Genomic DNA, 269,473 nt, shown 5'->3' with positions numbered 1-269,473 from the left:
GCCTCCTCCGATGTGCAGTCTGTCCCCCCTTCTCCTGGGTACCAGTATGGAACATCCACCCGTCTGCTGTCTGTGCCCTCTTCCTCTGTTTAACCGTGTTCGGGGCCAGTGTTTTTCCCCGTGTTGCAGCTGCGGAGTGGCCCTCCTCCGCCTCCATTCAGTGTTTCCACGAGAGTTCGGCGGCTGTTCAGCTGTGGATGCGCTGACTTTGTGCCCTCCATCCTGCCCTCCCAGGAGCACCGGTAGTGTCGGAGTTTGGGACCTGTATAATAAAGGAGACGTCAGGCAGCAGGTTTGGTGCGGTTATTTTTTATGCATTCATAAGAATACACTGACAATAGTGCCTCCTCAGCACACAAGGTAGCGACGTTTCGACTCTAGAAATGAGTCTTTGTCAAGCTAGACAAAGACTAGCTTGACAAAGACTCATTTCTAGAGTCGAAACGTCGCTACCTTGTGTGCTGAGGAGGCACTATTGTCAGTGTATTCTTAGGAATGCATAAAAAATAACCGCACCAAACCTGCTGCCTGACGTCTCCTTTATTATACATATGCTCTTTGGAATTTGGACTCGTTCCCGGTTTGGGCGTGCAGACAAGGCTGAAGGATACAGTCTAAGATTTTCTTTTCCCCCCTGGACTGGTAGTGGTGAGTGCTGCTGTTTCCCTTTTATCTATTTGGAGTTTGGGACCTGACCGTCGGCCGCCACCGCAGGGAACTTGGGGATGAGAGCCGACACATCGTTCTGTCAGGCAGGAGGTCAGGCAGCGGGGGGTTGCAGAGCAGCATTCTCTTCTAGTGCTCCGTGGCTGCCACCGGAGCTCTGTGGACACGGCGTGCGGCGGGTACACTCATATCAGCTGCAGCCTGTGCAATGATAGTAGGCTCTACTGGAGCGTTAGTGGTGGTTTATGCTGCTACGCGTACATTATTACCTCTACATGCTGCCATGTTACAGGTGTAACAGGGAAGCATGTAGACCTCATAATGTAAGTCTACCAGAAACAACCACCACTAACCCTCCAGCAGAAGCTACAATCACTGCAGACGCTGCTACGACCTTCAAGGGGTTGATAACTCACCCGCAGCAGAGAAGAAGACTGCTGGAGGGGTGAGTCCAGCCATTCAGCCCTGGAGTGCTGAGTGTAGCCAATCAGATAGTGGGGGCGTGACCTGGCTGTCAAGATGCCCCACGCTTGGCTACACCCACCAGTTCTGGTGGCGTCAAGGTAAAAGAATACCCTTCAGCTCCTGGTGTGTGGCTCTCCAGCCTTCTATTCTTTTTTCGTCCAGCGTAATACAGCGCAAGCTGTGCGATTATACAATAGATATTGTGCACAGTAAAAGCAAGGGTCCTACACCAACATTCTCCATGCTAAATAGTTTCTTTGCTTCCAGTGACTCCTCCCTACCACCATTTCCGATTTTTAAACCCCTTAGTGAAGGCCCCATTGCCTTTTTACGTTCTAGTTTGCTTGACTTTAATCCTCAGGGCCATAAAAACATGCTTGTTCTGAGGATTAAAGCCTTGTAGGCTGTGGATGTAACAGATCCATGCTGTCATGGGGGGCCGCGGGAAGCTTCCCACCTTCCCCTTCGGTCACGCGATCGCCGGTATCTACCGGATAACGGCAATTGCATTAAACGTGTTAAAAAGGTTAAAGTGGTTGTCCCGCGCCGAAACTGCTTTTTTTTTCCTTTTTTTTCAATAGGCCCCCCGTTCGGCCCGAGACAAACACAAGGGATGGGTTAAAAAAAAACCCGTTTAGTACTTACCCGAATCCCCGCTCTGCGGTGACTTCTTACTTACCTTACCAAGATGGCCGCCGGGATCTTCACCCACGATGCACCGCAGGTCTTCTCCCATGGTGCACCGTGGGCTCTGTGCGGTCCATTGCCGATTCCAGCCTCCTGATTGCCTGGAATCGGCACACGTGATGGGGCGGAGCCACGCGATGACGCGTAGAAGGGGGCGGAGCCAGAACGCCGCTTGTGCCGAGACCCAAGAGAAGGGAGAAGACCCTTCTGCGCAAGCGCGTCTAATCGGGAGATTAGACGCTGAAATTAGACGGCACCATGGCGACGGGGACGCCAGCAACGGAGCAGGTAAGTGAATAACTTCTGTATGGCTCATATTTAATGCACGATGTATATTACAAAGTGCATTAATATGGCCATACAGAAGTGCTTACCCCCACTTGCTTTCTCGGGACAACCCCTTTAAATAAAGTTAGAGACAGCTCCCCTTATGAGTCCGATCCATGAAGGGAGCTGCTGTATGTGGTTCAATGGATAACAGTGATCATTTAAGTTAAAAAAAAAAAAAAGTTTTAAAAAAGAGTGAAAAAGTTTGTTTCATCTCCCCTCATGGATCATATCCGTGAGGGGAGATGAAATTACATGCCTTAGCCCGGCTTCCGCGAACGCGCCCATTGCCAAAATGGCGGACAAATGTGCAAAAGCCGCAGATTGCCAGTGTAATTTAAACTGTCCCTGCTCCTGGCTACCAAACGTAGCCGAGAGCCTGGAGATTTCATGGGGGACCGCGGGTCCCTAGTCACGTGATCGCCATTATCCAATTGATAACGGCGATCACGTAAAAGTACAAAAGTTAAAGTTTAATGCTCCTTTCGGTTTGTGCCCTGATGTGCATATGGACATAAAGTTAGGGCCACAATGGGTATGTTTCTGAATACTGGACAAATGGGAGTATCAATTTTAGGGTGAAAGTCTTCATTTATATGTGTGCTGTACAAAAAAAATGTTTTTAAAATGACACCATTACCAAAAAAATGAAAATTGTAATTTTTTCCTTCTACTTTGCTTAGATTCATTCAAAACTGTGGGGTCAAAAACCGCAGTACACCCCTAGATTGGTTCGCCTTTTCAAAATGGCGTCATTTGTGGGGATTCTCTGACGTTTTGGTAGCTTAAGGGCTCTACATGTGGGCAAGAAACTGTGGGATGAAAAGATGAAAATACTCAGTAAATATATTGAGGGGTGTTTTTTTTTTAAAGCGGGCTTATTTGTAAGGGTATCATTCTGGCAACTATGAGCCTTTGCAATCTTGGCTTGGTGAAGAAAACAAAATTTTCTTCAAAATATTAATCAGTTTTAACAATTTAGGAGCCGCACAAATTTAACAAAGAACTATAGTTTTTCAAATATGTGTCCAGAATAAAGTAAACAGATAGAAATATATATCTTATCAAAAATGTATACAGTATGTTTGCGCATATTTGAGATATTACAATTAAAAATGTGAAAAAAATGACTTTTTTCCCCCAATTTTAGCACTTTTAATAAGTATACACAAATTATATCGGTCTATTTGTACCACCTAAATAAAGTACAATATGTGGAGAAAAAAACAATTTTAGAATCACTTGCATATGCAAATTTTTTATGGAGTTATTCTATGTTAAAGGGGTTGTCCCGCGGCGAAATCCAAATTTTTTTTTTTAACTTACCCCCGCATTCTGCCCCGTTAAAATCAATTCTGTTAGTTGTTTAAAAAAAAAAAATCACTTACCTGCATCCCCGTTCGCGCAGCATCTTCTTTTCTTCTTTTAAAGATGGCCGCCGGTCCTTTCCCATGGTGCACCGCGGTTTTCTCCCATGGTGCACCGCAGGTCTTCTCCCACGGTGCACCATGGATTGTCTTCTCCTTCCTTGCGTTCCACTGCCGATTACAGCCACCTAATTGGCTGATCGGCACCACATGACAGGGCGGAGCTACGATGACGACGCGCAGACCAGCTCTCCGGCGCGAGCACACAGCAGAAGACCAGACTGCGCAAGCGCATCTAAAGAAGCAAGAAGACACTGAAATTAGACGGCTCCATGGATACGGGGACGCCAGCAACGGAGTGGGTAAGTGAATAACTTCTGTATGGCTCATATTTAATGCACGATGTATATTACAAAGTGCATTAATATGGCCATACAAAAGTGTATAACCCCACTTGCTGCCGCGGGACAACCCCTTTAAATTGACATGTCAGATTTCCAAAATTTGGCTCCATCACTAAGGCGCAAAGAGGCTTTGTCACTAAGGGGTTAAACCGCATAAAACTGCTGCCTGCTATTAATTAACTATATGATCCAATTTTTTGGAAGTAGAAGCTCAGCTGAAGGGAATTGCCTTTAGCAACTGATCAATTTTCATCTTTCATTTTCCCAGTACACGTTAAAAAAACTGGATTCCTATGTGCAATTTTTGCACTATTTTCTTTACTGGTCTTCATAAACAAAGCTGTGATTGGCAATATTACAGAATTACTGTTGCACTGTAGTACAGTTCGATGGGCATAGTAATGCAAGCACTATGTACAGTTTGGAAAATCCACCTACTTTTCAAAAATTGTCAAATATTCCGAAGAGGTGGAAGAGGTTTCACTGTAAGTAAATATGTCTAAAATACTATACTATGTGTTTAAATATCAAAAATAATGATTTAACATTTTCAATTTGATTGTGTGATGATCAGCCAGTGGGAGGGACTGATGCCAGTGACATTGGAGGAAAGGGAGGAGCTGCAGATGAATTATGTGGCAAAGTTAAAGGGGGTATTTATGGGTTATCTGTCGCCAATATTTAAAGTAATTTCACAAATATTTAACCATACATATGCGTAAAAAAAACACAATTTATTACTTAAGCTCTTTTTATTTCTCTTTTTATTATTCGGGTGGTATAAATAGTCTGCAAGATAGCATCACATGGTATATATTAAAAAAGTGGTGACAGAGGGGAGGCCTACAGCAGTCCTATGGCTGGAATAAAGGGTAACAGAGTTCACCCAAAGAAATATGTGACATAATAATGTGGAAGTTACGAGGGGGTATTGATAAGTCTTTGGCTTTACCCAGAAAGAAACGAGATAGGAAGATGAAAGTTTACATTTATTCCACATACTCTCCACTGATGTCAACACTAGAGATGAGCAAGCACCCAAATGCTTGGGTCCTCGTTATTCGAGTCGAGCTTTTCGTAAAATTCGAGAGCTCTACTCGAGTAACGAACCCCATTGACTACAATGGCAGACTCGAGCATTTTTGTATGTGGGGCGCCGGGTCCCGAGCTTTTTTTTAAATTGGTATCTCTCTCCCAAGGGGGCCAAAACAGACACATCACAGCGGGGTGGAGCCAAAAACTGGGGCGAGGTCGAACACGCCGTGATGGTCGTTCGAGTAACGAGCACCATCAAGTATCCTAATACTCGAACAAGCATCAAGCTTGGCAGAGTACGTTCGCTCAAATCTAGTCAACACACTTCTTACATTGGTATTCCAAGTTCTCTAAGCCTTGCAAAAAGAAGGATTTCGGTTGTGCCTCAAACCAGTCATCAGTAGCAGCCATGGCATCTGAAATGGTGTGAAATTTGGTACCCTTGAGGTGTTTCTTCAGGTTTGGAAACAGATGATAGTCGGAGGGAGCTAGATCTGGTGAATAAGGTGGGCGGTCAACCAGCTGGAAGTCTAGCTTCACCAGTTTTGCCATGGTTGCTTGTGCAGTGTGAGCAGAGGAGTTGTCTTGCAGGAACAAGATTCCTTTGCACAGCTTGTCGTGCCTTTTGGCCTTCAGAGCTGCCTTCAATTGGACCAAAAGTTCAATGTAATACCTTGCATTGATGGTGGAACCATTTTGGAGGTAGTCCACTAGCAACACACCCTCCTTATCCCAAAACACAGACGCATCACCTTAGTGGCTGATTTTTGCACCCGGAACAACTTTGTGCGAGGAGAACCACTGTGCCTTCACTCTTTTGACTGCTACTAGGTTTCAGGGTCATACAAATAAATCCAGGTCTCATCCATAGTGACCAGTCGATTCAGGAAGTTCTTATTAGTCTGGAAACGCTGACAAATGGACCGGGAGGTTTTCACTTGCATGCTTTTCTGATCTGTTGTAAAACATTTGGGGACCCACTTTGCAGATCGCTTCTCCATGTTCAAATGTTCATGGATAATGACACAAACACGTTCACGAGAAATCCCCATGATGTCTGCTATTCCTTTAGCTGAAATTTGCTGATTCTCCAGTATGAGGTTGTGCACAGCATCGACGATCTCCGGAACAACCACCTCTCTTGGTCGTCCGTTTTAAATTTGGCAAACCCAGTTCTTAACTGTAGAGAATGAAGGGCATGGATCCCCCAATGACTGCGACATATCACGATGAATATCTTTTGTGGACTTTCCCTGCAGAAACAAGAATTTTATCACTCCTCTGCTCTCATTTGCTGTGAATATCGCCTTAGACTCCGCCATTTTGTTTTACTGCTAGCCTAGATCACTGTTGCCATAAGCTACAAACACAAAATTTTGAAAACATATATTAGACACATAAGGCTTTCATGTGATGTAACATTCGTTACCATAGAAACAAAAAAAGAACACAAAGCCAAAGACTTATCAACACCCCCTCGTATAGCCTAGATTTTCTATAAATATTTACTAGGTTATGTTTTGTTTTATAAACTGTTTTATTTTGAGATCCCCCTGCGTGGGGTAAATTTCTAGCTAATATACTTCTATATTTTGAAAAATTTAATAAAATCATTTGAAACTAAAAAAGTGGTGACCGATAACCCACAAGTACTAAAGGGACTATATCACAAAACTTTTTTGTTATAAATAAAAACCTAATATAGAAGCATTTTTTTAATCTGTTTTTATTTTCTGATTGTACGTTTTCTTATCCTGCTGTCTATACATGACTATGGGGGCGGCCATCTTGCCCGAGCTACACTTAAAAGCCTTAAGAGCATTTAGAGATACTATTTACAGCAGTCTCGTGGGCCATTCACACAATGGACAGAAGTTGACACATTAAATTGTATGGGAGACTGTTCTAGGCATATCCTGTGACTTGTGCAGGGGTCATTTTGCAGGGGTGGGGGTGGGGGGAGGGGTAATTATTCACAGCTAATCACCTATTGTGAATAGTGAATTCTGTGTTATCTATATGTAGGTGTTTACCTTTCATTTTAATTCTGCCTGTGATGTTAATGAGATGACTGCTTCAAAGCTGTTTCTACAGATAAGAAAGTATCAGCCTATTTGACTCCATGGTCAATGTGAAAAATGTAGGATTTTAGGATTAAAAGAAAACGAAAACAAATTGCGACCATTTTTTGTAAAATTCTTAAATAAGTTTAACACAAAAATGTTATTCATATAATAAGTCATTTTCTGATTACATATTCACTTTAGTAATAAATTGGAGCCTATACAAACATCTGCCTCCAATTACTAATGCAAAGTGCCAATCAGAGCCAACACTCAATGAATAGCTGTGATTGGTTCATCGAGCGCTGGCTCTGATTGCCTAAGCATCACAAAACTCAGCCAATCAGAGACATTGTTTCCCAGAGGCCAGGATTTTTCAATCCCCGTCCAGAAGAGACCCGGGAAGAAGATGCCACGGAGCTGACAGCGCTTCTCAGGTGATGTATTCTTTTTTTTCCCCTGCAGTTAGGGCTTATTTTGGGGGTAGGGCTTATAGTTCGTAGTTTTAAAGTGGTCAAATATCATTTTTTGTAGGAGTTTCCATTAGTTTAATTACTACCGATGTCAAATTACCTGGCCTGTAGTTCCCGACTTCTTCTTTACTTCCTTTTTTATGGATGGGTACAACATTAACCAGATCCTTCTAACAAGTGATGTTCCTGATAACAGGAGAATGGCCAAACAAATGGAAGGTGCAGCAATCAAAGATTGGAGTTTTTTCAGAGCTCTGAAGTGGTTGTTATCTGGACCAATTGCCTTATTAAACTTTAAACGTGCAAATTCAGCTAGAACATCAGACTCCAAAAACACTAGATCAGAGTCCTTACACACTAAACAATTCTAAACATATTGCTTGAAATCTGGGATGCATTCTAAGCCCCCCACGCAGTGTGTTCCATTAACCACACAGGTCCAATTTCTGGAATCATGGTTTGGGGGGGGATGGGGGTTGGACAATAATAATTTATAATATCCTAGATTGGTAGAGTTGGAAGGAGACCTCCAGGGTCATCTGGCCCAACCCCCTGCACAGTGCAGGATTCACTAAATCATCCCAAACAGATATTTGTCCAGCCTTTGTTTGAACACTTCCATTGAAGGAGAACTCACCACTTCCCATGGTAACCTGTTCCACTCATTGATCACCCTCACTGTCAGAAAGTTTTTTCTAATATCTGATTTGTCTACTTCATTTCAGTTTCATCACATTGCTTCTAGTCTTTCCTTATGCAAATGAGAATAGGGCTGATCCCTCTGCACTGTGACAACCCTTCAGATATTTGAAGACAGCTAATAAGTCTCCTCTTAGCCTTCTTTTTGCAAGCTTAACATTCCCAGATCCTTTAACCATTCCTCATAGGACATAATTTGCAGACCGCTCACCATCTTGGTAACTCTTCTCTGGACTAGCTCCAGTTTGTCTATGTCTTTTTTAAAGTGGGGTGCCCAGAACTGGGCACAGTATTCCAGATGATGCCTGCTCTGTATAAGTGCCTGAATGGGCATTTTTTAGTGATCACGGCCAGCGTTTTCTCTTCCATTTACACGACTATGAGCGTAGTTTTTAGCGAAAAAATACGCCACATCCCGGAAAACCATCGCTCTGCCAAAATTCTCAGGATGCCTTCCAGTGCCAATATAGACACCTGTAAGCTTTTTGCAGCATTGGACACTGCAAAAATGCCTCCCCCTCCCTTCTCTTTCCCTGCTTCCATTGTAGTCTATGGGACACTCCGGCGTATATTGGCCAAAACCTAGTTCCAGAACTTGGTTTTGGCTGAGCGTATATGCTCCAGCTGCGTATATGTTCTATTTTTCACGCTGCCGGCGTATTTACGCACCGTATATTCTCCCTTGTGAACGGCTGTATTGGAACCAATGCTTCACATGGGTACCGTATATGCGCCCGGGCGTGAAAACGCGGCGTATATGCACTTGTGGGAATAAAGCCTAAGGAAGAGTAGAGGGGAATAATTGCCTCACACGATCTAGACTTTATGCTTCTCTTAATACATCGCAGAATTGTGTTTGCCTTTTTGGCTGCTGCATCAAATTGTTGACTCATGTTCAGTCTATGATCTATTAGTATACCCAAGTCTTTTTCATATGTGCTGCTTAGCCCAATTCCTCTCATTCTGTATGTGTTTTTTAATTTTCCTTGCCCAGATGTAGGACTTTGCATTTCTCCTTGTTAAATACCATTCTGTTAGGCACCGCCCACTGTTCAAGCTTTTTTAGATCTTTTTAAATACTCTCTCTTACCTAGTGTTAACTATCCTTCCTAGCTTTGTGTCATCTGCAAATTTGATCGGTTTCCCATCAATTCCCTCCTTCAGATCATTTATAAAAATGATGAACAACACTGGGCATAGGACAGAGCCTTGCGGTATTTCACTGCATACATTCTTCCACTTGGATGTGAAGCCATTTATGACCACTCTTTGAGTACAATCACTCAGCCAGTTGTGAATCCACCTAACAGTTGCCTTGCCATTTCCATATTTGGTCATTTTTTCAATAAGTATGGTATGAGATACTTTGTCAAATGCTTTACTAAAGTCAAGATATACTATATCCACCTCGTTCCCTGGTCAACCCAGTCAGATTTGTCTGGCATAACTTGTTTGTTACAAACCCATGCTGGCTCTGGTCAATTACTCCATTTCTATCCAAGTACTTGCATACATCCTGTTTAACAATTTGTTCAAAGATCTTTTCCGATATAGAAGTCAGGCTCACAGGCCTCTGTAGTTTTCTGGATCCACCTTCTTCCCTTTTTTTTGAAAATAGGGACATTTTCCCTTTTCCAATCTTCTGGGACTTCTACTGTTCTCCAGGAATTTTTAAAGATTACCTCCGCTGCTACCTTTAGTAACCTAGAATGTAATTCATCTGGACCTTGAGACTTGAATTAATTTTCAGTTAGCTAAGTATTTCCCCACCATCTCTCTGCTTATAGATAGCCTGCATTCTTTTACTCCGCCAATAGCACAGGGAAGATCAGTTGATGTTACATCTACTTTCTGAGAGAAAACAGATACAAAATAGGAATTTAAAAGTTCGACCTTCTCAACATCATTCTTAACCAATTCACCATTTTTATCTTGTAAGCATCCAACAGTATCTTTGACTTTTCTTTTGCTTTTGACATACCCCCAAAATGCATTTTTATTGCTTTCGGCCTCTGTTGCAATCCTTAATTTATTATCAGCTTTAGCTTTTCTGACACTTGCCCTACAGTTTCTGTAGACTGTTTTATATTCTTCTTTAGATATTCCCCCCTCCTATTTTATAAACATAATTTTCTTCATTTTTAACATATGTGCAAGTTCTGTGTTCATCCATCCTGGTCTCTTTAAATGTTTCCCATTCTTCCTTCTTTTAGGGATTGCTAATGGTTGTGCTTTAAAAATGTCATTTCGCAATATTTCCCAACCTTCTTGCACATTTCTGTCCTTAAGAACATCCAGCCATTGGATTCTTCCTACCCTCTTTCTGAGTTCAATAAAATCTGCCTTTCTGAAATCCAACCTTGAGGTCTGAGTTTTCTCAGATCTTCCTCCCCTTTTTATCCAAAATTCACGGATAGCATGATCACTGCCTCTTTAGCTCCCAGCCACCCTTACTTCCTCAACGATTTTCTTCCTGTTGTTAAGAATTCGGTCCAAGATAGCAGATGCCCTTGTTTTCTCTTCTACATTTTGAAAGATAAAGTTGTCAGCTAGAGTGGATAAGAATTTGTTGGATCCATTACTTTTACCTGAGAGAGATTCCCAACAAACACCTGGATAGTTAAAATCTCCCATAATCACTGTCATGCTTCTTTGAGAGCTTGGCCATCTGATCTAGAAAGAGTTCAGCCATATCTTCTGCTTGTCCAGGTGGCCTATAGTAAATACCTACAATAGTGTCCTTTCTGTTTTTCTCCCCTTGTATTCTTACCCAAACAGTTTCTACAGAACTATCATACTCTGGAGCTTGAATCTCAGTGGAGATGAAGGTTTTCCTAACATACAACACAATACCTCCTCCCCTATTTTTAGATCTGTTTCTTATAAATAAGTTGCAACCTTCAAGCCTTGTATTCCAGTCATGTGAATCATTCCACCAAGTTTCCATGATGCCTAGGATGTCATATTTCTCTTCCTGTGTTAGGAGCTCCGATTCTCCTTGTTTGTTTCCCATGCTCTGTGCATTTGTGTAAAAACATTTTAGTTTGCACCCTTCTTGATGACTTCTGTGCCTTCATTGTGGGTATAGATCAAGTGCTTGATGACCCCAACTGCTGTGCAATCGCCAGAAGAAGATTGCATAATCTCTGACAGGGTCGATGGTTGGTTGTTGAGTATACAGCAGAATTTAGTTATTGGGCCAATGACACCCGTAAAACTCCGGCGCACAGCTGGGTCAATTCCGAAGAGGACTTTTGGAAGAAGTTAAAGATAAGCTTGGCAGAATGGAGACTGTGGATGATTGGGAAGACTTCATCCAACTAAGTATCCGCATAGATCAGAGGCTTATGGAATGGCGGAAAGAGAAGTTACTTTTTTGGGGGGGAAATAATCCATCCTATTCATTCAGTCCATCTACCCTGAACACCCAACCAAGGGCAGACTCTTCACCTAAAACTAATGCAGATCGACACCATCAGTAAACCTCTCTACATGGCAGAAAAAGAAAGGCGTTGCTCTGAGAATTTATGCATGTACTGCGGTGGGTATGTTCGGTATGCTATTAAAGGGGTTGTCCCGCGCCGAAACGTTTGTTTTTTTTTCAATAGCCCCCCCGTTCGGCGCGAGACAAATCTGATGCAGGGGTTTAAAAAAAAAAACAGATAGTACCCCGCGCTCCGGTGACTTCTTACTTACCTTGCGAAGATGGCCGCCGGGATCTTCACCCACGGTGGACTGCAGGTCTTCTCCCATGGTGCACCGTGGGCTCTGTGCATTCCATTGCCGATTCCAGCCTCCTGATTGGCTGGAATCGGCACACGTGACGGGGCGGAGCTACGAGGAGCAGCTCTCCAGCACGAGCGGCCCCATTCAGAAGGGAGAAGACCGGACTGCACAAGCGCGTCTAATCGGGAGATTAGACACTGAAATTAGACGGCACCATGGCAACGGGGACGCTAGCAACAGAGCAGGTAAGTGAATAACTTCTGTATGGCTCATAATTAATGCACGATGTATATTACAAAGTGCATTAATATGGCCATACAGAAGTGTATACCCCCACTTGCTTTCGCGGGACAACCCCTTTAACTGTTTTAATAAGTCCCAGAGGACCATTGCCCTCACACATGATAAGACCATAATTAACTCTGCCATCCCGAAAGAGCCGGATACTACTCTGCCAGCCATTTCATCCATCTTCCAAGAAGATTTTGTTATCATTATCATGATAATTATAGGGAACTACAAAGTCTTAGGCGCAGCTATGTTAGATTCAGGAGCAGGAGGGACCTTCATGGACTGCCAATATGCTCTTGATAACCACATTGCAACCAGAGCTAAAATCAAATCTGTTGACATGGAAACTGCGGATGGACCCCTCTGGTTTCTGGGCTTGTCACTCAGGAAACCAGAGAACTGGAAATTTACATTTGAGTTGGATCATCATGAGACTATCAGTTTTCATCTCATCTGATCATCGAAATTTCCAGTCATTCTAGCAATCCTTTGGTTCTCGACTCACAACCTGGCCATTAAGAACTATCACCTTCCCCTCAGAGTATTGTAAGGTGAATTGCCAATCTAAACTGCCCACGTCCAGTCTGGGGCAAGACCCTAAGAGTACTCCCCTATAAAACAAGAAGTTGCCATCACAATACCAGACTCCACCAATCACAGACATGTAACCGCCCCCAAGCTAATAGTATAAAATGTACTACACCTAGAACATACTTAACAGAGAAAACAACTGTGTTCCACTGCTGATTAGTTACCTCCATGCCAAAATGATCCCAAACAGCATCTCATGTGACACATCACATGCAGCAGTCACATGATCCAAGTTGTAAGTACGGAGGGCTAAAGGATCCAAAAAGGGGCCAACTGCACATGCATAGGCGCGGCTGTCAAAAAGGCACATAGAATATAGTGCTCCTGTCATAAGCACATCGCCAACCAAAGCATGGCGCCGGCCAACCCACACTGTGCTCAGACAGTGGAGCTGCGCCAACCAATAGATGGCATTGGCCAACCACTCCGTACATGTGTACTATGAAAATTCTTTATTGGTCAAATACTCTCAAATATCATAGAAAATACATGTCATACATCTATAAAGTATATAAGCAAAACTTCAACCACAAAAAAGGAAAAAAAGAAGGGGGGAGTGGGGTAAAGGAAAAAAAAAAATCACCATACCAATCATGTATAAAGAGCAGGACATAATTAATTCCAATAGTATTCAGAGATCATTCTGGCAGTAGGGTTCAAGTGGCATGGAGGCTCAAACCAGAGCAGGAACAAAACCTACAATAAAACCAAACAAGACAACAATTAGTTAAAAACAAAAGTGACAAAAATTTACTACAGAGGAAGCAAAGAGAATCAAATATATGGCATAAAGTTATATTCCATGTTTAAACCATATGGATGCATAGTGTTCAGAGTATGAATCCAGCGGAGTTCTTTCTTTTTAAGGAGAGACTCCCTATCTCCTCCCCTATCTAGTGGAGGCACTCCATCAGTGATGCGAAACCTAAACTGGCTAATATTGTGTTTGTGATCGTGAAAATGTCTGGGTATGGGTAAATCCAAGCACTTAGTGCGGATGGTACTTTTCTGTTTAGTGATGCGGGATCTGGCTTCCATGGTCGTCTCTCTACCTAGCCTAAACCACACGGGCAGGTCACGTAGTAGACGACAAAGGAGGAAGTACAAGTATAACGTTTATGAATTTTAAACTTCTTTCCTGTGAAGGGGTGGTGAAAAAAATCACCTTTAACCAGATATCTGCAGCACGTGCAATTAAGGCAAGGAAAATTCCCATGCTTTAATGAAGCTAACAACCGCTGTGTTTGTCTCTCAGCAGGCATGGATGTCTTAACAAGCTTATCTCGTAAATTGGGGGGCCTCCTGTAGGCCATCATAGGTCTTGTAGCAAATTCTGGTACAGTGTTTAGGCCCCTGGACAGTAAAGGCCAATATTTGTTAATAATAGCCGATATTCTACCACTATGCTGATTAAAGGTAGAAATAAAGGGTATTCTTTTAGTTACCGTCATCTTCACTTTAGGGGTCAACAATGTTCTACGATCCAGGGTACGTATCCCCTCAACCGCTTTCTTCACAAGGGACACCGGATAACCTCTATGTATGAATCTTCCGGCCATTTGTTCCAATCTTTTATCAATAAAAGGATCTTGAGCAACTCTCCTTATTTTCTCCAACACAAGGAAGAACATTGTAACCATGTCTGGTTGGTTTTAGAGCGACTCTGGAAGAACAACCTCTATATCAAACTAAAGAAATGTGAATTTGAACAGAGCCAAATGCAGTTTCTGGGGTATATCTCTCTCCAAACAGTCTGAGTGGAGACTTGAACAAGATTAAGGCTGTTGTGGATTGTCCTATTCCCAAGAACATAATAGAAATTCAATTCTTTGTCAGGTTTGCAAATTTTTACAGGAAATTTATGAAGAACTTTTCAAAAAAACATCCTGCCTATCACTGCTCTTGAAGAAAATGCAAGTGTTTACAAGGTCCCCAGCGCCAGTGGTGCAGGATATCTTAGAAAGATTAAAGACCACCTTTACGTCAGCACCGGTACTGGTCCACCCAAATACAGAATTGCCTTTTGCCATCAAAGTTGACGCCTCCAAATCAGCAGTGGGTACAATCCCATCTCAATTAGTTGGAGATAAAATGCAGATGCATCCATGTGCATTTTTATCATACATCTTATAGCCTGCAGAAAGAAACTGACATTGGGAATAAGGAACCTTTAGCCATTGATCTGGTTTTCTCTGAATGGAGACACCTTCTGGAGGGAGCTCATCAACCAGTAACTGTTCTTACAGACCATAGAAATCTAGAATTTCTCCTAACTGCTAAAAGACTATCAGACCCCCAGTATACGGATCTGTGCTGGAGATGCCTTAGAGAGAGGGGGACTTTAGTACACTTGTGGTGGTCCTGTGCGCTAATTCAGCCACTCTGGCAGGAGGTAGGAGCGCTGTACACAGCGGTCTGCAAACAGGTAATCAACCTTACCCCTGAAATCGCCTTGTTATCTATGATCCCAGGCTCGATGTCCCACATAAAAGGCTCCTTGTTGCGCTTTTTCTTGCTAGCCATGAGACAAATCATTTCTAGCAAATGGAAGTCCACAACTCCCCCCACGAGATTGATGTGGTTAGAGTCTCTAGACAATCTAAAATACATGGAGGAGCTGTGTGCCAAGGTCGAGATGCGTTTCACCAAATTCTACTCAGTATGGGCGGTGTGGCTTCAGTTCCGCTCCTCCCCAGAACTGAACACCTGGTTGGATAATGGTGCCCTTATTCCCTGATTGTCTTGAGATACCCCTTGCCAAATGTACTAGACATTGATAGGACTGAGAGTACAAGCTGGAACCATGGTCAATGTGGACAGAATATCCCTATCCCCTTCCCTTACCCCACCCTATATTTTCGCCTTCCTTCTTTTTCTTTTCTGTCTCTGTCTATTGTTTCTGTCGTTTTTCCTTTGCTCTTTACTTTCCCTGAGCGGTTGGTTCTTTTGGAGGAAGTTGTACTGGGGAACTATATTATAACTGCTGCCTAAAATGTGGGGTAGCTGAATAGCAAAACAGAATGGGTATTGTATTGCTACTTCTTTATTGTAATCGTATTTTCATTATGTATGCTTCGATATTAATGTGGCAGTGAATAAAATATTTTTTGAACCATAAAAGACTATCAGTGAGACAAGTACAATGGGCCTTATTCTTCTCAAGATTCAACTTTCTGACCAGGCAATTGGGGGGAATTTTTAACCCTAAGGAATTGCTAACAAGGGTGAAAGAAGGGTATGAAAGCGACCTTTTCCTCAAGCAACCTTCCAAAGAAATACAGCTTTCATACAAAAAAGGGTTCTGGATGTACATCTAAGGATCTGTACATTCCAGAAGTAGGTTGACTTGAGGTCCTAAATTAGATCCATGACTCCAAACTTGCTGACAATCCCAGGATCACGAAGACCCTGGAGCTCCTGCCTTGATTTTTCTAGTTGCCAAATTGCAGGGAAGATGTGAAGGAATATGTCAACTCCTGTGATATGTGTGCATGGAACAAGATACCTCAAGCTTGTCCTTTTGGTATTCTACAGCCACTTCCGGTTTCTTCTAGATTTTGTGGATTCATATTTATGGACTTTATTGTAGATCTCCGTCCATTAAAAGAGATGACCATCATTTGAGTGGTGGTTGACCAGCTTACTAAGATGGCCCATTTCATCCCCACCAAAGGGATCCCAAAGCAGAGTATACAGCAGAACTGGTGATCAGAGACATTCCAGACTGCATGGAATACCAGATGACGTAGTTTCCGATACAGCTCACATAAAATTTTTGGAAGAACCTTTGCGCGGCCCTGGATATCACCGTAAACCTATCTTCAGTCCAATGGTCAGACCGAAAGGACAAACCAAACTCTGGAACAGTATCTCTGATTCTTCATCTCCAGGACGCATGGGTGGACTGCCTACCAACGGCGGAGTTCGCTTATAATAAAGCCAGACATTACTACCTTGCAGAGTCCATATTTTGCAAACTATGGACTACATCCTGTGTTCATTTCGGGCCTCCTGTCCCCACGGCCAACCAGAGACTATTAACCTTACAGGAAACTCCAGAAAATAAAAGAAAATACTGCAGGAGGTTCAGACGAACTACAAACGAGCTGCAGATCGCCATTGTAGGGCCTCTCCTGCCTTTCAGGTAGGGGACAAGGTGTGGCTGTCTATCCAGAATATGAAGAGCCATGTCCCTTATTCCAAGCTCAGACCAAAATATATGGGGCCATTTCTAATCAAGGCAAAGGTAGGCCAAGTAGCGTTCCGTCTGGGCCGTCATCCCATGTACCAGACCCCAGCTGCCTCTTTGACCACGTTTCCCACCAGCAGCAGCTACAGCAAGTGACTCCAGTCCTGCACTAGATTATGACCCCCCCCCTCTATGACATTCCAAAGGGAGGTGAAGATGCCTCATTCTTCTGGCAACAAGAACACACAAGGACCTATAACAGCATCAAGCAAGCTCTCCTAAAGGAACCCGCACTGGGTTTACGTAATCTGGGGAAACTATTCTCTATGTCCATGAGAAAAATGGACGAACGATCGGTGGTCTCACCCAGATGATTGGATCATTGCATCAGCCTGTTGCCTATCTCTCTAAACAACTTGACAATGTGCCCATGAGATGGCCTCCCTGCCTGAGAGTACTGGCAGCAACGGTGGCCTTGGTCACAGAAGCTGACAAGCTTACCCTGGGCCAAGAACTCACAGCACGGATGCCTCATTTGGTCCTAACATTGATGGATGCTAAAAAAGTTCTCCACTGGCTGACCAATGCCCACTTGACCAAGTACAAGGCCTCCTTTTGTGAAAACCCAAGACTGAAGTTGGAAGTGTGCACTACTTTAAATCCTGTGTCCCTGCTGCCCAACAGAATTGGAACCCTTGCTACAATCAAGTTGAACAGAAATTGCTGAAAACAGCAGCTGGAGAATACACACCTCAAGGCCGGTACACCTTCCCTGATGAAAGAATTGTAGTCCTGACAGCACTAGCAACGAAAATTGTTAAGAAAATGCATGAGGACACACACTATGAATCCACCACCATGGAAAATCTAATCCAAGATGTGCTGTAAATTTGTAAAAACATGGATTTTGCCACAGATTTGCAGCAAAGAAAATACAAAAGAAGATTTCCACAGCAGAAAATACATCCTATGTCGATGTATTTAAAATCTGGTGATGTTCTGAAAGAACCGCAAGATTTCACTGTTCTGGGAAGTACCAATTGTTGGGAACAGTGAACCAGTTCAATAGTATGCCGATGCCAAAAGTGAGCCTAGTGTTCAAATCTGGCCAGGAAGTTGATGGGGCAGTGGAGGTGTTTGACATTGCCAAATTTCATCTAATCTTTTTTAATACACAAGCAAAATTTCACCCATTATCCTCAGATTGCCTCGGTGAATTTTGAATACAGTTTCTGACTATGAAAGAAGATTCAGATGTAACCACAGAAATTAGCGCTGCAGGAGGAGTTCACCAGTTGTCTGTATAATATGGTGTTCTTACCATATTAACTATTGAGCACTGGCAGCGACAATTTCTGTGGTTACAGTTTCTGAGTTTGCTAGCAGCAATCTGTTTTTAAATAGTCCAGAAGATGTAAACTATGAATGTCATATACTTTAATAAAACTGCAATACTGGAATGCATGTTAAAGGGGTATTCTGGGATTGTATTTTCTCTCTTAATGACCGACCGGTCATTTGATCAGTGGTGATCTAAGCGGTGGGTTCCTGCCAATCAGCCAATTCCTGGTCATAGTCACCATGGTCAGCGCAGGAAGCAGAGAGTGCTGACCACGGTGCAGTAGACCAGGCTGGAATTGCAAACGCAGCTCATATTTAACTCAAAAGGAAGCAGCGCCTACAATACTGACCCGGACCGCTGCACTATGGTCAGCACGTCCTGGGCTGACCACAGTGACAGCAGCCACAGAAATCGACTGACTATCAGGGACCTGCTGCTCGGATCCCTGCCAATTTATTGATGACCAACAAAATAAAAGGATATTCTAGGACTTAAGTGTGCAAGTTTTCTTTAAAGGGGTCGTCCAGCTAATAGCCAGGTCTTTAAGTTCAAAATGGCATAAAAAAAGTTAATTACTCTCCTTACCAATCCCAATCATAAAGCAATCACTTGCCTGAGCCCACTGAGAGGGACCATGATGTAGAACATGGGAAACACCAGAATGGGAGCAGCAGGACATTAATAAAGGTAAGTGACTTTATTACCTTCCTTTTAATCAACCAGAAATTCATTTTAAAGTGTGCCGTTGCTAGCAGTTTTGACTGAAAAGAAAATGTCCCGCTAGAATGTCTTGTGCAGCATAGTCAGTGAAATCCTCCAATCTACTATACCTTTCATGGGTCTCAACTTTAACTGGAGAAACCTGGTTGCTTTTGTTGCCAATACCTGGCTGGCCGTTGGTGTTGGCTCCCCAGGAGTAGAGATAGCCTTGGTCAGTCAGTCCCATAGTATGGCTGTAGCCACATACAATCTGTAAGGAATTACAGAAGATGAAACTGCCCTCGTAGATCTACGAGCACGAGATCAGCTATACACAGATAATCTACTCCAATAGAAGTGGCCCAGTGTTTATCACTTATGGTTGCACCATTAGGCCGCTTTAAGACCTGCTTTATTCACTAGCTTCGTATTCCAGTCTGCAAAACAGATCAAATACAACCTATTCACACGGCCATATATTCATGGTCTTTTAATGCAGCATGATCCTATTTTTTTCCTGCGTTTGCCTAATAAAATGTGTAGGAATATTGAACTAGTAGTGCTAAAATACTGATGACATACGGTTGTAATGTCATCTGTAAAACTACCGACACCCCTCAGTGAATACACTACGGGGTGTAGTTCCTAAAATGGGGTCATTTGTGGGGTTATCTATAATTCTGACACCTATGAGCCTTTGCAATCTTGGCTTGGTGCCGGAAAATAGTGTTCCTCAAAATGTTGATAATTAATGTTAAATTTGTACGTCTCGTGATGAAAGTTAAACGATGTCTGTACCCAACTTGCAGTATGTTGAGTTAAACAAGAACGCGAACAACAATGGTTGTACAGAATCTCTTAATATTAAGTAAGTTAGTTGATTGCAAGACTATATTAGGGATGTCCAGACAGTTACTGTTCCAGCCAGAAATACATCCTCAGAGAATGCAACTACGCAACCTGTCTTGCCTTAGTAGTTAAGTCAGTTAAGTTAATATTGTCTTTTTCTTTACTGTCTATATATATATGCAATATTTCAAATGTATGTAATTAATTATAAAATCTAATAAAAATTGATTTAAAAAAAAATAAAAATTTGTACGTCTCCTAAATGGTTAAAAAAAACAAAAGTTTTTCAAACGTACATTGTTGGAATTAGCCCTTAAGGATATTGGACCACTACAAGAGTATCTCTCACCTGAACTATACACACTTGATTAACAAACACCACTTTGCAGGGAATTAGTTGGTTTCCAGTTCCTCCAACTCCAAGCTGACCAGTGCCATTATATCCCCAGCCGTAGACCTAGACCAAATGCAACAGATTTATAGCGGTTCATCAAATATCACATTTCTTTGGTCATGCCAAGTGCATTGACAGGTTTTTCATGGTTATCCATTATGATTTTCTTTAGCTATCTCTGAAATTAAATGTAAAGAATTGGCCCCAGGACGGTCTCACTACAGCTCCTGTACACAGACATAAAATTTTGTACAAATCTCCCCATAAAGTTGCACGGGCCCTCTACTGGATCTTAGTTTGCCTCCGGTTTCATATTTTGGTTTTCCATACATACAAAATATAAAGTCTGATGGAGGATACCACAATGTAGTACCCCAGCTACTTCTAGGGAAATACACCAAATGACAGTGCCCGTTTGGGGATGTACAGAGGTGGTATAACTTCATATTAAAGGTGCCATATTGACTAGTAATGACAGGGCAGCTCCAGCAGTACCCAGCCCATGCACGAAGCGAAGCATACTAGTTTATGACAGCATATGATGCTTTCTTGCGACATATTCCAGCCTGTAAAGCATCAAGCCCGGACTGTGCGACTCCCCACAAGGATGGGACTACCCATATAAATTTGAGCAATTTTCACAGCATGCGCTGGATTGTAAGTTTTTATCCAAAATCCTGGAGTGGACACTCAGCAGGGCCGTGTTTAGGAAGCCATTTCTCAGCTGTATGGTGGTTTAGCTGATGAAACCTAGTGACAAGTTCCGTTTAAATGGTAGATCTATACAGCTCTATAGGCATAGAGATGCAACTGTCCGGGGGATACGTCTGATGCCACAGCTCAAGACTGCTCTGAGCAACGAGCCAAATGTGAGGAACAGATCCTATGGTTGCAATGGTCTATGAGATCAATATCAGACTGAAAATGTACATTAAATTTTCAATAAATTTGATATTTATTATATTAAAGGGGTTGTACAGTTACTGGACAACATCCCTTTAATACCGCTGTTTGTTATCTTACCCCTGGTAGGATACAGCACTGTACTCTCGGCATTTATTGTGTTAGCAGCGGTCACTGGAAGTCAGGCGACCGCTGCAGGATCACGGCTTGTTCTCCTGGCATCTGTGCTCACATCCTGAGCGGCATCATACGAAAAACAACACATGTTTTTGTTAGAGATCTAACACTTCGAAAGATAGTTCAAGACCTATCTTCACACACCGTATAAAATGACAGTTTAAATGACACTTTTGAGCGATAATCTTTGCATAGTCTATAGTAGCTAAGTAGCTACTAAAGTGCTATGCAGGCGGAGCGGGACACTGCCGCTATCTTTAAGCTAACAATACAGCTGTTCTGCTTAAGTAAACAGCTGTATTGTTCTCTGCGATTACAGGCGGCGTCCTGCTGTGAACTACCAGCGGGACACGGGCTGTAAGAATCTTATCAGTGCTGCCAACTCTGATAATAGCCTGCACCACTGATAAGAGTTCATCGCTCAGTTCAAGAAAACTAGAATTGAACGATGAACGAGTAGTGCACGAAAATTGCATGATGTCCGTGCATTTAGACCAAACGATTCTCGCTCAAAAGTGGCTTCGAGCAATTTTTGAGCGAGAATCGTTGGGTCTAAATGGGCCTTTACCTGTGTTATCCATTTGTGATCTTAAAGGGATTTTCCAGGGAGAATACTATTGATGACCTACCCTCAGCTGAGCAGGTGCATGCTGCCAGCGCCGCAAATACACAGAGGTCAGAGTGGAAGTCTCCGAACCGACCTCTGTGTAGTGGCCGATGCCTTTAACTGCAGGCTGGGGTCTCATTGACATCACCACGAGCTGTGCCTTTAGTTACAAGCGCTGACCACTACACAGAGTTCGGTGCAGAGAATTCTGCTGCTTCCGTTCTGACCTCTGTGTATTTGTGGTGCTGACAGCATCCGCTCGCTCAGCTGATCAGTCTGGGTCCCGAGCGATGGATCCCAGCTGATCAACTATTGATGACCTATCCTAGGAATAAGTCAGCAGTAGTATTCTCCCTGGAAAACCCCCTTTAACCCCTTAGTGACGAAGCCTGTTTGCGCCTTAGTGACGGAGCCAAATTTTGGAAATCTGACATGCGTCGTTCAACATAGCATAACTCCGTAAAGGCTTTACATATTCAAGTAATTCTGACATTGTTTTTTCGCCACATGTTGTACTTCATTTTGGTTGTAAAAAGAAACCGATATAATTTTTGTATATTTATTAAAAGCGCCAAAATTGGGAAAATTTTGAAAAAATTGTCATTTTTTTCACATTTTCAACTGCAATATCTCAAATATGTCCAAACATACTGTACAAATTTTTGATAAGATATATATTTCCATCTGATTACTTTATTCTGAATACATGTTTGAAAAACTTTTTGTTTTTTTTAACCATTTAGATGACGTATAGAGATGAGCGACACCAAAATGCTCGGGTGCTCGTTACTCGGGACGAAATTATCGCGATGCTCGAGGGTTTGTTTCGAGTAACGAACCCCATTGAAGTCAATGGGCGACCCGAGCATTTTTGTATTTCGCCGATGCTCGCTAAGGTTTTCATGTGTGAAAATCTGGGCAATTCAAGAAAGTGATGGGAACGACACAGCAACGGATAGGGCAGGCGAGGGGCTACATGTTGGGCTGCATCTCAAGTTCACAGGTCCCACTATTAAGCCACAATACCGGCAAGAGTGGGCCCCCCCCCTCCCAACAACTTTTACTTCTGAAAAGCCCTCATTAGCAATGCATACCTTAGCTAAGCACCACACTACCTCCAACAAAGCACAATCACTGCCTGCATGACACTCCGCTGCCACTTCTCCTGGGTTACATGCTGCCCAACCCCCCCCCCCCGCACGACGCAGTGTCCACAGCGCACACCAAAGTGTCCCTGCGCAGCCTTCAGCTGCACTCATGCCACACCACCCTCATGTCTATTTATAAGTGCGTCTGCCATGACGAGGAACCGCAGGCACACACTGCAGAAGGTTGGCACGGCTAGGCAGCGACCCTCTTTAAAAGGGGCGGGGCGATAGCCCACAATGCTGTACAGAAGCAATGAGAAATATAATCCTGTGCCACCGCCATCAGGAGCTGCACACGTGGGCATAGCAATGGGGAACCTATGTGCTACACACTATTCATTCTGTCAAGGTGTCTGCATGCCCCAGTCAGACCTGGCTTTTTAATTCATAGACACAGGCAGGTACAACTCCCTATTGTGAAGTCCCTGTGGACCCACAGCATGGGTGGGTGCCAGGAAGCCACCGGCGGTACATAAAAATATCCCATTGCATTGCCCAACACAGCTGAGGTAGTAATGTCGTGCTTAATGCAGGTGGGCTTCGGCCCACACTGCATGCCCCAGTCAGACTGGGGTTCTTTAGAAGTGGAAACAGATGCATTTATAATTCCCTGTGGACCCACAGCATGGGTGGCTCCCTGGAACCCACCGGCGGTACCTAAAAATATCCCATTGCATTGCCCAAAACAGCTGAGGTAGTAATGTCGTGCTTAATGCAGGTGGGCTTCGGCCCACACTGCATGCCCCAGTCTGACTGGGGTTCTTTAGAAGTGGAAACAGATGCATTTATAATTCCCTGTGGACCCACAGCATGGGTGGCTCCCTGGAACCCACCGGCGGTACCTAAAAATATCCCATTGCATTGCCCAACACAGCTGAGGTAGTAATGTCGTGCTTAATGCAGGTGGGCTTCGGCCCACACTGCATGCCCCAGTCTGACTGGGGTTCTTTAGAAGTGGAAACAGATGCATTTATAATTCCCTGTGGACCCACAGCATGGGTGGCTCCCTGGAACCCACCGGCGGTACCTAAAAATATCCCATTGCATTGCCCAACACAGCTGAGGTAGTAATGTCGTGCTTAATGCAGGTGGGCTTCGGCCCACACTGCATGCCCCAGTCAGACTGGTAATATGTACCTTAACAGTAACCGCGTTGGTGGTAATGTGGTGGTGACTGCGGACCTAGTAGCGCGGTTTTATTTTGTTGGTTTTCGGAATGTGGCCAGGATTAAGTGGGCTGTGGCGGGGGATGTTTTTGAGGCACTACGTGTCCTCTCCACGTGTCCGTAACAGCGTTGGTGGGAAATGGCCTCGCCGCCATCATGTCTTTGGGAAGCCTCTGTTTCCACACCCCAGAGACATACCATTAGCAGCGGTATAGGCAGAGCCCATAATTAGTAACATTTCAGCCGTAGCATTAGGACAGGCCCCACTAACATATCACTAGCAGCATTATAGGGGGAGCACAGTATTCGTTCCATTTCAGTAATAGTAGCACTCAAGACAGGCCCCAGTAACAATTCCGAAGCAGCAGTATAGTGGGAGCGCAGTCTTCGTTCCATTTCAGTAGCTGCAGTATAGACAAGGCACAAGTTACATTTATGTAGCTAAAGTGTAGGCCAACCCCACACACCTTTCTGTACCATGAGTGCAGGCGAAGAACATAGAAATTGCTATGATTACACTGTAGGCGAGGGCCCACAAAAATTGCTGTATCAACAGTACTAATGTACATCCAAAAAATTGGCCATGGCCAACCAAGAGGGCAGGTGAAACCCATTAATCGCTTTGGTTAATGTGGCTTAAGTGGTAACTAGGCCTGGAGGCAGCCCAGTTGAACGAAAAATTGGTTCAAGTTAAAGTTTCAACGCTTTTAAGAGCATTGAAACGTATAAAAATTGTTTAGAAAAATTATATGACTGAGCCTTGTGGCCCTAAGAAAAATTGCCCGTTCAGCGTGATTACGTGAGGTTTCAGGAGGAGGAGCAGGAGGAGGAGGAGGAATATTATACACAGATTGATGAAGCAGAAATGTCCCCGTTTTGGATGGTGATAGAGAACGATGCTTCCATCCGCGGGTGCAGCCTACGTATTGCTTCGGTATCGCTGCTGTCCGCTGGTGGAGAAGAGAAGTCTGGGGAAATCCAGGCTTTGTTCATCTTGATGAGTGTAAGCCTGTCGGCACTGTCGGTTGACAGGCGGGTACGCTTATCTGTGATGATTCCCCCAGCCGCACTAAACACCCTCTCTGACAAGACGCTAGCCGCAGGACAAGCAAGCACCTCCAGGGCATACAGCGCGAGTTCAGGCCACGTGTCCAGCTTCGACACCCAGTAGTTGTAGGTGGCAGAGGCGTCACGGAGGACGGTTGTGCGATCGGCTACGTACTCCCTCACCATCCTTTTACAGTGCTCCCGCCGACTCAGCCTTGACTGGGGAGCGGTGACACAGTCTTGCTGGGGAGCCATAAAGCTGGCAAAGGCCTTGGAGATTGTTCCCCTGCCTGCGCTGTACATGCTGCCTGATCTCTGCGGCTCCCCTGCTACCTGGCCCTCAGAACTGCGCCTTCTGCCACTAGCGCTGTCGGATGGGAAGTTTACCATCAGTTTGTCCACCAGCGCCCTGTGGTATAGCATCATTCTCGAACCCCTTTCCTCTTCGGGAATGAGAGTGCAAAGGCTCTCCTTATACCGTGGGTCGAGCAGTGTGTACACCCAGTAATCCGTAGTGGCCAGAATGCGTGTAACGCGAGGGTCATGAGAAAGGCATCCTAACATGAAGTCAGCCATGTGTGCCAGGGTACCTGTACGCAACACATGGCTGTCTTCACTAGGAAGATCACTTTCAGGATCCTCCTCCTCCTCCTCCTCTTCCTCCTCCTCAGGCCATACACGCTGAAAGGATGACAGGCAAGCAGCATGGGTACCGTCAGCAGTGGGCCAAGCTGTCTCTTCCCCCTCCTCCTCATGCTCCTCCTCCTCCTGAACGCGCTGAGATATAGACAGGAGGGTGCTCTGACTATCCAGCTACATACTGTCTTCCCACGGCTCTGTTTCCGAGCGCAAAGCGTCTGCCTTTATGCTTTGCAGGGAACTTCTCAAGATGCATAGCAGAGGAATGGTGACGCTAATGATTGCAGCATCGCCGCACACCACCTGGGTAGACTCCTCAAATTTTCCAAGGACCTGGCAGATGGCTGCCAACCAGGGCCACTCTTCTGTAAATAATTGAGGAGGCTGACTCCCACTGCGCCGCGCAAGTTGGAGTTGGTATTCCACTATAGCTCTACGCTTCTCATAGAGTCTGGCCAACATGTGGAGCATAGAGTTCCACTGTGTGGGCACGTCGCACAGCAGTCGGTGCACTGGCAGATTAAACCGATGTTGCAGGGTGCGCAGGGTGGCAGCGTGCATGTGTGATTTGTGGAAATGTGCGCAGATCCGGCGCACCTTTCCGAGCAGGTATGACAAGTGGGGGTAGCTTTTCAGAAAGCGCTGAACCACCAAATTAAAGACATGGGCCAGGCATGGCACGTGCGTGAGGCTGCCGAGCTGCAGAGCCGCCACCAGCTTACGGCCGTTGTAACACACGACCATGCCCGGTTGGAGGCTCAGCGGCGCAAGCCAGCGGTCGGTCTGCTCTGTCAGACCCTGCAGCAGTTCGTGGGCCGTGTGCCTCTTCTCTCCTAAGCTGAGTAGTTTCAGCACGGCCTGCTGACGCTTGCCCACCGCTGTGCTGCCACGCCGCGTGACACCGACTGCTGGCGACGTGCTGCTGCTGCTGACACATCTTGATTGCGAGACAGAGGTTGCGTTGGAGGAGGAGGAGGAGGAAGGTGCTTTAGTGGAGGAAGCATACACCGCCGCAGATACCACCACCGAGCTGTGGCCCGCAATTCTGGGGGTGGGTAGGACATGAGCGGCCCCAGGCTCTGACTCTGTCCCAGCCTCCACTAAATTCACCCAATGTGCCGTCAGGGAGATATAGTGGCCCTGCCCGCCTGTGCTTGTCCACGTGTCCAATGTTAAGTGGACCTTGGCAGTAACCGCGTTGGTGAGGGCGCGTACAATGTTGCGGGAGACGTGGTCGTGCAGGACTGGGACGGCACATCGGGAAAAGTAGTGGCGACTGGGAACCGAGTAGCGCGGGGCAGCCGCCGCCATCATGCTTTTGAAAGCCTCCGTTTCCACAAGCCTATACGGCAGCATCTCTATGCTGATCAATTTTGCAATGTGCACGTTTAACGCTTGAGCGTGCGGGTGCGTGGCGTCGTACTTGCGCTTGCGCTCAAACTGTGGCGCTAGCGACGTCTGGACGCTATGCTGAGAGACATTGGTGGATGGGGCCGAGGACAGCGGAGGTGAGGGTGTGGGTGCAGGCCAGGAGACGGTAGTGCCTGTGTCCTCAGAGGGGGGTTGGATCTCAGTGGCAGGTTGGGGCACAGAGGGAGAGGCAGTGGTGCAAACCGGAGGCGGTGAACGGGCATCGTCCCACCTTGTGGGGTGCTTGGCCATCATATGCCTGCGCATGCTGTTGGTGGTGCCTCCCCAGCTGATCTTGGCGCGACAAAGGTTGCACACCACTGTTCGTCGGTCGTCAGGCTTCTCTGTAAAAAAACTGCCACACCGTAGAGCACCTTGACCTGTGCAGGGTGGCATGGCGCGAGGGGGCGCTTTGGGAAACAGTTGGTGGATTATTCGGTCTGGCCCTGCCTCTACCCCTGGCCACCGCACTGGCTCGGCCTGTGCCCACACCCTGACTTGGGCCTCCGCGTCCTCGCCCGCGTCCACGTCCTATAGGCCTACCCCTACCCCTCAGCATCGTGTATTACCAGTGATTTGATTTCCCAGGCAGGAAAGAAAGTGGCGCAAGCCTGCTGTAAAACGTAGCTGGTTGCGTCTGATTTTTTAACGTTCTCCACGCAGCACACACGTACCCAGAGCCCCGAGGACTGTCAGAGGCAGGCCAAATATACTTTTTTCCCTTTTTGTAAAAGGAAAGGCCCACTGCGTCTATTCACTGAATAATAAGTTTAATAACTGTGTTGTGCCCCTGCAAATGTGTCACAGAACTTTAGTGTTGCAGAGTTATTAACTACAGCTGAGCAAGGAATTTCCCAGGCAGGAAAGAAAGTGGCGCAAGCCTGCTGTAAAACGTAGCTGGCTGCGTATGAATTTTTTACTATCTCCACCCACCACACACGTACACAGAACGCTGAGGACTGACAGAGGCAGGGCATATAGAATTTTTCCCTTTTTTTAAAAAGAAAAGGCCCACTGGCTATATTCAATCAGATAAGAAATCAGTTCCACAGAAATGCAGTTATATGAAGTGCAGCAGGGCGGTGATTTTTCCCAGGAAGGCAGGAAATAAATTGGCGCAAGCCTGCTGTTAAACGTAGCTGGCTGCTGATGATTTGTTTACTATCTACACCCACCACACACGTACACAGAACGCTGAGGACTGACAGAGGCAGGGCACATAGAATTTTTCCCTTTTTTTAAAAAGAAAAGGCCCACTGACTATATTCAATCAATAATATATATCTTCTGGCCCTGCCTACACAATTCTCTCCCTGTAGTATTACTGCCGTCGCAATGCTCTGCACAGCCGACTTAAAAAAAAAAAAAATGCAACACTGCTAACAGCAGCCTGCACAGTACTGCACACGGTTAAATGTGGCCCTAAGAAGGACCGTTGGGGTTCTTGAAGCCTACACTCACTCCTAACACTCTCCCTGCCTAACCACCACTTCTGTCCCTGGACTATTAATGCGGGGCGCAATGCTCTGCAGACAGACGATTTTGAAAAAAAAAATAATTGTGCCCTGCCTACACAATTCTCTCCCTGTAGTATTACTGCCGTCGCAATGCTCTGCACAGCCGACTTAAAAAAAAAAAATGCAACACTGCTAACAGCACCCTCCACAGTACTGCACACGGATAGATGTGGCCCTGAGAAGGACCATTGGGGTTCTTGAAGCCTACACTCACTACTAACACTCTCCCTACAGCAGCTCCGGCACCAGCACTTTCCCTCAGCTAACTGAGTCACAAGGCATCTGAGGCGAGCCGCGGGAGGGGCCGACTTTTATACTCGGGTGACATCTGATCGCCCCAGCCACTCACAGCAGGGGGGTGGTATAGGGCTTGAACATCACAGGGGGAAGTTGTAATGCCTTTCCTGTCTTTCAATTGGCCAGAAAAGCACGCTAACGTCTCAGAGAGGAAACTGAAAGTAACCGGAACATCGCGTGGTACTCGTTACGAGTAACGAGCATCCCGAACACGCTAATATTCGCCCGAGCATCAAGCTCGGACGAGTACGTTCGCTCATCTCTAATGACGTACAAATTTAACATTACTTTTCAGCATTTTGAGGAACACTTTGTTTTCCTGCACCAAGCCAAGTTTGCAAAGGCTCATTAGTGTCAGAATAATAGATACCCCCCCAAATGACCCCATTTTTAAAACTACACCCCTTAATGTATCCACTGAGGGGTGTCATGAGTATTTTGACCCCACCGTTTTTTTTTTCAGGAATTAATTAAATTTAGAGGAGAAAAAATAAAATTTCATATTTTTGCAAATATGTCATTTTAAAGACATATTTTTTTCCTATAGTGCCCATGAAAATGAGGATTTACACCCCAAAATGCATACCCCTGTTTCTCCCATGTTCAGAAACATACCCATTGTGGCCCTAATCTTATGTCTGGATGCACAACGGGGCCCAAAACGAAAGGAGTAGTCGGTGCCTTTCATAACATAAATTTAGCTTGAAGGCGTTTTAGGCACCATAGCACTTTTGTAGAGCTCTTGAGCAGCCAAAACAATAGAGAACCCCCACAAGTGACCCCATTTTGAAAACTAGACCCCTTAACGAATTTATCTAGGGGTGTACTGACCATTTTGACCCCACAGTTTTTGAATGAATTCAAGCCAAGCAAAAGGAAAAAAATGTGATTTTCATTTTTTTGTCAATTCTGTCATTTTAAAAACAGCTTTTTTGTACAGCACACACACGAATGAAGCCTTGCACCCCAAAATGGATACCCCTGTTTGTCCCGTGTTCAGAGACATACCCATTGTGGCCCTAATCTTATGTCTGGATGCACAACGGGGCCCAAAACGAAAGGAGTAGTCGGTGTCTTTCAGAACATAAATTTTTATTGAAGGCGTTTTAGGCCCCATAGCACTTTTGTAGACCTCTTGAGCAGCCAAAACAATAGAGAACCCCCACAAGTGACCCCATTTTGAAAACTAGACCCCTTAACGAATTTATCTAGGGGTGTACTGACCATTTTGACCCCACAGTTTTTGAATGAATTCAAGCCAAGCAAAAGGAAAAAAATTAGATTTTTGTTTTTTTGGCAATTCTGTCATTTTAATAACTGCTTTTTTTGTACAGCACACACATGAATGAAGACTTGCATCCCAAAATAGATACCCCTGTTTGTCCGGTGTTCAGAGACATACCCATTGTGGCCCTAATCTTTTGTCTGGATGCACAACGGGGCCCAAAATGAAAGGAGTAGTCGGTGGCTTTCAGAACAGAAATTTAGCATGAAGGTGATTTAGGCCCCATTGCCCACTTGTAGAGCCCTTGAGTGGCCAAAACGACAGGAAACCCCCACAAATGACCCCATTTTGAAAACTAGACCCCTAAACGAATTTATCTAGGAGTGTACTGTGTATGTTTACACTACAATTTTTGAATAAATCTAAGCAAAGCAGTAGGAAAAAAATTACAATTTTCATTTTTTTGGCAGTTGTAGCAATTTAAAAACTGTTTTTTTTGTATAGCACACATAGGAATGAAGACTTTCACCCCAAAATGGATACCCGTTTGTCCCGTGTTCAGAACCATACCCCTTGTGGCCCTAATCTACTTAAAGGACACATGGCTAGTGTCAGGACAGTGTCCGGGATATGGGGGTCCCTGAGATATCCCGCAACCCCTGTCCCTGCCTACTTGCCCCCCTGGGCTAACCCCCAGGGCGACAACTGGGCGACGGTCCCTACCCTCACTAGGGAAGCGGGACACGGGAGACAAACCGACACTGAGACAAACAACGGTAGAATGGTCAGACAATCCGGGTAGGCAACAAGAGGGTACGCAGTACGGAGGGGTCAGGCAAAAACGTAGTCAAGTCCAAAAGCAGGTGTCAGAAAAGCCGAGGTCACAAGAGCAGTCAGGATAAACGCGGGTGCAGCTGGAGAACCAAACTAACACTGGCAACGCCTGACAGGAAAACACACATATTTAAATGCTGTCAGTGCTCCCGCCCCAGAAGCTGATTGGGGCGGGGAGCCTGACAGCAGCAGGGCTAAATCAGGGAGGTGCTGGGGGCACGCCCCCAGTCTTGCAGCACAGACCGTTACTAGGGAAGCCAGCCTGGTAGTCAAGTGACTAGAAGCACCAGCTGCCTCCCTAGCAACCCGGCGGCGACCAGTCTTACAGCGGCCCGGGGAGATCACCAGAACCGGAGCTCCCCTACGCCGCACTCCTGTAGCCCGGGTGGCAGGACCGGTGGTGCGGGCACGGCGGCCCCGAGAGTTGCAGGTTCTGACAGTACCCCCCCTTCTACGGGGGGACACCGGACCCCCATGGCCCGGTGCGGGCTTAAGCGGGAAAGCCCTGTGGAATGACTGGACTAGGCGTGGCGCATGAACGTCCCTGGCAGGGACCCACGTCCTATCCTCAGGGCCAAATCCTCTCCAGTGGACCAGGTACTGCAGCCCACCTCTAACCCGTCGGGCATCCACAAGCCTTTCTACTTCATACTCCAGTTCCCCCTGTACCAGAGAGGGAGGAGGCGGGTTCTGGGTGGGGAGAACTGGAGTCACATACTTCTTAAGCAAGTTCTTGTGAAAAACCTTGTGGACCTTCCAGGGGTCAGGAAGTGCCAACTTATATGACACCGGGTTGATAACCTGAGAAACCGTAAATGGGCCAATGAACCGAGGAGCAAGTTTCAGGGAGGGAACCTTAAGTCTCAGATTCTTGGATGATAATAAAACCTGCTCCCCGACCACAAAAGGTGCAGAGATAGTACGTCTCTTATTTGCGTATTTACGCAGTTTCTCTTGGGAACCCTGAAGGTTCTTACGAACCTGGGCCCAAACTGTGCACAGTTCTTCAGCGGATATGTCAGCGGCCGGATTGTTCGAGACAAAAGGAGTAGAAAGCGAGAACCGGGGATGGAACCCATAGTTACAAAAAAAAGGTGACAGTTGGGTCGACGAGTTACCATGGTTGTTAATAGCAAATTCGGCGAGAGGTAAGTAGTTGGCCCACTGATACTGGTTATCAGAGACAAACAGTCGCAGATACTGGATAAGTTCTTGGTTCATCCGTTCCGTTTGTCCGTTACTCTCGGGATGGAAAGCGGATGAAAAGGACAAATTAACGTTTAGATTTTTACAGAAGGCTCGCCAGAAGCGAGCGACGAACTGAACCCCTCTATCAGACACAATATCCTCGGGGATCCCATGTAATCGAACAATCTCCTTGATGAACATCTCAGACAAAAGTTTGGCGTTAGGCAACTTGCCAAGTGGAACAAAATGAGACATTTTGGAGAAACGGTCAACTATTACCCAAATGACCGTATTCCCCAGCGAGGATGGCAGATCAGTAATAAAATCCATGGACAAATGGGACCATGGCCTGGACGGAATGGGCAAGGGCAGAAGAGGCCCCTCAGGACGTCTCCTGAGGTTCTTCCCCCTTGCGCAAACCGGGCACGCGGACACAAATACCCGTACATCCTTGGCCATGTGCGGCCACCAATAGAGTCTGGCCGCTAACTCCAGAGTACCCCTGATGCCGGGGTGTCCAGCTAGGACTGAAGCATGTGTCTCCTCTAACACTTTCAATCTCAGTGACAACGGGACAAATAATTTGCCTTCCGGAAGGGCTTCAGGAGCAGATTGTTGAGCGGCGTGAATGAGAGGTGAAAGGTCGGAGGAGACAGCAGCGAGGACCACCCCAGGGGAGAGAATGCTCTCAGGCTCCGGCTCGGAAGGTTCCGGAGAACCAAAACTCCTAGACAGGGCATCAGCCTTGACATTCTTAGAACCGGGTCTATAGGTAACAACAAAATTGAACCGAGAGAAAAACAAGGCCCAGCGGGCTTGCCGAGCATTTAACCTCTTAGCGGAATCTAGATAGGTGAGGTTTTTATGGTCTGTGAGTACTGTGATCTGGTGATGGGCTCCTTCCAAAAAATGCCTCCACTCTTCGAAAGCCCACTTAATCGCCAGCAATTCCCGGTTGCCTATATCATAGTTCCGTTCGGTGGAAGAAAACTTCCTAGAAAAATAGGCACACGGTCTAAGGTTGGTGAGAGTGGAGGGACCTTGGGACAGTACCGCTCCCACACCAAACTCAGAGGCATCTACCTCCACCACAAAAGGGCTGGACAGATCCGGTTGTACTAGGACAGGTGCCGAAGAGAACGCCGCCTTTAGGGTATTGAAGGCCCTCAGAGCCTCAGAAGACCAGGTCCTCACATCTGCCCCCTTTCTGGTGAGGTCCGTTAGAGGTTTAGCCACCACGGAGAAGTCTTTAATGAATTTGCGATAGTAGTTGGCGAAGCCGAGGAAGCGTTGAAGGGCTTTCAACGACCCTGGCTGGGCCCACTCCGTGATGGCCTTCACCTTTTCAGGATCCATCTGGAAGTCGCATGGCGTGATGATATACCCCAAAAATGATATCTTTTGTACCCCGAAAACACATTTCTCGAGTTTAGCAAACAGCTTGTTATGTCTGAGTCGAGCTAGCACAGTCTGAACGTGAGTATGGTGACTCGGCAAGTCGGAGGAAAAAATCAAAATGTCGTCTAGATATACAACCACGAACACCCCCATGATATCCTGAAACACTGAGTTCATGTACCCCTGAAAAATGGCGGGGGCGTTACACAATCCAAAAGGCATGACTAGGTATTCAAAATGCCCGAGGGGCGTATTGAAGGCGGTTTTCCACTCATCCCCCTCCCGAATGCGGATGAGGTTGTATGCTCCCCTGAGATCAAGTTTAGAAAACCATCGGGCACCAGCGACCTGGTTGAGGAGGTCAGGAATGAGTGGAAGAGCATACTGGTTTCGGACTGTGATTTTATTTAGCTCTCTATAGTCAATACAGGGCCGGAGACCCCCATCCTTCTTCTCAACGAAGAAAAACCCGGCACCCACCGGGGATTCTGAGGGCCGGATGTGCCCCTTGGCCAGGCTGTCCTGGATGTAGTCCCTCATGGATTCTCTCTCTGGAACCGTAACGTTATAAATGCGGCCCTTAGGAAGTTTGGCCCCAGGAATCAAGTCTATTTTACAGTCCCATTCCCTATGAGGGGGCAGAGCTTCAGATAATTGTTTGGAGAACACGTCAGAAAACTCGGAGAGGTATTCTGGTAGGGGGCTCCCCTCGCAGGTGGAGATTCCCACCTTCACCGCACAAAGGTGGTTGGCACAGCGGGGACCCCACTTTACCAGTTCCAACGTGTCCCAATTTACTACCGGGTTGTGCTCCCGGAGCCAGGGGAGGCCTAGGACGACGTCCACAGACAAATCTCTCATCACTAGAAAGGTGCAGGTTTCCACGTGTAAGGCTCCTATAGTAAACCTTACTTCAGGGGTAACCAGATTAACCACCCCTGCTTGCAATGGAGTGGAGTCCACTCCTGAAACCAGAATCGGAGTCTCTAAACGTAACAAAACCCCGGACAGTTGAGCAACGAAATTAAAGTTAACGAAATTAGCCGCAGCCCCAGAATCAACAAAGGCTTGCCCAGTACGGTGGAAAGCATGAAATTCTAGGGTGCAAGGCACTAACATTTTGGACAACACAGGGAGTACCTTGGCTCCTAGACAGTCCCCCCGACAACTGCCTAGGAGCGGGAGTTCTTCCTGCCGTGGCTTCTTAGCGCAGGTAGCAATGCGGTGACCCGGCTCCCCACAGTAGAAGCAGAGGTTCTTCTTCAGGCGGTGTTCCCGTCGTTGCTTGGGGTTCACGGCTCCCAGCTCCATGGCCTCGGTGGTGGGAGGATAAAAGGTCGGGTCAGTCGAAGAAGTAGACGTGGGGAGTGGGGTGGTCCGAGCGGCGTGTCTGGCCCTCAAACGTCGGTCGGCTCGAATAGCCAGCGACATGGCTTGCTCCAGGGTTCTAGGCTCTGGGTGGGCCACAAGTAGGTCCTTGAGACCCTCAGACAGACCGGTCAAAAATAAGTCTTTTAGGGCGGCATCGTTCCACCGGGATTCCGTACAATGTTGACGGAATTGGGAACAGTAGTCCTCCGCCATCTTACAACCCTGGCGCAGGGCCAGAAGTTTGGAGACTGCGTAGCCCGCCCGGTCGGGTTCGTCATAAATTTGACCCAGGGCGGAAAAAAAAACGTCAAGGGATAGTCGGGCTGGAGAGCCAGCTGGTAGCGAGAAAGCCCAATTTTGGGGCTCTCCCCTCAGGCGGGTAATTACGATTCCCACTTTCTGGTATTCAGTACCAGAGGAGTGGGGGCGGAGATCAAAGTAGAGTTTGCAGCTCTCTCTAAATGCAAAGAACTGGTCTCTCTCTCCGGAGAAGCAATCCGGAAGCGTGGCTCGAGGTTCTGACATTGTTCCTGGAGCGGACGAGGGCTGCATGGGACCTGCAGCTGCCACTTGTTCCCGTGGCTGCAAGCGGGCTGTTAGGTCCTGGGCAAGGGTCGTAAGGACCTGGACCTGGTTTGCTACAGCCGCCACGGCCTCCATCGAGGGGCTCAAAGTTGCCGGGCGGATGCAAGGGTCTGACCTTCGTTCGGCCAGTGTTACTGTCAGGACAGTGTCCGGGATATGGGGGTCCCTGAGATATCCCGCAACCCCTGTCCCTGCCTACTTGCCCCCCTGGGCTAACCCCCAGGGCGACAACTGGGCGACGGTCCCTACCCTCACTAGGGAAGCGGGACACGGGAGACAAACCGACACTGAGACAAACAACGGTAGAATGGTCAGACAATCCGGGTAGGCAACAAGAGGGTACGCAGTACGGAGGGGTCAGGCAAAAACGTAGTCAAGTCCAAAAGCAGGTGTCAGAAAAGCCGAGGTCACAAGAGCAGTCAGGATAAACGCGGGTGCAGCTGGAGAACCAAACTAACACTGGCAACGCCTGACAGGAAAACACACATATTTAAATGCTGTCAGTGCTCCCGCCCCAGAAGCTGATTGGGGCGGGGAGCCTGACAGCAGCAGGGCTAATCAGGGAGGTGCTGGGGGCACGCCCCCAGTCTTGCAGCACAGACCGTTACTAGGGAAGCCAGCCTGGTAGTCAAGTGACTAGAAGCACCAGCTGCCTCCCTAGCAACCCGGCGGCGACCAGTCTTACAGCGGCCCGGGGAGATCACCAGAACCGGAGCTCCCCTACGCCGCACTCCTGTAGCCCGGGTGGCAGGACCGGTGGTGCGGGCACGGCGGCCCCGAGAGTTGCAGGTTCTGACAGCTAGGCCTATAATAGAAGGAGCACCTGTTGGATTTCAGGGTACAACGGAATAAATTCCAGGCCACATTGCCCACTTATAGAGCCATTGAGCATCCAAAACGATAAAGAACCCCCACAAATGACCCCATTTTAAAAACTAGACCCCTTAACGAATTCATCTAGGGGTGTACTGCGTATTTTGACCCCACAGTATTTGAATAAATCTAAGTAAAGCAGAAGGAAAAAATTACGATTTTAATTTTTTGGGCAATTTCGTCAATTTAAAAACTGTTTTTTTTGTACAGTGTACATAGGAATGAAGACGTTCACCCCAAAATGGATACCCCCGTTTGTCCCGTGTTCAAAAACATACCCATTGTGGCCCTAATCTACTTACAGGAAACATGGCAAGGCCTATAATGGAGGAAACACCCGTTGGATTGCAGGGCACAACTGAATAATTTCCAGGCCCCATTGCCCACTTGTACGGAATAAAAATTGACACCTTAAAAAAATCCCCCCCCCCCCCCCACACCCCTAGCCCTCCACGCCCTTTTCGGCGTTCCCCAAATCTTAGATAAAAGTAATAATGTGAACTGTGTAGTATTTCTGAAGACAGGGGTAATTACGGAGGCTGGTTGGGATGGGCACATGGGGCAATAAAACTGGGCATCCCCCCTCCTCTCATGCTTTTTGGGGGGTATTTTGTGACCTCAGTAGTGGGTATGGGGTGTAAAAAGTGGCGCTCTGTGAGTCTCCGTAAGCTTGTGGAGGTGCGGCGGTCTCACACAGAAGACGCTCAAGAAGCTGCTCCTGGAACTGCAGGAAGGCGAACATTCCTGGGGCGCCTTGTAAATTGCGTATTACAGGTAGCGGTCTGAATAACGCCGGGCTCACGCAGACTTAGGTGGAATCCGCTTGAGGAGGCCCGCAGTGGATCTCATGTGTGAGCCCGGCTGTGACCCTGCATACGGCTGCGTAATGTACTGCGCATAACTGCCTACTTACATGGGCAGTCATGTGCAGTACTTTTTTTGTTGTTTGTATTTCCCGCACCGTCGCTTAGCGATGACACAGATACCCGCAGCCCGTATACAACGTAGTTGCGTATGGGCAGCGGGTATATCCGCGACCATGGAGCACAATGGGCTCTATGTTGCGGATATTCGCGGTAAAATAGAACCTGCTGCGTTCTCTTTTCTGCGAGTGGATTACACAATTCCGACCCGCTAATGTGAGCGGAATTGTGTAATCCAATGCGATTGATTTGCGTATTACCGCGGATCAGATGCATGCGGAATCCGTAATTCCTATCCAGTCATGTAAGACCGACCTATGATAGATCGCTACCTTTTTATTACGTGACCGGCGACCGCTCAACGAGGCCACCCGTCACTGCTCCAGGCTTAAATTTCCTGGCCTCCCCATCTCCTGCGCATGTGTCTGGTGTTTTGCCGGCGGTCGCATGTGCAGAATCCGGGAAAGTTCACGGAGGAGGAACGCGTCGGGGTGCAAATACTAAGGCCTCTGGTAAAAAGTTTCATCTCCTCTCACTGATCGCATCGTTGAGGGGAGATGAACCTTCACCTTTTTTTTACTTTTACGTGATCGCCATTATCCATTGGATAACGGCGAACACGGGATCAGGAACCACTCACCGCGGCCGCCCGTGAAATCTCCAGGCTCTCGGCTAAGTTTTGTAGCCAGAAGCAGGGAGATTTTAAATTACCACAGCTTTTGCACATGCGTCCGCCATTTTGGCGACAGGCGCGTGCGCAGAAGCTGGGGTAAGTTCCGCGGATATGATCTGTGGGGGGAGATGAAACGCAAGCTTTTTTAACTTTTTTAAACTTTTTTTTTTTTTTTTACTTATTTACACTTTTTTTTTAAACTTTAAATGATCACTGTCATCCATTGGATGACAGTGATCATGTCCCTGGTGAAATCCCTCTGCTCCTGGCTACACATGGCAGTCAGGAGCAGAGGGATTTTAAATTTCCCGGGGCTCGAGCCCGTCTGTGCACGCGCCCGATGATTGACATCGGGCGCGATGCACAGACGGGGATTCGGGCACCTGGGACATCGGGGAGGGCAGAGGTGAGTATTTTCACCTCCCCTCATGGATCCGATCCATGAGGGGAGGTGAAGCTTTACTTTTTTTTTACTTTTTAAAGTTTTTCGCGATCGCCGCTATCCAATGGATACCTTCAGGAGCCGGGAGCCAGGAGATTTTAAATTTCCCGGAGCTCCCGGGCTTCTGCGCATGCGCCTGACGTCATCGTCTGGCACGCATGCGGAGAAGGCCGGCGGCGGGTCCGGGAGGACCAGATCTCCGGGGGACACCGCCGACAAGCCAGGTGAGAATTTTCAGCTGCCCTGATGGATCCGATCCATCAGGGCAGCTGAATTACTACTTTTTTAACTTTTTTGCGATCGGCGCTATCCATTGGATAGCGCCGATCGCAATGCCGGGGGGGACTGCCCGCATCCTGGGATGACAGCTCCATGCTGTCGGCTACCTGCGGGCACCGACAGCATGGAGATGTCACGTCCTCAGGCAAGTGGACATTAATCCAAAGAGAGCATGCATAAAACGACGTCCTCTGGGATTAAAGCCCACTTACTGAGGACGTAGTTTCCCGATGGGGCAGTCGTTAAGGGGTTAATCACGTGACCTATCACAGGTGTTATGTATTTGAATGCTTTTGTCTCAAGGTACCTAGCTCTAAAGAAGTATATATTCCGAAATGCGTAGCTATTTGCAGTAATCTCTGATTTTGCATGTTTTTTTAAATTGATTTTTCAATAAAGTGGGTTTTTTTACCTGCGTTCCGTTGGACGCTGGAATTCTTCTGTGACATTGCTGTTAGTTTATGGTGCAGCTCCGAGGTGATAGGTTCCTATCTCCGATATATGCCTAATAAATTGATTCAGATCCCACCACTGAGACCCTTATCTATCTCCATAACTGTCAAGGCTCACCTCCTCCTACGCTCTACCACATCCAGGTTGCCTGAGGTCGGCACGTGTTACAGAAACCATGAAGAACACTATTCTATGCTGCTTTGGTAACTTCGTTGTTTCGCGCGCGTCAGAGGATCGCAAGTATTTGCAAATGCACATCACACAGCATGGAAATGCCACGCAATGTCTTTTAAGGTCCCATTGAAAACAGTGGGCGAAGCCTTCCGAGGAACGCTAAAAGACAAAACATGCTGCGATTTTTATCCTTGCAGAATTATGTGAGGGGGTGGGGGGAAAAAAAATAAATCGCTCAAGTGAATAAGTCTTTTCCAAAGAGTAGAGTTCATCTTTGTGTGAGTTTTGTACGTCTCACAACACACAAAACTTACCCGAGAATTTAGCTTGCCTCATTGAGACATCTTGCTTACAGAACTGCCACTCACTTCTATGGGCGTTACAGAAACAGCGGAGTACAGTGCACTCATCTGTTTCTGTAATCCCGGGCCACCAGTGACCGCGGCCTACACATCATCTCCCCACGGCACTAGATAATTAAGGTTAAATTTGTACGTCTCCTGAATCTTCTGCTCTTCCAGCAGGCTGCAGGTCAGGCAGCTTCCGTCGACCTCAATGGAAGCCGTCCCTGTGAGAACTGCAGGAAGATAGAGCATGCTGCAATTTTTCATCTGCAAGCGGAAACCGCAATTGGTTTCTGCTCGCGTGCATGAAGAATCATTTTTCCATAGCATGCGGACGCTGCCTCCGGATTCCGCAGCAAAAAACGCCGGTGGACATGATAATAATAATAATAATCTTTATTTGTATAGCGCCAACTTATTCCGCAGCGAGACTTAAGGGTGGTTTCACATCTACGCCTGTGATTCCGCTTTCCTGCTCCATTTGTATCGGAAACGATAATGCATAGCAGTACAGAAGTGCTGCAGTATATTTTCAGTGCGATCATAGCATTGGAGGTTCGAGTCCCCTGCAGGGACATAAAAGAATAGTAATTCAAACTTTAGTTCCAGGAAAACTCTTTAAATGGAGCAGCTCCTGACAGAATGATAAAATGCACATTTTAATTATAAATGCCCCCCTTGGCCACGTTCTTGGTTTGTAAATGGGGTATTTCTACACAAGAGCTCATGGCGAACATTTGCCCATAGCAATCAACCACAGTGCAGCCATCACTTTTGAATCACCCCCCTTCCCCTCCCAAACTTCCAGCTGTTTCTGTAAAGATGGTGCAACCTTCTTCTGCCACTAAACTTTCTCTACTGCCGATGGCATATATTTCTTTTACTCAGCAGTTGAGTAGCAGTGAGCAATTCAAGCAACCCCATTGGTTGTTTGGGACACTGCCCCCTTTTTGAGATGTGCACGAGGATACTATTTGTGCATGAGCATACAGTTACTGAGCTGTGCACGAGAACGAGAAGCACTGCTGAGCGGAAGCTGAGGATACACTTACAGAGCAGAATAAGAGGAAACTAGCTAATGCTGCATGTTACAAGGTAAGATTAGCTGCATGTGGCTACATGTTAGGATAGGATTAGCTGCACAGAGCAGAATGAGAAGAGCCTAGCTAATGGAGGAGCCTAGCTAATGGTGCATGTTACAAGGTACGCTATCTTTTCTCCTTAGGGAGAGCACCTAGACGGTGAGTGAGGAGACTCAAACGGCCATGCGCACTCCTCTGGGTAATATGCAAATATAGGAGATGGAATAAAACCTCTACAGTGCCACCTATTGGTAGGCAGCATTCCTTCAAACCAAAGTCAGACTTTTTATATAACCTTGTAACAATGACTGGGAATTTAAAAGCAAAGCAAGACTCCATGTACATACAGCTGTTTTAGGGTTTTTGCCCTTCATCCTATTATTGGTGATTGGTGGTAGTGTACCGCTCAGGGTCCCTACTGATCAGCTGATTCCCACACGGACAGCGTGGCAAGCAGACCGGGTTATCTGTAGTGCACCAGCACGGGTTGGTGTTGCAGGCACAGCTCCCACTGAATTCAATACCTGCAATACCAACCAGGCGGCTTCCGTGTTGTCAGCGCTCTCTGCTTCCAGCTCTCTGTGCTGACAGCGGCACTGCATATTAACTGACCGAGGGGATCCAGAGCGGTGTAACATAAAGATGTCAAGCAGTGACCCCCTAAGCCCCTTCACACGGAATATTTAGACTTGGAATCTGTGCCGATTTTTGTGGCAAATCCATGTTAAATAAGTGCGCCAATCACCCTGCCATAGTCTGCATTTCATTCATAAAAAAGTAACTCATGGTTTCCCATTTTACTCGTTATTTACTGGACAGGGAGTATCATGAATATCGGTTGGGTCCGACCTCTGAGACCCCCATCAGTCTCCAAAGCGTGGGCAGCAGAGAACGCACATTTGCACCTCCACTCACTTCAGCAGAGACAGGTGCATGCTTGGACTGGGCCATCTCCGCATAGAAGTGAATGGAGATGAGGCGGACGTACACACTCGCTGCCTATAGAAAATGTAAAAAAAAAACAACTATCGCATAACGAGAAATATCCCATCTGTCGTTCACAGGTGAATCATCAGAAACTCCTGCTCCCGGATATTAAACCCCTAGAGCCAAGAGGACCAGAACCTGCAGGAGGTGAGCGCTCTGATTACGTTATAGTAGGAAGGTTTGCAGAACCATTTTCTAGATCTCTGTTTGCTGTAAGTGGACATCAATGTTATTGCTTACACCCAAAAGCAGAAAATCTGTGCTAAATCTGTCTGACGGTCTGAACGACAGCGAGCCTGCAGCTGTATTGCTGGTACCTCTTGGCATGAGTCGGGGTCAGGAGGACAGCTTTTTCTGCTTCGCGATGCAAAGAATGCAAGTTTCCATTCACTGACTGCAGTCAGAGATCTAGGAAATGAAGAAGTGAAACCTAAAGTATGTTGAGCACAATGTAATATTCAGCATTTTACCAATCGTTTGAAGATTGCAGAAGTTCCCTATAATAGTGTTGTGCCATTTCTGGCTGCTCGTCCATGGGAGTACTGAAACTTCCGTGATCACTATTTTAACTCCTTCCTGACCACAATGTGCTTTTCAATAGCCTGACCAACGGGCTTTAAACTTGCACATGCATCTTTTCAAGACAGTAGCTTGGCTGACTACTGACTGCCCAGCTCCTTCTCTAACAGCCAGCAACAGAGAAATCTCAGATCGTTTAACCCCTTACTTCCCACAAACGATAGCGGCTGCAGCAGATAACCTGGGGAGGGACTACCTTGCAGTGCAATCGCAAGGTACCAATGGGTTCTCGTGGCAGCCGAAAATCCGGACAAAGTCCTACAATTCTACCATGTAAAAGGCCATTTAGACGGAACGATTATCGCTAAAAATTCGCTCATCTTCCATCTTTTGCATGTTAAACGTGCCGTCTAAACGCACCCCCATCATGCACTTTTCGGCTACTGTTTGTTCATCTGTCATTCAAGCCGGGCTAGAAAACGTCAGGTGGTCTTATCAGAATTTCTCCGCGGGTAGCGCTGATAACATTGTTTCAGCAATTTAACCCGCTGGTGAACAATGGAGCTGAATGCAGATAAGAGACCTCCAGCTCTTAATTGCAATCAGCTTAAGGTTACTTTTGCACGGTAATTAGATACTTAGTACTATGCAAAATCATCACTGTAAACTGGAGTTCAAATGATCTTTCGAGTGAATTTTTACCAACAAACATTGCCTGTAAATGGACCTTAACTCAGTCTATTAGACGCCGCCTCCCACATAATGTAATACACTGCTGTCATAGGCATAGTAGAATGCACTACATAAGTAATTCAGTTTATTATCCTAGTGATCAACTAAGGAACTTAAAATTTTTAAAAAAATCTAGTGAAATGGAAAAAAAACACACCTGGACTGGCGCATTGCCAACGTGGTTCCAATTTACAAAAAAGGGAGCAAAAGTGAGCCTGGTAACTACAGGCCAGTAAGTCTCACTTCAGTAACGGGAAAAATTTTCGAGGGGATTCTGAGAGACGCCATCGATGAGTACCTCAAGGAGATTAAGGGAATAACTCCTCAGCAGCATGGATTCATGAAGGGTCGCTCATGTCAGACAAATCTGATCAGTTTCTACGATGAAGTAAGCTCTAAGCTGGACCAGGGAGAATCTATTGATCTTGTATATCTGGACTTCTCTAAAGCCTTTGACACCGTGCCACATAATAGGCTAATATACAAAATGAGGCAGCTCGGACTGGGCGAAAACGTGTGTAAGTGGGTAAAAAATTTGCTCAACGATAGAAAGCAGAGGGTGGTAATAAAGGGTTCGTTCTCTGATTGGACCACAGTCGCTAGCGGGGTGCCACAGGGTTCAGTATTAGGCCCCACTCTGTTCAACATATTTATCAATGACCTGATAGAGGGGCTGCACAGCAAAATATCAATATTTGCAGATGACACAAAATTATACAATATAATTAATGCAACGGAGGACAATGTGCGGCTACAAACGGACCTGGATAAGATGGGGGCTTGGGCAGAAAAATGGCAAATGAAGTTCAATGTTGAAAAATGTAAGACTATGCACATGGGCAGGAGGAACGGATGTCACAAATATTCACTTAATGGGGTACCACTAGGGAAAAGTGAGATGGAAAAGGATCTGGGGGTATTAGTGGATAATAGACTAAACTGGAGTAACCAATGCCAGTCAGCTGCTGCAAAGGCAAATAAAGTCTTGGGGTGCATCAAAAGAGGTATAGGGGCGAAGGACGAGAACATTATCGTTCCATTATATAAGGCACTTGTCAGACCTCACATGGAATACTGCGTGCAATTCTGGACACCGGTACTCAGGAAAGATGTCGCGGTGCTTGAGGGGGTTCAAAGAAGGGTAACTAAACTAATACTTGGAATGACGGGACTGGAATACCCCGAGAGGTTATCAATATTGGGACTATTTACTCTAGAAAAAGAAGGTTAAGAGGCGACCAAATAACCATGTATAAGTACATGAAGGGACAACACATGGATCTCTCCCGCGATCTGTTTACACCCAGGACCACGACGGTAACAAGAGGAAAGTAGGTTTCATCGCCAACACAGAAAGGGGTTCTTTACTGTAAGAGCAGTTAGACTGTGGAACTCTCTACCGGAGGAAGTGGTGATGGCAAAATCCATAGAGGAGTTTAAAAGGGGACTTGATGTCTTTCTGGAGAAGAAGGATATTACAGGATATATAAATATTAGGTTAAGTGTCAATCCTGGTATATAGGCAGGTAGGAACTATTAGGGGTTGATCCAGGGAACAGTCTGATTGCCATTAGGGAGTCGGGAAGGAAATTTTCCCCCAAAAGGGCTAATTGGCTTGTGGCCTTGGGGTTTTTTGCCTTCCTCTGGATCAACACAGTAGGATAGACAGGCTGGACTAGATGGACATTGTCTTCATTCGGCCTTACATACTATGTTACTATGTTTTCCTCTTAACTGCATAAAATGCACTTTAAAAAAAACCAAAAAAAAAACAGATTTCTTTATTCGTTTTGTTCAGCTCACAAAAAATTGCAATAAAAGCAGAAGTCACCTGCACCTCAAAATGGCACCAATATAGACAACAACTCTTCTTGCACACCACCGCAGCTGGAAAAATAAAAATGCTATTGTGAGTCTTGGAATGCAGTGATGTCAGCTGTTTTTTTTTTTGGTTAAAAGAAAGAAAAAAAAACAAATAAATATATATAAGCTTGGTATTGCAGTAATCTTGCCGATCAGATTAGAAAACTATCTGGATGTTTTTAACGAATGGTGAATGCTGTAAGGAAAAAAAAAATTCAAAAACTGGCAGAAGTTATGGACATTTTTCAATTTCCCCTCATAACATTCAATGTAATAAAAGTCCTATGGCATAGTATATGGACCCCAGGAAAACCGCTGTTAATATATTCAACTCCTCCCACAAAATGCACAAGCCCTCATACTGTTCTGGCTTTAGCAATATGACCATGAAACTTGCTTGGTCCTTAAGGCACAAAATAGACTGGTCACGAAGTAGTTAACGCCATACCAAGAACCCCTTACAACTGATATCAGCCACATATAATGTATAACGCTCCCGTACAGTTATAAGGTGACTGTTTCATCTGCCCCTTCAGGTTAATGACGGCCTTAGCCACCATCGGACCCCCGTGTAGACCATGAGTGCTGCAGCATTCTGTATGGACTGGTGGCAGCTGTTGAAGCTCTCTGTAAAATTACGGATTATCAGCACGAGGCACTGACCACACTGATGGAGAATGCGGAACGTGTGGCGAACAGAGGGAGGATCATCTGCCTGATCAAGGCCAAGAGGTACACCGCCATTATAAACGCATCATTTATACATCTGGGGAGGTGGAAGAAGGGAGGGTCCAGAGCTGTGATGACACTTGGGGTCCCAGCTCAGACGGACTAGTCCTGTGTTCCTTGGGGAAGACGTAGGTATGCCAACTCTGTTAGTTTGCCCTCAGGGCAGATCCATATCCTTCTATATGCCCATTACTGATTGTCACACTACCCTGTGTTTAACCCCTTAGTGACCAGCCGTACATGGCTTTAACCCTTTCCAATCCACTGTCTAACGTCTTCCTACATTCTGATTGAAGCTTGTACAGCTCCAATGTCAGAAGACGTCCGACAGGGTATTCTTACTGTCTATTGTCAGCCACTCCGCTGTTGGAGCCTTTCCGGCCCGCACACACTGGCTTTAGCCAGCAGGTGGCACCGTTGTATAACAGCAAAAAGAGAAAGCCTTTTAGGAAAACCCTAAATCCAAAATTGGATTGGAAAGGGTTATGACAGTCACTAAGGTGCTTTGGGCTAGGCCACCTAATTTTTAAAGCCACTTAATCTAAGGAATGCCATGCCAGAAGTGTGAGAGCGCATGCGTACATGTGGACCTCTTCAGGACCCCTGTGCTTCTGAACTGTGCGGGTCCCAGCAATCCTTTGATCCTTTTTTTTTCTTTCTACACCATTTTCCAAAAAATCTTTTATTCTTTTATTTATAGATTGACGTAGCATTTTTGACGGCTTAGTTTTGCAGGGCAAGCTGTATTTTTCCGTGGTGCTATTCAATGTCCGATATAATGTACTGAAAAAGACATTCAAAATTCTGTGAAGTGGAGTGAATTGAAAAATCTGTTAATCCAGCATTTGAGGTTTGGGAAAGGGGGTGTCTGGTTTTCAACCCCTTAATGACGCGGCCTTTTTCTTTTTCCCATTTTCGTTTTTTCTTCCTCCCCTTTAAGAAAATCATAACTCCTTTATTTATCCATTGACATCGCTGTATGAGGGCTTGTTTTTTGCAGGACGAGTTGTAGGGGGGCTGTGGAGGGGCTGGTGAGGATCCAGCGGTCATGGTGCACGTTGGCACCAATGAACGAGTTAGAGGTCATTGGAGGGCCCTCAAAAATGATTTCAGGGACTTAGGGTCCAAGCTCAGGGCGAGGACCTCCAGGGTAGTTTTCTCGGAAATACTACCTGTACCTAAAGCCACACTAGAAAGGCAGCAGGATCTTAGGGAGGTAAACAAGTGGCTCCGGAGTTGGTGTAAGAAGGAGGGATTTGGGTTCCTGGAGAACTGGGCTGACTTTGCTGTCGGCTACAGGCTCTACCATAGGGACGGGCTGCATCTTAATGGGGAGGGTGCAGCTGTGCTGGGGGATAAGATGGCTAGAAGGCTGGAGGAGTGTTTAAACTAGGGACTGGGGGGGAGGGTAAAATGAGAAATAGTGGGGTAGCCAGTGTAACTAGCGAACCGGGTCCAAGTAAAGGGAATGGGGTCGAGCAGGGGGTGGGGTTAGTACAGTTAGAACTGATAGAACAGCCATAAGTACGAATAGCAACAAAACTAATTTAAAAAACAAAAAAAATGATATAAATTGTATGACCACGAATGCAAGAAGTCTGATTGGTAAAGTGGGCGAGCTTGAAGCGAGAATGACCGATGAAAACTATGATATAGTCAGAATTACGGAAACATGGCTTGATGATAAGTGCGATTGGGCGGTGAATTTGCAGGGGTACAATCTCTTCAGAAGAGACCGAAGGAACCAGAAAGGGGGAGGGGTATGTCTGTACGTCAAAACGAACTTGAATCCGAGGCTACGGGAGGATATAGGGGTAGGAGACGAACAGGTGGAATCTCTGTGGGTAGAAATACAGGGAGGAAAAAATAACAAAATCCTGATAGGGGTCTTCTATCGACCACCAAAAGCAACAGAAGAAACTGAAAACCTACTACTTAGGCAGATAGAAGAGGTGTCAAAGCGAAACGAAGTAATTATCATGGGGGACTTTAATTACCCAGATATAACATGGGAGAAGGAAACCTGCAAATCTCACAGGGGTGACAAATTCTTGAGAGTAATTAAAGACAATTACCTGAACCAACTTGTGCAGGAACCAACAAGAGGGAGGGCCATTCTGGACCTAGTACTAACCAACAAACCGGAACGTATAAAGGGGGTGCAGGTTGAGGGACACTTGGGAAACAGTGACCACAATATAATCAACTTCCAGCTGTCAATCAATAGGAAGCCTTATCAGGGAGTGACAAAGAAACTAAACTTTAGTAAAGCAAAATTTGATGAGCTTAGAACTACTATCGGTAACATTAATTGGGACAACATCCTCAAAAATATCAGTACGGAGGACAAATGGGAAAAGTTCAAAAGGATCCTAATCACCTCATGTGAGCAGTTCATTCCATTTAAAAATAAAAGAAACTCAGCTAAAAGGAAACCAATGTGGCTCGACAAGACGGTAAGAGGGGCAATAAACGAAAAAAAGAAAGCGTTCAAACTACTAAAGCAACAAGGCAGCGAAGAAGCGCTAAAATCATACAGGGAAAAAAACAAAATATGCAAAGATAAGATCAAAACTGCCAAGGAGGAAGCAGAAAGACGGATCGCCAAAGAGAGCAAAAACAACCCGAGGCTATTTTTCAACTACATTAACAGCAAAAGGATTTGCAGGGAGAGCGCTGGCCCTTTAAAAAACAATGCAGGAGAAATCATTGATGATGGCGAAGGGAAAGCAAATCTACTAAACAGTTTTTTCTCAAGTGTATTCACAAAAGAAAAGGAAATGCCACACGAGATGCAGGGGAATAAAAAGAACCCCTCACAAAATATCTCATACCTAACGCAGGAGGAGGTGCGGAAGCGTCTAAAGAAAACTAAAATTGATAAATCGCCGGGCCCAGATGGATTACACCCAAGGATATTAAGGGAACTAAGTGACGAGATAGCTAGGCCGCTATACCTAATATTTCTAGACACTATCAAGATCGGTGTAGTACCATTGGATTGGCGCATTGCTAACGTGGTTCCAATTTACAAAAAAGTGAGCAAAAGTGAGCCTGGTAACTACAGGCCAGTAAGTCTCACTTCAGTAACGGGAAAAATTTTCGAGGGGATTCTGAGAGATGCCATCGATGAGTACCTCAAGGAGATTAAGGGAATAACTCCTCACCAGCACAGATTCATGAAGGGTCGCTCATGTCAGACAAATCTGATCAGTTTCTACGATGAAGTAAGCTCTAAGCTGGACCTGGGAGAGTCTATTGATCTTGTATATCTGGACTTCTCTAAAGCCTTTGACACCGTGCCACATAATAGGCTAATATACAAAATGAGGCAGCTCGGACTGGGCGAAAACGTGTGTAAGTGGGTAAAAAATTGGCTCAATGATAGAAAGCAGAGGGTCGTAATAAATGGTGCGTACTCTGATTGGACCACAGTCGCTAGCGGGGTGCCACAGGGTTCAGTATTAGGCCCCACTCTGTTCAACATATTTATCAATGACCTGATAGAGGGGCTGCACAGCAAAATATCAATATTTGCAGATGACACAAAATTATACAATATAATTAATGCAACGGAGGACAATGTGCGGCTACAAACGGACCTGGATAAGCTGGGGGCTTGGGCAGAAAAATGGCAAATGAAGTTCAATGTTGAAAAATGTAAGACTATGCACATGGGCAGGAGAAACGGATGTCACCAATATTCACTTAACCCCTTGAGTGGCAGGTTTCCTACCACCCTGTCGTGCCCACCAGGGCAGGTTTTTTAAAATGGTCTAATCATTGAATTTCAACTAGTTTTGCAGTTGCGTCTCAAGAGCCATAACTTTTTCATTTTTCCATTGACATGGCCATATAAGGGCTTGTTTTTTGCGGGACAAGTTGTGATTTTTTAAACAGGGGGGAGGAAAAAAAGAAATGGGGAAAAAAGAAAAAAGGGGCCATGTCATTAAGGGGTTAAATAATGTATTAACTTCCTTCTCTGGGTCATTACGACGCACATGGATACCACATGTGTGATTGTATTTTTGATTTTTTACAAAGTAAAGGGAGACAAGGTTTTTTTTAATTTTTTTAATAATTTTTTTACTTTTTTTTTTTTTTTAATTTTTTATTTTTTTTTGTCCCTTTAGGGGACTTCCACAGGGACCCATCAGGACCCCTGATCACATTCCAGGGGTCCGATGGTGACAGCCCTTTACATGCTGCAGTGACAGCCCTTTACATGCTGCAGTCACATGGACTGCAGCATGTAAAGGGTTAACACAGCAGAGATCGGAGGTTTTCTCTGATCTCTGCTGTAAGAGCTGGTACCTAGCTGTCCTCTGACAGCTAACAACCAGCTCTCCCTGCCACAGAGACCATCGGCTTGCTTCTGACAAGCCGATGGTCTCTATGGCAACCTGTAAACAAAGCAGGACATTGCCGACATGTCGGCAATATCTTCTGCTGGTTTTTCAAAGCCCTTGCTTTGTTTTCTGTGGGACTGTGCAGGCAGAGCACACTGTCACAGCTTGTGGCATTGTGCTCTGCAGCTCCCATAGTGATACATAGCCCGGAAATCTTCCGGGCTATGTTGCTATGAGCAGTGGAGCTCGTCACGGAACTTTTCCGGGCGTGCCACTCAAGGGGTTAATGGGGTACCACTGGGGAAAAGTGATATGGAAAAGGATCTGGGGGTATTAGTGGATAATAGACTAAACTGGAGTAACCAATGCCAGTCAGCTGCTGCAAAGGCAAATAAAGTCTTGGGGTGCATTAAAAGAGGTATAGGGGCGAAGGACGAGAACATTATCCTTCCATTATATAAGGCACTTGTCAGGCCTCACATGGAATACTGCGTACAATTCTGGACACCGGTACTCAGGAAAGATGTTACAGTGCTTGAGGGGGTTCAAAGAAGGGCAACTAAACTAATACATGGAATGACGGGACTGGAATACGCAGAGAGGCTATCCAAATTGGGACTATTTACTCTAGAAAAAAGAAGGTTAAGAGGCGACCAAATAACTATGTATAAGTACATGAGGGGACAACACATGGATCTCTCCCGCGATCTGTTTACACCCAGGACCACGACGGTAACAAGAGGACATCCGCTACGATTAGAGGAAAGTAGGTTTCATCACCAACATAGAAGGGGATTCTTTACTGTAAGAGCGGTTAGACTGTGGAACTCTCTACCGGAGGAAGTGGTGATGGCAAAATCCATAGAGGAGTTTAAAAGGGGACTTGATGTCTTTCTGGAGAAGAAGAATATTACAGGATATAATTATTAGGTCAAGTGTCAATCCTGGTATATAGGCAGGTAGGAACTATTAGGGGTTGATCCGGGGAACAGTCTGATTGCCATTAGGGAGTCGGGAAGGAATTTTTCCCCCAAAAGGGCTAATTGGCTTGTGGCCTTGGGGTTTTTTGCCTTCCTCTGGATCAACACAGTAGGATAGACAGGCTGGACTAGATGGACATTGTCTTCATTCAGCCTTACATACTATGTTACTATGTAGTTTTCAATGGTGCTATTTAACGTACCATATAATGTACTGAAAAACTTTAAAAAAATCTAAGTGGAGTAAAAGGAAAAAAAAACAACAACATTCCGCCATCTTTCAGTGCGTCTTGTTTCTACGGCGCACAAACTTCAACAAAAACCACATGATAACTTTATTCTATGGGTCAGTATGATTGCTACGATACCAAACTTGTATAGTTTTTTTTTGTTTTTTTTTTACTATACTACTCTTGCAAAGACATTTAATTTTTCTTCAATTATATTCTGCCCCCAGCTTCTGCGCGCAATAACTTTTTTATTTTTCGGTCGATGTAGTTCAGCGAGGGCTTATTTTTTCCGGGATGTCCTATATTTTCTGTTAGTATTAATTCGGAATACACACGACTTTTTAATCGCTTTTTATTGCGTTTTTTCTGGGAGACAGGGTGACTGAAAGTGCATTTCTAGCAGTCTTTCTTCTTTTTTTTCAGACTACGTTCACCGTGCGGGGTAAATAATGCACTACTTTGACAGATTGGACTTTTATGGAAGCGGCGATACCAAATATGTATTTTTATTTTATGATTTAGATTTTTTAATTACAGATATGGCAAAAGGGGGGTGATTTAAACTTTTAATTACTTTTTTTATTTGTAAAAAAAACAAAAAAAAAACTTTATTAATCTTTTTTTTACTTAACTTTTAAGTTCCCCCGGGGGACTACAATATGCGATGCTTTGATCGCCCCTGCAGTATGATGCAATGCTATAGCATTACGTCATACTGCATTCTGACAGGCGGCCTATGAAGCCACCCTCTTAAGGCAGCCCTGGGCCTTTCAGAAGGCCCCTGGCAGCCATGACACCTGCACGGCTCCCCCGATCTCACCACGGGGGTGGATGTACTGGGCCCCTGAACATCGTTCGGGGCATTTAAAGGGTTAATAGCTGCGGTAGGCCGAACGGACGATTGCAGCTATTGCCCGCGGGTGTCAGCTGTAGTAAACAGCTGATGCCCGCGCTGTATGCAGAGAGTTCGCCAAGCGACCTCTCTGCACACATACCCCGACGCTCCAGGATGTAAATGTACGTCTTGGAGCAGGAAGAGGTTAAAGTGTTCACACTGTAGCAGAAATGACATGATTGCTTTATTCTGTGGGTCCGTACGATTTAGGCCTACTGCATACAGGCGGATTCTGTAGCAAATACCGCCCATAGCTTGCTTTGAGAGTCTGTTCACAGGTGTGAAATCACAGCATGCAGAAATTTGGTGTTGGCTATGCACAGACTACTTCCTTTGAAGTCAATGGAAGTCATCTGCCCCGTGCCACTACCGCAGTGAGCAATGCGTAAGTATCGCAAAATCGAGCTCATCACAGAGCGCCGGCGGCTACTGTGCATGTGCAATTGAGTGCACATCCGCAGCGCTGAACATTCTGGAAAGGGAAGCAGGTAGCACCGTCCGGGCACCGGGTCGAACTCCACTGCGGGAATCCCGCATGCAATGTCTCATCTGCCCTTGTGCAGGAGGCCTTACTGCCATACCTAAATTTTTTTTTTCCCTTTTGCTCTATTACTTTTTGTTAACATGGATGGACGATTATAGACAAAGTGATGGCAAATATGTGTATATATATTATATTTGTTTTTTGCTATTAATATGTGAAAGAACCTGCACCTGTGACAATTTGATAACCCATACCGTATTATGGAATACTGCCACAGGCAAGTCTTGATAGGTAATCAGCCATGGCAGCCCTCGGTGCCCCCGGCTGCCATGACAACCGAACTGTACATCGTGGTTGGTTCGGAACACCAGTAAGAGCATTGAAATGCAACTGTTAGAATGGACAGCATCATTTAAAGGGTTAACAAGGGCAATCCGTGTTAACATTGATCGTGGCTGTTGCGGGCACTTCTTTGAATGAAAATTAGCTTAATGTCTTGTTAGACGGTCCTGAAAAAATCTGGACTGTTGGGAAATAAAAAAATCTCTTGCTGTCTGATTCTTCTGACCTGGTTGGGGGAGTAGTGGTCAATGTAAGAGGGTGGAGCGGATCTAGGGATCAGTAATACTGGTGGTATGTGAATGTTAACCTGCTGATTTTTCGTCATTTCCCGTAGATCTGACGTCCTTGAGAATAGGAAAGCTGGCAGACAGTGAGAGACCCTCGACGTTCAACAATCTTGAAACCCTTCGTTTTATGAACTGATTTTTACCAGTGACTCATCTTTTTATAATTTTTTTTCTTTCTAAGATGACGGAGGATCCTGAAAAACTGCGCAATATTTTACTATGCTCGAGTAAACACAAAAGACCCACAAACACAGCTGCCTTTTGTTTATATCAGGGAATGCAACTTGGTGTAAAATCCACATTTTCAAAAAATAATAAAATGTGATTTGAATTTGGTACTTTTTTGCCATATTTATGTTTTCAGACTCCTTATTTCCAACACTTTAAAGGGGTGTTTCAGTATTAAGCCACTGATAGCCTATCCTGAGGATAGGTCATTCCTAATTGATCTGCGGGGCCCACCGTTCAGGATCCCCACCAATTAGCTGATTAAAGTGGCCACGACACTCGGGTGAGATGAGCTTTCAGGTCTGTGATGTCACGTTCGTTGGTCACATGGTCAGAGAGCAGCTCTGTTCCATTAAAGGGAATGAGATTGAGCTACAATGGCAGGCGCATCCTCTCTACAATATACAGTGCTGCGTCTGGCATAGACTGAAGTGGCAGCGTTGCTCACTCGTCATCAGCTTGTTGGCAGGGATTCTGAGAGGCAGATCACCAATTCACTGGGGATGGATCATCCGTCCTGGAGTCCCAGGAAACCCTTTTAACTCCTTCCCACCGCAGCATACAAATGTACATATTAGTTAGGAAGCAGTTTTCTGGAATGAACTTACATTTATATACTATAGATCTGAGCCCACACCGTCTACTGCAGGAGACTGTTGCTAATGACAGTTGGCCTCCCGGTGAGACAACCGATTCCCGCTGTTAACTCTTTGCATGCAACGATTGCTCTGTGATTTCATTAGGCCTTTTGCATGTAATCACATATACTTCATTCTAAGCCGACCAGAGTATAAGCCGAGGTACCAACTTTTACCCCAAAAACCTGGGGAAAATTATTGACTCGAGTATAAGCCTAGGGGTAATATTAGGTACCTCCGCTTACACTTGGAGCGGCTATACTCGAGTATGTATTGTGGCTGCTGCTGCAGACACAATACATACAAACACGTACGTACATACACTTGTCACCTTAACACCCATCCTTCATACTACTCCTCATCAAAATCACTATAACCCCCATCCTCCATAAATGGCCGCTCACTACCACTCCCATCCTCCATACACTCACTGACTCACACACACAAACACAGACATTATATATACACACACACACTTACATTCCATGTACGGAGCTTCACCACGTCTCGGGGCAGCAGCCGATGACATCAATCACCTCATTTCTGATGTCGGGTGAAGTGTCGCAGGAGGTTCCGTGAGACTTCACCCGACACCAGGAAGTAGGTGAATGATGTCATCGGCTGCAGCCCCGAGATGCCGTTGAAACTCTGTACGTGGAATGTAAGTATATGTGTGTATATGTCTGTGTCTATGTGTTCCCTGCCAGCACTACGCACCGCTGTCATTCCTGACAGTGGGTGCCAAGATGTGCTCCAGCGATAACAGTGGAGAAGCTGTTATCTCAGAAGCAGCAGCTAAGCTGCCACTGATTTCAATGGTAGCTCTGCCATGACTTACTATAAGGCGAGGGGTAGACATTCAGCCCCTTTTTTGGGGCTTAAAATCTAGGCTTATACTCAAGTAGATATGGTATTTCTCATGTCAGTAAACCACACCAGAGATTGATACCAGTGTTTTAATATTTACATTTGACAAATACGTTAATGTTTTTGGCCCAGTGCAATATTTTCACTTAAGCACATGGCCACTGAATGCGGGGCTTTCTTGCGGCTTGACCCCTTACGTTATGTAGCATAGCCATGCTCCTGGGTAAAAACTGTCTTTGGAGGACGGCCACTTTGTAGACCCCTCCTTGTTTGCATACGCGAGCGGTGTCTTGATATGACAGTGGGTTGCACAGCTATTTTTACTGCCTTTTTGTACCTTGTTAAATTATAGTCCCTGGAGCCCACAGACTGCAAGAAACTTAGAATAGAAGATTCTGTTTTTAAAGCACTGTAAAGTACTTTTAAATACTTTTTGTGCAAAGCTGTAATTGCAGCGTGATAGTCAGATTCGTTGTTTTGCTTTCTGCATATAAGATCTTCAGCAATTTCATGTAACCTTCTGCGGCTTTCTGCCGAATAAATCACTGTAGCTTCTGATTCAGCCAATTCAATGTTGTTGTTTTCAGTAATACAGTTTGGTTCTTCTACCACATCACATTCCGCCTGTGGTTGTAACTTTTGAGGACTGTGCAAACGTAATGATCCAAAGCAACCTTCGAGAATATTATTCTTACCCGTTGCAACCCAGAAGAGGAGTTTCTTGGTCTCAGAGTCGGAAGGAAGTATATTTGGACAGCTGATATTTTCCTGAAAAGTAATTGCATGCTGGTGTTTGCATGGTCCACCATTTCTGCCTATGTAACATTCACACAGACCTAACTGTAAATCCACAGTGTACCAGACATCATCACTTCTTCTTGACTTGACTTTATACAAACAATTTTCAATTTTTTTTTACTAGAAGATCCTTGCACTGGTTTTCATTGATTTTGTACCTGGATTGTACATATTGTTCAGAACTTCCACTAACATGAATAATTTTTCTTTCATAGTACAAGTGCTCCTCACACTGCAGGAAAAAGAGTTAACAAATATGAGGTCCTCAAACGATATCCTGCGGGCAGAACTATCGACGTTACGACAAAAAATTGTATCAAATCTAGACCAGAAGACATTAGCCTTCAGAGATAGACTCCAAAGGGAGGCGTACAAGGTCAGGGATAAGTGTGAGCGTCGATTAGCACGAGTCCTTCACCCCAGAACCCCCCAAACGTTCGTCCCCAAGATCCAGAAGGCCAAGGGAGGGGTTGCGGTCTCCACAAAAGACATCCGGGAGGAATTTCGCCTCTATTATGAGAAACTCTAGTCGTTGGGGAGCACAACTAAGAAAGAGCCTTTCTCGATGAATACGGCCTGGGTCCCCTGGGAGCGGAAGAGTCCAGGGCTATGGAGGAGGACTTTACCTGCGAGTAGATAACTGAAACGATCAAAAACCTTAAAGGGGTTGTCCCGCGCCGAAACGGGTTTTTTTTTTTCAACAGCCCCCCTGTTCGGCGCGAGACAACCCCGATGCAGGGGTTAAAAAAGAAAACCGGACAGTGCTTACCTGAATCCCCGCGCTCCGGTGACTTCTTACTTACCTGGTGAAGATGGCCGCCGGGATCTTCTCCCTCGGTGGACCGCAGGGCTTCTGTGCGGTCCATTGCCAATTCCAGCCTCCTGATTGGGTGGAATCGGCACGTGACAGGGCGGAGCTACCAGGAGCCGCTCTCCGGCACGAGCGGCCCCATTCAGAAGAGAAGAAGACCGGACTGCGCAAGCGCGTTTAATCGGGCGATTAGACGCTGAAAATTAGACGGCACCATGGAGACGGGGACGCCAGCAACGGAACAGGTAAGTGAATAACTTCTGATAACTTCTGTATGGCTCATAATTAATGCACAATGTACATTACAAAGTGCATTAATATGGCCATACAGAAGTGTATAGACCCACTTGCTTTCACGGGACAACCCCTTTAAGATAGGAAAAAGCCCAGGCCCAGATGGCTTCTCAGCTAGATTCTTCAAACTCTTTGCGGAAGAACTGTCCCCTTTCTTAACACAAGTCTTTCACGAGATCTCCAGAGTAAGCCCCCTCCCTCCCCAAGCTCTACAGGCTCACATAGTGGTAATCCTGAAACCGGGTAAAGACCCCTCCTCATGTGCCAGTTATAGGCCTATCTCTTTGTTAACCTTGGACGTTAAAATGATGGCAAAACTCCTAGCAAGCAGGCTTAGCAAATATATCCCCGACCTGATACACAAAGACCAGGTGGGATTTGTCCCTGGCAGGGAAGCAAGGGATAATACCATTAAAGCTATTTCCGTAATCACCCGTGCAAGATCAGCGGGTAAACCACTGTGCTTGCTAGCTGTATATGCGGAAAAGCCATTCGACAGGGTCAGGTGGAGTTTCTTGGAGGGGACCCTCCGTTGGTTGGGCTTGGGGCAAAGGATGCGAAATTGGATCATGGCACTATAAAATGGCCCCTCTGCAAGGATACGAGTGAACGGTGCCCTGTCGGATGCTATACTGATAAAGAATGGGACACATCAGGGTTGCCCTCTCTCGCCTTTGCTATACGCCCTTTCTATGGAATCCTTGGCCACTGCCATCAGTAAAAACAGATCGGTCAGGGGCCAGGTGGAGGGCCCCTCCGAGCATAAGTTGGCATTATTTGCAGACGACCTCCTCCTGTTCCTGTCGAACCCTAGGGTGGGGTTACCGGTAGTGATGAAGGAGTTTGAAAGATACGGCCGGGTCAGTAACTTTAAAGTCAATCTCCAGAAATCAGAGATCCTTAACGTAACTCTTCCTCAGGAAGAGGCTGAGGCACTTGCGGTCTCCTTTCCCTTTAAATGGAAGTCATCCTCCATAAAATACCTAGGGGTCCAGCTCCCGACAGATCCGGCACAGATCTTCGAATTAAATTTCCTTCCCTATGTAGACAAACTGAGGGTGGACCTGAACAGGTGGAGCCCACTGTATGTTTCATGGACGGGACGGATTAACTTCATAAAGATGGACTCCCTCCCGAAGTTTCTATATCTGTGCCAGACCCTCCCGATACGCCTTGGATGACAATACCTTCTCAACATTCACTCTCTAATAATTAACTTTGTATGGATGGGACGTAGATCTAGGCTTAGCTACAGAGTGCTTACGCGAGCCAAAGAGGAGGGAGGACTGGGACTCTTAGATTTCGCGCTATATTACAAAGCTAGTCAGGCCAATTTTGTCCTCACTCTAATGCAAGGGAGGCTGACAAAATTATGGGTAGAAATGGAGTACGAGATAGATGCCAGGGGAGTACAGGGAGCCCCGTGGATCCCAAGACGGTTTTTGGGAGACCTAAACTCTCTGTCGCCCCTTATAATTGGGATTCTCAAAGCCTGGGGGATATTCGCCCCGTAGCTAGGACTAGTAGCTATACCGGACCCCCTCACACCGTTGTTGGCCAACCCACAATTTCCAGCAGCCAGAAACAAAATATCATTACTATCCCTCCCTGGCCTCCCTATACCAAACGTTAGAGACGTAGTTACACAAACCGGAATGAAATCCCCGGTGGAGATCCATGGGAACTCTACCCCGCCTCCAGGAGCGTGGCTGAGCTATCCCCAGGTGATTTTGTGGGGTTCCTGACGCCGAGGGGTGTGGTAGTAAGCAGCTGACACCATTGGAACACCTGTGCATGTCTTCGACACCTACCGAACACGGGATATCAACTATCTATAAGATGCTGCTGCAAAAAGAGACAGGGGACGAACCACCTACCTACACAAGCCAGTGGGAGACAGAGTTGGGTAGGAGCCAAACCAGGGCAAATTGGCAGAGAGCATTTCTTTTGTGCCACAAAAGCTCTAAATTTGGCAGGCTACAGGAGCAGAATTACAAGGTACTATCTCGGTGGTATTGGATGCCGTCGAGGCTGCATCAACTTGACAATCAGATCCCCCTGACTTGTTGGAGGTGTCAAAATGGCCCCGGAACAATGTCACACATTTGGTGGGACTGCCCTCCAGTCAGAGACCTGTGGAGTAATGTTGAAACACTTTACAATGAGATGACCAGGTCGGCGGTGTCCCTGACAGCTGAGATGGCCCTTCTCCTGATGCTCCCTGGGTCTATTGCCAGAATTAAGGTGGATTTACTAAGGATGGTCATACTGGCGGTAAGGATGTCTGTCCCTGGGTTGTGGAGATCCACGACCCTTCCATCAAGAGTAGTATGGGCAGAGAAGTTAAGCCTACTCATGAGATACGAAGAAGAAGGGGCCGAGAACGAGCAGAAACGAACAAACTCCCACGATTTCTGGAGCTCCAGGATCTCGATGAGAGCTTCAGATCACTTCAAATCATGGCTGGAATCAGGCCACCTGGCTCAGTAAACATTACTCAGTGCCGGTAAGCGAGGTCGACTTAATCCCTTAACCCCCTCTTCCCCCTTCCCCGCCTTCCTACTCCCCCCATTTCCCTCCCCCCCAGTTTTGTTTTTGATTCGAAATTCTCATAACGTGTAGTTTTCAATTTTCTGTCTGAGACATAGAAAATTAATGTGTTATTTGATTCATGACATTGGTTATTTGGTACCAAGCCGCGATAGCTATCTTACTAATATGGTCATGTGAAGTTACCGCCGATGGCTATACTGTGTCTCTAAAATGTCTTCTTGGAAAATTAATAAAATTCGATTGAACATAAAATGTCAATATGCAGTCAGGTTCCCGACATCCTGCATGCTGCTTGTCCTGTAGTAGAAATGATGATTAATTAGCGTAAAATGTCTATTGATTTGTATAAACTAGATGTATTACACAGCTATAGTGATTTGACTCTGTAGTGTGCTACAACAGTAGTCCAATGTAAAGTTCCAATGCAGCCACTCTAGGGTTAAATTACATAGGTATACACAGAAACTGAAAGTAATGTTGGGTTTCTCTTCAAGCCGCCACCCCACCTCAACTCAGCTCAACTCGGAGACAAAGGAACTGGTCTTTGCCTGACCCCATGTGGAGGAGACAAAGGCTGGCTTGCAAGCGGGGCCTGAAGGGGGTGGGGGAAGGGAGGAGAATCTATATGACTCAACAAATAAAAATAAATATACATTATGTATATCATATGTTATATGCCCATAAAGGGCAGGTATTATGTGTTTTAATAAAAGAAGCTCTGGGATGGTTTTTCCCCCAGAACTCTCTGTAAGCTTCAAACTGGACACGTGTCTCAGTATGAATTCTTCCTACGCGCGTATATCAGACTTTTGCAATTAGGAAGCTACAGAATACCCCAGAACCTGCTGGAGAAATTTATATCCAGAGCAGTCCTGCCTTCTGCAGAAACAAAATAGTAAAACCTTAGACAGGAGCGAGATCCCAAGTGAGAACTGCAGAAGTGGAGAAAGCAACTTTACAATCACATAATATGCATTAAATACAGATCCCAACACGCAACACACATGCAAAGACGCAAGACAGTGACTGAGAACTTCAGTGTGAACAGGTAAGGAGCAACCGGATGAGCTTCCTATCCAACCACTGTCCGCAGGTCAAAGCAGCAACACAACACACACAAATATACCGCATATACACACAACCACACGTTAATAGGCACCCTACATCCATATGCACAACATCATGCTAATAAGCACCACACACGCACAACCGCACGCTAATAGGCTCCCTACACACACACACACAACCACACGTTGACACCCCACGCTAATAGACACACCACACACAACCACAAGCTAACAGTTCCCCCCCCCACACACACACACACACAGCCACACGCTAACAAGCACCCCACCCAAGACACACAAAACCACATGCTAATATGCACTCCACGCGTGCACATACCCTAATATGCACCCCGTGCGGTAATATGCACTGTGCACACAAACATGTGCGCAAACACACATGCTAATGCGCACACTAATGTACACACGCTACAGTGTGCGCACAAACTAACACGCTGATATGCATCGTGCACACACACAAATATGTGCCATATTCACATAACACACAGCACACATACTGCATAAAGAGGACCACGCACTTGCACAACACATATACAGCCTACAGATGCTTCAACGTACTGAATACACACAACCACATGCTAGTACACCACACATACCATATACACACGACCACACCACACATACAAAGAGAACCACATGCTTACATGCTCTGGCTACAGCACACAACCTACACACACAAGTATGTATCACATACACATGACCACCCCACATGTACTGTATAAAAACACTAGCACAACTACATACACACTAACTACATACGCCCATGACCGCATGCTAGCACACCGCCACGCAGTAGTGTAACACACATACCAATGCATAATATGCACCACCTGTACTGCATACACACATATCCACACACTAATATGCGCCACATAACATACACATGAGCATGCACTAGCACAGCACCTGCACTAGAGATGAGCGAGCATACTCATCCGAGCTCGAGATGCTCGTTACTCAAGACAAGCACTACGTGGTACTCGAGGCAATTCCATTTCCTTCCCTGCATGTTTAGCGCCATGTTTTGGCCAATAGACATGCAGGGAAGGCATTACAACTTCCTCCTGTGACTTTCCAGCCCTATCCCACCCCCCTGCAGTGAGTGGCTGGCGAGATCAAGTGACCGCAGAGTATTTAAAGCGGTCCCACCCGCGGCTCGCCTCAGACACACACTGGGAGAGATCAGGGAGAGTGCTGCTGCTGCTATAGGGAGAGTGTTAGTGTAGGATCCTGTCCTCAAGAACCCCAACGGTCCTTCTTAGGGCCACATCTGACCGTGTGCATTACTGTTGTGGCTGCTGGGAGCAGTTTTGCACCAAAATTTTTTTTTTTCATCTCGGGCTGTGCAGGCTATTACAGCTATAGCGCTCTAAGTCTGCAGTCTGTAATACAGAGTATAGGGAAAGTGGTGCAGAGACAGGGACAGTGGTAGTGTAGGATCCTGTCTACAAGGACCCCAACGGTCCTTCCTAGGGCTACCTCTGACCGTGTGCATTTTACAGGTTGTCTGGTGAGAGTTGTAGTGCATCACTTTTGCAGAGCCAGACCTTTTTGCAGCCTTCCATATAATTTTTTTCTGGCTGCAGTTTACGTTACAATACCGCTGTCAGCCTCCAACTGTACGCCAATAATTCCATAATTTCTTACGCCGGTCTGTGTCTGCCGTGAACTTCACGCACAGCGTACTGCCACAGTCACTGATAGAGGGAAAGTCATATACACGCTATATAGCCTGTATTCTTTTTCAAAAAATTTTTAAAACAAAGCTCCTTCTTATGGCTACCTCTGACCGTCTGAAATTTACTGGGTGTCTGGTGGGAGTTGCAGTGCATCAGTATTGCACAGCTAGACCTGTTTGCAGCCATCCGTATTCTTTGTTTCTGCCTGAAATTAGCGTTACAATACCGCTGTCAGCCTCCAACTGTACGCTAATAATTCCATCATTTCTTACACCGGTTTGTGTCTGCCGTGAACTTCACGCACAGCGTACTGCCACAGTCACTGATAGAGGGAAAGTCATATACACGCTATATAGCCTGTATTCTTTTTCAAAAAAAATTTAAAACAAAGCTCCTTCTTATGGCTACCTCTGACCGTCTGAAATTTACTGGGTGTCTGGTGGGAGTTGCAGTGCATCACTATTGCACAGCTAGACCTGTTTGCAGCCATCCGTATTCTTTGTTTCTGCCTGAAATTAGCGTTACAATACCGCTGTCAGCCTCCAACTGTACGCTAATAATTCCATCATTTCTTACACCGGTCTGTGTCTGCCGTGAACTTCACGCACAGCGTACGGCCACAGCCACTGATAGAGGGAAAGTCATATACATGCTATATAGCCTGTATTCTTTTTCAAAAAAATTAAAATAAAAGCTCCCTTGTTGGGCTACCTCTGACCGTCTGAAATTTACTGCGTGTCTGGTGGGAGTTGCAGTGCATCAGTATTGCACAGCTAGGCCTGGTTGTAGCCTTCCGTCTTCTTTGTTTCTGCCTGGAGTTAGCGTTACAATACCGCTGTCAGCCTCCAACTGTACGCCAATAATTCCATAATTTCTTACGCCGGTCTGTGTCTGCCGTGAACTTCACGCACAGCGTACTGCCACAGTCACTGATAGAGGGAAAGTCATATACACGCTATATAGCCTGTATTCTTTTTCCAAAAAATTTTAAAACAAAGCTCCTTCTTATGGCTACCTCTGACCGTCTGAAATTTACTGGGTGTCTGGTGGGAGTTGCAGTGCATCAGTATTGCACAGCTAGACCTGTTTGCAGCCATCCGTATTCTTTGTTTCTGCCTGAAATTAGCGTTACAATACTGCTGTCAGCCTCCAACTGTACGCTAATAATTCCATCATTTCTTACACCGGTCTGTGTCTGCCGTGAACTTCACGCACAGCGTACGGCCACAGCCACTGATAGAGGGAAAGTAATATACATGCTATATAGCCTGTATTCTTTTTCAAAAAAATTAAAATAAAAGCTCCTTTGTTGGGCTACCTCTGACCGTCTGAAATTTACTGCGTGTCTGGTGGGAGTTGCAGTGCATCAGTATTGCACAGCTAGGCCTGGTTGTAGCCTTCTGTCTTCTTTGTTTCTGCCTGGAGTTAGCGTTACAATACCGCTGTCAGCGTCCAACTGTACGCCAATAATTCGCTAGTTTCTTACACCGATCTGTGTCTGCCGTGAACTTCACGCACAGCGTACGTCCACAGCCACTGATAGAGGGAAAGTTATATACACGCTATATAGCCTGTATTCTTTTTCACAAAAATTTTTTAAAAAGCCCCTTCTTACAGCTACCTCTGACCGTGTGCATTTTACAGGTTGTCTGGTGGGAGTTGTAGTGCATCACTATTGCACGGCTAGGCCTGTTTGCAGCCTTCCGTATTCTTTGTTTCTGCCTGGAGTTTGCGTTACATTACCGCTGTCAGCCTCCAACTGTAGGCCAATAATTCCATAATTTTTTACAGCGGTCTGTGTCTGCCGTGAACTTCACGCACAGCGTAGGGCACAGCCACTGATAGAGGGAAAGTCATATACACATTATATAGCCTGTATTCTCTTTCAAACAAATTTTAAAAAAGCTCCTTCTTACGGCTACCTCTGACTGTCTGCATTTTACAGGTTGTCTGGTGGGAGTTGTAGTGCATCACTATTGCACGGCTAGGCCTGTTTGCAGCCTTCCGTATTCTTTGTTTCTGCCTGGAGTTAGCGTTACAATACCGCTGTCAGCTTCCAACTGTACGCAAATAATTCCATAATTATTTACACCGCTCCGTGTCTGCTCTATTCGTAATCCACCATGCTGAGGGGTAGGGGTAGGGCTCGAGGACGTGGACGCGGGCGAGGACGCGGAGGTCCAAGTGAGGGTGTGGGCACAGGCCGAGTTCCTAGACCAGGTGAATCGCAGCCGGCTGCTGCGGGATTAGGAGAGAGGCAAGTTTCTGGGGTCTCCAGCTACATATCACAATTTATGGGTCCACGTGGTAGACCTTTATTACAAACAGAGCAGTGTGAGCAGGTCCTGTCGTGGATGGCAGAAAATGCATCCAGCAATGTATCGACCACCCAGTCTTCTATGTCGTCCACTGCTGCAACTCTGAATCCTCCTGCTGCTGCTCCTCCTTCGTCTCAGCCTCCTCACTCCATGAAAATGACACATTCTGATGAGAAGGCAGACTCCCAGGAACTGTTCTCGGGCCCCTGCCTTGATTGGGAAAAAATGGTTCCTCTCTCACCTGAGGAGTTTGTCGTGACCAATGCCCAACCTTTGGAAAGTTCCCGGGTCCAGGTGATGAAGCTGGGGACTTCCGGCAACGTTCTCTAGAGCTTTCAGTGGGTGAGGAGGACGATGATGATGAGACACAGTTGTCTATCAGTGAGGTAGTAGTAAGGGCAGTAAGTCCGAGGGAGGAGCGCACAGAGGATTTGGAGGAAGAGCCGCTGGACGATGAGGTGACTGACCCCACCTGGTTTGCTAAGCCAACTGAGGACAGGTCTTCAGAGGGGGAGGCAAGTGCAGCAACAGGACAGGTTGGAAGAGGAAGTGGGGTGGCCAGGGGTAGAGGCAGGGCCAGAGCAAAGAATCCCCCAACTGTTTCCCAAAGCACCCCCTCGCGCCAAGCCACTGTGCAGAGACCTAGGTGTTCAAAGGTGTGGATGTTTTTCAGTGAGAGCGCGGACGACCGACGAACAGTGGTGTGCAACCTGTGTCGCGCCAAGATCAGCCGGGGAGCCACCACTACCAGCCTCACCACCACCAGCATGCGCAGGCATATGATGGCCAAGCACCCCACAAGGTGGGACGAAGGCCATTCACCGCCTCCGGGTCGCACCACTGCCTCTCCCCCTATGGCCCCAACCTGCCACTCAGATCCAACCCCCCTCTCAAGACACAGGCACGAGCGTCTCCCGGCCTGCACCCCACCCTCACCTCCGCTGTCCTCGACCCCATCCAGCAATGTCTCTCAGCGCAGCATCCAGCTGTCGCTAGTACAAGCGTTGGAGCGAAAGCGCAAATACATCGCCATGCACCCGCACGCTCAAGCTTTAAACATGCACATTGCCAAATTGATCAGCCTGGAGATGCTGCCGTATAGGCTTGTGGAAACGGAGGCTTTCAAAAACATGATGGCGGCGGCGGTCCAACGCTACTCGGTCCCCAGTCGCCACTATTTTTCCCGGTGTGCCATTCCAGCCCTATACCAGCATGTCTCCCGCAACATCAATCGTGCCCTCACCAACGCGGTTACTGGGAAGGTCCACTTAATCACGGACACGTGGACAAGTACTGGCGGGCAGGGCCACTATATCTCCCTGACGGCACAATGAGTGAATTTGGTGGAGGCTGGGACCGAGTCAGAGCCTGGGACCGCACATGTCCTACCCACAACCAGAATAGCGGGTCCTTCCTCGGTTCTGGTATCTGCGGCGGTGTATGCCACCTCCTCTAAACCCTCCCCCTCTCCTCTTCCTACGGAACCTCTGCGTCTCAATTCAGAAATGTGAGCAGCACGTCGCCAGCAGTCGGTGTGGGGCGGCAGCAGAGGTGGGCAAGCGTCAGCAGGCCGTGATGAAACTACTCAGCCTAGGTGACAAGAGGCACACGGCCCCCGAACTGTTGCAAGGTCTGACAGAGCAGACCGACCTCTGACTTTCGCCGCTGAGCCTCCAACCTCGCATGGTCGTGTGTGACAACGGCCGTAACCTGGTGGCGGCTCTGCAGCTCGGCAGCCTCACACACGTGCCATGCCTGGCCCACATCTTCAATCTGGTGGTTCAGCGGTTTCTGAAAAACTACCGGCACTTGTCTGACCTGCTCGGCAAGGTGCGCCGTGTCTGCGCACATTTCCGCAAGTCCACCACGGACGCTGCCACCCTGCAACATCGGTTTTAATCTGCCAGAGCACCGACTGCTGTGCGACGTGCCCACATGATGGAATTCTACGCTGCACATGTTGGCCAGGATCTATGAGCAGCGTAGAGCAATAGTGGAATACCAACTCCAACATGGGCGGCGTAGTAGTAGTCAGCCTCCCCAATTCTTTACCGAGGAGTGGGCCTGGATGGCAGACATCTGCCAGTTCCTCGGAAACTTTGAGGAGTCTACCCAGATGGTGAGCGGCAACGCTGCAATCATTAGCGTAACCATCCCGCTGCTATGCCTGCTGAGGAGTTCGCTGCAAGGCATAAAGGCTGACGCTTTGCGGTTGGAACAGAAGACGGGGGATGACAGTATGTCGCTTGACAGCCAGACCACCCTCATGTCTATATCTCAGCGCGTTTTGGAGGAGGAGGAGGGGGAGGAGGAGCAGGAGGAGGAGGAGGGGGAAGAGACAGCTGGGTACACTGCAGAGGGTTCCCATGCTGCTTGCCTCTCATCTGTTCAGCGTGTATAGCCTGTGGAGGAAGAGGAGGAGGAGGAGGAGGAGGAGGAGAAGGAGGAGGCTGAAAGTCATCTTCCTAGTGAGGACAGCCATGTCTTGCGTACTGGCACCCTGGCACACATGGCTGACTTCATGTTAGGCTGTCTTACTCGTGACCCTCGCGTTAGACGCATTCTGGCCAACACGGATTACTGAGTGTACATCCTTCTCGACCCACAGTACAAGGAGAACCTTTCCACTCTCATTCCCAAAGAGGAAAGGGGTACGAGAGTGATGCAATACCACAGGGCCCTGGTGGACAAAGTGATGCTAAACTTCCCATCTGAAAGCGCTAGCAGCAGAAGGCGTAGTTCCGAGGGCCAAGTAGCAGGGGAGGCGCGGAGATCAGGCAGCATGTTCAGCGCAGACAGGGGAACACTCTACAAGGCCTTTGCCAGCTTTATGGCTCCCCAGCAAGACTGCGTCACCACTCCCCTGTCAAGGCTGGGTCGGAGGGAGCACTGTAAAAAAATGGTGAGGGACCCTTCTGCGCAAGCGCGTCTAATCGGGCGATTAGACGCTGAAGTTAGACGGAGCCATGGAGACGGGGACGCCAGCGCAGGGAAGGTAAGTGAATAACTTCTGTATGGCACATATTTAATGCACGATGTATATTACAAAGTGCATTAATATGGCCATACAGAAGTGCTTAACCCCACTTGCTTTCGCGAGACAACCCCTTTAACCCCTTAATGACATGGCCTATTTTGGCGTTGAGGACCAAGTGATTTTTTCGTATTTTTCCATCTCCATTTTTCAAAAGCCATAACTTTTTAATTTTTCCGTCGACGCGGCCGTATAAGGGCTTGTTTTTTGCGTGGCGAGCTGTAGTTTTTATCGGTGCCACTTTTGGGTACATAGACAATATCGTAAAATTTTAAAAAAAAATTTTTTTATGATAACATGGAGATAAACCGCATCAATTCTGCCATAGATTTCTTTTTCTTTTTTTTACAGCGTTAATCATGCAGCATAAATGACACACACAATTTTTTCTGCGGGTCGGTACGGTTACAACGATACCAAAATTGTTATATTTTTTTAGGTTTTTACACTTTTTTGCAATAAAACCCCCTTTTTTTTGGAAATCTTTTTTTTTCTCTATAGCTGCATTCAAAGTCCTGTAACTTTTTTTTTTTTTTTTTATGTACGGAGCTCTATGAGGGCTTATTTTTTGCAAGACGAGCTGTAGTTTATATTGTTACCATTTTGGTGAATGTACGGCTTTTTTGATCACTTTTATTGCACTTTTTGGGAGGCAAAATGCTAAAAATTAGCATTTTGCCTCTGTTTTTTAGCTTTTTTTTTTTACGCTTTTTGTCGTACAAAATGAAAAGTGTGTTCAACTTTTTGTACACGTCGTTACGGACGCAACAAAACCAAATATGTGGGTTTTTCATTTTTTTCCCCTTTTTTATGCTAATATTAGAAAAAGCATAAAAAAAGGGGGTTTTTTACATTTTTTTTTAACATTTTTCTTTTCTTTTTTTTACACTATTTGAGTCCCTCTGAGGGACTTGCAGCAGTATGCCTATGATCGCTGTGATAAGGCATGGCAGAGCTACTGCTCTCCCATGTCTTATCGCCTATACAGCGATTATAGGCACAGGCAATACAGGACGCCAGTGTCTGGCGTCCTGTTGCCATGGCGACAGGCCGGGCTCTCGCGATGACATCGCGAAAGCCGGCCGGAGACACAGAGGGATCTACTTAGATCGTGGCAGGGAAGGGGTTAACAGCGGGGCGGCGCATCTCTGATGCCCCCCCGCTGTTGCAGCGGGACGCCGGCTGTGAGTGACAGCCGGCTCCCGCTGCGGGATAGCGCGGGATCTTATGTGATCCTGCACTATCCCCAGGACGTACTGGTACGTCCTGTTGCGGGAAGTACCAGGCTCCCAGGACGTAACGGTACGTCCTGGAGCGGGAAGGGGTTAATAGTGAGACCTGGGAGCCTGAGATGCAGCTCTGCATGCTGCCCCTCCCCTGCCCTATCCGTTTCTGTGGCGTTTCCATCACTTTCATAGGTTTTCCAGATTTTCACAAGTGAAAACCTAAGCGGAGCATCGGTCATATACAAAAATGCTCGAGTCGCCCATTGACTTCAATGGGGTTCGTTACTCGAAACGAACTCTTGAGCATTGCGGAAAGTTCGACTCGAGCAACGAGCACCCGAGCATTTTGGTGCTCGCTCTTCTCTAACCTGCACGCAACGACACGTATCATATGCATTGCATAAATATGAGCACATGCTAGCAAACTGCCTAAACATGACCAAACGTGCCCACATGCAGCTTACGTGCTTCCAAACATAGCCGAATGCAGCTCATGTGCTTCTCGTGCACGAAACATGTCCATATGCAGCTAATCCTACTTTGTAACATGCAGCATTAGCTAGGTTCCTCTCATTCTGCTCTGTTAGTGTATCCTCAGCTTCCTCTCAGCAGTGCTTCTCATTCTTGTGCACAAACTGTATCCTCGTGCACATCTCAAAAGGGGGGCAGTGTCCTAAACAACCAATGAGGTTGGCGAACTTGCTCACTGCTACTCAACTGCTGAGTAAAAGAAATATATGCCTTCTGAGGCTTCACAAAAGGCATTACGAAATAGAAACTGAAAGTGTAGGAACATTCTCTTCTGACACACCCGAAGAAGAGCCGTATGTAGGCTGCCTCCGCCATGGCTCCACCAGACATATGCGTCCTTTGCAACAGGACAGGCGCAGACGACATTGCCGGGACGCTGCAAAGCACGCCGGACGGCAGAATAGTGGCGCATGACAAGTGCATGGTGAGCACGGGGCCAGCCAGTTACGGGAAACAGATGCTGTGAGGATACGGCAGAGGTCTGCTACCGGGAGGGTGACGGTCAGTGCCGCAGCCTCAGAAGCTGCCTGCCAAACGTATCATGCCGCATGGGGTAGAAACTCAGTGGGTTGTTGATAATTCCAAGTACGCATGCGCAGGATAGCTTACCTAGTACTGTGCAGAGAGGGGCTAGTACATTACCTCAGTATTATTTTCCCTTGACGCCACCGGGAAGTAGTGCTGGAGAGAGCAATGACTGCCCAGTGACACCCCCAGTACCTTATTGGCTGTACAGAAGGCTCCCCCACCAGGTCCTGGAAGGACAGTGTGATGGTGCTGTCCCAGCTCCTGTGAAACTGTTATCCTCTCCGGTGATGCTGTACGTCTGGCAGCCGACCCCCCACCCTACCCCCCGGGCGGCCCCAGAAGCGACCCCCGGCATGCAGCTGTTATTCTGCCAGACTCACCGTCCTCAGGCTGCTTGTAGCCTTTGCCGCTGCTGTTTTCTCCTGACCGCCGGCGGCAGAAAGTCGCACCTCCCCGTCAACAGAGCTCCTTCCCGCTAATGCTGTTTACGTCCCAGGCTTCCCGGTCCGCCACAGAAATAAGTAGCACAATGCATCTAAAGTTGTCCCGGCCTCCCCGGCGGCACGATGCTTGCCACCTTCACCGCTGCTCTATTTTCTGCCGACCGGTGCCACCAGGACATGCAGTCTATGCTCAGCCAGTGACGGCATCACACTGCTATCCGCCGGTTCCGCGCTCCTGCTGCTCCCCACTGTCCATCTGTCTTCTGTCGCCAGCGGCGGCACCACAGATCCACATTCTTCTCATGCCCCGGCGGCAGGAAACATGCGGCCGGCACCTTCCCCGCTGATGCTGCTCCCTGCTGTCCCCGGTTGCCCAGGGAAGATGGAAGGGGCACGGCTGGGTATCATTGTACTTTGACACCACCAGCAAGGACCTTTGAAAACTGTGCCAATCGACAACTAGGGGTGTGACAGGGTGTTCCTTCTGTCAAATCCCTAGCTTCCAGTGGCGTCAAGGTAAACTAATACCCATTACCTCACCTAGTACTGTGTAAAGAGAGGCTAGTACATTACCTCCCCTAGTACTGTGTGGAGAGAGGCTAGTACATTACCTCACCTAGTACTGTGTAGAAAGAGGCTAGTACATTACCTCCCCTAGTACTGTGTGGAGAGAGGCTAGTACATTACCTCACCTAGTACTGTGTAAAGAGAGGCTAGTACATTACCTCCCCTAGTACTGTGTGGAGAGAGGCTAGTACATTACCTCACCTAGTACTGTGTAGAAAGAGGCTAGTACATTACCTCACCTAGTACTGTGTAAAGAGAGGCTAGCACATTACCTCACTTAGTACTGTGGAGAGAGGGCCTAGTACACTACCTAGTACAGTGATGGGCTCCCAGCAGTGACAGTGGCCCCCACAGCGGCCCCAGCAGTGACAGCGCCCCCCCCCCCCCAGAGCGTCCCCCAGCAGTGACAGTGCCCCCCAGTGTGTCCCCCAGCAGTGACAGCACCCCCCCAGAGCGTACCCCAGCAGTGACAGTGCCCCCCCCAGAGCGTCTCCCAGCAGTGACAGCGCCCCCAGAGCATCCCCCAGCAGTGACAGCACCCCCTAGAGCATCCCCCAGCAGTGACAGCACCCCCCAGAGCGTCCCCCAGCAGTGACAGCGCCCCCCAGAGCGTCCCCCAGCAGTGACAGCGCCCCCCCAGAGCGTCCCCCAGCAGTGACAGTGCCCCCCAGTGCGTCCCCCAGCAGTGACAGCGCCCACCCCAGAGCGTCCCCCAGCAGTGACAGCGCCCCCCAGAACGTCCCCCAGCAATGACAGCGGCCCCCACAACGGCTCCCAGCAGTGACAGTGGCCCCCACAGCGGCCCCAGCAGTGACAGCGCCCCCCCCAGAGCGTCCCCCAGCAGTGACAGTGCCCCCCAGAGCATCCCCCAGCAGTTACAGCGCCCCCCAGTGCGTCCCCCAGCAGTGACAGCACCCACCAGTGCGTTCCCCAGCAGTGACAGCACCCACCCATAGCGTCCCCCAGCGGTGACAGCGCCCCCCAGAGTGTCCCCCAGCGGTGACAGCGCCCCCCAGAGTGTCCCCCAGCAGTGACAGCTCCCCCCAGAGCGTCCCCCAGCAGTGACAGCTCCCCCCAGAGCGTCCCCCAGCAGTGACAGCACCCCCCAGAGCGTTCCCCAGCAGTGACAGCGCCCCCCCCCAGAGCGTCCCTCAGCAGTGACAGCGCCCCCAAGCAGTGACAGCGGCCCCCACAACGGCCCCCTGCAGTGACAGCGGCCCCCAGCAGTGACAGTGCCCCCACAGTGGCCCCCAGCAATGATAGCAGCCCCCAGCAGTGACAGCGGTCCCCAGCAGTGACAGTGGCGCCCCACAGTGGACCCCATCAGTGACAGTACCCCACACAGTGCCCCCCGAGACCCATATACTTACCCCCTCCACCTCTGTCCTCCGTGCCATTAGCAGCGATGATCTCCGGCACACACTGTGACGTCAGTGTGCTGCCGGACGCCTCCTCCCCCAGACGCTCTCGCAGAAACAAGTGGTAAGAGATGTCAGGGGAGGGGGGAGGAGGATCCCAGCTGCACACTGACGTCACGGTGTGTGCCGGGATCAGCGCTGCTTAGCAATGAAGTAGCAGCATCAATGGTGTAGTAAAATAAAAAAAAGATTTATTGCTCCATAAAAATAGCGAATTTCGACTGGATGAGTCTTTATCAAGCCTGGGATCAGCGCTGCTTAGTGAATACCGGCAGGAGAGCCGCGGCCCCTGCTGGTATTCACCACTAATGGGGTGAGCGGCCGCGTGTCAGCGACTATGGCTACGTGTGTCAGTGCTGACACGCGTGTCATAGGTTCGCCATCACGGGGCTAGTACATTAACTCACTTAGTACTGTGTAGAGAGGGGCTTAACTCACATATAAGAGGGGCTTCTGCATCAAAAACCTGGAGAGTGTGTGATAATAAAACCCTGCATGACTTTTTTATAGCTTTTGGAAATTTTATGTTAGTCATAAGCGATGTATAAAAGTCATTTTATGATACAGGGGGGCTATAGACAGGCATGCAGCCTGAGGCGCTAGAATTCTACTATCTGTAAGTCACAGTTTGGGCGTATGTGCGATAACTGTAACTTTTTGTTCATTCCAGAAAGTGTGAGGGGCGCAGCTAAAGGCCAGCTTTACACGGGTATATTTGCACACACAATACACAGAGTATAGCACCCGTTGATTTTATCTGGGTTCATTCTTGTTTTCGTGCGCACATATCAGTCGAGCAAAAGAAAAACAAAAAAAAAGCTCTTTCTGCATATTTGCGCATCAAAGGTACCCCAAAAAAGTCAACGGGAGTGCGGGAGTGCATGTGCAATACGCAAGGATGTGAGTGAAATACTACATGACTGCGCTGGAAAAAACCCATCTGGAACCAATTATCTATTTCCATTGGTTTGTTAGTTTGCTGCGCAGAAACGAACATGCACAAAAAGAACAGGTGCACCATGGCATGTGCAAATACAGTACACTTGTGTGGAGCCAGCCTTAAGCTTTATTCACAAAACCATATGCGTAAAACACTGCGCATGTCCCGTAGTGTTTTAACGGTCTGTGTGATGTGAGACCACGTATGGGCAGCGGCCGCTGTGTTAAGTGAAGGGAGAGCGGCAGGGAAGAGCGAGGAGAGAAATCTCCTCCAAACTCTCCAGCGCCCTGCTGGCCGCTCTGCGAGCGAGCCAGGGATACTCGCTCCTGTGCAGCAGCACGGGAGCGAGGACACACAGGGACGAGTGTCGGGCACCGTTTGCCCAACATTTGTCCTGTGTAGATGGGCCTTCAGATCCTTGAGAGCAATTTCCGGATACCTGAATGTACGACGTTTGTCTATTCAAATGATAATATGCAGGTATTAACACCAGGGGAGCGCAGCCATCATACTATCCAGAAAGGAGACTCCTTCTGTCTCCTAGAAATAACCATATTTTAGTGCGAAAAATAGAAATCAATGCAAGAACAGTAAATGTATCTACAGGACCTAAAAACCTGCTCAGTTAGCAAGTATCCATAAAAAAGCCAGCTGCACTTGGGGACAAAATATGACTTTTTGGGGAAATATCCAGCAGCAATAGCCAATCAAAGCAGCGTGTAGTGTCATAGACCACCAATACAGAGTATGCATCAGGTAGTCCAAGAGCAGTCCGGCCATATTGGTTTGTCTGTAAACGGAGGGTTGTTTTACATGTCATGAATTATGGAAAACTTATAATTTAGGACAGGCTCACACAAGTGTTATTTTATCGCATATTCCGCACACATAATACGTGGTGAAGGGAGCCAATGGAAGTACAATGATTTTCATTGACTCACTCACACTGGCGTTTTTTTTATTGCATATCATACGAGTGTAAAAAAGAACGCAACATGTTCTATTTTACCATGTATTACGCACAATAAAGCCCTATTCTCTATGGGCATGTAATAAATGCTGTACATATGCAATTACATTGTATACTAGGAGATATTCCCGTGCGTTGCACAGCGATTTTATAAATATATAAGTCCAGAAATATACAGAGCTGGCCACAAAAATTAGCCCAGCAACATACTGTTATGAAAGCTGTGCAAAAGAAAATTTGTGTTGCCCATAGCAACCAATCACAGCGCAGCTTTTATTTTACCTCGAAAGTTGCAAAGCGACAGAACTGGAAATTTTTTTAAGGGCTCCTTCACACGAGCGCATGTGAATATGCGTTCGCCCGTCCGCACCGTATATTCTGAGGGGCGACCTCTCTTTATACAGCACGGGCGTCAGCTGTTTATTACAGCTGACACCCGCGGGCAATAGCAGCTATCGGCCGATCGCGGCTATTAACCCTTTAAATTGACAGCGGTAAGAGTGGGGGAGTCGTGCAGGTGTCATGGCAGCCGGGGCCTTCGGAAAGGCCCCAGGGCTGCCTTAGCAGACTGCCTATCAAGCCATCCCCGTGGGGTGGCTTGATAAACTGCATTAGCATTACGTCATACTGCAGGAGTGATCAAAGCATCGCTGGTTGTAGTCCTTCAGGGGGACTTTAAAGTAAAGAAAAAAATCAATAAAGTTTTATTAAAATGTAAAAAAAAAAGAAGCTATAAAAGTTTAAATCACCCCCCTTTTGCCATATCTATTATTTAAAAAAATCTAAATCATAAAATAAAAATATGTATTTGATATCACCGCATCCGTAAAAGTCCGACCTATCAAAGTAGCGTATTATTTTTGCTGCACGGTGAACGTCGTCTGAAAAAAAAGAGAACGCCAGAAATGCACTTTTTTAGTTAGCCTGCCTCCCAGAAAAAAAGCAATAAAAAGCGATCCAAAAAGTCGTATGTATTCCGAATTGGTACTATCGGAAACTACAGGACATCCCGCAAAAAATGAGCCCTCGCTCAACTACATCAACGGAAAAATAAAAAAGTTATTGCGCGCACAAAATGACCGCAGAAAATAATTGAAAAAATTAAATGTCTTTGAAAAAAAAAAGAGTAGTACAGTAAAAAAAAACTATACAAGTTTGGCATCGTAGTAATCGTACTGACCTATAGAGTAAAGTTATCATGTCGCTTTTGTTGTAGCTTGTGCGCAGTAGAAACAAGACGCACTGAAAGATTTTTTTGAAGGGGGGAGGAAAAAACGAAAATGGAAAAAGAAAAAGGGGCCGCGTCATTAAGGGGTTAAGCCCCCCTGCCAAAAACAAGTCAGACTGCGCATTGGCAGCGTGCGTGAGATGCTGTCATGCACAGTGAAAAGTCGCTGTCCTACGCAGTGATATGCCTGCACACCGCCGCCTCCCAAAGCGGTAAAATGGTCCGTTATGCACATGTTTTACGCAAACGCTTATAAGAGCCGGCCCTTAACCTGTATCCGTTGGTAAAAATTCCTAGGTAGTGCCGAAATCACTTGCAATATGCTTTCTAGCTAGTGAAAACGCATGATTATGAAACCAATGGTTTCATACTCATTTGTGATGTGTTCACTGAAGGCTCACAGCGCTAAGAAAAATCTGTGCAATTGCCCATTGCTTTCAATGCAGCTGGCAGCAGCAGCGCTGGCCCTATTGAAAACATAGGGAATATATCGCGGACTTCTGCCGCAGCTGTAACAGCCGTGGCAGAGGTCCACAATGCTATCCCATTGCTTTCAGAAGAACACTGCTGGGGATGAAGAGAAGAGCAGGACAGCCTGTTTACCTGACTGTTGGCCCGTGTAAAAGGGCCATAAGAGAAACAAAATAACCTTACAGGTATGATAGAAGGAGGAGATAATGCAAATTTTGGCACACATCTATAACTGATCATAATTATAGCAGATTAAGATCTCATTTCCTTACTGTCACAAAAGGTAACCGCTTCCTGTCGCACATTCGGCTGTATACATCTTAACTGCATATACCCCGGGCAGTTAGGATGTCTATAGCATATGCTGTGTATGGAGTGGCTGTAGAAGTTGAACCAGCCCTATACACCCTGAGGATCGGCTGTTTTTGACAGCTCACACCTGCCTGCAACAGCCACAATCAGCAATAACACTGATGGCTGCTGTTAACCCTTTAAATGCCACTGTCTATTCTGACAGCGGCATTCGAATGTCCTGATTGATCAGGTTGTAAATGTCCCAAATTGCCCCGCACAATAAGATCAAAATGGTGGAGATAAAAGGTTCAAAACCGACTCGGCGACCCTTCTATGAGATTTAGTATTTGGCTAAATCGGTTCAATATTCCACATCTGGATTTTAAATTCTCATATACTGTTGGGTCTATAAGGATTTCGACAGACAGAATTTTCATGAGCCTGTGTACACCACAAACGTGGGTTTGAAATAGTGTCATTAGTCTGATTGACTTGTAGACTTTTGGCTTCAATTTAAGGGGTTTACCAAAAATATTGCAGCTGTTTATTACATAGTCCCTTAGGGCTTATTTACATGAGCGTATATTCACTTTCATCTAAGCAGTCCCCCCTTTCCGCCCCCTCACCAGCTCTCTGTCTATCTTCTCCCCTCTGAGCAGTTTGGAATAGGAATGGGCGGGTTGGGCGGAGCTAATCTCCCAACCCTCCCTGCCCATTGTCCATAGCCAGCAATAGGAGTGGGCAGAGCTTAGCTCCGCTCCACCCTGACCCCTCCCATTGCAAACACCGGACTGGAGGAGAGAGTCAGGGAGTCGGTGAAGGGGGCGTGAAAACCCAACCGATATACGCTTGTGTAAATAAGCCCTTAATGCCAGTCTTTGTAATTGCATGCCGCAGTCTTTCAGCATAAAGGTGTGTTTACATTGAACAATTATGGTTAAAAAAAACTAAATCGCTGGATCGTTCAAATTTTAATGCTAATCGTTCAGTGTAAACACAGCCAACGATCGTTAATTTCATGCAAGCATGAAAATCATCGCAGTGAATGTGAATGAATGGACAATTTGTGAGCAAACGATTTATCTGCCTGTATATACGGGCTGCATGAGCAAATTCTGACATTGTTCACTCCTGCGAACTATATATCGCTAAATCAATGGAACTCCCAGTTTCTAAACATGACAGACAATGGTCACGGTGCGATTCAGGCAGTTTACAGTTCTGGCATGTATTCCCGTAGGCAGGAGAGGTGTAGACTCTTACAGATTAAACAAAAAATATATATTGGACACATTAATTGGATACTATGTAGCCTTGTAGTCTCTATGAGGTTTTTGATGTTTTCCATCATGTATTTAATGTATTTAATTGGGTCTGTAAACTTAAAAATTGTATTATGCATAAAAATCATCATCATCAGAATTCGCGCCGCGGGACCTGACCCGAGCGCCTGCAGAGACGAGTGCGTACTCACCCGCGCCCAGCAGCCTCGGCTCTTTCATGTGCCGGCTGCCGGGCAGCCGGCGCATGCGCAGACCGGAGCCGGCGGCCGGGTGAGTGACGTTTTTGTGCAAGGCTCTGTGAGCCCCGCACAAAAATAGGACATGCCGCGGTTTGTTTGCCGCTCGAGATTTCGCGCAGCCAAACCGCGGCCGTCTGCATAGGAGTGCGTATTGTAATGCACTCCTATGCAGGCTTTCAGTGGCGGAAATCCCGCGGGAAATCCCACCGCGGGATTTCCGCCCGTGTGCAGGCGGCCTTAGGCCGCCTGCAGACGGACTGGTTGGATCTGGTGGCGAGGATTCTCGCCGCGGGACCCGACCCGAGCGCCTGCAGAGAGCGGCACATACTCACCCGCGGCTCCGGCTGTTTGATGTGCCGGGTTGCCGGGCCGCCAGCACATGCCGGCGGCCCGGCAGCGATAGAGCATGCCGCGGTTTTTTTGCTGCGTGAGATTTCGTGCGGCCAAATCGCAATCCTAAGCAGGCTTCCAGCGGCGGAAATTCCGTGGGAAATCCCGCCGCTGAATTTCCGCTCGTGTGCAGGCGCCCTTATTGTCTCATGAATTGTTGTTACAATACATGCTTTTTTATATTTTTATATTTGGTGGCTCGAAAGCTCAAAACAAGCGATATTATACAGTGAACCTGCTCCAATAGACCACTGCTTTAAGAAGGCCATCTTTAAAAGTGTCAATTTTCCATGCAATTTTGTGTAGGAGTCTCAAAGAGGTGATTGGCTGCAGCAGTTCTTTGCAATGTCCTGGAATTAATGTCGCTATAAATTCAATAATATTAGCGAACTGTCACGTACCACATTTCCCAACACGTGACATAGCCACAACTGCAAGGGGTTGATCTACTCCCACTCCCTAATCCAGTGAATCCAGTGATGGGCAACCTTTTTGGCTTGGTGTGTCGAAATTCGCCGAAAAACCGAGCATAACTCGGGTGGTGTGTCACTTCAGACCCCCCCCCCCCCCCAAAAAAAAAAAATTTGTGATATTAATAGTTTAAATAAGAAAAATGTATACTTCTAACATATAACTGTATTGAATAAACCAAAAATGAATTATTTTAACTTACCTGCTTAGTAACTTCTTTGTTCATCCGTCAGTCGGTTTCTTCTGTTGGTCTTGAAATTAATTAACGGTCCAATATAAAAACTTTAACTGGTGTGGGGTGCCGGGAACTGAGATAAGTGAGGGGAGGGGGAATTCTTTAACTAACCTGCCTATTGGTGATTTTTTTTGTTGCTGAATTTCAGTGGCTAATTTTACTCCCTTTACTTAACCTTGTTTTTTTATTTTTTGGGTTCTCCATCAGACAGTGATCGCAATGGCAGAAGATTACTCACTTCTCAGTAATGGCGCTGGTAATGGGCTTTTTTAAATGGCTGCCGCACAGGCGCTCCCCTCACTTCTCAGTAATGGCGCTGGTAATGGTGCTTTTTTAAATGGCTACCGCACAGGCCCTCCCCTCACTTCTCAGTAATGGCGCTGGTAATGGGCTTTTTTAAATGGCTGCCGCACAGGCGCTCCCCTCACTTCTCAGTAATGGCGCTGGTAATGGTGCTTTTTTAAATGGCTGCTGCACAGGCCCTCCCCTCACTTATCTCAGTAATGGCGCTGGTGCTGCAAAGGCGCTTCCCTTACTTCTCAGTAATGGCGCTAATGGGCTTTTTTAAATGGCTGCTGCACAGGCCCTCCCCTCACTTATCTCAGTAATGGCTGCTACTGGTGGCTGCTGCTGGTGGCTCCCGCTCCTGCTGTTGGCTGCTGCTGCTGGTGGCGGCTGCTAAGATGGCCTCCAGATCCCTTCCCCTGCACACTCCGCGGCTAAAAATGCCGCCGGCCGGAAGTGAGGTCGGCGGCCTAACCGGAAGTCCCGGCACTACTAGATGCTCTGTGCCGGAGGTCTGTGGTTTTGGCCTACAGACCTCTGGCGCACTGCATCTACCCGTCCCACCGCAATGTTTTATCCTTGGCTACTGCACCTGGTCGTGCAGGAGCCGAGGATGAAACATCCCGGTTCTCCGCATGCGGCCGCATAATTTCTGTATGCGGCCGCAAGCGGGCTGCGTGTCAGCGAACAAGGCCATCACGCCATCACGGCCCTAATCTATTCATTGCAAATGACACCTCAACACACTCCTACATGTCCCAGCATACACACTTGCACTATGGGCCGATTATTCGGCAGGCCTGACGCCTTCGGGATTTCATTTTTCATGGTTTAGGATTCAATTGTTGGGATGTATGTGCACTATCATTGCATGACTGGCAATCTCTGACTACAGACCAAGCTGGTAGGCTCTACAGTGCTAGAAGCATAATAAATGAATGTGATGGGTAACCTTTAGAGATGAGCGAGCCTACTCGGCCACGCCCCTTTTTCGCCCGAGCACCGCGATTTTTTAGTACTTCCGTAATCAGGCGAAAAGATTCGGGGGGCGTCGTGGGTGAGTGGGGGGTTGCAGAGGGGAGTGGGGGGGAGAGAGAGGGCTCCCCCCTGTCCCCCGCGCCGCCACGCCTCCCCCCGCCCCCGAATCTTTTCACCCGAGTACTGAAGTACTTGAAAATCGCGGTGCTCGATCGAGTAAATACTCAAAATGAGTAGATTCGCTCATCTCTAGTAACCTTCTATTTGACTAATTTTCCTTTTCAACGCTTTCTTCTGGACTTTTACTATTGATGACCTAAAATCAGAATAGGTTATTAATAGCTAATTGGCAGTGGTCTGCCTCTCAGGACTCCCACCGATCAGCTGATCTCTGGGCCCCTGTCAGTGCAGACAGCGCTAGTAGGAAATAGTGCTGTATGTATTGCTGAGGCCTGGTTTGATAATGCAGCACACACTAAATTCAACAACACCTGTGCCCATAGTCTGGGCTATCGCATTGTTGGCAGCGCTATCTGCTTCCAGTTCTGACAATGGGCCTGAGGATCAGCTGGTCGGTGGGGATCTCGAGCAGCGGCTCCCCGCTGATCAACTATTGATGACCCAGCCTGAGGATAGGTCATCAATATTAACAGTCTGGGACAACCCCCTTAATGTGTCCTTTTTTTTTCTTTCCTTTTTTCCGTTAGGAGTTTGCCCCTCGGGTGGTAGAGCAAAAGTCACAAGAGGCTACAGAAGGATTTGATTTTGATGTTCTAACTGTGCTTAAGGAAATAAAGAGAGGGCAACGTCTGGTAAGCTCCTTCAACAATTGCTATAAATGACATCTACAAATATATCAGAATATAGAACAATTTAATACAGCAATACAAAATAATGCAAAGGTGTGTGTGTGTGTGTGTATATAGCCTTTACCCCAAACAGCTTAGATCAGCATCTACCAACTACACCACAAATGATTCATCTCCATGTTATTTCTGTTGTCTTTATTAGCTTTGTTAAAAGCAGAAGTGTAAATGTTGCTGAGAGGCTGACCACACTGTCCTTAGCTCCGTCTGTTTCACAATCTGAGTTACAAAGTATGTCCCGGTCTAACTGTGGATCTCCGGACCTGAACTCTGAGCATCATACACGTGTGCACTGCATGTATCATTTGCCTCGCACCCTTTGTATGCTTTATCTATGTGCAAGTATGATACTAAGCAGTTTGGCTGTCTGCATGTTCAGGGATGTGGTGCTTATACCGATAATGGTGCATCTTGTCTCCACTAGAACTAGAGGTGGAGACATGGGTTGGCCAGGATCACTGACAGGGCGTCACGTCCCCAGATGTTGATTGGTTGCTGCTGCTGTGTTCTGCAGGAACAACATCGCCACCGTAGAGGGCATGGGGCCGGAGCAGAGCCTTCCCTACACTCCCTTCTCCCACACCTTCTTGCCACAGAGGAGCGCCGACACTCCCCAGCTGAGCGAGAAGCCAGCATAGCGCTGGACGGAGGAGTGGCGTTCCTAGTTGCCACTGCCACTGCTTGTCGTAGGGCAAGGGCAGCACAACGCTGACTGCAGTCTGCAGGAGCGGGTATCTTACTATCGCTGCTGCCACTGCATGCCAGGACGGAGGACTGTCTTGAAGGAGCAAGCTCAGCGGAACAGGAAACGCTGCGTTTTGACGCTTGTGTGAACAGCCCCTTAAAATGAATGGGAGTGTTGCACAGCATTTAGCGCTGCGCTGAAAAAGGCAGCTCTAAACGCTGTAAAAAAAGTCTGTGTGAGAGAGGCCTAACTAGGACTCCTGTGGGTGCCCCAGCTACAGTGGAAAAGTGTAAAACAACACAAAACATGTGAATGTCCCCCTGAGGTCTTATATGATGTCATGGGGGACATAGATGGTAAAAAAAATAATTACATAAATAAGTAAAATAAAGTTACAGAATAAAAAAAAATATATATATATAAAACAGAAAATGACCCATAGTCAATGCCAACCAAAACAGTCGCTGTATGCGACTGGAGCCAGAGAAATTTTAAATTCCCTGGGCCGCGCGCCCTTCTGCACATGCCCCCGATGTAGGACGTCTGGCGCCCATGCGCAGAAGGTGCCGCCGGGACCCGGGAGGCTAGGACACTGGGGGACATCGCGGAGGAGGCAGGTGAGTACTTTCAGCTCCTCTGATGGATCTGATCCATCAGGGAATCTGAATCTTTTAACTTTTTGTAAACTTTTTATTGTCTTTTATATTATTGGTCACCCATCATGTGAACAGGCTGGGGGTCCCGCGGCCTGGGATGACAGCTCCAGGTTACCAGTTACCTTTGGGAGCCAGCAGCATGGAGCTGTCACGTCCTCAGCTTGCAGGGCTTTAATCCCCGCAGGAAGCATGTTTCTACGTCCTCAGGGATTAAGGCCCAGCAAGCTAGGACATAAAAAGGCAATGGGCAGGTCACTAAGGGGTTAAGGTACAAATCAGTCTGGTCCTTATAGTATTAAGTTATAGGCCAACTACAGTTTGGCAACAGCTTGGTAGATTAGCCCACATACTGATGCATGACTGACAACATTATAATTGCTACACCGTTACCTGCATCCTGACTTCCAGCACCTCGTTTGTAACGCATCCTGGCAGCAGTGGGTTCCTGCAGCATCTGAGCATGTCGGTAAGCTGATGTCAGCAGTTGCTAGGCCTATATAATACGAGATGGGACAAGCTTCTAGTTGACAATATGGTTTTCTTATATAGCTAGTATGTCTTAGCCTTAAGCGGGGTCTATATATTCTTAAAGGTCCTTCACAGAACAGACATTTAAACTAAAATATAAATGTTTATTAGGTTTGGTTAAAATAAGCGCTACACGGACATACAAAACCATAAATTACGGACTACCACATGGCTCGTGCACTAATGAACCAATAGTAATCAGGGGTTTTAAGTATCTCAAAGAAAAACTTTTTGCTTGATTAGCAGTAGAGATTTATCACCGAGGCAGAAAAGTTCCCCTTGGAACGAGAGTCTAAATCACTGATAGGAACCACTAACTGATAAAACGTAACTTTTAATGATAAAAAATATTTTAAAAAGCGTATCCGGATATTAATATTGATTTTCTATGCGCTCAGAGAAAAGGAGTTGTGTCACCTACGTTCGCGATCAGCCATAAAATTATGTATAATAGGGCTTGTATAGTATATTGCTTTGGTAGCCCAAATATACCATGAATGTTTGTCACCAATTCACACTAAGATCAATAACACACTTTTGATATTAGGTATATATTGATGGTAGTCAGTTAACACTGAGCGTCAATGGTGACAAATCATAATCAAGTTACCCACAACACTGTTAATTTTTATGCATTATGGGTTTGAGACATTCAGTTGTAGCCAGCAGATGGTAAGGCGTTTTAGGCTCTAGGGTACACCTAATTGTTATAATTTATATTTTGTGTACTCTCTGGTTAGCAACTTGAATGTTATCTACTCTTGAAAAGAGAAGAATGTATTTGTCAATTTAACATTCTTCTCAAGCCAATGCTAATCAGCTCTTGACACAATGTCCAATTCAGGATGGGATAATTCAATACATATCACTGAGCTGGTTGCTCTATTAGTGACTGATTGCTTGCTATCTAGCTCAAACGGAGGAACAATACCATGCTTCTGATTACTAAGCATGAACTGTCACCTCCTAATAGAAGAAAGGTAATGAACTAAGTTCAATTTGTAGAGTTCATCCTTTTCTGTATAACCTTCCACCTACGCGTTTCCGCAGTGTTTTAATTACACTGCTTCATCAGGGTGGTTTTAATAGATAAGAACAAGCACAGGCAGCCTGACGGCTGCAGAGTTCTGAGCATAGATGGTCAGTAACCCGAGATGCTGGGTATATATGTCAGAATCCACGCCCTCCCTGAGTGAGGGAACATCCCACTTGTCCAATCAACGTCCAGCAGCTTCAACACACCTCCTGCTTCTCATCGCGATGGTACGGTGGAGCCGAGCGGCTCCGGGCGGCGAGTGCGCATGCGCGGACCGCCGTACCATCGCAATGAGAAGCAGGAGGTGTGTTGAAGCTGCTGGACGTTGATTGGACAAGTGGGATGTTCCCTCACTCAGGGAGGGCGTGGATTCTGACATATATACCCAGCATCTCGGGTTACTGACCATCTATGCTCAGAACTCTGCAGCCGTCAGGCTGCCTGTGCTTGTTCTTATCTATTAAAACCACCCTGATGAAGCAGTGTAATTAAAACACTGCGGAAACGCGTAGGTGGAAGGTTATACAGAAAAGGATGAACTCTACAAATTGAACTTAGTTCATTACCTTTCTTCTATTAGGAGGTGACAGTTCATGCTTAGTAATCTGAAGCATGGTATTGTTCCTCCGTTTGAGCTAGATAGCAAGCAATCAGTCACTAATAGAGCAACCAGCTCAGTGATATGTATTGAATTATCCCATCCTGAATTGGACATTGTGTCAAGAGCTGATTAGCATTGGCTTGAGAAGAATGTTAAATTGACAAATACATTCTTCTCTTTTCAAGAGTAGATAACATTCAAGTTGCTAACCAGAGAGTACACAAAATATAAATTATAACAATTAGGTGTACCCTAGAGCCTAAAACGCCTTACCATCTGCTGGCTACAACTGAATGTCTCAAACCCATAATGCATAAAAATTAACAGTGTTGTGGGTAACTTGATTATGATTTGTCACCATTGACGCTCAGTTTTAACTGACTACCATCAATATATACCTAATATCAAAAGTGTGTTATTGATCTTATTGTGAATTGGTGACAAACATTCATGGTATATTTGGGCTACCAAAGCAATATACTATACAAGCCCTATTATACATAATTTTATGGCTGATCGCGAACGTAGGTGACACAACTCCTTTTCTCTGAGCGCATAGAAAATCAATATTAATATCCAGATACGCTTTTTAAAATATTTTTTATCATTAAAAGTTACGTTTTATCAGTTAGTGGTTCCCATCAGTGAATTAGCAGTAGAGAAAAGCGAGCATACTTGCTAAGGGCAATTGCTCGATAGAGCATTGCCCTTAGTTAGTACCTGCCTGCTTGGGAGCAAAGATTCGGCTGCCGGCGGCGGGCGGGGAGCGGGGACAAATGGAGGGGAGATCTCTCTTTCCCTCTCTCCCCCCCCCCCCCCCTGCTCATGGCCGCAACTCACCTGTCACCCGCGCCGGCAGCCGAACCTTCTCTGCCGAGCGGGGAGATACTCGCTAAGGACAATGCTCGATCGAGCAATTGTCCTTAGCGAGTATGCTCACTCATCTCTAATTTGCAGTGATGATATGAGCATTTAGCATCAAACTGCTCATTTCAGCTGACACTAATGCTAAGGTTTCTTTTCCCTTTAGTATCTCCCCAAGCTAATGACCTGCCTGCCTAATCATTGCTCATAAAAATAAAGGATAAAGTAAAGATGAAGAACAGCCTGCAGCCAAAGTGCCACCTAAAAGGGTGGAGACAATCCGTACACAGGGTACAGAGGTCCTCAGGCCAATCACCCATGTTCATTGTTCAGTTGCTATTTTTCACTTAAACGTGCGTCATCTGAGCGCCCTATAATACGTAGTAGGCAAGATACTTCCATACGTTTTAACATATTGAAACCTAGCTTACTATTACAGTCCCGATCGTTCGTCCGGGCCGGAGACAACAATATAGTGTCCACCCTCCAGTACTCATAGGTGATCCAGGGAGGTCCGTCCCGTGACGTCATGTCACGTGAAATGGTACCCAGGCAACGGCCTGCTGCAATTGCAGAGCCGAAGCCTAACCCTTCAGTGCAGTGACTCATATGGTACAGATGGGCGGGTATATGTTCAACCCGCCCCAGGGCGTATGCTGATGATGTCATGTAATCACATGATCACGAAGTACAGGGAGGGAGATCATGTGATGCAGATCGCGCCAGATGGTTCTCAGGCAAGCCGCCTAATACAACCCCAAAATCTCGAGTCCTTTGCCCACATTATACCGTGGGTGGGCATGTGAATAGCCCACCTGCAGGGCATGCAATAGCATCAGCATGCAAATAAAACAATCTTCTTACTGTATACAACTGCAAGTAGAAGGATCGCTACCTGGCATAATGGCAAAGGAAAGAAGTAAATGAGAGGTTCTCATTAAGTCCAGTTGGATTAATGGAGTTCAGTCTAAAAATCTATGCCGTTTCCTTTCGTAGGATTTTTTTCTCAATATCTCCTCCTCTGCTATTGGTTCTTATTATCTCAATCCCTTGAAACTTCACAAGCTTTGCTAACTGAACAATGGACATGGGTGATTGGCCTGAGGGCCTCCGTCCCCTGTGTATAGATTGGACCCTGGGATTGTCTCCACATTTTGAGGCGGCACTTTGGATTGTATATAAGCTGGGCTTGTACTCCACACTCATTTATGCCTCTAGCCTACCATCAGGGCTATAGGCCATTTTTCATCTTTACTTTATGCTTTAGCTTTTATTTTTATGAGCAATGATTAGGCAGGCAGGGCATTAGCTTGGGGAGATACTAAAGGAAAAAGAAACCTTAGCATTAGTGTCAGCTAAAATGAGCAGTTTGATGCTAAATGCTCATATCATCACTGCTAATCAAGCAATATAGGTCAGCAGCAGAGAGTGACAACAACACCGCAGATTAGGACGTATAAATCCTCATGGAATATATCCATGAAATGATGAGTGACTTCTGACCACCATTCTGTCTAATGTGTGGCCTGCTAAAAGGCTAGTGGTGGCTTTTTCCTTTTGACCGTGTATACAAAAATACACACGGCTTATTTGATCCCCCTTTCCCAGAGTGCCTTTCAACCTTTTGGTATCTTAGCAGTAGACTTCGACTCTAGTGTTTTGACAATTAAATAAATAAATGTGTAGCGGTTCCTGAAGAACTGCAATATTGGCAGGGAAACGCATCGAACCCAGCAACGCTTATTGGGAGTTTTAAACCCTGATCACTATGAATCGAAACACACCTATTGGGAGTCAAACCAATATTGAATTTTTGAGCTATATACTGTTTTTTTTAAAGATACTTAAAACCTGATTACTACTGGGTCATTGGTGCACGTAAATTTAAGTATACCAACTACAATTAATTGCTCTCTAGTTACAGAACCCACGAGCCATGTGGTAGTCTGTGATTTGTGGTTCTGTATGTTCGTGTAGCCCTTATTTTAACCAAACGTAATAAAGATTTATATTTTAGTTTAAACGTCTAGCAGGAAAGAGAAATCCCCGTGGCCGAATGGGTCTGTCTCTGGATGGAACTGAACAGCGCCCAACAGACCCCTTTGACTATACTGGGGTCCGTCAGCTTTCTGGCCAGCTTTTGTACGGAAGAAAAAGCGCTCCATGCAGTACTTTTTCTTCCAATATTTTGAGCCGAAACTGATATGGAATCTCTGGCCAAAGGTCCCAATGTAGATGTGAATCCGGCCTTACACCAGCATGGTCAATATCACTGTATACAGAAGATGTTTATTGTTTAAATACACATGCAGTTTTTGATGTGATTTTTATTTGTGGTTCAAAAATGCAACAAAAAACATGAACATAGCCTAAGGCCTCGTTCAGACGAGCGTGTATTTGTGCGCGTGTATATGTGCACATAACCACGCATCTATTGGAACCATTGGTTTCCAAATGGTGAGTTCACATGTCTGTCTTTTACAGGCGTGCAAATTTGCACACCTGCAATGATAGGACATCTGCGCATGGGGAAGATCCGTGCTGCACGTAAATATTCCAGTGGGGAGTCCCCTCATCACTGAACACTGTGACAGCACTGTCGTGGGGAGTAAAGAATCCCTTGTCACAGCTGTCACAGCTGTGGCAGAGGAATGCGATGTTCTCCCATTACTTTCAATAGGGCTGCTGCTGCTGCCAACCACTGCAAAGAATTTCCCTGAAAATCACTGCGATTGGTGCCTGCAGCCCATTGCTTTCAATGAGGCCTTAGGCTAACTTTACACTGGCGAGCTCGATATAGTGCCGTGAATGTCACTCCCATATAGCGCTCCCCATCGTGTGAATTTCTCGAGGATGTGAGGCAGTTTCCATGTCAAAAAAGCCTTCCACAGGGGGCGATTTTGTCGCATGTATGTAGAGCCCATGCAATTCTATGGATTCTTCCACATGAGCGATATTTTGTAGCCTGCAACATTGTGAGACTACAAAATCACAGCATGCTCTATACAGCATTTATTGTGATTTTTTTTAAATTTGTTTTTCTGTAGCCCATGTTTCACTATGGACTGATGTGTTGCATCGTTTTCATGTGGTAAAATGCAACTTTTACAGTAGGAAATCCTACTGGAAGAGCCCTAAAATAAGCCCTAGCTGCATTAAAAAAACAAAACACACATCACCTAAGAAGCACTGTCCGCTCCGGCGTGCCTTCTCCCTGGACCCTGGTCTTTAGGCATTCCTGTGGAGTGGCTTGATAGACTGCCTGTATCGCAGTATAATGTAATGCTATGGCATCATACTGCAGGAGCAATCAAAACCTCAAGGTCTTGTTCTCTCCGGGGACTAATAAAAAAACTATTTAGAGTTTTATCAATTATTTTTTAAAAATTTAATGAAAAAGAAAAAACAAAAACCTTTTGCCATAGTTATATAAAAAAATCTAAATAAAACCCCAAAACATATTTGATTTCCTCACCAAGTGAGAGCAAGAAAAAAATGATAGCTCCCTTCGATTGATAACATTTCTGCTAGATGAGGAGAAAGTTACATATGAAAAAAAACGTGAAACTCTTAACTCAAGCGATTGAAAATGCTAAGACTTTTGCTTCAGATCCTGAGTTTTCACCAAAAGAGAGAGCTCTACAGGATAATATAGAGAGGTATACTCTCTATATTAAAGAGAGAAAGCATTCTAATTTCTCTAGAGATCTCCAGGAGTTTAGAGAGAACAAGGCATACAAACCAAAAGAAATCGGGACCGAAACTGAAATCAGCTCCTTGGAGGGGGATACATCTGAGAGTGAGGCTGGACGTAAAGATAGATTACATCCAGTTTTTTTTAGGGAAAAACAGAGGAAGGCATCCCGTCCGACATCGGGGAAGGGGAAGAGGCCAAGCAGCAAGAGGCACAGGATTCCTGAGCCAATCAGTTGGGTCTTATTCCCTCCGAAAACGCAGGGACCTTCTGTGAGCCCAAATGAGGGGACCACGCTCCCTCTCCAGGAGCGGGTTGTTGAGACACCCGGGGCTTCCATGAGTGCCTCCGGTATTGACAGTGAAGATAAGCTCAGAGTCATCAATCTATCTAGCCATACTTTGTTAACTGGGGGAGATTGCAGTCTTGGAGAGGGGCTTGTGCTTCGTCCCGGCTAGCAGTTTCAATAGGTTTGCCTTGACAAAGGACATGTCCCTCTTTCTGAGGAACCTCGGGTGGAAAAGGTTTTTTGCCAATATCGATAAGAACACTGCGTTCTCTCTGGGTCTGGATGTTGCGCACATGCCAGGTCTGAGGGACCTGGAGTCCCTTGAAAGGGATAATGCTTACCAGTTAGGAGAGGGATCTTTCACAGATCTCAAATCTACTAGTAAGAAAAACCCTTCTCAAGGGCAATCACCCTTCATTGATATTTTTGAAAAGAATTATCGTGGACGAAATTAAGAATGCCCCAGACCCTAGACGTAGGCGTGGAAATCTTTTACCAGACAAAAACAGGGCTATTTAAAGCCTTGAGACCAATTCAGAACTAGTCATTAAGGCTTCAGACAAGGGTGGCAATGTGGTAGTCATGTCCAAACAAAAATATGTAGACATGTGTCAGAGACTTCCCTGTGATTCCACTAATGCCTTCCAAAGATCAGTCAAATTACTTCTAGAAGCAGCAAAAGAGCATAAGTGCATAAGTCAAGAAAAATTTGACTTTCTATTTCCTGAGCACCCCAGGATCTCAACCTTTTATTCCTTGCCCAAAATACATAAGGGGCTTTACCCTCTAAAAGGAAGGCCGATTGTTTCTGGCGTTGATAATCTGACGCAAAACTTCGGTACTTACATGGACAAAATTCTGTGTCCCTTTGTCCAGTCTTTACCATCTTTCGTTAATGACACCTTGGATGTCCTGCGCCAGATAGAAGCAATACAGGTGGAATCCAGTGTCTTCTTAGCATCTTTAGATATTGAGTCGTTTTATATAGCTCAATTCCAGATGAGGTCGGCCTCAATGCAGTGAAATATTTCTTGCAGCAAAGAGGCAATGGTTTTGCTAGACATAACCAATTCATTGTAGACCTATTGACCCTGGTACTTACCTGCAACTACTTCCTATTTGATGGTAAACTCTTCCACCAGATATGGGGCACCGCGATGGGGAGCCCAGCTGCGCCATTGTATGGTAACTTGTTCCTGGGCTGGTGGGAGGAACATCTGGTATTTACTGAGAGCAACCTGGACCACACCAAAACATCTTGGCGTGGCATCGTTACATAGATGATGTTTTCTTATTCTGGACAAGGACCAAAGTTGAATTTGATGATTTTGTACGCCATCTTAACTCTAATACTATCAACTTAAAGGTTACATCAGAAATTCAAGATCAATCGATCGCCTTCCTTGACATTCGAATCTCCAAAACTCCCCTGGGTCAACTCTTCACAACGCTCTACAGAAAGACCACAGTGGCCAACAGTTTTTTAGCCTGGTTAAGTGCACATCACCTCTCATGCGAAGGGGTATACCGAAAGGTCAGTTTCTGTGGTTACACAGAAACTGTTCCTTCGAATCCGACTTTCTGCAAGAAAGCATTAAATTGATAGAGATTTTTAGAGAGAGGTTACCCTGATGAGATTCTCGAACAGTCCTTCCAGTTTTCACTGACACAAAACAGAACGGATCTCTTGGCATTGAAGACCAAGGAAACAGACAACTCCCTACTGATAATAGGGACCTTTGACGATGGTGTACCACATATTGAAGAAGTACTGGCATATCCTTCAACAGGATAATGACCTCAAGGATTTGATCCCCGACAACCCACTGATAACTTTCAGAAGGGATCGTAATCTTAGAGATCGGTTGGTCAAGAGTAGAGATGAGCGAACGTACTTGTCCGAGCTTGATACTCGTTCGAGTATTAGCGTGTTCGAGATGCTCGTTACTCGAGGCGAGTACCACGCGATGTTCGAGTTACTTTCACTTTCATCTCTGAGACGTTAGCGCGCTTTTCTGGCCAATAGAAAGACAGGGAAGGCATTACAACTCCCCCCTGCGACGTTCAAGCCCTATACCACCCCCCTGCAGTGAGTGGCTGGCGAGATCAGGTGTCACCCGAGTATATAAATCGGCCCCACCTGCGGCTCGCCAGAGATGCATTCTGGCATAGTTCAGGGACAGTGCTGCTGGTGCCGGAGCTGCTATAGGGAGAGCGTTAGGAGTTATTTTAGGCTTCAAGAACCCCAACGGTCCTTCTTAGGGCCACATCTAACCGTGTGCAGTAGTGTGGAGGCTGCTTTTTGCAGTGTTGCACTTTTTTTTTTTTTTTGTATATCGGCCGTGCAGAGCATTGCGTCCTGCAGTAATTTTACATTGTCCAGGGCCAGTAGTGGTGAGGCAGGGACAGAAGACATACTTAGTGTATATAGGCAGTGGGCCTTTCCAAAAACATTTGGGAAAAAAAATCTATTTGGGCTGCCTGTGACCGTCCTCTGTGTACTGGGTCTCTGCTGGGGGTAGTTGTCCTAATTCATACGCAGCCAGCTAAGTGTTACAGCAGGCTTGCGCAAAATTCTTTCCTGCCTCTGTGTTGCCTCTCACATCACCGCTGTTTTCCTGTCCACAAGTGTACTGGGTCTCTGCTGGGGGTAGTTGTCCTAATTCATACGCAGCCAGCTAAGTGTTACAGCAGGCTTGCGCAAAATTCTTTCCTGCCTCTGTGTTGCCTCTTACATCACCGCTGTATTCCTGTCCACAAGTGTACAGGGTCTCTGCTGGGGGTAGTTGTCCTAATTCATACGCAGCCAGCTAAGTGTTACAGCAGGCTTGCGCAAAATTCTTTCCTGCCTCTGTGTTGCCTCTTACATCACCACTGTATTCCTGTCCACAAGTGTACTGGGTCTCTGCTGGGGGTAGTTGTCCTAATTCATACGCAGCCAGCTAAGTGTTACAGCAGGCTTGCGCAAAATTCTTTCCTGCCTCTGCTGTGCGTTCTGTAAGCGAAGTCAGCCTCCAACCACAGGCCAATAAGCGGCACATTTAATTACAGCGTTCTGTTTCTGCACTACTGGTAATACAGCATGCTGAGGGGTAGGGGTAGGCCTAGAGGACGTGGATGCGGGCGAGGACGTGGAGGCCCAAGTCAGGGTGTGTGGGCACAGGCCGAGCCAGTGCGGTGGCCAGGGGTAGAGGCAGGGCCAGACCGAATAATCCACCAACTGTTTCCCAAAGCGCCCCCTCGCGCCATGCCACCCTGCAGAGGCCAAGGTGCTTTAAGGTGTGGCAGTTTTTCACAGAGACGCCTAACGACCGACGAACAGTGGTGTGCAACTTTTGTCGCGCCAAGATCAGCTGGGGAGCCACCACCACCAGCATGCGCAGGCATATGATGGCCAAGCACCCCACAAGGTGGGACGAAGGCCATTCACCGCCTCCGGTTTGCACCACTGCCTCTCCCCCTGTGCCCCAACCTGCCACTGAGATCCAACCCCCCTCTTAGGACACAGGCATGAGTGCCTACCGGCCTGCACCCACACCCTCACCTCCGCTGTCCTCGGCCCCATCCAGCAATGTCTCTCAGCGCAGCGTCCAGACGTCGCTAGCGCAACTGTTTGAGCTCAAGCGCAAGTACAACGCCACGCACCCGCACGCTCAAGCAATAAACGTGCACATAGCCAAATTGATCAGCCTGGAGATGCTGCCGTATAGGCTTGTGGAAACGGAGGCTTTCAAAAGCATGATGGCGGCGGCGGCCCCACGCTACACGGTTCCCAGTCGGCACTACTTTTCCCGATGTGCCGTCCCAGCCCTGCACGACCACGTCTCCCGCAACATTGTACGCGCCCTCACCAACGCGGTTACTGCCAAGGTCCACTTAACAACGGACACGTGGACAAGCACAGGCGGGCAGGGCCACTATATCTCCCTGACGGCACATTGGGTGAATTTAGTGGAGTCTGGGACAGAGTCAGAGCCTGGGACCGCTCACGTCCTACCCACCCCCAGAATTGCGGGCCCCAGCTCGGTGCTGGTATCTGCGGAGGTGTATGCTTCCTCCACTAAACCACCCTCCTCCTCCTCCAACGCAACCTCTGTCTCGCAATCAAGATGTGTCAGCAGCAGCAGCACGTCACCAGCAGTCGGTGTAGCGCGGCGTGGCAGCACAGTGGTGGGCAAGCGTCAGCAGGCCGTGCTGAAACTACTCAGCTTAGGAGAGAAGAGGCACACGGCCCACGAACTGCTGCAGGGTCTGACAGAGCAGACCGACCGCTGGCTTGCGCCGCTGAGCCTCCAACCGGGCATGGTCGTGTGTGACAACGGCCGTAACCTGGTGGCGGCTCTGCAGCTCGGCAGCCTCACGCACGTGCCATGCCTGGCCCATGTCTTTAATTTGGTGGTTCAGCGCTTTCTGAAAAGCTACCCACACTTGTCATACCTGCTCGGAAAGGTGCGCCGGGTCAGCGCACATTTCCGCAAGTCCAAGACGGACGCTGCCACCCTGCGGACCCTGCAACATCGGTTTAATCTGCCAGTGCACCGACTGCTGTGCGACGTGCCCACACGGTGGAACTCTAAGCTCCACATGTTGGCCAGACTCTATGAGCAGCGTAGAGCTATAGTGGAATACCAACTCCAACATGGGCGGCGTAGTGGGAGTCAGCCTCCTCAATTCTTTACAGAAGAGTGGGCCTGGTTGGCAGCCATCTGCCAGGTCCTTGGAAACTTTGAGGAGTCTACCCAGATGGTGAGCGGGGATGCTGCAATCATTAGCGTCACCATTCCTCTGCTATGCCTCTTGAAATGTTCCCTGCAAAGCATAAAGGCAGACGCTTTGCGCTTGGAAACGGAGGCGGGGGAAGACAGTATGTCGCTGGATAGTCAGAGCACCCTCATGTCTATATCTCAGTGCGTTGAGGAGGAGGGGGAGGAGCATGAGGAGGAGGGGGAAGAGACAGCTTGGCCCACTGCTGAGGGTACCCATGCTGCTTGCCTGTCATCCTTTCAGCGTGTATGGCCGGAGGAGGAGGAGGATCCTGAAAGTGACCTTCCTAGTGAGGACAGCCATGTGTTGCGTACAGGTACCCTGGCACACATGGCTGACTTCATGTTAGGATGCCTTTCTCGAGACCCTCGCGTTACACGCATTCTGGCCACTACGGATTACTGGGTGTACACACTGCTCGACCCACGGTATAAGGAGAACCTTTCCACTCTCATACCCGAAGAGGAGAGGGGTTCGAGAGTGATGCTATACCACAGGACCCTGGCGGACAAACTGATGGTAACATTCCCATCCGACAGCGCTAGTGGCAGAAGGTGCAGTTCCGAGGGCCAGGTAGCAGGGGAGGCACAGAGATCAGGCAGCATGTACAGCACAGGCAGGGGAACATTCTCCAAGGCTTTTGCCAGCTTTATGGCTTCCCAGCAAGACTGTGTCACCGCTCCCCAGTCAAGGCTGAGTTGGTGGGAGCACTGTAAAAGGATGGTGAAGGAGTACGTAGCCGATCGCACGACCGTCCTCGGTGACGCCTCTGCCCCCTACAACTACTGGGTGTCGAAGCTGGACACGTGGCCTGAACTCGCGCTGTATGCCCTGGAGGTGCTTGCTTGTCCTGCGGCTAGCGTCTTGTCAGAGAGGGTGTTTAGTGCGGCTGGGGGAATCATCACAGATAAGCGTACCCGCCTGTCAACCGACAGTGCCGACAGGCTTACACTCATCAAGATGAACAAAGCCTGGATTTCCCCAGACTTCTCTTCTCCACCAGCGGACAGCAGCGATACCTAAGCAATACGTACGCTGCACCCGCGGATAGAAGCATTGTTCTCTATCACCATCAAAAACGGGGACATTTTTGCTTCATCAATCTGTGTATTCTATTCATCCTCCTCCTCCTGTTCCTCCTCCTGAAACCTCACGTAATCATGCCGAACGGGCAATTTTTCTTAGGCCCACAAGGCTCAGTCATATAATTTTTGTAAACAATTTTTATACGTTTCAATGCTCATTAAAGCGTTGAAACTTTCACCTGAACCAATTTTTATTTTAACTGGGCTGCCTCCAGGCCTAGTTACCAATTAAGCCACATTAACCAAAGCGATTAATGGGTTTCACCTGCCCTCTTGGTTGGGCATGGGCAATTTTTCTGAGGTACATTAGTACTGTTGGTACACCAATTTTTTGGGGCCCTCGCCTACAGTGTAATCCAATTAATTTTTTGCTCACCTGCATTAAAGCTGACGTTACATCAGCTGTGATGGGCACTGCAATGGGATATATTTATGTACCGCCGGTGGGTTCCAGGGAGCCACCTATGCTGTGGGTCCACAGGGAGTTGTAACTGCATGTGTCTACTTCTAAAGAACCCCAGTCTGACTGGGGCATGCAGTGTGGGCCGAAGCCCACCTGCATTAAACATGACATTACCTCAGCTGTGCTGGGCACTGCAATGGGATATATTTATGTACCGCCGGTGGCTTCCTGGCACCCACCCATGCTGTGGGTCCACAGGGAGTTGTAACTGCATGTGTCTACTTCTAAAGAACCCCAGTCTGACTGGGGCATGCAGTGTGGGCCGAAGCCCACCTGCATTAAACATGACATTACCTCAGCTGTGATGGGCAATGCAATGGGATATATTTATGTACCGCCGGTGGGTTCCTGGCACCCACCCATGCTGTCGGTCCACACGGAGTTGTAACTCCATGTGTACACTTCTAAAGAACCCCAGTCTGACTGGGGCATGCAGTGTGGGCCGAAGACTACCTGCATTTAATCGGACGTTACCTCAGCTGTGATGGGCACTGCAATGGGATACATTTATGTACAGCCAGTGGGTTCCAGGGAGCCACCCATGCTGTGGGTGCACACGGAATTCCCATTGCGGAGTTGTACCTGCCTGTGACTATTTATAAAAAAACGCGGTCTGACTGGGGCATGCAGACACCTTGACAGAATGAATAGTGTGTGGCACATAGGTTCCCCATTGCTATGCCCACGTGTGCAGCTCCTGATGGCAGTGGCACAGGATTATATTTCTCATTGCCTCTGTACAGCATTGTGGGCTATCGCCCCGCCCCTTTTAAAGAGGGTCGCTGCCTAGCCGTGCCAACCCTCTGCAGTGTGTGCCTGCGGTTCCTCCTCATGGCAGAGGCACTTATAAATAGACATGAGGGTGGTGTGGCATGAGTGCAGCTAAAGGCTGCGCAGGGACACTTTGGTGTGCGCTGTGGACACTGCGTCGTGCGGGGGGGGGGGGGGGGTTGGGCAGCCTGTAACCCAGGAGAAGTGGCAGCGGAGTGTCATGCAGGCAGTGATTGTGCTTTGTTGGAGGTAGTGTGGTGCTTAGCTAAGGTATGCATTGCTAATGAGGGCTTTTCAGAAGTAAAAGTTGTTGGGAGGGGGGGGCCCACTCTTGCCGCTATTGTGGCTTAATAGTGGGACCTGGGAACTTGAGATGCAGCCCAACATGTAGCCCCTCGCCTGCCCTATCCGTTGCTGTGTCGTTCCCATCACTTTCTTAAATTGTCCAGATTTTCACAAATGAAAACCTTAGCGAGCATCGGCGATATACAAAAGTGCTCGAGTCGCCAATTGACTTCAATGGGGTTCGTTACTCAAAACGAACCCTCGAGCATCGCGAAAATTTCGTCCCGAGTAACGAGCACCCGAGCATTTTGGTGCTCGCTCATCTCTAGTCAAGAGCCATTTAGGTCCAAGCCCGGAAAGTCATACATGGCTTGGGGCCTCAAGACCAAATGAGACTTTTCCGTGCGATGATTGCCTTGCTTGTAGATTTATCCAGAAAGGCGATTCATTTCAAAGTGGCCATACAAGGGATACTTTCAAAATTCGTGAGTTCATCAATTGCAGATCATCAAACCTTGTGTACATTGCATCCTGCCCTTGCCCAAAAAATTATATTGGCAAGACCACGCAGCAATTTAGAAGGCGCATTCTTGCACATGTGGAAAATATCAGGAGGGGCAAACACACACCCCTTGCTGACCACATGCATCTCTGTCACAAAGAGAATGAACTTAACTTGAGATTTCAAGGTGTCTAAACCATTCGTTCCCAAGGGAGGAGAGGAGATGTAGACAAGCGTGTTCTTCAAAAGGAAGCACAATGGATCTATAGGATTGATTCCCTACAACCAAGGGGCCTTGTCTTTCAATAGCTTTCTTTAAACTCATCTTCCTGTCATCCCTCCCTGGTTTACTGCACTTTAATACCTTTTAAAGGGCCTTTTTTCCCCCTCACTGTCTGTATTGAGCCAAGTCTATTGCACCATTGGTATCCACCTTCATCAATTTTGATTATATATAATTCATCTGTATTGTCCTCACCATTTCTAATCATCATTATTTATTTATTTATTTATCAATAACCATTTCTTTGCGTATTATGGAAAGTGTTGATTTCTCTCCCATTACTACTTCAGTTATCACCTCAGGTATATGGGACTTCCATTACTGTTGTTAGGGATTAATTTTACTCTAGACAAGGCATTCATCCCACACACAAGCATACTACTTTTCATTCACATTTATTTTGAAGATCCTAATATGAACTATTAAGCGCATGGCGTATCTTGTTGTCCCGTCGCTCTGGTGGTACTTTAATGCTATTACTGGGTAGCTCTCCATGCAAGCCCGTGCCACCTATGGGGATGTTTCGCGATGTCACTCCGCTATTTATTTGAGCAAACATCACTATGTCACGTATTTAACATCACTGTGTCGCCTGTTGTGATATTATCATGAGCTCTGCAGTGGTGGAGAGTCATCACTAACCATGCAGGTCTCTATTCATGTATTGGCATCCTGTTGCTAGGTTAAGCGATCAGGTGACCATCAAATGACCACTTCTCCACAGTTACTGGCATCCTGTTGCTAAGTTACCCAGTCAGGTGACCATCACATGCTAGGTTACCTGGTCAGGTGACCATCACATGACCACCTCTCCTACACAGTTGCTGGTCTAATGCTGGTGTTATTATCCTGTTTTGCAGCAATTGTGCATGGCATTTGCAGCTGCATTCTCTACGGGATATTTATACTCTTTATATAGTCCCCCTTGGGGTGACTATCATTTTAGCTCCTCTTGTGAATCTTCTTACAGTTCATGTGATTACTATCAGGGACGGCCTTGTGAGTTCCACCCACTGACACAACATGGAACATGATTGGTTAGCAGAATATCCACCCTGGGTGAGGAGGGGCCATGAATAGGCTATATAACATAGGCACCTTAGCTGGTTTCTCATAGCTCTCCAGCCTACCATCTGGGCTGGATACTCTGCTGCGTCCTTTGTTTATTATTTATATCTATGGGCCTAGGATTTTAGGTCTAGCAAATCTATCATCAGCTACCTGCACATCTAACACTGTAGCAAACATTAGCTAGGCTGAATCTAAATCTCTTTAAATCTCAGCTTAGGACAGCTTACCTTAAAATTCCCTCATCCCACCCCTCCCCAGTCCATATTCTGAGAGGAACACGTCAGGGATGCCCCCTATCACCAGCCCTATTTGCCCTCGCAATAGAACCCCTAGCAATTGCCATTCGAAGTCACATTAATATCAAAGGAATACGGATTGGTGATACTAACAACAAACTCAGTCTCTTTGCCGACAACCTGCTCCTTACTATAACCAACCCATTAACCTCACTCCCAAATTTGGGGAGGATACTAGAAAAATTTAGCAGTGTTTCGGGACTCAACATAAACCAGTCTAAGTCTGAAATCCTCTATTGCAACACACCGCCAAATATACAAAAACTAATCGAAATAAATTTCCAATTTAAAACTCAAAAACACTACATATCATACCTAGGGATAAAGCTCACTAACTCACTCGATACATTACACAAATGGAACTACGTCCCACTCTTCAGACAACTAACTCTCGACATGGTGAGATGGGAAAACCCACTCTTATCGTGGATCGGTCGCATCCACAGCATTAAAATGACTCTACTTCCAAAGTTGCTATATCTCTTTAGAGCCCTCCCCATACCAGTCCCAACCCCAGAACTACGCTCCTTTCAAAAGAAAATATCCTCATTCATCTGGGCACACAAACGCCCCAGAATATCCAAACCCATAATGCATCTCCATAAGAAACACGGGGGATTGTCAGTACCCTGTATTATAAAATACTATAAGGCCGCAAGACTAGCCCAAATACCGCCCGTATACGCAGGCTCCCAATCGCCACTATGGACCACCATAGAAGAAACCAAATTTAAACCATATACCTGGCCATCACTACTGTGGACAAAAGTCCCCCTCCCACCTAATCTAAAAACCAACTCTCCATATACCTTCTTCTCCATACTATTGTGGAGACAAACTAGATTTAAAATAAACGTACCCGCTACCCCATCACCATTGACACCTTTGTGCCATAACCCAGACTTCCCACCCGGGCTAGAAGAGTCTCAATTCATATGGTGGAAAGCAAACAATCTGAGTACTTTACATGACTTTCTGATCCATGGCAAACTGATATCGATGTCCACTTTTAACAGCCACTACAACCCACCACCTAGCGAGTGGTGGAGGAAAGCGCAGATCTTCCACTTTTGGACCTCAAAACTAAAGCTATCAACAAAGATAGAATTAAATCGGATGGAAGCCATATGTAAGTTTTGCCCCACCCACCCGGGAACCTTGTCTCACTTTTATGCTATGTTAAACAACACACTATCAGATCATAAGCTGCTTTGCATGCTACAGTGGGAAACTGATTTTAACACAACTTTGTCATTAGCCCGCTGGCACCATTGTTGTGAAACCCTCAGCAAGAATAGCTGGCAAATATCATTAACCGAGACCTCCCTAAAGGTACTACACAGAGCGTACCTAGTACCCGAAAGACTACACAACATATACCCAGATGTCTCACAATTATGCTTTAGAGGATGCAATGACACGGGTTCGCATAAACACATATGGTGGTCATGCCCAAAGGCCCAAGACTTCTGGAAAAGAGTCTCCCATCTCATAGCTTCAGTAACAGGGACAGATATTGGACTAGACCCATTCATCCTATTACTGGGAAATAAACCCACAGGAATGCGCAACCCGCCATTCAAATTACTCCAACATATAACTATGGCAGCTCGCATACTAATAGCACAACAATGGAGAAAACCTACACTACCCTTCGAAGCCTGCATAACACGAATAAATAAGATTTTTGTAAACGAAAAGCTTGTGGCCATCCGGCAAGACACAACCCCCCAATTCGAGAAGATATGGAATCCCTGGATAACGCACATCAACATCCCTAATCTATACAACCACATGAGGACATAAGTGGAAGATCCTGCTAGCTCCATCTATTTATACCCACTAATCTAAAAATATCCACTATGAAGGTGGCAAAGACTTCTAATAAAAAATAATTAATCTCTTAGTCACGGCCAGAGCGGGAGGACATCAAGATCTGTTTTACCCCCCCCCCACCCCCCTACCCCCCTACCCCCCACCCCCCCACCATTCTAACAAAAACATGTGAGACTCATAATACCATGATGTAACCCTATCCTCGCAAACTGAATAAATATTTTAGTTCTGTTATGTGTTATTTACATTATATAAGTTAAAAACAGGCCAAAGACTCTGTACTGTAATGCCAAAACTTTATCCCCCTGCGTGGGGAAATTGCGGCAGAGTGTTGCCAATCTTAAGATTTTATTTCAATAAAAACCGTTGAAACATAAATCTCAGCTTAGGACAGACCAGCTTTGAGATGCTCTCTCTCTGGATTTATCTATAACATTGGCTGTATTTTATCAAACAGCCTATTCCAGTTTTAAGTGTCTTTCTCCCTCTAGGGAAAAATTTGGCATTCATTCTTTCTGAATGCTGTCATTAGTCTGTTATAATTGGTTCTGTAAACACAACTTTTGATGGTTCCTGATGAGTCGCATGTCGTGACGAAATGCGTAGAACGTACAGAAAACGAGAGAACAGAATACGAGAATATATTCTGAAATAGAACCAAATAGATTTAATTGCTTCCTTGTAGCACACATGCAGTGGGTGTCATATTTGGTACCAAGGCAGTGTCACAATTAGAGTGGTATTTTTTCGGGTGATCAAGTCTGCACAGTATTTATCTGTTGCATCTTGTACCACTCTTTTTGAAAATGGTCACTCCAGACAGATAAAGTCCTATACCATCCCTTAGGCATTCCGTATTTTATCCCCTTTTTGTTTGGCCATTACGTCATTTCAAAAAGTTTTTGAAGAAAATTTTTCCAAGAAAAAAAATGTAAGAAAAAGCGATCAAAAGGTCGTATGTACTCCAAAATGCTACCAACAGAAACTACAGGATGTCCCGCAAAAAATGAGCCCTCACACAACTATGTCAATGGAAAAATAATTTAAATTTAAATTGGCTTTGGGAAAAAAATAAAAGTTGTATAGCAAAAACAAACTATATGAATTAGGTATCATTGTAATGGCACTGACCCATAGTATAAAGTTATCACACCATAGAAATCCCAAACCCACCCCCAAGATGGCGGAACTTCGTTTTTTATCATTTCACTCCAGTAAGACCACTCTCACGCATGACATGCATTTGTCACAGCGTTTGACTGCGTTTTCAGCACAGTTATAAACACAGCCAAGACAGCTGATAATTGCCAGAACTGAGCCAACCAACAAGAAACGGTCAGATGAGCGCACAGGGGCCTTGAGCTTGGTTTAGTGCCAGCTGTGGTCTTTCAGGATGACGTGCTGCTGGCCGGGGTTGTGGCTTCTTCTAATGTACTGCCCTGTCCGATGCTGGAGGAAGAACCCAGAAGGAAGAAGCAGAGGTTCTGGGTTCATCCTCTGGTGACACAGCAAGGCTCTAAAGGCCATTTTCCAAGCCTCTACTGCAGTTTGCATCAGCATTCGAAGAAGTTTATAGCTTTCAGTCGTGTGTCTGTGTCCATCTTCGACAAGCTGCTGGAGGTTGTGCGACCCGGACTGATGTACAGGGACACGCACATGCATCAGAAGTTAAGGGTCTCAGAATACGACTAGAAAAAGAATGCTTTTTGTTGTCTTATTTTGAGACCCTTAATTTGTTGTGGATTGGGCCATGTAAGGGCTCTGTTTGTGTGGGGTGAGCTGTAGGGTTTATTATTACCATTTGGGGATACATGCGTCTTTTTGATCACTTTTTGTTAACATTCTAGGAATATTCCAATATTTTAATAGTTTGGACTTTTATATACACAGCGATGACAAATATGTGGGTTTTCTTAGTTTTTTAGATTCCTATAAGGAAAAAAGGGGGGGGTTGAATTTTTAAATTTTATAATTTTCTTTTACTATTAAAAAAAAAAATTAATTAGATGTTTTTTAAACTATTCTTTAGTTCCCACAGTGGACTTGAACTTGCTCTCATTTGATTGCTTTTACGATATACTGCAATACTTAGGTATTGAAGTATATAACATTTTTTAATGTAGGGTTTGATAGGCATCTACACATGGCAGCCCTGTGAGCCTTCAGTAGTGTCACGAATTTAGTGCAGGACTTAAATATCGTGTTGTAACTACTTACGGGAGGGTAGTGTGGTCCAGGAGGTAACCAATGTCTGGTTCACAAGATGGCAGTGCAGGAAAACAAAATGTTCCTCAAAATGTTAATAATGAATATTAAATTTGTACATCTCCTAAATGCTTTAAAAAACTGACGTTTTTCCAATGTGCGTCCAGAATAAAAAGTAAACAGATGGAAAGATATATTTTAACAATGTGTACAGTCTGTTTGCACATATTTGAGATATTGTTGAAAATGTAAAAAAAATTACAATTTTTTTCCCCAAAATGTTCCCAATTTTGGCGCTTGTAATAAATATACACAAATTCTATCAGTCTATTTTCACCACCTAACTGAAGTACAATATTTGGCGAAAAAACAATGTCAGAATCACTTGGATATGCAAAACCTTTACAGAGTTATTCTATGTTAAAAATGACACCTGTCAGATTTCCAAGGTCGTTAAGGTGCAAACAAGTTTGGTCACTAAGGGGTTAAATTAAAATCGTATTAGCAACCTTGCTGTTGCTTTTACTTACAAGGTAACTAAAGTGGTCAAACTCCTTTTATTCGAAAATAATTGTTTTTCATGTTATTTATAATGCATATAAATTGTTTTTATTTGCAGCGATGTAATAAATGCAGGAAATCAGGAGCAACTGTTGGCTGTACTGTCAAAAAGTGCAATAGAACATATCACTTTCCATGTTTAATAGAAGCTGGGGGTTCTAGAGAGGAATTTGAGTAAGTCACTTTTTTTTTCTTCAGCTGCATACGCATATTTACACATGCATGTACAATATGGCGGGCTAAAATTGCCTTTAGACGCTTTGATAATGCATACAGTTTTGACTAAGGGTGGGTTCACACTTGCATTGTGGCTTTCCAACATAATTAACGTTTCCATCTTTTCCCCCATTCTTTTCAATGGGTTTTCAAAAACGTTGTCAGTTTCCCTTATTATTATTCCATATGTTTCTCTTTTTTTACGGGAGCTAATGGCGCTGCAGACTGTCGTTCCACGCTAATAACTGTGTTCACAGGGGTAGTACCAATATGTCAGTGGTGTTTTTGTTTTCTTTTTGTGTCAAGACGAGCGAGTAATCAAATACATGTCTTTTTACATTTCTTTACATTCTTGAGCCATTTTCCCCGTTCTGACCCCATCCTAATTATTTGTGCATTCTCCATTGCTACTGGAGCCAACATCCAGTAGTTCTTATCATCCTGCTTGAGCATACGCACTGCTTATTTTCATGTGAGCAGTGTTCCTGCTTTTGATGTGTGCATAGAAAAAATGCGCATGCACATTCTTTCTACCAGATGGACTAGCCGAGTATGCGCAGACAAGCTGACCAGGCTTCTCTGCTCTGGCAGTGTATCAGCTTGCTCGGCTGTCAGTGTTATAGTCGAAAGAGTTCTGTGAATGATGGAATTACAGCACTCATTCATTTGTAACAGTGACTGAACACTGAATGCACCATTGATAAAATAAGGATTACATTTTACACATGATGTCTGTAATATTTACATATGCTGATATCTGGCCATATTTGGGGGGAAAGGATACCTCTTCCGTATAAATAAAATAATATGATGATCTCCTTCCTATAAATAAAAATAACATGGCCACCTATTTTCTACAAATGAAAAACTCCATCATGTAGTTGTATCCTTCCACTTTTAATAGAGGGGAGAACTGCAGTTTGTGGCACAGGGACAGAAAATCTGCCACATGTAAGATCATCCTAATTGTATGTTGACAGGGTGGCATCCGACGCAGAACTTTCTATGCACATTCCTCCGGTAAAACTACTCCTGAAGTCCACAGCTATTTTGCTACGAATCCATACATAGATTTAGCCCTGTCAATGGGCAAAATCTATGTTCGGCACTCCAACACGTTTCTGTGCAGATAGCTGCCTAGTAAGGAAGAAGGCACTAACTGGACTACAGAGTGCCAAAAACTAGGAAAGAAGAACGTAAGTTGCTTGCTGTTAGCATCAGGCTGTTTGTTACCATCATGGGATAAAACTACTACATGGTGAACCAACCATGTAGACTTTGGTATCTCACATGTGATTACAATTTAGGCCTCATGTGCACGGGGAAAATCAGGCCCGCTACGGATTCCTCATGTAGAATCCGTAGCGGGTCCCTCCTGCCCCGCGGATATGAGGCCTAAAAATCAGAATAACTCACCTGCTCCGGACGATGCGGATCTTCCTTCTTCGGCCTGGCGGATGTGCTCGGCAAGCCGGCGGCGTGCCGCGCGCATGCGCCGGGCACATCCGCCGGGCCGAAGAAAAGAGATCCGGCCGCGAAGAAGGGAAGAACCGCATCGTCCGGAGCAGGTGAATTTCATTTTGGTACGGGTCTCCCGCAGATCTGGATGGCTTTCATAGGCTTCAATAAAAGCCTGCGGGAGCCATCCCCGCGGGAGACCCGCACAAAAATGGAGCATGTCCATTTTTTTTTCCGCACGCGGATCCGCGCCTGACAGGAAAAATGACATCCGTAGGTATTTAACTACCTGCGGATGTCTAATGCATCCTTATGGGCGCGCGGATCCACGTGCAGGAAAAACGCTGCGGATTTAAAGCCCGTGGACATGAGGCCTTAATCTCCATATTGGAAACTCCTTACATGCAAAAACATGTCATTTTTGCTTTTTCAAGACTAGTAGTAAATACTCATAAAAGCAATAAATTATAAATTGTACAGTTTATAGTAAGGCACTGTGATAAGTCATCAATTTTTAGGAGCTGGAAAACCCATTTTAAAATCACGCCATATTTGGGTGTTCCATCAGAACACATTGCCTGTTGTTTTCAATGGGGCTGACAAAACATTGCACGGCGTCCGAGTTGCACGCGAGTGCGATGCAAGGTTTCCCTAAAAGCCGCGGTGGATGATCGCTATTTCCCTGAAGTGATGTGAGGTGGTTTTGACATAAACTCCTCACATCTGCGGGAACATTGCACGTTGCCGAGTATGATATCAGACAGAGTTTCACAGCTTGATATCGCACTCACCCATGTGACATTAGCCTAACGGAATCATAATTTAGTTAATATTGTTGGGGGGTGACGGGTTCCCTTTAATTCTTAAAGTAAATTGGCTCTTTCATTTTCAATAAACATTGCTCTAAATTAGAATTCTTACAATTGATCTGTTTTACAGTGCATATTGTGATTGGCATAAAAAGGGGACGACTCGTAAAGGTAAGCACTTTTGCTGCAATTTCTGCAACACTTAAAATGGATAGGTAGGCAATATAGCCGATAATATAGACAGTTGTAACTAAAAAAAGGACTAAATGCTTCATTTACCTCATAGAAGGACATCTATAAGCTTTAGGCTAGCTGTTCACGAACGGATTTGCATTGCAGAATTCACGGTCAGCATCCGCACTGCGAATCCGCAGCAAATACTGTTTGTAACATGTTATGGAAAAATGCTTCTTTCTGCACACAAACAGGAATCAATTACGGAAAAATTGCAGCATGTTCCATTTTTATGTCTTCTTGTATGGACACTTTGCATCCAGTAGCCTAATGGATGATGTCCTCAATCATTACCTCTCCTCTTTTCACCTTACACTCAAACCTTAAGGCTCATTTACCCGCAAAGACAGTCTTTCAAATGATTGATAGATTGACAGTTCTAGCGATCATTTTGCATAAAGTCTTAATGAACACTAATGTCCTTTTAGCACTTATTAGCTTAATTTGCGTGTAAATGAGCCTCAGGAGCTACTTGTAGAACACAGCAGGTCATCTGAGCTCTGCAATTGGCTCCTTTGTTCTTGCACGGGCTGTCAGCTAAATACAATATGTTGAGCGCTCCTGTGCAGAACACAGCATGCGGTCTGTGTTATCTTTCTCCAGCTGAGCAATGGATTTTAAGCTCACCTTAAAATCATTGTTAAGCCGAAGAGTGAAAGATGGCAACATTTACACACAACGATTATCGTTCATATGCTATCGTTTGAGTGATAATCATTGCGTGTAAATGGGGCTTTAGTTGTTTATTATGTAAATGATGTGTTCTACCACCTATTTGTTATCCTGCCTTTTTTAATTGTAAAATAATCAAACTGTCTCTGATCAATTGTGTATAAATAAGTTTCCTCAGTTATAATCTGATGAGCCTGATGAGGAGGTCTAAATAGCCTCCAAAGCTGGCATATAATTTCCCATTATGTCCATCCTGACATCACAAATGGAGTTTGCCCTCTTGACCTCGTTAGGATAGGAAGAGGAGAGTTCTTAAATCCGCCTCCCACTGCTATTCTCCAGTGTTCCTACTGTCCCAGTGGGACACAGGAGGGTGCTTCCATGTCTGCCGGAGGATGAGAGTCCTAGAAGAACAGGGTCTCACAGGGATCTGGCCTTGTACATCTTGGGCGGTCTTCGGGTCGCCGCCCCCCACATATGCTGCAGCATCCTTGTGGTAGAGGGCCCGGGCTGAGCTCATGGATCATCCGCTCAGTCCGGATTCCTGGTCAGGAGGAGTAGAGACTATCTTTGATCGTCGCCCCTCTGCAAATGCTCTGCAAACCTGCAGAGGGGCTGGAGTCCAGGACGAGCGCGGTGGAGTGCGCGGACTGATGACACGATGACGTAAGATGCTCGCCCGCATCCAGAGGCACGCGCATGGTGCCAAATTCAAAGTTTAAGAAGGCAATTTACCCCTCAGAGCTCCCTCTGATGGGCAGTAAGCTCTGTGACACTTCCACACGCAGATCCTATATCAGAGAAACATGGACAGCCTGAAAGGTGACAAGAGAAATGCGTCTATTGTGAGTAGTCCACTTGGACAAAAAACAATGACTGTATTGCTGTATTGTGTGTAATAGCCTCTCCTGCATCCCTTGCAGGAGGATACATCCAAACAAAAGTTGCAATGTAAAAAAATGATTAAAAAATGTGCGTTATGTGCTAAAAAACTGGACAACAGTGGAAAAAAAGCTCATCTGCATAGAATGTACATCCAAAATCGTAAAGGAGGAGCATCAGTCCCTGGTGGACAGTTTCCTCCAGATGGTAAGAGAGGAGGTACAGGCAATAAGAGCCTAACCTATCTCTCAGCCCCAGCCTGGGCCTTCTAGGCCAGCAAAAAGGGCACGGACACAGGTCCAATTCCTCTTCATCCGAAACTTTAGACATGGATTATTCAGAAGGTGAATTGTCTGAATTAACAGCACCCATTATTGTTGAGGATGATATAAGACATATTACTTCTCAAATCAGGACCTAGAGGAATTGATAATGGCTCTCCGCAATACAATGGAGGTAGCGGACATTCAACAGCCGAGGTCCATACAGGACGAAATGTTCGGCGGGCTGAGGTCAGTAAATTAAACCCTAAGTCAGTTTATAGTAGAAGAATGGGAGAAAGCTGAGAAACAATTGTCAACATCTAGAGAATTTAAAAACGGACTCTTGTTCGCTTCAGAAGACACCAAATTATGGAATGAAGTACCAAAGGTGGACGTTCAGGTCACAAAATTGATAAAAAACAAAACTTGCTTCCCTTTGAAGATGCTTTGCAACTAAAGGAGCCAATGGCTATAAAAGTTGACTGTCTCCTAAAGAAAGAGTGTGGAAAACCACAGCAAGCTAGATGCCAACATAGCGGCCACATCAGTTGCACGCTCAATGTATATTTAGTCCCATTTAGACACAACGTTTACCGCTCAAAATTCGCTCAAAGCCATCTTTTGAGTTATAATCGTTGCATCTAAATGCATGGCCATCGTGCAGCTTTCGTACAGATTTGTTCCTCGCTCAATTCTAGTTTTCTAGAATTGAGCGATAAACTCTTATCAGTGGTGCGAGCTGTTATTGCAGTTGGCAGCGCTGATAAGATTCTTTCAGCTCATGTCCCGCTTATGCAAAACAGCTGTATTGACATTCCATACTTAGGAATTAATTTGACCCCCTCACTATCCACCCTATATAAGTGCAATTATTCTCCCCTAATAAAGAAACTAACCGCGGAACTAGAAAAATGGGATGATCCAATGCTCTCGTGGATAGGTAGGATACATGCGGTAAAGATGAACACCTTGCCACGACTATTATACCTGTTCCGAACCCTTCCCATTCCCATCCCGAATGAGGTACTGAACAACTTCCAGAAACGCATTTTTAAGTTCATATGGGCCAACAAACGGCAGAGAATAAAAAATAAAACAATGTATTACCATAGGAGCCAGGGAGGCCTCTCTGTCCCTAACTTAAAGAAGTATTACACAGCAGCGAGATTAGCGCAATGGATTGAGACCCTCGGAGGCGCAAAAGCACCTCTCTGGGTCAACATGGAAGAATTCAAATTAAACCCATTCACCCCCATGGAACTGATTTGGTCTAAAGGCACTATAAAGGTAAACCTTTTAGAAATGAGCCCCCTTTCATATCACTCAATGCGCATCTGGAGGGAGACCAGACATAAGGACAAACTGTCAACAAGCCCATCCAGACTTCTACCAATAATTAAAAATGAAAATTTCCCCCCTAGTAAAGACCTAGTGCATTTCCAGTAGTGGAAAATAAATGAAGTCACAAACATACACCACCTGATAGAAAACTCAAGGCTACTAACTGTAAGCCAATTTAAAACTAAATTCAATCCTCCCACGTCTGAGAACTTCAGAATTAATTAAGTCTACCATTTTCTGGGCTCGCTCAAACTTCCACAAATCTTCCCGGATTTAACCACGTTCGAGAGACTATGCCTGAGAGACCCCATGAGAAAGGGCTCCCTATCCCTGATCTACAACATTCTGAACACACCAGGGGGAGAGGGGAGACTACCATATATGGAAAAATGGGAAAAGGATCTAAATATAAACATGTCACCAGAGAGATGGAAGCAATGCTGCGAGACAATTGCAAAGGGGAGCCAGCAGGTGACCTTGACGGAGACATCCATAAAGATCCTCCATCGAACTCACCTGGTGCCTAACAGACTACACCAAATATACCAATCAGTCTCACCCCTTTGTTTCAGAGGCTGTGCGGAGGCAGGCACCCACGTCCATGTTTGGTGGACTTGCCCGGTAGTGAAGAGGCTTTGGGCACAAGTTCAAAGGCTTCTACAGAGATTATTTATAGGACCCCTGCATAAGTCTCCAACAGTGTTCCTCCTTGGCGACCGACAATCAGGTGTCAGATACCGAGCTCACAAGCTGATCCAGGTGATATGTATGGCAGCTAGAATCCATATTGCATCCAGATGGAAGCAAAGCACTCTGTCCTTTCAGGATGTGATGGAGAGAGTCTCTCGAATTGCAATGTATGAGAGATTACATGCAATACGGGCTGACACTTTAGAAAAATTCGGGGAGGTCTGGGAACCTTGGATAAGCCTGGTAGATATACCAGGATTCCGACACGTCCTCCAGTCGACCTAAAAACACCAACCTTAAAGGGGTGGTCTCGCGAAAGCAAGTGGGTCTATACACTTCTGTATGGCCATATTAATGCACTTTGTAATATACATCGTGCATTAAATATGAGCCATACAGAAGTTATTCACTTACCTGCTCCGTTGCTAGCGTCCCCGTTGCCATGGTTCCGTCTAACTTCGGTGTCTTCTTGCTTTTTTAGACGCGCTTGCGCAGATGGATCTTCTCCCTTCGGCTGGTCTTGGAAGCATCGGAGTTTTGGCTCCGCCCCCTTTTCGCGTCATCGCGTAGCTCCGCCCCCGTCATGTGCCGATTCCAGCCAATCAGGAGGCTGGAACCGGCACACGTCATGGGGCGGAGCTACACGATGATGCGTACAAGGGGGCGGAGCCAAAATGCCGATGCTGCCGAGCGGAGCCGAAGGGAGAAGAAGGGAGAAGATGGATCTGCGCAAGCGCGTCTAAAAAGGCAAGAAGACACCGAAATTAGACGGAACCATGGCGACGGGGACGCTAGCAACGGAGCAGGTAAGTGAATAACTTCTGTATGGCTCATATTTAATGCACGATGTATATTACAAAGTGCATTAATATGGCCATACAGAAGTGTATAGACCCACTTGCTTTCGCGAGACCACCCCTTTAATATGAAAAAAAAAACGACTTTAATTTGAACATGAATGAGTGACGACCAAAGTTCAACCTTGTTGAAGTTTATTGTTTTAATTGACAAAATTTATTAATACTTATACTATATACGTTAGACAATTTAATTAAGATTGAAGAAAAAGAAACAGATATTGATATGAGAATAAGTGCACAAAAGAGTTATATATATTTGTTTAAGATGACTGTTGAATATTCCATAATATCCCCTGCGAGGGAAAACCAAAATGAGATAAACAGTAAAGCTGTACTTATCTTGTTTGCTTCCTGAATAAAGATTTTTGAAACTAAAACAGCTGTATTGTTCGCTGAGCGATGGCGGGGGTGTCCCGCTTCTACTGCAAAGCTCTTTAGTAGCTAATTAGCTACTATAGGCTGTGCAAAGATGATCACTCAAAACTGTCACTCAAATTGTCGTTTGAGCGACTTTTGTGCGATCATCTTTGAGTGTAAATTAGAGTCGCATTTAATGCAAAAAAACTCTAGGGAGGAATTGGCAGAGTGTATTCCTTTATTTTAAAAAGCTACAGGGTTTTTAGCTGATGCTTTGGCGTAGTCTGTCCGCTTTGCTGCCAAGAATGTGGGTTTAGGAAATGCCGCTAGGCATGCATTATGGCTCAGAGCCTGGCCAGGAGATACCACATCCAAAAAAAAACTTTGCTCAATCCCATCCTAGGCGGAATATCTTTTTAGCCCAGTATTGAGGAACATCCTGGAAAAAGCAGGAGACAAGAAAAAAGGTTTTCCCGTGGATTACCCCTCTAAAAGCAGCTCAGTTTCTTCAGAAAGCCATTTCGGTACAAATACCAGAGAGGCAAAGGGAAGACAGGCAAGTGGTCTTACCCAAAAGGAGGCAAGGGTAAGCCCCATCCCCCCTCTATCCCCATAGATCCGAACGTAAGTAAATCCGTGGGTCCGGTAGGGGGTAGGTTATCCCAGTTTGCAGGGAGATAGTCCCATGTTTCTGGAAATCCCTGAATTCTGGAGATTATTTTTTCGGGGTATAAATTTTTTTTTTCTCTCCCACCCCCAGGAAGTATTTTTTTGTTACCCCAGACCAGACCCATATTCTTCAAGCAAGATTTGAAGAGGGGGTTAAAAATGTTTTACAAATGGGAGCAGTTATCCCTGTTCCCTCGTCGGAACGTAGTTTTGGGTTTTATTCGCCTATGTCTTTGGTGCCGAAACCAAATGGTTCGTTTAGGACTATTCTTAATTTAAAATCCCCTTAATAAGCATATAGTTAATTGTCGATTTAAGATGGAGACTGTTAATTCTACAATTCCTTTAATCAAAAAATCAAATGTCATGTGTTCGGTAGATTTAAAAGATGCCTACTTTCACGTTCCTATTCATAGGTCATATCAAAAATACCTTAGATTCATAGTCAAGATGGGTTCTAAAATCCTTTTCAGTTCATATGTCTACCGTTTGGTAGCTCAAACGCTCCAAGAGTCTTCTCAAAGATTATGATTAAACCAATCAGGTTCCTTAGAAACCAAGGAATTAATGTGATTCCTTACTTAGATGATCTATTAATCATTTCCGATAATTCTCATACAATGGAACGACACTTGAGGGAGACGCTAAACCGAGCTGGGATAGCTGATAAATTTTGAAAACTCTAGCCTAGATACAGATACTAAAGTTTTTCTGGAGTTCTTTTGGACTCTCGCAAATGTTGTTCTTTTTTGCCTTCCAATAAAAAAAAAGATTTAATTCTTTCTGTTAGCAAATTTCAGAGGAAAGACTGGGTCTCTGTTAGAGAGACCATGAGGGTCCTTGGGCAGATGACAGCCTGTTTGCCCATAGTCCCTTGGTCCCAATTCCATTCCAGACCCTTACAGCAGGAGATGTTGTCGGTCTGGTATAGGAGACAGCTATCTCTGGATACAAAGTTTAGGGTGTCAGCAGCAGTTAAAAGATCATTAGATTGGTGGTTATCACCGTACAACCTTAAAAAAGGGATACAGTGGTCTTTATTTCCATCCATTGTGATAAATACTGACACTAGTAGGTCAGGTTGGGGGGCAAAATTGGCAGATAAGAACTTGCAGGGTTCTTGATCAGTTTACATGAGTTCCCAATTATAGGGAACTTAGGGTGGTATGGGAGGCATTAAACCAGGCTATAGACAAAATGTGCGGAAAGCACCTAAAAATCCTGACAGCGGTATCCTTTATTCACCACCAGGGCGGGACCAGACACCCATCTTCAGTACTTGTCAAAGAAAAATTCTTCTGGACTGAAGGCAACGTAAGATCGCTGTCAGCAGTACGTCTAAAAGGCCCCCAAAATACGGTCGCACACTATCTAAGTTGGGAAAAGCTGAGTCCAGGAGATTGGTCCCTAAACATGGACGTGTTTCACTCTTTGACAGCTCGATGGGGCTCTCCTCAAGTGGATCAATTTGCGGGAAGGACGAATACAAAATCTCGCAAATTATTTTCCTTGAATATCAAGGACAATCCCCTAGCATTGGACGCTCTGTCCCAAAATTGGAATCTGGATCTGGCATATGCCTTTCCCCCTCGCCCACTAGTAGCTTGAGTCCTTCAGAAAATCCAGAGGTGTCAGACCAAAGTCATTCTGGTAGCCCTAGCTTGGCCAAAAAGACCCTGGTATCCCCTGTTAAACTCCTTGGCAATAGATAATCCTATTGCGCTACCCCTCAGGTAGGACCTTCTGTCCCAAGGTCCAGTCCTCTTTCGACAGATTAATTGGTTAACACTGACTGCTTGGCTCCTGAGCGGTGCAGGTTGAGAGATCGAGAACTTCCTGCTGAGGTAATAGAAAATCTCTTAAAAAGCTGTAAGGAACCTACCTCGAGGATATACTCGAGAGTTTGGAGAAAGTTTTCCCAATGGTACAGTCCAGATAGTCCAGATATGGGTAATCCTAATTTAACAAAGATCCTAGAGTTTCTACAGGAGGATCTTGATATGGGTCTCAGCCCCAGAACCCTGAAAGGGAGCATATAGGCTTAAGCTGTTTGTTAGGAGATCAATCCCTGCCTGGGACCTCAATATGGTCTTGGGTAGTCAATGCGAACATGTGTTCGAACCTATAAACTCTATACTGCTCAGAAATATATCAATTCAAGTAGCCATCTTGTCCTGTAGGGAACCATATCTAAAAATTTTGGATGATAGAATAATTCTTAAACTTGATCCTTCCTTCTTTTCGAAAGTAGTATATCAGTTCCATATGGAACAAGAAATAGTTTTACCTTTGTTCTGTCAGAATTTTAGGAATGATGAAGAACAGCACATGCATCATTTAGACATTAGACGAGCAGTACTAACATATTTACAAGTCTCACAAACATTCAGCAAGTCAGATACTTTTTCCCTTCAATTCCAGGGTAAAAATAAAGGAAAGACAGCATCTAAAGATACCATCGCTAGATGGTTAAAATTAGCTATTCAGGAAACATATAAATCTAAAAACGTATCGGTTCCAGAAGGAATAAGAGCCCACTCCACAAGGGCTCTCACTTCTTCTTTGGCCAAACTTGGGGAGGCCTCAACAGAACGAATATGTAGGGCTGCTACTTGGTCTAGTATCCACACCTTTACCAAACACTATCAGTTGGATCTTCACTCTCAGAAGGAGCTGGCCTTTGGGCGGAAGGTCCTCCAGGCTGTAGTCCCCCCCTAATATGTCTGTAATAATTTAGTATTGCCTCTATGTGTGCTGTCAGGATGGACGTAATGGGAAATTGTGAATTATGCTTGCCGTTAATTCCTTTTCCATGAGTCCATCATGAAAACACATACTTTTCCAACCTATTGAATTTTGTGTGTACTGTGCATGTAACGTAATAGTACATTTGTGTTTTTTCAGTAACAATAAAAGATTTGGCTGCATAACCCCTGTAGTAATTTGAAGCCACTGGAGAATAGTGGTGGGAGGCGGCCTTAAGAACTCTCCTTTTCCTGTCCCAACGAGGTCAAGAAAGAGGGAAACCTCCATGTGTGCTGTCAGGATGGACTCATGGAAAAGGAATTAACGATAAGAATAATTCCTGATTATTTTGGTTAGCCAATAAGGGTATTACCTCTATAATACTTTTTGTCTTTTTTTTATGCAGGAGTATTTTATACTATGATTTTCTGGCTAACACAGTACCACACTGTTTTTTGTCTACATAATAATTATTGAAGTCTTATCGAGATTCTTATGGGGAAAAAAAAAACTAGAGAATGCGCCTGTATTAGGCCGTTATTTCCTGGACATTAAAGACTTTAACCCCTTTAAGGACGTCGCCTATTTTGGGCTTAAGGACGCAACGATTTTTGGCGGATTTTCATCTCCATTTTTCAAAAGTCATAACTTTTTTAATTTTTTGTCGACGCGGCCGTATAGGGGCTTTTTTTTCCCATGGCGAACTGTAGTTTTTATCGGTGCTATTTTTGGGTACACAGACTATATTGTAAAACTTTTATTATTTTTTGATAACAGGGAGAGAAAACGCATCAATTCTGCCATAGATTTTTTTTTTACAGCGTTAATCATGCAGCCTAAGGGCCCGTTCAGACGAGCGTGTTTTGGTGCGTACATACACACGCACAAAAACACGCTTGTATTTACAACAATGCATTCCCTATGGAGTGTGCACATGTCTGTGCACCATAGGGAATGCACGCATTGTTTTCAATGGAGCCGCGGCTGCTGCCGGCGGATCCATTGAAAACAATGACCTGCTGGCTCCCTGCATTCCTTTTCAGGGAAGGACTTTACATATAAGCCCTTCCCTGAAAAAGAAAGATTTTAGTGTAAAAAAAATAAAAAAATGCAGGCATTCTCTTCAATGGAGCCGCTGCTGCTGCTGGCGGCTCCATGGAAGACAACGGTCTGCTGGCACCACCAAATTGTTTTTCAGCGAAGAGCTTTACATATAGGCTCTTAACTGAAAAGGAAAAATTTTGGTGAAAAAAAAAATTAAAATGCAGGCATTCTCTTAAATGGAGCCGCTGCTGCTGCCGGTGGCTCCACTGAAGACAATGGTCTGTTGCACACCTGAATTGTTTTTCAGGGAACGGCTTTACATATAAGCCCTTCCCTGGAGATCAATTAAAAGTGATTTAAAAAACAAAAAAAATAGATACTCACCTCCCTTCAGCTGCCGGGGCACAGCCGCGTCTTCTCCTGCTGTCCCCTGCACTGTGGTGCTGATCTATGAGCAGCCGGGGATTTAAAATCCCCGCCTGCTGCAACAGCTGAATGAATGACAGGTGAGGGCTGCCTGTGATTGGCTGACCTCAGCCAATTACATACAGCTCTTTCAGCAGGCGGGGATTTTAACTCCCCGCCTGCTGATAGATCAGCAGTTCAGCACCACAGTGCAGGGGACAGCAGGAGAAGACCTGGCTGTGCCCCGGCAGCTGAAGGGAGGTGAGTACCTATTTTTTTTTTACTATTTTAAAAGGCTTTTCAGGGAAGGGCTTATGAAGTCCTTCCCTGCAAAGCCACTGACAGCTGCCGGGGCTCATCGGGGACTTCTGCCACTGTCCCCGGCTCTGTAGCGCTGCAGAGCTATCAGCAGCCGGGGATTTAAAATCCCCTCCTGCTGGTAGCTCTGATTGTGATTGGCTGAAGCAATTCAGCCATCCACAATCAGAGCTACCAGCAGGCGGGGATTTTAAATCCCCGGCTGCTGATAGCTCAGAACTACAGAGCCGGGGACAGAGCTAGAAGTCGCGGCTGAGCCCCGGCAGCTGAAGGGAGGTGAGTATTTTTTTTTTTTGCACTATTTTAAATGGCATTTCAGGGAAGGGCTTATGAAGCCCTTCCCTGAAAAGCCATAGACGGGATGCGGCAGCAGGATTCTCTACCGCAGCTGTCATGTGTGACAGCTGCGGTTGAGAATTGAAGGATTCCTTTTGCTGCATCTGCCACAGATGTGGCAGATGTAGCAGCAGGGAATTCTTTTAACTAGCGGGGGTGAAGGATACATCTGCCGCATGCGGCAGATGTGTTCTTCATGCCCGCGGGGGTCACAGTAGCGGCGGACAGGTAAGTTTTTTTAAATTCTTTTTTGGCTTTGCACTAAAATGTTTCTTTTTCAGGGAAGGGCTTATATGTAAAACCCTTCCCTGGAAAAGAATGCAGGGGACCGGCAGAGCATTGTTTTCAATGGAGCCGCCGGCAGCAGCCGCGGCTCCATTGACAACAAGCACGCAGCTGTGTTCACGCGTGCTTTCGCTCATACCTAGGTGTGGACGTATGTACGCACCTAAGTACGCACCAAAACACGCTCGTCTGAACGAACCCTAAATGACACAATCCATTTTTTCTGCGGGCCGGTACGATTACAATGATACCAAAATTCTGAAATTTTTTTTAGGTTTTTCCACTTTTCTGCAGTAAAAACCCTTTTTTTGGAGATCTTTTTTTTCTAAATCGCTGCATTCAAAGTCCTGTAACATTTTTATTTTTTTATGTACGGAGCTATCTGAGGGCTTATTTTTTGCGAGATGAGCTGTAGTTTTTATTGGTGCCATTTTGGGGTACACATGGCTTTTTTGATCACTTTTATTGCGTTTTTAGGAAGGTAAAATGCTAAAAATAGCATTTTGCCTCAGTTTTTTAGCGTTTTTTTAAAACGCTTTTTTCCATGCACAGTCAAAAGCACATGCAACTTATTGTACGTGTCATTATGGACGCGACAATACCAAATATGTGGGATTTGATTTTATTTTTTACCTTTTTTATGCTAATATGAGGAAAAGCACACAAAAAAAGGTTTTTTTTACGTTTTTCTTTTTTGTTCATTTTTATTATCTTTTTTTTGCACAATTTGTGTCTTCCTAGGGAACTTACAGCACAGCATTGATGATCGCTGTAATAGGGCATTGCACCGCCACTGTTGCTGCGGGAGGCCGGCTATGACTCCTATGATCTTGCGAGATCTCCTATGATCTTGCGCTATCCCCAGGACGTAAGTTTATGCCCTGTTGCGGGAAGTACCCTGCTGAGAGGACGTAAACTTATGCTCTGGAGTGGGAAGGGAGTTAAAGGAAAAATACAGTTGAGGAATTGAGTTCTACTTCACGAATTTAAAGGGTTTTTCTGAAAAATACTATTGATGACCTATGACCTCAGCAAAGGGCATCAATAGTTAAAGGGGTTGTCCCGCGACGAAACTGTTTTTGTTTTTTTTCAACCCCCCCCCCCCCATTCGGCGCGAGACAACAGCGATGCAGGGGTTAAAAAAGAAAACCGGACAGTGCTTACCTGAATCCCCGCGCTCCGGTGACTTCTTACTTACCTGCTGAAGATGGCCGCCGGGATCTTCTCTCTCGGTGGACCGCAGGGCTTCTGTGCGGTCCATTGCCGATTCCAGCCTCCTGATTGGCTGGAATCAACACGTGACGGGGCGGAGCTACAAGGAGCCGCTCTCCGGCACGAGCGGCCCCATTCAGAAAAGAAGACCCGGACTGCGCAAGCGCGTCTAATCTAGCGATTAGACGCTGAAAATTAGACGGCTCCATGGAAGCGAGGACGCCAGCAACGGAACAGGTAAGTGAAAAATTTCTTATAACTTCTGTATGGCTCATAATTAATGCACAATGTACATTACAAAGTGCATTAATATGGCCATACAGAAGTGTATAGACCCACTTGCTTTCGCGGGACAACCCCTTTAATTAGCTGGGGTCCGCCACTCGGTACCCTGACCAATCAGCTGATCAGGCGCCCACTGTCAGTGCCAACATACAAAGGGATCTGAACGGAAGTACTGCTTCAACTGCAGTGTGATGGCCGGCTTTTGTAACTGCAGACAGGTTTAATTATAATCAATGGAAGCTGTGCCTGCAGTCATAAGTGCCAGCCACTACACTAGGGTCAGAGCAGTATTGTGGCACTGACAGCTGGTGCCCAATCAGGTGATCGACTGGGGTCCTGAGTGGCGGACATGAGCCAATTAACTATTAATGTCTTATCATAAGGACTGGTTATCAATAGTATTTTATTGGAAAACCCCTTTGAGGACATAAAACTTTTTTGACACAGATTACCTATGTACATATTTGGCAGTCATGAGGTGGCATTAGGAAGATAAAGGTATCTTAACGTGCCTAGCAAGTAAAAGCAAATATTTTATGCCACATTTGCGTCAATTTCACTGAGAAGTAAATTTAAACATTTTACAAAACTACTTAAAAATATTGTCACTTACGCATTGCATCAAAGGTGTGTCCTTCCAGAATTGCCATGTCCTTTTTAGAATGCTAGACCCAAGTTATTTTATTTGTATTTTTTAAATAATTTTTACATATCATATCTGTTTTGTAACATACCTTTGTTTTACAGTTTCAAACTCCTCCCGTCGAAAACCTAAAAGGCGCATGAAGGTAAAGTACTATTAAAATTCTAATTATTACATGATCTGGGTATTCTTGGCTCATTCCCCTCAACCTTATGCAGGGCCACGTTTAGACAAAGTGTGGCCCTGGGCAAAATTTAAAATCAGGAGGCTGGAATCGGCACATGTGACAGGGCGGAGCTACGCGATGACGCGTACAAGGGGGCGGAGCCAGAACGCCGCTGCTGCCGAGCCGAAGGGAAAAGACCCATCTGCGCAAGCGCGTCTAATCGGGCGATTAGACGCTGAAATTAGACGGCAGCATGGCGATGGGGACGCCAGCAGCGGAGCAGGTAAGTGAATAACTTCTGTATGGCTCATATTTAATGCACGATGTATATTACAAAGTGCATTAATATGGCCATACAGAAGTGTATAACCCCACTTGCTTTCGCGGGACAACCCCTTTAACACGAATTTACAGTCTCACCTTGTTGGAAATAACTGGGTAAATTGAGCTGCAAGAAACCAGTTCTAAAATAGCCATGCTGCACACAGCACCTAGCTATCAGCTATCTTTTATTAGAGCCAGTCAACCTCCCCATTCCTGCATAACCTCAGCCTTGAGGGAGGAAGATAAAGTCAATTTGCTAGAACTGATGACTGTCTAAGCATAGCTGACTAACTATTCATTAAAAGGCTAATGCTGCCTAACCTAAGTAGTTATCTTGATACCAAAATACACAAAAATGAAAGATGAAAAAGCCAGCACCCTGATGGTGAACTGCTGGTGTCCTCTTCCCCTATATGTGTATTTTATGGTTCAAAATGTATTCATTGATTTTTCAATAAAAGACAAATAAACATCTTGCAGTAATTTAACATTGGCATTACAGTAATGAATTGGGTAACTTGTCCGTCGAGCTGTGACAACCGAAGCCATGTCTGATTTCATCTCAGTAAGCCTGTCGCCATTGGTAACTGGTACCTTGGGTCTGAGGCTGTGTTAGCGTGAGGTTACCTCGTAATATAATGAATTCTGCATACAATGAAATAACTTGATATAACCGAGGAAAAAAGAAAAAAAAGGGGGGGTAGAGGAGGAGATGGGAGGAGGGGAAGGGGAGGATGGGTCGGCTGCTAGCGGCCTGAATCTCAGTATTAGATTCCAGGTGATGCGTTACAATGGTAGAACCTTTTAGGTTAAGATGGTAGTGTACCTGTTTGGAGCCAGGCCTTTAGTTCCGGGAACTCCTTAATATAATCCAGGTCATCCAGTTGGCGTAATATTTCAGGGAATTTCCTCTATATGCCACACCAAGGTCCTCCATGTGGCTTATCTTGTCCATGATTTCCAGCCAGAGAGTTCTCGTAGGGGGCGAGGGCGACCTCCACAGCCTCGGTATTGTCTGTCTCATAGCCATGAGAAAGAATCTGAAGATGCTTTTTTTTTATTTGGAAAAAGGGCCCTGGACCATAGACAGCAAAGCTGCTTCCGGTGTCAGTACCAAATTATCTCTATGAATTGTGTTGTAAAGATTGCTGATTTCTTGCCACAATGGTAGGACCAGAGGACAGGACCACCAAATATGCGTGAGATCACCTCTCCTGCCCTGGCACCTCCAGCAGACGTCCGGGGTTTGGGGGAACATCTTAGCTAACTGTGCAGGGGTCCTGTACCACCTGGACAGGATATTGTAATTGGTTTCCTGAAATTTAGAGGAGATCGCCATGGAGTGGGTTAGTGTGAAGACGTTCCTCCACATGTCTTCTTGAAAGGTTTCCCCCAGTTCTCTCTCCCAGTTTGCAATGAATCCCGGTGGATCGTCTCGCGTTTCTATATCCAGCAGGAGGCTATAGAGGGCCGCGACTTTAAGCGGATCAGATGACGGGGATGTGCATAGCTGTTCAAACTGGGAGAGAGGAGCCTGGAGTGAGGCCAGAGGGCCCAGAGACAGGACAAAGTGTCTTAGTTGCAGGTACAGAAACCAAGCTCTGGTCCGGGGACCCTCCCCCCCCGCCCTGGAACTCATTCATTGGTTGAACCCCAAGGTTCGATACAACATCTCTAACCCTCAACGTAGTAGGGGTCCCTTCCGATAGGAGCGTGGAGCCCCTCATGAGAGCCGGTAATTCCTTATTCCCTGTCACCGGTGTGAGAGGGCCGGGGTGCGGGAGACCAGCCCCAGGCGTGAGTATCTGATTCAATAAGGGTGAGATCAAGGGTGTCCCCCGCGCCAGTGGTGGCGGGAGCCAAAATGCGCCTGTTACGAGGGCAGGGAGTTCCTCCCTTTCAAGATCTACCCAAAGTTTGGCCGGATTATTATGGATGATGTCGGGGACACATCTGCAGATGGATGCCTTGTAGTAGGTAGCAAAGCTGGGCATACTTACTCCTCCATCACCTTTCCTTCTGATGAGGGTCTTGTATTTGACCCTTGGTTTGGTTCCTCCCCATACAAACTCCAAGGAGTTCTTGCGGAGCCTAGTCAAATATGCTTTGGGTATTTCAAGGTTTGGAAGAGATAAAAGAGCCTAGGCAAGGCATCCATTTTCAAGGCGTTTATTCGCCCAAGCCAAGATAGGGTAAGGGGTTTACATTTTTTAAAATCGTTTCCCAAACTGTCAAGCATTGGCTTAAAATTTGCTTCCAAGAGGGTTTTAGGATCGCTGGTGATGTTAATACCTAGGTTATTAATGTGGTCGCTCCTCCACTTCATGGTGGAGGATTTGCTGACGGCGGATGCTACTTCTGGAGGCATCGTCATATTAAGGATTTCTGATTTACTAATGCTGATTTTGAAATTGCTGACATTAATAAACCTCTCAAATTCCTTCAGGGCTATTGGGAGAGCTACCAGAGGGTTTGTGATATATATTAATAAACTTTACATCCGGAAAGATCCGGAACTAAACAGGCCATTCCCCAATCGTCGCCGGGTATCGGACCACGCAGAGTGTCGTCCAGCCTGGTGGAGGCAATGGTTGGCAACTGCGGGGAAAGGTGCTCCCGACCCTTACTGGTATAGATCAATTACCCCCGAGAGGGGGTCAATGGTGTGAACCAGGTAACTGTATAAGAGAGGAAAAGATTTTACAAGAAGTAGGCGAGTTGAGCTTAAGCAGATATAGGATAGTTGTTTAGTATAAAGGTGTAGAGGTATATAGCTAGCGGGTGTTAGTTAGGTGCATGAAGAAGCCAGAGAGACCAGGTACAGGAGGTGAGGGAAACAGAGCAGAGGGTGGCGGGGGCTTCCCCGCATCTCGTGCCTGTCCAAGTCAGGAGCCCCCTGCGTGGTAACTAATACAGGACGCAGTAGGCTCCCCCCCTCAGGTCCGATCCGCCCGGGTTTCTAAGAACCTATGTGTGGAGGTGGCATGGAGTCTTCAAGTTGTTGGGGATCTAGGTTTGCGATTGTTCCACTTGCGTGTTGATCTGACAGTCTGCCAAGGCTCCGATGTTGGCTGTGCCAGGAGGGATGGCAGGGCCGGCCAGTCTGGCAGAACGAGCATCGGGAGTTCGAAAGTCCCCAGAAAGTTAGGGAGATCCCCCGGTGAGCGGAAGGTGGCGGATTTGCCGCTCTTCCAGGTCACCAGCTGAAACGGGTAGCCCCATCTGTATGGAATATCCTTTCCTTTGAGAGCCTCCAATAACGGTTTTAATGCTTTGCGTAATTGTAGAGTTCTCCTGGCTAAGTCAGGCAATAGAAGGAGAGGTTCGTCTTGGTAGGATAGATTTCCTGCTCCTCTAGCTTGTTTTAGTATGTCTTCCTTGTCCTTGTAAAAGTGGATACGACATATAACGTCACGAGGGCGTCTTGAGTCAAGGTTCTTGGGTCCGAGAGATCTATGTATTCGATCGATTTCTATCGGCTTATCTCGTGGTCTTTGGATAAGGGAACCGAAGAAGTCCTGAGCCCACTGCTCCAGCTGCGCATTGGTGATGTTTTATGAGAGGCCCCTCACACGGATGTTATTTCTTCTGTGTCTATTTTCTAGATCGTCAATATGCGCAAGAATGTTAGAAATCTGTGTAGTGAGACATGATGACTTCCCTATGGGTCTCTAGTACTTAATTAGTTTGTTCTTGGGCCTCTTTCATCGCCAGCACTCTGTGCCCGATCTGTTGTATATCTGTCTGTATCTGCGTTACCGCTTCTCTGTGGGATTGTTCGAGATGGGAGAAAGATGTGTTAATTTCAGTTTTGGTGGGGAGGGTTCTGAGGTGCGCTTTCCAATCCCAATCGCCGTCTTCTGTGTGCGTACTGAGGAAAGGGGAGCATGGGGCCCAGTTTCCTCTGGTGTTCTGGGGGATGGGTGGGGGGGGTTGGATTTCCAGGAGGGAGAGCTATCAGTCCCTTCTTTGCGGGGGAGGCTTATGCAAGATGGAGTCTGAGGTGTTCGATGGGGACTTCTGGAGACTTCATTGTCTGTAGAGCTGTCTGCTTGGTAATGGTGGATTGCAGACTTGCTCCTTCCTGGTGTGCCACTGGTATCATGTGGGAAGGGGCGCTGCATCCCCACCATTTTATGATTATTGATTGTGGCTACCATCCAGGGCCCCCTCTCTGCTCCGCTTATTATTGCCCTCATCCACTCACGGCTCGATTATTGCAACTCGTTGCTGATCGGCCTCCCCTGCACCAGACTCTACCCTCTCCAATCCATCCTGAATGCAGCAGCCAGGCTCATTTTCCTGTCCAGCCGCTACTCAGACGCCTCTGCCCTGTGCCAGTTACTGCACTGGCTGCCCGTTAAATACAGAATTCAATTTAATCTCGCTACCTTAATCCTCAAAGCCCTCCACAGTGCAGCGCCCCCCTATATTGTCTCCTTCATCTCAATCGATCACCCAGCCCGGGCTCTCCGCTCGGCAAACGAAACTAGACTGCACAGCCCTCTAATTCGAACTTTTCACTCCCGCCTCCAAGACTTCTCAAGAGCAGCACCAGTCCTCTAGAATGCACTACCAAAGGATACCTGTGCAATCCAGGACTCGAAAAACTTCAGGCGAGCTCTAAAAACGCACCTCTTCAGGGAGGCATACTGCATTCTCTAAACAAACTCCTCTATACGTTGCCTGATGACATGCTCCCTGACCTACTGACTGCAATCCCTGCTAGCCGTCATAAACTGCTCCTGTAGTCATACTGATCCTGCCGTTGCATAGCTAAATGTCTGACCATTGTCTGTATATAGTATCCCTCACTCTCCACCTCGCCATACTGTGCACATCTCCAGCCATTTTACCTTCTGTATCACCCCATTACTTGTAGTATGTAAGCTCGTTGGAGCAAGACCTTCACCCCTATTGTTTCCATCAACTGATTACGATTGTAGCCGTGGTTGTGTAATTTTTTGTACTTTTGTCAGGGTAATAAAATTTTCTAAGTACAGCGCCAATCAGGCCCACCCCACTTGCCCGCTGCCGGCGGTAAGAAGAGACACCACACACGGAGGTCTGGTATAATTCCTCACACGGGACATGGCTCTCTGCCGTCGTGCTTTATTACAGATTACATGAGATCTTATACCCTTTGTCCCATCACCATCAAGGGGTGATGGGCTCATAACCATATATGGGCAGTCTGGATTTCCGGCCTGAGACAGTGAAAACAGCCGTTATCTTGCTACGGCGCCTCTGGCTTATGTACAGAAAATCACGTATTCAATTAACTCCAGTGCAAAGAATCACCCACTCAATTCTAAGAAAATGGCCAAGCATGCATTCTCCATATATGGGAAGTCCGGATTTCCGGCCTAAGACAGTGAAAATTATGTACATAGTGAAACATCTTGATATCTTGCTTCTAGGAAAACGGCCAAGTACATGCGTCCTTCGTCCGATTCTTCATTGCTGTACATTTTAAGATACATTTTGTTCAAGACACATTTTGTCTTCGCCTGGCAAGGCCTCTTGGCATATCTGATGTATGGCGACATATAAGTTTTTTCTCATTTGGAATTGAATAGAACTTGCATATAGGTATAAAAGCATAAAAAACATATGGCAATATATACATATACCCTCACACTTTTGTCTTTCTGTATTCCTGTCTATGTAAGCGCTGCGGAATATGTTGGCGCTATACAAATAAAGATTATTATTACAATGCATTATACAGCATTTGACAGCGTTTTTTAATGCACCCATCATTGTGATGGGTGATGAGATATATCAAAAAGCGCTAAAATGCGAGAAAATAGAGCAGACAGGGCTCAAACATCGCAGAGTTAGAAACACTGCGAGTGTAGGTCTGCGAAGCCTCATTGATATTAATGAAGGCGTTGTATCGCAATTAGCGCGGTGATTCAGATCGTGAGAGTGGCCTTAGGCCTCATGTCCACGGGGAAAATATGATTTAGGATCCGCAGCGGATTACCTGCACGCGGATCCGCACCCCATAGGGATGCATTGACCACCCGCGGGTAGATAAATACCCGCGGATCGTCAATAAAAGGGTTAAAAAAAAAATGGAGCATGAAAAAATCTGGACCATGCTCCATTTTCGTGCGGGTCTCCCGCGGGGACGGCTCCCGCGGGCTTCTATTGAAGCCTATGGAAGCCGTCCGGATCCGCGGGAGACCTAAAATAGGAATTTAAAGAATTTACTCACCCGCAGCGGGCCAGGAAGCTCTTCTCTTCCTCACGGCCGCATCTCCCTTGCTTCGGCTCGGCGGATGTGCCCGGCGCATGCGCGCGGCACGTCGACGACGTGCCGCCGGCGTCAGGAATTCATCCGCCGGCCGAAAAAGAAGATCCGGCCGTGAGGAAGAGCGGAGCTTCGCCGCCCGCTACGGATAGGTAAATTCTTATTTATTCGTATTTTCAGCGCTCATGTCCGCGGGGCAGGAGGGACCCGCTGCAGATTCTACATGTAGAATCCGTAGCGGGCCCGATTTTCCCCGTGGACATGAGGCCTTAGGGTTAGGTGATTTGGCCTAACTTTAAAATCTAAGATCAGCACAAATATACAAAGGTTGGATTATGTTGAACAATAATAAAAATATTGCACCATTGCCTTGAGAATCATAGAGTGCAATACTAGTCGTCTATCTGGCCTGAATTTGCACAGTTTGCTACCTAGATATTTTACTGCCCAACCTCAAGTGTATGATGGTGGGCTTTAAAGGGATTTTTTTAAACCAGATAGAGAAACATATTCTATTTTTCCAATGTTTTTATTTTTTTGTAGATGTGTTTTTATTCTATGGTCTCTGCATGTCTATGGGGGCTGCCATCTTGCCTTTGCTGCAAAACTGTGCTTTACAACAGCTTTTAGGGATATGCTTTACAGCACCCTTGTGGACCAGTCACACAATGGACAGGAGGGGACCCATGGACTGGAGATTGTTCTAGGTATGTTCAGTGACCTTTGCAGAGGTCATTGTGTAGAGAGGGGAGTAGAGAAGATGTGACCATTATCTATTGTAAATAGTGAAAATGAAAAGAAAATCACCCAAAATTCTTAAAAACCATGTTCGACATAAAAAACTGTTTTATAAAATAGGTCATTTTCTGATTACACATTCCTTTTACAGTGTAAAAGAACTTTTTGCATTAAAATCTCACGCAACGTCAAATATGATATAAACATTCAATGTTCATTATATGAATTAGTTGTTAATATGATGTTTCCATACTTAATAATGTATTCACAGATGTTTTTTTCTTTGCTAGAGAGGCAAAGAGAGAACAGTATTGCAGACAAGGGCTGGCAGACGAAGGTAAAGTTGCAGTTTTGTTAAGTAATTGTGACTGTAGTTATTCGTTATTAACAATTCTAAGGCTCTGTTCACATCACGATGCAGCCCTATATTTTCTATATATACTCTAGAAAGCTACCATATATACTCGAGTATAAGCCTAGTTTTTCAGCACATTTTTTATGCTGAAAAAGCCCCCCTCGGCTTACACTCAAGTGAGGTAAAAAAAAAAACAACAACCAAAAAACGGAATACGGGGAGTATTCCCAAGCTGCATCTCTGTCCCTGGCACGATGGTCTTCCCGGCAGTGCAGCCAGCTGCTTGAGCATTCTCCCCGCTGTCATCTCCCTGCTCGGCTTTGAATTACCCCTCTGTCAGCGCTGTGTAGGTAAGCGCTGTGATTGGATCGAGCGCCAGCCAATCACAGCCGGAGCTCGATCCATGCGGACCTTCTGCACAGAAATTCTGCCTGCTGCTTTTTATCCCGGGATAAGCCAGCACAGTGGATGAGATTTGCAAAAAGCTCGTCCACACACTGTGCCCAATCAGTGCTGAAATTGACATTCGGCGGGAAAATCAAAGACGCAGCATGTCAATTATTTCTCCGTTTCCGCAGCGGCCTCTCTCCTCTCTATTGGGAGAGACGGCCACACCAGCGAAGCCGCTCCAAAATCCGAGGCTAGGAGCCACGGGTTTTCAAGCTGCGCTTATCCCGCAAAAATCTCACAGTTTTTCTGTGCAGTCATTCCGCGAGATTTCGGCAGGATTTCAGTCCTGTGTGACCCCAGCCTAAGGGCTCCCACACACTTGCCTTTTTTTAACACAAATGGAACTTTCTAATGTTAAAAACGCATTGCACAAAAATCGCAAAGCACAAACTTGCGATGCGTTTTTAACATTAGAAAGTCCCATTGACATTTGCATTAAAAAAATGCAGCGTTAACTAAGTATTAAAAAAGCGCAAGTGTGTGGGAGCCCTAAGGGAAAAGCAGTGTCTAAAGGTACCATCGCTAGATAGATTAAAACATCAATTTAGGAAGCATATAAAGCCAGAGATCTGGCTCCCCTGAAGGGGTTAAGAGCCCTGAAAAAGGCTGCTACATCTACCGAAACGTTGCTGTTCTTCCATCTTTTTACTTGGATGTTTCAATAAAGTTAGGTATTTTTAATACTTTAAGAAGATTGCTTTAAAGAACTTTTACTTCCTCTACTTATTTTTGCTGTGCTGCTTCACACTTATTCAATAACTAAATTAGAATCACAGAGGTGAGAGAAGAAAATGTGCATAGACATAACTCACATAAAAAGCAGCCTAATATGCATCACCTGATAAACCGCAGGGCAGGCTCAATCACCATATAGCCTAATAGCATGCAGTAAGTGAGATTGCAATGTGTAGGAGCTAAATGTTCATGTGCAGCCACTCAACTCAATCCAGATTGAAGAAGGGGTGGCTTCTGACAGGCATAGTCTGCACATATGAACCGATACCAAGGATGTCAGCCATAGATAAGTGCACCACACCACATAGGAATACAGTCTGGCTTTCTGCATGCTACTAGGGTATATGGTGATTGAGCCTGCCCTGCAGTTTATCAGGTGATGCATACTTGTCTTCTTTTTCTGTGAGTTATCTCTTATCTAGTAGATTTTCTAGAAGATCAAAGCAGAAGAAGTTCTAGGCATCCTCGTGGCTCCCCACTGACCAAGACCCGCTTGGTATATGGGCATGATCAATCTCGATGCAGCCAATCTGTGGCCGTTTCCAGTTCCTCCGCTTCTTCTGTCTTAAGGACCTCTCCTCTATTTGAATTTACGGTCTCTTAATTCAACGCTATGGAAGTTGAAGCTACAGTGTTGAAGGCCAACGTTTTTTGGATGAAGTCATCCACACCATGATCTAGGCAAGAAAGCCTTTGTCTTTCCGGATTTGCCACAGGACCTGGAAGGCTTATTTTTGGTAATGCAAGAAAAAAACTTCCATCTTCTTTTCTTCATTGGGGTTTGGATGCAGGATTGGCCCTTAGATCCCTCAAGTGCTAGATCTCCACCTTATCTATTCTTTTGCAAAGAACTTTGGCATCCAGATACCATGTTAGGACTTTTCTCAAGGGAATAGCTCACACAGCTCCCTGCTCCAACATGGGACTTTAACCTTGTTTTGGATGCTCTCCAATTTTTCTTTTTTGAGTCCTTGAAGGATGTATCCTTGTGGTTTATTTCCTGGAAGGTGACTTTTGTAGTCGTGATGACTTCTATCAAGAAAGTCTCAGAACTGATGGCTCTCTCTTGCCATCTCACCTTTTTGATTCTTCATCAGGATTAGGTAGTCATGCATCTGGTACCTTTCTTCCTGCTGAAGGTCGTATCTTTGTTCCACTTAAATAAAAAGATTGTCCTGCCATCTTTTTTCCTTCCCCGATCCAGCCCAAGAGAAGGCTCTTCACATAATGGACGTGGTGCGAGCCATTCGCCTGTCCCTGCCTGCCACATTCTCTTTCAGGCGCTCAGACTCTCTCTTCGTTATCCTGGATGGCAGACGTAAGGGAATGCTGGCCTACAAGGGTCCAATTATCGCTTGAAGATATCAACAATGTCAGAGTTCGTTCGGGCAGCTTGTGAATACGGGCAAATAGATTGTTGGCTCTTTCATACGAAAAATTGTTCAGTCTTTTACATTCGCTGTATAATTGAATGAGAACGACTGAATTAACGCTGCTTAAGCTGAATGATAAGTGAACAAGCCAACAATGATTTCTATACTTTCATAAAGGGAACAATAAACCAAAAGTGAACAGTTTCTTATTCGTCGTTTGGTCATTGGCTACATTTACACTGAACAATTATCATTCATTTTCGTCCAGTGGATCAGTTCAGCCATTCTGGATGCATACCAGGTGAAGGAACAGAATCCCCCATTTGGTGGGTACTTCTAGGGCAGCATGCGATCAGACCTCAACTCCGCAGATTTGCAACGCTGTGTTGTGACCTTCCACAGACAACTTTTCCAGGTTTTACAGGGTGAAAACTTTTGCATCATCGGATGTGGGTCTTGGCTACAAGGTGCCACAGGCCTCAGTGGCGCAGCATTTCACCTGAGCTTTATTCATTTATTTTTTTCCTCACCCCTAGGGACTGCTTGGAAAGTCCCATAGTTCCTGTGTACCCCAATCAAGAGGATTTTTTAAAATTTACCTTAAAATATCTTTCTCTTCTCCCTCATTGGGTAACATAGCACCCACCCTATGAGTTTTCAGTTTTTGTCCATTTGGTGTTTTGCACCGTTAGCTGGTGTTCCTGACATCTGTTTATTTGTTACTTTTTATTTTTGCTTCTCCTTTTGATGGGGCACGAACTAATCAGCTCAGTAGGTAGGTGGTTATAGCCTGCATAGGAGTAGCAAACTTTTTTTGTTCCTAGTGGCAGTAGCTTTTACTTATGATTCCTGTGTCCCCTAGTGAAGGCTACTAGAAAGTTTTTATGGCCAATACAAAGAAATCCTTTTTTTTTTAATTCTGACATTTAAACTGAAACCATAAGTGTTGCTTAATTATCTGACTCCACCGCTTATAACCACTTAGCTTTCTGCTCCTCTTACATGGTTGTTGGTTGCATTCAAGTTCTTTTTGCTAGCACCAGTATCAAAATGTATTTTCTGTCAGATCATAGATGTGATTTACATAGTGTTGCATGTTTTTGTTAGATGATTGGTTAAGGCAAGAGAACGACAACAAGATAGAACTGTGCATATAATACATGTAGCTCTCATTGAATTTAAAGTCTTGATGTTACGCCAATTATGTATTGTTACAGGAAGAATGTAGAGAAGCATTGTGATAATGGTGAGATGTGTTCTAATATTCTTTTTCTATCTAATATTTAATACTTCTGACTGTAATATTTATAATAGATGTACTGCCAAAATATCTTAACCCTTTCGCTACTAGGGGTTTTTGAACATTTAAGGTAAAATGGTCAGCTTTTCATTGATTTACTTCTCACTTGCCTGTATAAATGAAGCCTTACCCAAGAAGAAAATTAGACACACAACACCTTCCGAAAAAAGTTCATGATGATTTAACTTGATCTACTCCATGTTAATGCACTTTACACTGGGCCCTCACTCCTATTGTTCAAGTTGATTGCTAAGCCCCATTTACACGGGACGAACTATCGGGCAAACAATGCTCACTCCTGTGCTGTTACGCGGGAGCGAGTTTAGCTGGCATCGCTCCATTGCCCACCTCTATTCACTGTAAGCAGACAGTCGTTCAAAACCGAATGACTGCTGTTTACACTGAGCGGCACGTCATTTAGTTTTTAGCAAGCAGAAACTGAACTACTGATCAACTCTCTGGCCTCTCTCACACAGGGCGTTGGCAAAACGCTGTGTTTTCAGCTGTGTATTCAGCACAGCTGAAAACACTGCCCTTTCATTTCAATGGGAGACTCAGCTGAAAATGCCCAAAGATAGAACATGCAGCGCTTTCAGCCTTGTGTGAGCAGCCCCATTGAAATGAATGGGAGCCTTGTGCAGCGTTTAGCACAGGGCTGAAAACGCTGCTGAAAACGCCCTGTGTGAAGAAGGCCTCACTCAGTCGTTTAGTCTTTGCATGCATTTATACGGGATGACCATTGTTCAATCTACCGCGGGAGAGCTGGGTTTTGAACGACTCTGAACGATAATCGTCCCGTGTAATGTGTAATTTTGCCTGTACCACTTCCCTCTAGTTTGTACGGTGCCGTGGAACATGGTGGTTCTATATCTAAATATGATAATATCTGTACATACATTACATACATGCTGGCTGGTGAGCGGCTCATGCAACTTTTCATATACTACCCTGTATTTATACAAATTTCTGCAACATTGTGCAAAACAAACTCCTTTACCCTTGTGTCACCCCTTTATATCTGTATGTAGCTTTGACATTAGGATACTTTAATACCCAGCCTATCTTGATTAACACATTATACATACCTTGTATAGGCCCATTTAGACACAACTATTATCGCTCAAAATTCACTCAAAAGCCATCTTTTGAGTGATAATTGTTGTGTGTAAATGTGCCCATCTTTCAGTTTTCTGTTGAACTATGGAGTACAATTCGGCTTGAAATCCGTCGTTCAGCAGAACAGCTGATAAGCAGGACCACTGATAACAGCTGATTACATTGTCTTAGCTGTTCTTAGCTGTTAGCCCCGCCAGCAGATGAAATAATTTATTCAGAGAAAAGCGGGTAGTCCTCTGAATAAATTCAGCTCCTGTAGTCAGGTATTAGTACCAATTAATAGATAATGCAAAATGATTGCTCAAAAGCCCTCTTTTGAGTGATCATCTTTGTGTCTAAATGCTCCTTATTTTTTCCCATTTCCCCCAGTCAGCCATACATTTATTTACAGATGGTACAATAGTAAAGCATGGAAGTATAGTTGGATAATCTGACACATTGATGCAGTTCAGTAAAAAGCTAAAATATCTTTGAATATGTTTCATTTCTAAATATTTTTTCTTGTGCTATAATAATGCATTCAGAACAATTTCTATGCATTTACATTATATATATTTAATATTTTTAGCAAATGTAATAAATGTGCAAATAAATGAACGGTCAGAAGAAAACTTCCAATTACGTAATCATACAGTTTCTGAAGTAGAAGAGACAGAGGTCAGTAATTTTCTAAATGATCTTTGGTATATTGGAGTTACAGTCTGTATTATGTTGTAGAGCTGCAGTCAAAATTCTTCTGGGTGTCATTGGAAACCGTTAACATGTTTGTTGTGAGCTGAATTGACCATTATGGGATGGCAGATTTTAATTTTCAGTATCAGGTTGCTGTATTGTGTAGACATTGAGTTAGCATGGAATACCTGGAAACTTCAGTTCAGTAGCCACAGAATTATTTTAGCCGTGGACCATACACATAATTTCATATTTCACAGATTTGCTACAGAAATCTCTGCAGCTGAAGAGTGGTTCCATATCTGTCACAGTGTGTCGGCTGTGTTGCATTGGGTGACATCACAGTGTCAGTCCCAGCCCACGTGATCCACATACCTTTGCTGGTGTGCAAATAAATTGGTTGGCTAGGGGGTGTGTAGCCAGCCAATCAATGCTTGTCTGTATATATTTATTCCAACTCCTCCTCATAGAGGACGCCAGTTTTACGTCTAGCTGAAGGTATTTTTGGTCTAGTCTGCAGGTCTTGTCCTGTCCTACAGCTTAGATAAGTGGGGTATATTTACATCTATCTCCTGACTGATTTATTGTCATAGACTATAACTACCTATATCTCTGTTACCAACTAAAGAGAATCAGGGTTGCCCCAGGTTCCTAAGGTGGGGTCGCCCTAATCAGGTTGAGTGCTCTGCTTTTAGGTAGGGTCTTCTCGCATTAGAAGGTTAGTGTCAGACCTCCATTTTTCTTTCCATTTCTTGGTCTCATTATATAAATATTGAGTTATCTGCGTTTAGAATATCGTGTGTGTATATCCATGCTGTAGGGACAATAAATTGCACTTGATCCAGACAAAGTATTTTGCATCCAGCTCAGATGTAACAATATATTTGAATAGGATTATTTCTGTGTGAATGAATTCATTCTGTATGCAGTACGGGATATAACACATCCCTTATGTTTTACAGGAACCCCTACCGTCCACATCTGGCCAACAGTAAGTTTCCATGTAAATGAAACGTGTAAGATGATTGTTCAAGTACTGTAACACCCTCAGGAATACAACACTTTGTAAAAGTATTCACGCCCCTGACTGTTGTAAAATAGCAAATAGTAAAAAATGCCACACTGAAATGTATTCTGGAATATTTATTTCATGTTAAATGGTCTTCAAAGAAAGTCCCTTGCTTTTGAAGACCATTTAACATGAAATAAAAATGTAAAGCTTTTCAAAATGTATAAATCTTTTTTAAATAAATAAAGATGTTTTACTTATTTATTTAAGAATACAGGAAAAGATGATTTTTTTTCGTAAAAGTTCTTTCTCTTATCCTTAACAAATAAATAAAGAAAAATGTCCCGCGCTCTGGGGTCTAGTCTATAAGTTATAAAAAGCAATTTGACAAAATTACTAATGCACTTGCTTGAGAACACTCCCCTTAATGGTCAAGAGTGATATAAAGAAACAATATCAGCAGCTTGCAATAAGTACCAGTATGTCCATTCCAAATCTGCCACAGGAAAAGGCTAAATTTAATAATAATTCGGAAGATAAAAAATGTCACAGAATACGAAAAGAAAACAAAATATAAAAAGGGGAGGTATAAAGTGCAACATGTTTCTGAGCCTACTGCTCCTTTCTCAAGCACATATGAGGTAACGTGGCTTTCATACGAGTATATATAATTCACAGTTGTCATCTGATAGTAGGGGAGGATGTTATGTTTTTAGCTTTGATTACAATGGTCCTCTTTCACATAAAATAGGGGTATACTTTTCAGCATATAAAAATGCTAAATAAAGTATGAAAAATAAATAAGTTATGCTAAATAGTGACCAAAACAATACAGTCCTGGATATTTGACTTGAAGGCACCCATATAAAAGTATGTGTACCTAGGGGCAAATTTGTCCCCATAGCTGTTTCTTTCGTTTGCAGATAAAATTGTTTATTAAAAAGGAAATAATTATGTAAAATAAAATGTATGGATTTTAATATAAATAGCTTTTTATTGTATGGTATTAGAGGATTTTGGTCCAGTAAGGGTCGGATTGAATCATAGAATGGTAGAGTCGGAAGGGACCTCCAGGGTCATCGGGTCCAACTCCCTGCTCAGTGCAGGATTTACTAAATCATCCCAGACAGATATTTGTCCAGCCTTTGTTTGAAGACTTCTACTGAAGGAGAAATCACCACCTCCCGTGGTAACCTGTTCCACTCATTGATCACCCTAACTGTCAGAAAGGGTTTTTTTTATATCTAATTTGTGTCTTCCCCCTTTCAGTTTCATCCCATTACTTCTAGTCTTTCCTTGTGCAAATGAGAATAGGGATGATCCCTTTGCACTGTGACAGCCCTTCAGATATTTGTGGACAGCTATTAAGTCTTCTCTAAGGCCTCCCTCACACAGGGCGTTTGCAGAAACGCAGCGTTTTGCAACGCTGCGTTTACTGCAGATTCCGCCCCATTTCAGCAGCGCTGGCATACTTTATGCCAGCGTTTTCAGCTCGGCTGAAAACGCAGCCAAGAATGCTGAAAAGAAAAAAAAACTAAATACTCACGTAGCCGCTGCAGTCCGGGTCGCGGCCGCTGCTCTCTGCCGCTGATGCGGGCTCCCTCTGCACTCAGAAGTCTATTGCCGGCAATAGAGTGCTGTGATTGGTTGTCGGCGCTTGCTCGATGCCCAATCACAGCCCTTCATTGACTGTCTCAGCCAATCAGAGCTTGCCGGCGCTGATTGGCTGAGACAGTCAATGAAGGGCTGTGATTGGGCACCGACAACCAATCACAGCACTCTATTGCCGGAGCCGGGGTTCTCAAACCTGGCCTCCGTTAATAGACTTCTGAGTGCAGAGGAAGCCCGGATCAGCGGCAGAGAGCAGCGGCCGCGACCCGGACCACAGCGGCTAGGTGAGTATTAACTTTCTTTTTTTCTCTCTACCTAGCTTGGGGCAGATTTTCGGGGTAGGGCTTCTATTGCAAGCCCTCACCCCGAAAATCGGCGAGCGGTTAACGCTGCCAAAAACGCGGCACCAAGTGTTGCCGCGTTTTCAGCAGTGCTAAAACCGCTGCCCATTCATTTTAATGGGTGACGCAGGGCTGAAAACGGCCCAAAATAGAACATGCATCGCTGTCAAAGCGCAGCGTTGGAAGGCGCTGTGTTTTCAGCCCTGTGTGAGCAGCCCCATTGAAATGAATGGGAGTGTTGTACAGCGTTTGGCGCTGGGCTGAAAAGGCAGCGCTAAACGCTGTATAAAACGCCGTGTGTGAGGGAGGCCTAAGCCTTCTTTTTTGCAAGCTAAACATTCCCAGATGCTTTAACTGTTCTTCATAGGACATGATTTGCAGACCGCTCACCATCTTGGTAACTCTTTTCTGAACTTACTCCAGTTTTTCTTGTCTTTTTTAACATGGGGTGCCCAGAACTGGACATAGTATTCCAGATGAGGTCTGACTAAGGAAGAGTAGAAACAGATAATGACCTCACGTAATCTAGACTCTATGCTTCTCCTAATACATCCCAAAATTGTGTTTACCTTTTTGGCTGCTGCCTCACATTGTTGTCTCATGTTCAGTCTATGATCTATTAGTATATCCAAGTCTTTTTCAGATGTGCTGTTGCTTAGCCCAATTCCTCCCATTCTGTAGTCTGTATTCGGACTAGAATGCAGTTACTCGAGAAGAGCGATGCTCGCTCAAGTAACTGCCTTATCGGAGCGTGCTCACTCTACTCACAACACTTTTTACAGCGTTTACCGTGGCATTTAAAACATCACGTAAACTGCCTACATTGATTTCAATGGGGCTTTGCAGACTAATGTTTGAGCACAGCGTTTCTAATGCCACGATTTTTGAGCGCTGTCTGCTCTATTTTAGTGCATTTTAATGCAGCTTATCACCTGTTGTAATGATGGGGTTCATTAAAAGATGCTGTCAAACGCTTTCAAATGCATTTGAAAACCCTGTTCAAAAATGCATTTGAAATGTGGCGTTTTAATAGATGCTCGTGTGAGAGCTGTTGAGGATTTATGACGTTGTTTTCCTTGAGGTATTCTAGGATGGCATCTTTCAGAAACCCCTTGAATATTTTTCCAATTATTGAAGTGAGACTTACTGGTCTATAGTTACCAGGCTCTATTTTAGACCCCTTTTTGTATATTGGAACCCCATTGGCAAAGTGCCAATCCAGCGGTACAAACCCCGGTCTCAATAGTGTCCATAAATATGAGAAATAGTGGTCTGGCTATCACGTCACTTAGTTCCCTTACAACCCTTGGGTATATTTCATCCAGGCCCATAGTAAATGAATAATACTGTGAGGCATTCACTGAATAAGATGGTTTTCACACTGTATTTTAAAGTGTCTGATTGCTTTATGTGTCACAAAAACTCCCGACACATACTTCAGACATATCTGTAGGCAACAGTTTCCTGACAGAGGCTAAGAGAGAGTTGTTTTGGCTTCTGTCAAACTGGTATAGTACTGTATAGAATAGCGCATGTTATTTCATAGAGATGCATCCAGTGAAAAAAGGAAAAAATGTATACTCTACGGTATGATTAAAAAAAACACAAAACCTGAGAGCCTCTAGGTGACAGATGGATACTGCAACACCAGTGTGAAAACAACCTTCTACCCCCATGCATTGACCTAATAACCGTACCACATAGGTAGTCTGCAGGTCATCAGACTAGATAAAGGAATACAGTAATGATTAAAGACTGGGTATAAGAAATAAAATGGGCTTGATGTATTAAGATTAGCCTTTCATACACCAGTCTTAAAGTGCAGCCCTGCCATTGAAGATTTCACTGTGGACTTTTTGAACATTAAGGCCAGGGTCAAACGAGTGGATAGGATTCCGCATGCAGAAGGCCCACAGTGGATTCCAGCTGTGAGCTCAGTCGGTGACACTGTGTTCTGCAATTAATTGTATTGAGTGTGACCATAGAGGCTCGCAGATGGTCATGCGCAGTACAGTTTCTTTTTTGTTTACTTGTATTTCCAGCACCATTGCTCAGCGATGACGCGGGTATCCACAGGCCATGTGCAATGTTAATTGTGTATGGGCTGTAGGTCGGACAACCTCCATTGATATCAATGTCCCATTTGTCTTTTCATGCGAAGTCATCAAGACCTTTTTTTTAGTAGCTTCACACCTCTCTAATTCTTCACAGTCGTTCCTTTCTCCCAGTCCACTGGATAGTTGTGACTTATGGACACCAGTCTTCTGGGCTGGGGAGAGTTTTTCTCCCCTGCATGGTTCACGGTCACTGGAGCATTCCAAAATTCCATCAGCCTATCAATTTTCTGGAAGTCAAGGCAATCTTTCTTTCCCTTCTATATTAGCAAGACTCTCTCCCTGGGTGTCCAGCTAAGGTCCATATGGACAACGCTACTGCCATGGCTTATGTCAATCACCAGGTTGGCACGCGCAGCAGGAACATAATGGAAGAGGTAGCCAGGATACCTTCTTGGGTAAATTCCCACCAAGGAAAACTGGGTCACAGACTATCTCAGTCATAAACAAATAGATCCCGGGGAGTAGTTCTCCCATCTGGAGGTATTCTCCATGATCCGCCAGCGTTGGGGAACTCTGGATTTCTATTTCTTAACCTATGGTCTGAACCACAAAATCACATGGTTCGTGTCCTGAGCCCACGACCCTCTTGCAGTGGCAGTGGATGCCCTAGTAATTCCGTGGACCCCCTTCTCTTTTCCCTCTGCTCCCTCTTCTGTTGTGGAATCTCAAGAAGATCAAAGCAGAAAGAGTTCCAGGCATCCTTATGGCTCCCCTCTGGCCCAAACGCTCTTGGTATGTGGACGCTTTTTTCTCAGGGACCTCTCCTCTACCAGAATTTACAGGCTCTCAATTCAGCATCTTAGCCGCAGTGTTGAAGGCCTTATCTATTCTTTTTTAAATACCCTAGGCATCCAGATAGCACGTTAGAACTTTTCTCCAGGGAATAGCTTACACAGCTCCCCTGTACATGCCCCCTGCTCCACCATGGGACTTTAACCTTGTTTTGGATGCTCTCCAATTTTCCCCTTGTGAGCCCTTGAAGGATATCCTTGCAGCTCATTTCCTAGAAGTTGGCTTTTATAGTCGTGGTGACTTCCATCAGAAGAGTCTTAGAACTGGCAGCTCTTTGGTGTTCTCTGTTTTTGATTCTTCATTAGGACAAGGTAGTCATGCATCTGGTACCTTCCTTCATTCCACCTGAATGAAGAGAGTGCGCTGCCATCCTGTTGCCGTTCCCTGGTCCAACCCAAGGAGAAGACTTTCCACAAATTGGATGTGGTGCTGGCCATTTGCCTGTACCTGTCTGCCAGATCTTCTTTCACGTGCTCAGACTCTCTTTTCGTCATCCTGGACGGCAGACGTTAGGAAATGCTGGCCTCTAAGAGTCTGATATATAGTTTGAACAAGTAAATTATATCAAAGTTCGCTCGGGCAGCCTGTGTATACAGGTAGATACATTGTTGGCTCTTTCAAACGAGAAATTGTTCAGTTGCTCACATTCGCTGTATAAGTGAATGCGAACGACTGAACAAATGCTGTTTTAAACTGAATGATAAGTGAAGAAGCCAACTATGATTTTTATGCTTGCATAAAATGAACAATGAACGAAAAGGGAACAGCTTATCGTTCATCCATTGGCTGTGTTTACATGGAACGATTATCGTTCACCTTAGCTCGTTTGAGCAATATCGTTAAGCGTAAAAGGGCCTTAAGGTGACTGTCTCCCGTTGGATTAGTTCAGCCATTCTGGGCAAAAACCCCTATTAGGTGGGTACTTCCTGGGCAGCAAGCCATCAGGCCTTGACTCTACAGATTTTCAAGGCTGCATTGTGGCCTTCCACGCGCACCTCTCCATGTTTTGCAGAGTGCATACTTTTGCTATGTCGGATGTGGGTCTTGGCCACAAGATGATACAGGCCTCCGTAGCGCAGCCTTCCACCTGAGCTTTATTAATTTACTTTTTCCCACCGTTTGGGACTGCTTTGGAAGTCCCATGGTCCTGGGTCCCCAATGAAGGATTTTTTTTTAAATTTACCGTAAAATATCTTTCTCTTATCCTTCACTGGGGAACATAGCACGCACCCTATGAGTTTTCTGTTTTCTCCATTTGGTGTTTTGCAACCTGTTCGCTGGTGTTTCTGACATCTGTTATTTGGTACTTTTTGTTTTTGCTTCTCCTATTGCTGGGGCACAAACTGATCAGCTCAGTAGGTAGATGGTTATAGCCTGCATAGGGGGAGCTAACTTTTTTGTTGCTAGTGGCAGCAGCGTATACTACTCCTGGTTCCTGTGTCCCCCAATGAAGGCTACGTGAAAGATTTTATGGCAAGTCCCTAAAAAATCCTGTTTTTTTCCAACATTTCAGCTAAAACCATAAGTGTTGCTTAATTATCTGACTTCACCGCTTATAACCACTTAACTTCCTGCTTCTCTTACATGGTCGTTGGTTGCATTCAAGTTCCTTTGCTAACACCAGTATGAGGCCTTAGTCAGACGGGCGTTTTTTCGTACGATTTGCGGATCGCATGACGGATGCGCATCCGCAAATCGCGTGACCGGTGCCCGAAAATCTGCTCCTAGCCGCGTTTCATTAGAAACGGGCCGGAGCTGTCCAGCGCATTGCATTCAATGGAGCTGGCAATACAGCCGGCTCCATTAAAAGCAATGCGCTGCGGGCGAGTGTGGGATGAATTGTCGGGAAGGGCTTAAATATATAAGCCCTTCTCTGCAATTTATCCAGAAAAGTGTTAAAATAAAAAAAATATACATACTGACCTCCTCCCGGCAGCCGGAGTTCCCCGCGGCCGGCCTGCAGTGGGTGTGAAGGGGGTGTGAGTCAGACCTGCCCCCTGATTGGCTCTGAGCCCTTCCCGACAATTCATCCCGCGCACGCCGGCAGCCCATTGCTTTCAATGGAGCCGGCTGTATTGCCGGCTCCATTGAATTCAATGGGCAAACATCGTTCTTCTCTGCCACAGCTGTTACAGCTGTGGCAGAGAAGAATGATTTGTCTTCTATATGTTCTTAATGGGGTCGGCGCTGCTGCCGCCGGCCCCATTGAGCGCATATAGAGAAGAGAACAGGAATCGCAGATCGCAGATAGGTGCGATCTGCGATTTCTGTTCTATAATTTATCGGACGAGCGCATAAAAAGCGCTCATGTGTCCGATACCATTGCAAAGCAATGGTTTTAAAAAATCGCCGGACGCATGCGCATGCGCAAATCGCGTGAAAAAACGCCCGTCTGACTAAGGCCTCAGAGTGTATTTTCTGTCAGATCATAGATGTTCCAGTCTTCACGTTCAGACAGAATTTCTACGTATTTTACATAGTGTTGCATGTTGTTTGTTAGATGATTGGTTAAGGCAAGAGAACGGCAACATGATGGAAGTGTGCATATAATACATTTTAATTTTACGCTAATTATGTATTGTTACAGGAAGAATGTAGAGGAGTGGCATTGTGGTAATGGTGAGATATATTCTAATATTCTTTTTTTACATAATATTTTATATTCCTTAGGCCTCCTGCACATGCACGGAAATTCTGAGGTGGGATTTCCCGCTGAATTTCCGCCCGTGCCCGCTGCCATAGGATTGCATTAGATAATGCAGCCTATGCAGACAGCGGCGATTTGACCGAGTGAAAACTTGAGGGGTAAACAAATCGCTGCATGTCCTATTTCTGTGCGAGCCTCGCAGAGGCCCGCAGACAAACGTCACTGCTAACACGCTGGCTCTGCTCTGCGCATGTGCCGGCTGGGCGGCAGCCGGAACTTAGCAGAGTGGAGAAGATGCCGGGAGGAGGTGAGCCACCGTCGTCACTGCAGGGACACAAATCGCATCCGGCTGCAAGAATTCTCGCAGCGGGATCCGACCCGGACGTCTGCAGGAGGCCTTATTGTAATACTTATAATAGATGTGTGGCCAAAATATCTTAAAGGGGTTGTCCTGCGCCGAAACAGGTTTTTTTTTTTTTCAATAGCCCCCCCGTTCGGCGCGAGACAAACCCGATGCAGGGGTTTAAAAAAAACAAAAACGGATAGTACTTACCCGAATCCCCGCGCTCTGGTGACTTCTTACTTACCTTGCGAAGATGGCCGCCGGGATCTTCACCCACGGTGGAGAGCAGGTCTTCTCCCATGGTGCACCGTGGGCTCTGTGCGTTCCATTGCCGATTCCAGCCTCCTGATTGGCTGGAATCGGCACACGTGACGGGGCGGAGCTACGAGGAGCAGCTCTCCAGCACGAGCGGCCCCATTCAGAAGGGAGAAGACCGGACTGCGCAAGCGCGTCTAATCGGGAGATTAGACGCTGAAATTAGACGGCACCATGGAGACGGGGACGCCAGCAACGGAGCAGGTAAGTGAATAACTTCTGTATGGCTCATAATTAATGCACGATGTATGAATTACAAAGTGCATTAATATGGCCATACAGAAGTGTATACCCCCACTTGCTTTCGTGGGACAACCCCTTTAAGTCTTTCGCTGCTAGGGGTTTTTGAACATTTTTCACCCCTGGTAGCTGGGATAATTTTCACGCTTTTGACATATACACATAAATCTCTAATTGTGAGATGGGCAGAACTCGCATGGTAAAAGAAACCATTAATTTGCACCCATTAATTCACATGAGCAATTTTCTCTCTAACGAATACCCAGATATTTGAAAAATCACTGCAAGTCCTATTTTTGGGTGATTCTTGTTCAAGAATTGGCCATTATTTTCTATGGGAGCGTGAAAAATGCATCGTACTCGCATGCCATGCGATGTTCATACTAGTGCGGTACGTTTTGCAAGCATTTTACTATTTGAACCCCTGCAAATGTAATTTTTATATTTATTTTTTTACGTGTGATAATACAAATAAAAAACTAATGCAAATCTGATACAAATTGTGTGGTTTTCATCTCATAAAACGCATCATGCATGCAGGAAAATTGCAGTGAAATCACAGGTGAAATGGGTTAATTTTTCATTTACCAACATCGCACTTGCCTCTATAAATGCAACCTTACTGAAACAGAAATTTAGACACACAACACCTCCTGAAAACAGTTCATCATGATTCAACTTGATCTACTCCATGCATTTCACATTGGGCCCTCCTAATATTCAAGTTAATTGTAAATATAATATTATGTGTAGCTTGTCTGTACCAGTTCCCTCTGGTTTATACAGTGCCGTGGAACATGGTGGTTCTATATCTAAAGATCGTGATATCTGTACATACACACATGCTGGCTGTTGACCGGCTCATGCAACTTTTTGTAAACTACCCTGTATTTAAAAAAATGTCTGCAACATTATATTAAACAAGCTCTTTTACCCCTTTGTATCTATATGTAGTTTTGACATTAGGATACTTGCATACCCAGTTTATCTAGATTACCACATTATACATACCTTATGTATGTTTTCCCATTTCCCCAGTCTGTCATACATGTATTTACAGATCCCACAATATTAAAGTATGGAAGTATAGTTGGATAATGTGACACATTGATGCAGTTCACCAAATAAGTTAATATCTTTGCATATTTTTCATTTCTAAACTAATTTTTCTTTTGCCATAATAATGCATTCAGAACAATTTCTGTACAATTACATTATATTTATTTAATATTTTTAGCAGACAAGAAGAATATGCAAATAAATGAACAGTCAGAAGAGAACTTCGTTTTACCTATTCATTCAGTTATTGAAGTAGAAGAGACAGAGGTCAGTAATTTTATATTCAATAAATTTTTATTGATTTTACAAACCGTTAACATCATATACAGTTTTCAACTTTTAACTACATTAATGACCAGTTTCAATGGCAACACATTGTTGACAAACTTGCTTTTGCTGGATAATGATATAGGCCCGACGCCCAGGCTACATATGTAGATATGCAATATGACATGACACAACTCTGCCATACTTAACTATATGATGACCGCACACATGGAAAGACAGGGAGATCAGGGAAGACCCAAAGGGGGGGGGGTGATGGATCCATATATGACCCTCTGAGTATCCGTCTCTATGTGGTGCTTATTCCCGTTACTCACAGGTGCCATTTTGTAGCCATCTAGTGAAAATAGGGGTGTTCCAGATATCTGACCACACTGCCCACGTATGGTAGAAACCCTCAGCACTTCTAGGTGTTTGAGCTCATCTATCGCCTCAACCCATGCACTCTTGGGAACTTCTGTAGCCTGCTTCCAAAATCTAGGTATCACTTGTCTCATGGCCATGATGAAGAATCTCCATAGGCCCGTTTTGAGTGTTGGGGGGGTGCCAGGAGAGATCGACAACAGCGCCAATTCCAGCGTCAGGACCACCTATTCTAGGCTCACCCTCCTGAATAGACGTGTCCCGTCCCCCCATAAGGATGCCACCATGGGGCAATCCCACCATATATGAAGCATGGAGCCTACCTGACCCTGGCACCGCCAGCAGATGTCTGTGGTTGAAGGAAAAAAATCTATGCAGCCCCTCTGGGGTCATGTACCACTGTGAAATGATTTTAAAATTTAGCTCCTGGAGCTTACTGGAAACAGACATTTTGTGCGTTAACTGGAAGGCCTTGCCCCAGAGCTCCCCAGGAAAAGACCTACCCAAAGCCTCCTCCCATGCTCCCGTCCATCTCGGAAGGTGACTATCCAGGCGCTCCTCTTGTAATTGGTTATAGATCAACGAGACTGTATGTCTGGGTATTTCCAAAGCACAACACAGCCTCTCAAACGGGGTGCGTCCCATGTTCCAGCCCTGTTCGGGTTTTATTTTCCCTAGATAGCTGCGTATCTGGAGGTACTGCATCCAGGAGCCCGGGGGTAACTCACCTGATCCACGTAAGTCATTTAGAGGTTGTAAGTCCTCCGCGTCCACTAACTCTCCCACCCTGGCATCCTTTCCCTCTGGCAAAAACCCCAAGCCATGTAGACCTAATGTAGATGGTAGTTGTGGGTTTCCAACTAAAGGGTTGAGAGGTCCCGGAACCACCATTCCGCATCCCCCCTCCAAGCCCAGAGCAAAGTGGCCATCATAAATGAGGCTCCTATCCTTTTCCAATTGACCCAATAGATCCTCCCCAGGATCCAAAAAGCCCCCCGAGTCTCGAATGGGTTGCTTTCCCGTTCTATTGACACCCATAATTTGTCAGACATGCATGGTGGAACAAGTCCAATATGCATGTTCCCACCGCAGCCTTATGATATAATCTGAGGTGAGGGAGGCCCACCGCCCCCTTTGACTTTCTGTTTGGTCAGGCTCCTATAGCTAAGCCTCTTGGATCCCCCTTTCCATATAAATTTGAGTACTAGACCCCACAATCTGTCGAAGAAAGATCTTGGTGGGCAACACTGTGCATAGAGCAGTCCTGGGAGTACATCCATCTTGATAGCACTCATCATTTTACCGAGCCATCTACCTGAACCATGCATTCTACTGCCTTAACACTCTGCGCCACATGAGGTTAAGTAACATCTCTGCATTTTTTGTCATAAACTATAACTACCTATATCCCTGTTACCAACTACAGAGAATCAGGGTTGCTCCAGGTTCCTAATTTCCCTCAGGACGGTGGCTCTCATCAGTTTGAGTGCTCTTCTTATAGGTACGGTCTACTCGCATTAGAAGGTTAGAGTCGGTCTTCCCTTTCTTCTCACTTCTTGGTTTCATTATATAAATATTGAGTCATCTGTGTTTAGAATACTGTGTGTATATCCATGTTGTAAGGACAATAAATTACGCCTGATCCAGACAAAGTATTTTGCATCCAGCTCAGATGTAACAATATGTTTAAATAGGATTATTTCTGTGTGAATGAAGGCATTCTGTATGCAGTACGGGATATAACACATCCCTTATGTTTTACAGGAACCCCTACCGTCCACATCTGGCCAACAGTAAGTTTCCATGTAAATGAAATGTGTGTAAGATGATTGTTCAAGTACTGTAACACACTCAGGAATACAGCACTTTGTAAAAATGTTCACGCCCCTGACTGTGTTGTAGAATAGCAAATAGTAACGAATGCCACACTGAAATGTTGTATTCTGGAGTATTTATTTAATGTCAAATTGTCTTCAAAGAAAGTGGTTTTTTCTGTTTGTGGGAAAAAATGCCCAGAGGGGCTCATTCTCGTATGTAAAACTGTTGAATATGAGGGGTTTTGATATACAAATAAATCAGCATTGTAATGTTTCTAGCAAGTTTGTGAACCACCTAGATTTATTCCATAGTATTTTTAAAAGCCTTTATTCACACCACATTATTGTCCATACATCAGATACCTATTTCTGTATGCTTAAAAAAGTATATAGATATATTCTGTTATGTATCCATAGGCTTCTGTTAGGATGACACAGGCCAGAGGTGTATCCTCTGAGCATAACGTTATCAGGTTTATATTTGGATGCTATACATTCACCGAATAATACCACCATGCAGTAAATACATAATTCTGTGAAGCATTGACTGAATAAGATGGTTTTCACCCTCTATTCTGCAGTGTCTGTTTGCCTCATGTGTCACAAAAATTCCCGACACATACTTCCGACATATCCGTAGGCTATAATTTACATGACAGATGCCAAGAGTGTTGTTTTGGCTTCTAACAAGCTGGTATAGTACTGTATAGAATGGCACATGACTGAGGTGCTATTCTATAGAGAAGCATCCAGTGAAAAAAGAAAAAATGTATACTATATGGCAGTGTTTCCCAACTCCAGTCCTCAAGGCACCCCAACAGGTCATGTTTTCTCGATCTCCTCAGTGTTGCACAGGTGATGTAATTATTGTCAGCGCCTCAGACATTGCCGCAGGTGTTCTTACTAGAGGAGATCCTGAAAACATAACCTGTTGGGGTGCCTTGAGGACTGGAGTTGGGAAACACTGCTGTATGGTATGCTTTGAAAAAACAAAAACATGATAACCTATGGGTGACATGTCACTGTATGCCTAATCCTCTCAGAGTACATCTCAGAAGGATACTGTAAAACAGATGCAAAAAGAACGTTATACCCAAATGCATTGACTTAATGGCCGTACCAAATAGGGGGTCTGCAGAGTACTAGACTAGATAAAAAATGCAATAATGATTCAAGACAGCATAGAAACAACACAATTGGCCTGATGTATCAAGACCTGCCTTTTATACGCCAGTCTTATTGTACAGCCCTGCCATTGGAGATTCTACTGTGGACTTTTTAAACATTTGGTATTTTTGGCTGCAAGGAGTCAGGCATTATACATACATATATAGTGTAACATGCAGTCTATTTGTAGAAAGGAACACTGATGAATAGATGCAAAGCAAAATAGCAAAACCTATCCAGCCACATGAGCAAGTATAGCAACTAAATTTCTGACAGTGAAGGGGAGAGAAGCTGTTCTAGTACACTCTTTGTCAAAAATTAAATAAAGCACTTAGACAGAGTTGTTATTTTGCTACAAAACTTGTCATGCAGTTACATCTCAAGCAGATATGCAAATAATTAGAATTGTGGTGTGATAAGATGAACAGTCTTACCACCTGAGGCCCTAAAAGTGGTACCACCCATGGCCTATAAAAAGGCTCTCAGAGGCTATTTATGTGTATTGGACCTCATTGTCTGCTTGTGTAGAGCTTGTTGACCACTAGACATTCCTCTATGACACAATCAAAGAGATTAGTTAACAGAGTTTGAGAGGGGCGCATTATTGGAATCCAAAAAGCTGAATGGTCTTATCGACAAATTGCCCACCAACTGTGTCTTCCTGACAAGTTTGTTAGGAATTGTGTTGGGACCAATGCTCAGGACGCCTTCAACAGACAACGAGTAAAGAAGATCTTCTAATCGTTCGAGAGGCATGTTTTGTTGTCCACCATCCAGAAACAGGTGGCACCATCACTACAGGCCCCTGTGTTTGTGGAAACCATCTCAAGATACTTGGCTGAAGGACATTTGGTCTCATGGCACCCATTACATGTACTGCTTTTGACACCCCCCACCGTTGCCTCCGTTTCAGTGGTGTCATGAACAATAAAACTAGACTGCTACTGAGTGGGACCGGGTTGTCTTCAGCAACGAATCCAGGTTTAGTTTGGGCACCAATAATGGCCATATTCGTTTCTAGAGACCGGGGGTAAGCACTTCAATCCTGCCTTTGCTGTAGAGAAGCACACTGCCCCCACTGCTGATGTGTTGGTCTGGGGGAGGGGGCATCTCATACGACCTAGTAGTCTCACACCTAGTGGTGGTACGAGGGACAATGACAGCTCAGCGATATGTTCAGGACATCCTGCAGCCACATGTATTGCCTCTTAGACAGGACTACTAAGAGGAATTTTCCAGAAGGATAATGTTTAGCTGCACAAAGCAAGGGTGTCAGAGGAATACCTCCAACATTTCCAAACTTCCATGGGCTGCCCATTCATTAGATTTATCACCAATAGAACATGTATGGGACCATCTGGAAAGTCAACTTTGACAGCCTACAAGTTTGCATGATCTAGTAGCTCAGTTACAGCAAATGTGGACTGATATACCCATGACATTGTACAGAACCTGCATGCCTCCATGCCCACCCGTATCACATCTTACATCCAAACTATAAGTGGCCCAATATGGTCCGAGAGCCTCTCTTCAATTGTTCAGTTTTCCACAATAAATTATCCTTTTGCTCTGATATTATAGTCACTTAAATCAACGTTACAGTCACGTGTAGAAAGTGTCATTTAATAGGACAACTCCTTCTAGGTTCTTTGATTTTGTTTTTTGTTAATGAGTATATTTTTCTGTGTTGTGTTCTATATTATGAAAAGCAAATTGCCAAAATTACATAATTATTTTGACCATTTCTTTTCCATTATTATTTTACATCCAGCATAACTTCTGACATGAGTTGTGAAGAAAGTGAAGAGAGTGATTCTATACCAACTCCAAAAGTGTACAGCGTTTTCTCTCTCAGTGAGTTCTCTATATTATGTTTCTTTCTACTAGTAATGGATTTTATGTTTTTGTAAAAGTTGGTTTAGGGATTTCACTATATGCTGTATACACCTCTCCCATTTTAACTGTTATACACTCAAATTTTTAGCACTCCTTATCTGTCTTAGGCTGGATTCACATCACATTCAGAGATTGTTTTGTAGGACTGTTATCAATTGTCATACCAAAGTATGGAACTGTATGCCTAAACAGTTTGTCTGTCGTTGACTGCCATTAAAAATGTATAATACATTTACAATTTACATACATTGAAAAGCTGTCGGATATTCTTTTCAATACAGTTGGGGCTGGAGGATCCTGACGTATCTCAGTATGCCAAAAGCAGACCCTTTTGGCATATCTTTATCAATAAAAAAATCCATAGACCTGTTGGCATATACATTTAGGATATTTTTCTGATTTATATCTCAACTGCTCACCACAGAACTGGTTTAAATTGAGACTTATTGATAAACTGACTTGCCAAAAGTCATGGGACAGGAACCCCTCCAGCCTGGTGAAGTGCAGTAACTCAACGTGGCATCAATTCCACAAGTGGATGGAAAATGTCCAGAGGGATATTGAGCCATACCATCGTGATAGCCACCCCTAGCTCCATGATAGTTGCAGGTGCAGTATCTTGGGTGCGGACCTCTCCGCCACATTCAATAAATGCTCTATTGTCAGACGAACAATTTTAGGAACTCTCTAGAATGCTCCTCGATCCAATGGCACACCGTCCATTATCCTGGCGGAATTATCTCTTCATTGTGGGGGATACATGAAATCCATGAAGGGTTGCAAATGGTCACCAAGCAGTGAAACGTAGTGAGCATGTGTCAATGATTTGATTAGGTGGACCCAACCAATGCCATGAGAACACACCCTACACTAGTGTGGAACCACCACCAGCCTGCATAGTGCCTTGTTGACAACTGGGGTGCATGGCCTAATGGGTTTTCTGCGACACACCCAAAACAATTCAAAGTAGATAGTTCCACAGCAGCAATCTTTTCAAGATATATATTCACCAATGAAGCAAGATGGTTTGCACATCCAGATAGAGGTAGGATCCACTCCCCCAGTCAAATCCATGCTAAGAGTGATTGACAGCAAACTTTAGGTGCATAAAATAGAACTTACATCCCCATGGATGTCTATTTATTCCTTCAAAGTCATAAAAAAGCGACGTTTTGACTGACCAACAGCAGTCTTTGTCAAGCTCACAAATGCAATGTACATCTTAGCCTTTAATCAAAACCCTCCACCAATGACATAATACTACATTTGATTAGCCTTATTTAAAAAAAATGTGTAATACTACCAAAACAATTGTTATTATGATTTATAAGACACTGCTATAAGTTGCTAGTCTTCTAGGATCCATTAGGCAATCTCATAAGCCCAGGTGAGGCACTATGTCTGGTGTCTTGGTGATAACGAAGGCAGTCTGGTGGGTCTTCTGCTCCCATATCCCATGGAAGCTAAAGAATGCTGTACTGAGCTGATATGCCGGTGGGGCCTCCTGCACTGAATGTGATTTCTGCTTCTGCGTTCACCCGTGCGACACTGTCGATCGAGGAATGTTAAATGCGCGCACAAATGTGGAAATAAAATGTCCCATCCATCTGGCACGCACTATCATGTCTACTTCAAACTACAATAGTTCACATTTTCTTTGCCAAGAGCATGCTGGCCAGTGTTCAACCTCACTCATAAGATAACACCCCACAACTTGTACGGGTGTGGGTGTTCCCAAGCGTCACCTGAGGTAATGCTGCTTCATAAACAATTTACTTGCTGCTATCCCATGACTTTTTGCACGTTGGGGCATATTTGTTGTATGACAGCTACAGGAAAAGTTTTTTCAAAGAAGTGTTTTTTTTTAAAGGGGTTTTGTCATTGAAATAAAAATTATCTAAACTTACCTATTCCTTCCCTGTCTGTCTCCTTATCACATCTTCTCCTGGTTGAGCTTCTCCAGTGCCCCAGGTCAGCTCACTGCAGGCTGAGCCCAGCTTGTTATGAAGGCTGCTTTATCACAAACTCCTTCCTGCTCGGTCAGTGAAGGTCACATCCCTGTGCTGTAGCTTCACTGCCTAGGAAGGAATTGTAATCTATTTCAGAGACAGCTCGCATGAGCAGTCTCTGAAGAAGATAGGCAGTCCTCCTGCTGGCCTGTGAGCTGTGATGTAAGGTACGTATCTGAATCAGTATGATTACTGCGAAACCAAGTTTATATAGACTTTTAAAAAAAAGTTTTTTACTACTTTTGCACAATAATAACACGTTTTTAAAGAAAAACAATTGAATCTGCATTATCGCATTCTAAGGCCCATAACATTTTTAACTTTTCAATAGCGGAGCTATATGAGGTTTTAGTTTTTTGAGGAAGAGCTGTAGTTTTTATTAGTACCATTTTGAGGTACTGATGACTTTTGGATTTCTTTTTATTACATTTTTGGGGAGATGAACACAGGAAAAATAGCAATTCTGGCATTACTCTTTTTTTAATTATTTTTGCCGCTTTCACCATGCATGATACATAACAAAATAATTTTATTGTTTGCGATGTTATGGACGTGCTAATACTTATGTGTTGGTTTTTTATTTTTTTGGTATTTTATCCATTTAAAACAAGCTTTATAGGGAAATATATGTATTTTTTTAACAGGATTTTTTTCATTAAATTAAACTTTTATTGAATTTTTTACACTATTTTTAGTCCTCCAAGGAGGACTTAAAGATGTGACAATGACAATGATGTCATTGAATGGCTGTGATTGGCTGAAGGCACGTGTGTTGTCTGGAGGCGGGGATTTCAAGCCCTGCGTCCAGAAAGCAATGCTCTGCCGTGGACCAGGAGGGAGCGACAGCCTGCAGCAGCGCCGCAGAACGCCGGGGGAAGTGAGTACAGGTAGTCCCCGACTTGCGAACAGGTTCCGTTCCGGGAGCCCGTTCGCAAGTCCGTTTTGTTCGCAAGTCGAACAAATGGTAGTATGGAGGGGATCGCGGGTGGATCCCGCTCCATACAACGTCGGGTGCCGGCTGTTCTTACAGCGGGCACCCGGCGGCAGCAGTTCCGACGAGCCACGCCGCTTGTCGGAACTGTTAACACTTTAAATACCGCTCTGACAGCGGTATTTAAAGTGTTAACAGTTCTGACGAGCGGCGCGGCTCGTCGGAACTGCTGCCGCCGGGTGCCCGCTGTAAGAAACAGCCTGCACCCGACGTTCAGGGGGCCCGTACAGCGTCCCACGATGAGATCGCGGGACGCTGTGTGGTTGCTAGGCAGCCGGGGACCTCCTGAAAGGCCCCAGGGCTGCCTATGCAGAGTGACTATCAAGCGCACGGACTGATAGGCGCTCTGCATAGACAGTTCTAGGGCCTTTCAGAAGGCCCCCGGCTGCCCAGCAACCGCGATGTGACCGGACAGGCTTCTATCAGGCTTGATAGAAGCCTGTCCGGTCCCTGCACAGTATGATGTAATGCCATAGCATTACATCATACTGTGCAGGACAGATAGTTCGTATCTTGCGAAATTCGTAACTCGAATGTTCGCAAGTCGGGGACTATCTGTAATGATTTTTATTCTTTGCTCCGCTGTATTCCCGGCGTATAAGGTGACAGTTGGGGGGGTCGTCTTATACGCCCCGTCGCCTTATATGCCGGTATATACGGTATATATTTTTATTGTAACACATTTCTGGATGAATTGCAGGGAAGGGCTTATATATTTAAGCCCTTCCCGACAATTCATCCCACGATCGCCGGCAGCCCATTGCTTTCAGTGGAACCTGCTGTATTGCCGGCTCCATTGAATTCAATGGGCAAACATCGTTCTTCTCTGCCACAGCTGTTACAGCTGTGGCAGAGAAGAATGATTTGTCTTCTATATGTTCTCAATGGGGTCGGCGCTGCTGCCGCCGGCCCCATTGAGCGCATATAGAGAAGAGAACAGGAATCGCAGATCGCACATAGGTGCGATCTGCGATTTCTTTGGCCTAAGAAGGACCGTTGGCGTTGTTGAAGCCTACAATCACTCCTAACGCTCTCCCTATAGCAGCTCCGGCATCAACAGCACTTTCCCTGAACTATGTCAGAATGCATCTGTGGCGAGCCGCGGGCGGGCAGATTTTAATACTCGGGTGACACCTAATCTCGCCAGCCACTCACTGCAGGGGGTTGGTATAGGGCTTGAACGTCGCAGGGGGAAGTTGTAATGCCTTCCCTGTCTTTCTATTGGCCAGAAAAGCGCGCAAATTTCTCAGGGAAGAAAATGAAAGTGACTCGAACATCGCGTGGTACTCGTCTCGAGTAACGAGCATCTCGAACACCCTAATACTTGAACGAGTATCAAGCTCGGACGAGTATGCTCGCTCATCTCTAATTACAATGTCTAAACAAGAATTGTAGTTTTTAAAAAGTTTAGATATACTTTAATGAATGAGAGCCAATAATCATTATAATTATTGGCTCTCATTCATTAAAGTGTAACTAAACTTTTTTAAAACTTCTGGCATTTCCTAACGACATGTCAGAAGTTTTGATTGGTGGGGTTCTGGTGTTTATACCCCCACCCATTGCTAAAATCAACTGTTAGAAGTGCTGGTCTGAGAGCTATGCCCATTCAGCTGTTGCTTTCCTCAGAGCAGGGTACAAGGTCCATAGAAAGTCTTTGGAGTCTGTACACCATTCGCCAATAACAGCAGAACGGGCACAGGCACCTCACTTGAGAGCTTCTGCTATTCGTTTTAGCAATTGATGAGGGTCTCAGCACCCAGAACACGAACAATCAAAATCTGTGAAATGTCCTATGACATGTCAGAAGTTTTTAAAAAATTTAGTAATTTAATTCACCTGTGATAATGTATATGCCACTCATAGAAACCTCTACATCTACTACAACAGACATTGATACCTAAGGCATGGTGTCCATAATTGCTGTTGATGGACAAAAAGGACACTACTAATTCATCGAGGATTATCCAGAATAAAATGAACATCGATTCTTTGACGACAACGTTTTAAACCACTGATTGTTGATGGCTTGAAACGTTGTTTTAGAGATTTACAAAACTGAATGCATATAAAGTCTGGCTTAATGAACACCAATAAACTGGAATATATGCCTTTAGTGCCTCTCTAGACAGTTTTGAAAAACATTTAAAAAGGGACTCATGCAATGCATAAGGGAGAGAGAAGTGTCTTATATGTGAGAAATATGTACCAAATCTATATCATAGTGTGAGCCACATCCAATGTTTGACTTTTTTATTGTTTAAAAATTTGGAAAACTAGTTTTTTTTTATAATTGCAGGATCGCAGACAGGTTGTACTATAGAAATGGCTGAAGCCCAGGACAATCAAAATGTAAGTTTGGGGAATTTGCCCACTTCCACAGCATTAGACAGAACTTAAAAATTATTTTTATATTCATGCTGAACAATATAGAGACTTCTCAAATTTAACTGTCAAGATAACGCTCTAGTGCAGGGAAATACTGAGTTGCATGCAGTACACACTCGTGGAATTCATCTATTACTCAATAGATAAAATTGGAAAGATGCTTTACAAAATGTTTACATATACCGTATATACCGGCGTATAAGACGACTTTTGAACCCCGAAAAATCTGCTCTGCAGTCGGGGGTCGTCTTATGCGCCGGTAATACAAAAAAAAAAAAAGTGTAAAAAAAAAAAATTTATTACTCACCTCCCACGGCGTTCTGTCGCGCTCCGGCAGGATGTCGCTCACTTCTCGTCCCCAGCGCAGCATAGCTTTCTGAATGCGGGGCTTGAAATCCCCGCTTCCAGAAAGCTAATACACACGCCGGCAGCCATGACAGCATTGAATGGCTGTGATTGGCTAAAGCACACCTGGCTTCAGCCAATCACACTATTCAATGACATCATTGAATGGCTGTGATTGGCTGAAGGCGCACGTGTTAGCAATCACACCCATTCAATGATGTCATTGAATAGTGTGATTGGCTGAAGCCACGTGTGCTTTAGCCAATCACAGCCATTCAATGATGTCATGGCTGCCGGCGTGTGTATTAGCTTTCTGGAAGCGGGGATTTCAAGCCCCGCATTCAGAAAGCTATGCTGCGCCGGGAACGAGGAGCGAGCGACAGCCTGCCGGAGCGAGCGACATCCTGCCGGAGCGCGACAGAACGCCGTGGGAGGTGAGTAATGAATTTATTTTTTTTTCTCCACTGTATACCGGCGTATAAGGTGACAGTTGGGGGGTCGTCTTATACGCCCCGTCGCCTTATACGCCGGTATATACGGTAGCACTATCCTCGGCAGGCCTTTTTATTTTTGACATTTTCTTCCCAATTGTACATTTTTAAGGGTTGTTTCACAACTTATGGCGAGTACTGTACAGCTTAATAAATATAGGGCTATTTTTTCAACTTGCCTACAGCTGTTTGAGGCTTTTCTATCTTTATCAGTACAATAAATGGAAACCAAATGGCTCTGCACTTGTTAAGTTTTATGTGTGCATAGTATACATACGTGGTTCTGTGTGCATAGTAGCCACCAAGCACCTAAATGAACAATTTTTTCATGTGTCTGCCTACTATAATAAACAACCACTTGTCAGTTAGTATGTGAGTGCTGTTCATGCTCCACCCTTGGTGACGTCATTGCTCCACCCCTGGTGATGTCATTGCTCCACCCCCACCTGGTGATGTCATCAAAGGTCCTACAACATATATAAAACACAGAGCCTGACCGATAGAAAAAGAACACAGGGCTCTTGAAATGGGGAGGATAAAAATAACAAAATGAGAATACAACTGCGTTGTTATTATCTCAGACACAACTCAGTGGTCCTGGCAGAAGACACCAACCTACTACCACCACAGAGATCTGGTGGGCTGAAGGACCTGCGGTGACGTCACTGCTGTGGGAGGAGTCATTGTGCAGTTTTGTAGAAGAGATCTGGTGGGCTGAAGGACCTGTGGTGACATCACTGCTGTGGGAGGAGCCATTGTGCAGTTTGGTAGAAAGTACTGTATACTGGATAAACCAATGGCAGTTACTTCCAGGGCCTGTGATGGCATCACCATCATGTGATCACCTGTATGGGTGGACTCAGAAAGCACATGACTAGGGGTGATCACTGTATCCAGGAGTCTGGTGATGTGTGGAATAATAGTGTGATGTGTGTTTGATGTGTGTGAATCAGGATGTAACAGAGCTGTTTGTGTCATGTGCTGTGTGTGTGATGTGTGGGGTCAGGATGGATGTAAATGGATGTGCAATGTAGTAGATCTGTGTGCATAATGTGATGTGTGTGATGTGTTGGGTCAGCATGCATGTAGTAGAGCTGTGTTTGTAATGTGTGGGAATCAAGAAGGATGTACTACAGCTGTGTGTGACATGTAGTAGAGCTGTGTGCGTAATTTGTTGTGTGTAGAATGTCAGAATGGATGTAGTAGAGCCGTGTATGTGATAGGTGGGGATCATAATGAATGTACAATGTAGCAGAGCTGTGTGTGTAATATGTGGGAATCAAGATGGATGTACTACAGCTGTGTGTGACATGTAGTAGAGCTGTGTGTGTAATTTGTTGTGTGTGGAATGTCAGGATGGATGTAGTAGAGCTGTGTGTGAGATGTGTGGGGATCATAATGCATGTACCATGTAGCACAGCTGTGGGATGCATTGTGCCACCAGAAACACTGGTATTATAATTTCCTAATAATTACTAGTCAAACTACTAACTACCACTTGTCCATCCAATTTGTATGTGTGTGTGATGTGTGAGACGTGTGGGTTACATGCAGAGCCTAACAGCACCTGTGATGTCAGTTACCGGCTCTTAACTCCACCCCCTGATCACATGACAGCGAGATCATCACAGGTCCTTTATCTTCCTTCTGCAGTGAATGAGGAATTATGGGCAGACTACATCCCTCACAAACCCCTGCGGCCTCAGTTGCTATACATACAGCAGTACTCAATCTGGCAGTTTGTATGTTGTGAGACAGCTGCATACCTGTGTAGAGACTCCAATAAATGACACCTCACAAATTTACACATACCAGCTCTTAGCTCCACCCCCTTATCACAAGACAGTGACATCATCACAGGTCCTTTATCCTCCTTCTGCAGTGAATGAAGAGTTATGGCCAGACTACATCCCTCACAAACCCCTGTGGTTTTAGTTGCTATACATACAGCAGTACTCAGTCTGGCACTTTGCATGCTGTGAGACAGCTGGACATTCCAATAAATGATACCTTACAAATGTTCACATACAAGCCACAAAGTCACCTCAGCAACCAGCTAAAAGATGTAAATCGTGTGCAACTAATATGCAAAAGCAACGTAGCAGAGCTGTGTGTGTGTTACATGCAAGTTGCAGAGCTGTGTGGCGCATTGCGCCACCAGAAACAGTGGTACTATAATTTCCTAATAATTACTAGTCTTCTGATGAAGCTAGGTCGGCACTAGTCCCATAAGGAGAATTAAAAACATTCTCTTTTTAATATGATCATGTTGTATCCTGTTCCCGAGCAGCTTCAGCTAGCAATGCATTTTCTAGTAAATCTAGTATTGCATAGCGGCCAATATGATCAGGGGCCATACGTGTAATACATGAATGGATCAAGTTTGTCAGAACGAAAGCTGGTACTCAACAGGAGAGGAGTCTCCAGCAATGGCATCCATATACCTTTTGTTTTGCAAGTCAGTGCGTAGATTTCATTCAAAAAGCTTTTAAGACAAAGTAATCAAGACAATGATGACATTGGTATATGGTTATGTAACAAGAAAGAAACCAAAAATAACTGTCAGAATATAATTGCAGATGAACAACCTTAGTGAGCATTCCAGAACGATTCCTATACCAGTTATTTTCCGAAAATTAAATAATTGAACAGGGTTACATCTAATCCTGTAAAGGAAAACAAAAATCTTGGGATAAGGGAGGGGAAGGGGGGATGAGACAAAAGGAAAAGGCGGGTCATGAAGATGAATATAGTGAAAGCTGACCCTCATAGGGATGAGGTTAGAATAAATGGGAAAAGTCAGGAAAGAGGCCAGAGAAACACGTGGTCACTAGCCCCCTATAGTGAGAAGGAGAAGGTGTGGAACCTTTGACATGGCCGACTCCGAAGACACCCACTCCCTGAGTTTAGGGGATGACCTGAATTCTAACCAAGTCTGCCATAAAGCATAGAACCCCGCAATATCCATCTCCTCATCCGCTCTCATCTCCTCGTAATGCACAAGGGTATTGATTGCTTTTACCCAATGGATTCTAGTTTGAAATAGACTGGATTTCCAGAATCTGGGAATTATTTGCCCGACAGCCTGGACAAAAAACCTTAACAGCCCCTTCTTAACACTGTAAATGGACCCCCAGTACATAGATAACAGAGCCACCTCGAATGTGAGAACAATGGATAGGCCACATATGTCATTGTAAAGACCCTCAATGTACGACCAAAGGGCCCCTACTGGGGGACATTCCCACTAAATATGAAACATATTGCCAGGGCCCTTGAACATCTCCAGCACAAAGGAGAGGACTGAGCAAACATTCTGTGTAAGTGCTCCTGGGTTCTGTACCAGCGTGACAGAATTTTGTAATTGAGTTCCTGGAGTCTGGTGAAGGAAGTCCCCTTATGTGTTAAGCCCCATTTACACACAAAGATGATCGCTCAAAATTCATTCAAAAGATAGGATGATTGACAATTTAGCATAAGCTGCTATGAGCACTAATGCCCATTAGCACCTTGTTACCTTCATTTGCATGTAAATGAGCCTCCCTGAGCTGTATGCAGAGAACAGCAGGTAGTCTGTTGTCTGCATATAGCTCCTTTGTTCTGCCAAGGGACTGCAGGTGGATACAATGTTATCAGTGCTCCCATGGAGAATCACAGCATGCGGTCCCTGCTATCAGCTTTCTGGCCGAACAATGGATTTTAATCTCGACTAAAAATCATAGTTCAGACAAAAAGCAAACTATGGTAGCATTTATACTCAACAATTGTTGCTCAAAAGACATATGTTTGAACAACTTTTGAGCGATAATCGTTGCATTTCAATGGGGCTTTAGTATAAAGGCTTTCTGCCGGTACCCCCTAGGAAAAAAGAAAAATAGGCAGGAGAGTCCAAGTTTTTCAGGTGCAATAGAAGACTTATATTTTCATAAGAACATCACATCATCATGAAATACAGCGACGTTTCGACCATTACATAGATGGTCTTAGCTTGACAAAGACCATCTATGTAACGGTCGAAACATCGCTGTATTTCATGATGATGTGATGTTCTTATGCAAATATAAGTCTTCTATTGCACCTGAAAAACTTGGACTCTGCTGCCTATTTTTCTTTTTTCATTGGATTAATCTTTGGGATTAGGATTCAATCCCAGATAGGCGTGCAATAACCTACGAGTGGAAGAACCCCCCCCCCCCCCTTATGGGTTATGGTGAGTGCTGCTGAGTACATTTATTTTCTATCTGTCTACTATGGTACCCCCTAGGAAACTGCCTTCCCTACTTCTTCTCCCAGGCCTCCATGAACCCTAGAGGACTTTTTCCCATCTCCCTTCACAACAGCATCTTGTATAAAAGTGAGATTAGGTGACTGGGGGAGTCCGTGGCGGTGCAGATTTCCTCAAAAGGAGTGAGTGTATTCATTTTTATACCTGCCCCGGGTGTCAGGAAGTCCAAGGAACCCCTCAGCTGACAATATTTCATCCACGCTCCAGGAGGGGCTAGAGTCTCTACAAAGAACCCATTGTGCCAACCACATCTCTCAGCCATGGAGAAGAATTTGTTGTGGTAAATAATAGTGACGTGCTGTCTACAAAGGCTTTAAATTGGGGATTGGCCAACAAGGGTGTAAGAGGACGAGGGATGGAGACTAATGAGCTCTTCATGGCAAAGCCCGACCATGTGACCACTAGTTGAGAAAGCAGAGGAGATAAATTAGGAACTTCCCTGAGCATACTACCCGGAATCCAAAACACCCCTGTGACAACCAGAGCTCCGTTTGATATTTGATTTCTAAGTGTGTAAATTTAATAAAATCTAGTTGACTTCAAATTGGTTGAGTCAATGGGCCTCCTCAACTTAACCTTCTGGTTTTCTTTCAGGATAAAATGGCTACAGAAGATGTACAGAATAGTGATGTCTCTGATACGTCAATGTGTTCAAACAATTCTGAAATGGACAAGACTCCAGAGAGACTGCCTGACATTACCGTGCCTCTCAGTCCCTCAGGATGCTCTACCAAGGAAGAAGCTTTCACAGAAGAACAGCCTTTGTTTTTACAAGATGAAGAAATACCAGACAAAATGTCAGATAGTCCTCCTAAAAAAAAAAAGTCATTAGACAATGTGGTTTCTAATCTTCACAAAAGCAAATTACCCACACAGTCCTCAAACAGCATTATAAAAGATATAAGTACACCTGATGCATCCTCTTACTCTGTTAATAGTGTAGATATACCTGACATACAATCGCCTATATTTTCTAATGGTACAAACAGACCAATAATGCCTTCCATGACCTCTATTACTGCTATTACTGCAAATGAAAGAGCGGCACATCCTTTAGATTGGTCTAATGATGACCTTAATCTTGCCACTGAACAGATACTGTCTACTAACATTAAAGGAAAGTTAGCCCCAGAACCAGTAAGCTGTGCAGATTCTAGTACATTTACGAGGCCTGATGTATCAGTAGGATGTTCTTTAGATTCCTTACAACCAGCTGAAGACCTTGTGGCAGAGCCTGGAGCAATTTTGTGCTCTCCACTTGATCTGGAGAAAGATGGGAGCGAGACAGAAGAGTCTAAAAGTGTTAGTGATTCCTTACTGGAGAAGATGGAAAGTGACATTTCAACATCTCAGTGCGATAATAGAGAAATCCCAGGTCCCAATTATATTACTACATTGCAGAATGGGAAAAAAGGATGTAACGGAGGAAACCCTTCTCAAGTCATCAGCCCTCAGGAGATAACTGCGCTCTCAAGGAAACTTGGTGTGTGACCATTTGTTTATTTGGCAGTCTGACTGTAAGCCTCATTCACATGACCATATTAGATATCTGTATTAGTCCATATTGCAAAAGCCAGTGTTTAGTCGTTGGAATTTTCTAATTTTGACTGGGTTGGATAACTCTCTCTACTGTGTATAGGGGTTCACTCAACTTTCTCCCAACAGCTGATGGTGGGGGAAGAAGGATAAAGGACGTTGAATTATAAAATAGTTTTATTACACTTCACCACATTAGAGGGCGTCCTACACGATATTAATGGAACAGGAATATCGTGTAGGACGCCCTCTAATGTGGGGAAGTGTAATAACTTGACGTGGCATTGATTCCACAAGTTGAACTGCAAGCGTCTAGAGCGATGTTGTGCCATGCTGTCTGGATAACCACCCACAGCTATGTGGAATTCGAAGATGCAGTATCCCGGGTGCGAATGACCTCTCAATCACATCCCATAAATGCTCAATTGGGCTCACATTTCCAGAATGCTCCTCAAACCAATTCTGGGCAACTTGGCCTGATGGCAAAATGCACTATCCTACTGTAATATTCCATCCTTGTTGGAGTACATGAAGTCCATGAAGGACTGTGAATGGTTACCAAACAGTGAACCACCGTCAGCCTGCACAATGCCGGGTTGACTACTAGAGTTCATGGGGTCTGCGCCACAGACGAACCTTACCATCAGCTTGAAACAATTGGTACCATGACTCATGGGACAACGCCACATGTTGCCAGTCCTTTAAGGTCTAGTTAACAACCTCACTAGTCCAGGTTAGGCACTGTATCCAGTGTTGTTGTGTTAGCAGAGGAACTCTAGCGGGTCTTCTGTTCCTGTATCCCAAGATAAATAATACTGTACTAACCTAAGGGATATGTGGCCTTCTGCCTTGGTTGTGGATGTGAGTTCTTTCAGAGTTGCTTTTCGATTAGCACGGGCAATTCTAGTCAGAGCCCAACAGTCATGTTAAAATTATAAAAACATTTTCGAAAATATCACTTTTTTATTGTTGAATTTTTGTCTCATGCAAATATATTTGACACAGAGTTGCCTTAAGTGCATTTTTAACCCCTTAGTGACATAACTAATGTTATCCTTAAGAGCCAGTAAATCGTAACTCCTGTAGTGTTCCAACAGTTGTGGGAGTTTCCAAGTGTCACCTGAGGTAACATCACTTCATAATCAGTTTACATATTGCTATTCCTTGACTTTGGCATATGTAAGTGCTTGGATAATGATCAAATGCTGGCATATGGAGTTGTGACTTCTGTTTGTAATGGAAGCCATCATGCTGTGCTGTATCCATCGCTCCATGGACACCAGCAGTTTCTGCCAAGGTAACTGTAGTTTTGATTGGTAACATAGCACAGCAGCTCATGCAGACGTGAGCACAGCCTAATATGTACATAATGCTAACATTAATACAGAGCTAACTAGGGTTACATATGACTGTTTTTTGCATTAGCTCTAAACTGACATTGATATCCCTTATTAATAGCTTGTATAGACAAATGTGTATATTAATTTCTATGGAGAGTTGAAGAAAGCTACCAGACACATTTTCTAGGACTGTAGTTCTTTATATTGTGTCTAATTTGCGCTTCCACAAAACTGAGACAGAATACTCTTTGCTGCTGTCAGTAGTTATAGCATTTCAAGCACTACCGTGTTTCCCTGAAAAAAAGATCCTGTCATATTAATGTTTGCTCCAAAAGAGGCACTAGGTCTCTTTTTTGGGGGGAGGTCTTATTATTCTTACCTAACAGGCTCGCTCCCTCACTGCTCTGTCCTAGCATGTATTTGCAGGCGCTGTGCCGCCTGTGAGCTCCGTAGCCTTTACCAGTTGACCCTGTCACTTACTCATGGAGTGCAGTGTCACTGTGGCTCACCTGTTGGGATGGCTCTGCCGCCACTTCTGCCTAACCCGCTGCTTTGAGTGGCGCCGCGGTCGTCCGCCCGTGTGAGGAAGGCACCTCTTCCTCCGGCGCCTCTGTGTGTGCTGCCGCTCTCATCCTCGGCCCTGTGTTGATGCAGTCGCAGAATCGCCGCTGTTTTCATGCCATCGCTGAACGGCAGTGCCCGGTGTCCTCCGGCACCTTACCTCAGCCTGCGCGCCCGCTCCATGCCTTGGCGCTGTCCTCCTGGCCTGTCTAAATTTAGTAATGCCCCCCAGCCAATTAGAAGCTGGGGGTGGTACTACATTCTTTGACAGCTGCTACCTTGTCACCACCCCTAACTTCTGGTGGTGACAAGGTACAATAATAGCGAACAAGCCTTTATCCTGGTACACACCACCATTGGCTTTCTCAGAATGTCTTCCCCACGTATTGCTAGGATCCTTTTTATTCTAAGAGCATATAGTCAGATGAACATAAATTAAGTGCTCTCTTGCATCTTACTACATGGAGAAATACAAAGAAAGGGAAATGCAATTCTAAGACAACTTAGCAACTTTTTGGGAAATTTTTGCTGCTAGAGAGCGTAAAAATGCCAGAAAATGACAAAAGATTAATTGCAGTATAGTAGAGATATGACTCTGCTACGTACCATAGGTTGGGCAGAATTTGTTGGTTCCAACCTTTTCTAATAGAAAAAAATACAATTTTCACAGTTTACCGTGCATGAATCTGAACATTTCTGATGGTAGAGCATCAAACCCAGCAAGTTAGCTTGTCCATTTCTAATTAATTGCTTTCTTCTACCCACCATGCAAACTGTGCCTATATTAATATTTTATATAATTGGTGTGTTGTTGGTTTGTTTGTGCAAATACTTCAGTTTGCCTTTTATGTACATTTGAGATTACATATTTTGTTACACTTCATAACTTTCAGTTTATTTCATTTTTTCTCAGGACCACTTTTTGAACAGTTGAAGAGAATTGTTCCACAGGTAACAGTTTGCAAGGATTTGAACATTATTAGTTAGCTTAAGATCACTCTCACACTGGTGCTTTTTGCCGTGATTAGTGCAGGGTTTCAAACGCTGTGCTAATCTCATTGCAACGTTCCCATTGACTTCAATGGAGCCTCACAGACGTGCGCTCGAATGTGGCGTTTTTAACTCCATGGTTTTCAAGCACTGTCTGTTCTATTTTTGTGCGTTTTTTTTAACACACCTCATCACCCAATACACATACTACAAACTATTTTTGGGCTGTGATTTTCCTCACTTTGTGTGCATTTTATTGGGTCAGTGAGCTTCAGGTGTTTTTCCATACACTTCTCTATAGGTAAAAAAAAAACACCTGAAAAAAAACTGTGTGTGTATTAAAAAAAAAACAACCTAAAAACAATTGTAAAAAAAACGCATGAAATGTTGTCTTTTTTCTTCTTACAATCCCCCAAAATACCACAAAGGAAGGAAGCCTTAAAGGACTCGTCAGAGACCCCATAAGTTATGTAAATTTATATAATACCAATAATAACTAAAGCATTACACACATGTTCAATCTCCTTCTGTTCCATTGCTGCCTCTCTGGTGTTCCCCGCTGGTTTTTGCTGCCTTTGCAGTAACATGGCTAATACCCCTCATGGCTGCTGCAGTCAGTCATTGGCCCAAAGGTATAGAGGTATATGTCAAAGGTACACCTTAGGGAATGTTCCTAATGTCTCTTCTCTGATATATGCCACAGTATAGCTATACAGTGGCATACGTTGGCCATCGGCTATAATATTAAAAAAAAAAGTTGATTTTTTTTTTGTGTGACTTACTGTATAAGATGAAGAATCTGCAGTGTTTTCCAGTACACTAAAGGGAAAAATAGAGGCATAGGTCTTCGACTGAGAGCAGGAACATGCTTGGCCTCGGTCAGGAGAATGGGGACCTATAACTGCGTTCTGCATGTGTGCTGGTAGCTTTCCCAGAGTGTGCACCGAAAGTAGTATATTCAGATTGTGATGTAGTCTGTACTAATTTCCCATTTACACTCGGCTGTTTCCATCCTCCTGACCACCTCGTACAGAGAGTTATTTCCATCTTGGCCATGTTTGGCTGAAATGGAAATACTCTTTTAATAAGGTCAAAATGAAATTTTAGCTATCAAAATGACTATCATAAGAAATGAGTCAAAATTGATTTCCGTCTTAGGTAAAAAGGCTATTTTTCCTGGATGTTAAAGGGCCACTCCAGCAAAAACACATTTTTCCATCTCTGCCCATCTAACCTGATTTGCTTGTCACACTCTGGAGGTTTCCTCTGTGTATTTTCAGCCACTTCCCTGCAGTGCAGCCCCTTGTCTGATATTTACCAGCTACCGTTTTGGGGAGATTTTTTTTTAATTTTTCACGGGGGGAGAAATAGTTTGGGAACTGAAAGACTCTTCATAGACTGACTAAAATTAATTTTTATTGATTTCTATTAAAAAGCATGTATAGGGTACCTGTTACGTGTGCTGCTGGGATCTGTAGTTCTAAGCTTTCTAGCAGCACAGCCCTCACAGGTTTATTTGGTTGAGCTGGCTGGGTGTGGTACTTCCTGCTAGCCAATCTCCTGGGTCTGTGCTCACATATAAACCGAGCTCCTGGTCAGTCTCTGTATGGTGTTCAGGGTGAGCAGTCATGAATCCTTGTCTGTTGAAGTTTGCTGTATGACCTTCTATCTGTGTTTTATTGCAGCTTGCTGTGTGATCTGTGCATTGGGGTTCATGTCTGTTTGTGCGTTAATTTTGTGTCAGTTTGGACTGCTGAGTTTGTTTGCTATGTCTGCACTAGTTTGGCCCCTAGGGCCCTCTAGTAGATGTGTCTTGCTAGTATAGGGGCTGCAAGATACGAGGGGCCTTGCAGCTTAAGTTCATTGGCCAATGCACGAACCTACACCTCGCATTTATATTCAGCTTATCATCTGCTTTTAGTGTTTGCATTGTGGCTGCTGTATGCTGTGTATTCTGGCTCTGTGTGTCCTGTGGTTCAGTCCCTGTCATATGGCATTTGGATGTGTCCTGTTCTGGTGCGTGGCTCCTAGGATCAGCTAGGGCCCAGATCCGAAGACCGCTGGGCTGCCCTTATTGGGGCAATGTCCCCGCTTAGGTAGGGCCAGTTCAACCTCCACGGTAGCAAAGGGTCAGTTTGCCTGAAAACCGTGTGACCCTGGTGAAACCTGTGTCAATACCATGTGCAACCTGTGTGCGTACCCAGTCCTTCTTTGGGTACGATCGTGTGGGCCCCATGCTTAGTTTGCCCACATGATCGTAACAGTATCTAAGACAAACACCAAAACATAAATACCAATACCTAAGAGAGATCTTTTAGAAATAGTGAAGAGACAACCACTACTAAATATATTAGTGGGATAGGTCTACCTCTGTATCCATAAAAGCGAAATTAGAATACTGAGAAAAATACTGATTACTCTCTGGACATAAGATAAGTCCCTGATAGAGAAGCTCTAGATTATATGGGATAGGATAAATAGCATGAGGACCATGTGGTGGAAATGGTCCTTAATCATATAGATTGTGGCGTGTAAGAGATTTACAGAAGGGGTCGCTGTCCTGATGTACCCCCGCTGTTGCAGTTCAAGGCCGGCTATCGGTGACAGCCGGCTTCCAATGCTGGATAGCGCACTATCTCTTCTGATCTTGCGCTATCCTCACGGCGTAACTGTACATCCTGTTGCGTTAAGTACCACCCTGCCAGGATATACAGTTATGCCCTGTGGTATTAGAGGGTTAAAGTGTGCAAGAAATATAATGGTTAAGTCATGCATTGATCTTCTGATTCTTTGAAATTGGTGTTGGTTTTACATTATAGTACACAATTTAGCCAGATTAAACATATTTGAGCTTACGAATACTGTCTAAAAGTGCAGACTAGACAGTCTGAGGGCTCATTCAGACGAGTGTGTGTATACATACAATCGTGCGCACATAGCCACGCGTCTATTAGAACCATTGGTTTCCTATGATGTGTTCACATGTCTATGTTTTATAGGCGTGCAAACGCGAGCACCTGCAATAGATAAGATAAGACATGCGTGCACATAGGTCTGTGCTGCGCATCAATATTCCCCGCGGGGAGGCCCCTCATCACTAAACACTGTGACAGCACTGTCACAGTGTTCAGTAATGATGGCACTACCTGCGCGGAGTAACGAATCCCCTGCCACAGCTGTGGCAGAGATTTGGGATGTTCTCCCACTGCTTTCAATAGGGCCGCCGCTGCTGTCTGCAGCCGCATTGGAAGTAATGGTCTGCCAATAACCCCTGCAGTGATTTTCGGGGAAGGGCTTTAAATATAAGCCCTTCCCTGAAAATCATCCCTAGCATGTGTAAAAAAATATATATACTCACCTTTCCGCCGCTGTTGGGGCTCAGAGCATCTAGCCGCTTGGTCCCCCTGTACTGCTCTGAAGCTCTTTTAGCAGGTGGGAATTTAAAATTTCCTCCTGCTGAAAGGGCTGTGTCTGACTGGCTGAGCGCTCAGCCAATCACAGGCAGTGCTCAGCCATTCATTGAATGACAGCTGAGTGCTCACTGTGATTGATCACAGTGCTCAGCCAATTACAGGCAGCGCTCAGCCATTCATTGAATTAACACCCTGTGGGGTGGCTTGATAGGCTGCTTGTCAGAATGCAGTATGATGTAATGTAGAGGCATTACATCATACTGCATAAGCGATCTAAGCATCGATAGTTGTGGTCCTCCAGGAGGACTAAAAGAAAAACTAAAAATAATAACAATAAAGTTTTATTAATTTTTTTTTTAAGTAATAACATTTTAAAAAAAAACCTTTTGGCACATTTACAATAAAAAAAATCTAAATAATAAAACCAAAATACATATTTGGTATCGCTGCGTCCATAAAAGTCCGATCTATCAAAGTATTGCATTATTTACCGCGCACAGTGAACGTCGTTCGAAAAAAATAAGCCAGAAATGCCCTTTTTTGGTCACCCTGTTGCCAAGAAAAATGTAATAAAAAGTGATCAGAGTCCAATGTATTCCAAAATGGTACTAACAGAAACTACAGGATGTACCGCACAAAATGAGCCCTCACACAACTATATCGACGGAAAAATAAAAAATTGTGCGCAGAAGATAGAGACATATTTAATTTTTATAAAATTATTTTCTCTTTAATAAAATATATAAGTAGTGCAGCAAAAAAAATATATAAGTTTGGTATCGTAGTAATCGTACGGACCCATAGAATAAAGTTATCATGTCATTTTTATTGCAGTTTGTGCGCCGTAGAAACAAGGCGCACTGAAAAATGGCAGAATGTCGTTATTTTTCCATTTCTCTCCACTTAGAATTTTTAAAAAGTTTTCAGTACATTATATGGTACATTAAATAGCACCATTGAAAAGTACAACTTATGCCACAAAAAACAAGTCCTCATATGGCTACGTCGATGGATAAATAAAGGAGTTACGATTTTTTAAGAGGGGGGGAGGAAAAAACAAAAATGGAAAAAAGCAAAAAAGTGTGGTGACTAAGGGGTTAATGTATACTACATGTTGGTATATTACACCACTTAGTATAGTATATGTTACTGTGGAGCCCCCAGTATATTCGGTGTATCCTGCGGTAATATTTTGTATCTCTCTTTTTGTCTCTTTCTTTCTGTCTCTTTTTCTTTCTGTGTGTGTGTGTCTCTCTCTCTCTCTCTCTCTCTCTCTGCTGTGGGTGAATCTCTCTTTGTCTCTCCTGTGTGTCTCTCTCTCGGTCTGCCGTGTGTGTCTCCATGTCTCTCTCTCTGTCTGCCATGTGTGTCTCTCTCTGTCATGTGTCTCTTTCTCTGTGTGTGTTACTATCTGCCGTGTGTGTGTGTCTCTCTTTCTCTCTCTCTCTGCCTGCCGTGTGTCTCTCTCTCTGCCGGCCACGTGTTTCTCTTTCTGTCTCTCTGTCTGCCATGTGTGTCTCTCCCTGTGTGTCTGTGTCTCTCTCTGTCTCTCTCTCTGCCTGCCGTGTGTCTCTCTCTGTCTGCCGTGTGTGTCTCTTTCTCCCTGTGTATCTGTGTCTCTCTCTTTCTGTCTGTGTGTCTCTGTCTACCGTGTATGTATGTCTTTCTCTGTCTCTCGCTGTCTGTTTGTGTGTGTGTCTGTCTGTCCTGTGTCTCTCTTCCTCCGTCCGCCTGCAGACAGGCGGGTCGGATCCGGCTGCGAGGATTCTCGCCGCGAGACCTGACCCAAGTGCCTGCAGAGAGCAGCACGTACTCGCCCGCGGCTCCGGCTGTTTGATGCGCGCGGACAAACTGCGCCCGTCTGCCTAGTTTTGCGTTTACTAATGCAATCCTATGGCAGCTTCCAAGGGCGGAAATTCCAAGGGAAATCCCGCCGCGGAATTTCCGCCCATCTGCAGACGGCCTCCCTCATGCAGCCTCACTGTTTACCATCAGCGTTGCTTAGCAACACAACCTTCACTCTCTGGCGCTGACACAGCAGAGCAGCCATGGACTTAACATTGTAACTTTGAACTCACCTGACTGCTCACTGAATCTACTAAACTCAAGTTTAATGATTTCACATCAGTGGTGAGCATGTGCCTCATCTAATGACCCCAAAATCAGCCACCAAAGTTAAAGCTAAGGGGTCAAAGTGTGGTGCAAGAAAAAGCCTGTAGGCTTATTTATATTAGATTTCTTACATATTACAGATGTATTTTCAGATTTTTGAGTTTTTCATTTGTTGTTTTTTACATCATTTCCTCTGTTGATTTTAATGTGCTGCATTTTGAAGCAGTTTCAATTTAAGCCACACCTATTTGGTTTGGTATTTTCAGTCTGTTCTTTTTAGATCCACATATAGCCTTTTGTTTGTTTAATTCATATCACATGACCAGGCTTACTTGTCTGACATTGATTAGTCCTTAATGAATATTCATCTTTGAATGACATGTGGGTCATGTGTTTCATTTATATTTCAATATTATTATTAACATTTTCAGAACATATTACAATTAGAGATGAGCAAGCATACTCGCTAAGGACAATTGCTCGAGCGAGCATTGTCCTTAGCGAGTACCTGCCTGCTTGGAAGAAAAGGTTCGGGTGCCGGCGGGGAGCGGTGAGTTGCGGGAGTGAGCAGGGGGGAGCGGGAGAGAGAGATCTCCCCTCTGTCCCCCCCATCCCCCGCGGCTCCCCACCCCCCGCCGACATCCTTCTGAGACAAAGAAGAAACCGTAGGGAGAAGACAAAGAATGTAAAGATGGGGATAGGAAGAACCTCTGCATATATTTGCAAACTAAATTTGGCAAAATAAAGTATTATGGAAAGCCAGATGCATTGTCTAAATCCATGGTTTGCCTGACTGCTTCAAATTTGGGCATTGGATCATTCAGCATATTAGATGATTTGTAATTTCATTTATGTATATATGCTTGGCCATGTGCTATTTGAATAGGTGGTGGGTTGCTTATGATATATGCTACAACTAAAGACCAATAATGTGTCTAAAGTGCATAAGTGACATTGATCTTGTCTTTATGAACACTTTGATGGTATTTTAATACTTACATAATAGTTTAGATACTCATTTTACCTGCAAGCTGGATAGGCCATTTTATTCTACACTCTGCTAAGATGTTAAGTCACAATTGAATCTATTGCATCGAGGAAAAAAATGGAGGGCTGGTTCCTTTTGCTTTGGTCATACAGCTGCCTCTTATTTAGTAGTCTGGGCTGCTGTTGCCTGAAGGTTTACATAATCTGTAAATTCTGCTCTACCCTTCCATTCTCCCACAGTATCAGTGTTTTCAAAGATACCAGCAAAGAGGGTAGGAGGCTGAGGGACAAAGTTAACATGGGCAGCATCCATGTGGAGAGTGTGAGCAAAGAGAGAACTCACAGAATATACAGGGACAAAGGGGAGAGATCTCACACATAGGTGCCACATGTGCTAGTTTATGAGAGCTTGTGATGGCAGCAGCATCCTGGCCACACAGGCCACACATCTAACATGTAGTATTGGGAGACACTTCCAAAGGAGCCAATTTGGACACTAGGAGGAAGTTGCAAACTGCATATCAGGGGAGTCTGAAAATGAAGGAAAGACTGGAGATCGTAGCCTGAATTGCAATGCCGCTTTTTAAACTTCAGTTAACCACTAACTTAAGTCTCGTTTACATGGGACGAATGTCTGGCAAACGATGCTCAACACTCATCCCTGCATGTACTCACTCTCATGCTGTTGCGTGAGTACAAGCAGCAGGTCAGCTTGACTTGCAGCGGGACAGCTGGAGGAGATTTCTCTCCTCGCTCTCCCCCGCCCCTCTCCAGTCACAGTTCTGAACGGCTGCTATTTACACGTTCAGGGTTTTATGCAGCTTAAACAATGAGCGATGGTCCTGAATGATGATTGTTCAGTGTAAACAGCAGCTGTTCAGTGCTGAACGGCCGCTATGTTAAGTGAATGCAGAGGGGCGGGGCAGAGTGAAGAGTCAAATCTCCTCCATCCTCCCCGGCCCCTACTGGCCACTCTGTCAGAGAGCCAGCGATACTCACTCCTGTGTGACAGCATGGAAGCGAGTACATGCAGGGACGAGTTTCAGGCATCGTTTGCCTGACATTCGTCCTGTGTAAATGGTGTTTTATTTAAAAATATTTTTCTTCCTTGTGTTCATATCATCCTCCTTCATCATAATTTACATTTATAGTCAAGTTGAGGAGTCAGGTAACTACTACTATTCCAACTATGAATACTATAGTTCTAGGGCCCAAAATTTCCCATCTCCTACTTTCCCTTTGTTTACCACATCCCCCCCCCCCCCCCCCCCCACACACACACACCTCTTTTTAGTTTTTTTTCTTTAATTATTATTATTTGGGTGGCTTTCCCACCCTCCCTTTACTCCCTCCTTTGTTTTTCTTTAATGTCTATAATTATCTTTTTCTGCATACAAGGACCACTGGGACCTTTTGCAGTGGATCAATTTTATGCTGAAACAGGTATACTGCAACATTTTCCATGTTAACAGGTTTTCATAGTTCCCAGTATTGGTAACATAATAATTCAACAATTTAAGGAGGTGGGAACAATAAGAGTCAAAAGTATATTTCTGAGTTATATACGTATTACTAGGTCCTGCGTGACCCTTGATGGAGAATTTGTACTGTATTTTTGCAAAAATTGTACCTAATAAAAACAGATTAAACATATAATTTACATCTATAGTATGTATCTGGTATTCCTGTTCTGTAAACAGTTTTTTAATAACTAATATCAGTGTTTCATCCCTTAGATAAACAGCACTATAGAGTCTTCAAGAAGAAATACAAACAATGATGCAGGACAAAGCGGAGACGGTAAATGATTTTGAGTTCAACTTTCAAATATAAAAATCCTATGACATTCTTTATACTAATGATATCGTAGTGTTACAGTGTGTAATATTATGACTATCACTGTTTTAGATATAAGATGGGATAGAGAATGCATAATACAGCAGCATTGTTAATGGCATTGTCTAATCAGAGAAATTCCCTTTCAGAATAGAAGGATCGCTTTAGTCAGCAGATCGCTGTATATCCGGTACCCCAGGAAACAGCCGTATCTAGCTAGACTAGTTCCCTGCAACAGAGGCTGCAGGTGAAATGTAGCATTATATGTCCACCACATGACATGAGTCCACCAAAGCTGGAGATGATTTTACAGAGGGCTCTCCATTCTGGCTGCCATGCATGCAATGTTCTAAATAACTACTGTATATACTGAAGTATTGCCGTATATAGTAAAAGCAATCAAATGATCGCCAGTTCAAGTTCCCTGTTAGAAATAAATAAAAGTCTAAAAAAAAATTACAAAAACCCATAAATTAGGGACAGCGCTCCACCAATCTCAGCACAACAATAGGAAGGAGGAAAATTAAGAAGGCTTTAACCAGCACTAGTGGGACAACCTCCTGGTTTAACCACCAACACCTCCAAGTCCTAGCAGGCGTATATCAAAAACAGGACAGGATCCATCCGTCGTTCCCTTTAAATCCTGAAGCAACAGGAGAGCTGCCTAGCAGATATGTGCCCTCTTTTAAATTGGATTTAGATTAAAATCTAAAGTTGTTATTACGGAAGGTGTCCTGGAGTCTTCCCTTTGGAGCGCTGAGCTCTTTTTCATTTTAGTGTCACAAAAAAAAAAAAGGTTTTTCAACAGTAAAAAAACCAAAAAAAGCAACAAAAAAAAACATTAAAAGTTCTAAACACCCCCGTCCATCAACTGATCATCCGGCTCACTGACTAGTACAGCAGCTGGATGTTGTCATCACTGGTCACAGGAGAAAGATGAAGCAACAGCTTTACTCCAATTGAAATCTTTGGGAGTGCCCTGCTACTTGTTACAGTTCCTGGTCAGAACAGGATGCTATGTCCTGACCATGGTTCTGAACAGGAAGTGTAAGAGCAGCGCGCCCCTCCCATTCACTGGCTGTGAAGCTGCTGGCCCAACTTCCTGTGATGACAATGCAGTTGAACCATTTTTGAGGGGGTTTATTTTTTACAGCATTCACAGTGCAGTAAAAAGGACATACATTCTCTTTTTTTTTATGGCTCACTTTTGCTGGGATCGCAAGGGGCGGAATTTTCAGGCAAACTTTCTGCATGGAAATTCCACCTGCAATCTTAGGCCCAGGACTAAGCAATGAAGCAGACGAGATTTGAAAAAATCTTGTCCACATGCTGCAGACAGTCCGTTGCAGCCATGCTGCACTGAAACTAACATGCCGTGTGGAATACAAATCCACAGCATGTCAATTGTATTGCCATTTCCGCTGCGGGCTCTCTCCTCTCCATGGTGAGAGATGGCCGCAGCGGAATAACCCACTTTCAAAACCCGCACCAAATGTCTTGGGACTTCAGCTGTGGAAATCTCATGGAATTTCCATGCGGTCCCACTGCGGACATTCCGCCAGATTTCTGTGGGATTTCCACCCCGTGTGAACCCAGCCTAAGGGTTACAGTGAAACCAAATTTACATAGTTTTTTTTTATATTTCTCTATTTTTAAAAAGTACATACAATTATTTATTTTTTTGCACAGAAAAATTGCTTTCTGACCATATTCTGACACCCGAACTTTTTTTGTTTTCTTTGTCGACTGGGATGTGTGAGGGCTTGTTTTTTGCGGGTTAAACTTTAGTTTTTATTAGCATTATATTGTGAAACATATGTCTTTTTGATCACTTTTTTTCACATTTTTTTGGAACCAGGATAGCAGAAAAATCAAAACTGTAACATTCCGTCCTACGTAAATTTACTGTATGCAGACATGAAGGTGTTAAATCACCCCCCTTTTGCCATATCTATAATAAAAGAAAAAAAAATCTAAATCATAAAACAAAATTACATATTTGGTATCGTCACGTCCGTAAAAGTCCAATCTATCAAAGTAGTGCATTATTTACCCCACACGGTGAATGCTGTCTGAAAATAGAAAGAACGCCAGAAATGCACTCTTTCGGTTCCCCTGTCTTCCAGTAATATTGCAATAAAAAACAATCAAAAAGTTGTATGTATTCCGAAATGGTACCAACGTAAACTACAGGATGTCTTGCAAAAAATGAGCCCTCGTACAACTATGTCGACGGAAAAATAAAAAAGCTATTGCGCACAGAAGATGGCGGCAGAAAATAATTTTTAAAAATTAAACAAGCCCTCATACAGCGACGTCAATGGATAGTTACAGTTTTTTAAAAAGGGGGAGGAAAAAAAGGGCCGCATCTTTAAGGGATTAAAATGTGACAGAGAGCCAAAATTTAGGCACAAAATAAGCTAACCAATAGGCAAGATGTACAAGATGAGTCATCACATTGTTAGAGGATTATTTAGAGTGTTCTCGTTTTTTTCCCACCTACAGTCAACGAGTATTAAAAGTTTAAATGTTAATCCTGCTTTGTTTTAGTAATCTCATCTATGCCATCTTCCAAGGTAGAAAAAGTTGCAAGGCATGTATGTTTTTGCTTCAAGTTGAGCCAGAATTCTGGTGCTTTTAGCTTGTTAAATCTCTCCCAAAGGGCCTCTTATAGGGGCCAGTGTGACAACTGGAATATTCAAAGATTTTTATATGGACAGTTCCTGGAAAATAGAAAAACACAAACTTTTTAAACGTTTATAATAAAAAAAAATTGACATTTTATTTTCTGACGACTCATTTCCTTTAAAAAATACCGTGCATTCTGAGTAGGATGTTGTTGTATTATTCCCCTTCCTGCCACTGGTTCTCACTCAGTACCCAAAATACCTAAAGGGTCATTCCTGCCCTAGATACAAAAATACTGAAGTGCAGTTCTGTAGTTTGAGTTGTAACCTTTTTAATGACAATTGCAATGCTGAGGCCATTTAATTTATAGTGCTGCTTATAATAAGCTAAAAGTATATGTTGCCAAAGACTTTTTTCACACTTTTCCAATATTCTATTTAAAATTCTGACCTTTTATCCCATCAAAGAGAAAGATCCAGTGTACCAGGAAACAAGTAAGTCCATTACCAGAAAGAGAAAGCTATCCCAAGAGCAGTCGCCAGACGTGAGAGTCCAGCAGTAAGTATTACTCCGATTTCTAACCGAATGTACAAAACTTAAAGAATTCAAATTATATTTACCATTTGTCCTTCATAAACGGCATCACTGGGGAGATCGCCCCTAGTAAGAACAGGAACACAGGTTGAATTGCCCCTCCCCATATTGGAGCTTCTAGCATTTCTTCTGCAAGGTCATGTTCTCTATGGCTGGCGATAAGTTCTTGTTGGTGCAGCTAGGCAGTGGGAGAAGCAGCTTCATGTCTTCCTCCCTCTAGTTTCAGAGCCCAGGTCTCTATAGGGCATGGTTATTTAGCCACTGCAGTTTTGTTACATCCCAGAATGATCACATGCAGTCTGCTGAAAATGCAGTTCGAAGCCAGTGGAAATGTACAAGTTGCAAAAAAAGTAAGCAAATCTTTTGGAATTAACTGGATTTTTTTTTTTAAACTCGTTTTATTGAAAGTTAACAGCATGCCAAATCTTTCGTTTTACAAAATCACATATGGATATTGGAAACCCATAAAAAACAAAGAAAAAAAGGAGGAGAAGGGGTAGGGGAAGGGGAGAGAAAGGGGAAAATTTCCCCTTGTCGTTACAGTGTATAGCACTTGCAGTATACTCCAGAGGTGAAGGAAAGGGAGAGAGGGAGGAAGGAGAGATGCAGAGAAAACTTATGTAAAAAATGGACATGTCATAATAGAGGCAGTACTAGACCGTGCGGGTAATCGCCCACCCGTCGCTGTGGTCTAACATGACAAAGTAGATCCCGGATCCCCACGCCCATCTCCAGCATCTGTTGATTACTGAGGTCCCCTTCGCAGAGTTGATATAACCGAGGAGAGCAGTCGCGGAGGGAACAGGGTGAGCGAGGAATCACACCATCGACCCCATACCTTCTGGAATTTTTCTGGGCATTTGCGTGCCTTATAAAGTAAGTTGTTGAAGGGAATGGTTGTGTTGGTGATCTTTCTCCACATCGCCAGGGTAGGGCCCCTTGGGTCCATCCACCTCAGCGCAATTACTTTCCTAGCCAGGAACAGGACCTCTCGGAGAAAAATTCTATCATGGTGTTGCCAATGCTCCTCGTCCAGAATGCCGAAGAGGCAGACCTCTGGGGTGGCGGGAATCGGAACACTAAGGATCTCAGCTAGCAAATTCATGACCTCGCTCCAGTACGACTGGATCGTCGGGCAGTCCCAAATCATGTGCCAAAAATCGGCAAAGGTGCACGTACAACGGATACAATGTGTTGTCGGGTTTCTGCCCATCCTTTGCCGTCTCGCCGGGGTGAGGTAGCATTGATGCACTATGTACATCTGGATCATTCTATTATTTACTGAGGGGGAGATGAATAAAGGAGATTCCAATAGATCTTGGAAAGTGTCATCAGTTAGCGCCGGGATCAGTGACCTCCATTTAGTTGAGGAGGGGGGAACCACCCGGGTGGCCTTTGAGTTTATTAAATGTGAGTATATTGTCGATATAAGTCCCTGGGGTCCCTGGGACCGCAGAATTCCTATTAGGGGATAGTGGGATATGTTGTTACTCGCCGGAGGGAATTGCGTCTGCATGGCGTGTCTAATCTGGAGGTACTTATAAAAGTGTGATCTAGGTAATTGGAACTGATCTTGCAGTTGCTCGAAGGATAGTAATACATTCGAGTCGTAAAGGTCGCCCAGACACCTTACACCACCCTGTTCCCATGTCGCGAGGTCATCCAGTGACACAAGCTCCCGCAGTCCAGGGGTCCTCTTTAGCGGGATCTCTGCTACTATGTCAGTGAACCCGCCAGCTACCTTGGCCTGGCGCCAAACCTGCGTCGCCAACCTGTGGATGGGTAGCATCTTTCTTGGTATTGTTGCAGAGAACTCCAGCACTGACCAGAGGCTTTGAATATCAAGAACCTGTGCTGGTGGGCCTCAGAGTTAGGCAGCGGGCTATCTCCCAACCAGCATTTTAAGTGGGTCAATTGACTGGCTATATAATACAGGCATAGATCTGGGAGTGCCGCCCCGGCGGCTGTCTTCGGTCTCTGAAGGGTAGAAATCTTGAGTTTCGGGCGGGAACTCCCCCATATAAAGGAGGACATGAGAGAGTCCATGGTCCGAAAAAACTTTATCGGGACTGGCACTGAGGTATGTTGTAGGGTGTAGAGGCATTTGGGCAGGACAATCATTTTAATTAAGTTGACTCGACCTGCCACTGATAATGGTAGCGATCCCCAAACACGGAATTTGGACCTAAACAAATCTACCAGGGGGTATACATTCAGGTCTAGAGCCCGGCCTACAGAGTTAGTGATCTGAATACCTAAATATTTAAAATCGTTAACGATTTGGAGGCCGCAATAAATGTCCATGAGCTTCAAAGGACTCTGCTCAGACACTGGTATTAGGGCCGATTTGGACTAATTAATGTGTAATCCTGAGTAGGACCCAAAACTGTTGATGATATCCATGGCCCGAGGCAGGGAGTCTATCGGGTTGGACATGAATAGCATTAGGTCATCTACATACAGCGCCACGCGGTCCTCCCTATCCCCTATCACAATCCCCCGGTACGTTGGGCTCGCTCGGAGCATGAGAGCCAATGGCTCCACTGCTAGGGCGAGGAGGAGTGGGGAGAGGGGGCACCCCTGTCTCGTGCCTCTACGTAAAGGAAAATATGTAGAGCAGGACCCGTTCACCGATACAGCGGCCAAGGGAGTTCTATACATTAGAGAGACCCATCGAATAAATCCATCTCTGAACCCGAATCTCTTCAGGACCTGGAGAAGAAAGGGCCATTCGATAGAGTCAAAGGCTTTGGTGGGAATTAACTGGATTTTTAACTAAAATGTCTACTAATTGTTATCTAAAGGTCCTTTTGGACAGGACAGACGTCCCAGCGATAATCGCTCCTATGGTTTCCCAGGAATGGTGAATGGTGGTGGAGTGCGCCAGAGATAATTTCAACCATTCTTAGAGCCCTAAGAGTTATGGTAGTACCACACACTAAAATGTAAATATTGGGTTTAGGTCAGTTAGGTCGATAGAGGACATGATGCTGGAGACAATGTACAAACAATCACAGGTTTCTAGTAGTAATATAGGGAGGTCATAGGAGGAAGTACACAATTTAGGTGTCATCAGTATAGAGATGGTTTTGAAAGCCAAACCTAATAGCTTATCCAATAGGGACAGCAGGAGAGGACTGAACCTTGAGGAGCAAGGGGAGAAGAAATAGAGTCGTCAAATGATACACTGACTGTGCAATCAGAGAGGTAGGGGTAAAAACAGTGCCAATAGAGTAAAGCATGCAAAAAGGAGTTTTATTTATGGTGTCAAATACTGTAGGGAGATCACAAGCAAGAGTTAGTTATTGACATTAGATTTAGCGGCCAGTAAATCATTTTTTGAAGAATTTATGGTGTGGAAACCAGATTGTAAGCAGTCAGGAATGGAGTTCACAGACAGTTCATTAGGCAAGAGTTCCAGGAATTTGTAGATGAAAGGGAGATTGGACTTGGGTTGGTAATTAAGGTCAGCAAGTTCCAATGACGAGTCGGCAGGTTCAGATGAATGTTGTCTGATATGTATGTGAGCCTTAACACTGCATATGGCTTTTCACATGTGCTAGTTTCCCTTGCCATGTGCACTGTTATTCAATGGAGGCAACAAATGGACGTGTTGAGTCATGTGCTCCTTGATCAACGACCATATTCCTGATTGGAGCAGTGTATAGTAGGTGAAAAAGATTGTACTGAGCAAGGAGGATGGCCTTTAGGGAATCAACACCGATGTCTTCATTTGTAATCACTGTTTTGGCAGACATTAGTATGACATTGACCATTGTGAATTGTTGTATATCATTTTTAAAACCATGGTTCTTTTGGCCAACAATCAATGGAGAAAGGTAGTCAAAAAGACTGGTGAAATGGGGAGACCCTTTTGGGTGTATGTGCACATACTCAGGAGATAGTTAGGAGCTCCTTGAGGTTAAGTTCTAGTCTTTAATGAAGACTTCAGAAATATGTATATCTTGCCTGAATCCTGAAAGGTTAGTTCTGAAAATGAGACCTGCCCAATAGTGTTATTTCAACACATTCATGAACTAACCACCTAAATGTAAACAAAGATCTAAAGTCTGGTATGACATTAATATGCTAGACAGGGATTTAAGACTTAGGACGAGATATTATAAAGAGCAGCACACAGGCATCTTCAATGAAGTATTTAGCATCAATTGATGCTATCTTTATTTCCTCGCCATAAAAACATGCAACGTTTCGGCCCCATCAGAGGTCTTTATCAATCTTAAAATACAAAAGTGACACTAGTGCAGTGTTCTTCAACTCCAGTCCTCAGGGACCACCAACAAGTCATGTTTTCAGGATTTCCTCAGTGTTGCACAGGTGATGTAATTATTGTCGGTGTCTCAGACATTGCCACAGGTGTTCTCTCAATAGGATATCCTGAAAACATGACATGTTAGTGGTTCATGAGGACTGGAGTTGGGGACTCCTGCACTAGTGCATATACATAAGTGTAAAGTAATTAGAGACAACGACCAAACACACCATTCACCAATTAGAAAGAGGTAGGGAGCATCTGGTCAGGTGCCACATGATAGGATACGCACCTACCCCATTAATGTGGTTGGTTATTGCTGGGACTGTCAGACCACGCTGCCAGTAGAATTTGGAATCTTTAGCGCATACCCGCCTCTCTGATGTCACTATCGACATAGTTTTTCCTTACTGGGCACGCGCTGTTTACATTTGGCGCAGCACAGGAGTCAACCTCGCACGAGACTTAAGGCCCATTTACACCAGCCGATGATCGCTCAAACGACAGTTTGAGTGATCATTTTGCATAAACTATTAAGTAGCTACTCAGCTACTTAAGAGCAATTAAGTGTGAAAATGAAGCCTTCCCTGAATGCAATTAATAGGCTGAGAGCTCTTAGCTGCATTCAGATCCTTTGTTTCCAGGGAAAACAATGCTATCAGCACTTCCCGTGGAGAAGGCTGACCGAAGATTTTTAGGTTGGACTGAATTTAACAAATCAGCTAGCAGTGCACGAAAAGTGCACGATGGGCGCATATTTAGATGCAACGATTATCCCTAAAACGATCGCCTTTTAGCGATTTTTCTTTTTTTTTTTTTTGTTGTTGTTTTTTTTTCCTTTTAGCAATCATTACTCTGTGTAAATGGGCCTTTATGCTCCCACGCATGCTCTGGGTGTTGCAGGCAGAGTTATTCATGTATTCCGCAGCACGGAGGAGTGTGGCCACTTCACGCGATATTGGTACTCCTGCGCATGCCCAGTAAGTAAACACTATGCCGATAGTGACATCAGAGGGGTGGGTATGCACTAAAGACCCAGCGTCCCCCAAAGACCCTATACTCACCTCTCCGGATCTACCGCGAGTGTCTCGCCGGTGAGCTGGCGCACATGCGCAGTGCAGCGCATGACGCGGATTCCCGCGATACTCAGCAGTGCCCACTGTGCGGAATATCGCAGGACAGACGGATTCCATTGACTGCAATGTAAGCCTTTTGTGCGACTTTCTGCACAGAATAGAACCTGCTGTGATTCTCTCCCACAAGCGGAAAATCACAGCTGATTTCCATTCATGGGCAGGGGAGAATCATTTACCACAGCATGTCTATGAACGATCATTGCTGTGGAATTTGTGACAGGTGTCTGACTGCGAATTCTGCAGTGATAATTCGTCTGTGGGCATTCAGCCTTAGGCCACTTCCTAGACTACTAGTCCAGCTGGCAACATTGAGCAATTTCTATGACCCTTCCAGCTGCAGAGTGATGACATCCTGAGACCAAGACATGGGACCACTGCAGCTAGGCACCAGCTTGTTTCAGCCAATGACTAGTTGCAGTGGTTACACCACGTCTCTGTTGGTGACATCACCATTGGCTCACTGTAGTCTGAAGTGGAGAGCAACAGAGAAACGGGCACCAGTGTTACGGGGAAGCAAGTGAGAGGAGAATTGTTTCCTTTGTGTTGTTCTACTACTCATCTATGTGATAAGAATTTTCTTCCCCAGATAATCCCTTTATTGCCCACTGAACTAAAGGCCCATTAAGACCCAATGATTACCGCTCAAAATTCGTCCAAACGATGGCTTTTGAGCGATAATCGTTGTGTCTAAATCCTACTATCATTTGCTTTTCTGCTGAACGATGTAGGTGTGAACATGTGAGCATGAAATCCATTATTCGCGATATCAGGGACTGCACACTAAGTTCTCTGCGGGCAGTACTGTTAACCTTATTATTAGCTGGCAGCCCATGGCAGAACAAAGGAGATGTATTTAAAGAACATAACACCTGCTGTTCTGTAAATATTTGCCCTTGTGGCTCATTAACTTGCAAATGATGTTAATTAGCTGCTAATGGACACACTCCAGGACTGTGTGGTCAAATGCTTCTATTCAAATGCATTCATCAATCATTAAACTAGATGTATCAACCTCTTAGGACTTATCCTGTGGATGGAAAGTCTTTATGGTCCTTTCCCAGTTTTATTTGCTATTCCTCCTGTGATGCTGGTCATAGTGGATGATTTAGTCCTTACTGATAAATCAATTGCCATGAGTCCACCATGGAGAAAGGTAGTCAAAAAGACTGATGAAATGGTGCGAGCCTTTGGATATATGTGCACACACTCAGGGGATAGTTAATACGTTTGTGAAGTTCATTTGATAAAAAAACAACTAACTTGTTTTTATTAAATAACTTCACAAACTTATCTCCTGAGTATGTGCACATATATCCAAAGGGTTGCACCATTTCACCACTAGTCTTTTTGACTACTTTCCTCCATGTTCACACTGGTCAACCCCCTGGTTGTTCAGTCACTGGCCTGGCAACACATGAATTCTGATGTGCATATCTCTTTGACCTCATCCTATGAAAATGACCATTTTTCAGCAGATCCTCACTGAAGTAGCTCCACTTCCCTTCTTTTTCACATCACATGAGTCAACCATGACAGCATTTATACTTGTATTACTCCTTATTTAAAAGATGACTTCTGCATCATATCTAGTACACAAGCTAGAGGTAGCTGGGAGGTGAGTAGCAATTTATCATGTGCTCCTATTTTAACATTGTCCTCGAAACAGAATTTCTAGCAAGAACTAATTCCTCTTTTTACTTTTAGAACTGAAGAAAACTTACCCAAACAGTTGGAGATCCCTGAGCAACAAGATGAACATAATGTTGCAGAAAATGCAACACCAGGACCAGTGGAGTCTGAATCTCCATCAGAACACCAGTCTGGGCCTTCAAGCATAGCCGCACCACGTAGGCGGTTGTATGGTTCCCGTTGTAGCAGTAAAAGACGGTTAAGTTTTCAACATAATAGAGCTGGAGATCAGGATGGTATTGATGGATTTGGCCAAGTAGTTGTTGGCCAATGTCGGCGCATGCCCAAAGACAGGCAAGCCAGCTACATGTCGTATGTTCTTGCTTCTGCAGACTTATTTTGCACACCCCCAACGCTGCCTCCACTTGAGACTTTATTAAGCAACCTTAGGACACTGTTGGTGAGCTCTCAGCCATCGACGCCCTGTGGTTCTGCGTCTAATACAACAATGAAAAGATAAATATAATTATAAAGAAAACACACAGAAAATAGGGAATGTATCTATGTTTATATTCTTTTTTTTTTTTACTGGATTTTTAAAAACAAAAAATGCACAACTGCTATTCCAAATATTACAATTTATGCTGTACCAGTCTAAAAGCTAGATATAATATATAATAAGACTAGAGGAAGTAGAAGTACAATCTAGTACTGTATATCAATTATTGTTACAAAACATGACAATACTTATGTTGCACTTATGCGCCTGACAGTTGTCCCATGTAAAGGTACCTTAACTCTTCAGCTACTGATGTGTGGCTCTCCAGCCTTTTCTTGTTCTGTTTTCGTACCGCATACTACAGCGCAAGTACTGCAATTATACAATAGATATTGTGCACAGTAAAAGCAAGGATCCTACACGAACATTCTCTTTGCTAAATAGTTTCTTTGCTTCCAGTGACTCCTCCCTACCACCAAATCAGATTTCTAAACTCCTTAGTGACGGCCCCAGTACCTTTTTACGTTCTAGCTTTCTTGGCTTTAATCCTCAGGGCCATAAAACACCCTCATTCTGAGGATTAAAGCCCTGCAGGCTGTGGATGTATTGGACCCATGCTGTCGTCCCCTTCGACACGCGATCATCGGTATCCAGCAGATAACAGCAAAGGGATTGAAAGTGTTAAAAAAGTAAAATAAAGTTAAAGATTCCGCTCCCCTCATGGTTTAGATCCATAAAGGGAGCTGAAAGTACTCACCCCTGTCCTCCGCAATGTCCCATGGCGTTCTGGTCCTTCCAGGACCTTACATCGCCTTCTGCGCATCACACCAGACGCAAGCGCCTCTTTTTGGCTCACGGCTATCGTATGTAGCTAAGAGCAGGAAGATATCACCGGGAGCCGCTGTATGTGGTTCCCGGTCACATGATCGCTGTTATCCAATGGATAACAAGGATCATTTAAAGTTAGAAAAAAGTTTAAAAAAAAGAGAGAAAAAGTTTGTTTCATCTCCCCTCATGGATCATATCTATGAGGGGAGATAAAATTACGTACCTAAGGCCATGATGGACTTTACCCCGGGTTCTGTGCATGCGCCCATCGCCAAGCTGGTGGACAAATGTGCAAAAGGCGTAGATTGCCAGTGCAATTTAAAATCTATCTGCTCATGGCTACCAAACATAGCCGAGAGCCTGGAGATTTCACGGTGGACCGTGGAATGCGGTCCCTAGTCACGTGATCGCCGCTATCCAATGGATAACGGCGATCACGTAAAAGTGAAAAAAAGTTAAAGTGTAATGCTCCTTTCAGTTTGGGGCCTGATATACATACGGACATAAAGTTAGGGACACAATGGGTATGTTTTTGAACACAGGACAAACAGGCGTGTATCCATTTTGGGTTGCAAGTCTTCATTCATATGTGTGCTGAACAAAAAAAAAATGTTTTTAAAATTACACCATTGCCAAAAAAATGAAAATCGTAATTTTTTTCCTTCTGCTTTGCTTAGATTTATTCAAAAACTGTGGAGTTACAAAACACAGTACACCCCTAGATTGATTCATTAAGGGGTCTACTTTTCAAAATGGGGTCATTTGTGGGGGTTCTCTGTTTTGGAGGCTCAAGGGCTCTACATGTGGGCAATGGGGCCTAAATCACCTTCAAGCAAAATGTCTGTTTTGAAAGCCACCAGCTGCCCCTTTTGGTTTGGGCCCCGTTGTGTATATGGACATAATATTAGGGCCACAATGGGTATGTTTCTGAACACAAGACAAACAGGGGTATCCATTCTGGGTGCAAATCCTCATTTTCATGTGCACTATAGAAAAAACTGACTTTAAAATGACATATTTGCAAAAATATGAAATTTTATTTTTTCTCCTCTAAATTGCATTAACTCCTGAAAAGAAACTGTAGGGTCAAAATACTCATGACACCCCTTAGTGAATACATTGGGGCCATTTGTAAGGGTATCATTCTGACACCTATGAGCCTTTGCAATCTTGGCATTGCGAGGAAAACAAAATGTTCCTCAAAATGTTAATAATGAATGTTAAATTTGTACGTCTCCTAAATAGTTAAAAAAAACTATAGTATTTCAAATGTGTGTCCAGAATAAAGTAAAAAGATGGAAATGTATATCTTATCAAAAATTTGTGTAGTATGTTTGCACATATTTGAGATATTACAATTGAAAATATAAAAAAAAGACAATTGTTTCAAAATTTTCCCAAGTTTGGCACTTTTAATAAATTTACACAATCGGTCTATTTTTACCACCTAAATGAAGTACAATGTGTGGCAAAAGAACAATGTCAGAAACACTTAAATATGCAAAACCTTTACAGAGTTATTCTATGTTAAAGTGACACGTCAGATTTCCAAACTTTCGCTCTGTCACTAAGGTGCAAACAGGCTTCATCACTAAGGGGTTAAACCTCCTAAAAGTGCTGCCTGCTATTAATGAACTATTTGACCCAATTTTTTGGAAGTTGAAGCTCAGCTAGAGGGAATTGCCTTGAGTAACTGATATTTTTTTTCTCCTAAACCTCTTTTTTTATTAGAAACATTTGAAAATATTTTTCATTACAATTCAAAAAAAATAATAATAAAATACAGAAATAAAATACGTCTTAGAAGCATACAATGATACTCTTTAAGGCCTTAGTCAGACGGGCGTTTCTAGCCGCGATTTGCGCATGCGCATGCGTCCGGCGATTTTTTAAAACCATTGCTTTGCAATGGTATCGGATACATGAGCGCTTTTTATGCGCTCATCCGATAAATTATAGAACAAAAAATCGCAGATCGCACCTATCTGCGATCTGCGATTCCTGTTCTCTTCTGTATATGCGCTCAATGGGGCCGGCGGCAGCAGCGCCGACCCCATTGAGAACATATAGAAGACAAATCATTCTTCTCTGCCACAGCTGTAACAGCTGTGGCAGAGAAGAACGATGTTTGCCCATTGAATTCAATGGAGCGGCAATACAGCCGCTCCATTGAAAGCAATGGGCTGCCGGCGTGCGCGGGGTGAATTTTCGGGAAGGGGTTAAATATATAAGCCCTTCCCGGCAATTCATCCTAAAATGTGTTAAAATAAAAAAAAATTGTATACTCACCTTTCCGCTGCAGCCGGAGTCCAGCCGCGGCCGCTGTCAGTTCTCCTGAACTGCTTCTTGGCACTATTCAGCCGGCGGGGCTTTAAAATCCCCGCCTGCTGAATGATCTGCCTCTGATTGGTCACAGCCCTGACCAATCAGAGGCTGAAAACACTCACACACCCATTCATGAATTCATGAATGGGTGAGTGACTGCTGCCTCTCAGCGCTGAGCCAATCAGGGGCAGGTCTGACTCACATCCATTCATGAATTCATGAATGGGTGTGAGTGAGGCATGCCTCTGATTGGCTCAGCGCTGAGCTAATCAGGGGGCAGGTCTGACTCACACCCCCTTCACACCCACTGCAGGACGGCCGCGCGGAGCTCCGGCTGCCGGCAGAAGGTGAGTATACAATTTTTTTTAATTTTTACACATTTTAGGATGAATTGCAGGTAAGGGCTTATATATTTAAGCCCTTACCGACAATTCATCCCGGGCTCGCCCGCAGCACATTGCTTTCAATGGAGACGGCTGTATTGCCGTCTCCATTGAATGCAATGCGCTGGACAGCTCCAGCCCGTTTCTAATGAAACGCGGCTAGGAGCAGATTTTCGGGCGATTTGCGGGCGACTTGCGCGCACTAGTCACGCGATTTGCGGATGCGCATCCGTCATGCGATCCGCAAATCGCGCGAAAAATCGCCCGTCTGACTAAGGCCTAAGAGCTTTTCATTTGCATACATAACTTGCATTGTCCGTTTGGGAAATAAAATATTATATTAAACATATTGATCTCTTGTACTATTTCCTTATTATTGTTTACTCGTCGCTTTCAATCCTTCTATTATCTTAGTATAGATCCATTTGATTCAAGCTGGGCAAAAAAAACATAATAAAATGTTAAAAAAAGGAAATAATCAGGAGGAGGTACTTTTAATATTTTCGTCCTCCTCTCCTCGAACTGTCCCCGTCCAGACCCTATCCTGTATCTCATATTCCATGCTGGTCTGTCCCATTATCCTGCCCCCTGTTGATTTTTAGTCTTCCAAGAGAGTCTCTAGCCTCCTCTATTAGATACCAGGTTGCATATTCAAAGGGGGTTACTATCTTTTAATTTCTTGGTCTGTGTAGTGTGACTGGAGGAAAATCTGTCATTTTTTGAAAAATGTTTTTGCTGCTTTCTCTTTGTGTCTCTCTGTCTCCACTCGTCCCATGCTTAATAGGTGTTTAAGTTGCAACTGATCAATTTTCATCTTTCATTTTCCCATTACACTTTTAAAAAAATGGATTCCTATGTGCAATTTTTGCACTATTTTCTTTACTAGTTTTCATAAACAAAGCTGTGATTGGCAATAATACAGAATTACTGTCGCACTGTAGTACAGTTCGATGGGCATGGTAATGCAAGCACTATGTACAGTTTGGGAAATCCATCTACTTATCCAAAAATTGTCAAAAATATTCCGAAGAGGTGGAAGAGGTTTCACTGTATGTAAATATGTCAAATATTATACTATAAAATCTTTGCGGTATAGTATTGTCTCCCTCCCATCGAGTAGATTTATAGAGATGACTCCGCAGCTATATCACAGAGCGTATATCACCCCACAGCGAGGCTACAAAATAGGAATATATAATGATGACAGATGCTTCAGATGCAGGGAACTGGGGGTGGGCCTCCGTTACTGTCTGTGGGACTGCGTGGTGGTCCGGAGTTTCCGGAACAGAGTACACCGCTTCACTATAACTAACCTGACTTCTGCATCCCCACTGGACCCGGTCTGGGCAATCTTCGGGTATATAAACCCAGATAAACAAAGATGTACCCCAGCAAGCCGTAAGCTTTTGTTCATGGTAGCCATGGCAGGGGTGAAAACGATCTTACAGACTTGGATTGACGTGAGGACCCCCACCCCCCCTTCAAACTCTTCTTCGAGAAGCTCTCCTTTTTTATGTGTATGGACTGGGTGAAAGCCTCTTTCCAAAAGGAGACGCAGGTAGAGGGATTTTTCGAGATATGGGAAAGTTTTATTGATATCCTACCGCACAGAGTAAAAAGAGCAATACATGAGTCTTTCAGAACTATTGCATGGTACATGACTAGGTCTATGACTGAAGACCCCCCAATCGGTGGAGTGTAACTGACATGGGGGGTACGCTGGGGGTCCGCTTGTGCCGAAGCGCTTATTCGTATACAGGATGGAGAATATGTTTCTGTTCGGAATTATATACAGGAGGAGAGACACAAGACAAATTAAAAAAAAAAATAATGGTGTCAACTTGGTCCATGGTTGGTTAGGTTGTTGAAATATGTTGAAGGTTTGTTTTTGTTTTTTGACTTATAATGTGACCCCATATTTCCTCCCCCCCCCCCCCCCCCATCACCTCTTTTTTTTTCTCCTTTCCCTCTCCCCTCTATCCTCCATGCGAAGTAAGAAGTCAGGAAAAGCACATACCAGTATTAATGTTTAAATTCTATTGACAAGGATAGAGGAAATGTTTTCCTAGAAGTTAAGAATATACATGTTTCTACACAGATATATGTTTTGATAAACATGCTTGATATACGGATATATATGTTTTGTAAAAGTATGGAAACCCTGTTTAACGCAAAAATGTTTAATAAAAACAAGTTGAAATAAAATATTATGCTATGTGTTTAAATATCAAAAATAATGATTTAACATTTTCAAATTGATTGTGTGATGATCAGCCAGTGGGAGGGACTGATGCCAGTGACATTGGAGGAAAGGGAGGAGCTGCAGATGAATTATGTGGCAAAGTTAAACGGGGAATTTATGGGTTATCTGTCACCAATAGTTAAAGTAATTTCACAAATGTTTAACCATACATATGCGTGAAAAAAACCCACAATTTATTTCTTAAGCTCTTTTTATTTCTCTAAAACATAAATATTTATAATATTATTCAAATGGTATAAATGCGACAATAGTCTGCAAGATAGCGTCGAATGGTATATATTAAAAAAGTGGTGACAGAGGGGAAGCCTACAGAAGTCCTATGGATGAAATAAAGGGTAACAGAGTTCACCCAAAGAAATATGTGACATAACAAATGTGGAAGTTATAGCCTAGATTTTCTATGAATATTTCCTAAGTTATGTTTTGTTTTATAAACTGTTTTATTTTGAGATCCCCCTGCGTGGGGTAAATTTCTAGCTAATATACTGCTATATTTTGAAAAATTTAATAAAATCATTTGAAACAAAAAAAGTGGTGACGGATAAAGTACTAAAGGGACTATATCACCAAATTTTTTTGTTATTAATAAAAACCAAAATTTAGAAGCATTTTTCTAAACTGTTTTTATTTTCTGATTGTACGTTTTCTTATCCTGCTGTCTATACATGACTATGGGGGCGGCCATCTTGCCCGAGCTACACTTAACAGCCTTAAGAGCATTTAGAGATATTATTTACAGCAGTCTCGTGGGCCATTCACACAATGGACAGAAGTTGACGCATTGAATTGTATGGGAGACTGTTCTAGGCATGTTCTGTGACTTGTGCAGGGGTCATTTTGCATAGGCGGGGGTAATTATTCACAGCTAATCACCTATTGTGAATGGTGAATTCTGAGTTATCTATATTTAGGTGTTTACCTTTCAGTTTAATTCTGCCTGTGATACTAATGAGATGACTGCTGCAAAGCTTATTCTACAGATCAGAAAGTATCAGCCTATTCGACTCCGTGGTCAATGGGAAAAATGTAGGATTTTAGGATATAAAAAAAAATTGTGACCAATTTTTAAAAAAATTCTTATTATTATTTATATAATAAGTCATTTTCTGATTACATATTCACTTTAGTAATAAATTGGAGCCTATACGAACATCTGCCTCCAATGGTTTCATTACTAATGCAAAGTGCCAATCAGAGCCAGCACTCAATGAATGGTTGTGATTGGTTCATCGAGCGCTGGCTCAGCCAATCAGAGGCATTGCTTCCAGGAGGTGGGGATTTTTCAATCCACGGCCAGAAGAGATGATGAAGAAGCAGCGGAGCTGACAGCGCCTCTAAGGTGATGTATTCTTTTTTTTTTCTTCCTGCAGTTAGGGTTTATTTTTGGGGTAGGGCTTATATTTCATGGTTTTAAAGTGGTCAAATATCTTCATTTTCAGGAGAGTTTCTATAAGTTTAATTACTACCAATGTCAAATTACCTAACATGTAGTTTCCGGCTTCTTCTTTACTACCTTTCTTATGGATGGGTACAACATTGGCCATTCTCCTGTTATCAGGAACATCACTTGCTAGAAGGATCTGGTTAAACAAATGGAAAGTACAGTAATCAAAGATTGGAGTTTTTCAGAGCTCTGAAGTGGATGCTATCTGGACCAATTGCCTTATTCAACTTCAAACGTGCAAATTCAGCTAGAACATCAGACTTCAAAAACACTAGATTGGAGTCCTTACAACTAGAAGTACAAACATAGGCAACCACAGCACAGATCTGACCAGTGGTGGTAGTCAGTCACCCCACAAACAATTCTAAATAGATTGTTTGAAATCTGGGTTGCAATCTATGCCCCCATGCAGTGTGTTAAATTAACCACACAGGTCCAATTTCTGGAATCATGGTTTGGGGGGGGACACAATAATTTATAATATCCTAGATTGGTAAAGTTGGAAGGGACCTCTGGGGTCATATCGTCCAACCCCCTGCGCAGTGCAGGATTCACTAAGTCATCACAAACAGATATTTGTCTTTGTTTGAACACTAACATTGAAGGAGAAAAAGAAAAACATTGAAGGAGAACTCGCCATCTCCCGTGGTGACCTGTTCCACTCATTAATCACCCTCACTGTCAGAAAGTCTAGTATCTAATTTGTCTCCTCCCTTTCAGTTTAAGCCCGTTGCTTCTAGTCTTTCCTTGTGCAAATAAGAAAAGGGATGATCCCTCTGCAGTGTGACAGCCCTTCAGATATTTGTAGACAGCTATTAAGTCTCCTCTCAGCCTTCTTTTTTTGCAAGCTAAACATTCCCAGATCCTTTAATTGTTCCTCATAGGACATGATTTGCAGACCGCTCGCCATCTTAGTAACTTCTCTGAACTTGCTCCAGTTTGTCTATGTCTTTCAAGATCTTTTTATAAACTCTCTCTCTCTTCCCTTGGGTACGATCACTCAGCCAGTTGTGAATCCACCTAACAGTTGCCTTGCCAATTCCATATTTGGTCCTTTTTTCAATAAGTATGGTATGAGTTACTTTGTCAAATGCTTTACTAAAGTCATGATATACTATATCTACCGGATTTCCCTGATTAACCCAGTCGGTGATTCTGTCATAGAAGGAAATTAGATTCGTCTGGCATGACTTGTTTGTTACAAACCCATGCTGGCTCTGGTTAATTACTCAATTTTTATCCAAGTACTTGCATACATGCTGTTTAATAATTTGTTCAAAGATTTTTCCCGGTATAGAGTTAGGCTCAAAGGCCTGTAGTTTCCTGAATCCACCTTCTTCCCTTTTTTGAAGATGGGGACATTTGCCCTTTTCCAATCTTCTGGGACTTATCCTTTTCTCCAGGAATGTTTAAAGATTGTCGAGTGGTTCAGCAATTACCACTGCTGCTTCCTTTAGTATCCTAGGATGTAATTCATCTGGACCTTGAGACTTGAATTCATTTAAGTTAGCTAAGTATTTCCTCACCATCCCTCTACTTATAGATAGCCTGCATTCTTTTATTCCCCCAATAGCATAGGGAAGATCAGTTGATATTACATCAACTTTCTGAGAGAAAACAGATACAAATAGGAATTTAAAAGTTCTGCCTCTCCAACATCATTCTTAATCAATTCACCGTTTTCATCTTGTAAGCATCCAATAGCATCTTTGACTTTTCTTTTGCTTTTGACATACCCCCAAAATCTTTTTTTTTTTTTAATTTCTTTTGGCCTCTGTATCAGCTTTAGCTTTTCTGACACTTGCCCTACAGTTTCTGCAGACCACATTCTATTCTTCTTTAGATATTCCCCCCTCTTTCCATTTGATAAACATATTTTTCTTCATTTTTAACATATATGCAAATTCTGTGTTCATCCTTCCTTGTCTCTTTAAATGCTTCCTATTCTTCCTTCTTTTAGGGATTGTTAACAATTGTGCTTTGGAAATCGTATTTCGCAATATTTCTCAACCTTCTTGCACATTTCTGTCCTTAAGAACATCCAGCCATTGGATTCTTCCTACCCTCTTTCTGAGCTCATTAAAATCTGTCTTTATGAAATCCAGCCTTGAAATCTGAGGTTTCTCAGGTCTTCCTTAGGGATGAGTGAGTATACTCGCTAAGGCACTACTCGCTCGAGTAATGTGCCTTAGCCGAGTATCACCCTGCTCGTCCCTAAAGATTCGGGGGCCGCCGCAGCTGACAGGTGAGTTGCGGCGGGGAGCAGGGGAGAGCGAGCGGGAGAGAGGGAGAGAGAGATCTCCCCTCCCTTCCTCCCTGCTCTCCCCCGCAGCTCCCCGCCCCGCGGCGGCACCCGAATCTTTCGGGACGAGCAGGGAGATACTCGGCTAAGGCACATTACTCGAGTGAGTAGTGCCTTAGCGAGTATACTCGCTCATCCCTAGTCTTCCCTTTTTAACCAAAATTCAAGGATAGCATGATCACTGCCTTCTAAGGTCCCAGCCACCCTTACTTCCTCATTAATTCCCTTCCTGTTCGTAAGAATTAGGTCCAAGATACCACTAAGTAAGAAGTAAAGTCCAAGGCAGCATACTGGGATGCAATAGAAAAATAATGCTTTTATTTCTCCATAAAAATAGCTGCTGTTTTTATGGAGGAATAAAAGCATTATTTTTCTATTGCATCCCAGTATGCTGCCTTGGACTTTACTTCTCACTTAGTGTTTCTGGTGGAACCAAGATCGGGGTTTACTTTCCCTTGGCGTGCATTGATATCACAGTCCTGCCATTTTTTTGGATGTGTGAGAGTGCTGCCTGTTGACATTTTTTCTATTCAAGGTCCAAGATAGCAGATCCCCTTGTTTTCTCTTCTACCCTTTGAAAGATAAAGTTGTCAGCTAGAGTGGATAAGAATTTGTTGGATCCATTACTTTTACCTGAGAGAGATTCCCAACAATTGTCTGGATAGTTAAAATCTCCCATAATCACTATGTCATGCTTTTTTGAGAGCTTGGCCATCTGATGCATAAAGAGTTCATCAATATCTTCTGCTTGTCCAGGCAGCCTATAGTAAATGCCTACAATGGTGTCCTTTCTGCTATTCTCCCCTTGTATTTTTACCCAAACAGTTTCTACAGAACTCCCAGCTCTGAAGCTTGAATCTCTGTGAAGATTAATGTTTTCCTAACATACAACGCAACATCTCCTTCCGTTTTTTAAGGTCTGTTTTTTATAAATAAGTTGCAAACTTTAAGCCTTGTATTCAACTCACTGGTTGACAGATTAATATAAATAAAATATAACCTTTATTAAAGAATCATTAAAAACTCAGTCTATAAACAAACATATTAATATAGTATCCACATAGGGTGGGCTCATAAGGTCTAGTCCCAATTAGGGGTAAATTATATGTATATCACAAAGTGTAGGATCAATATTAATTTACTATACTGACTTAATAACCAGGAGAGTCTAGGTCAGTGGTGGCGAACCTATGGCACGCGTGCCAGAGGCGGCATGCAGAGCCCTCCCTGCTGGCATGCTGGCGGCCACTCACCAGGTTAGTGAATACCAGCAGGGACCGCGGCTCCTCTGTCGGTATTCACTCAGCTGCGCTGCTAGCGACACTGATTCTGGCGCACATTGTGATGGCAGTGTGCAGCTGGGATCCTCCTTCCCCCTCCGCTGACGTCTTCCTTTAGGTTCCGTGAGAGCAGGGCTAGGAGGCGTCCGGCACCACACTGACGTCAAAGTGTGCACCTGGGATCAGCGCCGAGCAGCAATGCAGAGCAGAGGGGCAGCGAAGCTTCAACGAGGAGGAGAGGGTGGGGGTGGTGGCCGCTGTGGGATGTTACTATTATACTGGGGGCCGCTGTGAGGTGTCATTATTATACTGGGGCCACTGTGGGGGTGTCACTATCATACTGGGGGCCAATGTGGGATGACACTATTATACTGTGGGCCACTGTGAGGGTGTCACTATTATACTGGGGAGGCTGCCATAGGGTGTCACTATGATACTGGGTGCCGCTGTGAGATGTCACTATGATACTGGGGGCCACTGTGGGATGTCACTATGATACTGGGTGCCACTGTAGGGTGTCCTATTATACTGGGGGCCGCTGTGGGGTGTCCTATTATATTGGGGATTTCTGTGGGGTGTCACCATTATGCTAGGGCTGCTGTCTGATGTCACAATTACTACTGGGGCCGCTGTAGAATGTCACCAATAGTACTGGGGACCACTGTGGAGGGGGGTCACTATTACCGCTGGAGGAGTCAATATTATTGCTGGGGCCGCTGGGGGGGAGGGTGACTGTTGTCGCTGGGGTCGCTGGGGCCGCTGGGGGGGGGGTGTCACTATTATTGCTGGAGTATGTTTACATGTGGCGGAAATGGGCAAGGCTGTTTCAAAATAGACAGCATGCAGATTTTGACTGCCTTTTAGATGTGCAAATGCTGCAGAATTTTCCACAGAAATTTCCGCTGAGGACATTCTGCAGTATCTCCGCATCCAAAAAGCAGTCAAAATCTTCACACTGTCTATTTTGAAGTGGCCCTGTCCTTTTTAGAACGACCAGGGTAAAATCATACGTCGTGATAAGCCCCGCCCCTGACGTGCTGACACTTTGCGATAAATAAGTGGGTTTTCGGTTGCATTTTGGGCACTCGGTCTCTAAAAGGTTCGCCATCACTGGTCTAGGTCATAGGACTGATGCAAATTGTGACACCAGATGGAGTTGGTCAGCCTTATCCAAAAAATGATGTTTTATTCAAGTAAAGATATTATTGATTGTTTCATAACCTAAACTGGCGAAAGCGTTATCTACCCTATCAAAGGGCGATCTCATTTTCACCAATGATGTTTTCAACTTGTTTGGTAGTCCCTTGATGCTTTCAATGTATTTAATGTTCCAACGCGTTTCGCTTTGGAGTAGGCTTGTCAGGATATTAACATAAATGATGTTGTAACTAGTGGCCAGTATTTATAGGCTCAACTATCTTTTAGTGTGATTATTCACACTCTATATCTAAGACAACCTGTAACATCAATATTATATCCCCAGATTGTTGTATCGGGAAAAGATTAGTGTCAAAAAAAGAGAGTAGCCGAGGCATCCACACTCGGCTGTACTATAGTTTAGCTGTTGATCGTATAGATTTAGGACCAACGAATGGCATCAATATCGTGCCCCTTAAAGATAATATAGGGCATTCGTTGATGTCATTCTATTTCTTATTGACCCGTATTTCCAAGTCCCCTTTCCTCTATTGTATTTCATGGAGGCTTATCCCTAATTCAATCCCTAAGTCAATAAACTGTTACTCCAGAAAGAGGTAAACCGATACTACAATCTGAGGATATAATATTGATGTTACAGGTTGTCTTAGATATAGAGTGTGAATAATCACACTAAAAGATAGTCTTTAAGCCTTGTATTCCAATCGTGTGAATCATTCCACCAAGTTTCCGTGATGCCTATGACATCATATTTCTCTTCCTGTGTTAGGAGCTCCAATTCTCCTTGTTTGTTTCCCATGCTCTGTGCATTTGTGTAAAAATATTTTAGTTTGCACCCTTCTTGATAACTTCCGTGCTTTCATTGTGGCTATGGATCAAGTGTTTGATGACCCCAACTTCTGTGCAACCGCCGAAAGAAGATTGCATCATTCCTGACAGGGTCGACGTTCGGTCTTCGAGTATACAGTGGAATTTCGTTATTGGGCCAATGACACCCATAGAACCCCATCGCACAGCTGAGTCAATTCCGAAGAGGACTTTTGGAAGAAGTTAAAGAGGAGCTCACCAGAATGGAGATCCTGGATGATTTGGAAGACTTCATCCAACTAAGTATCTGCATAGATCAGAGGCTTATGGAACAGCGGAAGAAGAAGTTACGTTTTTTTTTTTGGAAATAACCCATCCTATTCGTTCAGTCTATCTACCCTGAACACCCAACCAAGGGCGGACTCTTCACCAAAATCAATAGAAATTGACACCATCCGTAAACCTCTTTCCATGGCAGAAAAAGAGAGGCGTTGCTCTGAGAATTTATGTTTTTACTGTGGGGGGTATGGTCATTATGCTACTAACTATTTTAATAAGTCCCAGAGGACCATTGCCTTCACACATGATATGACTATAATTAACTCTGCCATCCTGAAAGAGCAATTTCATCCAGCATCACCCATCCCTCTATTTCGTTATCATTATCAAGATAATTATGGGGAACTGCAAAGTCTTAGGCACTTCCATGTTAGATTCAGGAGCTGGAGGCCAATATGCTCTTGCTAACCACATTGCAACCAGAGCTAAAATCGAATCTGTTGACATGGAAACTGTGGACAGACTCCCTCTGGTTTCTGGCCTTGTCAGTCAGGAGACCAGAGAACAGGAAATTTACATTTGAGTTGGATCATCATGGGACAATCAGTTTTCATCTCATCTCCTTTTCGAAATTTCCAGTCATCCTAGGAATCCTTTGGTTCTTGACTCACAACCTGGCCATTAAGAACAATCACCTTCCCCTCAGAGCATTGTTAGGTGAATTGCCAATCCAAGCTGTCCACATCCAGTCTGGGGCAAGACCCTAAGAGTACTCCCCTTGAAAACAAGAAGTTGCCATCACCAATACCAGTCATTTAACGAAGTCTGCAGCAAAAAGAACACCGATCATCAGAGTCTACTCATTTATATACATAGTAACTTACTGCAATATACATAAGAATCCCTGGGAGGCTTTACTGAGTAAGCGTATTAATAACATCCCCTCAGCCTCCAGGAAATTAATATCCTTTTTTTTGCTAGCTACAAAACCAATCGTGGAAACAGGCTTCACTGGATTTTTTGGCAGTAGAAACGTAGAATGGATTGGTATTTAATTAATGAAAAATTAACATCAATAGTTGAAGATAGACATGAAGGGTTTCTGAAAATGTGGACTCCATGGATAAACTACACCCTCCGTTCCTAAAATAGTGGGCCCCAAACACCATATAAATTACCATTTATAAACACAACTATATAGCCCTGTACTCTTTCTCCAGACACTGACCCCACGAGATAGGACCCCCATCCCCCCCCCCTTCCCTCTATCCTGACTACTCTCACTTCCTCTTCATCTTTAAGTAGGCTAGCCCTGGCCAGGCCATCTTTGATTTTAGGATTTCTTGGATGAAGAAGTTCATACATAATCTAAGAGTTTTTATCATTCAGAACAACATATATGGAATTGTCGTTTATCTAATTTGGTACACTGTTTGATTATAAAGCAATCACACTGTGTTGTACCTGATAAATACCTCTTTGTCAAAATTTCAAAATTTAATAAAAATTGTTACTTAAAAAAAAAAAGAACACCGATCAATCGTCCCCGCATTGGCCGTATGATTGTCCTATTGAGCTGCTTCCTCGATCCTCTATTCCGTTTGGGCATATCTACAACCCTTCGGAACCAGAATTAAAAACTCTTCGGGAATATTTGGGTGAAGATCTAAAAAAGCACTTCATTTGGCCCTCCTCCCTGGCGGGAGCACCCATATCCTTCGTTTAAAGGAAAGATTCTACTCCTCGATCATGCATTGATTACCGGGAACTAAATAGGATCGCTATTTAGATTCCAGGAACTGCTGGAGTGTCTGTGGACAGCGAAAATCTTCACTAAACTGGACCTCCAGAGGAGCATATAAACTGCTACAGATCCGCCCCGAGGATGAATGAAAAACGATGTTCAGAACAAGATATGTGTTTCTCCCATGCTTGAAAGCGCTGCGGAATAAGTTATCGCTATACAAATAACGATGATAAATGTATATCATGCGAAACTCTGTATAGATTTTCTTAAAACATCTGCCATGTATGTATCCATTGAAAATGCTAATAAAAATAAGTTTATAAAATAAAATAACGATGATTATTATTATATGGACACTTTGAATATCTAGTCATGCCATTTGTTCTTTGAAATGTTCCTGCCACCTTCCAATATTTTATTAATGATGTAATTCGAGAGCTACTGGATCAATTTGGGGTGGCTTACCTCGATGACATCCTTATTTTCTCTGACAACATGGAAGAACATCGTAACCACATCCAGTTGGTCTTGGAGCGACTCTGGAAAAACCACCTCTATATCAAACTAGAAAAATGTGAATTTGAACAGACCTGAATGCAGTTTCTGGGGTATATCCTCTCTCTAAACAGTCTGAGTATGGACTTGAACAAGATTAAGGCTGTTGTGGATTGGCCCATTCCCAAGAACTTAATAGACATTCAATGCTTTGTCGGGTTTGCAAATTTTTACTGGAAATTCATGAAGAACTTTTCAAAAAACATCCTGCCAGCACTGCTCTCATGAAGAAAATGCAGCCATTTGCATGGTCCCCAGCGCCAGTGGCGCAGGATGTCTTTAAAAGATTCAAGACCCTCTTTACGTCAGCACCGGTACTGGTCCACCCAAATCCAGAATTACTTTTTATTGTCGAAGTTGATGCCTCGAAATCAGCAGTGGGTACTATCCTATCTCAATGAGTCGGAGACAAAATGCAGATGCATCCATGTGCATTTCTATTATAAATCTTATCGCCTGCAGAAAGAAACTACGACATTGGAAATAAGGAAACTCTAACCATCAATGTAGTTTTCTCTGAGTGGACACAGCTTCTGGAGGGAGCTCATCAACCGGTAACTGTTCTCACAGATCATAGGAATCTAGAATTTCTCCGTACTGCTAAAAGACTATTAGTGAGACAAGCACAATAGGCCTTAATCTTCTCAACATTCAACTTTGTCTCCTACTGACCAGGCTCCAGAAACAGTGAGGCCGATGCTTTATTGAGGATTCTGGGTGAATCACGGGAGGGTAAGATGGATAGTACTTTTCTGGCCCTCCCAAAAATTGGGGGAAATTCTTAACCCTAAGGAATTGCTAACAAGGGTGAAAGAAGGGTATGAAAGTGACCTTTTCCTCAAGCAACCTTCCATGGAAGTACAGGTTTCATACAAAAAGGGGTTCTGGATGCACATCAACAGACTGTACGTTCCAGAAGTAGGTCGAATTGAGATCCTAAATTAGATCCATGACCCTGGAGCTCCTGCTCTGATTTTTTTAGTTGCCAAATTGCAGGGAAGATGTGAAGGAATATGTAAACTCCTGCTATATGTGTGCATGGAACAAGATACCTCAAGCTTGTCCTTTTGGTATTCTACAGCCTCTTCCTTCTAGATTTTGGGAATCCATATTTATAGACTTTATTGTAGATCTTCCTCCATCAAAAGAGATGACCACCATTCTAGTAGTGGTTGACCAGCTTACTAAGATGGCCCATTTCATCCCCACCAAAGGGATCCCAACAGCAGAGTATACAGCAGAACTGGTGATCAGAGAAGTTCCAGACTGCATGGAATACCAGATGATGTAGTTTCCGAGAGGGTGGTACAGGTCACATCAAATTTTGGGAAGAACTTTTGTGTGGCCCTTGGTATCACCGTAAACCTATCTTCAGTGTTTCACCTCCAGTCCAACAGTCAAACCGAAAGGACAAACCATACTCTTGAACAGTATCTCTGATTCTTCATCTCCCAACTCCAGGACGAATCGGTGGAATGCCTACCAACGTCGGCGTTTGCTTATAATGTCAGACATTCTACCTTGCAGAGTCTATTTTTTTGTGAACTATGGACTACATCCTGTGTTCATTTCAAGCCTCCTGTTCCCACGGCCAACCACAGACTATTAACCTTACAGGAAACTCAAGAAAAATTAAAGACAATACTGCAGGAGGCTCAGACGAATTACAAACAAGCTGCAGATTGCCATTGAAGGGCCTCTCCTGCCTTTCAGGTAGGTGACAAGGTGTGGCTGTCTATCAAGAATCTGAAGAGCCATGTCCCTTCTTCCAAGCTCAGCCCAAAATATATGGGGCCATTTCTAATCACGGCAAAGGTAGGCCAAGTAGTGTTCCATCTAGGCCATCATCCCATGTACCAGACTCCAGCTGCCTCCTTGACCACGTTTCTCACCAGCCGCGGCTACAGCAAGTGACCCCCGTCTATGACATTCCAAAGGGAGGTGAAGATGCCTTCTTCTGCTGGGAACAAGACCACACAAGGACCTATGACAACATCAAGCAAGCTCTCCTAAAGGCACCCGCACTGGGTTTACATAATCTGGGAAACCATTTATACTGAATGTCAATCAGAAAAATGGACTGACTATCGGTGGTTTCATGCAGATGATAGGCAACAGGTTGATGCTATGATCCAATCTCTCCAAACAACCTTACAATGTGCCCATGGGATGGCCTCCCTGCCTGAGAGTACTGGCAGCAACAGTGGCCTTGGTCGCAGAAGCTGACAAGACTTCACAGTACGGGTGCCTCATTCAGTCCTAAAATTGATGGATGCTTAAAAAAAAAAAAAAAAAAATCTGTGGCTGACCAATGTGCAGTTGTCCAAGTACCAAGGGCTCCTTTGTGAAAACCGAAGACTGAAGTTGGAAGTGTGCACTACTCTAAATCCTACTGCCCAACAGAACTGGAACCCTTGCTACAATCAAGGTGAACAGAAATGGCTGAAAACAAAAGCTTGAAAATACACACCTCAAGGCTGGTATACCTTCCCAGATGGAATAATTGTGGTCCTGACAGCACTAGCACCGAAAATGTCAAGAAAATGAATGAGGACACACTGAATCCATCACCATGGAAAATCTAATCCAAGATGTGCTGAAAGTCCCAAGACTTACCAGTATCGCTAAGGTGATAGGGCAAATGATAAATTTTCTAGCTAAGAATAACTCCAGACAAGGTCCTCTGAACACTAACTTATGGAGCAACTCCCTTCGAAGATGTACTAGTGGACTTTACTCAAATGCCTGCAGCTGACAGATGGAAGTATCTTCTAGTCTTTGTCTGCACTTACACTGTGTGGTTGGAGGACTTAACGTAGGTCAGAAAAATCAACTGAAGTGGCCAGAGCACTACTTAGAGATAAAATTCTAAGGCACAGGCTACTGGTATAGCGCGAGTCAGACATTAGACCAGCCTCTGCCGCAGAAATCTTAAAAAGAGCTGGCCCGCTGTTAGATCATAGAGCCCCAGAGCACAGGAAAAGTTGAACACATGAAGTGGACTTTTAAACTTGCCTTAGGAAAGCTCTGTCAGGAGACTCGCCTAAAATGGCCCAAGTCCTACCCAATGCTCTGCTCAGAATCAGATCTGCCCCCCACCAAAAGAACAGGTTACCCTCCCCCTTTTTGAAATGATGCATGGTAGGCCTAGCCCAGTAGTATTAGGACTTAGAGCAGACAACAAAGTAGGGGGAAAGATGATAAATCACCAGCAGATGCTTGCCCTGGGTAAAATCATGACAACTATCACCAAAAGAGCAGGGGAAAGGTTATCTATATGTTTGAATACTGCTGTGCACTTTCTACCAGGGAGAGGTTTGGGTAAAGGATTGGCATCTCTCAAACCAAGGTGGAAGGGTCCAAACACTGTTATTCTATCTACTGCAACTGCTGTTAAAGTTGCTGAGATGGGACCTTGAATCCACCATACTAGATTCAAATTGGCCTCCACTGACCAAGCCTGCATATCACACCCGACAGATCCCCCTAAAGCTTACCATCAAAACCTCTAGAAGTGTTCTGGACCAGAGACTTTGACCCTTCCCCCTACCACCCACCCCAGTAGCCCAAAGAGGGTGGAGGAACCTAATGACAGATATTTGTACTGCATAGAGACATGGTTTTCCTGTCAATATCTAAGAGCTACAGCTGAAAGACAAGAATGAAAAGCCTACTAAAAACTGTGATACTGTTTATTGATGATAGGCTGTGGTAATGTAACATACTATTGCTCCCTGTTATCAGCCAGAAAGCTGAAATATAATATAGACTTTTCCACTATAGTCAACGGTTTCTATGCACAGAGGATGTAGCTACTGCAAACTAAGTTATGTCTTATTAACTTTCTTCTCTTTATGCAAAATGTCGTTAACTAAAATGTTTTCTTCTAAAAAGGCTGTATATTACTATTGGTTATGTGTAGGCTTAGACTGGGCTGGCTTTGTAATTTGATGCAGAGAAAGCCCATGTTACAATCCCGCACCTGTTTGTTGAAAGTGAAAGTAGAATTTTTCTTCCTGATTTTGTTCAAAGTGTTAACCAATAGTTATATTGAGTAGGCTGGCTTATTCACATTCATAAGGGCTTATTCCAACGTAGGTGTATCGGCCGGGTTTTCTCGCCCAGCCGATAGACGCTGTCCCTCTCTGCAGGGGGAAAAGGCGGGCCAGGTGGGAAGCAGTGCACTGAGCTCCTGCCCCCTCACCACTGTTTGCAGTGGGATGGGGGTGGAGTACACTGCTCCCAGCCCACCTCCTCCCACTGCAGAGAGATAGCGTATAGCGGCTGGGCGTGAATATCTGTCCAATATATGCATGTTGGAATAAGCCCTAAAGCACTGTGAACTTTGTCTAGGCAATCAGAGTTTTGGACTTAAGTGCCTCTGGGTCTGTGTGCACAAAAATAAATGTATGCACTTCCTGAAGAGAGATCCCGGAGTGTCCTGTTTAATCTTGTACTACAGTAGATGCTTCCTAGAAATTACTCTATCCTCCTCTGGTAAATCTGGCAGTACAGCTTTGGGCGCTCATGACTTTGGGGTGTACAAACTTACTTGACAAGTGCAGCCTCTGTCTTTTTCCCTTTTAAGGTAACCAACTTGCAACTTTTCCCCCCTTTCTTTACGCCACCTCTTGTCACTTAGTTACTGATGGGCAACCCTATTTCGAATTGTAGGACAAGACTAGGGTGTGAGTGCTCTAACTAGGCAAGAAAATACCAGGGAGAAATTCAGGTCTACTAGATTGATAAACTTTGTTTGTGTTTAAGTGCATATTATAGATTAGTTTTTTTTTTTTAAACTGGTTTTATGGGCACCACTTGCATGGTCAGCATTCTGTGATGTTTTAACTCCTTTGTTGGATGGGGAGGTTTACAGATGCCTTTCAAAAGCTGCCTCTAACTTGTACATAGGGAATATACAGAATGGTTATCTTTAAGTGCCTTTAACTATATCAATTTATCTTTAAAAATTTTACCCCTTTCCATGTGCACTTATGCATTATTTTAATAGTGTGATAATCTGTCTAAATACAGCTACAAGGACAATTTTTGGGGTTTGTAATTCTTACGTTCTGTGTGAACAAAGCCCATGCTAGAGGTTCTGTTAAGAGCCTCCACGCCTCTATCTATAGACAGTGGATTGGAAAGGGTTAAAAAGGAGTTCTCTGTTTTTCCCCCATTGATGGCCTGTTCTCAGTATTGAATAGATCAGTGTGTCCACCGCTGCTGGGAATTCCCACAATCAGCTGACTACTGATGCCATAGTCCCTACAGGAAGTGCAGTAGGCAGATTGCACTGAACACCGTGCAGCACAGGAAGGTATTGTAGGTGCCTTCTGATGCTTTAAATTAGTTATAGATAATATATTTAAAGGGGTTGTCCAGTTACCAGACAACATCCCTGCAATAGGGACAGACTGTAGTAAATAACTGAGCATTACTTACCCGGATCCCAGCAGCAGCCTGGCTGCAGTCCTGACTTTTGTTGCAACAGCCTGGGTCACCAGAAATCAGGCAACAGCTGCAATGGCATGTTCCCAAAAGCCTGTCATCATGGTGCTCAGGATGTGAGCACTGATGCCAGCGGTGATGCTGCAACCTCATTGGCTGCAGACATCACCTGACTTATGGGCAATGTCAGTGGTCACAAGAAACACCAGGACCATAGCGGTAGATTCCAGAGGAGATCTAAGTAATATAACAGACTGAGTATTGCTACAGTCAGCCCCACTGAAGGGATGTTGTCCAGCAACCACACAGCCCTTTAAACCTTTTGTAAGAATGTACAGATAACAGTGCTGCACCAAGTTATTTATTGTACAAGGCATTGGGAAGGCCAGTAACAGCCCTGGCCACATTTTAAGAACGCTTTAATATCTTAATGAAACCTAGTGCAACAAAAGCAAAAACACGTGCAACATAACAAAACATAAAAAGCAAAGACACAATAGAAACACTACAAAAATTAAGAATCCTGTAGATTAATTGCAAGGGAAACTGAAAGTTGCAAAATACAGAACTTTCTAATGAAGAGAATGCTATTGTAAAAGTCCAATATTACCACTTATTTAGATCAGTTTTTTTTCAAACTAGACAGAACTTGCTGAGCTTATATCCCATAAAAGGCCATATGCTGTTAATATACATAGCAATGAAGCTGGAGTTCCATTATTGCGGCTTTTAAGATCTACAATCCAGTGCTGTCAATTAAAGTGCAAGTAAAGAAAAGTATAAGGAATGCAGATACAATGCTGTCTCCATAGAAGAGATGGTCAGGACATCTGCTGACAGGCAATTGAACTGAACAAGACCACATCACACGTGTGGCCTGGGCCACATTCAGCAGGTATTTCCTCCATTTCCGTTTAGACATGCGGTGGCAATTTAATTTAGTACAAAGTTATAAAAAACAAAAAACTAAAATGCAAGCTTTAGTCCGGTTCCTCATTTAAATAGTTAACATACTTCTGCTACTTATTTACTTTTGATACGTTAAATGTCCAATACAGTTAAAAAAATACAAATGCCACAGCTTGTGTGTGGGGCATCAGTTTTTAAATCCTCCACATTGCCCTGCTTTCACAACAAAGTCCTTAAGCAGCATGCCATCCATCCGCCAAAATGCCATGGTCTGCGTCACTCCCGTTAGATGGTTGACACAAAATTTGAAGCAGAAGTCTTCCAAATCCTAAAGAGGGAGGGAAAAACAAAAAACACCACAAGATAGTAAGTTTGGAATTCAATGTTTTAAAGTAGCATGTTCATTGATGCTTGGAGTAGTCTATGGTGCAGAGACATCCATTTTTGCTCCATAAATCCATTAGATTGAGTCTTCAATAAAGTGAGAATATTGAACAAAGTGGAAGGTGTGCACAAGGTTAAAGCCGCTTGCAGCGGTTTCAGCTCCAATGAGCCTTACGTCATGTTCAGACCAGAGTTATGGGTTTCAGTTTTCCTGCTCCAATATGGCAACAGGTAGACCGAATCCCTGGCTGATCCATTTTAGGATTTAACCGAGCAGAACCTGATGACTAAGGATTTCTACACCCTGGAGAGCACGACATTGGGCTGTGAAACTGCCAGATATCGTGCGATGTCCCTGCCAATGTGAAGCATTTGTGTCAAACACTTCCCATCACTTCAGTACAGTTGTGATCCTCAACAGGGAAACCTCCCAACCTTAATTCAACGGGAAGCCTCACACTGTGTGCCATGTGTTCCAGCTTCGTTGAAAACAATGTGCGATGCGTTCCGAAGGAACACCCAAAGAAAAACACGCCGCGATTTATTGCAGCAATTCATGAAAACAAAACTAATCTACATGACCTTATTCAAAAGAATACATCTTTACATCTCAAATCGCACAAACAGAGCACGATTTTCACGGCCGTGTGAAAGCGGCCTACAGTGTTCATTTCCTGTCCAGCATTTTACTGGATGAAAGTCCTACAAGCAGGACTTTTTGTATCCGGCATTTCATGCCAGAACTGTGCCAGAGTCTCGAGCCTCTAGTACAGAAGTGACCACCACATTAGATTTCGTTATAGATTATGCCAACCACCAAGTATTTACCTGTGACTTGTTCAAAGGCAAATGCAAGATCCCATACTGTAAAGCAATATGCTACAAAGTTCTGCTGTACGACAGAAGTCAGAAGGCTCAGCTGGAGGACTTTACAATCAAGGAAAGCTACTCAGCACAAACCAATCCTGCTGATCTCTGGATTCAGCCGACCTCACTAACGCTGCGCCTTCAGAGCAGGAGGTTTGGCTGTGAAGACATTTTACAATGTGGAAGAACGCTTCATAAAAAGGTGAAGAGTTTTACAGGGTAAGGCTACATTCACATAGGAGAGCGTGATATCGGGCCGAGTCTGATATCACACCAATTGGAAGATTTTGATTCAAAAACGCATCGATTCTGTGAGTGATTTTTCGGGCGCGTGAAAGGATTGCAAGCGTTTCCCCATTTACTTTAATGGGAAACATCATACGGCATGCGAGTCAGTGTCTTAAGCCATGAGCGAGTCCTAAAACCAAGTTCAAGAGCAATAACTGAAGGATTTACCTTTGCCTCATACTGGACTGCAGCGGAGTGTAATAGAAAGGCATTTTCCACGGTTATCCCCCTCTTGATGATGTGCTGACACAATTTCTTTAGTCTATTTTCACAGTAGGATGTTGCGAGGTCTAGGAGTCCTGGAAATAAAAGCAGAAAATTAAGTTGATGAACTACTAGGCCTAAGGGCTCCTGCACACTGCCGAGAGCAATATCGGTATGTGATGTGATTGGCACCCAGGTATCGCTCTCGCAATTCTTCTGCAGCCCTGGATGCAAGGAGTTTCTGCATGGAGACAGTGTCCTATCCCAGCAGGGCTGAAGGAATCTCCTGCCATGGCTGTCACAGCTGCAGCAGGAGATGGTATTCTTCTCCCATTGCTTCCTATGGGGCTGGCGGCAGTCCCATTGAAATCAATAGGAGATGCTTGCGATCCTCTGCCACTGCTGTGAAATATGTTTGGAAAAAAACTGGCGTAGGCAACGCTATGAAGCATAGATGTTCTGAAGAGTAGCAAATGTTAGGTACCTATAGCGTCTTCTGGCGGCAGGTCTACGGTGTCTGTATACAAGTACTGTAAGAAGGAGTAGTACACTGGATATGAAAACTGGTTAATTTCTATTACTTCCTTGGAATTTTCATTCCAGTGAGACTGGAACATTGTGCGGAAGTGTTCACATCTGAGAACAGAAAAGGCATAGTCATATACACAGTCATGCCTACAGCATCACTACATCCAGAAGACCTCTTCACTCAACACTGGCCTGCACAATTAGGATTTCTTTGAAGTGGACACTTACAGAAAAGACATCAGCGATATGGAGACAAGGCAGTAAACACAAAACCACAGTAAGTTGTTTACTGAAAGTCAGGAGAAGCCTAAAGGCCCCTTTACACGCAAATGATCTTGCAAACGAATGGCTTGAAAGATTTAGCAATATATTTGCATAAAGTGTTAGCTGTTAACACTTTATCATCTTCATTTGCATGTAAAAGGACCTCTGAGTTGTTTGCAGAGCTCAGCTTGTGTTAAAAAAAACAAAACACATACCCAGCTGTGCACATAGCTACCACAATATTCCATTGTTCTCACGGCTGCTGGCAGATTGCACTGTTCTCCCTGCGGCACGTTTTACACAAGCTGTGCGTAGAACAGGAATGTAAGAGGAACGTTGTTTGCCCAGTCTTTCAGCGGCTGAACGATGGATTTTAAGTAAACCAAAATAAATTGTTTAAACGAAAACTGTACGATGCCTGCGTTTACATGCAATGATCATCATTCAATGAAAGCAATCCGTGCGGGGACCGCAGAAGAATGGAGCATGTTGAGATTTTTCATCTATGAGTGGAAACCAAAATTGGTTTTCCCTCGTGCGCATGAAGAATCACTTTTCCATAGCATGCTATGGGTGGTATTTGCTACGGAATCTGGAGGCGGACAGCCGCTCCAGATTCTGCAATTCAAGTCAGCCTGTGTGCATGCACCCTTAGAGTACGTTCATACATAGCAGAAAGGTTGCAGTTTTCAGGCAGCGAAAAATCCACAGCATTTCTGCATCAAATACAGCACAGCTGGTGCAGAGTGACAGATTCAGCTGCAGATCTATGCTCCCCTCTGAATACAGCACACTCCCTGCCAGCACCAAGAGCGCAGCACACATTGTCATCCTGCAACAGCTATTGAGTGCTGCCATCTTTCCCTCTGCAGAAAGTGTACATTAGTGCTTGACATGGTGGGCAATGCTTCACTGCAAGAAAAATCGCAGCAATAATAGCAAGTTTGCTTGAGATATCTGAGAGTCAGTGCTGCCACTTGCAATTTTCTCGAGAGACAATAGAACTTTCTAGTGTTAAAAAACATTGCACGACAATTGCAAGTTCGTGCGATGCAACAAAACAAGGCTCCATAGGGAAACATGGGCAATTAAAAAAAGTGCAAAAAACTGAAGATAGAACATGCCAATTTTTTTTGTCACACAACATTGCACGAGTGAAAACATTGCACTTCCATTTTACTGCCTCAGAGTGAATGCTGAGCCATCTCATAGAACATCCAAGCGACATTTGGGGAGCCATGCCTCTTCCTCACACGTACAGGCACTGTGAGTCCTGAGCAACAACCCCCCCCAACCAAACTACTGATGACCTATCCTGAAGATGGAACATTAATAGTATGCTCCTTGGAAAACCTTCAACTTAGCGAGCAATTACACTTCTGTTAGAACAAACAGAATTCTAGCCAACAGCTCTGTTTTTGGAATAGAGAAAATTCCCCCTCCCTCCCATTGATGGGGTTTAAAAAAAAAAAATAACCCCCCCCCCCCCCCCCAAAAAACAAACAAAAAAACCCTAAAAGCCAAAAAGCATAGGTTTCAGTTTTTAACTTAACAGTGCAGTTGTCTGCAGCGCTATTTTCCTCCATTAAAAATGGAATTCAAACAGAATGGAAGCAAGCCAAATTTTTGATTAAATCAATGGAGCGGGGGGGGGGGGGGGGGGGGAATTTCAGAAAGTTACCAAATCCAAGTTCAACTTTGCTACATTTGTAACCCATCATATGGTGGCTGGAGCATGGCTTTGATGAGACTGAGGAAGGTGGGCCTGGCAGACTTTGGCACCCAGTTACATAGGTGCTGCAGGGAGGGATTATATTTTCATTGTTAGGCTGGGTTCACACATGGCGGATTTGTCGCGGATTGCCGTTGCATATCCACACTGTGGCAAAACCGCTGCGTTTGCAGTGCAATGCAGCACAAACGAGATTTGCCAAAAAGCTGTTCTCACAGGACGGATTTTTTACACACAGCCGCAGTGCGAAAACGCAACTGCGTCGCGGTTTTAAAAGATGCAGCATGTTCATTTTTTGGTCTTTTCCACAGCGCTTTTTTGTCAATAGACCTCTATGGACGCAGCCAAAACCACACCAAATACGCAACAAAAGTAGAAGCGCTGCGGAAAAACCACTTGCGGATTTTTCCGCACGAAAATCCGCAAGCACAAATTAACCTTTGAAGCGGTTTTGCCGCAGAAGCAGTTCTTCTGCGGCAAAACCGCAACAGAGAAAACGTGGCAAAAAAGCGGCAAATCTGCCAGGTGTGAACCCAGCCTAAGTCATTATCAGATTGCAAGGCCATCAAGTAAAAAAGCCACAAACCAAAATCTTGAGGCTTATTAACATGGCCGATTTTCACAAGATTTCTGCATGGCATGTGTTTGTCTGTTTTAATATGCATCTCAATGCACAATTTGCATACCAGCACGATTTTTATTTTCCATTATGAGTATTGAAATACGCCATTTTTCAACATGAACACTGCATGTACAGCAAGCCGGTCTTGAAAAACCTCACAGTTGCAGGGAAAAACAAAAACAGACTTACGAATACGATATGTCGTATTTTTTGGATTAATACGGTACTCAGCGATGCAAATTCAGTCTTCGCCACAGACTATGTGAAAGATGTACGATTGCTGGGGCCCCAACACTAGAATGGGTTCTTGAGCTCCAGGAGGAGTCTGAATAATAGTGGTCAAATATACGCACTGCTGCTCTGCTCAATATATATGGGACAAGAGAACACCCGGCCATGTCAGCAAGTCCCTATAAAGACTGAATGGACCACCACTCTAAGCTATTCTCAATGGAGGCTCAGGATTGACATTTATCGTCAATCCTGTGAAATGAACATTTGATAGCTCCTATAAGATAGGCTAGCTGAGAACCATTAAGAGCACAGGTAGTCTTTATAGGATTGTTTCATGATTGGTAAAAACTGTCCTGAGACAATCCTATAAACAGAAGTCAAACCACTACTTGAAAGACCTTGCTATAAAGCGTTGCAGAAGATTACTGCTCTTTATCTGCACCGTGTCAGAGGCTTAATAAAAAAAAAAGTAAAAAAGATATAAAGTACCTTATTTTCAAAACTGCTTTATGGACATGAATATCTTTTCCTTCCACGCGGAATCTCAGGTCTGCCGTTTGTTCACTATCAAACTCCCTCCTTAATGACTCTGCAACTGTTAGAAAGTCTTCAGGTTCTAGATGAAATATAGAATAGGAGACTGATGAGAAGTCCCACATCTTCCAGTAAATCACTATATAGTGTAGAAGCCAATCCGTATAAATTATGGGGAATTTCAGCTCGTTTTTCTATTTATTCTGAATGCAAGTTAAGAGCCAACATGACATGCAAGTAAAGGAGACCAGAGCAGCTGGAGAAGGACTTACCTACAGAAAGCATGCGCCACATGACTGGTGGGTTGGAAAAACAAGCAAATACATCATCTGTACAGGTGAAGTTTGTGAGATGAGGAGCGAGAATGATCTGGCCCCGACAAGGGCCCCACATGTACACTTGTCCACTTTGTGACCGGGCAGCAGATGTATGAGATGAGTGACAGGCTGCAATCTCCACTATTCTGCAAAAAGATTAATATTGGTTGTTTACATCAAGAGACTCTGAAGAGCTTCATAAGAGTGTCAGAACATGTGCAGTATATATTACTTTAATACTTTGTAAATAGCATAAGAGTCCCATCAGAAGTGAAACCTCCAGAATGGTCCTCAGATAAACATGTACTTGAATTCCACAAGTCAAGTGGATGACGTTAAGCCCCATTCACATGCAGTGGAAAAGTCTGTAGGGCCGAATTTAAAACTGCAGCGAGTCAGTTTACGCCGAATTGAGTCCTGCTTGTTTTGATAATCCACAGCAAATCCTGTATGTAAAAATGGATTTTGCCACAGATTTGCAGCAAAGTCCATGGCAGGTTTTCTACAGCGGAAAATACATTCCATGTTGATTTATTTAAAATCTGGTGATGTTCTAAAAGAACCGCAAAATTTCACTGTTCTGGGAAGGACCAATTGTTGGGGACAGTGAACCAGTTCAATAGTATGCCGATGCCAAAAGTGAGCCTAGTGTTCAAATCTGGCCAGGAAGTTGATGGGGCAGTGGGGGTGTTTGTCAGATTTCATCTCCTCTTTATTAATACACAATGTCAAACAGAACTTCACCCATTATCCTCCAATTGCCTCGGTGAATTTTGAATACAATTTTGGGCTATTAAGCAGATTCAGATGTAACCACAGAAATTAGTGCTGCAGGAGGAGTTCACCAGTTGTCTGTATAGTATGGTGTTCTTACCATATTAAGAATTGTTGAATACTGGCCGTGCCAATTTCTGTGGTTACAGCTCATGCGTTTGCTAGCAGTCTGTTTTTTTAGATCGGCCAGAAGATGTAAACTATGAAGGTCACATACTTTAACATGCATTGCAGTTTTATTAAAGGGGTATTCTGGGACTTTATTTTCTCTGTCAATGACCAACAGGTCATCAGATGTGTGGTGAGCCAAGTGGTGGGTTCCTGTCAATCAACCAATTCCTGGAGTCAAAGTCACCATGGTCAGTGCAGGAAGCAGAGAGTGCTGACCATAGTGCAGCAGACCAGGCTGGTATTGCAAATGCAGCTCATATTTAACTCAATGGAAGCAGCACCTGCAATACCAACCCTGAACGCTGCACTATGGTCAGCACTTCCTGCGCTGACAGCAGCCCTGGGAATCAGCTGATCGGCAGGGACCTGCTGCTCGGATCCCTGCCAATCTATGAATGACAAACAAAATAAAAAGGGGTATTCTAGGACTTGAGAGCAGGTTTCCTTTAAAGGGGTTGTCCAGCTGACTAGCCAGGTCTTTAGGCTCAGACTAACAAATAAAAAAAAGTTACTCCTTACCAATCCCATTCTACAGTCAATGGCTTCCCTGAGCCATGACCCTCTATAGCCAAGTAAGTCAGTGTAGAGCGGGACAATGAAATTGGACAAGGTAACCACCAGAATGGGAGCAGGACATTAATATTGTGAGGGACTTCATTATGCCAATTTTAGTCCACCAGAAATTCATTTACGTTGCTAGCACAGTTTTGACTGAAAAGAATATGTCCCGCTAGAATGTCTTATGTGGCATAGTCAGTGAAATCCTCCAGTCTACTATACCTTTCATTGGTCTCAACTTTAACTGGAGAAAGCTGGTTGCTTTTGTTGCCAATACCTAGCTGGCCGTTGGTGTTGGCTCCCCAGGAGTAGAGATAGCCTTGGTCAGTCAGTCCCATAGTATGGCTGTAGCCACATACAATCTGTAAGGAATTACAGAAGATGAAACATTCCTCAGATCTACGAGCACGAGATCAGCTATACACAGATAATCTACTCCAATAGAAGTGGCCCAGTGTTATCACTTATGGTTGCACCATTAGGCAGCTTTCAGACCAGCGTATATTCCCTTGTATTTGGTCTGTTTTGCAGAATAGAATACAAAGCCAATCTAGTCACATGGCTGTATATTCAGTCTTAATGCAGCATGATCCTTATTTTCTGTATTTGCTTAATATACATAGGCAAATATTGATCTAATAGTGCTGAAATACTGACGACATTGCAACCGTATGTCATCTGTAAAACATAACAGATCCGTATTATAGGCTTCATACAATATGCTAGTCTGAAACTAGCCTTAGTCTGTAACAGTCAAATAAGGAGTTATTGTGGAAAATGCATAACAAAGTTTATAGAGAACCGCTATGCAGCACAACTGTCGAGTGAAAAGTTGTTAGGCAAGGACATAATATATCAGACTTCTTTAGCAAGTTAAAAACCAGCTGTATACATTTTGGGGTAAATCCTTATATTAGAGGCATTTACCCCACCAGGAGCAGGAAGACCCAAGGTATTAACACCAGGGATGAGAAGCAGACTTCTGGTCCACCTGGTTGGCAGCACCTCCACCACTTGTTCTCTACAACCTTCCTCAAAGGCCCTGGGCTCACACAGGACTCAGGCTTGTGCTCCATCCTTTTGTCATCTTCAGCTACGTAGCATGTGCATGCCTGGATACAGTAATTTTAGTCTTTTATCTACCTTTTTACAATAGAAGTACAGTGTGTACACGTTTGCCCCATTTGTACATTACTCTAAGAAAAAAACAAAACAAAAATAAAGTTCAGGCCTTCAGTTATGTGCTACTGCAGCTAACTGTAGTATAGACACCCCTCAGCTGAAATAGTAATAGGTTAGCCCAAGTTTCAGTTGTGCCATTTTGAATTAACCCTTTCCAATCCATTTTGTATCCTGGTTTTCCTAGGGGGCTTACTCTTTCTGCTGTTATACAATGGCGCTATCTGTTGGCTAAAGCCAGTACTGCATGAGGTGACACATTGGATAGGCTCCGACAGCAGAGAGGCTGGCAATATACAGTAAGAGAACCACGGACGGACGTCTTCCAACATCGTACCTGTACAGCCTTAAATCATAATGTCTTCAGATGTCAGACAGTGGATTGGAAAGGGTTAAAGTTACAGTACTACTAAAAAAACTACAGCAATGCATCAGTACTGGCACATGTGATTACACAGTGACCATCCACTGCAACTACATGCATATATCACTACTGATCGCTAACACACTTGGACTTCCCATTCCAGCTGCTGCCCAGCAATTAGCAAGGAACCTCAGTTACATCAACCTTAGGGCTTCTTCAGACAACTGTACATCAGGCAGGTATTCACGCCGGCTGATATACGTCGTCCCTCTCTGCAGGGGGAGGAGGCTGGAAGAGCCAGGAGCAGTGCACTGAGCTCCCGCCCCCTCTCCGCCCCTCTGCACTATTTGCAATGAGGGAAGGCAGAATGGGATGGAGCTAATGTCCAAAACTTAGCCCCACCCCTGTGAACGCCTCTGTATATCGGCTGACGTGAATACCCGGCTGATATACGGTCGTCTGAATAAGCCCTTAGCATGTTGAGGCACCCTGCTTTCACATGGGCTGCAGTTAACCCACATTACGCATCCAGATCTGCCCCTTAATCTGCTGTCAAAAATTCTGCACCAAACCCTCATCTCTGCAGATTTTGAGGCAGAATGAGGATTTTCAATTCTTCCTCAAAATCCAACTTCAGCCATGCAGATTTCTGCAGAATTAACCCTCAGCTTGCGGCGTTTCCTGACTGCTAATTCCGACTATGAAAGGTCCCCAAGGGTGCTTACACATGGATGTAATATACTACAGAACTGTGTAGAATATTCCTTTGTGCAAAGAGAAAAAAAAAAAAATCCTTGTTTCCAACATGCATATTTGATGTAGAATTCAAGATGGCAGAGTGCAACGGGCAATTTTACAGAAAAAAAAAAAATGCAGAATTGGATGTGTTGATTTTGATAACAAATACTCTATTGTACGAAAGGTCCCTTATGGCTTACTCACAGGTGTATATATGATGTCTGTAAAATACGCAGTATGCAGGTAATACTCATGTAATGTGTATTTCCTGTGCATGTTAAATCCCAAATGCCTATATTGGTGTGTATTACCTGTGTAATAACCAAAATAGGACATGCTGCTTTTTTCACGTCTGGATTTTGCGCATGGCTGTGTGGGTCCCTCCAACTTCTCCAATGTGCAGTGGAGGTTTTTTTTAAATCTGCTTTCACGTGCGAGCTGCAGACGTGCCGTCCATTGGACAGCTTCCATCGACTGCAATGAAAGCAGTCCGTGCGGGACCTGCAGAAAAATGGAGCATGCTGCATTTTTCCCCCCTGCGCGTGTGATCTGCAAATCGGGAAAACTGACATCCACAGTCTTTAGTTACCTGTGGATGCCAAATAATGGTCTATGAGCTGATTGCACTGTGGATCGCACATGTGAATTCCACAATTCAATTATGACTGGACATGAGGCCAAAGGGTGCAGTTAAGTGAGCACTAGCAGCTGCTGCAAGCATTTTCCCCAATTGTCTGGCTGCACTTGCATCCCAGCAATTGGCACTATTTCACGTCATTAACACTTCTTCCAGTGCCAATTACCAGGCTGTACCCTGCACAACTTGTTAAATGTTGGGAAACAATGCTAGCAGCTGCTCCTAGTGCTCATGTAATAGTGGTCTTAAATGCTTACTTAGGGCTCTTTGCCACGGTGCTGACGTTTTTTAGGTTTTCACGTCTACTCCGTATAAGTGCCTGAATGGGCTTTTTTCCACGATCATGGACAGCGTTTTCTCCCCCATTCACATGATTTTCCCCCCCGCTAAAAATGACAAAGACGCACCCTGCAAAAACCCTCACTTGAAAAAGCCTCAGGATGACTTCCAGTGCTTATAGAGGCACCTGTAAGCTTTTCACAGTGTTGGACGCTGCAAAAATGCCTCACCCTGCCTTCTTTCCCTGTTCCCATAGGAGTCTATTGAACCTGCCAGTGTATATTGGCCAAAACATAGCTCCAGAACTATGTTTTGGCTGAGCTTATGTGCGCCGGCCACGCATGTTCTTTTTTTCGTGCTGCCGGTGTATTTACTTGCCGTGAACGGCTGCATTGGAAATCAATGCTTCACATTTCTACCGTATATGTGCCTGGGCATGATAACTCGCCGTATATGTGCTCCTGGAAATAAAGCCTTAAGGATATTGGGCTACTACATAAGTTTCTCTCACCTGAACTACACACACTTGATTAACAAACACCACTTTGCAGGGAATTAGTTGGTTTCCAGTTCCTCCAACTCCAAGCTGACCAGTGCCATTATATCCCCAGCCGTAGACCTAGACCAAATGCAACAGGTTTATAGCAATTCACCAGATATCACATTTATTTGGTCGTGCCACGTTCACAGACAGGTTTTTCATGGTTAACCATCATGATTTTCTTTATTTACTTCTGTAAATAAGTTGGAGAAATAGCCCCAGAACGGTCTCACTACAGCTCCTGTAGACAGACATGACATTTTGTACAAATCTCCCCATAAAGTCGCATGGGCCCTCTACTGGAACTCCTACATATCTCCCCATATTTGGAGAGCTAGGGGAGGGGCTAGAAGGCTTTCCCAAGAGCAGGCGCAGGGCTAGAGGGATTCTCTGAGATTGTTCCCTAGTAAAGAGTGGGCAGGGCTAGGAGGCAGACCCCACTAATCCCAGCCCCTCTCGGCCAGAGAATAATCACTATGCGCATCCCTCTAGCCCCCACCCCCACTCTCAGGGAAGCCTTGGGAAAGCCTTCTAGCCCCTGTCCCCATGTCTCCAAATGTGGGGAAACATGCAAGATCTCTGTAGCCCCCCCCCCCCCCCCCCCAAATCCTTGTTAGCGCGCGCTGGGTGGGGGATTTAAAGGCTGTTTTGCGACCTTCCATTGAAAAGGATGGGCCATTTCGTAGATATTTAGTGCAGAGAGGCTTGATTGAATACACTGCATGGATTATGAAACCAATGATTTTTAGTGGTTTCATTCTCATTTTTCCCCAGCGCTAGAAAATCTACCGCCAGTGCGCAAGAGCCCTAATGCACACTGCTCTGCTCCCATTGGGTAGTGCTGATCACATGAGCAGCTATAGCCAGAGACCATGTCTAGTGCATTTTAGTCTAACACTACCAACACTGTACAGAAATTAAGTAGTTTGAAGATTGTGTCAGTCATCTTGAACAGCCAAAAACAAGACCCGAACCGGAGGAGTGGAGGGACGGCAGAGAACTCCTCACACATTTGGAGTTTTGCTTTGAAGGAAACAGGTAACTACTTTTCTTCTCTTTAGCGTATTGAAGACAACCACAGAGAAGAGTCAGAATGTCATACATTTCTGGGATCACATCTCAGATGCACATGATATATTTTGCCTCACCTGTCCGTTGTCGGTTATGGCCATAGAACATGTTGGTCCAGCTGCAACTGCAGTTACTACCTTGGTGTTTAATTGGGCGCACACTTTCCGAGCAACTGGCTGATTTGCTGTGGTCCCAGAACCAATTTGTCCGCAGTTATTGTATCCCCAAGCATACACCTAGTGAGTAAAAAAGAAACGACAAAATACATGGCAAGTCACCTTGAATGTACTACACAGAATGGCCCACAGTTCACATTACAGCTCATGTAGAGATAACAGAAGCAAGAAATTAACTGCCTAGTGACACTGCCTTTTCCTCCCAGCTTTAAAAAAAAAAAAAAAAAAAAAAAAAAAAAAGACACAAAACTTGTTTGTCCATCAAACGCTGATGTCTGAGGTAAGAGTTGTATTTTTCATATTGTACTTACACGAAAAAAAGTGACAAAAAAAGTTGTTAAGGGGTTAAAGTTGTTCAAGTTTAATAGAACAAACTATTACAGGAGAATACCAGTAGGAGACAAAATCACCAAGTCACTAAGAACAAAGCAAATGCGAAACTGAAGCAGTGTTACCCTTGGTTTAGTCCACAGACTCATCTGGCAATTAGTGACAAAATGCTAACTACAAACTGCAGTTTTATTAATTTACTAAACATTACCTCTCCATCTGCTGTTAAAACCATGGAGTGATGGGAGCCACAAGCCACTTGCATCACCTTCTTTGAGAGCACATCAATGCAGATCTGAAGGGGTACTGTACCTTGGACAGTGTTACCGTTCCCAAGCTGGTTATAACCATTGTGCCCCCAAGCATAAAGCTCGCCATCTGCAGAAAGAAAAAAAAATTAATAAGATTTTGTACTTGCCATTAAGACTCATCCATTTCATTGGGTGGGGTAATGGGAGAGATTCATCTAAAGACTGGTTAGAGCTGCTGCCACTAGGAGGCGAATACTAAGCAAAAAGAGTGTTAGCTCCTCCTACCAGCTATAACCCTCCTGCTAGCCAGTAGAAACAGCAAGTGGGATAAAGACAAGTTACAAATCAAACAGTAAAAGCGTTAGATGCAACAGTTAGAACCAACCAAGTCATGAAGTTACCTGAAAGCGATGCGCTATACAAAGAATTTAATTTTTATTTATTTATTTTTTACAATGCAGATCTCTTGCATACATTACATGTATGCTGGCTACTCATTTTACCAACCTCAGAAGGATTGAAGGCAGAGTCAACATTGAGCCAGCTACCTGAACCACGTGGGAATTGCACCTGCAACCTTCAGGTTGTGAGCGAGAGCTTAGGACTGCCTTAGCACTCTCCGGTACACTAGGTTGTACATCATGATCAGATAAGCTATTAAATAAAGATTGCATACCTTCGGTACAGACCAGAACATGCGGGCCGCTGCCATAACTAATGCCAGTTATTTTCTTGCCACAAAGGATGTCAAGTCTTCTTGGAGTCATAGTGCTTTGATTATCTCCTGTTCCCAGACAATTACTGCAATTTTGCCCAAATGCAAATACCTGAGAAGAAAAATTTAGTAAACAGTTATGAAGTCTGAGTAACTTAGTAGTACAATTTTCACAACTATTTTGGGGTAACATTAAATGGCTAAAAACACTGCCTAAAATTGCCCCCCCCCCCTCCCCCAACATGTGCAAAAAGTTTTCCTCTTCAGCATACATTGGTGTGGTACTGTACATGTTGACCCCCCAACCCCCTCTGTATAGAAGTGTAGATTTCAAGTTTCAGTGGCACAGATTCTAAAATCCACAAAGTGTTTAACCAAGATGGTCACAGTACAGGTGTCCGGGCCATGATCACATTGGCATCAGAGGCTCAGTACAGAGTTTCCAGCACAAAGTATTAGACGCATTAGCATTCTGCACCATTTTGTCAGGGAAAATGCCAAGTGGTATGCCAACTTCTGACAGACCTCATAGTATGTTCCAAGCTGGATATTCTGCCATTTGTCATTTCCATCATATCTGACCCCCAACAATCAACTATTCACTCAGGACAATTCTCTTGTGCATTGAGCTGATGTGCACCAGAAGTCTCCATGCAGAGGTCCAACATGGCATGGCAGGCAGCTCCTATTGAAGTGAATGGGAACTTAAAATCACTGATTGTAGTGGTTCCAGGCAGTGACCCCTCAACCAGCTATTGATGCCTGCTGTGGAAAGGTCAACCATTTAAAGCCAAAATTTGTTCTGAATGGACTAACAGAGCCGCCAACATTATGGTCAATTGTTGGTTTTCAACCATTGTGCCCCTAATAAGGCCAATAACTCACACAAGGGAAGAATCACTCCATACGTACAAAATCAAACTGGGCATATGCTGTATTACAGCACCGTGCAACACAGTGTACGGAGGCATAATACAGCTGTGTACATGAGAACATGTTCAAAAAGGTGAGATTTGTTGTAGTTACAAGAAACAGCAATAATGTTAACCGGCACTTACCTCATCATTGTCAGTGGTATAGATGACTTCATTTGCACACGTACCAAACACACATGCTTGACGGATGGAGGCCACCTCTTGGGCAGACAGCAAAGTGAATAGCGGCCACTTCCCAAAATCCACCATACTCTGAATGGGTTTCTCAACAGGTAGGGGCAGTCTGAAATACTAAAAAGCAAAATGAAAACCAAGTTATTATAAAGGCATAAAACTGCATCATAGTTACATAGTATGTTAGGCTGAATGAAGACAATGGCCATCTAGTTCCTCCAGAGGAAGGCAAAAAAACAAAAACAAACCAAAACAAACAAAACACAAAACAAAGAGGCAGAAGCCAATTAGTCCATTCAAGGGAAGAAGAAAAAAAAAAATTCATTCCTGACTCCATAATGGCAGTCAGAATAACCCCTGGATCAACCTTTTAATTACTTAATTGCATTCATTCTAGGCTGACAATCATTTTTTGAAATGGTTAAATAAAGAAAAAAAATTGCACAATGTCTTCTGCAGCTTTTACATATACCTGTGCATAGAAACTGCAGTCTGAGTCTCAACAGATTGTCAGCAAGGCTGGACCAACTGTTTGGTTGCTCTCCGCTCCTGAACATACCTGGCTATTTAAAAAGTTTCTTTCTTGTGCTCATAAACTAGCTGAGAGGAGAGATAAGGGCTGAAAACTAAGCCATCAGCCCAGCCTAAAAAGCCATTTACACGGGACGATTATCACGCCAAGTTTGTTCAAGGCTTTAAGCAGGCATTTGAAACCCAGTACTGAGCCGCCATTCATTGCAAAGGGTTTTCTCAAAACATTTCTTGAAGGGTTTCTAACGGGCGCTAAAACTAACGCTGTATGTTCCATTTAGTGCGTTTTTAATGATCCATATAACTCACTGCAATGATGGGGTGCGTTAATCACGTTTACAAACTCTGTTCTAAAGGGCGGTGTTTTTACAAATGCCTGTGAGTGGCCTTAGCCATTCCTCAGCCATTGAGCAGTGACACCGCTCAGATGAGCGCTTCACCTTGCTTGCTGTAGGGATCAGGGAGGGTCTCTGCTACCATACCCCTGAGCAGTTAAAACCTTTGGCATCTCAAGTTTTTAGAAAGCAGTTACTTTTAAAGAGGTATTCCAGGACTATCTAAAACATTCTATGGCTGACCAACAGATGATAGTCAAGGACCCGACGCTCAGATCCCTGATTAGCTGATTCCCGGGTCTGCCATCACTGTGGTCAGTGCAGGACAGCGCCGACCATAGCACAGTGGTTGGCATTGGCACTGCAGCATAGCTCCCAATTAAGTCAATGAGAGTAGTGCTGAAGTATTAACCCCAGCCGATGCGCTATGGTGAGTGCTTTACGCTCCTTGCGCAGATTGCTATGATGGCAACAGTGGGAATCAGCTGGGCAGCACCATCAATAGAAGTAAGAAGCCCAGGAATACCGTTTAAGTCAGTGATGCCCACTAGCTGTCAGGGCACTGCATTTGGCCCTCATAAGAAGGGTGTTTACTATTCAAGATGCCCCCTGACCCACTTCTATTTATCTCAGGGTTCTGAAACGTCAGACATGTAATGATATAAGTCTCTATAAGTCAAGTTCCAATTTGCAACTCTGAACTGATAACGGTCTTTTACAGGTGCTAAAGTGGTGCGAGGCCAGATAATGGATCCAGTAGCATGCAAAGCAGTCATCAGGTTCCTTTACTTGAAAGGCTGCACACCAAAGGAGACGGTTAATGTGATGAAGGTTTTTGGGGGAGGATTCCCCATTATATGATGTAGTCAGGAACTGGCATCGTCAATTCAAATGTGGTCGGATTTTGGTGGAAAATGCTCCAATTCCAGGGTGACCCACTCTGCTATTGATGGAAACCATCCAGCATGTGAAGGCTGCCATTCGGGAAAATCACTGCGTAACCATTCGTGACCTAGCCCAAAGTGTCAAGACTAATGTGGGCTCCATGGAGAAAAATAAAATCATCCAAGACCATCTTCATATCCATATGGTATCCGCTCACTGGGTTCCCCAGCTGCTCACACCTTTCCAGAAGCAGGAACTAGTTGAATGCTCCCAGGCTCTTATGACGATGTGCCATGGAAACCAGGTGGACATTAACAAACTGAGCACACGGGATGAAAGCCGAGTCTATCACTGATCTAGATACTAAAGTCTAGGCGATGCAATGGAAGCATCCGGCCTCACCACCTCCAGAGAAGACATGTGCCTCGGGCGGCAAGGTCATGCTCAGCCTTTTGGAACCTGCGCGGAGTAGACTTGATGCATTTACTTGCAGAGGGTACCATAAATATTATGGCATATTATGCTTCATTGCTGTGGAGATTACAAGAGGCCAGCAAGCCCAAGAGACGTGGCATGCTCACCAAAGGGGTCCGCCTTCTGTAAGACAATGCCTCATGTCACAACTAACATGTCGCCCAGATAGAAGCACGCTGCAGGTATGAAATTCTACCACATTTGCCTTATTCACCTGACCTCCACCTCATTCCAACAATGAAGTCATTTTTGAAGGGCAAGCATTTTCCAGATGAGATTTCGATTTCTGAAGACATGGCTTTTGGTGCAACCTGTCGCCTTCTACAAGCGAAGTGTTTACACTTGGATAGAGAGATGGGAGAAGTGTGTCTCTAGGTGGCACCAATGTAGAGAAGCACTAATAACTCTGCCAAGTGTCGTTACGCTCAGTCCACAGGAAATCTTTAATCCCTTAATGCCTCAGGGCGTACACTTACACCATGCGGATGGCATGGGATTGGAAGTAAGCCAGCCGCATCCGGCAGAAGTTCTGCAATGCCTAACCATGGCAATCATAGCAGTTAAGCATCAAGTCCCCTACAGGGATATAAAAAGTGTAAAAACACACAATGGCAGAATTGATGTTTTTTCCTTGCTAAGAAAGAAAAATAAAAAATAAAAAAAAATAAAAAAAACAGTAATACAAGTTTTACAATAGTCTATGTACCCAAAAAGGCATCAATAACTATAGTTCACCACGTAATAAACAAGCCCTCATACCGCTATGTCGATGGAAAACAAAAAAAAAAAAGTTATGGCTTTTGGAAAGTGGAGATGAAAATCCCAAAGATTGTTACGTCCTAATGGCCATGTCCTTAAAGGGTTAATGAACAACCCCCGTACATGAGACCCTGAGGGGAAAGCAAATTCAAAAGCTCCCTTCCCAGAGATAATTATCAGACACATCTAATCGCCTGACCTGTCAGTTTTAGTCGTTTGAGCACCTTTCATGCAAACTCTGCATTGTGTCACTCTTCTTGATATTGTACAAGTGACAACTGGGCGTTGCCATCCCTTCATCAATCAGGCGCCCCGGCACAGTCAGCAGTGACACGACAGCATAAGTGCGCTTTCACACGAGCGCAATTTAATAGTATATTACGTGGCGAATGCATTTAGTGAAAGTTTTAATTTTCACTGACCCATTCACACTTGCGCAAAAAAAATTATGCATATAATATGCACCCCCCCCCCCCAAAAAAAAGACAAAACGCAGCACGTTCTATTCTACCATGTATTCTGCGCAATAGAGCCCCATTGCCTTCTATGGGTGCTTAAACACAGCTAAATTGGATATGTGCAGTGTTTATATGCAACACCGCCAAGCGACAGATCGGGTTTTTTTTTTTTTTTTTTAAGCGTGCAATAAATCTATATATCTATATATCTATATATACACACATATACACACACACACACACACACACACTTTTTTCCCCCCTGCCATAGAGTGGTAAAACTCCACTTTATACACCCAGCGTCTTACAACACGCTGTGAGCCAGGTCTTTCACCGTTACACGCACACCATACGTGGTGAGTGGAGACAATGGACTGTCATTGTTCGATGCACGCTGGCATGCGGACACGTTGTACTGATACGCAAGAGAAATAAGTCCCAGCTCGCTCCATCTCTCCGCGGGCGTACACAGTGCCGTACGCAGCCCATATGCATGCAGCCCTATTAGGCTATTAGAGACGCGTGAAAGGAGCGCTTCTATAAGAACCAGTAAGGGCCCCTACAGAAAAATAAATATCAGTAAGTGGTCTACTGCGCAAAAAAGTTTGGGACCCTCCAATTTAGATGACGTTCTCAGACTGATCACCGATATGGCTTTATTATTGCACTAGACTGAACAATCACCATGGAGACATTGTAACAAGTAGTAATTCCTGCCCACCTGACTGCTCCACAGATCAGCACAGCAACCAATACAGAAGCGAAAGTGCAATTAAGACAGGAGATGCAGCTGCTCCCCCTACAGGACAGGAAGTATTGCACTGACCCGCACACCAGAACCCTCCTAGTAAGTAGTACTACAAGTCCCAGCACTTCCTGCCAATGTTTTGCATCATGGCTACTCCGGACAAGCCAGTGTCCGCTGTCCTATCCGACCCTTCAAATATACTTACCGTCTGCACTGGGGACACCGGGGCTAGAGGGGTTTCCTCACTCTCAGAGGTGCAGGCACAACTGGCCGTGCGGCTCCCTCTGCGCGCCTGGTACCAGGTGCGACGGCGACGGCTCTGCCCGTAGTGAAAGACCCGGCGAGGAGGAGCAAATGCCATGTCACGTGATACCGTGTCAGCCTACAGGAGAGGCGGGAGCAACGCAGGATAAATACTGTTCACTAATTGGCTGTCGGCTCCATTGAAGAATCTGATTGGTAGCCATGTTCCCGCCCCCTAACATATAATACATGTATGGCGGATGTAGAGGCTGTGAGAAGGTGGAAGTGGTGTGAGGCGCTGATAATGGTGGGAGATCATAAGCGTACCGTTAAGGGTCGCCATGGCGACCGGACCCTTGCGCAGAGGAGGTCCACAGCTTCCGATGGAGGGTTTAGGTCGCCTCTCTACTCACCAAATCCAACAGGACCTGTGGTCACTTAGCAACGCGGATCACATGAGCCGACTCCGGTCATGTGATCCGGTCATGTGATCCTCGATGCTATGCCCACAGGCCCTGGACTTTCATTTAGAGGCTGTCAGGGCACCACAGGGGGGAGCAGAGAGGGGAGTCAATCTGTCTGTCTCGCTCCCCTCATATCTATCTACGGCTGGTATAAGTTAGTCATCTCCCTGAACTTTTGCCCCCAAGTCTTTAGTTATGCCTCTGGTTCCCAGGACTACTTCCAAGCATTTCCCCTTCTTTATGATGTTTCAGAAGAGGAGCCTGGTTGTTTGCCCCCCCACTTGTCAGCTCTTGAAAGAAGAGACGCTTCTCGTTCGCACGGAGAGGGAAGGAACGAGCGCTGGTTAATCCGAACAATAAGTGATTGGACAACGATGGTTTTTATGCCTGCAGAAAATGAAGAAAAAGCGAACGATTCTTACTTAGTCGTTGGCTCGTGTTTAGACGGAGCGATTACACTGGTCTGCGAAAAAGTTTTTTTTACGAGCGGTTTTGGTTATTCCACGTAATCTTTATATTTTTCGGTACGCTGAATCCGAAAATGACCTCCGTTTTGTCATAGGACGTCACGTTTCCTGACAATTCAGTTATCTATGGTAAATAAGGCAATACCTCAAAATAAATGGAAATAGACTTTTAATCACATTTTACATGAAAATCATTTTTGAACTGAAATGAGCCACTAAAACACACTGAAACCGTTCCTTCTTCCCTGTGAGGCTCCTCTTGATACATTTACGCTTGTGAGTAGCATCTGGAATGTCTCTCTGAAGCATCCAGCAGTAGTCTGCCATCATTGGAATGCTCCCTGGTATCTTCTTTCCATCTCTTTAATGTCCCGGTGGAATCGTTCACCTTGTTCTTCACTCACAGCTCCCACATTTTCAGGAAAGTAGTCAAGCTGGGATTGGAGAAAATTGGCAATTTCAAACTCATCAGACAACCTAAAGCTTGAAACGCTTTCAGCATTCGTCCGATGATCTTTTTGTAGTCAGGATCTTTCTTATTGCCTAAGTTTCTCTAAGACCTCTTTAAATGCAATCCACCCTTCTTTTTGAGAATCCGTCATGGTACTGACAAACTCTTAATAAGCTATATCCTTCTAATGTCTGGTCCGACGAACACACCTTCCTTCAATTTTGCCTCTGAATGGCCTGGAAACTTGGTGACCAAATATTTGAAGCATTCTCCATCTCTTGGAAGTGATTTCACGAAATGGTTCATCAATCCCAATTTTATATGGAGAGGTGGTAGAAGAACTACACAGTTTCTCGGAGGACATTTTTTGGACCGACTGTGAGCACCCTCGGCTGCCAACTCTTCTTGGTCCAGTGATTTTGTCGGTCTTGACTGTCTCATTGACACAGAAAACAAGGGTATTTGGTATATCCAGCTTGTTGCCCGAGCAGCATGCACAAGACCTTTAAATCCCCACACACTTGCCAACCGTGGTCTTCATATTTAAGTTTATGAAGAACCAATTCCAAATTCTCATAGGTTTCCTTCAAGTGTACAGAATGACCTTCAGGGATGGAAGCATAAAAACCACCGTTGTGGAGCACAACTGCTTTGAGACTTCTTTTTGAAGAACCTATGAAAAGACACCATTGCATTGAATCATATTGGATTTTGAATTGACCCATCAACCCTTTGACATCGATGCAATAAACCAACTTGTCTTCCTGGGCAAAGTAAGGAACAAGCTCCTTTTCACGATGTCTAAACCATGAGAAAGACACTCATGGCAATAATAAGTTCCTGCTTTTGAGCCTTGAACCGAGTAACTCAGAGGCATCTTTGGGAAGCTTCAAGTCTCTTACCAAATCATTCACCTCCTCCTGGGAAAAAATTTTTGGTCTTGTATCATCTTCAGAGTCAGAACTTGATTTGTCATCTGGTTCAGGTATGACTCCACCTTCATCGAAGCGAAGTATCTCTTCCAAGGTAGCAGGGGACTTGGGTACTGGTATATCTGTGCCATGGGGGATGGGATGAATTGCTGAGTGAAGATTCGGGTATCAAATGGAATCCTTCCATTCAGAATTCTACCCTTTCACTTCGCATGAACAAAAGTAACAGTCGTCACTATGGTTCTTTTGCTCTCGCCATACCATAGGAATCCCATAACAGAAAGCTTTTTTTCTTACCCTTGAACCAATTATCAGAGGTCTTCAACACACCGTTTGCTCACTTTATGAGGCGCCTAAACTTTATCTTGATCTCCAAGTTTTAGTCCGAAGTATTCAAAGTATACTTTTTTCACAAAGTCTGTAATATTTAGCTGTTGCTTCAACACTGTATAGCGAATTAACACACTTCCGAGGAGCCATAACGCTAACTTGGGGAAACACGATTTAAGAATGACGAGCTAACACAAAGAGATTGTGTGAGTTACTCCCTCTCTTCCTGTTTGTCAGCAGCCACAGCAGCAGAGAGCTGGCGTCACTGGCAGTGGTGGCAGACACTGAGCGGGGGAGCGAGCTGTCCACAGGATAAATGTAAGACTTGGCTCAACCTCCATAATAATGGATGGGCCATGGAGTAGTCCCGCCTCAGAAAATACTATACAGAAAGAGCGAGCAAGTTGATTGTTTTTCCAAAGCTTTATTGATTTACCCAAATATTAGAATAGAGGCTGGACGGGGTTCCCGTTCACTTCTATGCACTTGTGGGGACATTGCAACATGTTGGCTGATATTACCTGCAGCTTTTCAACGGTGATGTTGCTGATAGTGTTTGTGATGTTTTTTCTTGAGTTCATCCCAGGTATGTGTTAGGTCTGCTGCCTTCCTGCGGTTCTGAGCATCGCTCTGCTCCTCTTGTGTGTATGGACTCTGTGTCTGCTTTCTACCAACACTGGATGAGTTAACCAGTTCTCTGGCTCCCAGCCCAGCTGCAGGGTAAATAGGCATTTCTCTCCTATTTAAGCTGGGCTGATGTACTTACTCTTTGCCAGTGTATTGGTGTGCGTTTGTTCCTGACACTCAGCATTCCTAGGTCTCCTGTCTCTGACTTCGTTCTGCTTGTTCCTATACCTCTGTATATCTTACCCTTGCTTCTTCCCTGTTTTGGTATTTGGCTTTGTCGTCCAGCATTGGCTTCCTATCTTTGACTTTATGTCTGACCTGTATCTTGCATATTTGTTGCTCCCTGACTTTGCATGTTATCCTGGTTTGTTCCTGTCTTAGTCACTCAGCATAGATCTCCTGTGTGTAATATCTTTATATGTGTCTGCTGCCAATCCTGTACTTCTCTCCTGTGTTCCGTTAGGGACAGTCAGGCCCGAGAGGAAGACAGTGGGGCCGTTCTTATTAGGACGCCTATCCCGATTATATGCAGGTGTACCCCAATCTCCGTTACTAGCAAAGGGCTAGATTTCCCATCTGACCACCAGGGGTCAGCTGCCAACCACACCAGGAGTAGCCAAAACCCAAACCTGTTAACTGGTCCACACTCATTATCTGTAACCGTATGCAGATTATTGGCAAACACTTTCTGCTTTAAATTTCCCCACAGATAAAAATCACATGTGGACAACTCCTAGTAATGTGGTGGCCATAACCCAGTTTTCACAGTTCATAAACCTGAGCCAGTAAGTCATGGGAGGTGTGACTTGTTGCCCCATCTTGTTGAAACAAGCAGTATATCCTTTCTTTTGGTCGTAAAACTATTCCAGCATGTCTAGAGAAGCCGCAGTATTCACAGATGATTCAAAGAGAAGTGGGTCCACTGTTTCTGACACTGCACACCAAATGCCAATTTTGAGGTCGTGCAGTAGAGTTTTGTTAGTCAGGTTGGGATTTTCAATAGACCAGTACTTGTATTCTATGAATTCACATGACCTGATAGATGCAACCACACTTCATCTGTCATAAAGTACAGCAATGGTCCAAAAATGGTCCAAAAATCTTCTAGCACTCATAGTCAGCAACCACGTAATTTACGCATTTAGCTTTGTTGAGCTCCTGCACACGTTATTTGGTGTGGTTTTAGGTCCAGAGATTTCAGCACTCACCGACACATTGTTTGTGATACACCAACTTGCTGGGACAAGTCTTGTTCTGCCAAAATGCGTTGTATGTACATAGGAGTCTCCAGGTGGAGAGTCCTTCTGTTACCTCTTTAATAAACTGAGTTATTCTGACCGCACGGATTGGCTGTGGACCTGGTTATACCTGGCATAGGACGCAGGACCTACAGCATTATTATACAAGGCCTTCCTGGACCAAGAAAGGGGGGGAGTTAATTACCCGCTGTACACTGGGTTCCTCCCCTCTCCCTAGTGAGTACAACCCATTTCACTTTTGCTTGGAGCGCAATAGAACTCTTCTTTATATTCATTGTGGGACCCCCATCATGTCTTGATAAGAGGTTTATTTTTGTTCATTATTGCAGCTCTCCACTGGGTGGATCGCAAGTGGATTGGACAGTCTCCCTCAATTATTACTTTATTGTTCTCACCTCCCAAGGCGCCGTACCTAACTTATGCTTTTATATTATACTACGGAGGTAAAATGAAAGGGCTACGGCCTCCTCCAACAAGTTTTGTGGGTGCTAGGTTCACACCCTGTATTATAATTGTTTAAGATGCTGAAGGCTTTAATGCTAGTCTTTTATGGGTATGTGCAGCCATCGGGGAGGAAATCTGCACCAAAATCACTGTGTGGATTTTCACCACAAAATTCATTCATTGCATGGACAGGCATGAACAGAGATGAATAGGGATCCACACACTACTAAATAGTGGGGGATCTCTGGGATATAACATTTGTTGTCTATCTTATATATAGAATGCAAAATCTGTTAGTGTCGTATACAAATTCCAAATTCTGGTCCGAATTAAGCGAAATTTTGTATTGGCAGTTTTTAGCACCAGGCGACAATTACCAGCCTCATTACAAATCGGCGGCGGTGGGGGGGAGCAGCGAGGAGCGGGGGGGAGAGAGAGATTTCTCTCACTCCCCCCACCCCGCATGTTGATCGGACGAGTAAGCAGTTACTCAAAAAGACCGATGCTGTCTCTCGTGTCAGCCTTAAAGGGGTTGTCCCGCGCCGAAACGGGTTTTTTTTTTCAATAGCCCCCCCGTTCGGCGCGAGACAAACCCGATGCATGTGTTTAGAAAAAAAAGGATAGTACTTACCCGAATCCCCGCGCTCCGGTGACTTCTTACTTACCTTGCGAAGATGGCCGCCGGGATCTTCACCCAGTCAATGGGGGCCGGCCGATCCGTGGCCCGTCCACGATTGACATTGTAGGTTCCACAGGAAAGCAGTTGTTTAAAAAAAAAACCTCCAACTCTACTACACATGTGCACCGGCGCATCTGCACTATAGGGAAAAAAAGACCCGGACAGGTATGCATGGTCCTGGGCCGCAGGAAGGGTCGGAGGCCTAAAACTACTCAAATAAATAAACCACTGCCTGACACTTTAGAAGTAGATTAACCCCTTAGTGACCAGACCTGTGTCCGCCTCAATGACAAACTAATTTTTTTTTTTTTTATTAGTTCTTATAGAGGACTTAAAGGGGTTGTCCCGCGCCGAAACGGGTTTTTTTTTTTCAATAGCCCCCCCCCCCCGTTCGGCGCGAGACAAACCCGATGCAGGCATAAAAAAAACAAACCGTCCAGTACTTACCCGAATCCCCGCGCTCCGGCGACTTCTGACTTACCTTGTGAAGATGGCCGCCGGGATCTTCACCCTCGGTGGACCGCAGGTCTTCTGTGCGGTCCATTGCCGATTCCAGCCTCCTGATTGGCTGGAATCGGCACACGTGATGGGGCGGAGCTACGAGGAGCCGCTCTCTGGCATGAGCGGCCCCATTCAGAAGAAAGAAGACCGGACTGCGCAAGCGCGTCTAATCGGGCGATTAGACGCTGAAAATTAGACGGCACCATGGAGACGGGGACGCTAGCAACGGAACAGGTAAGTGAATAACTTCTGTATGGCTCATAATTAATGCACAATGTACATTACAAAGTGCATTAATATGGCCATACAGAAGTGTATACCCCAACTTTGTTTCGCGGGACAACCCCTTTAAACGAGCATGCTCGCTCATCTCTAGTCTTCATACTACATAATAAATAGGGCTTAGCTAAAGTAGAAAATGTAGATCACAGACATAGGACCTGGAAAACCACATTTTTCTAAAATAGCTTCTACGTAGCTCCAGTGGATCCGGTCAAACGCCTTTTCTGCATCTAAAGTGATGAATAAACAAGATATATGACCAAGCTCAGCGGTCTCAATAAAATTCAGGAACCGACGGGTTCCACTGGGGACCTGTCTCTGTGGAAAAAAATCCTACCTGATCCGCGGCAACCGACGTTGAGAGACTTTTAAATTGTTTGGCCAAAAGTGCCGCAGTACAGTTATCATGAGCGTAAAATTGCATATTCATTTTATGAAGAGTAATATCATGTTTTACCACTAGGAGGCTCTGAAGCTTGGCACGTCATTTAAATATCTCTTCCGTTCTATGGGGTGTAGGATCAGTCATACTTAGAGAATCAGTGGTTAGGAGATCAGGAGAGTTAATTCCCCCTCTATTTCTTTTAGCTCTAGAACAGTATTTTATTACGACTCCTCTTATATCAGCTTTATGGGCGTTTCCCACCGAAAAGACACTAGGGACTGACGAAGAATTAATGGAAAAGAACATTTCTAACGATTTTTTTAGGATAGAATCAAATTCTGGGTGTGAAAGAATGTACTCATTAATTATCAAAAGGAAGGAGGGAGAATGGGGAAATTTCTTGAGTAATGACAAAGACACTAAGGCATAATCTACCACGTAATGGTTCTGATCTCGGTCTGTATAACCTCTCCCAGCCCCCTGGATAACAGCGATCATGTAAAAGTTAAAAAAAAGTGTAAAAAAAACTTTGTTTCATCTACCCTCCCGGATCATATTACGTACCTAAGGCCCCCGGATTTATCCACGGACCTTACCCCACCTTCTGTGCATGCTCCTGTCACTAAAATGGTGGATGCATGCGCAAAAGCCAAAGATTGACAGGGTAATTTAAAATCTCCCCGCTCCTGCCTACCAAATGTAGCCAAGAACCCGGAGATTTCACGGAGGGCCACGATACATGGTCCTTAGTTACGTGATCACTATTACCCAATGGATAAGGGCGATCACATAAAAGTAAAAAAAAAAGTTAACGTTTCACCTCCTGTCATGGATTTGATCTGTGCGGGGAGTGAAATTACTTGCCTAAGACCTCTGGCGATGTCCCCCAACGGGATCTTTATCCGCGGACTTTTCCCCAGTTTCGGCGCATGTGCCCGTAAACAAAATGGCAGACGCAAGCGCAGAAGCTGGGGGGGGCCCGGGAAATGTAAAACCTCCTTGCTCCTGGCTACTAAAGGTAGCTGAGAGCCTGGAGCAGTGACTGAGGGTCGGGATGAGCGGTGAAAGTTAACAGACAGTTGAAGTTTAACCCTTTCCAATCCAATGTCTGACGTCTTCAGACATTCTGATTGAAGGCTGTATAGCTCCGATGTCGGAAGATGACCGGCAGGGTATTCTTACTGTATATTACTGGCCGCTATGTTGTTGGGGGCTTCTCCAGCATGTCCCATACCGCAGTACTGCCTCTAGCCAGCAGATGGCGCCATTGTATAATGACAGAAAGAGAAAAACCCCTAGGAAACCCTAAATCCAAAATTGGATTGCAGTGTTAATTCTCTGTTTGGTTTGGGCTCCATTGTGCATACAGACAGAAGCTTAAAGCCATAATGGGTATCACTGAACACAGGACAAACAGGGGTTTCCATTTTGGGGTGAAAGTCTTTATTCATGTCTGCTGTACAAAAGAAAACTGGAGATATCTTTCTGGAGTGACAGGACCAATTTCTAAGGCCTATTTACATGCAAAGATAATGTTTCAAACGAAAGATTGATAATGTTCCTGCTGAAAGATTGAAAGATTTAGCAATCTATTTGCATAAAGTGTTAATAGACATTAACACTTTATTATCTTCATTTGCATGTAAAATAGGGCCTTTAGTCGTTAAAGGGCTATCTGTACCTGGATAAGAATTTAGGTTGCAAGAGGAATCTTCCATGTCTAGATCATCAATAGTAACAGTGTGAGATATTTTTTTTTAGATGAAGGCCCCTTATAGTTAGGAGAGGCCTGTAGGGAGCCAGGTGCAATTCTTTTGGTAACTTCTCTAGAAGCAAGACTATGATCTGCTGTTCCCATTGGAAAACAGCTGGAAGAAGGATGTTGTGAAGGAGAACAACGCTTCTGGGAGTACCACTGCAGCTTGGTCTAGTTCAGGGCTGTGTTGGTAGGTCTCCACATCCCCATCAACACTGCAGGAACCAGGAGGAAAAAAGTCTGTAAGTTTCCTTGGGGCTGTAGATTTGGTGCGGTTTCAGACCATTATTGGCTAATATTAATAGGCTCTGCGTAAGATCGCTATATTTCTTCTTAAAACAGACAGGTAATAGTTTAAAGCAGGTTGTCGTCGTGATCTGTAAACTATTGAGTCAAGAGTTGTCCCAGATCACGGTATGAGAAAATGACGAAAACTGACTTGAATGGCCATGTTGTGAGCCCCCTTTAGAGCTTTGTAAGATAAAGAATACAAGTCAACCAAGTTTATAGTATTGGTGTGGAAAACAGAGCATATTGAATGTAGTTATCCATTAGCTAAATGCTGATGCTATGACGTGAGAGGGTTGTTCACACTTTGTGGTTTGGCAAATGAAGGCTACATATGCACATGACATATATAATTTATTTCCTGGAGTACACCGGACAGTGAGAGACCCTCCTGTGTCTATCATCCACCTTTCCAATTCCTTAGAGTCAGCGGCAGCACCTCAGCACCGTCTCTCCAGCTCCTAACAGTCCCTTGAGTGCGGAAGATTCAATGGATATGCCAAGTTTATTCAATGTACTTTTAGGCAATACTACAGAATACTGAGTACAAAGTTTACCAACTGACTATGAAACAATGGATTCCAGATAGTAGATAATCCTACTTATAAAGGTGCATTTAGACACAAAGATTATCACTCAAAAGATGACTTTTGAGCAATCATTTTTGTATAAACTACTACTTGGTACTAATGCCTATTAGTAGCAATTAGTAGTGTCTGAGCAGCCGGGAGCTGTAGTCAGAGAACAGACCACCGCTGTTCTCTGAATAAATTCCCTTTGTTCTGCCATGGGGCTGACAGCTGAGACAATGTAATCAGCTATTATCAGCAGTCCCTGGGCAGAACACAGCATACAGTCCGCCTTATCAACTTTTCTGCTGAACTATGGATTTCATGCGGAACTGATCTCCACTGTTTGGCAGAAAAGTGAAAGATGGGCACATTTACGCGCAACGATTATTGCTTAAAAGATGGCCTTTGATTGAATTTTGAGCAATATCGTTGTGTCTAAATGGGCCTTAACTTAAGATAGCACAAGGAGGAAGGAAAAATCAGTAAATACAAGCTGATAAATGTTAGATTTAAAGGGATTCCACTACTGGGACCTGGGACCCTAGCCCCATAACCAAGGAGGCATCTGAATGGAGCAGCAGCAGCACACTTGAATTTCAGTTTATGCTCAGGGGCTGAAAAATGCAGGAACAGGAAAGGGCTTTCCACAAACTGCTGCCACAAAGTTGGAAACATTACAATTGTCTAACATCTTTGTTTTCTATAGTATCAAGATTTCCCTTCATTGGAAATATAGCGCAAAACCTAAAAAAACATCTCTTGTTGTTACTTTACCCAAACCTGACAAGGAGGCTATCTCGCTAGAGAAGTCAATAATGTTGGGAAATAACCAGTGGAACCAAAACAAGTGGCCGACAAAGAACACGCTGGCTCAACACTATCAAAATGGATACCACTGTGTGCATAAAGCAGTTAAAGAAGCAGTGCTTGACAGAAGCATGGAGAATGTTTGCCTATAAAGTTGCCGAGAGGCAAACATGACTAAATGGTTAGATTGATTGAACATTATTCATACTTCAGTAAATTTTTTCAAGCACAATTTATTCTGGCAGGTAGTGTTCTCTAGGCATCCGGCAAACCCAGATTCATCCATCAGATTACTAGACAGTGAAATGGAATTCTGTCACGTCTGTCTCCTGGGATCATAGAATGGTAGAGTTGGAAGGGACCTCCAGGGTCATCAGGTCTGACCCCTTGCTCAGTGCAGGATTCACTAAATCATCCCAGACAGATATTTGTCCTGCATTTGTTTGAACACTTCCATTGAAGGAGAACTCACCACCTCCTGTGGTAACCTGTTCCATTCATTGATCGCCCTCACTATTAGAAAGTTTTTTCTAATATCTAATTTGTGTCTCCTCCCTTTCAGTTTCATCCCATTGCTTCTAGTCTTTCCTTGTGCAAATATGAATAGGGCTGATCCCTCTGGACTGTGACAGCCCTTCATCTATGGTACAACAGATGATCTGCAGCTTTCCTGCTCAGGTATGAGCGATTGTGCTGGCTGGACGTGTGTATGTCTCCAGCCTGCCAATCACCCTAGGTCAGTACACATAAAGCTGTCTTCCCAGGTGTGAGTGTGGTCAGCTTTCTCTGTTCTCATTCTCTCTCTGTATGTGGTGTGAGCAGGTTATATGTGTGGTGGCTGCAAGAAAGGTTTGTGTTGGTTTGGTTAGGTTGCTGGCCTCATAGTTAGTGTAGGGACTAGAGGTATAGCCAGGAGCCATGAAGCGGCCCATTATCTTCCATATTTTGATTAAAATGTTAACTAATACCTGGCATTTATAGCATTAACATCTGCTACTATGGTTTGCGTTTTGGCTGCTTTATGGTGTGATTATGGCTTTGTGTATCTTCTTACTCTGTCCTAGCCTGGGTGTGTGGGTACCTAGGAACAGCTAGGGCCCAGATCCGAAGACAGCTGAGCCGTCCTTTATTGGGGCGATGTCTCCACTCAGGTAGGTTTGTGTCATTTACCCTAGTAGAAGATAGGGAGAGGTGCTAATTTGTGGTAGTTCGCCTGGTGTTCCCTATCCTTTGATAATGTTCGTGTGGGCCCGGTGCTCATTTTACCGGATGAACGTAACAGATTCATCACTCAAGAGAATGTTTCCACTATTCTAGAGTCCATTGATGCGGTGCTTTACACCGATTCAGTTGACAAGTTACACATGGTGAGCAAAAGTTTGTGTCCACCTGCTTGACCATGAAAACCCATTTCAAAAAAACTTCTGACACACAGCTCTTATGCTGGTGTTATTTTTAGGTTTAAGGTCACGCTGATCTTCAAGTATGTCACGTACTACTACTGGTGTTTATTGGTGGAGATTACATGATTGTGTACTTGATTTTATGCACATGTATGAAAACAATAATTAGATTTGTCCATATACTTTTGATCAAAGAGCTTAGTGAATTTATGTACAGTTGGTATCATTGCATGGGATTGTGTAGAAGTTATTGGAATTGTCTAGGAAAGCCTTACTATAATTTAATCTGCATCAGTGGTGTAGCAATAGGGGTCACCGTGGTCACAATTGCAACCCAGTGCCTAGGCCAGGGGGGCCCAGGGGGCCACCTTTCCACACTAACACAGTGGAGGAGAACAAGATAAGGGAGAAGACTAAACGGAGATCAGGGAGAAAACGCTAACATGCAGGAGAAGCTGCCCACGTCAGGCAGAGGACCTAGTGAGAGTGTAAGGGCTTTTCATCATGCCCTGGCTCCTACAGTGCCGCTCACATCACTCATCCAGCACAGGGGAATAGATATGGAGCTGTAGAAACACCATGGTGGCAACTTGACAGAAAGTGTAAGTAGTAACTTACATGTATCTGTCTCAGACAAGCATCTTGTGTGCATAGGGGGGAAGGGGGATCAAAGCAGCATTCAATATGAGAGAGGGCAAGAGAATCAGGAAGGGTCATCCGGTGTGACAGGGGGTGTGGGGGGAGTGGACAGCCATGAACAGGCATACTGTGTGATGAGGAGGCGGAGGGGACAAATCATGCTAGGGCATTATGTATGATGGGAGAGAGGGAGAGAGACATAAAGGTATGTTTTTAGTTAGTTAAACATGGTGTGGATTACTGTAGAGGACAATCTGCCCAAATTCCACATCAAAACCAAAGCGGGAAAAAAAACGTCAAAATCCGTGCCATTGCTTACATTCTCTGCTGGAGGAATTGTGGGCACACTGGCACTATTCTTCACATCTTTTGGGACTGTCCTATCATTACTCCTTGGTGGACAAATATATTCAATCTCCTCACACAAATCTTTCGTGTTAATATATTACCTAATCCAACCCTGGCCTTACTGGCATTAGGAATAGAAGATCTCCTCTTAAACACTAGAAGGCTTTCCTGCCATATTTTTATGTGCTATGGCATCAAGTTATCCTTTTTTTTTGTTCATATAATTTTGTGCTTTCAACCGATAAATCAGATTTCAACATGTGTACTAAAATTGAAGGTTGATTGTTATGTTACTGTAACCTTGTTGATGTAAAACTTATAAATAAAAATTATTGGCATAAAACATTCTGTGCTATTGGTGCTGATTTTGACGCAGGTTTGATGCGAATCTGCAGCAAATTTCACCCTTTCAATTTTCTTTTGCAGTTTTGATGCAGAATTCTGTGCAGATCGTCCGCTGCCAACAACAAGAGTCATTTTCTGCTACTTGGGAACATATCCTAAGGGGCACCCTGTGTGATTTGGGGGAAGGGGTGCACCATAAGGGGTACATTGTATAATGGGGAGAAGAGAGCCATAGGGATCAGTCAGTGTGAGGGAGAGTGGGGGAGAGATCGAGGAGCGTTCTGAGTGCCCGCGGCTCCTTATCCCGGGATTAGCCAGCCATGTGGATGAGATTTTGCAAAAACCTGGTCTTCACGGAGCGGCCAATATGTTGCAGCACAGCCGGGTGAAAAATGGACCTGCGTAGTCGAATTCAATTCCGCAGCATGTCAATTCAATTCAATTCTACGGGGAGAGAAAGCCACAGCGGAATGACGACGGCCGAACGGCTCCAAAACTCGTGACAAAATGCCACAGGTTTTGAAGCTGCGTCTCTCCTATGGAAATCTTGCGGTTTTTCAGTGTGGCCAAGCCGCGAGATTTCCGTCCCGTGAGAATTCAGCCATAGAATCATCTATGAGTGAGGATGGTATGAGCAATGGTCTGTAAGCGAGTCACCTGGTGAGCAGTTTGTGTGAGATTGCTTATTAGGAATAACAGCTAGTTGGCACTTATTAACCACTTAATGCTACGTCAGTTTATGTCGTGGCGGTTGGTACTTAACGCAAGAGAAAGTAAACTTATGTCCTGTGAATGGTGTGGGCTCAGAAGCAGAACCCATGTCATCCTGCAGCCGGCCTCCCACTGCAACAGCGTGATCGATAAAAACAGTGATGCCAGCTGTTAGCCCTCTACATGTAGCGTTCTTTGTAGATCACGACATGTAAGGGGTCACAAATGTAATTGTGGAGGGCCGATGGATTGCCAGGGAAACTGGACGCCAGATCCTGCTCTCCTAGCTTATCATAGCCTATGATCGCTATTGTAAGTGATAAGTAGAGATGAGCGAACGTGTTCATCCGAACTTGATATCCGTGCGGATATTAGGGTGTTCGGGATGTTCATTATTCGTAACGAACACCATGCGGTGTTCGGGTTACTTTCACTTCCTTCCCTGAGACGTTAGCGCGCTTTTCTGGCCAATTGAAAGACAGGGAAGGCATTACAACTTCCTCCTGTGTTGTTCCAGCCCTATACCACCCCCCTGCTGTGAGTGGCTGGCGAGATCAGGTGTCCGCCTAATATAAAAGTCGGCCCCTCCCGCGGCTCGCCTCAGATGCCTTGTGAGTTAGATGAGGGACAGTGCTGTTTGTACCGGAGCTGCTGTAGGGAAAGAATTGGTAGTTAGTGTAGGCTTCAAGACCCCCAAAGGTCCTTATTAGGGCCACTGATAGCTGTGTGTTGGCTGCTGTTAGCAGTGGCAATTTTTTTTTTCTCAAAATCGCCTCTGCAGAGCGTTGCACCCGGCATTAGGGACAGAAGTGTTGCATAGGCAGGGAGAGTGTTAGGAGTGAGTGTAGCCTTCAAGAACCTCAACGGTCCTTTCTAGGGCCATATTTAACCGTGTGCAGTACTGTCCAGGCTGCTGTTAGCTGTGCTGCATTTTTTTTTCTTCTCAAAATCGCCTCTGCAGAGCATTGCACCCTCCATTGATACTGCAGGGAAAGAATTGTGTAGGCAGGGCCACAACACAGTTATTATTCATTGAATATACGCAGTGCGGCCTTTTGCTTGTAAAACAAGTGAAAAAAATTATATTTGACCTGCCTCTGTCCATCCTAAGGGCTGTGGACACGTGTCGGCTGCGTGTGCAACGTTTAAAAATCAGACGCACCCAGCTACGTTTTACTGCTGGCTTCGCCATTTGCTTTCCTTAATTTGGAAAAAAAATACCTGCTCTGCCAAAGTTATAATAACTCTGCTACCCTCAAGTTCTGTGCCACATTAGCAGGGCCACAGCACAGTTATTAAACTTCTCATGTTCATTGAATATACGCAGTGCTGCCTTTTGGTGGAAAAAAACTGAAAAAAATTCTATTTGTCCTGCCTCTGTCCGTCCTAAGGGCGGTGGACACGTGTCGGCTGCGTGTGCAACGTTTAAAAATCAGACGCACCCAGCTACGTTTTACTCCTGGCTTCGCCATTTGCTTTCCTTAATTGGGAAAAAAATACCTGCTCTGCCAGAGTTATAATAACTCTGCTACCCTCAAGTTCTGTGCCACATTAGCAGGGCCACAGCACAGTTATTAAACTTCTCATGTTCATTGAATATACGCAGTGCTGCCTTTTGGTGGAAAAAAACTGAAAAAAATTCTATTTGTCCTGCCTCTGTCTGTCCTAAGGGCGGTGGACACGTGTCGGCTGCGTGTGCAACGTTTAAAAATCAGACGCACCCAGCTACGTTTTACTCCTGGCTTTGCCATTTGCTTTCCTTAATTGGGAAAAAAATACCTGCTCTGCCAGAGTTATAATAACTCTGCTACCCTCAAGTTCTGTGCCACATTAGCAGGGCCACAGCACAGTTATTAAACTTCTCATGTTCATTGAATATACGCAGTGCTGCCTTTTGGTGGAAAAAAACTGAAAAAAATTCTATTTGTCCTGCCTCTGTCCGTCCTAAGGGCGGTGGACACGTGTCGGCTGCGTGTGCAACGTTTAAAAATCAGACGCACCCAGCTACGTTTTACTCCTGGCTTCGCCATTTGCTTTCCTTAATTGGGAAAAAAATACCTGCTCTGCCAGAGTTATAATAACTCTGCTACCCTCAAGTTCTGTGCCACATTAGCAGGGCCACAGCACAGTTATTAAACTTCTCATGTTCATTGAATATACGCAGTGCTGCCTTTTGGTGGAAAAAAACTGAAAAAAATTCTATTTGTCCTGCCTCTGTCCATCCTAAGGGCTGTGGACACGTGTCGGCTGCGTGTGCAACGTTTAAAAATCAGACGCACCCAGCTACGTTTTACTCCTGGCTTCGCCATTTGCTTTCCTTAATTGGGAAAAAAATACCTGCTCTGCCAGAGTTATAATAACTCTGCTACCCTCAAGTTCTGTGCCACATTAGCAGGGCCACAGCACAGTTATTAAACTTCTCATGTTCATTGAATATACGCAGTGCTGCCTTTTGGTGGAAAAAAACTGAAAAAAATTCTATTTGTCCTGCCTCTGTCCGTCCTAAGGGCGGTGGACACGTGTCGGTTGCGTGTGCAACGTTTAAAAATCAGACGCACCCAGCTACGTTTTACTCCTGGCTTCGCCATTTGCTTTCCTTAATTGGGAAAAAAATACCTGCTCTGCCAGAGTTATAATAACTCTGCTACCCTCAAGTTCTGTGACACATTAGCAGGGCCACAGCACAGTTATTAAACTTAGATTATTCATTCACTAGAGGCAGTGGGGCCTTTCGTTTTCAAAAAAGGGAAAAAATTATATTTGGCCTGCAGTCTTGCGCCAATTTATTTCCTGCCTGTGAAATCAAATCACTGGTAATACAGCATGCTGAGGGGTAGGGGTAGGCCTAGAGGACGTGGACGCGGCCGAGGACGCGGAGGGCCAAGTCAGGGTGTGGGCACAGGCCAAACTCCTGATCCAGGTGTATCGCAGCCGACTGCGGCGCGATTAGTAGAGAGGCACGTTTCTGGGGTCCCGACAGTCATCGCACAATTCATGGGTCCACGCGGGAGACGGTTATTAGAAAATGAGCAGTGTGAGCAGGTCCTGTCCTGGATGGCAGAAAGTGCTTCGAGCAACCTATCGTCCAACCGCAGTTCTGCGCCGTCCACTGCTGCAAATCAGAATCCTCTGTCTGCTGCTCCTCCTTCCTCCCAGCCTCCTCACTCCACTACAATGACACCTGCTCAGCTGCGTGAAGACTCCCAGGAACTGTTCTCTGGCCCCTGCTCAGATTGGGCAGCAGTGGTTCCTCTCCCACCAGAGGAGTTTATCGTCACTGATGCCCAACCATTGCAAAGTTCCCGGGGTCCGGGGGATGAGGCTGGGGACTTCCGCAAACTGTCTCAAGAACTTTCTGTGGGTGAGCAGGACGATGACGATGAGACACAGTTGTCTTGCAGTCAGGTAGTAGTGAGGGCAGTAAGTCCGAGGGAGGAGCGCACAGAGGATTCGGAGGAAGAGCAGCAGGACGATGAGGTGACTGACCCCACCTGGTTTGCAACGCCTACTCAGGACAGGTCTTCAGAGGGGGAGGCAGGGGCAGCAGCAGGGCAGGTTGCAAGAGGCAGTGCGGTGTCCAGGGGTAGAGGCAGGGCCAGACCGAATAATCCACCAACTGTTTCCCAAAGCGCACCCTCGCGCCATGCCACCCTGCAGAGGCCGAGGTGCTCTAAGGTCTGGGAGTTTTTCACAGAGACGCCTGACGACCGACGAGCAATGGTGTGCAACCTTTGTCGCGCAAAGCTCAGCCGGGGAGCCAACACCAACAGCCTCAGCACCACCAGCATGCGCAGACATATGATGGCCAAGCACCCCACAAGGTGGGACGAAGGCCGTTCACCACCTCCGGTTTGCACCGCTGCCTCTCCCCCTGTGCCCCAACCTGACACTGCTATCCAACCCCCCTCTCAGGACACAGGCACTACCGCCTCATGGCCTGCACCCACACCCTCACCTCCGCTGTCCTCGGCCCCATCCACCAGTGTAGTTCAGCGCACCGTCCAGCCGTCGCTTGCGCAAGTGTTTGAGCGCAAGCGCAAGTACGCCACCACGCACCCGCACGCTCAAGCGTTAACCGTCCGCATAGCAAAATTCATCAGCCTTGAGATGCTGCCGTATAGGGTTGTGGAAACGGAGTCCTTCAAAAGTATCATGGAGGCGGCGGCCCCGCGCTACTCAGTTCCCAGTCGCCACTACTTTTCCCGATGTGCCGTCCCAGCCCTGCACGACCACATCTCCCGCAACATTGTACGCGCCCTCACCAACGCGGTTACTGCCACGGTCCACTTAACAACGGACACGTGGACAAGCACAGGCGGGCAGGGCCACTACATCTCCCTGACGGCACATTGGGTGAATTTAGTGGAGGCTGGGACAGAGTCAGAGCCTGGGACCGCTCACGTCCTACCCACCCCCAGAATTGCGGGCACCAGCTCGGTGGTTGTATCTGCGGAGGTGTATGCTTCCTCCACTAAAGCACCCTCCTCCTCCTCCTCCTCCTCCTCTGTCTCGCAATCAAGATGTGTTAGCAGCAGCATGTCGCCAGCAGTCGGTGTCGCGCGGTGTGGCAGCACAGCGGTGGGCAAGCGTCAGCAGGCCGTGCTGAAACTACTCAGCTTAGGCGATAAGAGGCACACGGCCCACGAACTGCTGCAGGGTCTGACACAGCAGATCGACCGCTGGCTTGCGCCGCTGAGCCTCCAACCGGGCATGGTCGTGTGTGACAACGGCCGTAACCTGGTGGCGGCTCTGCAGCTCGGCAGCCTCACGCACGTGCCATGCCTGGCCCATGTCTTTAATTTGGTGGTTCAGCGCTTTCTGAAAAGCTACCCACGCTTGTCAGACCTGCTCGTAAAGGCGCGACGGCTCTGCGCACATTTCCGCAAGTCCCACACGGACGCTGCCACCCTGCGCACCCTGCAACATCACTTTAAGCTGCCAGTGCACCGACTGCTGTGCGACGTGCCCACACGGTGGAACTCTACGCTCCACATGTTGGCCAGGCTCTATGAACAGCGTAGAGCTATAGTCGAATACCAACTCCAACATGGGCGGCGCAGTGGGAGTCAGCCTCCTCAATTCCTTTCAGAAGAGTGGGCCTGGTTGGCAGACATCTGCCATGTCCTTGGTAATTTTGAGCAGTCTACCCAGGTGGTGAGCGGCGATGCTACAATCATTAGCGTCACCATTCCTCTGCTATGCATCTTGAGAAATTCCCTGCAAACCATAAAGGCAGCTGCTTTGCGCTCAGAAACGGGGGCAGGGGAAGACAGTATGCCGCTGGATAGTCAGGGCACCCTCCTGTCTATTTCTCAGCGCGTACAAGAGGAGGAGGAGGAGCATGAGGAGGATGAGGAGGAGGGGGAAGAGACAGCTTGGCCCGCTGCTGACGGTACACCGGCTGATTGCCTGTCATCCTTTCAACGTGTATGGCCTGAGGAGGAGGAGGAGGATCCTGAAAGTGATCTTCCTAGTGAAGACAGCCATGTGTTGCGTACTGGTACCCTGGCACACATGGCTGACTTCATGTTAGGATGCCTTTCTCGTGACCCTCGCGTTGCACGCATTCTGGCCACAACGGAATACTGGATGTACACACTGCTCGACCCACGCTATAAGGAGAACCTGCCCACTCTCATTCCCGAAGAGGAAAGGGGTTCGAGAGTGTTGCTATACCACAGGACCCTTGCGGACAAGCTGATGGTAAAATTCCCAGCCGACAGCGCTAGTGGCAGAAGGCGCAGTACCGAGGGCAAGGTAGCAGGGGAGGTGCGGAGATCGAGCAGCATGTACATCCCAGGCAGTGCAACAGTCTTTAAGGGCCTGGACAGCTTTATGGCTCCCCACCAAGACTGTGTCACCGCTCCCCAGTCAAGGCTGAGTCGGCGGGAGCACTGTAAAAGGATGGTGAGGGAGTACGTAGCCGATCGCACGACCGTCCTCCGTGACGCCTCTGCCACCTACAACTACTGGGTGTCGAAGCTGGACACGTGGCCTGAACTAGCGCTGTATGCCCTGGAGGTGCTTGCTTGTCCTGCGGCTAGCGTCTTGTTGGAGAGGGTGTTTAGTGCGGCTGGGGGAATCATCACAGATAAGCGTACCCGCCTGTCAACCGACAGTGCCGACAAGCTAATACTCATCAAGATGAACAAAGGCTGGATTTCGCCAGACTTCTCTTCTCCACCAGCGGACAGCAGCGATACGTAAGCAATACATAGGCTGCACCCGCGGATGGAAGCTACGTTCTCTCTCACCATCCAAAACGGGGACATTTCTGCTTCATCAATCTGTGTCTAATATTCCTCCTCCTCCTCCTCCTGCTACTCCTCCTGAAACCTCACGTAATCACGCTGAACGGGCAATTTTTCTTAGGGCCACAAGACTCACTCAAATAATTTTTCTAAACAATTTTTAAAAGTTTCAATGCGCTTAAAAGCGTTGGAACTGTAACTTGAACCAATTTTTCGTTACACTGGGCTGCCTCCAGGCCTAGTTACCACTTAAGCCACATTAACCAAAGCGATTAATGGGTTTCACCTGCCCTCTTGGCTGGCCATGGCCAATTTTTGGGATGTACATTAGTACTGTTGATACAGCAATTTTTGTGCGCCCTCGCCTACAGTGTAATCAAATAAATTTTTAGCCCACCTGCATTAAGCACGACATTACTACCTCAGCTGTGTTGGGCAATGCACTGGTATATTTTTATGTACCGCCGGTGGCTTCCTGGCACCCACCCATGCTGTCGGTCCACAGGGAGTTGTAAATGCATCTGTGTCCACTTCTAAAGAACCCCAGTCAGACTGGGGCATGCAGTGTGGGCCGAAGCCCACCTGTATTACGCACAACATTACTACCTCAGCTGTGTTGGGCAATGCAATGGGATATTTTTGTGTACCGCCGGTGGGTTCCAGGGAGCCACCCATGCTGTAGGTGCACACGGAGTGTAACCTACATGTGTCCACTTGTAAAGAACCCCAGTCTGACTGGGGCATGCAGTGTGGGCCGAAGCCCACCTGTATTACGCACGACATTACTACCTCAGCTGTGTTGGGCAATGCAATGGGATATTTTTGTGTACCGCCGGTGGGTTCCAGGGAGCCACCCATGCTGTAGGTGCACACGGAGTTTTTACTACATGTGTCCACTTGTAAAGAACCCCAGTCTGACTGGGGCATGCAGTGTGGGCCGAAGCCCACCTGTATTACGCACGACATTACTACCTCAGCTGTGTTGGGCAATGCAATGGGATATTTCTATGTACCGCCGGTGGCTTCCTGGCACCCACCCATGCTGTGGGTCCACAGGGAGTTTAACCTACATGTGTCCACTTCTAAAGAGCCCCAGTCAGACTGGGGCATGCAGTGTGGGCCGAAGCCCACCTGTATTACGCACAACATTACTACCTCAGCTGTGTTGGGCAATGCAATGGGATATTTTTGTGTACCGCCGGTGGGTTCCAGGGAGCCACCCATGCTGTAGGTGCACACGGAGTGTAACCTACATGTGTCCACTTGTAAAGAACCCCAGTCTGACTGGGGCATGCAGTGTGGGCCGAAGCCCACCTGTATTACGCACGACATTACTACCTCAGCTGTGTTGGGCAATGCAATGGGATATTTTTGTGTACCGCCGGTGGGTTCCAGGGAGCCACCCATGCTGTCGGTCGACAGGGACTTCACAATAGGGAGTTGTACCTGCCTGTGTCTATGAATTAAAAAGCCCGGTCTAACTGGGGCATGCAGACACCTTGACAGAATGAATAGTGTGTGGCACATAGGTTCCCCATTGCTATGCCCACGTGTGCAGCTCTTGATGGCGGTGGCACAGGATTCTATTTCTCATTGCTTCTGTACAGCATTGTGGGCTATCGCCCCACCCCTTTTAAAGAGGGTCGCTGCCTAGCCGTGCCAACCCTGTGCAGTGTGTGCCTGCGGTCCCTCGTCATGGCAGACGCACTTCTAAATAGACATGAGGGTGGTATGGCATGAGGGCAGCTGAAGGCTGCGCAGGGACACTTTGGTGTGCGCTGTGGGGGGGAGGGGGGGCGGTTGGGCAGCATGTAACCCAGGAGAAGTGGCAGTGGAGTGTCATGCAGGCGGTGATTGTGCTTTGTTGGAGGTAGTGTGGTGCTTAGCAAAGGTATGCCATGCTAATGATGGCTTTTCAGAAGTAAAAGTTGTTGGGGGGGGGGGGGGGGGCCCACTCTTGCCGGTATTCTGGCTTAATAGTGGGACCTGTGAACTTGAGATGCAGCCCAACATGTAGCCCCTCGCCTGCCCTATCCGTTGCTGTGTCGTTCCCATCACTTTCTTGAATTGCCCAGATTTTCACACATGAAAACCTTAGCGAGCATCGGCGAAATACAAAAATGTTCTGGTCGCCCATTGACTTCAATGGGGTTCGTTATTCGAAACGAACCCTCGAGCATCACGGGAAGTTCGTTCCGAATAACGAACACCCGAACATTTTGGTGTTCGCTCATCTCTAGTGATAAGGCATTGCAGTGCAGAAGTCCTGTAATAGCAATCATAGCTATTATGGTTCAAGTCCCCCACAGGGACATTAAGAAAAAAAATCTTTGCGCACCATTCCCTATTTGTATAAGGAATGTAAAAAATTCCCACATATTTGGTATCATAGTATCTGTAACAACCTGTTCAATAAATTGAACACACTATTTGTCCTTCACGGCAAAAACTGTGAAAACTTTCCCTATAAAAAACGGAGGCAAAATGCTTATTTTGTTTGTTTTGCCTCCAAAAACCTGCAATAAGGGCTTATTTACACAAGCGTATATCGGCCGCCATTTTCATGGCCGGCCAATATATGCTTCTATCTGAGCAGTCCCCTCCTTCCCTCCACCTCATCGTCTTTCTGCCTCTCTCCTCCCCTTCGGCTGTTTACAATGGAAGTGGGTAGGACTGGGTTAGAGCTAAGCTCCCACTCCTTGTCCACAGGCAGCAATGGGAGTGGGCGGGACAGAGCAGAGCTTAGCTCCGCCCAGCCCCCTCCCATTGCAAATGCCAGAGTGGAGGAGAGAGGCAGAGAGACGGTGAGGGGGAGGGAAGGGGGGACTGCTCAGAAAACACCGGCCGATATACGCTCATGTAAATAAAAACTACAGCTCGTCATGCCAAAAAAAAGCCCTCATAGAGCTCAGTCCATGGAAAAATAAAAATGTTTTAGAATTTTGAATGCAGTGATGTAGAAAGTTTTTTTTAACAAAAAGTTTTTATTGTGCAAAAATGCAAAAACCTAAAAAAAAGAATTCTAATAATTTTGGTTTTGTCATAATCATACTGGCCCGCAGAAAAAATGTATCGTGTCATATATGCTGCATGATTAGCACTGTAAAAAAATGGCAGAATTTTTCTCTCCCTGTAAAAAAAAAGTGTTACAAAACATTATATGTACACGTAAAAGATACCAATAAAAACTAAAGTTCTCCATGCAAAGAACAAGCCCTCATCTGGCCATGTTGACGAAAAAAAATAAAAAAAGATATGGCTTTTTTGAAAAGTGGAGATGAGAATCGTCAAAAAATCATTGTGTCCTTATGGTCAAAATAGGCCGTGTTTCTAAAGGGGTTAAAGAGAGCAGCAGAATGATGGAATTGTTAATGGTGTGTGGCTGTGCTGGGAAAAGCATGTAGCCAAAGATATCTGTGTTCTGAATTCTGCAGAGATAAATGGTGGCTGGAAAACGTCCTAATGGCGGTCTGGGAAGGATAGAGAAGAAAACTAAAAGTGACCGTCGCCAGTAATCACTGTATTCACTATCAGTGGGCTGGTATCTGACCGTTACATGCGGATTTCACTATGAGGCCTCGTTCACACGAGTGCTGTGTTAGTGCAGTATAGGAGCGTGAAAAGATTGCGGGGTTAACCCCTTCCCGCTCCATGACGTACCGGTACGTCATGGGAGCCTGGTACTTCGCGCAAAATGACGTCATCGCGAGAGCCCGGCCTGTCACCAATGGCAACAGGACGCCAGACACTGGTGTCCTGTATTGCCTATGCCTATGATCGCTGTATAAGCGATAAGGCATGGCAGAGCAGTAGCTCTGCCATGCCTTATGACAGCGATCATAGGCACAGTGCTGCAAGTCCCTCAGAGGGACTCAAATTGTGTAAAAAAAAAGAAAAGAAAAATGTAAAAAAAGAAAAATGTAAAAAAAAAAATGTAAAAAACCCCCTTTTTTATGCTTTTTATAATATTAGCATAAAAAAAGGTAAAAAAAATTAAAACCCCAAATATTGGTTATTGACGCGTCCGTAACGACGTGTACAAAAAGTTGAACACACTTTTTATTTTGTACAACAAAAAGCGTAAAAAAAAACGCTAAAAAACAAAGGCAAAATGGTAATTTTTAGCATTTTGTCTCACAAAAAATGCAATAAAAGTGATCAAAAAAGCCATACATTCCCCAAAATGGTACCAATAAAAACTACAGCTCGTCTCGCAAAAAATAAGCCCTCATAGAGCTCCGTACATAGAAAAATAAAAAAGTTCCAGGACTTTGAATGCAGCTATAGAGAAAAAAAAATATTTCCCAAAAAAAAAGGCTTTTTATTGCAAAAAAGTGTAAAAACCTAAAAAAATATAACAATTTTGGTATCGTTGTAACCGTACCGACCTGCAGAAAAAATTTAGTGTATCATTTATACTGCATGATTAACGCTGTAAAAAAAACCAAAAATCTATGTCAGAATTGATGCGTTTTCTCTCCCTGTTATCATAAAAAAATAATAAAAGTTTTACGATATTGTCTATGTACCCAAAAGTGGCACCGATAAAAACTACAGCTCGCCACGCAAAAAACAAGCCCTTATACGGCTGCGTCGACGGAAAAATAAAAAAGGTATGGCTTTTGAAAAATGGAGATGGAAAAATACCAAAAATCGCTTGGTCCTCAACGCCAAAATAGGCCACGTCATTAAGGGGTTAATTAGCCCGTTCACCCGATCGAAGGTGCATGTTTTCCAGCTCCCATAGGTTAGGTCCTATCTCTTCTCGCACCACGGATCTTAGTTGCGGCCTTGCAGTCGCATGTCCTATCTTTGATTGGTGCGAGCATTTAGCGTGTCTAAAATTCTTTCATGTGAACACTTCTACAGGAAACCATTGGTTCTTATAGAAGCGCTCTTTTCACAAGCCTCTAATGGAAGAAAACAGCGCACGAGTAAACAAGAATTGAGCCTCTGTATCGGAGGTGAACATGTTATAAAAGTTCGCTTATGTTGTCTTTACTGTATACATTGTTTGTATGCTGTCTCCAATGTGTGTGTATGTATGTGTATATATAATTTTTTTGGGGGGGAAAGCAAAACATGTCTTGAGTAGAGATGAGCGAGCGTACTCGGAAAAGCACTACTCGCTCGAGTAATTTGCTTTATCCGAGTATCGCTGTGCTCGTCCCTGAAGATTCGGGTGCCGGCACAGAGCGGGGAGCTGCAGGGGAGAGCGGGGAGGAACGGAGGGGAGATCTTTCGCTCCCTCTCTCCCGCCCGCTCTCCCCTGCTCCCCGCTGCGACTCACCTGTCTGCTGCAGCAGCACCCGAATCTTCAGGGATGAGCACAGCGATACTCGGATAAAGCAAATTACTCGAGCGAGTAGTGCTTTTCCGAGTACGCTCGCTCATCTCTGGTCTTGAGGCTTGTGCTCTGGATCTGGCAAAGCTCCTGATTACTAATTGTGCATTGATGCTACAGTGAAGTATCTAAAAGTGATGGACAAGGAGCAGCCGTGAAGTGGAGTTGGTGGGGGGTGGCAAGCTGAAATTTTGCACCCGGGCCCATGAGCCTTCAGCTACGCCCCTGATCTGAATAGGTCAAAATTATTTATAGAGGTCTGAGTCTTGTTTTTAATTACCCAGAGCTGCAAATCTCCTGTCTCCCTCCACACAATCATGGAGTTACATGAAAAAATTGTCTGCCTGCACGCATCGGGTGCGCTCCCTGGGGTCATACAGTTCCATTAAAGAGGTTTTCTGGTTAAAAGCCATTGATGACCTGACTTATATTCTAGATAGATGATCAATAGGAGATCACCAGGGGCCCACCAACTGAGTTCCCCACCAATCTGAGGATGTGAAGGTTCTTGCGGCTGGCAGAAAGTCTCAAAACGCCATATATCACTGACCACAGAAAGTAAGTGCTTGAAAGACATCTGAATTAATGTAACTTGCATATTGCAGAAATGCTTATGTTTATATCAGTTTCCTTGTTATTGATGTGATTAAAGGGGTTGTCCAGTCCTTTTAGGACTTTTACTTTGATGACCTCTCAATCAGTAATTGATCAGTGGAGGTCCAGTGATTACTGGGCTTGCTGTCAATATGGACAATGGAAGTTGTGCCTGCAATATCCAATCAAGCCACTGCAATACAGATAGCGCTGTCAGCAGTGGCAGCAAACCCAGTGACGGACTGGAATCCCAAGCAGCGACCACCATCAATCATCTATTGATGACTTCTCCTGAGGATAGGTCATCAATAGTAAAAATCTCAAAAGTCCCAGACAACCCCTTTAACTGCTTGTTCCCATTTTTTAAACTAACGTTTTTATAAATTTAGTGGTTCTCTAGGTATTTTAATTGGTAAATTCTGGCTCAGAGATCAGAAGATTGTTATTGTTGCAGAACGTACAGGATGCTACACTCTCACATCCTGTTTCCTCTGATGATCACGTTGTGGGTTGTATATAGGAATTCATGCTACGGAAGACACAGAAACACTTCTCTGTTTATGAAAGAATATATCAGGAGAGAACATTTATTTATAAACTTTTAGAAATATAAAATAAAGTAGGGATTTTTTAAAATTCATTCTTATTGAAAAAACTTTTCAGTGTACAAATATATAAAATACGTTTACTGTGGTTGTCCACTTGCATACCATGGATGACCTCAGGTTTGCCATCCAGGACCCCTGCCAATCAGCTGTTTTCCAGGCCAGTGTGCTCAAGCACTGAGATAATTTCTGCAGGAAACAGACAGCTCCGTTTCCTCTACAGTGGCCAGCTTTGGTATTACAGCCAAAGTTCCCTGAAATGAATGGGAACTTAACCTGTAGTACCAAGCTATGTTACTGCAGTGTGAACAGAGTTGTCTGCTTCTTACAGAAATCAGCTCAAGGCATAAGCTACCAGCCTGGGAAACAGCTGAATAATGAGGGCAGGAGACCCCTGCTGATCTACTTTTGATAGCCTATCATACAGGTTGGCCATTAATAATTTACACCTTGAAGCTGAGACTAATTTTAAAGGAATCATTAAAGGCGTATTGAATTTATTAGGAGCTGTGCTGCAATACCAACCAAGGCCACAGCGCTATGGTCAGGGCTTTTTGCCTCCTACGCTGACCGCAGTTACAGCAGCCCTGGGAATCAGCTGATCAATGGCGAACCAAGCAGTGGATCCTCACCATCATTAATTGATGACCTGTCACTAATGGCAGAGCTATATACTTGCCAACATATAAGTAAGTCCTAAAGTGTTCATTATGTGTAAGTTCTGCCCTTGTATCTTTGGGAATGCCATCAAAACTGCAGGAGGCTTCTCTTTCAATACAGAATTTGCATAAGCCTTTTTGTGGTGTGGGACAGGCCCACACATTTTGCAACTGTTGTAAAGTATTTCAGTGAGCATGGATGCAGATAAGGACACTGCACTTCCAATAATTGACATTGTTTGCTATCACACAGTCACTTGGTAAAATCAGCTAATTTTCTGGTATTCCCTTTTTTTAACTTAAAGGGATTTTCCGAGATTTTTTTTTTCACAAACGGTAACCCATTGTACAGCATAACCAAGAAGTTCATACTCGGCTCTCCCCACATGTCCCCCACCAGCGTCTTCAGGTCTCCTAGCTGACGTCATGTTTGCAGGCTGCTTTCAGCCTCTGCCGTCTTGTAAGTAATGATTGCTGAGCTCTGTCATTGGCTGCAGCAGCAGGTTTAACCCCTTAGTGACCAAGCCTGTTTGCGCCTTAATGACCAGGCCAAATTTTGCAAATCTGACACGTGTCACTTTAGCATGGAAAAACACCAGAAAGGTTTTGCATATCCAAGCGATTCTGACATTGTTTTTTCGCCACATGTTGTAATTCATTTAGGTGAAAAAAAAGACCGATAGAATTTGTGTTTATTTATTAAAAGCGCCAAAATTGGGAAAATTTTGAAAAAATCGTCATTTTTTCACATTTCCAACTGCAATATCTCAAATATGTGCAAACATAATATAGAAATTTTTGCTAAGATTTATATTTCCATCCGTTTACTTTATTTTGGGCGCACATTGGAAAAACTTTAGTTTTTTTTTAACCATTTAGGAGACGTACAAATGTAACATTACTTTTCAGCATTTTGAGGAACACTTTGTTTTCCTACACCAATCCAAGATTGGAAAGGCTCATAGGAGTCAAAATGATAGATACCCCCACAAGTGACCCCATTTTAAAAACTACACCCTTTAACGTATTCACTGACGGGTGTCATGAGTATTTTAACCCCACAGTTTTTTTTTCAGGAGTCAATGCAATTTAGAAGAGAAAAACTAAAATTTTATATTTTTGCAAATATGTCATTTTAAAGACAGGACTTTTTTCTATAGTACACATGAAAATTAGGATTTGCACCCCAGAATGGATACCCCTGTTTGTCCCGTGCTCAGAAACATACCCATTGTGGCCCTAGTATTACGTCTGGATGCACAATGGGGCCCAAAATGAAAGGAGCAACCGGTGGCTTTCGGAACAGAAATTTTGCTTGAAGGAGATTTAGGCCCTATTGCACACTTGTAGAGCCATTGAGTGACTAAAATGATGGAGAACGCCCACAAGTGACTCCATTTTGAAAAGTAGACCCCTTAACGAATTTATCTAGGGGTACGATGACTTTTTTGACTTCACAGTTTTTGAATGAATCTAAGCCAAGCCGAAGGAAAAAAATTACGATTTTCATTTTTTTGGTAATTCTGTCATTTTAAAAGCAGTTTTTTTGTACAGCACATATATGAATGAAGACTTGCACCCCAAAATGGATACCCCTGTTTCTCTCGTGCTCAGAAACATATCCATTGTGGCCCTAATCATATGTCTGGATGCACAATGGGGCCCAAAATGAAAGGAGCAACCGGTGGCTTTCGGAACAGAAATTTTGCTTGAAGGAGATTTAGTCCCCATTGCCCACTTGTAGAGCCCTTGAGTGACTAAAACGATGGAGAGCGCCCACAAGTGACCCCATTTTGAAAAGTAGACCCCTTAACGAATTTATCTAGGGGTACGATAACTTTTTTAACTTCACAGTTTTTGAATGAATCTAAGCCAAGCTGAAGGAAAAAAAATACGATTTTCATTTTTTTGGTAATTCTGTCATTTCAAAAGCAGTTTTTTTTGTACCGCACATATATGAATGAAGACTTGCACCCCAAAATGGATACCCCTGTTTGTCCTGTGCTCAGAAACATACCCATTGTGGCCCTAGTATTACGTCTATATGCACAATGGGGCCCAAAATAAAAGGAGTAACCGGTGGCTTTCGGAACAGAAATTTTGCTTGAAGGAGATTTAGTCCCCATTGCCCACTTGTAGAGCCATTGAGTGACCAAAACGATGGAGAACCCCCACAAGTGACCCCATTTTGAAAAGTAGACCCCCTACCGAATTTATCTAGGGGTATGATGACTTTTTTGGCTTCACAGTTTTTGAATGAATCTAAGCCAAGCAGAAGGAAAAAATTATGATTTTCATTTTTTTGGCAATTGTGTCAATTTAAAAACTGTTTTTTTTGGACAGTGTACATAGGAATGAAGACATTCACCCCAAAATGGATACCTCCGTTTGTCCCGTGTTCAGAAACATACCCATTGTGGCCCTAATCTACTTAAAGGAAGCATAGCTAGGCCTATAATGGAAGGAGCACCCATTGGATTTCAGGGTACAACGGAATAAATTCCAGTCCCCATTGCCCACTTGTAGAGCCATTGAGCGGCCAAAACGATAGAGAACCCCCACAAATGACTCCATTTTAAAAACTAGACCCCTTAACAAATTCATCTAGGGGTGTACTGCATATTTTGACCCCAAAGTATTTGAATGAATCTAAGCAAAGCAAAAGGAAAAAATTACGATTTTCATTTGTTTGGCAATTTTGTCAATTTAAAAACTGGGGTTTTTTTTACAGCACACATAGGAATGAAGACTTTCACCCCAAAATGGATACCCCCATTTGTCTCGTGTTCAGAAACATACCAATTGTGGCCCTAATCTACTTACAGGACACATGGCTAGGCCCATAATGGAGGGAATGCCCGCTGGATTTCTGGGCAGAACTGAATAAATTCCAGGCCCCTTATATGGAAAAAAAATTGACTTCCTAAAAATAATCCCCCCCCCGCCATCCCCATTTTTTGGCATTCCCTAAATATTAGATAAAGGTAATAACATAAACTGCGTTTTATGTCCGAAGACAGGGGTAATTACGGAGGCTGCTTGGGATGGGCACATGGGGCAAGAAAACCGTGTATCCCCCCTCCTCTCATGTATTTTGGGGGGTATTTCGTAACCTCAGCGGCGGGTATGGGGTGTAAAATGTGGCGCTCTGTGAGGCTTTGTAATTTTGCTGCGGTGCAGCGGTCTCACAGAGAAGGCGGTCAACAAGCTGCTCCTGGAACTGCAGGAAGGCGAACGTTCCAGGGGCTTCTTGTAAATTACGTATTACAGGTAGCGGTCTGAATAACGCTGGGCTCACGCAGCCGTAGGCGGAATCTGCTTGCGGAGGCGCGCAGCGGATTCCAGCTGTGAGCCTGGCTGTGACCCTGCGTACGGCCGCGTAATGTACTGCGCATAACTGCCTACTAACACAGGCGGTTTTTTGTTTATATTTCCCGTGCCGTCGCTTAGAGATGACCCGGGTACCCGCAGCCCGTACACAATGTGTTTGTATATGGGCTGCGGGTATATCTGCGGTCATAGAGCACAATGGGCTCTAGGTCGCGGATATCCGCGGTAAAATATAGCATGCCGTGTTCTGTTTCTGCGAGTGGATTACGTAATTCCGACCTGCTAATTGGGGGGAATTGTGTAATCCAATGCATGTGATTGATCCGTGGATTACCGCTGATCAAGCGCATGCAGAACCCGTAATTCCTCTCCGATCATGTGTGACCGGCCTAATGTTAGTTCGCTACTTTATCACGTGACCGGGGACCGCTCAGCGAGGCGACCAGTCACTGCTCCAAGCACTCAGCGACCGTTGGTCGCTGGGAGCAAGGAGATTTAAAATTTCCTGGGCTCCCCGGCTCCTGCGAATGTGTCCGGCATTTTGCCGGCGGGCGCATGCGCAGCAGCCGGAAGGGTCCATGGAGGATAATCGCATCTGGATTCAAATGCGGAAGCCTCCGAGAAGATGTTTCACCTCCTCTCACCGATCGCATCGGTGAGGGGAGATGAAACTGCCACTTTTTAAAGAACTTTTACGTGATCGCCATTATGCATTGGATAACGGTGATCACGTGACCAGTAACCGCATACCGCGGCTCCCCGTGACATCTCCAGGCTCTTAGCTACCTTTGGTAGCCAGCAGCAGGGAGATTTTACATTTCTTGGGCAATCTTTCACTTTTGCGCATGCGTCTGCCATCATGCTGATGGGCGCATGCGCCGAAGCTGGGGTAAGGTCCACGGATCAACATCCCACCAGGGAACAAATCCGGGACCTTGGGTACGTAATTTCATCCCCCCTTACGGATACGATCCGTAAGGGGAGATGAAACTTAAACTTTTTTAACTTTTAACTTTTTTTTTTTTTTTTTTTTTACTTTTTAACTTTATATGATCACCGTTATCCGATGGATAGCGGTGATCATATGACTGGAAACCGCATACAGCGGTCCCCAGTCATATCTCCCTGCACTCGGCTATCTGTGTGGGAGGTGAAACTTTTCTTTTTTTACACTTTTTTTCACTTTTCCGCGATCGCCGTTATCCATTGTATAACTGCGATCGTGGTACCGGGGACCGCTCACCGCGGTCCCCACTGACATCTCCTGCCTCCCGGCTACCTACAGGAGCCGGGAGCCAGGAGATTTTAAATTTCCCGCGCTGCCGAGCCTTCTGCGCATGCGGCTGACGTAATGCCGCCTGGCGCGCATGCGCAGAAGGACAGCTACGGGGCCCGAAGCATCGGGACAGCGGGGAGCCGTGCCGCGGACCTCGGTGAGTAATTTCAGCTGCTCCGATGGATCCGATCCATCGGAGCAGCTGAATCTTCAACTTTTTGGGCACTTTTATTTACTTTTTTGCGATCGGCGCTATCCATTGCATAGCGCCGATCGCAATGCCGGGGGGGGGGGGGGGGTCCGAACAGTCCGGGATGACAGCTCCATGCTATCAGCTACCTGCAGACACCGACAGTATGGAGCTGTCATGTCCACAGCCCGAGGGGCTTTATTCTCTGCAGGACACATGTTTTTACGTCCTCAGAGAATAAAGCCCACTTCGGGAGGACGTAAAAACACTATGGGCTGGTCGTTAAGGAGTTAAAGGACATCACAGGCTGATTGCAGCCTGTAAAAAAAAACATCACAGCAGAGACCCGGAGTCACCTGCGGGGTCACATAGGGAGCGTAGAGAGGTATCAGCTCCATTGTTATGTTGTGCAATGGGGGACCCATTAGTAAGAAAATGCTTAATTTTGAACAACCACTTTATCTTTAATTATTACCTGCTACTTAGCGAAAAATGCATCCTTTCGAAAAACAATACATGAAATCTAGTCACAAATTTATTATGTTAAGTGTTGACTGAGATTTTTCTGTTGGAGGAGGATGAAAAGGGCGGTTAAACTAATACAGTGCTATACCATTGGACAACATACACTCTGTATGTTGTCTAATGTGCTAATAGTGTATAGAACCAGAACCACTTTAATATTTTTTTTCCATGTGGCTGCTATCATGTGGGGTCAAATCACAACCTCCAACTTTAATAGACATGTTATACAACCTCCATAGAAGTCTATGAGGCCATGCTGTACATATGTACGCCTCCGATTTCATAGTGTTATTTTAAGTGAATTCTATATATATCTGCTTCATTAGATGCCATATGAAGGAACTACTCTGCCCTAGAAATATGGGGAGAATACCACCATATTATGGCACTGTACATTAAATGATTTGTATCCTTCAATTTAGCTGATGGACCTTTGGTCTTATGGCACCCTATACACATCCTGCTTTTGACAACCATGAAACTGGACTCCTATAGAGTGGAATCTGGTTGTCTTCAGCAATTAATCCAGGTTTAGTCTGGGCACTGACGACGCCTGTGTTCATGTCTGGAGACACTGCCCCACCGCTGGTGTGATGGTCTGGGGGGCCATCACATACAACAGTCGGTCACCCCTAGTAGTGGTACAAGGGACAATGACAGCTCAGCGATGTGTTCTGGACATCCTGCAGCCACATGTATTCCTCTCATGGCGGCTTCCAAGAGGCAGCAGGATAATGCTCGTCCGCACACACAAGGGGGTCACAGGAATGTCTCCACAGCATTGTCACACTTCAGTGGCTTGCCTGGTCACCAGATTTATTGCCAATAGAACATATATGGGACCATCTGGGATGCCAACTGCGACAGCCTACGAGTTTGCACAATGTAGAGGTTGAGTTACAGCAAATGGGGAGCGATATACAGCAGAATTGCATACAGAACCTGTATGCCTCCATCTCCACCCGTATCGCATCTTGTTTCCAACCCAGAGGTGGCCCGCCAAGGTATTGTAGTCTCCCGTCAAGTGTTCAGTTTTACACAATAAATTCTCCTTTTGCTCTGATAGTGTAATCACACATAGAAACTCTTATTCCTTTCCAACAACTCCTTCTGGGTATTTGATTATTTCTGACAATGAGTGTATTTCACACTGGAGGGAACATTGAATATCTGTTGTAGACAGCATACTCTTATTTAGTCCTTGGTGAAGAGCAGATTGTGTTAAAAGGGCAGCAGTTTTATTATATGGACACCAGGTGGTGCCATGGCATTAGTATTAATGCAAGTTCCATTGTCATATTTTCAGGATATACTGTACTAGATTATGTTCACATTGCTTTTTTGGCTCTTGTTTCAGGCTAATTTCACACGGGCGAGTGCGATATCAGGGCGTGAAACCCGAACTGATATGGCGCTCACCAATGTGTGATTTTGTTGCAGATTTCACCGTCTCGTATCACTTCAGGGAAGTGGAGAGTCAGTCTCCCATTGTTTTCAATGGGGGAACCTCGCATTGCACCGTGTGCACCTAGCACATGTGCAATGCTGCCGCTGGCTCCATTAAAGACAATGGTCTGTGCAAGGTCACGCCCAAAGATAGGGCATGCCGCAATTGTTTTACCCATGCTGCATTGCGGTATGATGCTGGAAAAAAAAATTGCTCATTTTCGCACAAGAATCTCGGCCGTGTGAAACCGGCCTAATTCTTATGCTGCCCAAAATTCTCAACCATACATATTACACGGTGACTTCATGGATGCCAAATAGTAGTATCTGTCACGCATGGGGTAGATGGGTACAAAAGATTAACTGGGTCCAATTTGTTTATCCGCATCATTTCTGCTATGTGCGAACGTACCCTTAAGGTCTCGTTCGCAGTGCGACAAAGTCGAATGATTTTATTGCGTTGCTACAATGCTACAAATCGCATGTATGTGAAGCCCATGCCTTTCTATGGGTTCCTTCACACATGCGATGTTTTGTAGCATGCAACAACCCGTCACAAAAACCTCACGCGTCCCACGATATGACCGTGACTCGTGAGGTTTTGTAGCCCATTTTTCCCTATGGAGCCTTCCTCTCTGTTGCATCGCATCGCACGAAAATGCGATTTTCGTGCGGTGTGATGCAACTTTGACAGTAGGAAATCCTACTTTCAAAGCTATCATCTAAGCCCAAGCTGCAGGGAAAAAAAACAATATACATCACCTAGAAGCACTGTCAGCCGACCACGTCCTCTCCCCGGGTCCTGGCACTGATTCTCTTCATCATCTTCTGGCTGGGGATTGAAAAATCCCCGCCTCATGGAAGTGCTGGCTGTGATTAGCTGACGCTTAGCCAATCACAGCCAGCACTCAATGAACCAATCACAGCTATTCATTGAGCGCTGGCTCTGATTGGCTAAGCATCACAGTGCTCAGGCAATCAGAGTCAGCGGTTCCTGGAGGCGGGGATTTTTCAATCCCCAGCCAGAAGAGAAGCTGCAGCAGAGCCACAGACAGTGCTTCTTTTTTAATCTTTTTCTTCAAATACGGCTTATTTTCGGCGTAGGGCTTGTATTTCAGGCATGTGTTGCTACAAAGTCATGGTATCACCGCCAGAAACCGCAGTGATATCGCACGGACCAGCGATGTGATATCGCTGCGATTTTCTTGTAGCAATGCCGTGTCACCCGTGTCAACGAGGCCTAAACAGGACATATCAGTATGCACAGCATCACAGAGCAAAACATGACAATAGTCACCAGACATATACTTGGTAATAAAGGGTGTGATTTACAGGTGTGGCGTAACACAGAGTGAGAATTCACACTTGCATCCCTTATATCAGCACATTGACAAAATTTATGTATTAAGCACATTGCGCTTAATACATAAAGAGGTGAACACGTTTTTAAGTATTAAGTGCATCTCGGTCCAACCTGGCATATATTTCTAGTATACTATACGCCAGTTTTTGGCATAAGTTATACATAAATCTGTTGGTCCATGGCGGCCATGCCCCCTCCCAAAAATCTCACCTGGATGGAAAGAACGGAGAGAGAATGAAGACCCGCCATGCAGCGTACCCACTTTCCAAATGTGAGTGATGACCGGTAGATAGCTGGAGAGAGGAGAGTGGCCAGGAACAGAACCCCACAGATAACTAGACTGTGGACTCATCTGTAAACCTGTGAATCCTCCCTGTCACACCACTTTGTGTCTTGTACTGCTTCCCTGCCAGCGTGTATTGCTAAAATGTACGAAGTTATTTCCAGCAGATCCCAGCTGTGAGCTCGTCTGTGACCCTGCGTACGGCCACGTAATGTACTGCGCATAACTGCGTACTCACACAGGCGGTCATGCACGGTACGCCTTTTTTCGTACTTTTTTTGTAGTTGCGTATGGGCTGTGGGTATATCCACGACCATAGAGTACAACGAGCTCTATGTCACGGATATCTGCAGTAAAATAGAGCCTGCTGCGTTCTGTTTTCTGCAAGTGGATAACATAATTCCGACCCGCTAATGTGAGCGGAATTGTGTAATCCAATGTATTTGAATGTTCAGCGGATTACCATGGATCAAACGCAGTTTCTCTCCGGTCGCGTGAGACTAGCCTAAGGTAGATCGCTACCTTTTTATCACGTGACTGGGGACCGCTTAACGAGGTCACTGCTCTTGGTGACCGTTGGTTGCCGGGAGCAAGGAGATTTAAAATTTCCTAGGCTCCCCGACTCCTGCGCATGTGTCCAGCATTTTGCTGGCGGGCGCATGTGCAGAAGCTGCAGAATGTCTGTGGAGGAGTATTGCATTCCGGTTCAAATGTGGAGGCCTCCGGTAAGAAGTTTCATTTCCTCTCACCAATCGCATCGGTGAGGAGAGCAAACTTTAACTTTTTTAAAAACTTTTACAGTAACCAACAGCATGGAGCTGTCACGTCCACAGCTCACGTGGCTTTAATCATCAGAGGAAGCATGTCTATACATCCCTGGAGATTAAAGCAGGACGTAAGAAGGCAAAGGGGTGGTCACTAAGGAAAATGGAGTATGCTGTGTTTTTTTTTCCGCTTGTAGTGAATTCATTGAACTCAATGGGTTCTATTTTCTGCGTATTGCACACACACATTTTGCCTAAGCAAATACGCTCGTGTAAAAGGGCTCTTAACCTGCCCCACAGTTTTTTCCATAAGAGAGCAGCATAACATTTACCCCTCCCCATTACAAATTTCCCATAGTTCAGCTGAGTAAATTTCTGAATAACATTACAATAGGGAGTTGTACTATAAGCTACTCCCTAATAGCTTCTGAAAACCAGCTCTCAACAAGAGCTTCACTTTAATTTTGGGTGTGCCGAGAGATATTGAGTCGGGAGGGGTACAGTTTCTCCTTGTGTAGACTGCTTAGTAGGCGTGAGGAGACTTAAAAGGCCATGCAATGCTCCTCTGGGAGATGTGGGATGCAAATGGTGGATGGTACAACGGTTTTGACTTATATTCCAAGTCATGTTGCATAGGCTGTTAAAGGGAACCTATCATCAGTTTCACCAAACTAAACCAAGAATAGCAGTACATTTATCACAGACCTCTCTCTCCCAAAGTTATTTTGCTATGTGAGTTTATAAAAGTATACCTGAGGAATCACAGTTTAAAATTTTTGTGTACTACATGCAAATAATGTAGAGCAGTCCGGTGGGCGGGCCGGACCATCACTGCTAGCTGCTGGTTTGGCCCAAAAATCTTCCGCTTTCACCTTGTGGTTTATATACTAGGTGTCATCCACACATTGTTGGCAAGTCTTGTGCAAGCACCGCGAGTTTGTCTACTGGCGCATGTGCAGATCTTTCTTGCTGAGTTTGTCTATCCCACAGACAAAGTCCCTGCTCATGCACAAGACTTTGTAGCGCTGTGTGCATGACGCCCAGTACATACATCAGGGGAGATAAGAGAGGCTGACTTTTGGGCAAAACTAGCAGCTAACAAACGGTCCGGACCGCTCTACCTGATTTGAATGCAGCACGCAAAACTTTGACACTTTAATTCCTTAGGGATACTTTTATAAACACACAGCTAAATAACTTCGGGAGAAAGAGGTCCATCTTAATTGTAGCACTGTTCTTGGTTAATTCGGTAAAACTGATGACAGAAAAGATATCCACTTACCCTTATTGCAATCCCGTCGCTTCATAACAGATGATTCTGTACCACAGGATTTTCAGTTCTTAAACCAACTGGGAGATACGATATGTAATGCTGAAGATTTACGCATCATCGGGGATACGATGGTGACCCATTCCCCAGACATTGTCGACACAGATTAAAGTCTGTTATTTCACTAATTATTCTGGAATCCCCAACCCGTTAAAAACACAATCTCCAAAATCTATAAGGCTCCGATACAGAATGAGCACCAACCCTCCTTTATCCCCCAGTGGGAGTCCGAACTAAACACCGGCTTCACCGAAGATGAAGTAAATGATATCCTACACAACTCACATTCGTCCTCCTCCACTAGGTTTCAAGAATTAAACTATAAAATCGTCTCCAGAGGGTATAAAACTCCAGCCCTCCTCAACAAAATAGATCTGGATTACTCCCCCTATGCTGGAGATGCTCAGATAATGTCGGCACATTCGTCCATATTTGCTTTTCATGCCCGTACCTACGACCATTCTGTGAGGAGATCCAAAGATCACTTGGCCTTATTTGTACAACTAATATCACCCTCACACCTGAGATGGTCCTCTTGAACATGGGTGCCCCAGGCCTCTTAGGTAAATATAAATCTATTGTCCCATTTCTCACAAATGCAGCTAAAATTGTAATCCCCAGATACTGGAGAGACCACATAATCCCCTCCATGCTAGAGTGGTATAAGGAGGTGAACACTATATGCTCCTTCGAGAAGGTCAAAGCCAGACGTTAAGGGGACCTGAAGGAATTCACAAATCTCTGGAACCCTTGGTTTACTTTTCTACACGGAGTCCCTGGCCCACCACCATAAACTGTTGATGCCCCCCAACCATTGGATTGTTCTCATTTTATTATGTGATCGCAATACATAAGTGTTCTATCCGTTGTATTTTTTTCTCATTTTTGAAGTTTCTAGTGTATTTTCAACAGAGCAGTCACTGTTTCTGTGTTGTTTACAGGATCGAATGATTTGCAATGTGATTATCCACTCATTTACCTTTATTTTTGTTGTAGCCCCTCCCCCATTCTACCAAAATTGAAAAATAAAGAATATTTATAAAAAAAAACCAATGACCGGTTCTCTTTAAAAGGTTTGACATTGACTTGTAATTTCGAAACCTACCTTCTAATAGGTGGCAATGCGACAATGCTACAAATCGCATGTATGTGAAGCTGATGCTTTCTAATGTGTTTCTTCACATTAGTGATGTTTTGTAGGCTGTTACATTCCCAGAAAAATAAATCGCGGCATGCTGGATATTACCGCGATTTACTGTTTGGTAGCCAATGTTTCCCTATGTAGCCTTCCTTTCTGTTGCATCTCATTGCACAAAAATGTGGTTTTCATGCGGTGCGATACATCACCTAACAGGCGCTGTCCGCTCTGCCGCACTTCTCCTCCGCAGGTCCCCAGAACTTGTTTGAAGTCTTCAAGCAGTGCTTCCTGTATTGGAGATTCAAAAATCCCCGCCTCCAGGAAGCGCTGGCTCTGATTGGTTCTTAGTTAAAGGCTCCATCCAGGGTCTCCGCCGCAAATTCTACCCAAAATCCCAGGCAAAACAGTCCAGCATGCCGGATTGTTTTGTCTCTCAAAATGCCTGGTGGCATGACAGAAATGAGACGGACTCGATGAGATCCGTCAGGGCACCGTTCCTGTTGATGAACTGCCACACATGGCACTTCCATTATTTCCACTGTTTAATTGTTATGATGGAACTGAACAATGGAAATCCAAGTGAACGTGTGAACAGAGCCTTAGGGCTCACACGAGCATATGCGTTTTCACGTTCACTCGTCTGCGCCGTGAATTCGCACGAATAGACAATTTTCCGCAATCAAGGCCTGAGTTAATTAGTGTTTTCCAATCCATTCACACAGCTGGGTGTGAAGTATTAGCGAAAAAAATATGCCGCAGACCGGAAACCTCTCGCTCGGCATAAATCCTCGGAATGATTTCAAATGCCTAAATAAAGGCACCTCTAAGCTTTCCCCTACATTTGGATGCTGCTAAACTGCCTCACCCTCCCTATTTTCCCAGCTCCCATAGGAGTCTATGCGAGCCGCCAGAGTAAATCGGTCAAAGGATAGAACCAGAACAATCTATTCACCCAGCATATAATAGCAGTCGTGGTCTGCTATTTGGTCATGTGTGTTCTATTTTTTAGGGTGCAATGTTTTTACGCGCCACAAATACGCCCATGTGAACGAATGCATTAGAATCCAATGCGTCAGATGGTTGTGTATATCTGCCGGGCGTAAAAAAACACATATATACGCTCGCGTGAATAAAGCTTTAGGGCTTCTTCACACGGATGTGTGCGTTTTTGCACAGGCCTCAGTGCAACGTATTTGCACTACGTGTATAAACTAGGCTTTTTTGTGTTTGTATCGGTTTATTTTACTGTACATTTTGCGTTCACAGAACATGTTTATTCGCACACGGGACACAACCACATGCTGATTTAAATGGCTATTTAACCTAATGAGTTACAGATGTTCTATTTTCTATGGAAATTGGCCAGCAGATTGCACACTTACTTGCGCATTGCGTGCACATTTGCGCATTCCTGCCCCTTATAGTTTTCTATGGGGACCCTTGAAGCGCTAATGCACCAAAAAGTAGAGTATGCTGCATTTTTTTCTACGTGCACGCAAAATGTGTCTGTGCCCCAAAGAGAAATGAGAACGAATCCATTGAAATCGATAGGTTCTTTTCTCTACGTATTGCGCGCACAAATACGCCTGTGTAAAGGATCCCCAAGAGTACATGGCTACTTTTGTCTTGCGATCTGTGCAATTGCAAGAATAAAAAAACTAATAGGCTGCTCTCAGACAGGCGTATTTTAGCTCTGTATCAGGTCCGTGTTCTGCAGACGGTAATATGGAACTAATGTGCCTCTATCGCGATATTCACATGGCCATATATTTCATAGCCGTTTTTTAAAAAGGTAGTATGGCCTACTTTTTGTGTATTTGCCTCCATATCGCTATTGTTTTCTATTGGGCAAATACAGATCAGTATTTGCCCAGTAGAAAGTAAAATATATAGAGGCAAATACTGACAAACAGCTGTAATCTAATCTCGAACATGTTTGTAGTACGGATCCGTATTACGGACGGGTTTCCATACGCTCATCTGAAACCGGCTTTAACAGAACAAATAACACCTTGTGACTACAACCATGTTTATGATACCATTATAAAAGGAAATAGGGAACAGGATGTGGAATTTTGTGAGGTCAAGAAAAAAACATGTGAATATGTATTGCTTTACATTTCTTGTACGATCTTGAGCTATAGCCTAGAGCAGAATTCATAATTCTGCATGCTTCAGATTTGAAATTTCATTCATGCAATTGTTTAAGCCCTATTCTGTTCTATTGCTGTTAGCAGCATATCCGAGGTTTACACTAGGAAATGCACTAACAAGAATTATGATTTTTGGTGCCGCTTGAAGGATGTGATCACCCAGCATATGAGCGTTTGTTTCTTCACCTGGTAATCTTTGCAACTGGCAGATGATTATGTGGACTAACATTCATGATCACCTCCCTAAAAGGTCCATAAGAGCATCAATATTTTGCTGGCTGGAAACAGTGTATGCAAATAGTTACACTACATAGTCAATCTCTAAGTTTGATCAGAATATATAATAACATTATGGGATGACAGTAGACAGCTGTGTTTATTTTTGATGATGTCAGAGCATGTGACATTATGACACTCTTTATTTGCAGTATAGTTGCGTGATTCAGTATTATCTGATGCCAGAACTATAGCCTATATACTCAAGCTCTAGTCCTCCAATGGCTTGTAAGAATATGACAGTATCTTATTATATTAATCATTCATACATGTGCAGTTCTTGGGAGTGACTCAGGGTGACAAGCCTTGAAGAAGAAATAGCTCTGAAGTTAGACTGGACAAAGTTCATGGCTCATGTGGACAAAGGAGATCCAAAAGACTAAGGTGGACTGCAGTCGCATTGCCCTCTTGCTAAACACATACACTCATCAAAAAAGTGAAACACATAGGAGTTGTCACAATCGAATGAAACTTTATGTGTGTAATTGTAACGTTCTGTATGGTATCCTGTGTAACAGCCCCAAAGAATTTACTGTAGCACGTGACGCCAACACTCCAACTTAACCCCCAGGATGGTATGCCGAAGAAATAACAGAGTCGAGTCCAGTAACAGTTTAAAAGTCTTGGAGTGTACAGATTTACTAACTTTGATATTTTTTTAAATACAGGAATGAATTTACAATTCTCCGGTGGGGTACTTGGAATAGATACAAGTAGATGCAGTACTAAGCAGGCAATTGAACATGATGAGAAATTACCAAGCTATTGATTTGATTAAGACCTGACTTCAACGCTCTCTCCTTTTACTTTTTCCTGAACCTGTTTGATTAGACATTTTTCCCACTAGCTGCTTTAGGTGAAGGGTTGATTTAAGTTTAGCGAAGTGTATATGAAGCAGAGAGACAAGTGAGTAAAGGCTAATCCTGGCTTTGACTTTACCAGGTAGCTATGTCTCACTGTTTGTAGAAGACCGACCTCAGAAAGGTTCTCCTCTGCCTCTGCTGGGGGTACCCAGTGAGCGGGTTTACACCTCATTCGACCTTGGGTGAAACGTGTTGCACTGCTGGATTACTCTTGTACCGGTATCTCCTCCTCTCTGACATGACTGACTGCTCCTATCTCACACCTGGCTGAGTCTGCCTAACTGCTCACTGTCACTCCCTTTTATCTCCTCTGTTTCTTTCTCAAGCTTTCTGGACTCTTCCCACTCTTACATAGGGACTTGTGTGGTGGCTTTCCTGCCCTTGGACTCTGCACCAGTGAACCAGACTGTCAGCCAATAAAAGACCAGCTGACATCAGTGTTAAGCTCTAGGCTTAGAGAAGAAGGGGAGACACAGGGTCTGTCCTACAGACATCACCTTCTACATCCATGGACGGCATATAAACGGGTGTGACAGGAGAAGTCTGCTGTGAGTCTTCTGTAGGACCCCTGGGCCACTATATCCTGCAGTATATCGGTCCTTGTTTGCTGTAACTGAGCCTCTAGATCATGTAAACTCGTAGGCTGATGAAGTTCGTGTCCTAGATGGTCCCATGCATGTTTTATTGGCAATAAATCTGGCGACAGGCAGGCCACTGAAGTGTGACAATGTTGTGGAGATATTCCTGTGACACTCTTGCTGTGTGCGGCCGAGCATTATCCTTCTGGAAAACACCTCTTGGAAGTCCTGCCATGAGAGGAACACATGTGGCTGCAGGATTTCTTGAGCATATCGCTGAGCTGCCATTTTCCCTTCTACCACTACCAGGGGTGACCGACTGACGTTTGCGATGCCCCCCCAGACCATCACACCAGCAGAGGGCAGTGTGCTGCTCTACAGCAAAGGCAGGATTGACGCGCTCACCCGTAGATCTGCAGGAATGAGGTCATCATCAGTGCCCAAACTAAACCTGGATTCATTGTTAAAGACAACCTGGTTACACCTCTGCAAACGGAGGCAACGGAAGCTTGCAACAACATCATGTATTTATGTTAGCCATTAAAAGGTATCATATCTACAAGATTACTTAGTTTCTCTTACTGAGAACAATCACATTTTGCTCTACTGGCTAACATGGTACTAAACTTTTCTCGTTTTACCTAAAGGCAGTACATGTAATGGGCACCATGAGAATGAACGTCCTTCAGCCAAGAGCATGGAAATGTTTTTGACAAACACAGGGGTCTGTAACAATGGTGCCACCTGTCTCTGGATCATGGATATTGAAAATGTTGGAGCTGCTCGTGCTTGTCGGATCAGATGGTCCTATCTATTGGTGGTCTCTTGAGGGTGTCCTGAGCCCGGTTGCCTTGTGTGCCCTCACCCATCCACTGGTCCCAACACATCTTAACATTCTGATCAAATCGGCCCAGGTGGTGTGCAATTTATTAATACGACCATCCAGCTTCTCACATCCCAATAATGCACCCCCTCTCAAACGTTGTCAACTGGGTGAAATCTTTTTGATAATGTCGCAGAGGCGTCTAGTGGTCAACAAGCTCTACACAAGCGGCAAAAAGGTCACTACACACAAGGAGCCTCTGAGAGGTTTTTTATTGACCAAGGTCAGAACCACTTTTAGAGCGTTGGGTGGCAAGACCGTTCATCTAATCACACCACAACTCTATCTGCCTGAGATGTAACTGCATGCCATGTTTTTCAGCAAAACGACAACAACTTCCAGGTGCTTGATTTTTTTAGACAATGGAGCTGGATTCACACAAATGTATTTGCGCAGTGTATTATGCACTAAATATTTGCATGCGCAATATCACATTAGTGAATTTTGTTTGCGTAAGACAATACGCAGCATGCTTTATTTTCCTATGTATTTGCGCACGGAAAGAGCATGTATTGAACTAAATACACTAATTGCCTGTTTCAATTAATGGCAGCATGGTCGTGTATTTATTTGCATGCCACACACAAAAGGTTTAGTAGAACAGCAAATACGCAAATATGCAGTGCAAATGTGTGCTTTTAATGTGCTTACATTCGTATGACACAGGCCTGAGTGAGTGTTGTGTAGCAACCTTCTAAAAGCCATTCTGCTCAGCCTGTATTGATTGGGGATTTATATTTGGACTTCCATGGAAGCTTCTATTTTTCCCAAGTTACAAAATAATCACACAATCACTTATATTAAAAAAGGTTCACTGGTTTATATAAATAGCAGTTAAAAAGCTGGATATAGTTGTGCCAGTAATCAGTGACTGAGTGCTGATGTCATGAACGGCCCAGTTGATCACCTCTTCTTTGCTTGCTGGATGCCACTTAATCCGGGTGGTTTATTCAAGTCTGTTTCTAGTCTCTGTATGTATTTAATGCTATACTGGCGGCAATCCAGCTCTTCTATATGTCTGTGTTCAGTCTTTATTGCCCTGCTGCCCCAGCAAGTCAGTGGTAAAACCTTTCCCCAAACTCTTAGGCCTCATGTGCACGGGGAAAATCAGGCCTGCTACGGATTCTCCATGGAGAATCCGTAGCGGGTCCCTCCTGCCCCGCGGACATGAGGCATAAAAATAAGAAATAACTCACCTCTCGCCCGCTCCGGATCTGCCCTTCGCCGCGGCTTCATCTTCTCTCCGTTGCGGCCGGATCTTCTTTCTTCGGCCCGGCGGATGCGCAGGGCACGTCGGTTGCGTGCCCCGCGCATGCGCCGGCCCGAAGAAAAAAAATCCGGCCGCGACGGACAGAAGATGAAGCCGCGGCGAAGGGCAGATCCGGAGCAGGTGAGTAAATTTCGATTTTGGTCTCCCGCGGATCCGGACGGCTTCCATAGGCTTCAATTGAAGCCTGCGGGAGCCGTCCCCACGGGAGACCCGCACGAAAATGGAGCATGGCCCAGATTTTTTCATGCTCCATTTTAAAAAAAAATCACTTTTATTGACCATCCGCGGGTATTTATCTACCCGCGGGTGGTCAATGCATCCCTATGGGATGCGGATCCGCAGGCAGGAGAAGAGTTAAAATCCGCTGCGGATTTTAATTCTTCTTTTGCCCGTGGACATGAGGCCTTAGGCACTTTGCTGATAGCTGTAGCTCTACTAGATCCTGACTACAGACTATTCCTGAGTACACTCCTGCCTTGCTTTCGGATGCTACACTTGGAACTTGTACTATTACAATTATCTCTTTTCTAAAATTCCTAAAGTAATTAGTGATAGACCGCTAAAATCAGCGTCTCTGTCACTATACTGTAGTGCCCGCTACCAAACACCAGTAGAGTGCTTTCACACACACCGCAATATTTTGTTCGACTTAGTGGAATATTTCACCTATCGAAATTTGCAGGTCTAAATGCGGATTTTGATGTGGAGTTGTTGGCAGAATTAAGCCATTTTGCAAATCTGTTTATAATCTGCCTGTATGGATTTGACAGGTTCCCTTTAAAACGACCCTCCAGTTTTGAGACAAAGTTCTA

At 44.8% G+C, this 269,473-nt stretch overlaps 4 protein-coding genes and 1 long non-coding RNA gene across 6 annotated transcripts; 3 read left to right on the top strand and 2 right to left on the bottom strand.

Moving 5' to 3' along the window:
• Positions 1–13,337: 13,337 nt before the first annotated feature.
• Positions 13,338–54,799, bottom strand: LOC136612883 (RCC1 and BTB domain-containing protein 1-like). The gene is made up of 6 exons (XM_066593620.1): positions 54,766–54,799; positions 45,098–45,147; positions 21,291–21,405; positions 20,223–20,330; positions 19,156–19,295; positions 13,338–13,490 (listed from the first exon to the last, which is right to left on the bottom strand). The coding sequence occupies exons 3-6, from the start codon at positions 21,321–21,323 to the stop codon at positions 13,451–13,453; spliced, it is 321 nt and encodes a 106-aa protein (XP_066449717.1). The 5' UTR covers positions 21,324–21,405; positions 45,098–45,147; positions 54,766–54,799; the 3' UTR covers positions 13,338–13,450.
• On the top strand, positions 40,929–53,747 carry LOC136612890 (uncharacterized). The gene is made up of 4 exons (XR_010790424.1): positions 40,929–41,035; positions 42,087–42,156; positions 45,660–45,855; positions 53,467–53,747. It is a non-coding gene; the product is annotated as an uncharacterized lncRNA (long non-coding RNA).
• A 14,940-nt stretch (positions 54,800–69,739) lies between the features above and the next one.
• Positions 69,740–131,163, top strand: PHF11 (PHD finger protein 11). The gene is made up of 8 exons (XM_066588986.1): positions 69,740–69,905; positions 80,929–81,033; positions 103,621–103,736; positions 106,176–106,216; positions 119,391–119,431; positions 127,064–127,110; positions 130,904–130,932; positions 131,057–131,163. Exons 1-8 carry the CDS (start codon positions 69,795–69,797, stop codon positions 131,161–131,163), a joined length of 597 nt encoding a protein of 198 aa, XP_066445083.1. The 5' UTR covers positions 69,740–69,794.
• Positions 131,164–132,675: 1,512 nt separating this feature from the next.
• Positions 132,676–185,537, top strand: LOC136582685 (uncharacterized). Its single transcript, XM_066583876.1, has 12 exons — positions 132,676–132,759; positions 133,737–133,765; positions 141,232–141,263; positions 143,427–143,515; positions 145,661–145,689; positions 148,652–148,734; positions 154,076–154,128; positions 159,880–160,768; positions 163,636–163,673; positions 171,961–172,024; positions 175,156–175,246; positions 182,396–185,537. Exons 4-12 carry the CDS (start codon positions 143,441–143,443, stop codon positions 182,838–182,840), a joined length of 1,767 nt encoding a protein of 588 aa, XP_066439973.1. The 5' UTR covers positions 132,676–132,759; positions 133,737–133,765; positions 141,232–141,263; positions 143,427–143,440; the 3' UTR covers positions 182,841–185,537.
• An 18,449-nt stretch (positions 185,538–203,986) lies between these two features.
• RCBTB1 (RCC1 and BTB domain containing protein 1) lies at positions 203,987–224,249 on the bottom strand. 2 transcript variants are annotated; one of them, XM_066583812.1, is made up of 12 exons: positions 224,178–224,249; positions 219,367–219,534; positions 218,270–218,420; positions 217,554–217,720; positions 216,914–217,072; positions 215,736–215,843; positions 212,250–212,389; positions 210,480–210,670; positions 210,163–210,289; positions 206,778–206,929; positions 206,258–206,388; positions 203,987–204,878 (listed from the first exon to the last, which is right to left on the bottom strand). In XM_066583812.1, the coding sequence occupies exons 2-12, from the start codon at positions 219,490–219,492 to the stop codon at positions 204,738–204,740; spliced, it is 1,593 nt and encodes a 530-aa protein (XP_066439909.1). In that variant the 5' UTR covers positions 219,493–219,534; positions 224,178–224,249; the 3' UTR covers positions 203,987–204,737. The 2 variants fall into 2 exon arrangements, with proteins under 2 accessions (XP_066439909.1, XP_066439903.1); XM_066583806.1 differs by lacking the exon at positions 224,178–224,249 and adding an exon at positions 223,813–223,941.
• Positions 224,250–269,473: the final 45,224 nt, after the last annotated feature.

Source organism: Eleutherodactylus coqui, chromosome 1, assembly GCF_035609145.1.
Source record: "Eleutherodactylus coqui strain aEleCoq1 chromosome 1, aEleCoq1.hap1, whole genome shotgun sequence".
Lineage (NCBI taxonomy): Eukaryota > Metazoa > Chordata > Amphibia > Anura > Eleutherodactylidae > Eleutherodactylus > Eleutherodactylus coqui.
This window is presented reverse-complemented; position numbering and strand designations above follow the sequence as displayed.

Excerpts from the sequence above, each read along its gene's own strand:
- RCBTB1 (XM_066583812.1), bottom strand. The coding sequence starts at position 219,492 with ATGGTGGATTTTGGGAAGTGGCCGCTATTCACTTTGCTGTCTGCCCAA. Across the intron at positions 217,073-217,553 it reads TTTTAACAGCAGATGGAGAG|GTGTATGCTTGGGGATACAA; the intron begins GTAATGTTTAGT and ends TTTACTCACTAG. Across the intron at positions 210,290-210,479 it reads GTGGCGCATGCTTTCTGTAG|AACCTGAAGACTTTCTAACA; the intron begins GTAAGTCCTTCT and ends TATTTCATCTAG.
- LOC136612883 (XM_066593620.1), bottom strand. The coding sequence starts at position 21,323 with ATGCCGAGAGTACAGTGCTGTATCCTACCAGGG. Across the intron at positions 20,331-21,290 it reads AGTGCTGTATCCTACCAGGG|GTCTACGGCTGGGGATATAA; the intron begins GTAAGATAACAA and ends CATTTGGTCTAG. Across the intron at positions 13,491-19,155 it reads AAAGTTGAGACCCATGAAAG|GTTTTGTTCCTGCTCTGGTT; the intron begins GTATAGTAGATT and ends GTTTTATTGTAG.
- LOC136582685 (XM_066583876.1), top strand. The coding sequence starts at position 143,441 with ATGCAAATAAATGAACAGTCAGAAGAGAACTTCGTTTTACCTATTCAT. Across the intron at positions 148,735-154,075 it reads GTACAGCGTTTTCTCTCTCA|GATCGCAGACAGGTTGTACT; the intron begins GTGAGTTCTCTA and ends TTATAATTGCAG. Across the intron at positions 163,674-171,960 it reads TGAAGAGAATTGTTCCACAG|ATAAACAGCACTATAGAGTC; the intron begins GTAACAGTTTGC and ends TTCATCCCTTAG.
- PHF11 (XM_066588986.1), top strand. The coding sequence starts at position 69,795 with ATGGCTCCACCAGACATATGCGTCCTTTGCAACAGGACAGGCGCAGAC. Across the intron at positions 119,432-127,063 it reads AACCTAAAAGGCGCATGAAG|AGAGGCAAAGAGAGAACAGT; the intron begins GTAAAGTACTAT and ends TTTCTTTGCTAG. Across the intron at positions 127,111-130,903 it reads ACAAGGGCTGGCAGACGAAG|GAAGAATGTAGAGAAGCATT; the intron begins GTAAAGTTGCAG and ends GTATTGTTACAG.